This window comes from Micromys minutus, assembly GCF_963924665.1.
Source record: "Micromys minutus genome assembly, chromosome: 15".
Taxonomy (NCBI): Eukaryota; Metazoa; Chordata; class Mammalia; order Rodentia; family Muridae; genus Micromys; species Micromys minutus.
The window spans coordinates 17,974,160-18,242,326 of NC_137984.1; the positions used below are offsets into that span (position 1 = coordinate 17,974,160).

The 268,167-nt window shown below is 37.9% G+C and overlaps 1 protein-coding gene and 1 pseudogene across 2 annotated transcripts; one reads left to right on the top strand and one right to left on the bottom strand.

Moving 5' to 3' along the window:
* Nucleotides 1-12,339: 12,339 nt before the first annotated feature.
* Nucleotides 12,340-138,497, top strand: LOC308430331 (thymosin beta-10-like). The gene is made up of 3 exons (XM_080929466.1): nucleotides 12,340-12,476; nucleotides 116,176-116,255; nucleotides 138,169-138,497. The coding sequence occupies exon 3, from the start codon at nucleotides 138,262-138,264 to the stop codon at nucleotides 138,394-138,396; it is 135 nt and encodes a 44-aa protein (XP_080785592.1). The 5' UTR covers nucleotides 12,340-12,476; nucleotides 116,176-116,255; nucleotides 138,169-138,261; the 3' UTR covers nucleotides 138,397-138,497.
* Nucleotides 138,498-256,248: 117,751 nt separating this feature from the next.
* LOC308430301 (peptidyl-prolyl cis-trans isomerase D-like) lies at nucleotides 256,249-257,557 on the bottom strand (annotated as a pseudogene). Its single transcript has 2 exons — nucleotides 257,297-257,557; nucleotides 256,249-257,118 (listed from the first exon to the last, which is right to left on the bottom strand). The product of its transcript is annotated as a peptidyl-prolyl cis-trans isomerase D-like (transcript).
* Between the last annotated feature and the right edge of the window lie 10,610 nt (nucleotides 257,558-268,167).

A 268,167-nucleotide genomic window follows, 5' to 3' on the forward strand; every position in this document is an offset into this window, starting at 1 on the left:
CAAAACTAGTCCAGAATACCATGAAGCTTGAGATATTTTCTGCTATGGTTTGGAATTGATATCATCAAAATTGTCCATTACTAAAGCTTTTAAAGAAGAATAGTTCTATGCTGAAAACACAATAGAATTTGCTACACTATTTTAACTTGGAGGGAAGTTTACTATTAATAGCACAGAAATACAACTGTCAAATTCTGGAGCATATATGGGATGGTGCTTTATCCAGTATTTGATTCAGTAAGAATGGAAACTTTTAGGATAGCTTTACTTCATTTCTTAACAATTTCACACAGAGAGTAATGCTGGTAAGTTGCTTATATATTTTTTATATCATATAATTTTATTTATTTTAACTGATTAGCATCCTGATTTATATCAATCATCTTCTTGTCAGGATCTAGAACTGCATAGAAAAAGAGCCACTGTGCCTGTTTTTGAGGACTTACCTAAGTTAGCTAAGCCTCTGGGAACGTTTGAGGGGGATTTTCATGATTTGCCAAATTTAGTTAGGATGACCTTCCCTAAATATGGGAAAGACCTTTTTATGGGTCCTACCTTACATGGAATAATAAAAGCAACCAACATAGCAGATGCATTAATTCATCATCCTGCTTTCTAGTGCAGCCACCTCAAGCTCCTGCCTTTGGGGATTCCCACTCTGATGATGGTACCCCTTGAGCAGTGAGCCAAAAATAAACTCTTCTTTAAATCGCTTTTTTTAGAGTCTTTTATCCCACCAACAAGGAAAGTAACTAAATCCACTAGGTGAAATAAAAAAATAGTCACAAAAATGTTTATATTTGACCTTTTAAGTCTTGCAATGACTGTAGTAGCTGTTAGATGAATTACAACAAATAGGTATAACATAGCCCTGCTTTAGAACTTTAGCAGCAATAGTGAGAAACAAAACAAACAAAAGCAAAAAGCAAAAAAACAATTACAGTGGCTTTTAAAAATCATCAAAAACCAAAAATCAGCAGACATTCACATATCTTCTAAATAGTAAAAATCAATTCTAGATTACTTACTATTTTCAGAGAGTGGGAGGGCTTTTGTATTCCTAATTTTTAGGTAGTGTCTGTCACCAATGGTAGTTGATTGGCACTTAGTGTCTTGTCCATCACCTGTTTCGTGGACAGTGGACAGAAAGCTACATATAGAAGCTGGAAAATTTACATGCTTATGGAATGCTTATATCCAGGGTAAGATACATCCCCCCTAAGTCATAGCAGAGATTCTTCTTTTCTATTTCTGTTTCTGCTACTCTGACTCTTAGATTTAGCATCAGCTCAGCCTGGTATAGGGCCTGAGATAGCTCATGGGGTTTGAGTGGCAGGGAACAAGACATCAGGTTATTTGACACAGATGGTAGCAGACACTGAATATTTGGGCCCTGACTGGAGAGACTGCAGTTTGGTGACTTCAGTGACCCCTGAATCTCAGCTTTATTCTGTTGTTGCTATGAAGGTTTGGTTCTAGCCTTGTCTGTTCCCAAGTGGGTATCAAAACTTGAAGCAGAGTTCATTCCACTTCCTGGTAACTTGAAAATACCATGTACAAGGCAATTTCCTTAAAGAACATTAAAAAAAAAAAAAAAAAAAAAAAAAAAAAAAACCAAAAAACTACATGTTTTATGTAACTGAAAATTGAGGATAAATTCATTCTTTGTGAGCATATGGTAATTATAAGATCTGTCATTCATCTTCTGTTTTGCTTAAGAGGACTAATGTTAATTGTCTTCTATGACAAAGTTCTGATAACACTGTTACTCTAGATGAGGATGTTTATATTGGAAGCCATTGGTTCTCTAGATGCACAGATTAGGTTCACTTACTACAAACTTGTTCTCATGCAGAAGGGCCCTCTGGGTCTTTTTCACTTGCACATTGCTTTGGAAAATCTTTTCCACATATTTAGCAGATCCTAGTCCAGATGCTTCCAGGTGACCCATAGTATAACACCTCTAAATTGGACACAATTCATAATTGGTCATCTAAAGTACTTGACACATTGTAGGCATGAGGAAGATAGTGTAAAGCTAATGATCTATAATGCTCATTTCTTTAATTATTTTCTTTGTTTTTTCATGTATAAAACAACCAGATTTCAAAACTTCGTATCTGTTCCACTCCTCACCTGTTTGTCTAGCTGATTCTAATAAGGCCTTCCTAATCTTTGTAATAAAAATTCTGTAGATATACAGATTATCTCAAACTTGTCATATTATCTAAAATACACGAGCAATGTGCATATTGCCTGAATAATCACAGTACAGCCTTTAAAATCCTTAACAAGAAACTGTCATTATTATTTGGAATTCTCATGCTAACACTCAACAGCAATAAAATTTAAAATAAATTAAACAAAAAATATATATATACACACACATACATACTTAAATGGAATTCTTTCTTGGCTTTCATGGCTGAATTTGTTAATCTGCTTAGATTGTCTGATGTTGCTATTGTCTGACCTCCTACACTGACAGTACTGCCTTGATGTTGCAGTAAAGTTACATCAGCAAAACAATGTCACTTCTTAGCAGGTAACATTAGGCATGACAAAGAATATCTTCATAGCTTTGGCAGAAAAGAAGGCTTTGGCAGTTAAATGTGGCATAGTTTGAGCTAATTCAAATCCCTGAATATACTTGGATTAAGAGCTCTTTAACTTGCCCAGAACCATGCTCATTTCAGAGACTGGCGGTGGTGGTCCACCTCCACCAAAACGTCTGGACTAGACACCTATAAAGGATGAGTCATGGTCTAGTGTTCATATAAACAATCCTCTAAACTTTGAAGTCACTACTGTAAAGCTGAAGGCTGGAGGTGGGGCAGAATCAATGTACTTGGAGAGGTCTGAAGTATTCCTGCCACATCAGAATGATTTTTTTTTCTTTTGTGTTCTTCTGTTGTATAAGGCATAACTCATAATTCTCAAGCTACATTTTATTTCCTTGTTATGTTATACAACTGTTCCAATAAAGGCCATAATCTAGACAAATGTTCTTCAGTAAAAGTTTATAAATTCTTCCGTATTCCAGGAAGAGATTCTGTTATTAATAGACATGAAATGAATACTGAGAAGGCAGACATAAGTGATACCCTTATTCTATCTCTTAGCTATATGGTGTGTGTGTGTGTGTGTGTGTGTGTGTGTGTGTGTGTGTGTGTGTGTGTGTGTTTATCTATGAGAGAAATTTCTAATAGAGTTTTCAAATACCTATACAATTTTAAAAAATGACTGCATTTGTGACATAAATAGTTCTTTCATTGGTATTGAAAAAATCAAAGCAACCAAGGGTCTTTCTAGAGACTGTACACAAATTCCAGGCTCTCTGAATGATGTACATTCTTCCTTGTCTATCCAATAAAAACTTTAAGATCTCTACCAATAAGTCTAATTAGCAAAAACTGTAACAAAATTCTCATTTAGGAAGAGAAGGTTAAGGAACATACAGAGCTTCATCTGTCTCAAATGTATTCACTTAGATGAGAACGCTGAATGTCTTCTCAGAAGAAAGAATCTGTTGATTACCCATTTTTCTTGCTGTTGCAGTCATTCCTCTTTCTACTATTGGATTTATTAGATTTTGAACCAAGCTTGAGTGTCCTTTGGGAAGGACTCTCTTGATAATGCCCACTTGAATAGATTTAGGGACCTGGAGATAACCTCAGGTTAGGGAACCTGAGGGCTTTGTTTATTACTCTTATGTTTTATCTGATTCTCCAACCTCAGGAGTCTGAGCTGTTGAGATGGGTTAGAAGACAAATCCCTGGCATAATACTGAGTTCTGAATGTTGGTTCCTATCTATTGTTTTTCTACTGACTTCTATTTCACCCTTAGTCTGTCATTCATCTGGCCATGCTAATATTGGGTGCACTGGAGGGCCATATTACATTATGTCTTGTAGCAAGACATCATTTCACGATAATGCCTTGTAATGGACATAATGTTTGATTTAGGGAGTGAAGATATAAACTTATAAACACTTATAAACATTTTGGTGTTTGGAAGAAATTAAAAATCCACAAAAGTCAAGTTTTGTGGCTTTTCAACTTATTTTCTGTGCTTTCTTTTTTCTGTCTTTATTCTCATTAACTTTAAACAATAGATCAGAAAATCTGTTCTTTCAGCCACCAAATGAGCATATTGTCTGACTCCCAAATGTCTAAAGTCAGGCATGTGATGACAAAAGGGCCCCTTAGCAATGCTGTTGATTGGCTCTGTTTTCGGATGTATCTGTTTTTACTTACTTAGTGTTTTAAGGACTTTACTAATGGCTGCAAGAAATGAGTGAATCCAATATTCGGACATTCTATTGTTATTTAAGGTTTTTCAGTTGAGTGGTAACATTCTGAGTCAGGAGTCATGAGTGGCTAAAGTCAGTAGGTCTGAGCATAGATTAATTTCTCTGAAATGGTGATAGAGAGACTTTTGTTACCCACCACTGAAACTTCAATGAGCCAATTTCATGTTTCTGTGTTTGAAACTTACTGTGCCCTATTCAATATTTTGTGAAGTTTTATGTGATAAGGCAACAGAATCTTGCTATGATGATTTAGACAGGTACAGATACACTTACTAAGTTTTGTTTTGTTTTGTTTTTTGTTTGTTTTGTTTTCATAGACAGAGTGGAATCCAGGGATACAGATGCCCTTGTAGGGTTTTGACTCTGTTTTATTCAGTAATTTTTTTTGAGTGGTGTTGTGTATAATAATTAAAAAACAATTCATGCTATTGCCAAATACACTCCAGTAACATGGTCTCCCTTCCCCATTTGCCTGCCTCCAAACCACCAGTATATTCTGTCTGAAAATCCATAACATCAGGAATTCAAGCAGGTCAGTTAAGCAGGTCTGATGAGATTTACCAAAGCTGTACCATCTGCAATATACAGATATCAAAGCAAAATTTAAGTATCAACAGGATATCTGTTTGGATTGTATTTGTCTGTGCAGGATGCACAGATTAGCTAGTATAAAATTCTGCTCTTATTTTTTTTTTAAGCATGTGAAAACAGTCTTTTTTTATGAGCCAACTTTAATAATAAGTCTTCATTCATGTCACTTGGGGGATGGCACAAAGAATCTACGCTTCTGCTTGATTCTCTTGAATTTTCCTCAGGGGGCCTCCCTCTATCAAATACGATCCATATAACTCTAGAAGGTGTGCAAAGTCTACTCATCTTTTCTAAAGCCACAAAGACAAAGCTTTCCTCCCAAAATCAGCACGTCCTTTTGCCAGTAACCAGGGAAACTTTTAGCTTTACTTCTCTCCCAGAGGACTAATAAAACAACCACAAACTCAAAATCACACCCATGCTGATAATTAAAACAATTCAAAACAAATGAAGCAAACTAAACTCATACTGTATGAGTCTGTTCTTAGGCTTTTTTCCTAATTTGTCGTGTCAGGATATTTAACCTAAAATTCCCATGGAGCACACGTTCAAAGAGTTATCCTGCCGACTTTATACCATTTTTAAACTTTTACTTCTATTAACACCTGCTTATAAGCAGGCAGCTTGTCAACGGGGATATTAACCCAAAATACCTGTGGAGGCAACACTAGAAAGAATATGAATATCCTGCCAGACTTACTAGAGTCTTATATCTTTATACCATCTTTAAAGTAACTAAATCACACCTCTATTAGTACCTGCTTATAGGAAGCAGGCAGTTTCAATCTATTTTCTTTCTGCCTAGAGCCAATGTATTTTTCCCTGTACTAGCTCCGAACCGTAGGCGAAATTTCCCATGTGTATTCTGTATTCTTATCTATCCTTAAAAGCAAATAAGCCAAACCTTAAAATTCTGTCCTGTGATTACCTGCTTGTAGGAAGCAGGCAGCTTTTACTCTCTGGCTTCCTCCTCAGAGCTGCCATCTTGCCTCCTTTCACAGCAGGGGACCTTAGACTGTGAGCTGAGTCTGCCCCTGTGTTTCTTTGTTTTAAGGTTCTCCTGCTTGAGCCACCATGAGACTCCTCCTCTCTGAGAAATCACTACTCCCCTCCTTCCAGACCTGCTTTACTGTGTGAAAAAGGGAGAACTGTTGTGAATTATCCCAGTGTTTTTTTTTTTTTTTTTTTTTTTTTTTTTTTGATGTTAATTCTGCTTCCCCAAGAGGGGTTGCTTCCGAAGAGGAATGAATCAGCACTCTGGTGACTTCTTGTGAACCTTATTCCCCATTTTAACTTGTAAAATATTGGGCAGTGGAAGGGAAGGTGGTGCTAAAAAGTTTTAGAGAAAGAGGGAAAGAGAGGAGGGGAGAGACAAAGGAAGGAGAAGGAGGAAGACAGAAGAAGAGGAGGTAGAAGGAAAACAGAACAGAAGCATGTGGCTGGGGAAAAAAAAAGTAAGGTACAAGGGAATTCATAGATGGGGAATATAGTAATGTAGTGGTAAATTTGCCCAAGCTAGCTGTGCAGCTTGTATTCTAATTGAGTTGTGTTTTCCTTGCACAGGCTTGTTTGGAATGGAGATTTACCACAACAGAGTGGTGGGTCATATAGCAACCACCTTCTCCAGACTGTTCTCCAACAATGGGAAGAAGTAGTATTTCTAATTTTTTAAAATAAATGCCATATAAAGGAAGGAACTGACTGGTCTAGGTTATGTCAGTTCTCATTACATCCAATTAGTATGATCAGAAATAACAGACAATTTAATAGGCCATTTAATAGGCCATGCCTAGCTAGATCCAGGCCTTATAGTGAAGTGGAAACTTCTAGTTTCTTTGGAAAGTTACGCCAAATGATATTTTGCTGGGACATATGGGTAAAAGAATGTCTTGCTAGAGCAAACACGTAAAAGGCTGTTTCCTAAAGCAGACACAGGTAAAAGGATGTTTTGGTATTGCAAACATGTGGAAGGCTGTTTCCTAAAGCAGACACAGGTAAAAGGATGTTTTGGTATTGCAAACATGTAAAAGGCTGTTTCCTAAAGCAGACACAGGTAAAAGGATGTTTTGGTATTGCAAACATGTGGAAGGCTGTTTCCTAAAGCAGACACAGGTAAAAGGATGTTTTGGTATTGCAAACATGTGGAAGGCTGTTTCCTAAAGCAGACACAGGTAAAAGGATGTTTTGGTATTGCAAACATGTGGAAGGCTGTTTCCTAAAGCAGACACAGGTAAAAGGATGTTTTGGTATTGCAAACATGTGGAAGGCTGTTTCCTAAAGCAGACACAGGTAAAAGGATGTTTTGGTATTGCAAACATGTGGAAGGCTGTTTCCTAAAGCAGACACAGGTAAAAGGATGTTTTGGTATTGCAAACATGTGGAAGGATGCTTGACGAAGGAGCATAGATACGACTCCGCAGACTGTGGGGGATGAACACTAAGGTTTGGTTTGTTCCGCTTGTTCTTTGCTAAAGACACATATCTTGGTTCACCTTACACTGTGTTGTTGAGTTCAATGTATGGTAACACTGTCATGGAGAGAAACTTGCCCAAGAGTGGCTTACTACCTCCATGGCCTTGCCTTAGGCCAGTTGGTAAGCCTGGCAGTTTCTTCAGAATTGAACTACAGCTGCCTGATGTCTGCTTGCTGAACTACAGCTGCTGGTTTGTGCCTGGGGTCTCCCTGCCTAGAGGACTGTTCTGCAGCACAGATGCCAAGTCATAGTTGGCATTTGCTCTGGGGCTGAACTGCTGCCAAAGAAGATCAAGATCAGACCCAAAGAACTATTGCTGAACATTCACCCCACCCCCATTCCAATCCTAATATTTTTTTTCTCTTCTACTACTGAAAGACTCTCAAAGTGAGGACCCCCATGCTCCATCCTGGGAGAAGCGACACCCCAAATCACTCACGAGAAGCGATCTTGATGCAAACTGCAAGAGGATTTTTATTCCAAGCATGCTGTGGGCCCACAGTCTTATGCCACACGAAGTGGTAGAGGACTGTGGACCCCGAGTGCAGGATTGGGACAGCTTTTATAGGGTTCACAACAAAGCACTTTAATCCCAAACCAATCATGGCAAAGCCAATGAATCACAAACCAATCATTTTAAATTATCTAAGCCCGCACTTTCTAGGCCAATCATTGTAAACCATCTAAGCCTGTGCTCCGGGGACCAATCGTGTTAAACTATCTAAGCCCGCGCTCCATGGACCAATCAGTTCCCTATAGTCTCGGAGGTCTGTATTTGTGAGGTTTCCTGGGTGGGGGTGACAATGGCAGTCAGGATAAGTCATTAGGGCGGGGCAGGGGGTTTCTATCATGCAAGCAGTTTGCAGAAGCCAGATAAGTGGTTTAGTCAGCTTATCTCCTGTTAACTTACTAGACCCGGCTTGAGTATCCAAGGGCCTGTCCTACGCCCTTTTACCCAGTTTCATACAGAAAGCAGGCTCTGGAACAGCAAGGAGTGTGACCTTATATCTATTATTGGCAGAGAACAGGGTCTGGAATTTGAGGTATTTAGGGCTCTTTAGGCGCTGGGATTAAGGCTCCTTTAGAGTGAGGTAGCTTGGGGTCCTTAGAGGGGTTAGGCTATATTTTTTATCCTTTCACTACCTCTGGTGGGTAATGGGCTATAGGTGAGGTCGAAACCTATTAGAAATAGGTTCCAAAATATATGCTTATCTTATAGTTTGGACAGAATTTATAAGCATAGATTCAACTAAATATGGAATACTGGACTGGTGGAGTGGCTCAGCAGTTGCAGAGGAGCTGTGATAAGTTCCCATTATCCACATGGTAGCTTACAATTGCCTGTATCTCTAGGTCTAAAAATCTGAACTTCTTGGCTTCTGCAGACACTGCATCCATGTGGCACACATACATACATGAAAGTATTCATACATACATGTAACATAAAAATAAAGTTTAAAAAGGTTTAAATATTATAGAATTAATTTTCTTCATAGGAGGAAGTCTGATCTGATCAGCAGTGGGAGTAATCTTTATTTGTAAAACAAAATTAAAAAAATATTCTTTATCTACAGATTGATAAAATATATTAAGTATTCTTTACATACATAAAAAGAGACTATGTGCAGAAAGGTAAAAGGACTTATGGTTTTGCTGTTATATACGTAACTTGTGTTCTATTATTTTTTTTATTTTGCACTAGGAAATCATCTTATTTGATAAAATATATTCTAGTTTTCCCAATGAATGTCTAATCAATGATGAATATACAAGCAGAATAATGACATCATCCAGAGCATCATTTGCTCAGACAGGATATATATTTACTAGGCAGAATCTAAAATATATTCCAGTTTTACAGTACTTGAAATGCAAAGACTCCCCCCCCCCAAAAAAAAAAGATTCACTAACTCCAGATGTTACTGAAATACAGATTTTGTTGAAGCAATTTGAAAAGGTCGTAGGTATTATATTCAATGGTTGGGCTCCAACATGGCTTTGTTACAAAGAGAAAGCTACTAGAATGGCATGGCATTCTTCAATACCAACATGTCCTCTATCCTTCAGTCCCTGCTTTTTTACCCCAGTGCTGATTCAAACTCACAAGGTAGTCCCTGCAGTCAATATGGAAATAAAGTGAAAAGAAAACCATACTCTCTGTTTACTTAGCTCTCTTTAAAGCCAGCATTCTAGAACCATCTCCCAGGATCAGTCACTGACAACAGCAAGACTGTAGTATGGAAGAGCTCTTCATCTTTACAGTTACTATTTTCTACATTAAAGATGTTATTTTTCTAGTGAAGAAGATACTGTTTCCACAGCTGGTGGGCTTTGCCATAGGATATTTGACTCTGATCTACCTTATATTCAAGAACATGACAACTCCATTATTTGTTAAATATTGGTAAATGCCAATGAAAGTCATAGGCATATTTGGACTGAAAACATAGTGTTATCAAGTCTAGAGTTTGTCTAAAATTATTTCCTTCTGTGCTCACTTCATCAGTCTATATAGGAAAACCTGGGATGCCTGTACAAGGGAACACACAAATTCACAAAGCATTCGGTACAAAAAAATAATGTTTTAAGAGATATGTATGCTTTGCTTACTTTAAACCACACATAGCATGTGTGTGTGTGTGTGTGTGTGTGTGTGTGTGTAGAATCATTACTAGACACACTATGGATGTGTAATTATCAAGCTTTATATTTCATTGAATAAAATTGAATCAACGAAAAACCATAGGCTTTCCAACCTCAGTATGGACCAAGAACCCAAACATGTTTATGTAAGGAAGCCATGACAAGTTTGCATGAAATCCTGAACATTACAATAGGCCAACAATGTAATAAAACAAGCATAACACTGTAGAAAATACAATATACATTACTTTAAACTTTGAAATATACAGTGAGAATTGTAATTCAAGAACATTTTACAAAATAATGCACAAGTATTTTAGGAATTAGGAAAAATGTCCATATTTCTGGAGAAAACAGTGTGGTCAAGAGTATTTGAATTGGCCACACCCCCTGGCCCCCGCCTCCCACTGGTGTGTGGGTTTCGGGAGCAGAATGATAGCTTTCAGGGCCTTGTTTGTTCTTAGGAACTGTACAATCAGCTTTGCTTAAGTGATCAGTTAAGGACGGCATGAGCTACATCCACAACTTCATGGCCCAAGTAAAGAATGCCAAATGTGAGTAAACCAGAATAAAGCAGTACTGGCAAACGCATAGAACCATGGTGACAAACCATAGAACTATCTCTAAGACATCTACAGCATGTTAAGAACTATATAAAAACCTGTTTTTGTTAATAGTGCTCTGAGAAAAAGCAGGCTGTTCCTCTGAACTTTATTGTTCCTGTTTTTTTTTTGGGGGGGGGACTCTAGGATTTAAAGGTTTATATGGAAGCAGTGGGACTTTACACTTTATAAATTTATCAGCTTATTACAGTTTCTCCCGATGTGCTGCACATGAATATACTCAAGCATTTTCTTTGCTTTTCAGACACTGTTAATGAAGTGAGAATAAGATGAACCAGGCTCCTGTTTGTTCCCCTCTGCAACAGTCAGGGTAGGTTTCAGGAATTCCTGATATGCATTATCAGAGGGAGGATACCAGGAAGAAGTTAATGAAGAATATACTTTCAGCATCAGAATATAACCAGTTATAATAAATATTTTCAATATATATATTGTTCTCAAAATCCCTACCATTGGTATCGACCCCAGTAGGTACAAATAACCTTTAGTAAGCAATGTGAAGACCGAACACCAGATAGAATTAAACTAAGACAGCTGTCTTTCTGAAGCCTATTAAACTGAAAATTAGAAACTTACTCATGTGATCAATTGTGATCTCTTATTATATTTGGCAATATCATCCTCTTTTGAAGTCCTACAATCATTCTGAACAAAGTCTGTCTTTAGTCCTCTCTGATTAGAATCCATGTTGTCATGTGGAAAGAAAGAGTGGACCAACAGAGGGTACACAGTATCAGGAAAAATGTCCTGTTGAATTAAATATTCACACAGCGCCAGCTCATATGCAAAAACAAAGCAGCATTTATTTACTCCAGTTTCCTGAGAAAAAGATTCACCTCTAGAAGACTGTAGTTTTTCGTTGTGAAGCAGAGGTTATTACGCCCATTAGAAATGGCTTGAAAGGCCTTGAAGATAGACTACAGAACAGGTTCTGATGCCGGGTTATTCTGTGACTTGGGGCTGGAAGAAACCACAGCTGGAATGGATAAATGTATCATAACATTTGTGGTTATGGTGGATAACATATGTAAGGAATTCATAAAGTAACACTTCAAGTGTTAAAAAAATACAGTACAAATCAAGCTCACCAAGAAAGAAAAAGGAAAATAAAAACCAAAATAGGACACTTTACTTCTCCTTACAAGATTAAAAAAAAAATGTTATTGAAAATGAGAAGATGTGTACGTTTTTATTCTAGAAGGTATAATACTGCAATATTCAGGCTATGTTTTTTTGTTTGTTTGTTTTTGTTTTTTTGTTTTGAATGAAACTGAACTTGATTTTTGCACAGGAAGGTTTTTTTTTGGCATTTATATTGTTAAATATTATGTTATATATATGCTAGTTAATTTTTATAGGTGGCTTATGTGTTTACATGGACCAGAAATTCATTCTATACACTTGTAAGAAGGCTTAATTGTGTCCTTTTAAAAATGAAAATATAACCTCAAAACATCCTCAGAGCAGCAGGGTGGGCCTGGCTGCCTCTGCAGCCGCTATTTTTAGCCTGTCCTGCTTTTGTTAGACTGGGTCAGTACAAATGCCAGGGGCAAGATGGCGTCCTTGGCACAGGAAGACAGGAAGGTAGCAATGTTTGAAAGAAGCTGTGTATTGAGAGCTCAGAAGCTGTGGAATAAATCCTAACCTTTTTTTTTTTTTTTTTTTTTTTTTTTTTTGAGGTATTGCTTTCTGAACATTTCAGCATTAGAACTTTTCGAATTGAGATAATACGTAAGTCCCTGGTGGCCTGAATCAGGAACACCTGTCCACTTTGGCTCACCTTTCACAGAATTTCCTCTCTGCTCACTGCTGACGGTGCACACTCCACAAAGGTCAGTGTGCTTTCTATCTTTATTTGGAAAGATTATCCAGGCATCACAATGTCTTCCAGTTCAATGTCTGTGGCAAGGTCAGGAGGAAATCCTTAATTCTAAATTGCAGGCCTTTCTCAGGACTACTGTGACTAATCCTGATTCAAAGTTCTCATAAGCAACACAGAGTTGCCCAGAAGGACTTGGTGTGCTCTTCTGGATTGTTCACTCTTGAAGTTTTGCTAAAGAGTTTAGAATAATTACTGTGCAGTTTGCTGAGTCCAGGTGAAGGGTGATTGATATAAAATTTGATACACTCAAATGGCAGGCTCTGCTTTTATCTCTGGCTGGAATCTGGTGACAGCTTCAGGGTCAACTCCAAGTGGTAGGTCACTGTGCCCTGACTCCAAAGAACAAGAAGCCAGTTCACTATATTCAATTCTATCTACCCCATCCCCTTTTCTCTTTTACTGTAAGTGCTATCCTAAATCATGTCCTAGCACATACATCTGGAAAAACATACCTCTGTGCAAGCTTACCAAGATATTACACATAAGTCTAATTTTTTTTCCAAGTTTCAAACTCTATGAACACTGGACTTTTGCTCACTTGGGTCTAACTTTAGAAAGGCCTATCTTTCCTGACAGATACATAGATGGCAGAAATTGGAATCTCTCTTCCCACCTAAACAATAAGGTAATTTTGAATTTTTTAACATTTTTATTTTTCAGGAATGCTTTCTTTTCCAGGGTGGTTGTAATTATACATTCCCTTCTGCTAATTCTCTGGGAATAAGCCAGTTTCAGATCAGCTTTTGTGCATCATTTTTCTTTTCCTGTGTCATCTCTGGTCCTGTCCTGAGTCTGTTCCATCTTTGAAACTTTCTGAAGTGGTGGTCTTTCCTAGCTGTGGTTGGTTTGAATAAGATGCCAAGCAAAAGTCTCAGGCATCTGTATACTTGGTACCCAGTTGGTGGTTGTTTGAGGAGAATTAGTGCCCTGGATGAAGATGGGGCCTATTTTTCTGTCTCTTGCTTTTGTTCAAAAGAATGGTGAGCTCTCACCTATTGTGGACATCATACCTTAACTCACTCATCATAGACTCTAACCCTCTGGAACCATAGCCCTGTTGCAGTATATATATATATACATATATATATGTATATATGTAAAATTATATATAATATTAATAAACTTATATTTTAATAACATATATTTACTTATACACACATATATAAGTAATATATATATATATTACTTATCTCTTTATCAGCCCCCCAGGTATCACTACTTGGGCGCTGCTTCTAGTATAGAGCTGGGCACACTCAGTCTGGGTCTGCAAACCGTACTCTCTGCAGGGTTCGCTTCTCTGCCGGTTCATTCCCCCTGCCCTATGGCCTCCATACTGGGTGGAATTACTGCCCCAGCATGCTTCTTTACTCCACGCCCAACACAAACATGACTCTAAGGCCTGATAGCTTTTCATACAGGTTTATATATCCAATTTTCAATCCACAAACCCTCGACAAAATAAGATTATACCCAATGGACAAAGATACAAAGTGCCCTTCCATATAAGATAGAAGACCTATAAAATACTTAAAATGTTCGTAGCTACCTATCACCAATTAAGGCCACCTGGATCCAACTCATCCTTCTCCTGCTCCATCTTGATCTTCCTCTGTCCCCTTCTACTCCCCCCCCAACCCTCTCTCTCCACCTTCCCTTCCCCCACCCAATCGCTGGCTCTCGCCTTTATTTTACTAATTAAAATGAGAAGAAGGTTCTAATGAAGTCACCTGAGTATGTGACTAGGTAGCCCTTTTAGGGGAAGTGGAATTAACATAAAAATACAAACGGCTGCAGGACAATCTACAACACAGACCCAATTAAACGCGGTCTTTTACAAGTTGCCTTGGCTGTGGTGTCTTGGATAAAGTAGATCAATAACAAGAGATAAAGTAACACTGTTAGCTTCTTTTCATTTATTTTTCTTTATAATAGCTTGACCAGGACATCCACAGCTTCCAGGGATGTTGGAATGCTTTTTTATTTTGGGGCAGGGATGCTAAAGCTGCTAAAGGCCAGTATCTTAAGAGCTTCGAACATATCTGAGGTGGCAGCATCAGAAGGAACCTTTAATAAATGGGGCCTACTGGAAAGTGTTCCACTTCCTGGAGGCTGTTACTTTTGCTAATACTAATGAGACCCTTCCTCCCATCTCCCTGCTTTCCCTCACCACAGGGCAAGCAGTTTGTTAGTCATAGACTCCCTGCTATGATGTCCTTTCTTCCTGCAGGCAGTAAAGCCACAAGGCCAGAGTGTTAAAGAGCAGAATGGTTTTGGCATGAATATTCATGAAATCATTATTTAGTCCAGTGTATCAATCATTAAACCTTGGTGAGATATATATATACATATATATATATATATATATATATATGTATATATATATATGTAGTGTGTGTATTTTATCAATATTATCATTTCTTATATTATTAGAAATATTATTATTGCTTTCTCATACTGAGCAAAAATGAACAGAACAGCTATTGCTAACTTTCAACAGCAGCATTTTGTGAATCACACCAGAAATGGCAGTGTTGTGTCAGTTATTACAGAAAACTAAGAAGGAGAACATTTCACACTCAGCTACCCCCATTAATATGTGAATAATGTCTGGAGAACTGATTCCTGCTCAGTTGTTCAGCTCAAAGTGGCAATGTAAGGAATCCAACACGGTGCTTCCTGAGCTCAAGGCCATTGTCACTTTCTTCCATAAACTCAGCATTTGTGATGACAAAGAAAACATTTTAAAACAGAAATACCTTTCTGTCACTCAGCTGTCCTGAGTCTCAGAACTTGACCAGCTTTGTACTGTCTGGATTGAGAGACAGACAAAATATGTGACTCTGTGATGCTCTCAGCCAAATTGCTCACTTCACCGGCATGGGTTTGTGATATCCATTTTGATGATTCAATTTGCTTGCAAGCTGCAGTAGCTTTATTCTGGCTCCTGGGAGCTAAATGTAATGTGTTCAGGAATTGTCTTGGCCAGTTATTAAATACACTCATTATTCAAAATTAGTTTACATAAACCCGAAATTCAGTGACTTCTGCTGAAAACAAAAGCAAAGAAATACTTTAGGCTCAAGAGTTCTCAACCATTTTACACATACCTTTGGGTCTCTGCTTATGTTTATGTTTGCTGTGGCTTCCTGGGGGCACACACATCTTGCTTTTGTGCATTTTTTCCATTGTTTGACAGTTTGAAGTTGACTATGGTGGAGTATGTATGCTACAGACAGAAAGGGGCCAGAATTGCCTATTAGAACTTTTGTTGCTTTCTTGACTGTTACTCCTTCCTATATGGCAGCCACTAGGTACCTGCATGGTCCAGAGAGAGATGTGTTAAAAGTATAAAAAGCACATCATATTTAAAAACACTTAGTATAAGCTAAGAAATATTTTACTAGTAGCTTATATAGTTAAAATAATATTATTTTGTATGTATTTAATTATATATTTGGTTATAGTGAGAGTGTCTTACTAATGTGAAAACCTGAGCTATTCTTCATTTTAGAATAATTATTTTCAATCGCAAATGTGAATTAAAATCTTGGCAAAATCAGTGAAAATGTATTCTGAGAATCAAATTGGTACTTGGAACTTTGAATAAATGTACAGGTATTTGTAGATTCTGCATTACATGTCTTTATATCTGTGATGCCTATTAAATGTTTGTCTATGTACAATTTTCTTGAAAGCAGCCTATTAAATATATATTAGCACTCAACTGGACCTGCTCCATCCACATAATGATGAGCTATATTTGTTTCCAAATTCTTATTCTTCAAAAAGGGGCTTCCTAAAATCCATATTTGTCCATAGAATTAGCAAATTAACTGCCTAAAAGTTTATATATATTAGGCAGTTAATTTGTGTATACAATTAAGAATTAGGCCAGATAGATGACTCAGAAGAAAAAACAAAACATTGGTGTGCAAGCCTAAATCTGAGTTGCATCCTTAGAACCTAGAACCCAGAAAAAGATGCAGAGAAAGAGCTGACTCCACGAAGTTGTCCTTTACTTCTACATGTGTGCTGTGGCATAGATATCCCCCTCTCTCCCTCTCTCCCTCTCTCACTCTCTGTCTTTCTCCCTCTCTGTCTCTCTGTCTCTGTTTCTGTCTGTCTCTGTCTGTCTGTCTGTCTGTCTGTCTGTCTCTCTCTCTCTCTCTCTCTCTCTCTCTCTCTCTCTCTCACACACACACACACACACGCACACACACACAAAATAAATGAAATTAAAAAGTGAAGCACACAAAAGTTAAGAAAGTGTAAACATTCATTGATCTAAGTGTGGAGAAGAGATTAGCAGCTGGGGTGGAGCATGAGTGAAAATGTGCTTAATACACCCCAGGCCCTGGCCAATCCTCAGCAAAAATGAAAAGAAAAAGGAAAACTATCTTAAACAGATCAAAACAATATTTTAAAGATAACTGTTTTCAATGTAGTCTGTTAAGAAATCAAAGTGAATTAAATAGCTTTATTTATTGTACTATGTAAATTCAGTGAAAGCTTTTAAAATAACATAACTTTAAGAGAATTTAGATAACTTGGATGTATTTGATGATATTTAGTACTTGTTCATATTTTTCATTTGTTTCTTAACGCAAAGTCTGCTATTGCTGTTTATTTTTAGTCCAGAAACAAACTCTTCCCAAATCTTACCTATAATATGTCCCACTATAAGCAAATATAGCCCATTAAATTTGAAATAGCCTGTAAGTGAAAACCTGTATCTGCTTTCAAGGTTCTTTGCTAACTAAATTATAAAACTAAGCATAAAAAGATACAACTCTGGTAAGTACTATAATCTGTGCCTTGCTCTCAGCAGCGAGAACGGTGCTTCTGAATGAGACAATTCATGTAAATCCAGACTACAGCTTCACTTTCCCCTCTTCCTCCCACTTCCTCCCCACCTACCCTCCCGTCTGGATCCTGTCCTCTTCTGTCTCTCCTTAGAAAACAAGCAGATTTCTAAGGGACAATAGTAAGATAAGATAAAACAAAAACTAACACATTGAAATTGGGCAAAACAAACGAACAGAAGGAAAAGAGCCCAAGAGAGAATAAGACTCACTAGTTCTCACAGTCAAGAATCCCATAAAAGCACAGACTGGAAGCCATATGTAAAGGACCTGGTTCAGACCAATTCGAGTCTTTTTCAAGCTTCAGTTTCTGAGAGTTCATATGAACTTTGCTCACTTGGAATTAGAAGGCCTTGTTTTCTTTGTGTCTTTCATCCCCTCTGACACTTGTTTTTTTGTTTCTTTCTTTTTTTAAAATTTCTTTTCTTTAACAGTAATATTTGGTTTTACAATAACAAGTCCCTGGGTTATTTAATCTCAGGTTCTTGGTCATCCAAGCTGTGTCAAGTATTGGATCCAACTCTCTGAGTAGTCCTTTCATCAGATGTTGGTTGGTCACTCCCACAGTCTTTGTGCCACCTTTGCTCTCGCATAATTTGCGGGCAGGATACCATAGCAGATTCGCAGGTTTGTGGCTAGATTTGTGTTTAACAATTTTCTTTTGGTAGCATGGGTGAACAAACCAGCTCAGACAATCAACAGGTTCTCTAGAGCAAGACCAAGGATTAAAAAGAAAAAGACAATTAGACAACACTGTAACATGACCCCAGCCAGTTCTGAGGCTGAGGATGAGTTTAACTTTTCCAGTCTACTTTTATATCATTCTGGGTACATAACAAAGAATAAGATCAATTAGTCAAGAAACAAACAAAGCATAAATAGAGCAGTAAAGGAACAAATCATAAATAAAGAAGCCAAGGAACAAGCATGGCAAAAATCAAGGCAATAAACAAAGTCCCATGGTCACCATGTTTAGGGGTTTATCAGAATGATCCAAGTACAAGGAATACAATAAAGCCCTCGGCTGTATTAACCTTGAGCCTACTTCATTGTCACTGTCTGATATCAAATTCTTGCTACAGTCCTTTCAGAAAGTGAACTCTTGTAAAAACAAATTCAAGGCGTTTCTGTACTTTCTCTTCTAGGAGTTTAGTGTATCCAGTTTTAGGTTTAGGTTTTTGACTACATCAAGTTGAATTTTTTACAGGGTAATACATATGGATCTATTTGGATTTTTCTACAAACAGCCATCTAGTCTGACTAGAACCCTTTGTTGAGAATACTGTCTGTTTTCTAGGGTGTAGTTCTAGCTTCTTTATAAAAAAAAAATCAGGTGTCCTCTGGAATGTGCCTGGGGCCTCAATTCAATTCCATTCATTGGCATGAGTATTTTTGTGTTAATACTTTACTGTTTATATTACTGTAGCTCAGTGGTATAATTTGAAATTGAGGATGATAACACCTCCTGAAGTTCTTTTATTATTCAAGATCATTTAAACTATTCTGGATTTATTTTTTAGGTTTCCATATGAAAGTGAAAATTGTTCTTTCAAGATCTTTGAAGAATTGTTTTGGAATTTTGTTGGTTCAACATTGAATTTATAGATCAATTTTGGTGGGATGCCCATTTTTTTATTAATCATTTTATTCATTTACATTTCAAATGATATCCCCTTTCCAGTTACCCCTTTCCAAACTTCCCCATCCCATCCCCCCACTCTCCCCTCCTCTTTTCTTCTATGAGTTCTATGAGGTGCTCCTTCAACCACTCACCCACTCCGATCTCACCTCTCTAGCATCCCCTATGCTAGGGCATAAATCCTGCAGAGTACCAAGAGCCTTGTCTTCCCATTGAGGCTAGATAAGGCCATCCTCTGCTACATATATATCTGGAGCCATGAATCCCTCCATGTATACTCTTTGATTGGTGGTTTAGTCCCTAGAAGCTCTGGGTAGTTCAGTTACTTGATACTGTTGTTCTTACTATGATGTTACAATCCCCTTCAGCTCCTTCAGTCCTACACTTAGCTCTTCTACTGAAATCCTTGGGCTCAGTCCATTGGTTGGTTGTGAGCATCTCCATCTGTATTGGTCTAGTGGTGGTAGAACCTCTAAGTTAACAGCCATATCAGGTTTCTGTCAGCAAGTGCTTTTTGGCATTAGCAATAGTGTGGGGGGTTGGTATCTGCAGATGGGATGGATCCTCAGTGAGGTAGTCTCTGGATGGCCTTTACTAATGTCTCTGTTCCTTTTTTTTTTTTTTTTTTTTTTTTTTTGCCTTTGTTTTTCATTTGGACAGGAACTTTTCTGGGTTAAAATTTTTGAGCTGCCTGGGTGGCCTCATTCCTCAACTGGGGGTTGTGCCCATCTACTGGAGGTGATCTCTATGGGTTTTATCTCCCCTTTGTTGGGTATTTTATTTAAAGTCACCCCTATTGGATCCAGGGACCCTGTCTTAATTAACGCTTTACTGCTGTGAACAGACACCATGAACAAGGCAGGTCTTATAAAGGACAACATTTAATTGGGGCTGGTTTACAGGTTCGGAAGGTTAATCCAGTATCATCAAGATGGTAATATTGCAACATCTAGGCAGGCATGGTGCAGGCAGAGTTGATAGTTCTACAACTTTATCTGAAGTCTGCTAGCAGAATACTGGCTTCCAGGCAGTTAGGATGAGGGTCTTAAAGCCCACATCTACAGTGACATACTTACTCCAACAAGGCCACACCTACTCCAACAGGGCCACAGTCTCCAATAGTGACACTCCTTGGGCTGAACATAGACAACCAATTAGAGAACCTCTCCCTTCCCCGGAGTTTGGGACTTTCTAGTGCCTACCCCCAGTTCCACATCACCAACTGCTACACGTTTTTATTCAATTTTCTGACCCTCTCTACTCTCATTTTCCACCCAATACCTGTTTCTATCCCCCTTTCCCTCCTCCTCTTCTCTTCCTCCCAGGTCTCTTCCTTCCTCTATCTCCTCTGATTATTTTGTTCCCAGTTGTATTTAGGGTTGAAGCATCTACACTTTGGTCTTCCTTCTTCTTAGGTTGTAGCATGGGTATTTAGAGCTTTCGGGCTAATATCCACTCATCAGTGAGTACATACCACATGTTCTTTTGTGAGTTACCTTACACAGGATAATATTTTTTAGTGCCATCCATTTGCCTGTGAATTTCATTAAGTCATTGTATTTAATAGCCAAATAGTGCTACATTGTGTAAATGTACTACCATTTCTGAATCTCTTCTTTAGTTGAGGCACATCTGGGTTCTTTCCAGCCTCTGGGTATTATAAATAAGGCTGCTATAAACATAGAAAAGCATGTGACCTTGTTATATGTTGGAGCATCTTTTAGGTATATTATCAGAAGTGGTATAGCTAGGTCTTCAGGTAGAATTTTTTCCAATTTTCTGAAAAACTGCAAGACTGATTTCCCAAGAGGATTTACCAACTTGCTGTCTCACCAGGAACAGAGGAGTATTCCTCTTTCTCCACATCCTCGACAACATCTCCTGTCACTGGAGTTTTTATTTTAACTATTCTGATTAGTGTGAGGTAGAATCTCAGAGTAATTTTGATTTACATTTCAGTGATGACTAAGGATGTTGAACATTTCTTTAAGTGCTTGTCAGCCATTTGAGAAGCCCCACTTGAGACTTTTTGTTAAGCTCTGTACCCAATTTTTAATAGGGTCATTTGGTTCTCCGGAGTCTAATTTCTTGAGTCCCTTTTATATTTTTTATATTAGCTATCTTTCAGATGTAGCAATGGTAAAGATCTTTTTCCAGTCTGTGGGTTGTCATTTTGTTCTATTGACAGTGTCCTTTGCCCTACAGAAGCTTTTAAATTTCATGAGATCTCATTTGAAATTGTTGGTCTTAGAGAATAAGCCATTGGATTTTTTTGTCTAGGAAAATTTCTCTTGTGCCAAGGCATTCTAGGCTCTTTCTCACTGTTTTTTTTTTCTATTAGATTCAGCATATCTAGTTTTGTGTGGAGGTCCTTGATCCATTTGGACTTGAGCTTTTCACAAGAAGATAAGAATGAATCAATTTGCAGGCGTCTACATGTCATTTTCTTAATTTTTTCAGCCTGTTTATTCTTTGAGTAGAAGAAGGCTATTAATTTGTTTGAGTTAGTTTTATATCCAGCCACTTTACTGAAGTTGTTCATAAGCTGTAGTTCTCTGGTGGAATTTTTGGGGTCGTTTATATATGCTATCATATCATCTGCAAATAGTGACTATTAGTTTGCTGTATTATTATGTTAGGTATGGTGCTTGAATTCTTGATCTCTCCAATACTTTTAACATGAAAGGGCATTGTATTTTGTCAAAGGTTTTTTGGCTTCTAATGAGATGATTTTTTTTCTTTGTGTTTGTCTATATGGTAGATCACATTGATGAATTTCTGCATATTGAATCATCACTACATTCATTGGATGAAGTCTACTTGATCATGGTGAATGATGGTTTTGATGTGTTCTTAGATTCGGTTTATAAGAATTTTATTAGGTATGTTTGCATTGATATTCATATCAATTGGAAATTGGCATGAAGTTCTCTTTCTTTGTTCGGTCTTTGTTTGGTTTAAGCATCTGAATAACTGTGGCTTCATGTCACATATTGGGTAGTGTTCCTTCTGGCTCTATTTTGTGAAATAGTTTGATAAATATTGGTATTAGGTCTTCTTTAAGTGGCTGATAAAATTCTGCACTATAACAATCAGGCCCTGGCCTTTTTTTGGTTTGGAGAATTTTAATCACTGCTTATATTTTCTTAACAATTATGGGATTATGGGACTGTTTAGTTGCTTTATCTGATCCTGATTTAACTTTGGCATTTGGTATCATTCTAAAAAAATTCAGAATTTCATCTAGATTTTTCAGTTTTGTTGATTGTAGGCTTTTGTAGTAGGTAGTATTTGATGATTTTTTTCAGTAACCTCAGTTTCTGTTGTCATGTCTCCCTTTTCATTTCTGATTTTGTTAATTTGGATACTGTCTCTGTGCCATCTAGTTAATTTGGCTAAGAGTTTTTCTATCTTGTTGATTTTCTCAAAGAACCAGTTCCTAGTTTTATTGGGTCTTTGTATAATTCTCTCAGTTTCTACTTGTTTGATTTCAGCCCTGAGTAGATTATTTCCTGCTGTCTACGCCTCTTGGGTGTGTTTGTGCCTTTTTGTTTTAGAGCTTTCAGGTGTGCTGTTAAGTTGCTAGTGTATGATATCTCTAGTTTCTTTATGGAGGCACTCAGAGCTATGTTTTCCACTTAGCACTAAATTCATTGTGTCCCATAAGTTTGGGTATGTTGTGCCTCATTTTTGTTAAATTCAAGAAAGTCTATAATTTTTTCTTTCTTTATTTCTTCCCTGATCAAGCCATCAATGAGGAGAGTGCTGTTCAGCTTCTATGTGTATGTGGGATTTCTGTTGTTTTTGTTGCTGTTGAAGACCAGGCTTTGTTTGTGGTGGTTTGATAGACTACATGGGATTAATTCTACATTCTTACGTCTGTTGAGGCTTGTTTTGTGTCTGATTATATAGCCAGTTTTGAGAAGGTACCATGAGGTGTTGAGAAGGAGGTATGTTCTTCGGTGTTAGGTTGATATATTTAGTAGGCACCTGTTACATACATGTATTTTATTTATAACTTCTGTTAGTTTCACTGTGTCTCTGTTCAGTTTCTGCTTCCATGATCTGTCCATTGATGAGATTAAAATGTTTAAGTCTGCCATTATTATTGTGTGATGTTCAATGGGTGCTTTGTGCTTTACTAACTTTTTTTTTTTTACAAATGTGAGTGCCCTTTGCATTGGAGGCATAGATATGGAGTATTGGGAATATATCTTGGTAGATTTTTCCTTTGATGAGTATGTAGTGTTCTTTCCCAGCTTTTAAAACAATTTTTGGTTGAAAGTTTATTTTGTTGGCTATTAGAATGGATACTTAATATTTTCTCCAGCCTTTTACTTTGAGGTAGTTTCTTTCTTTGTTACTTGAGGTGTGCTTCCTGCAAAACACTGGGTACCAATTAGGTATCCGGTTGATTCCATTGATGTTGAGAGATATTGAGAACCAATGATTGTTGCTTCTTGTTATTTTTGTTGTAAGAGTTGAAATTATGTTTGTGTGGTTCTCTTTTTTTTGGATTTGTTGTGAGAAGATTAATTTCTTGCTTTTTCTTGGGTATTATTTCCTTCCTCTTCCTAAAATTTTTCTTCTATTATTCTCTGTAAAGCTGGATTAATAGAAAAATGTTGTTTAAATTTGGTCTTGTCATGAAATATCTTGGTTTCTCCATCTATAGTAATTGCGAGTTTTGCCAGGTATAGTAACCTGGGCTGGCATTTTATTTCCTCTTAGGGTCTATATGACATCTACCCAAAATCTTCTGGCTGTCAGATTCTCTGTTGTTAAGTCTGATTTAATTCTGATAGGTCTGCCTTTATATGTTATTTTGCCTCTTTCTCTTACAGATTTTAATATTCTTTCTTTGTTCTGTATATTTAGTATTTTGATTTTATGTGATAGGAATTTTTTTTCTGGTCCAATCTGTTTGGTGTTCTGTAGGTTTGTTGTGTGTTTAGGTTCATCCCTTTCTTTAGGTTAGCAAAGTTTTCTTTTATAATTTTGTTGAAGATATTTGCTGGCCCTTTGAATTGGGAATCTTTGCTGTCTTCTTTACCTATTTTTCTTCAGTTTGTTCTTTTCATGTGTCCTGAATTTCTTGGATATTTTGAGGTTGGTGTTTTTTTCTGTTTGTATAGTCTTTGACTGTTGTGTCAATGTCTTCTATGGTATCTTCTTTGCCTGAGATTTACACTTCTATCTCTTGTATTCTGTTGGTGATGCCTGTATTCATGACTTCTGTTCTCTTTCCTAGATTTTTCATCTCCATTGTTGTCTCTTCTTGTGCTTTCATTATTGTTTCTATTTTCATTTTTAGATCCTAGACAGTTCTGTTTAATTTCTTCACCTGTTTGATTGTGTTTTCCCTGTAAGATTCTTTTTTAAAAGAACTCTATGTGTTTCCTTTTTAAGAGTTTGTACTTGTTTACCTGTGTTCTCCTGTATTTCATTAAGAAAGTTATTTATGTCCTTCTCAAAATCCTCTATCATTTTTATGAGACGGAATTTTAGATCTGAATCTTGCTTTTTAGGTGTGTTGGGGCATCCAGAACTTTCTCTGCTGGGAGAACTTGGTTCTGATGTTGCCAAGTAACATTGGTTTCTGTTGCTTATGTTTTTGCAATTGGCTCTTGCCATCTGGTTATCTCTGGTGCTAACTTATCTTTCTGTCTGACAGGAGCCTGTCCCTCCTGTGAGCCTGTGATCTTGTGATCCTTATTGTGTCAGAACTCCTGGGCGTCCAGCTGTCTTTGTGATTCTGTGATCCCATGATTCTGAGATCCTGGGTATGTTAGAGCTCATGGGGTCAAGTTGCCTCTGGGTGTGCACAAAGTAGGTGGAGAGCCAGAGCTCGGGGTCCACTCTTGAGCACAGGTGCAAACTGGAAGGAATGTGTACCTCTGGCTGGGCAGGATCCTGAGAGTCCTCGTTATGACAGTTATTGGGGCAGAACTTGAGGCCTCAACTGAGATCTTTGGGAAATCTATTTTTACTATAACAATCCTGTGACTGCATAAGCATTGGAGATCTTCTAATCCTCTGATATCAGCCCCACTTGTCATCTGTGTATAGGAGGGCTACTAATTTTTGTGAGTTAATTTTGTATCCAGCTATTTTGCTGATGGTGTTTATCTGCTGCTGGTGTTTCCTGGTGGAATTGTTTAGGGTTACTATGTAGACTATAATCTGAAAATACAGAATTTGGACTTCATTTCTAATTTGTTTCCTCTTGAACTTCAGTCTTCTTACTGTTCTAGCTAAGGCTTCAAGTACTATATTACATAGGAATAAAGACAGTTATCCACTTTGCCTTGTTCTTGATTTTAATGACATTCCTTGGAGTTTCTTTCCATGTAAGTTGATTTTGCCTATGTGATTACTGTTAATTGTCTGTATTATGTTGGTAGGTCTCTTTTATCTCTAACCTTTCCAGGACTTTATCACAATGAGAAGTACAATTTTGTCAAAGAGTTTTACAGAGTCATTTAAAGGATTGTCATTTAGGAAATAATGGTGCAGAAAATAAAAAGTAGACCTTGGTTCTAAGTGAAAATAGGAACAATTTATAATAAGGCATGAAAAGAGGTGATCCAGTCACTGTAACACAACATATTAATAGTAAACCAGCTTAGTAAGTATATTACCAGAATCTCTTCTGGTTTCTCATTTGCAGGCCCCTTATAGACAACCATGGAAGGGCAGCTAGTCATAAAGAAAAGTGGTAATGGTAGTGACTTTCATGCAACATAAGGGTATATCAGAAAGTGGAGTGAGCCAAGAGTTCCTGTTTCCATGAAGATGGATTCCACAGTCATTTAAAAAAGTAATTTAATATTCAAATATTAAATATTCTCTTGAACTCAGTTGAGTCACTGCATAAAGAAAAACACAAACTTAGTTTAAAATCATCAGGTAACTGAATTTCTGGGCGCAACAACTAACATCCCAATTAGTAAATCATATTAAAGTGAATCCTCCTGTGGCAGATCTTGGTGGATCTTCCATCTTACTGGGAGCCTCTAGTTTGTTACATCTTGTACCCCAAGGTCTCTCCTCATCCTAAAGGCCACCAGTTTCTTTTATTTCTTTCTTTCTTGCCCGCTCCAACCTGGAAGTCCTGCCTACACCTCACCCGGTGATTGGTCCTCTAAATTTTTTATTCATTAGGAGAAGGTCCTTGCCACAATTTTTAATTTAGTTTGAAAATTGATAATAGTGGGCAAATGATGGAAGGGACATTATAAACGATGAAACCCTACAAACCCTTTCATTCCTTGCAGGAGTTGCGCTACTGTTTCCATTAGAAGCCAGGGCTTGAGTACATCAATGGAGTGACGGTCAAAAAACACAAACCTTGAAAGACTACTTTGGCATTATTCATTCTGCAATATGGAGATGCCTAGAAAATGCTGAGCAATTATTTTAATTTCTTTTCAGCAAATAATTCAATATAATGATGTTGGCTTTCAGTCTATGCTTTATCCTTTCTTGGTTCAAATGTTAATTATAGTTTTTTTTTTTTTTTCTTTATGGATTGATGATGGGCTCAGGGTGAAAGGCAGGGCTCCTGGATTTCCAGACAACATGTAATCTTATGATTGCTGAAAACAGCCTTTATTACTCATACTCCTTTATGGGAAACCTACATTTGAAATAAGAAGGTTTTGCAAGGAAAATGGTGACAGCAAAGAAACTACGCATCAAACCAAGTGGTTGGAGTATAAATAACCTTTCTTTTACTGACTTTCTGAGGTTCCTATGCCACCAGAAAAATCCAACCAACTATGTATTTTGAATTCTGATATTTCTTTTCCAAGTTTTAATGATATTCTCACTTTTAAGTTAAAACAACATACTCACAAAAGGTGAAGAAATTAGAATTAATTATTATGTAGTGACCAATTCTACTGATATAATTGGGATTAACTATTGGATTGTACTGTTTAGACAATTTAACATTAAGCTTTAATGAATATCCCTTCAGTTAAATCATTACATCAGGGACAGCAAGGTTGAGACTGGAGCCAGATTGCCTGGTTTAGGGATTGGCAAACTCCATGACATTAGGCAAACTATTTAATCTCTTAAATCCCTATTTCATCCTTCATTAAATGGGATGAATGATAACGTAAACAGCCTAGAATCTCTTGGAGGAACAAAGAAGTTAATGCATTAATGTATGTAGAAAGAGGCTATCTTATAATAAGTATTCTGTAAATGTCAATTATTAAAGTCACATGCCATCTAATCTTGATTCAGTTAACAAGGGCCAGCATGTACAACATCAGACAATAATCTCATTCAAATACGCCTAATTAAATTAAACATAGACAACTTAATTTGTGTGACTGCCATCTATTGTATTTGATTAGAATTTCCAAACAATGTAGTTCTCAAGAAAATATTGTTAACAAGCAACACATGTATATTTGGAAAATACTGAGACTGTATAAAAGACTTTTTGAAATTCAGTGAAACTGTGATGCAGATGTTGATGCTCAGTTTCACAAAGGAGGAAATCTCGGACTCCATGAAGTTTGTCACTAGTGTCAAATAATAAAAATATGATTTTGTGTATTGCTGCATGACTGTCATATCCAAATAGGTAATGTCAACCCAGAATTTATTTGCTCGTTCATATATATGTACTAATCTCAGCATGTATCTTTACCTCTATAAAAATGTAAGGAAATAACAAAGTCATAATTACACAGAAACATTGAAGAGGGATCTAAGCCCACTGTAAGGAAGAGATGGATGGAAGACAGAGTTTAAGCTTCAGCTAACTTGTGTTATACTATAGATGAAGCAGGGTTCTCCGTATCCTGGCAATCAGCACCACAAAGCCCTGAGAGATGTCTAATGATGAGCTTACTCTGGGACTTACATGTTTATGTAACTAGGGACCATTCCAGACCCTGGCTGCTAAACAATGGTCATGCTGGGCATCTAATAAATATTTATTAAATGAACACACCAGTAGCATGTTCAGGGGTGAAAACATATTGAGACATACAGAAAGCCTCTTTTGTAGGGAGATACCTGGGCATGTTAAAGGAGGTCTGAGCAAGTGTATTAGAGGTTCCAAAGAACAGGGCAATCTACAAACCTTGTACCTACTGACAAACCGTCTGTCTTGTATAAATTATAAGTTCTGGTTTTTCTGATAAGATTTCAACCTATCCGTATGCCCCAAGATTTAATTTATTTCAATAAACTTAGAGAAGGCTCCTTCACTATTCTCTGGGATAAATCATTTATCAGTCTGCTGGATTTTAGTGCCTCACAGATGGTACAGTTTCTGGTCTATACAAGGACTGCAGCCATTCTTCTATCTCAAAATGGAGTCAAAGACTGCTTGAAAAATAGGATCTGCTGGGACAAAAATCACCCTTTTGTACAATATGGAGTTATAGAGAGTAGGACGTAGCCTGACAACAACTTAATGAAGCCTAGTTGATTTTCTATTATATAAAAAATATACATCTGAAAAAAATCTTTATTTTCCAACTTTTGCTCTTATCTTTATTATTATATATAGTCACTTCCCCCTTTGGTGAGATGACTTTGAATGGATCTTTTATAAGTAGTGTTTATAATACATTTTATAATATATTGTACATCTGAGAATATATTCATAGTCACTCCTATTAATTTATCTAGAAATAAAAATTTGTTTTAGGTTATTGAGGGTTTCCTAAGTGGTTTTAGACTAGACTGGGAACATTCAGGGTTGTGTGGCCATAGATCAAAGTGTCTTTAACTAATTATTATTCTTCACAAAATTTTGTTTACATATTATTTAAAAGAAAGATTTTGAACTTAACTCCTGTCCTTTCTCCCCCTCTACCTTCTCCCTGACTTTCAACTTGCTTTGTTTTTGTTTTGTTTTTTCCTGGCTAACCCAGTGCTTTAAATTTTCATTGTGAAATGACTTAATGCCTGTTTATCTTAGTCTAATTTATTAATTAACATCTTTTAAGTCCCAGAGAACTGTTTTGATTATGTTATTATCCCTTTTTATATGTGGTTTATCTTTCTGGCTTTTTTTTTACTTTAAAATTTAGTGGGTTGTTTTGTTTTATAGTTTTGGTTTTAGAATTTAATAAGTAAGCACACACACACAAACACATACACACACATACACAATTTAATTGGTATAACTCTTCACAGGTAGTAAGCAGTAATGCTCTCCTCAGCAACCAAAGAGAGCCAGGTATGGGACACTTCCCTGTAAATTGCTGGTTCAGAGGGTGTTCAAGTGGCACACTCCCAAACAACAACAGTCTTCTACAATTTTTTTTAAATCATTTCTAGTTTTCTACCATTGCCCCACCCATTTTGGGGGGAATTTCTAAGTTATTATTGTCTCACCCATTTATCTCATCAAGGATACACCTCAGAGAGAAATTGACTAAAAAGTTATGGTTTGAGTATCCATTTCAAACAGTGAAACCAGCAATTTTAAAGCCAAAGGTAACCAAGGCTGAGACAGAAAGCAACAAGAGACAACACCAAAGTCAAAAGTTGTTTCAAAAGCTGGGGGAAAGTCATAAAATTGACAAATGTGGGATATTTGACAAGAAAAAGATAAGAAGGAAATACAAACAGCAAGTATCAGGAAGCAAAGCAAAAAATAAAAAATAAAAATCATCACTACAAATCGTGCATTAAAGGGAACATGAAAATTGGGCAATCAAGCCTGAGCCAGGCCAAGTTTGCATTAAATCCTAACACCAATAGGAGGAAGTAAAATAAAATCTGAAGCAACATGCAGTTATTACAAAAGACCTTAGTCAGGCCTGGCAATGCATACCTGTACTTCCAGAGAGTTCACAGGAATAGGTAGAAAGACTATTTGAGTTCAGCAAATTAGAGCCAAACAATGAAAGAAAAACAGGCAAAAAGGAGAGGAAAAGGCAGAGCTGGAAACCTGGAATGTTAGGAGCCACAGCATGTAACAAGCATCCAAAGTCCCTGAGCTCTGTTGCTACCACCATCAATCAATAATTTAAAATCTTCCACAACATCAGGGTGAAATGATGTTTATTTTGGGCTGACACTTAGACGATTTTCAAAACCTTATTTAAGGAAAATAATTCAAGACTATAAAGAAATGGTTCAGTGGCTAAGAGACCTTCCTCATCTCTCAGAGGACTTCAGTTTGGTTCCCAGCCAGCACTTTGAGTAGATTCCAACCACCTGTAACTCCACCTCCAGGAGATCTAGCAACCTGTTCTGGTCACTGTGTGTACCTGCACACACAAGGCTTTCACTCACACAGGTATTCACATAAACCAAAAGTAATCTTAAAAAAAGAATTTGAGATTTCATGAGGATTATGTTTTATTAAAATAGATCACAATAAAATAAAATTATTGAAACTGAATAATTATAAAATATAACGAAGCACATAAAGACAACAGAGTTTACACCTCTACAAATACTGTCCTTCCCCTCATGCAGGAAAACAAGTTTACAATATTTTGTATGGTCAGAACATAAACATTTAGGATGTTCTTCTAGTTAATCAAACGATACTACTTAGCAGTGGGTTTGGTATTTTTTCTTTCAGATTATCAACTTGTCATAATGGTGCATTGCGTTTTTAAATTGCAGTTTTGAGCAAAACCACTTAAGTTTGCTTAATGCATGTACTAGACTGTTGTCAGGCATTATAGTGTGCGCTTCTGTGGCAGGAGGACACTTGTTCTGAACACTTACTCAACAGAAAAATGAGAAGATATAAGGCACACGACTAATGGTGGCGGAATGCTCAGTAACCAAGCTCAAGTAGAAAGGCTTTGCTGAACTTGGCCCTTTCTTGTTAACAGTTTGTGCACCATGGCTGTCATAAAGAGCACCCATCTATCGTGTCCTGCGATGATAATCAGCTCACCGCAGACCCAGAACCAACAGGGACATTCTGAAACCATAGGCCACCCACATTACTAACTCCTCTCTTAAGCTGCTAGGTCAGGCATTTGGACACAGCAACAGGAGTGTGTTTCGGTTCGTTAACTCCTGCACCTGTCTCATCTGGTGAGCAGCCCAGGAGTGTTAATTCAGCCAAAGTGACCTTGAAATTTAGACATTCAATATTTTGAGGCATCACTAATGTTATTTCAATTAAATAGTGATAATAAACTTACTATGTATCTGTTGTTGACCACAGTTGTTTTCTTTGTAAAATGATATCTGCAAGGTTATATATACTCACTGTGGTTGGCATGAGTGTGAAATCAGAAAGATGGTTTTTGTTTGAGGAAATTACTTTAGATGCTAGAGGAATCTACCACCCATGAAATTCCATCTATTCTGAGGAAAAATCCTCGTGCTTCCCAAATGCTTCCTCTGGCTCGCTGTACTCCTCTCGCCATGCCTCAACCCTCTCTTTTCCTGTTAAGTCTGAGTTCTAGCTGATGCATTCCCCTTCTGCAGGTACACCTACTGTGTGCATCATTCAGGGTACATAGTGTCTGGAGAGCCACAGACACTTGCTTTCTGATTTGTGCTGATTTAATTAGGCCATTTCTCAGAACCTGCCACTCTGTTGGAACAACCCACAAAGATCTGCAGAGTCCTCTGCTTTGATAATTCTCAGGCATTAAGCCAGAGCCTGTGTGGGCAATCCTTCACAAACTACAGTTTATCTCCACTTGAGAATTATTTAGTACAGAAAATACACATGCATGAAACCATGGTTATTAGGTTTACTACAGGCAGGGAATTTGCTGTCAAGTATTACTTACAATTTTTCAAAGACTTGGTATTATGTTCTGTAGCCTGTCCTTGAAAACTTGTTATGTAGCTGAAAACAACCTTGAAGAGAGAATCTGGTTCTCCCGTCTCTGCTTCCTGTGTTCTGGGTATATTTCTGGGTTTTCTTGTTTTGTTTTGTTTTCTCATTTTTATTTGTTTGTTATTGGGGGGAGGAGGCTTTCTTTCATTCACAACTCACAAGCAACCTGTTGGTCAGACTTTTCCACTCAATTTTGCAAGTCTTTACTTCAAATATACCACAAATATGTTCTTCTGCTAATGGGACCTTAGGGCATTACCGGTTCTTGTTTATGACAAATAATATTTCCATGGAGCCTTCTCAAACATGTTCTTCAGTGGGTTGTGCACATGTGAATCATTGCACATGAGGCTGTCAGGTTACAGGGTCTGCATGGAGTCCACTGAAGTGATGACTCAAGGGACTCCTGACTTTTGACCAGCATCCAGTGCCTCCCATCTTGGAGGCTGCTTAATTTCCAGCTTTTTGGAAATACTGGGGCTCACTCAGACTCTCTGCTGTGAGGTGAGAGAACGTGTAGGAATCTATTAATTGTAGATGAGCTTATCTTTCCTGCTTTAGCCAGATTTTCTTTATCTACCTTTCAAAAGTCCCTAGTTCAGTCAACCCCAGGATTATTAGTCTATGGTCTAATAATGGGTAAATCTATGGGAAAGATGTTCTTCTCTCCTGCTCATCTGAGATTTATTTTCCTCTCAATTCCTGTGTCTTTCCCATGCTTTCAGTGTTCCAGTTGATGTTCACGCCTCCATTTCTGTCTGTCTAGTTCATATTTTTATAACAAACTATACTCTATTTTTGTTTTAAACTATATTTTGTTGGGGATGCGACTTTGATGAGGGCAGTAGATTCCAGCTTTTTCCTCTTTCTTTAGGTTATATCAAGCTCTGTAGTGAACTGCTTTTTCTCTACGATGCTTTCTTGCCATAATGTACTTTCTTACCAGTTCAGAAAAAGCAAAATAAAGGACCATACATATTCAACCACCATTTCTGAAGAAGTAAGATTTCTTTTTTTAATTGGTTATTTTATTTATTTACATTTCAAATGCTGTTTCCCTTCCCCATCTCCCTTCCACAAGCCCCCATCCCATCCTCTCTCCCCTTTGCCTAAGAAGGTGCCTCCCCACCCACTCACTCACTCCTGCACCAGTCCTTTAGCATCCCCTTATTCTGGGGCATTAAACTTCCATAGGACCAAGGGGTTCCACTTCCATTCATGCCAGAAGGCTTCTTAAAAGTTTAATACTGTCCCCACAGTAATAGAGGCTATTTTATGTACATAAAATGGCTTATGGCTTCACAAAATAGTTCTAATCTAATTCATACAGTTTGGAATGAATTCTTTTGTTTTTGTTCTTTTGGAGGTATTTATACATTTTTTTTTTTATCTTGCTCACTGTGTCGTCTTAAGCAAACACACCATCTGCAGCGTGAAGTCTAATATCACTAACCGTATGTTGATAGAATCAGGATATTTATGGGCTGTGACTTCCACAGGAAAGTCTAGTTAGTAAGATGTTCTGGAATTATTTAGACATTTTACTTCTGCTTAATGTCAGTAGTTTAACAAATGTGTAGGTTAAATCTCAATCCACACTGTTTTGCTGGCTCCGATTCAGGGAATGGAAAGCAGTGATGTAGCCGACAATGTGGTTCAAAGGATCGGACTTGCATAATGTCTGGTGAGATAGAATTCTGAACTTTGTGTTTTCCTTTTATTATTACTTGAAAAAAATTCGTATAGCTATGGGAGAAACCCTGCTACTCCTACAGTAATTATGGTGATCTAATCGGATACAACACCAATAGACCACACTGTGCTCCTGGAGATGATCATGCTAACACCATTTCTGATGGGAACTGGACTTGAGGAGATGGTATAAAGAATAATACATTTTCCAAGGAACTTTTTCGATACCAAGATTCTTGTATTTATTTATTTATTTATTTATTTATTTATTTATTTATTTATTTATTTATTTATTTTCAGCATCTCATAAAATCCTCTCCACTTGTTGGGATAGTAAATGTCAGATGTTGTCTGGTGGCAAAAGGCATCACAGGTTTTGAAGGGCAGCAGACCATGGATGAAAGCATACTCTGTATTGTACTTCAGCTTGGAGACTTATAGAGAAATGATTCTGTCACAGTGGGCAGAGAAACCTAAACCTCTTGTTTATTCAAGTCTTGCAAGCATGATGATACTGTCTCAGGATCCATGGTTAAACATGTAAGTGCAAACTAAATGGGTCAAGTAGTTGTGATGAGAAGGTGGGATCAGCTGTGGCACGAAGGATAGAGTCATTATTTAGTGAATGTTGGAAGCTTTGAAACCTAGAGACATTCAAAAGGATCCTATAAGGTGATAGAAGACTCCATAAAATACATGAGAACCGAGGACAGAAGTACACCAGCCAAAGGTTCTTAAGTAGTTCCAAAGAGGAAACACAATATTGATGGCAGAAGAATACAACTCTAGACATTCTAGAAGTGAGCACATGCATGTGCTAAATGATTTACAGAAAGAGAAAGAAGCTTTTATATTTTTTATCTGGAAAAGCAGATTGAAAATATCAATTGTTGTTGATGTGTGTGTTTTGGATAATTAAACAGAAATTAGTGCTAAAAAAAAATGCGTGCTTATTCCAGCACTGTTATTAGGTGTAGAGAAAGTAAAGCATATGAAGCTAGTAGCTTGCCTTTAAATATGCCTTTCACTTAGCCTGTAACCAAGGTTATTATGTGCTATGAGATCATTTATAAGTATGTACTCATTCTGATTACACACTGTATACTCAGTCTTTTAAAAATTAACTGGCCTTAAAGAAAAACACTGCGCTTAAACACTGTATCTTTGACCTCCAATGCACTAACACATACAAACTCAGCAAAATGTACAGCTTTAATGTAGCATAGTCCCCGTTTTTCATTTGTGACCTATCTATGCCCCTTACTAAGAACAATGTATGTGCATGCCTAAGATACAGTGTTTAGTTCTTCATTCCCTTTCAATATGTATTTACCAAGCTGTTCATTAAACAGAGAGGACAATGTTTATTGGAGATATCAGACCAAAATAGAACAGCAATCTTCTGGAGAAATCAGAACCACTCTTTAGTAAATGACAGACACCAAACGTCAATTGCATCGTGTCAAGTCCCAAACAATCTACTCTTGACTTTCTGATCTCAAGCATCTTATAATCTTTCTGAACCTCAGTCTTCAGTCTTCAGGATGATGTATAGCATCCTGTAGTCTAAGAGGTCATGCAGAATTAGTCAGGAAGAACACATAGGGCAACAGTGTGAAATAGTAAAAACCATAACCACTTAAGGCTTCTGACTTTTAGTTTCATACTGAAGAACCAGCAAACACAAATTCTTTAAATATTTATAGTATGTGGGGGATGTAGAAGTCAACCCTGTAAAGGAAAAAGGAATGGAGAGCAGGGCATCACACCCTGCTCTGGTGCCCAAAGAGTCCTGATCTGATGTACTTGGCATGCGATCTAAGATGGCTCCAGGAACACGGATGAATTAGTATAAAGGAACTGAGGCCAGAGTATAACTGCTTTCCCTGTTTTCACTAAAGTTCTAATGGGCAATGATGCTCCCTTTCTTCTGAGTTGCCTCATCAGGTAGGGCTTTCATTGGGGCACTATGATAGTGGGTGAGACACAATTGGCTGAGTATTTAGGGGCTTGGGATTGGCTCAAACACTGTATGTAAGTTTATGCAATTAACTCAGATCTACACCCTGATGGTGGCCTCTAGAGTCCGATTTCCTGGGATTCATTACATGTCTCTTCCCGGGATTCATTACATGCCTCTCAGCCCCCATCCTTGGTCCTGTTCTCACAGTAGTAGCTAATCCTGAATTTGATCTCTGCAAGGAATAGTTTTTCCAATCAATCTTTCAAAAAAAGATAATGATTTGAGATGTATTTGTGTTCTATTACTTCTAGAGGACCATGTTTTTATTGCCGGTGTTTTGTTTTAATAGGGACATAAATCAATGGTCAAAGAAACTGGTAAATATTGCTAGAGTTGCTTCAACTTATGAATCTTTTGTGGTATGGGGAAGTGTCTCCCAAAGGTCTATGGTTAAAAGCTTACTCTCCATTGATAAAGTGTGGAAGCTTTAAAATTGGGATCTATTGGGAGGCCCCTAAGATATCAAAGACAAGGCCTTGAGTAGGGCAGTGGATTCCAGTTCTTTCCCGTTTCTTTAGGTTAGGTAGTGAATTGATCTTTCTTGACCATGTATCTGCCATGATGTGCTTCTTTACATTATTTTTACTTTCCCGAAAGCAATGTGACCAATATCATGGGCTGGACACTCAACAGTAAGTCTTCTACCAATAATCTCAGGTATTTATCAAAGAAACAGAAAGCTGACAAATTGAGCATTTTATATAGTTATTACCTCTAAATTAAAACCATCATGCCCAAATGGAGGAGAAAGGCTCATAAGTCTCAGGAAACTCAGAAAGTTCCAAGACTAATTATACTCAAGGTTACATGAACAGTAAAAATGTACTGGGAAATTGGAGTTTGCCTTTGGTGGAACTGCCCACATGCAGGGCAGAGAGCTTTGGAGTTGCAGCTATAGTGAGTTGTCGCCCATGTTTGTATGGACTTGTCAGTGACATACATACCTTTGATTCATCAATACTTCTGTAAGTACCTTGAATAAATGTATGGGCTGAGCTAGCTTAGAGACCTGACTTGTGCGTGTATTTGTCATTGGTGCATTTCTAAAGTGAATGTGCATTTGTTCATAGCTCTCCTGAAAAGGCCACACAGACAGATCAAAGCCATGGGTCTGATGCTGAGGGTTCCACTGAATATGACTGCTTTTTGCCCCCCTTAAATTCACTAGGATATGTCAAGTTCACGATTTCTACATCCTTATTTGGCAACAAGAATGTTTTCACAATCTGGATCAGGAGGAAATAGCTGGAGCCAACACAAGAAAGTACATGTTAAACAAAGAGATTTGGTATGATGATTCAGCAGTAATCAATGGTAGGGCAGTTGTGTTGTTCCCGAAGGCCATCAATATTGTTTATGAAGAACTGGATTAGCTCAATAACGACATCAGTAATACTTGAATGAAGCCAAGTTTCTAGGCAGGATTTCACAAGGTAGAGGGAATTGTGATCCTCCTCCTTCCCTCCTCGCCTTTAAAAAATCCCTTATAAAAGTAACCAAGTGCATTTTCCATGAACACTGGATAAAGAATATATACCCAGTAGTCAAATGACCAATCTTAGACTGCCTCCAGCTTTTATTGCCCAACTCCCTTTGAGAGTTTCTGCTGCTTAGACTGGGAAGCTGCTGGGAGACCAGGGGCATCCGTGCTTTTGAAGAAGATCCTGCCTATATTTTCCACTGTGTTGATTGGTTTTTGTTGTTACTTGCTGTCATCCTTTCTAACTACGCTTTCCTTGGCACCTTGGATTCTGCTGTTGCCATTCTGCCATTACCTATGAGCTTTTCATAACATCACATTCTGAGCCTTAGCATACTGACCTTACTCCACTCAGTGATTGTCATGTTGGGCCTCTCTCAGATTTCTAGAGGTTTTTTTTTTTTTTTTTTTTTTTTTTCTGTTCCTGCACAAGTGCCTAGTAATCACTCAGTGTGCACAGCTTTCTTCTTTTCCTATATACTGGCAGGGACAGAGATGCAGCCTTTGTGCAGTGGGAGCAGTGGTTTATGTCTCTGCCTAGCTTCTAAACAGAAGGTCTCATGCAAACCAAACCTTACTGTTATTGTAGGTAGAATGGATAATGATGAGAAGTAACCAAACCAAACCAAACAAACAAACACCAAAAGAAAAAAAAACAACAAAAAACCACACATCATACTATGTAGTAATTGGGTTATTTAGCTCTTACTTTTACTGTTAGATCAACTTGAGTCTCTGCTCAGCATTGTCTGTCATGTTGGGGTAGCCATAAATTATCCATCTCCTGATCCCTCACAGGAATCTACTTAACTATTAATAGATTTCCTCAGATGCCTCTCCCATGCCATGCTTTCCAAGACAGTTTATCATAATGCATAAAATTTCTTAATCTCACATTTTGATGTTTGGTCAAATATTATGCAAAATGACTCTTGTATCATTTGCTTTGCTTTTGGAAGGTGCTCCTGTGATTGTGGGATAGTCAGCTATTTCCTTGGTTCTGCACCCTACATGCTAATGAGATTTTCCCCTTCTCTACTTTTTGACAACCGAAGATGTCTTCTGGGGAAATTATCTCCCTACCCTGTCCCCAGGAATTGAGAATTACTGGTCTAGAGGAAGAGGAAATTAGTAAAGGAAGCTCAGTAAAGCAAAAGTAAAGAAGCTCAAGGCATACTCCAAAGGCTTGAGGCTTATCTAAATCCATTCTTTAATTCTCAATGGATGGAGTTCTGTTTTCCTGAGACCTGGTTAGGGCTGCTGGAAAGAACTGGGGACACAGAGAACATTGATCTGATGCTGAAGGGGTCACTGCTTAGGAAGTCGGATCCTAATCCCATGCAACAATCATTTTGAAGCTCATTCTATTAACACCAATGTCTTTTCCACTTTTAAGTTTCATTTCTTCACTGCCCAGATAGCTACTTCTAGAAAATTCTGAGATGTCCTTCAGTGTTTCCTTTTGAGTACACCAATGGATGTGAGTTCAAGCTACCTTTTTATCTCACCTCTCTATGGGGTTGTCAAAGATGATGTTTCCCCCTTTCTTCCTTATTAACAAACCATAAAACTCTCTCATGTTATCATTTCTTCTGTGTCGACAATAATGTTGCTATAGATATATTAATGCATTTTAGTTACTTAACTAATTTACTTTCTGACCTAAATTTCCTTTCTTTCTTCTCCTTTCAGTCCTTCTCTTTCAACCCATTCCCATTCACACCTCCTCCATTTCTTTTCAGAAAAAGGGATGTCTTTCATAGACATCAATCAACCTTGGCTTATCAAGTTGCAGGATGACTAGACACACCCTCTCCTATGAGGTTAGGTGAGGCAGCCTCATAGGAGGAAAGGGTCCCAAAGGCAGGCAACAGTGTCAGAAATAATTCTACTCCTGCTGTTAGGAGTCATACATGAAAATCAAGCTGCACGATTGTTACATATATACAGAGGGCCTAGGTCAATCCATATATACTCCTGGTTGGTAGTTAAATCTCTGCGAACCCCTATGAACCAAGATTAGCTGATTTTCCTTGACTCCTCTGGCTCCTATAATCCTTCCTCATCCTTTTCCACAGAATTCACCAAGCTCCATCCTAATGTTTAGCTGCAGATCTCTGCTTCTGTTTCCATCAGTTGCTGAGTGAAACCTCTCTGATGTTGATTATGCTAGAGTCCTGTCTGCAAGCAGAGTAGAATATTATTAATAGTGTTAGGGTGGACTTTTTCTCAAAGCTTGGGTCTCAAATTGAACTAATAATTGGTTTGCTATTCCCTTAATTTCTTCTCTATCTTTACCCATGCAATTCTTGTAGGCAGGACAAATTGTGGGTTGAAGGTTTTGCGGCTGGGTTGTATACCAGTGTAATTAATTTCACTCAATGTAGTACATTTTTTTCTCTTATAAAAAGCAGTAAGTTGAAAATGTCCATAAATATAAGAAAGTTGAATTGCAGTTAGTCCTGGTAGCCCAAGCCTGTAATCCCAACTACCTGAGAGGCATCTCACAGAACACCCTGAATTCACCCCCTACCCCTAAAACCACAACCCTCATCTCTACTTTCATATAAATGAGGACAATGCAAAGATGTGTGATGTACTACACAGCTAGAAGTTAATTCTGACTCAGTCTCATCTGGATATTCTAAGTACCTGAATTTCCATGGTCACCTTCTTTCGGATACAGTCACCTCCAACCTCTACTACTACCCTTGGCTCTTCTTTTTCTTTTCCTTTAATACATCTCTCACAAGACAAATACAAAATAGTATATCAAGAATAGTTCTTTCTTTCAAAGTCTTTTCTTGGGGAAGTTTATTTTCATGGTTATGAAACAAAGCAAGAGTCCATACATAAAGAATTCACCACCTCTACTTCCTTCTTAAAGACCTTACTATCTATCTGCCAAACTTGTAACATTCATCTTGGCTCACCGTGCTCAGGGGCTTTTATGTTCTGGCAGAAGCCTGACCACACAAGTTTCTCGATCTTCAGGACTGCTTTGTTGCACTGTTTTAGAATCAGAGCTGGATTCTACTTAAGATAGCATCCATTTGTGTTGACATAAAAACATTTGCATGTAGTTGAGATAATATGAGGAAGTAGGAATAGGTTAAAGTACCATTCCAGGAATTCTCTAGGGTAGCACTGCTTAACAGACTTGCACTTAAAAGTGTAGAAGTACTTGCAAAGATAATCCCTTCAATTTTATAGGATTTGAGATAAGAATTCTTAAGGCATGAAACCTGCTTTGGAAGCCAAAGATCATGTTGAATCATGATAGGAAGCCCAGGGCCATGCTTTATTCAAAATGAAAAATAAAAGAATTTGGTTGATACTCATTCTATTTAGAGTCTGTAACATGTCTGACTAAGGACAGCAGAAATTAGTGATGTTTTTTACTTCTCAAGATTTTAGAATAACCAATGAAACCAACAGAATACTTCGATGTTTTCCTCTCCTTTTCCTTTAAAAAAGATGTATTACCTTAGATATATGCTATCTTTCGAGAATATAAATGATAAGTAGTTAATATAATCATATTTGGCAATGGCTATTGCTATATTAGTTAGTTTTTGTCCATTTGAAACAAGCTGTCATTATTGAGGGAGAGGGAACCTCAATTAAAAACAATGCCTATTTCAGAATGCCCTGTAGGCATGTCTATGGAACGTTTTTTGTGATCAGTGGTTGGTGTGGGAGGGCCCTAGCTGACTGTGCGTGGTACACTCCCTAAGTAGGTGGTTCTGAATTATATAAGAAAACAGGATGATCAAGTGATGGGGATCAAGTTAGTAAGCAGCCTTCCTCCATGGCCTCCTACTCCCTGATTTCTGTCTTTGAGTTTCTGCCATGACTTCTCTCACTGATGAACTGTGATCAGGATTAAAGTCAAATAAACCTTTTTTTTTTTCACAAGTTGCTTTTGTCTGAAGTGTTTTATCACTAGTAATAGAAAGCAAATTAAAACAGGTATTTGGAAGTTAGAAACACACACCTGTGGATATAGGAGGGTAGAAGCCTTAAAACAAGAAAAGTTTGTCCATGGCTTTCAGTGTCATCTCTTGTTCTCAACTTCAAAATCAGGCGTAGAGCTGATGAAGAGAAAGAACAGACCTAGGTGTGTGTGTGTGTGTGTGTGTGTGTGTGTTTTATGTTATGTATATGTGGGAATATGAGCACTCTTGCATGTACACAGTGGCTGAAAAAGAATGCTGAGTGTTCTGCTGTTCTACCCTCCGCTTTATTCCTGTGACAAAGTGTCTGCCACTGAACTTGGAACTAGACTGTCTGGCAGCCAGCATCCTCCTATCTCCTCCCATCCCACCACTGGTCTTACAGGAGCACACAGTCACATCTAGCTTAAGACTGAAACTTTTTTATAGGAAAAAAAAAGCATTTGTTATAGAAAGTTTGAATGTGGAGGATACATTTAGTTGTCTTTAAAAACACAGAATGGAAGCCCAACGTGTGCTCTACTGCTGAGCTGTGACTGTGCCATCTTCTACTGCTTCGATGGCAGATTCACTACATCTGGTTCTTGTAGCTCATCAAGTGTTCTGTGAACATCTATGACATCGCCCTGCTGCCTGCATGGCAAGAGTTTCTAGGTTCTGTTTTAGCTCCTCATCCCCAACGGTAGAGAGGAAGCTAGAATATTCGACTTGTACAAAAGCCTCTATGCAGCTTCTTACCTTTGCTCAGTCTTTAGCATGTTGGTTGGTATCTTGCCTGTTAACATAAGAATGGGGGGGGTAACCTTGAATGCCTGGACCTGCTGTTTATTCAGAATGTGCAACCCCCCACAAGTTTCAAGGGTGAGAGGCTAAGGCTGTCCTTTCTGCTGTCTAAAATCTTACTTTGAATGCCCATTTCTTTATCTGAAAACATGAGAAGGCACAGTGTAAAGACTTTGAAGAAGAGGCCCTTGACTTTGAAATCTATCATATTCCAGCTATTCTTTTATGTAGAGTCACTTGATTGTCTCTTATCTGTTAATCCATACAAACTTTCTGAAATGCACACAGTTATTATTTCACATATATTATAGATAAAGAAACTGAGGCTTAAAAAGGTCTTCAGGTCTCACCTAAAGCTGTTGAGCATAGATTTTTCCACTAACAGCAAGAAAATGGGGGAAAATGGAGTGTGATTTGTTAGACACTGAATTCTAGGCACATTCTATTATACTGTGGGAGAGATCACTAACTCTTCTTCCCAGTTAGAAAACAGCACCAGTCAGAAGGAGTGGTCATTACCCCAAGAGGCAGAAAGGAATCAGGATGCTGAGTTTGCTATTCACTTATAGGATTGTCTAAAAGTGGCCCTTTGGTTGAGGGCTGCCCAAGACCTGCTTATCAGGGGTCAGTGGAGACAGGGCAGAGGGTGTAAGTTTCAGGAGACTTTGGAGACACCCCAACTCAGCTCTTCCCCATTACTACAGAGGAACAGCAGACAGAGCCCAGCTTGTTCTGGAGAGGCAATAGCTCCAGTCAGAGTTTCTAGGCTTCATCTATTTGTATTTGTCTGAGTTGCCTATGTGGGTTATTATCCTTGGCCCACACCTCAAACTCCATCACCTACATCATAAAGTGCCAGCTTCACCACAACCTTAGAAGTGAATGGCAAAGAATCATGAACATTTTTTAATGCAGGTTTTTCCTGGATGACTCAGCATCTCTTTACTCAGAAGTATGTTAAATATACGTATTTATTGCTCATAGTTTGCATAGCACATTCGCGTCTGCTCCAATAACACCACCCCCAGAGTGCTCATGCCATGAAATCAGCAGCTTCATTTCCCACACGTGGACGACTCACAGAGGTTGTCATTTCCAATTACCTCCTTGCTCTGGTTCCTCAGAGTCACAGAGATCATTTTTATTATTCCGTGATAAATAAGACACAACCAAGACCCAGCATAGAGAGTTAGTTACAGACTTTGATTTCAAATTTACCTCTTTGTAAAGTTGCCTGCTGACTTAACTGTCTTATTTCAGTTACCTGAATCTGATATTTCCTTCTGGCGCCCCTGACTATGCTGCCCTTGAAATCAAATTGCTTTACTTGTGGTGCCTTTAATTTCTCATCAGTAAATTTAAGTTGCTGCTACTCCAAACCATCTTGGAGTCACTTTTTGCGACAAAGTGAGAAATAATACAAGTCAAACAGCAGTTTCCTTGTGATTAAATATCTAAACGCTCTGTTCAGTCCAACAAACTAGCTCAGTTCAATTTCTTGTGCTTAAACATTATAATTTCATCATATAATTTAGGAAGGGAAAGGGATTTGTGACTCATTTTAAAAAAACATGAAAAAAAGGTAAGTATAACATGTTCAGTTCTGACCAGAACAAGATCATATTTAGCAAAAGGATAGCAGTGACCAGAGTTTCTACTTTATGCAGGAGTGCTAAAATCTATAATGGAGAAATGAAGTAATGAAATTAGTCTGTGTCAGAGTACTTAAAAATAGAAGGAGGCAGAAGTCTGTAAGTTTTTTATGTACACTGCTGTTCTTGGCATTCTTTATTCCAAAATTAAAAACTGCTGTAATCAAATGTCATTACAAGTACACAGAGAATGTTAGAGAATGGCTTTAGGTAATCAATAACTATTTAAAAATATCCATTTCTGCTGAGTCATTTGTCAGAGATTGCAGTAGTTGGTGTCCAAAGCATTTTGTCCAGAAAGTCCTTATAGATGTTGACAGATACTGTTTGCCTTTGAGCCATGTCTGACTTTACTTCCATGTATGTTCTTTGATAGGTGGGTAGGCCATGGCTTTGATTTGTTGGCTGTTTCTTTTACCAACAAGAAAATTTTGTGTAGGGACTAGTCAGGAAAAAATTTATGGAACAAGCAGGCAAACTAACAACACAAACAGAAGTCAATGTTACCTTAAGTCTGTGCTATACAGGGCATGCTACAAGCATAGAAACTCAGGAGGGTTCTACTTTATAATCTTGGCAAGCAAACCTTCTCCAATAAACTTCAGGGTTCAGCTACTTAGATGGCCCACACACATTTTTAAGGGTGATCTCCTACTTATGGCTAACAAGCTGTAAATGTTAATCATATTTAAAAAAAAAAATCTTTACAACACCATCTGGACTAATGTTTTACCAGACTATTGGGAACCAGAGCCCAACCAAGTAACCATGTTAAACTGATAGTCATAGAACATAGAAATGAAATTGTGTTTCCAATGCAACCAGACACAAATACTGAGTTTATCACGTCACTGTGGATACAAAAGGTTTTCACAATTCGTCACAAAGTTCCATGTGCACATGAACTACCAAGGAATTCTTTTTTTTTTTTTTTAAACAACTTTATTTTACAAAAAAAAGAAAAATGTACAGATTTTAAACATTTTTTGCTTAAAATTATACATTTTTGTCAGTACTTTTTTCCGATTTTAACATAATTTTTACATAAAACTATATGAATATATTTTTTAGTCAGTACTTGATTTTTTTCAAGGTTTGATAGTATGCCTTGAAAACTTAATAGTTACAATGAGCATAAAGTACATGTAAAACAAAACGTAACATGGAAATAGTTAAAGTTTTCTTGTTTTGTAACTATTTTTTGTTTTGTTTTGTTTTCTTTATTTCTTGGACTTCATACAGTCTGTGAGTTGGGGGGAGTGCAAGCCTCTGGGGTTAGCATCCCACTATCAGTGACTGCATATTATGTCTGTTCTTTTGTGACTGGGTTATCTCACTCAGGATGATATTCTCCAGATGCAGCCATTTTCTTTTTTTCTTTTTTTTTTTTTTTTTTTTGGTAGAATTATGTGTTTATTCTAGCACTGTTTTTTTTTAAAAACAACTTTATTTTACAAAACAAAGATAAATGTACAGATTTTAAACATTTTTTGCTTAAAATTATACATTTTTGTCAGTACTTTTTTTCCAATTTTAACATAGTTTTTACATAAAACTATATGAATATATTTTTTAGTCAGTACTTGATTTTTTTCAAGGTTTGATAGTATGCCTTGAAAACTTAATAGTTACAATGAGCATAAAGTACATGTAAAACAAAATGTAACATGGAAATAGTTAAAGTTTTCTTGTTTTGTAAATTTTTTTTTGGTTTGTTTTGTTTTCTTTATTTCTTGGACTTCATACAGTCTGTGAGTTGTTTCTGGGGGAGTGCAAGCCTCTGGGGTTAGCATCCCACTATCAGTGACTGCATATTATGTCTCTTCTTTTGTGACTGGGTTATCTCACTCAGAATGATATTCTCTAAATGCAGCCATTTTCTTAAGAATTTGGTTAAGTCATTGTTTCTTGTGGCTGAGTAGTATTCCATTGTGTATATGTACCACAATTTTTGTATCTATTCATCTTCTGAAGGACATCTGGGTTCCTTCCAGCTTCTGGCTATTATAAATAGAGCCACTATGAACATTGTTTTGCATATATCTTTGTTGTGTATTAAAGTGTCTCTGGGGTATATGCCCAGAAGTGGAATAGTTGGGTCTTCAGGTAGTACTATATCCAATTTTCTGAGGTATCGCCAGACTGATTTCCGGAGTGGTTGTATTATCTTGCAACCCCACCAACAGTGGAGAAGTGTTCCTATTTCTCCGCAGCCTCGCCAGCATCTGCTGTCATCTGAGTTTTGGATCTTGGCCAATCTGACTGGTGTGAGGTGGAATCTCAGGGTTGTTTTGATTTGCATTTCCCTGATGGCTAAGGATGTGGAGCACTTCCTCAGATGTTTTTCGGCCATTCGGTGTTCCTCAACTGAAAACGTTTTGTTTAGCTCTGTGCCCCATTTTTTAATAGGGTTATTTGATTCTCTGGTGTCTAGCTTTTTGAGTTCCTTGTATACCTTGGATATTAGGCCTCGATCTGATGTGGTGTTGGTAAAGATCTTTTCCCATTCTGTTGGTTGCCGTTTTGTTTTCTTGACAGTGTCCTTAGCCTTACAGAAACTTTGCAATCTCATTAAGTCCCATTTTTTAATCTTTGACCTTAGAGCTTGAGCCATTGGTGTTTTGTTCAGGAAATTTTCTCCTGCGTCTATGTGTTCTAAGGTTTTCCCTACTTTCTCATCTAATAGTTTCAGTGTATCTGGTTTAATGTGGAGATCTTTGATCCACTTACACTTGAGCTTTGTACAAGGAGATAAGAAAGGGTCTATTTTTATTCTTTTGCATGCTGACTGCCAGTTGGAACAGCACCATTTGTTGAATAGGCTGTTCTTTTTCCATTGAATGTTTACTGCTCCTTTGTCAAAAATCAGGTGACCATATACATGAGGGCTCATTTCTGGATCTTCTATTTTATTCCATTGATCCACATGCCTATTTCTGTACCAGTACCATGCAGTTTTCAGCACAATTGCCTTGTAATATAGCTTGAGGTCAGGGATAGTGATTCCCGCAGATGTTTTTTTGTTGTTGAGGATGGATTTTGCTATTCTAGGTCTTTTGTTATTCCATATGAAATTGCACATTGATCTTTCCAATTCCATGAAGAACTGGGTTGGAATTTTGATGGGAATTGCATTGAATCTGTAGATTGCTTTTGGTAGGATGGCCATTTTTAAGATGTTGACTTTTCCAATCCATGAGCATGGGAGATCTTTCCATTTTCTGAGATCCTCCTCAATTTCTTTCTTTAGAGGTTTGAAGTTCTTGTCATACAGGTCCTTCACTTGCTTAGTTAGAGTCACACCAAGGTATTTCATAGTTTTTGTGACGATTGTGAAGGGTACCTTTCCCCTAATTTCTTTCTCCACATGTTTGTCCTTTGTGTATAGGAAGGCTTCTGATTTGTTTGAGTTAATTTTGTATCCAGCCACTTTGCTGAACTTGTTTGTCAGCTGTAGGAGTTCTCTGGTGGAATTTTTGGGGTCACTCAAGTACACTATCATGTCATCTGCAAAGAGTGATGTTTTTATCTCTTTCTTTCAGATTTGTATCCCCTTGATCTTCTTTTGCTGTCTAATTGCTCCAGCCAGGACTTCCAGTACTATGTTGAATAGGTAGGGGGAGAGTGGGCAGCCTTGTCGAGTCCCTGTATTTAGTGGGATTGCTTCAAGTTTCCCGCCATTAAGTTTGATGTTGGCTGTTGGTTTGCTGTATATTGCTTTTATTATGTTTAAGTATGGAACTTGGATTCCTGTTCTTTCCAGGACTTTTAACATGAAGGGGTGTTGGATTTTGTCAAATGCTTTCTCAGTGTCTAGTGAGATGACCATGTGATTTTGTTCTTAGAGTTTGTTTATATGGTGGATTATGTTGATGGATTTCCTTATGTTAAACCATCCCTGCATCCCAGGGATGAAGCCTACTTGGTCATGATGAATGATCGTTTTGATGTGTTCTTGGATTCGGTTTGCAAGGATTTTGTTGCATTTTTTGCATCAATGTTCATAAGTAAGATTGGTCTGAAGTTCTCTTTCCTTGTAGGGTCTTTGTGTGGTTTAGGTACGAGGGTTATTGTAGCCTCAAAAAATGAGTTGGGTAATATTCCATCTGATTCTATGTTTTGGAATAGTTTGGCGAGTATTGGTGTTATATCCCCAATAAATGTCTGATAAAATTCTGCACTGAACCTGTCTGGACCTGGGCTTTTTTTTACCAAGGAATACTTATTAAATAGAATTAAATCTAACATGTTGAATATAGGACTTAAAATTCTGTTTTTCTTTTAGGGCCTATTCACACTGGCTGGGAGATGAATAGTGAGCCCTTTGGTGGCCCATATAAGAGAAACAAATGGTCCAAAACAGCCACATCTCTAAAATTAGATGGCCTTGGGGTACAAGATGCAGAATAGTTAGTGCATGGAATGATGTTTAACCAAGATGGTCCAGGAAAGGTGTAACAATAGCAGCAACTTCTACAAACCAACAGCAGGAAACTTTAGGACTGAACCAACTAGATCATTTCAAGAATCAGAAGAGTATGAGAAATCCTAGAACACTACAAAGTATGTTAGCCCTAGTATAAGATAGAATGCCAACATTTGACATGCCTCAGATATTAAACTTGGTTAAGTGAATCTACACTGGTTTTCTATGTAGCAGCTAGTTAGGTGAGGGGTACATCAGTGGTTCTTACATTTTCTCAATGAAATCTCCATAATGACAGAGAGAAGCCAAAGATGTATTCCCAAGAGAGTGACTTAACAAGGTTTGCAATCTTTTGTTGTTGCAAGATTTTACTTTAAAGTCATATAAATACTTTATGTTAACTTGTAAAATATCTATGTTTATCTTAAAGCTTTTCATAGATAGGATTTACCTCCAGGGAAAATGACTCAGTAACAAAAACTCATTTCTTTTTATCTTCCTAGCATGTACTAGGTACACCTACACAGACACAGACACAGACACACACACACACACACACACACACACACTCACACACAGACACACACAAACACACACATCTTAGTTCTGTGGCTGTCTATGAGGTTGGCAACTACTACCCAAGGGTAAGGTTAGCCAACTGTATTTCTGCAAACAACACTGTCTGAACAGAGCAATATCAACTATTCAGTGCTATCTGTGATGGATTTCACACTACAGAGAACGACTTGTGTAGTTGCTGCAGAAGTTATGGGGGCCCACAAGCCAAGTGCATTATCTATAGCTCCAAGTTATCTATAGCTTCACAGAATTAATTAGTCCCAGCTAAAACCCAAAGGATTTTATTGGTAAGAATAGAGGTATCACATGAATTGTGGTTTGGAATATAGAAGTTAAGATGGCTCTAAATCACTGTCCTAAAACATAGGAAAGGCAGAGCTTATATAAGCCAGAGAACACTGATCTATTACAAAGCAGTAAACGTTCTCTGTTGGAGAAATGTTTGTTGTAATGGAAAACAGTTTTTATGCCAGACATGATCTGTAAACAGTACAAAGTATGTAGATGAATGTGTAGATATGGATAAAATATTCATTAAACAAGGCCCAATAGATCACTCCAAGGTTGTAGGCAGAATATTATCTTGAAGTCAATCTTCAGTCCCAACATCAACTTGACATGTGCCTTTTTGTGCAGTTTCCTTACTGGCCTCTTGGATACTTTCCTCATGAAATTCCTTTTATATAGTATGAAATGCTTAATTACCTTGATTTAGATGACCCTGTTGCTTATTCCTAATTACTTTTCTGAGTACATATGTAATGATACCCTTAAAATATTATTAACTAGCAAATATGAGCCAGATGGCTCCAGGTAACTATCAGATGTTGGGATCTCAGGCATAAACCAGACCTTTTATATATACTTATATAACCAGGAGGAAGTCACAAGGGGATAGGCCTGTTCACCTGAACCTACTGTGCCAATGCTAGCTAGCTCAAGGACAAAGGCGTGTGATGTTGGGCAAACACAATTTCTTCAGCTATAAACTGCTCTGCAAAGGAACGCTGATAAGAATTGATTTTTAAAACCTAATTTAAAGATCAAACTAGAAGAGTGGCTCTTAAAAAAGAAGAAGTGATCCCCGCCCAAGGCAACTGGAAAGACTCGGTATCTTGAGACCTGAGAGAGCTCAAGTCAGAAAGAATAGTAGCTAGGACAAAATTCAAGCAACACTTTGAGAAAATGTGGAAGGTTAATAAATGGACAAAAGCATAGGTAAGGCTCTGGCTACAAACAGGGCATAGGCCAAGAGAAATGAATCATGGATTTGAAACTGGGCAACAAAAGGAGTAACAGCAAACCAGAAAATATCTTGGTTCATGAAGAAAGGGAAGCCAGTTTTCATAATTGGCTGTCATTTAGAATTAGCTGTTGTTGATTGGTCAGAAGAACCTAATGGTGTGAAGTGGGGTATCGAAAAGGAAGCTTCAAAATGCCTTTGTGGTTTACATACTGAGATTGAGAGAAAAAGTTAGGGAAATACAAAGAAAGGATGTGGGGGGAGGAAAGGATCTAGAGAAAATGGAGGGAGGGAGACAGAGGCAGACATAGAGTGCTCAGGATCTCAAGGTGATCAGAAGTACTTAATCTCAGAAACTCAGAACAGGGAATGTGGTCTCTAAGACAAAATACATATCTTGGAGCAAAGTCTTGGAACTTAAAACCTTAAAGCTAAGATTTACAAAAACAGAACAATTCATACATGGGAAATTTTCAAAGTTTCTACTTTTCATTACTTTTTTCTTTTTCCTCTTTTCTTAAAGTAGCTTAGCATAGTTCCTACAGCCATACTATATATGTTAAGATATTGTACATTAAATGCAATTAGATTTGTATGTATTCTACCTGAGAATCTTTCATTTGGGTAAAGTATTCCAAATGGATATTTTTCCTTCCTGCATTCTGCAAATGGAATGAGTGTTTCAGTTATTGCTGATGCTTATCCACTGTGCCCAAGAGGTACAGAGATTCAAAGGGTGGGGATGTACTTTCCAACAGGAATTATCTCCTCTTCCTATTTGCTTTTCCACTGGCACCCTATGCAGTTATGACTGGCATTTGCTTCAGGCATAAGGACGACCCAGAGGATGATGGAGTGGCTATATTCCACCATGGACCGCATGAGATCAGAGGTTGCATTTCTTCTTTGTTTAGGTGATTTTGAGTTGGAGCCCAAATCATAGTAGTATAGATTGCTATGTGTCATGTCTCCCTGTAAGCACTGAGGCATGGTGATGAATTACTGATAGACAAGGAAGAACTAGAGCAGAAACAAAGGTTAATGTCATAAAATCTATGACAGCTTTTCTTCCTCAATCTGATTCTATTGACAGAATAACTTTAATTTAGGGAAACTAGCATCCCTCAGGCAAACAATGGCAAGCCCGTAGGGAAAGTTATGATTTTAAAGAGAAAAATGAGGATTTATGTCAATAAGGAAAACACTAGGAATAAGAGAATGTTATGTCCAGAGACATAGCTAGGAGCTCCCACCAAAGACCTCCTTTAAAGATCCTACCAAAGGACCTCCTTTGAAGCAGACCAAGAAGTGTCTGAGAATGCAGAAGCCCGGGAAAGTATAGAATCAGGTTGGAAATGGAGGGGTACATCTGTGGTCTCAGAACTCAGGAGGCAGAGGTAGAAATGTAGGTGGCCACAATTCTGGGTTTGGTGGCTTGCCTACTCTATACAAGGGAGTGCTTGTCCATTTAAAAGAGGCAATGGTCAATACTGTGAAAAGTAGCCAAGGGATGGAGAAACACATGAGCTCTAATCTGTCCATCAGATTTGAGGCGGTTAGATTGGTGCTCAGTGTTAACTAGGGCAAATGCAGTTCAGTGTAGATGAAGAAAGCATTAGATGAGAGTAATGCACACGATGGAAATTCCGATTGTGAGTATGTTCTCAGGAAATTTATCAGTGAAAGACATGGGAAATATATGGAAGATTTGTGTATTGGGTAGAGGAAGAAGGAACAAAGGTCTCAGCCTGTCTTTTGCTTCCCAGTAAGGATCTCCAAACAAAGGTGTTCAACAGGCTCCTGGAGCCTCTATTATGGCTATATATCATGCAGCAGGTGATTGGAAAGGGTTCACCCTGTGATTCATATGGTTAATAATAGCAATTTTATAGGTAGGTTAGCATTTCCCAATAATACAGGGCTGAGGTAGACATGAAAAGATTTTTGGTTCTTGTGCAAGATTATACTTTCAATAATGTCTTCAGTGGGACTTGCTTGCTTGCTAATTTAGAGTAGGTTTATAATCCAGCTCAACTTGCCTGTTTTACACACACACACACGCACACACACACACACACACACACACATACACACACATACACACACACACACACACACACACACACACACACACACACACACACATACACACACATACACACACACACACCCCAATGTATCTCAGTGTACCTTTCAGGCTTTGGCCCCATAAAAAGTAGCTGTTTTTGAGGATTAGAGACCATCTTGTTAAGTTATCAATATATTCAAAAAGATAACTCACAGCCCAAGAGGGAATGATGGGCTAAGGCTAAGAATGCAGGAGGGAACTATGGTGAGGATACATGGTAGACTGTAGGATCAACCCTGCTTTTCATTTAAAGTGATGTTTTACTCACTAAAGCTTTGCCATGTGCTGATTTCTGTTGTTGCTGGCCAGGATCTTACAATGTAGCCCTGCCTGGCTTAGGATTTTATTAGACTAGGCTCAACTGGATGGCTGACCTTCTCAAGCTATTGTTGAGCTCATATCTTCATTTGTCAAGTGGAGATGATCAAAGTAGTGTAGAATGTATCAAATACAGATAAAGTACTTAAGAATATAGTCAATGAATTGAGTATCATATTAGGACAAAGCAAGGAACCCATATATTTGCTATACAACACTGAACATTAGACAATGAACACCAACCTACTGTGCTTTCAAAAACAGCTATTTTTAAATCATGGAAAAACAAATGATAAAATTAGTCATAAAAATTTCATTAAACAAAATATGTCTACATATTATTTTAGCATGTAATCCTTACTGATTATTATTGGTTTGCTTTAAGTTTTATTCAAAGTAATAAAAAATAAAATGCGTATTATAAAATTACATGCTTTGTAATTCACCTCTTAGTTTGCACAGAACCCCTCCCTAAGTGTTGAGTGATATGTGGTCCATGGCGCCTTTTGCTATGACATGTTCAGATCATTACAAAAGAGATTCACTGGACTGTTATATGGGAAAGAGGGAATCATTTTTAAAAAATCTTTTATTGACAAAAAAAAATCAAACAACTTTAGAAAAACCACAAATTCCAAGTCCATGACAGTTTCTATCATCCTCGTAAAACTCTTATATAATCTTTGGGAAATCATTGTTTGAAAACACAACTGGAGGGCTGGAGACATGGTTCAGTGGTTGAGAGCGCTGACTGCTCTTCCAGAGGTTCTGAGTTCAGTTCCCAGCAACGACATGGTGGCTCATAGCCATCTGTAATGGGATCTGATGCCCTCTCCTGGTGTGTCTGAAGCTACAGTGTACTTATATAAATAAAATAAATGAATCTTTTAAAAAAAAGGAAACACAACTGGAAAATAAACACTTGCAAAGAGTATATTTTTTTATGTCTATCAATTTAACACACCACTTCTATTTGTGAAATATTCCTCATACTCTCACTTGATTTCTACTAGATGCTAAAGACTTTCTAATGTGGTTTATGATATCAGAGATTTGAAATTTCTTCAACTCTTAGCTACTGTTAAACATTTGAGAATATGACTCAGAGTCATTAATTTATTTTTAAAGCCTCAAATAAACCAAACCTGAGAGGAGAAAACACACATATATACAAATACATATGCATATGCATATACATATACATATACACACATACACACACCAGAAACATAAACAAAAGCCTTTATGAACATATTAATATGTGTATTTGTTTAATGCAGATCATGGTAAGTCAAGATGAGAAACTGTTTTCTGAGGAACATGTAACATATATGCTCCTGAGACAGCATGTAGCTTCAGAAATATTCTTTTAGATGCTATCTTCAAGTATGTTGGTTTTCTGGCCTCCTTCAAAGTGTTCCAAGGAACCTATATGTTCTGTGCTACTTATATGCCACCAGATGTTTGCAGTGACTGCAGACAGGGTATTGAGTTTGATGGAAAAGAATGAGCCCGAATCAGCAGTCAGAAGACACTTTTGTACAACATGCAAAAAATCACTTCTGTGGGATCCTAGTTTATTTACTGTTTTTGTTTAAACATTTTTCTTTTTGACATAATTTGAAAGTACATAATATGACACAGGTATGGCATGGTGATACTTTTATTAAGGTCTTAACTATTTTATTTATTGGCTGAAAATTTTTTTACAATATTTTTTATTATATTCATTTCCCCTCCCAAGTCTTCAACATCTCTCCACCTACCCAACTTTGTCTTTTTTCTCTCAAAACAAACAAGCAAAACAAACAAAAAAACCCCCAAAAGCAACAAAAGACCCCACACTAATAAAAACAATCCTAAAATAAAATAAAACAAAACAAAATCAAGAAACATACATCCATAAAACCATTTTGTGCTAGCCACCTACTCCTAAGTGTGGAGCTTGATCTGGATTGTAGTTTACATATTCACTGTCATTCTGCTGGACAAAAATTACTTTCCCTCTCTCAGCACATTTCAATTGCAAATAACTCATTGGTGAAAGTGGTGACCTACAGCACTTCTCCTTCTCTGTGCTGGGATAATTTTTTCCAGTTTGAACTTTTGCACACTTTATATGTGGTATCATAGTTTCTGAGTTTAGATGTGCACCAGACCTTTTTTCCTTGGCATCATCCACCAACTCCAACTATTACAATCTCTGCACCTTCTCTTCAGCAAAGATCCCTCCAAGGCTTCTGGTGAGTGATTTGCTAAAGGCCTGACTTTTCTAAAATATTTGGGTCTCTTTGTTAATTTCCATCTACTGCAAGGAGAAGCAAAAAGTAGGCTGTGGTCTGCTAACATAGCATTATGTTACTAAGAGTCATTTTATTGCTATGTCCCTTAGCAGTGTCATAGTAGAAGGTTTCCCTCTACCTCTGATGACCTGTCTAGTCTCAGGTTCTTAGTCACCTTGTCAATGTCAGTATTGGTTCTCCCTCATAGAATGTGTTTTAATGTACTTTTTAAATGTTCTTTTAGGGCTGGTTATTTGGTTGCTCCCACAATATTTTCACTATTATTGAACCTACATATCTTGTAGGCAGTTTGCTACCGTAGGGCACAGTGTCCATGGGGGCGTGATATTGATGATTATTTCTCTCCTCTGTTAGTGTATATTGCACCTTCAAGCACAATGAATGGTAGTTAATAGGGGTAAACTTTCTAGTTGGCATCAGCTCAATTTTTCATGATAAATGAAATGCATATGTTTTATCCTCATCAATAAGACCTTGTCCTCAAGCAGTGAAGGAAAGCAAAGAGCATTAGATTTATTCTGTAATGCTCTGAGGGACACCCACCCCTGTGATCAATGACTCAGCAAGACATAATCTATTTTTGGTACTGGGGGTGTTACTTGGTAGGATAGCATGTCTGGTTTGTGATTTGTCTTCTCCTAGTCTCCTGGATTCTTGTGTGCACACATTAACAGTTTGGGCCTGCATTAAAAATGTCAAATATCAATCCCCAGATTAAAATCAGAACTTGAATTTTTATAAATTTTAAATATGATTCACATTCACATTGAAGAGGCAGAATGCTGATATATAGAGTACAAAGGTTGCCATACTTCAAAGAAAATAATCATTAGTGAAAGGTTCTATGGTAATTTATCTTATAACTATTAATCAAATAGTTTTCAGCTGAAATAGTCTCCACATTTAGCATTAACTGAGATATCCCTTATAACACTATGGTGCCATTTAGAAGTGTCTGTGTCCTGTGTCCTGAATAATCCATTAAGAAAGGTTTTTAGTGATCTGCAGAATTGTAATGTACACAGGTATTTACAGCATAAAAATACCTGCTGCACAATGAGAGGAAGACCCAAATGGAAGCTGGTTCCACCAGGAACTGAGAATCCTATCTCCATAATTTTTGCCTTTAGATCTCACGCTTCTGAATTCGTTCGGCCTCAGTGTGTCCAGTGACTTTTCATCCAACAGAGTCCTTCATATTACTATACGTGATTCCCCTGTGGGAATGTGCAGGTGAAGGCATCTTTCCTGTCTAACCCTGATGCCTTAGTTTAACCATCCCTGTACTCCTGTCCTGATTTCACTCATAAATCATTTCCTGTCACACTTCTTGTTGGTTCCCAACTTTTTAGAGTCTTTCTGAAGTCCTGGAGCCTGAAAATAGCTTCCCAGATGTGTCTACTGCCCGCCTCTGGGATATTCTTCAGAGACAAGCTTAAAATAGTGCTGGCCTTTTGAGCTTGGGACTTCAGCATTCTCAGGCAATTTTGCATTTTCAAAATTAAAATAAAAGATTGGATATCTCCACTAACCACATAATATTCAGTTCACCAATTTGTTTTGTACAAGGCCACAGGGCATATTTTAAAGCTAAAGATTATGTTCGTAGAGGGGTGGCAGGGCTCATGACAGAGTAAGATATTTTAGGCTTATTCTATCCTCCAAACCATGTCAGTGGCTAAAAAGCATCTCAGAGCATCTAGGCTTGATGTGCAACAAGATGACACCCAGACCTTAATATGTTATTATAAATATTTAAAAATTCTTCCTGAAAAAATATAAATCCAAACAAAATGAAATGAAGACAACTTAGTGAAATTTATAAAACAAGTAGGAATGAATTAACACAGCAAAACGGAGAGCTTTCATTTACCCAGATTTAGAGTGGATTGGATGTTATGTTAGAGAGAGAGAGAGCCCTTGTGCAGGGGTTACAGGTAGTTATGTGCTGTGATAGTCTAGTTATGTGTTTCGATATGCTCTTTCATGGACTGTCTCCAGCTATCCTGGCACTGTCCTAATTCTACTGACTTTCAGCACTTTAGTCCTGGAAATATAAGCTTCAGTGTGAGATTGGCATAGAGAGCATCGGTATCCAGGTTACACAGAGTACACAGAGTAAACACTAGAACTCATCTCCAACAGGTGAATATGTTTATCATATGAGCTTCAGTGTCCCCTTTGTCAAAATTGTTCTGTGTCTTCTAAGACTTGATGAGCTCATCTGTTCAAACCAAAGGTGCTTTCTTTTCTTTTACATTTATTTTTTGAGATTACAAGCACACACACATAAACACACACACACACACACACACACACACACACACACACACACACACACACACACGAGAGGGAAAGAGGGAAAGACAGAGACAAAGACAGAAATACAGAGAGAAAGAGATCATGAAGTTGGGTGGAGAAAGACTTGGAAGGATCTTGGAGGAGTTGAGGGAGGAGCAAGAATATGATTAAAATATATGGTATGAATTATATTGTTCTATGAACAAATTTATAATACAATTTAATTTATAAAAATAACTTAGGTGCAAAGCCACTTCTTTTAACCAGAGCTGCCAGTTACTATCTGCTCTTCTGTGTCTAGACAGTGGAATGATGATTCTGGTGTCTGTTCAGAAGTCATTTAGAAGTTTTACCATTTGCCTTACCTCCAACCTCAACAGACACCTAATTTTGGATTGGGCTGGTAGGGCTCTGGGACCTATAATCTCTCTGTTCTACCCAACCAGTCTGCTAGTTTTATCATTAATAATTCACTTAATCATTGGCATCAAGACAGGGAGGTATGTCAAGCATAGCAATGAAAAAAGAATATGCAGTTCAAAGATGGTAAAGAACAGCCAATAACTGCCTCCAGTTTAGACTTCATCAAGAAGAAGGTCCTAGTTGATGCAACCTCTTTCACCAACATCTTGGTCAGCCAAAGGGCTTGATATGAAGTAGAACAATAAAACCATCTTAGAAAACAACTTTTTTTCTGGAAAGTGCTTTCAAGATAAAAATTACTTCATTGAATTTTAATGGCAATATTTTCATCCAAGCTAATGCATCAGAAGTAAACTTTTACTAGACATTACAAATAAAGACAATGGTAGTTACTGGAGTGCAAAAGACACTTTTGATATTTTACAAATTTATAAATGGAACAATAATTTATTTTAAATTTTAGAGAAAAAATTGTGATGCTATTGATTATATATATATAATTCAAATATATATATTCAATTCTAAGCAGCATTAAATAGTTTGTATACAAATCATGCAAATCTTGAAGGAAATTCTAAAAGAGCAAATTTTTTTTAAAAAAGTATGTTTTCATAGGTTGTCAAGACTTATTAAAAATTTATTTTTATCCTTACCTATGTATATGAGTGTTTGGTCTGCATGCATATTTATGTACCTACCATGTATACACACCCAGTGCTAGTGAAAGCCAGAGAATGTGCTGGATTCCTGAATGTGGAGTTATAAGTTATTGTGTTCTATCATGTGTTTAAGACTGTGTCTCTCCCTTCATCCAACCCTGCACCCGTTTAAGCTCATACTCAAGTTGGGGTTTGCTAATTGGAACTGACTGGTGGGGCTGGGAGTGGGTAAGCTCTTGGGAACAGGGTTCCTTCTGCAGTCTGTGTCTGCTCACCCTGCTGCTTGCTCCATGAGCCCTGCTGTGGTGATCTGCTTGTATATCATGGATAGGAGAAAGCCAAACCTGAAAGCACCTTCATTTGCTTCCTTGGGAGTTGAAACAACTTTTACTTTTATAGGGAAGAGATCTGCCTCCAAGGACTGGTTCATACTATACCCTCAAAAATGGTCTAGGAGTGCCTCTTAAGGAGTACTTTCTGTTTTCTTTTAGCATTGCAGTTTTAAACCCTCCCTGTCTCCCCCCCCCCCCCCCCCCCCAGTGTCTGGTTGCTTTCAGAGCTTTTAAACACACAGGTCTGAAATTGTAATTCTATTGGTCTGTGGTTAAATTTGGCTAAGTGATTTTGAAAAAGACTCTCCAGAGATTCTAATGTAGATAGTCTTTTGGTTTCTTCCCTGTCTGCCCCTCCCACTTTTTCTATTCTGTTCCCAACCCCCTTGGGAGCTCCATTGTCTGCTTGCCACAGGCCTTACCCTGTAGACTTCCACCAGGAACAAATGTCTCTTGCTCACTGAACCCACTTAACAGATGTAGTTCCTGGCTGCAGAATAGAACATGAAGTCACTTAGGTGCTGCTTTTTTGAACCAGGTCTACTTCTTTAAAAGGAGTAATGATTTTTTTAGTAACTCCCAGATGAATGTGGGAATGTTGCAAATACTACAGGATTGCATCCACACCCCTGCCTTACAGTGTACACATGACATTACCCCAGGATTATAAGTGACACTGGCACTTAGAAGAACGCTTAGAATTCCCAACTCTTTCCTGTCAGTGCTACTGTGAAGAAATTTTACACGGGTATTGTTAAAGAATAAAAGACATGAAGGTAGTTAAGATCTAAACAGGGCTCTTTAAAAGTGGTGTCTCTAGTTAGCACCAGGAGAGACATAAGAATGTCACGCATATGATGAGACCCATACGCTGCTGCCGGCTTCTAGAGTGTGAGAGGACACGTAACATGGAATGTAGAAAAAGCAGTCGTCATGACTTACAGTGAGTGACAAAAGTGACTTCAGTTGTATGACAGCCACAAACAGGATTATGCCAGCCCAGTGAGTGGACCTGAAAATCAAAGCTTCCCCTGAGTCTCCAGATTAGAAGTCAGCCCGTCTGAAAGCTGGACCTTGTCTCTAAACCCCAGAGAAGAGACTAAGCCGAGGGCCTAACCTCATGGAAATTGGTTACAGAGCAATACTTCCTGAGTTGGCAACCAGCAGAGCTTCACACTGGCAACCAAGACTGAATTAGAGCAGAGAAAACAAGAAAGTCAGGACTAAAGTCTAAACAATGCAGGGCAATAACTCTTCTAGTACAGTAAGTCCCCGTGTCCATTGCTGGGACACTTTCAGGAAAGGCCTACACCACGCCTGTGCTATGAAACTACCCACTGTGCTTTTATTTCCATATACGTATATACTCAACTTTAGGACCTTCACTAAGTGTTCAACACACCCTGTGGCTATGAGGTTGGCAGCTTGAAAGGCAACAACAAAATTAGCACACATTCCCTTCTTCATGATTTTCTGGATAGAGACGTTTAGTTCCACAGCTTTAAGCATCATTTGTTGTATTGTCATTTCCCACAGAGGACTTTCTTCACCATCTCTGCTCTATGCTTGCTATGCTCCCAAAGCTGCACCTTTTATAGGCCAAGTAAAGATAATACTAAGACATTACACTATTCTTCTTGTGTACTGTCTGAGACTTGACAGTGAGAAGTCATCCTAGATCCCGGAGGTCAAAAATCCCCTGGGGAAGCTGTTTTGATATGGTCTCAATTATCCAGGTAGAGACTCTCTGTTTACTTGTTGGCCCTTTCCTGGAACACAACACTAAAGCAATCTTGACTATTGTAGAAATAGTTTTTGTTTGTGGTATTCAGTCTTGCTGGTGGTTACCATTATCTACCTAGTAGAAGCCTTTATATTTAGGAAAGTTAGTTGCAAGACACAAATGTGAGGTTCACAAAGGGCAGAAGAATGTTTTATTCTTTTTTTTAAAGATTTATTTATTTATTATTTATGAGTACATTGTAGCTCTCTTCAGACACACCAGAAAGGGCATCAGATCTCATTAAAGATGGTTGTGAGCCATCATGTGGTTGTGGGATTTGAACTCAGGACCTCTGGAAGAGCAGTTGGTATTCTTAACCACTGAGCCATCTCTCCAGCCCCAGGATGTTTCATTCTTGATCAATCCAGCAAGCACTATATATCTAGTTGTTCCACTGTGAGACTCAAAGTGAGTCTTAACTACGAAAAGACCCCCTTTCCCAACTGACACAGGAGAACAGAATTCAATGCAAAAACAAGAGGTTTATCTTCCACCTCATTTGGGTCGGCCCTCCTGGTGAGTTACTAGACAGCAACCCCTATAACAAGCAGTTTTTTTTATTTTTAGGGGTACAGTTTCATGAGCACGGTTACAGTTTAAACGTTTTGGCTAAGCATGTTGACCTTTGAATCTATTGGCTAGCTTGCATGGGCAGATTATGATATAAATTCAAACTTTATCTGGGACCAGAGGGTCAGGTGACTCTCATTCAGTACATTCTGCAGTTTTTCAAGAATGTTCCGGCTCCTCCCGAGAACTGTGGGTGGAAAATGGAACTTGGCCTAGCCCTGACCCAAGGCAGGTGGGTTTACAACTGGCAAAATCCTCTAGGATCCTTCACCACAAAGTAATAAAGGAAGGGATGATGTTGTATTCCCCAGTGAAGTTAAGAGTCAGTGGTAGTCCAGGACAGAATTAGAGAAATATTTCTTCTAGTTTCTTCCAGAGGTTGATCATTAGAACTAGTGCTGCTACAAAATCAAACTTAGGTATAAATTCTCTTAAGACCACAAAGTTCAACTACTTTGTTCTGTTTTTCTATATTGGGGGTTTTTGTTTTGTTTTGTGTTTTTGCTTTTATTAAAACCAACACAGAGCATTCGGGCAATAAGCCATGTTTTCTTTAATGGTTCATAAATGAGTCCATAGACTATTTGGGGAGACTAGCTCTGCAGTGTTGTGAGCCCTGTCTGCATCTGTAAAAGTTTCATGTAGGGCTGTCTAGGAGGATCAGGCTCATGCATGATGGGAAATTCTTAGAGTAGCTCAAAAATTCTCATCTTGAAGTCCAGGTTCTAGTCCTTCCTAGAAGTACACAGCACTAACTGCATTTTCTTTTCTTTTCTTTTCTTTTTTCACTTTACTGAATCTAGGAGAAGGAATAGGGGTTGTGGTCTTCACTTAAAAATCTTCCCTGTCTTCCTTCGTTTAGGCAACAAGGCTCAAGGCAGCTTAGACAAGCTGCTGGCAATCTAAACAGCTGCCTAGCTTCTCTACGTCCTTAAAGTAAAGGGGCAAGCATCTGAGGCAGAAGCCCTTGGATGTGAATTCCAGATAGCAGCTGCAGCTCTCTGGCTGGTGATGATTATCTGTTACTAAGCCAAGAAGTAAATGTTAGTTCCGTCATTCAAAGACCAGAAAGACCAGAACCATTGGGTTAGCCTTACAGTGCCCCTTGGCCAGGCTGAGACATTTCACCCTTAGGGGTAAACACCATATGCAGTGTGCTACCAGAGCACAGGAGATAGAAATCACAACCAGCTGCTATTACGTTTGCCTTTTGTGCCCATGGCTAAACTATTACCTACCACCAGGGCTCTGCATTCCATAGTTATCAAATAATGAGGCAGTCTACAAACTTCTCGGCATGAAGGAAGTAGCCTACAAAAAAAAATTATCAAAAGTAACCTTTACTCTTGGCCTGCTAGCGCTCATTTCATCTGCAGCTACTATGTAAAGAAATGGAATATGACCCACCCTTCATATTGTAAGGAGGTTTCTGAAGTCGGCCAAGTACCAGTCTTGGCATGGAGAAGGGTTCTGAGGAAAGGGTATCTGGAAGTAGCTAAAACAAGACTGGAAGTCAAATCGTGGGTCCAAGCTGGCTGGAGACACCTCTCCAGCCTGATTCTCACTATTCTGCTTTCTTTCTCTCTGGTCTGACTTCTCTTTCTCCATCCCAGACAGCTCTCCCTTTTAATCTGCTTGAGACCGCTTTGCAAGTAGTTCTTTCTTACTATTCCAAAAAATTCTCTGGACAACTTATCTCCTGCAGATCATAAGCCCATTCTTTTATTTTACATAATAATCCAGCCATTTGTTTGAAGTTTTCTTTTGAAAACTTTTGAGTATCCTATGAATAAGTGTTCGATTCCCAGCCCCTAAAGCACAGACATATATATTTAACATTACAAAAGAATTCAATTAAGCACAGAACAGAAGCAACTGCTAGGAACTCTGTCCCGAAATCACCATTTCTACCACACCTAGGCCTAACCTTCACAGTTCTAGGCTGGCCCTGAACTCAGGAATTTGTCTGCCTTTGTATGCATAAACAAAAATACTTAGCTGGGTGGGATTTCCTGCAATCACCACTTCCTAGATCTCCTCATCTCCTTCCTTAGTATCTTTCTGACAAGTTGTCTCATAGTGTAGTTACTTCTGTTCCTTTAGATTCATGAAGCTCCTCATACAACCCATATTGGATTCTATTTTTTTTCTTGCATAGTAGAAAATTTATATATTTTAAAACTCATGTTTTTAGAGTTCTTTTCCATAGCCTTAAGGGCTGTCCTGAAGGTCCTAGCATTTGCCATTTTGCTGCGACATAAACCACTCCTGCGATTTCTAGACTCTGCTGTCTCTGATTATCATGGAGTCATTAAACATTAACAAGAAAGACATTCCTTAAAGGAGGAATGTAAAATATGTACATTATCATACAAAGAAGTCTTTTCGAGAGCTGTCTCAGGGTCAGAAACTGTGTCATTCGGTCCCCACCAGGGCCATTCAGGATCCAGCAGGAGATAGTGGAGTCCGGTGAATCCCTCTGAAGTGAGAAAGAGATTAACATTTCAAAATACCAAACCTAACATCGAAGAAAATGGAAAACCAAAGGTGGATAAATACACCGTAGTGATTATCAACTGGCAAACACAACAGCCAAACAAATCGGTGAAACAAAGCAGTTGTGAGTGTGATAAATGCCGTTTTAGTGTGGCGTTTTGTCATGCTGGTCTCTAGAGTTAGTTCTAGCACCAGAGCGCCATCTGGAACCAATCATAATTTATCTCTGGTTAGTATCTCTTCCAGTGGCTCTCTAGTAGCCACAAATTCTCTGGTTTCAGCTACCTGGTAAAATCAGGACTCTAGAAGTCCAGCATAGGCTGGTCTATCATGGCTCCCTGCCATGGACTATGCCCACACTTCCTACAACTACCCCCTGGTAGTTAAGGTATAAGCTCCCAACTACCCAGTGACATCATGACTCAATAAGCTGTCATTTATCAATCAGATTTATAGGTTAAATTCTCAGTCCATAATACATCCACATAATAAACTCACAGTCAGTTGATAAAGATAAAAACCACCCACTTAGATAAGATAAATTGACCTATAGAAACCCATCTCTTAAAAAATATACATAACTACTTAGGGCCAGTTAAAACCACCCGGATCTGGGTCATCCTTCTCCATCTCCATCTTGATTCTCCTCTCCTCCCCTTTTCTCCAGCCTTACAAAAAGCTTGTCCCTGTCTTCCTTTTTAATGTCTATTCATGTATGGCCTTGACCTAACCTGTACAATCCCTCACCTGCTAAGACATCAACCTACAATACCAGCCTGAAAGGAAAATATAACATTGTTCACAATATAATGATGTTTATGATTTTGATAATTATCTTCACATGACTCTTATGCCAAAAAATGCCCATACTCCATTATCCAGGTGATGATGAATTTTAAACTTCTTTGCAGAGATGCAAAGCCTTTCCCTCAAATCTCATCCCCTACCATTTCCTTCCCATCTGTAATAAAATCCCCTGAATCACTCTGATTATCTGAGTACTATATTGCTTTCTTGCATACTCTAGCCTCTCTGGTCTTCACTCTATTTCTCATGGAGGCTCTTTTTTCTATTTATATCTTTGTCTTCAGTGCTCACATCTCTCTCTTTGGGTATCTTATTCACTGTATTCTCGTCTTTGTCTTTATAGCTCTCACACTGAAGCAGAAAAGACATGGCTATCTAACAGCCTCTATTGAACTCTAAGCTCTTTGTTGATAAACACAAGCCAGCCTTTTAAGTCATTCTGTTTGAAATGTTTATAACACTGCCTGGTATGTGGCAACACACAATAAATACAAACCGAAAAAGGTGGGGAGAAAAGAGGGGGAAGAGAAAGAGAGGCTACAGCATTGCTACTTGATATGGTATATGAAGCCAGGAGAAGATACTGACACTCCTAGGAGTTCTGCAAAAACTGGATAAAAATTCATAGATGAACATGGAAAGTAAGTTGCAAGATCAGCTTTCCCAATTCTGTTCAAATGCAGACAACTAGCCATGTAGAAACAGTTCTCAGATCCCACTTGTTCAAACTTAGCAATTTGATGAAATGGGCTTGAGAGTGGGCATCAGTAAAATGCTGTGTTGGTAAAATGTTTTAAAGCAGCAGGCCCACCACCCCTCTTGTCACCAGTGTCCCCCAGTCAGGAAAATTATCTCAAATACAGCATCAATTTGTCTTTTTATAAGTGATGTGCATCAAGTCTGACTAATTTCAGGAGCAAGACCAATCTCTTCATCTATAAAATTTAGAAGATATGTGCACGTGTCTGACTGTTAGAGTCCTGTGAACTTGAGGATCTACTTTAACTTGGTTGGGCACCCATCTGTTGGAGTGTCTTCTTAAAGATAATTTTAGAGGAGTTTCTTGGACCCCCCCCCCCCCCAGCATGCTAACAGTTTAGAGAAAGGGATGAAAACAAAGATGAGGCTTCTGGACAAGTTTAGGAGAACAATTGATGTGTGTGTGTGTGTGTGTTTGTGTGTGATTGAATACATGGTTTTACATATACTAGACAAGAATTATATATCTGAGCTGTATCTTTAGACTCCACCTTGCTGTTTTGACTAAGAATCACACAAATTATCCAGCCAAGTAGACTGAATAGAAAGGACACAGAAAGCACAGGCGTTATCTCCTTGCTTATTAGAACAACAGTGTAAAATGCATTAGGCAGTTTTGCTACCTTCTGACTCTGTTATTAATTAGACTCTTTAGCATCTTTGGACTGAAAACAAAGCACAGATGCTTTAAAAATAGTGTTGAAGAAAATTAGGAGAGAGTAAACATTTAATAAACTAATTTAAGCAAATATTCAACATATATAGTAAAGACTTTTAAGTGAATGTTTAATTCGTCTTCCATTATAACATAAAAAATGTATAAATAGCAGTTTTTAAATTTTGGTGTCATAGAGTCAGGTACAGAGAACTGTACCTGCAATCATGGTATTCTGGAGTCTGGCACATGAATTCAAGTTTATCTTTGATACACAGAGAGTCTTTGACTCCATCTTCCTACCCACACATGCATAGACAAGTCAGAGTTGTAGCTGCTGTTTGACATCGAGGCTGAAGATGAAGCCATAGTTTAACATTTTGTTTACTCACGAGTGACAGAAGTGAGGAGTTGCACAAACACGGTAGCATACACACAGAAATCTACACACATAGACACAGACGCACATATAAAAAGTACACCCTAAAATTATGCATATGTGTTCTGTATCTTTTTCCAATTATGCACTTTCATTCTCCACATTAAATCTCTTAGCTTTTATAAATATTGCCAACTCTCTACCTTTATATGACCTAAGTAAACCCTCTGAAAAGAAGAGAAAAACACAAAATCATTTCTATATTGATACCTACATATTCTCAAGTGAAAATTTATTTATTGAAATGAGTATAACTAATGAAATTTTTTTCAAAACCTGCAGCTCTGGGGACCAGATGCTATCTGTGGAGTTCTTTGGCCAGGTCTGGAGCATTCAAGGATGAGGGGCCCAAGCAAAGGGGCAGAAGTACAAATATCATTGCTGCTCTGGTGCTGCAGCTGCCCCAGGTGTTGCTCCATGACAGAGATCAGCTAGCAAGAAAGATGCAGTGGAGCTTCCAGCAGTGAAAGCTTTGGGAGAGCCATCTCTGCCCAGGAAGTGGTACATCTCTTATATAACAGATGCTCTCAGGTGATGGAGTAATTCTCTCTCTCTCTCTCTCTCTCTCTCTCTCTCTCTCTCTCTCTCTCTCTCTCTCTCTCTCTCTCTCTCTCTCACACACACACACACACACACACACACACCTTTATTACTTCTGGATAGGATCTTATATACAGTTTTGGGGTTGGTGGAGGGGTGGAATGCCTCATCTGCATGTTGTAGGGCTTGGGGGCACTGCCCCTACAGGACTGATAGTCATGATCCTCTTATGGGGGGCCATGGTTCCATGACAGGGGCCTGGTTGGGAGCAGATGAATCTCCTACCATCCTTATGGATTCTAGGGCTTCCAATCCAGCTCAGCCTTATCAGATTTCCTAGCAAGGTCTCTGCTCCACAAAAATGTACTTATGTGTCACAAAAGACCATTCTATACCTGGCATTTTCCCTTGTGTATTTCCCAAGGTGTTTGATGGAACAGAAAGAAAACAGTATGTGTTTATTGTATTTGCTGAAGGGAGCCAGGTTGGATGGTATGGTAATTTCTTAATCTGCTCTAAACTTCCTGTTTGCTGTCTCTGCGTTTCTCGATACCTTGCCAGTCTGCCGCTACACGAGTGCCTCCTGTCCCTTGCCAGAGTGCCCTGGGTTCATGAATGAAAGATACACTCACCGTCTTCTATTATAGTATGCTTTGAACAGTGCAATGGCTGGGCACTTCCAAACTTCCCATGGCTAATGTTGGGTATAAAGACTAAGGAGAAGGAAGGTGTCTAGGGAAGAGCTCAGACTTCCAGCCTAGGAAGCTGTAGGGGTGATGAGGACATCCCTGTGATGGCTTGTGAAAAAGGTCAAGCTTGAATGTGCTACTTGAGGACCTTAGAAGAATGGGTCTTCCAGATGCAATGGGATTTAAGATGCTGTTTTAGAACAGTGATCATAGCTAAAGGTGGATATTTCAACAGCACCTGTGTGTCAGTGGCTGGGCTCTAGGTATTAAGAAATTCAAGTATTAATCATGGGTTAGTAGCACACCCTGTATTATTTGCTCACGCCCATAAAGAGCTGAGTGCCTGCAAGATTTCAGCTGCGGGGCTCAGGGTGTCCTGCCTCAATGTGTTGTCACTGTATCCACAAAGACAGTCAGAGCTTAGTTAACATTTATAATTTATTATTTTGTTCCGTTCGCTTATTTGTTTATTTTATTGCTGGGAACTAAACTTAAGGTCTTGTCCTTGCTAGGCCAACACTTTCCCATCAAACTAAATCCCTAATCCCTTAATCTATGTTTATATGTATGTTCTTTATTTTCATACTTTTATAAATTCATTTGATCAATAAAAAAATGTGATTTGTCTGTAGAGACCAATGGATCTAACTACTGGCATTTGACTAAGAAAAAGATTTGACATCTATATTTTTGGCTTGTTCTTGTACATGATAGGAGAAATCCCCTTCTGTCTGTAATTTTCCATCTCTGCAATGATAAAATTATAAGATGGTATCTTGTCCAGTTGTGCTATTTTGTACAGACTATAACTTCAGTAGGGAAATGTCTCTTTGTCTGGAAGTTGACCTGGTAGTGTATCGCCTTTTAAAGATTTCAGTGTGGGAAACCTTTTCTTATTCAGCAATATATAAGGCAGTAAATGAAGATTTCTTCTCTTTACATAATAAATTTTTCATGGAGAGACTATAATTATTATGTTGGTTCTGAAATTGAGGGTAGGTGGTCTGTGGCTAAACAGTGATGTTGGATAGCATGCTCATTTCCTGTGAGCTGAGAGGGCAGAGAGTGGGTGGACTGTGGGGAGGAAGAGAGCACAGAGATACAAGACCACCAGGCTGGAGAGAAGATATCCCGACTCCATGAAGCTCATTCCGATGATTTATTCAGTCTGTGTTTTACGTAGAAGAAAATAATTTTAGTGAGGTTTTTAAATCAGAATACTTGCCAGAGTTGTTACTTAAATGTTTCATTAATGTCTTGTTCCTTTGCACTGAAAATAAACTTAAAATAGAATTATTGTAAATTATTCATCTCTACAGAGATATTAAATGTACAAGGGCTGCCGAGTAATTTGTTTTCTAATTAAAAAAAACCATTTGTTTGGTCCCTGCAGTTGTGGTGTGGGTCTGATCTACAAATGATGGAGCTTGGTGTCCTCCAGAAGGCTTTGCCGCAGCAGGAGAATGGCTTTGTATACACGTGTTCAGTACTTTTGAGAAACTCTGAACATGTCTGGTGACATTGATGTTAGTGGTTATTTTCAGTATTGATAAAAAAAATGAACAAACAAGCAAATGCTAAAACCTCCTGAAACAGAAATTTCTCTGAACGTAAAGCAATTTGTTTAACTTAAGGTAATATGTAACTAAAGTCATCTCTAAGGTTTAGTTTTATTTCACCTAATTTTCACAATGACTCTGGGTCACCCTAAGAGCAAAACCATCCCTCATATATTTGGTTTTTTATTAAAGTCATCAACTGCTTATCTATTCCTTGAATATCTAAAAACAAAACAAAACTAAAAACCTCAAGTAACAAAGTAGGAGATAGCAATACATCAGTTGTTCTGCGTGTCTCTCGTGTTTGAGGGAAAATGAACTGTAAAAAGGTGAGGACTGGTTTTTAAGTGCAGGACTTTTCGGAGTCTTTATATGGTAACATACATCTTAAATCTCCAATGAGTTTTTAGATATAAGTTGTGGTGTGAGTATTTTTTTCTCCAGACTATCTCTGGTGAATACCAACCCAGAGAAAATAGACTTTTGTTCTCTACCTTCTAAAATCTAGTCTGGATACAGATTAGAAGAGATTATCCATTAGAACCAAACAGCATTATCTAAATTATTTTAATCACTTTAGCAAGATAATTTGCCAAGGCACAGACCTTTAAAAAAATCTTGTGTGTGCTTTTTGGCTCTGTACTAAAGAGCTTTCTTATTATATTCTCTTTGGTTTGTTTGTTTGTTTGTGTTCTGAAACAGGGTCTCCTGCATTCTAGAATGACTACAAACTTGCTACACAATCAAAGATGACCTTGAACTTCTGATCCTTCTGTGTTTATCTCCTGAGTAACACATATGTGGTATTGGTGATCAAACCAAGGACTCCAAGTATGCTAGGATAACCTCCTTCCAAACTGAGCTATTTTCCCACTTGCTAAAGTGGGGCTGTGGTCCTTAAGAGAAAATTTTCTAAATTCTTTCTTAATTGAATTTTTTTTTTAAATTCTTGGTCCCAAGAAATGTGCTTTACCTTTTTGCAGCTTTGCTTCTGTCATTTAGAAACAGTGAATCAGATTTTCCCCTAAACATCTGCTGGTAAACTAGTTTGAACCAATTTTGTGACTTGCTTCTTACAATCTTACCAACTTTGAGCAAGAATGTATATAATTTGTTTTGAGTGTAGCTTCATTCCCAAGCTCTATTTTTCTTAGATTATTTGATTTCCCCAACCAAAATATAGAGAAGTAGTTCTGTTCTACTGCTGTCCTCTTGAAAGTTGTTTTATAATGTTTCTGACTGTTCAGCAGTGGACGAAAATCAGAGAAAAAAAATAGGAGTAAATAGAAGGAAAAAAGAAGAAGAAAGGAAAACATCTTTCCTCTTGTGTATACCTAAATCCTGCCCAATCCTCATTCTGGGCTAAAAAGGTTTTGTACCAAGTAGTTTGGAAGAAACTTGTCAGAAAATTGAATGTGTGCCATGAGCATCAAGTGTCTTAAAGAGGAGTAGCAAGCGCAACTCATAAGCTAAGCTCGTGAGGAAAGAGAAAAGACATTTGTAGATAGCAAAGAATGTAGAAGAAGAATCCACAATAAGTCAGAGGAGGAACACAGAGACTGAGGCTGAAGCCAGAAATGACTGAAGCATGATATAAAACAATTTGACAACAAAGCAAAACACAGAAATGCTGAGAGGACAGAACTGGCTTTTAGGATCAATGTCACCAAATCAGGAAACCAAGAACAAAGGAGCCAGGGTGTAGCACAAAACTGTAGCTCATAAAAGTCTAAATAAACAGTAAAACAAAGCAACATATATCAAATACCCCTTCCCAATAATGTAATTACCCAAGGAAGTCCACAAGGTTCATCTTAACAGGGTATTATTAATCTTCTTCAATCTCACTGTAATAGTGATCACCCTCCCTTTTAAATGGAATCTATGAGATTCTCCTAACAGCTTTAGGAAAAGGGCCCTCACCTTTTCTTCCTTATCTCTTCTTCTCATATCTTATCCTCTGAGACTTAGCCTTATGCCTATTCAACAGTGAAAGTGAGACAGCCTTTTCTTGGCCTTTATGGTAAAGAATGTGGGGCTAAGATTCATCTGAAACCTTTTGTCATTCCATGTAACTTTGGGTATGTGACTTAATCTCTCTATGCCTGCACATAATAAAACAGGAACAGTGATGTGTCTACATCCAAAAGGATATGCTACATTGAAAAGACTGTATGTGTAAAGTTCTTAGAAACCTGCAGGCACATACAATAGTACATATCATATTAGCAACTATTATTATTATTTCTACCAGTAAAATGTTGAAAATAATCCTGAAGTCCTAGAGCTAAAGTAAATGATTGATTTCTTTCTGTCCTTCAGATCCTAGCATAGGACCTGGCACAAAGTAAATGCTAGAAAGTGTTTTATATGAGAATGACAGCAATCATGGATGAAAGATTCAGTGTAAGCCATGGCTTGTTTTCCTATTGATCATTAGATTTGCATAGCTGCTCACAGTAGAAGATATTTGAGAAATGACAGTAAGATACATCAGTGAAGCAGGAGAGTCACATTCTGAGACAGGAAAATCTAACTTTATGCTAACGTGCTCATGAGTTCTAAAATGTTCTGCCTCGTGCACTTGAAGCCATGGTTGAAACCAGAATGTACTTATTTACTCTAACAGAACAAGGAAGAGAGTTTAAACTATTTATTCACCATACAAAACTGAGCCTGTTTACCTCTCTTCAACACTTGCTCAGAACTCCTACATATAAACTTTTATATTGTTAAAAATAGATATCTTGCTATATTAGTATTTATTATAATGTAAATATAAGAAACTAACTTTAATGTTTATTTAAGTATTGTTTTATTTCATCAAATTTAATCAATTAATATTGATTATTAAATGGTAACTAGGAAGAACATGTTTTAAATGTATTAAGTTCCAAAGTCTGTTGGGAATCAGGTGATGCTTTCGACACATGATCAAATAAATTCTTTCTGCTTTGAACTGAATGATCTGATTGGAGAGTTAGGGGAAGGAATGAATGGAAGAATTTTAAGCTGTAAATAGCCCTATCTGTCCTCATGACAGCACAGACAATGACTGTTATCTGTGTTATGAGCTTTTTTTCCCATCAAAATGAAAAAAAAAAAATGTCAGTATTCTGTTGGAGTTCTGATCCTGTCTCATGGGTGAACTTTTGTCCTCTGGCCTTTGTTTGGTTTGTACACAGGCAGCTTGGAGCTTTTGTAACCAGATATGGAAAGTCTAGTAACTAAGATTAACAATAGTGCCAAGACCAGAGTCCAGCAGCACTGACAGAACAAAAGACAAGATATCTTTTGTGTTTTCTATTTGGAGACACAATAAAAAAAATCGTAACTTGTTAACAATCTAGTCTTCCCTAATCTAGGGTTTTAAAGTCACATAAAAGCCCCAAACTGTTTGTAGATTATTGGCTTGGTTTGCCTTTCTGTCAGGCTTGGGAATGTTTTAAGTTTGGAACAGAGCCTGTGTTGATAACATAGCACAGGCTAATGTGACTGACTCGAGCTGGTCATCTCTGGTCTACAAGACCTGTAAATTCTGCTCTCTTCCACCTACTTCTTAAGATCTCAGTGGTAGTGAATGCTCATTTCAAAGGGTATCTCATTCTTTGGGTTCTATTTTGATTAAGGAAATAAGAAACAGAAGTTTTATATGCCCACCAGGTGACCTTAGGATATATTAGGGAGTCTAAAAAGATTTGCTGAAAATAACTGTTCCAAACTTCTCCATTTGTGAGTAGACAGTGACTTCATAAAAATTTAAAAATGACCCCTTGAGTTTTTCCTGCCCTTCCAGGGCCATCAGCCAAAGGTTTTTTCCACTGTTCCTTCAGCTCATTCCTTGTCTTCCATTATCTGCCTTTTGCTCTCCAGTTTCACAACTGCTATTAGATTATGGTCTTTCCATAAGGTTCCATTAACATCCCAGTGCACTTGTTTTGTGGCTTTACATGACACAGGAATTGGTATTAAATACATTCTTTCTCTTTAAAAAGGGGTTAACTTTAGAACCATCCTCAGAGTATGATGTCCAGATTATAAAACAGGGCAGTCCTTATAATAGTTTTAAGTTGGATCTTTAGAAATGGTCAGTAACCACAGAATTGCACTCTTTCTGTCACAAGTAGCTCACCTGCTTGATTTCACAAAAAGAATGCAAGGCTTACACTCCCTCCTTTCTAGATTCCCACAAAAGAAAAGGGTTCTTTTTTTTTTTTTTTTTTTTTTTTTTTTTTCTGGCTGCTGCTACTGCTGACACAAACAAGCATCTATTCCCCACCCCCAAAGCAAACAAAAGTTGAATCATGCCAGAGTAGTGCAGAATCACAAGAGAAGCACATGACCCAGTAATTGGGTGGTGAAGAAGCTTTTGAATAATGACTTCTGGTCATTTGAAAGCTGTAATTATTGTGTTTAAATGCCCACAGTGTAATTACCAAGAGACCCTTTGCAGAAAAGAATGTCTCAAAAACTTCTTTTTATAATAGTGTTCCTATTTAAACATTTAATCTCAATAAAATATTTAAAGGTTTTATGTCTGAATTCAGACTTAAAATTTAGTATTTTCAAATTTAAGAGAACAGATGAAAGAATCAGAATGAACTGTAGTTGGGGTGCAGCTAAGAATCCTAGTGCTAAAACCTTATTGAACAAAACAGAATCAACATTTCAATTCTCAGATTACAAGATCGTTTATTTATTGTGTATAGATGCCTTGATCATTCTGAAATTTTTAAAATCAAATTAACTCAATCTGTGCTTCTTTTTTATTGAAAAAGTTTATTTTAAAAAACAAAGATGAATGTACAAATTTTCAGCATTTTTGCATAGAAGTATACAAATACATTTTTAAGGTTGTAATTAAGTATTTGTGAGTACATATACATACACATTTGTATATATGTAACAATAATATAGGAAAAGAGGGTATTAATTTGAGGGGATAGGAGAGAAACTGGGAGGGGCTGAAGGGAGGAAAGGGGGATGTGATACAGTTCTATTTTAATTAAAATATATTCTTTTTTTTCTTGAACTTCATACAGTCTGTGAGTTGTTTCTGGGGTGTTCAGAGCTTTCTTGGGTTAGTATCCCATTATCAGTGACTGCATATTATGTCTGTTCTTTTGTGACTGGGTTATCTCACTCAGGATAATATTCTCTAGATGCAACCAATTTCTTAAGAATTTCTCAATCTGTGCTTCTAATTTGGAGTCTAGACTAGAATTTTCAGAATAGGTTTTGTGATCTTATTTATCCTGTTTCTCAAATTAAGCATGTAGGCGAGATTAATTATAACAAGTATTTCTTGATTTCTACTTATAAGCAAAACTGAATCTGTGGGATCAGCTTTTTAGGGGTGGGGGGGAAATGCTAGATTTTCTTGCCCTCCTGTGTCTCAGGGTGAGCACTTACCTACTCCTGAGTACCATATATTATTATGTTTGTCACGGTCCCAGGCGATGCCAGACTTTCACTGCCCAAAACACTGACTGTAGCAAGACCAGTGGACGAGGATCTACTGTTCTTTCACAGAAGGGATAGGTCCTGCCTTTGAACATCATTATGTCATCTGAAAGACAAGTTCACTTGCAAACACCCAAGACCTTAGATCCAGAAGAATGGTTGAGTCACTTTTTTTAAAGGCATATGATCCTTACAGGAGCAGCTACTAAGGAAGTACAGACAGAGCAGGAAATTAAATAGCTCTTGCCAACAACACTGCTTAGACAGATGAATGGAACTGAAATGTCATAAGAAGAACTTTACCATTGAGACAGGCCACATAGTGTGACTAGAAAACTATGAGGTTCAACATTGCCAAGAGCTCCCTTTGTTTCCATGGGAATTTCCTGTGCAACTGTCCCATTCATCTTTCACTTCCGGAAGTAATGCAAACTTGGCTTACCTAACCCTGTTCACTGAGTGCACATTAAATGCACACATTAGTCCAATGCTAGGTATAAAGTTTCTGATCATTTCAAACCTGGGAAGTTTCCTTAAAGGAATGAACAGAACTCTTTTGAAGAACATGTTTAACTATAATTAACCTCCTTTGTTAGTTGCTAAGAATGTGATTACCAGAGAATGAGTATAAGAGCTGATGGTTTTCTTTCTAGGATTAAAGAATCACTTAGGGGTTGCCTTCATAAATTAGCTACGTTATTGGATACACTATTTATAAAGCTATCAATAAATTGATTTCTACTGCATGATGTTGCTGTAAATATTTTTTAAAAAGCAACCAAAACAACAACAAAAACCTTCAATGACTGGTTCTACTTGTCACGCTCCACACTGGTCCCAGGTACTCTCTGACCTGGATGGTCTAACCCCTGTTTTTTCTGGCACCTTGGGAATGTATAGAACTAATATTAATTCATCTCAACTGCTGTCGCCCTCTTGTTAGTATCTCTCCCAGATGCCTCTCTGCTAGCCAGGAACTCTGTCCATATTCTCTGCTGCCATCCCTTGGTCCCAGCAGTGGCTACCCTCTCATAGTTCTCTTGGTGTTGAGTCACCCTGTAAAGGAAAAACACCATAATGGTAAACTAGGAGCCATGAATTTGTTATTTGTCCCCTAATTCCTATGTTTAATCAACTCAGAAGTTTGCAATGGCATCAATAGAAGGACTGGGTCCAAACCTTGTACTTTTAAAATTTTGTAACAAATAAGTTCTATATCAATGTAAAGATATGACTTTAGTTTAGTTACCAAATGAAATTAGGGCTGTACAAATCAATTTAGCTAATTCTTCCCTGTTAAGTTATCACCATTTCTAAATTCCTCATAAAAAAAAAACTTAGAATAACCACCTTCAGCTCCCCAGAGTCCAAGGAATAAGGACAACGACTCTTCAATGGTTTCTTCAAGCTGTAAATAGGCATTAAGATATTTTTAGGTGGGGAGGATAGGGAAAATGGGGGAGTTGAATGGCTTCAATGGAGGCCGTCCAATGATTGTTGTTACCTCTGATTTCAAGTCCCTGAGATTAGAAATTCAAGCAGGCCAGTTTAGCATTCTGATGCTTTACCAAAGCTGTACATTCTGCAATATATAAATTTCAAAACAAAATATTTTTAGTGTCTTCAAGATATCTTTTAGCTTGATTCTCTTGAATCTAGTTTTTCAGGTGGTCTCCCGCTATCAAATCTAATCCATATATTTCTGAAAGGCATCTAGAACCTCTTTTCTAATGATGCAAATAAAAAACCTTTTCTAATTAGCATAACCTTTAGTCGGCAACCAGAAAAGCTTGTATCATTTAATCTCTCTCAGAGAAATAACATATGACAAAACTGAAGATGACACCCATTTTGAAATTTAAAACAATATAAAATAAATGAATAAAATGAAACACTATCAGAGCCTATTCTTAGGCCTCTAACAATCTATCATGTCAGGAAATTAACCCAAAATTCCCATGGAGCCCACATTAAGAGACTATGAGCCTCCAGCTGTGGTAATTTTAAAATAACTACAAACCCTCACTGGCCGACATCAACAGGCCATATGGCAATTAGTGCAGTGATTCATACAATTTGAACACCTTCTATCAATACCAATACCAAAGAGAAGTATGCAACCTATCAAACCAGGACTTTAGCCCAAATTACATCTATCTGTCAAGCTCTCAGATTTTTATTTATTAATCACTTTTATAATATGCTTATATTCACTCTGCCTGATTACAGACTTCTATTTTTAATAACCTTATTAAATACCACCACTTTCTACTTGGAGTCAGTGATTAATCTTTCCTATCTTAATTCCGAACCATGGGTGAAAATCCCCATGTGATTTGGATAAACTGTGTACTCTCTCCTTCTAACTATAGAAACAAATTTAATCACAATTCCATTAATGCCTGTCATTAAGAAGAAGGTAGCTTGTCAAACTAGGATTTTAACCAAAATTCCAGTGGAGCCCACATACAAAGAATATGGTTATCCTGAAAGACTTAACAGGGCATAAATGTTTCTACTATCTTTAAAGCAATTAAACCAAACCTAAATTAAATTATTTTCCAAACAACTTTTGGTATAGAGGCAAGCATCTTCTAAGCTCGAACTCTCTGAGCTGCCAGTATTTATCATAGCATGGGACCTACAGCCTGCAAGTCTAGGCTGCTTTTGTGTTTCTTTTGTTTAAGGTTCCTATGCTTGAGATATCACCTGACTCAACATGGCGCTGGTCCCCACTTACTTAGAAAATGAAACCCTTCTCTCTAACTCTTAGGCTGATACTCTTAACTTTCTTGCCTAACATGTTGGTTCTCCACCTGTTGTGGTAGATAAAAAAAAAAAATCAGCTGCTATCAGTTCCCAAGCATTCTCACTCTACTTGCATCCACAAGGAGCTGTGGGCTACCAAGCCAGATCTGTTTACCCCAGCTATTTCTCTTCCATGTAGTCCATGAGCTGTTCTCCCCCAGCTGTCTCCCTGCCAGCCAGAACTTTGCTCACATTCCCCACAGCCTGGTAAAAACATGACTCAACAATCAATAATTTATCAATCACATTTATATGTTAAAATCTCAACCCACAATTCATCCACATAATAAGCTTACAACCAGTTGACAAAGATATAAACCGCCCACCTAAATGAGACAAATTGACCTATAGAAACCCTTGAAAATATTCACATCTACCTATAGCCAATTAAGACCACCTGAATCTAAATGTCTTTCTCCATGTAGATCATGATTCTCCAGTGCTCCTCCTCCTCTCTTCTTCTTAGACTTTTCCCTGCCTACCTTTTCTTCTCATCCAATGATAGGCTGGATCTGCCTTGCTGCATAATGACATCATCTTACATCATGATTGTACTTAACATGCCATTTCTAATGCCCTATAGAAAGTTCATAGAAAGAAAATATAAAAGGAGTAATTACCCAGGGGCTGAAAGAAGACAGGATGGGAAATTGAGTTATGCCAGGTAAAGGTTGGAGTTTCTAGAGATCTATATATACAATTGTGTTATCAGAAAAACTATGTTTAAGACTTAGAAGGTAAAGTTTATGTTAAGTAACTTTTGTTATACTTAAAAAAAGTACCAATAAAATGATTTTGATTGATGGGTTAATATTCAACAGTGCATCTTTTTCTGAAATGGTAATCAGTTTAAAAAGAACTGTCATTTATTATAAATGAGTAGTTTGCAGAGCATTGCACATCCATTGTATCTACATTCACTTATTCTAAATGTGTTACAGGCTGTTGTGAAGCATATTGCTTTTTCTCAAATATTTGCTGCAACTCTCTGGGTTTGAATGAAAGGATGAGATATATGTAACCCACCAGCACAAGAACTCAGTGGGGGCTATGTGACCAGCTTTTCCTGCCTTCCTAAAGAGAGGAAGGTTGTAAAACCAAGCACTCACCTGTCTAGAGTCCAGAAACATTATGGTAGAACACAGTTCTCACCATTGTTCAACATTATCTTTGCAGGGAGGCATAGCTTCTTTCCTTTTGTCTTAACAACAAATGGGAGCATTATGAACTATTAAAGCAAAACTTGGTGTGCCTTACTTGATGTGCACACACCTAATTGGGACAGTCGGATGGTTACAAATGATGAATCATTATACTTATCACTCCTCATTTCCAGTTACCACCAGTTTTTACACTTTCACCTGCTACTTCTTCTGCATACAACTAAACTCAGTGCAGTTATTTCACATTCTCTAGTTTATCAGTTTTGCACACTTATTTTGTACTGTGATAAGTAAAGGCTAATTCTCTCAAACTCCACCTCTATTCTGTTTCAGTCACTATTTTATTATGCAAACATTTTACTTCTTAGATATTAGCAAATACATTCTGAATGTGTCCTATCCACAAGTTTACAGTAAAAATCAATCTCTAAGATGATAGAAATATGATATGTGGCCTCTGGATTGGGAGGGGAAAACAATTCAAGGAACAAATTGTCTCCTATGCTATGTGAGCAAGCAGTAAAAGATGTCACTTATGGATAATGGATCCTTGCCAGATGTTGGTACCTTGGTGTTGAATATCTTAGCCTCTGCAATTGAGGAAAATAAAACATTTCTAAAATTGTTGTTCTTTTGTTTTCTTCTCTGATGGATTTTTGTGTAGCCTGATCTCTGAAGTAAAGGAATGATAAGTGTGCTAAACTATGCACTGCTCTCAAACTTTTACAATTTTATAACTCCAACAAATATGATATTTTTCTTGTAGTAGCCTGAACAGACTAATGCTAGCTCTTTCTGTTTTAAGTTAGACACTTCCTAAAATCTCTCCTGGAGAGAGCTTCTCTGACTTCTTATATCATGAGACATTATATGATTAATATTTTGGCTAGATACTACATTCATGATGAAAACCATTCCTTCAAAAAGGTATAGTGCCCCTCCCCCACCACATTATCTATGTCTATGGAAAAATCAGATAGTGTATTGATGTTAGAAGTGTTTTGCTGTCAGAATTTCCAGGTTTGGTAGTTAATGAATTTCAAATATTTCCCCTCAGCAGAATTTTAGACTTCTCTTTTCTTTTCTTATTTCTTCTTCTTCTTCTTCTTCTTCTTCTTCTTCTTCTTCTTCTTCTTCTTCTTCTTCTTCTTCTTCTTCTTCTTCTTCTTCTTCTTCTTCTTCTTCTTCTTCTTCTTCCCCTCCTCCTCCTTCTTCTTTTTTTGTTCCTTCTTTCTTCACTATATTTCACAACAGAAACTTTTTGAATTTTGAATTTGGTTTTGTCATTCATAGAAATGACAGTTACTAAGGGTTTTCTTTATTCTGATGTGAGTGTGTGTCTCTGTGTGTCTGTGTTTGTCTGTCTGCCTCTCTCTCTCTCTCTTTCTCTCTCTCTCTCTCTCTCTCTCTCTCTCTCTCTCTCTCTCTCTCTTTCTCTCTCTCTGTGTGTGTGTGTGTGTGTGTGTAAGAGAAGAGGTGGCAGACTTTTGTAGTTATTTGCATATAATTTCTCAGATAGCCTTTTTCTTTTTTTCTCTTAGATATTTTTTCCTATTATGTAAGTTAATTGTATTTTGCTTCATCATTTTAGAGTTCTTTGTATTTTCAACCTATCATTAGACATTATTCTTTCAGCAAGCACATTTTTAATGTCTGTGAGATGTTTGTGGTTGTAAAATTATACACAATTTTTCCTCCATGCATGTTCCTACTTGTGTACTATTGCCTTTTCACTGTGAGTCCAAAGCACTCTGCCCCTCAGTGCTCTAAATTGGCCCAAGTACTGTATTTTATGTTATTGCCTTATAAATCTAGTTTAGCAGTTTCCTTTTTGTCTACATTTAAATCCTCAATAGGTAAGTTGAAATCATTTTTTCTGTGAAAACTGCATGTTTAAAAGGCTTGGCCTTCTTGAGATTCTGTAAATGAAGGAAATTGAGAGAATATAGCCTTCTAAATTCCCAGTTTGAAAACAAATATGCTGGTAAGTGTTTAACAGAAGAATGCCAGTGACTGTGCTCTTTAAACTGGGGACATAAGAAGATGGAAACCTTGGTCAAAATCAGCCTGCTTCTGTAACTTACAAACTAAATGGCACTGAGTCAGAGACAGGTCTACTTTAAATGAAAAGTGTGGTTCATAAGGCAGAGCCCAATAGGTAATTTGGAGATAACCATTGAGTAAGAAGAAAGAAGAGTAGGTTTTGTTATGGTTACAAAAGCAACTTCGCAGATTTCAAAAGGTCAATAAGAAGCATGAAAGAATCAATATCTGCAAATGACAAGGTAAGGACTCTGACTGTGCTACATGCTAGATGACTGGCTACAGAAATGGTTAACAAGGATCTCCTAAAAACATAATGTAAGCACCAAATAAAATAATAACTATAAAACGTTGAACCTACAATAGTTTAAGACATGGTGAATACAATGTCAAACTGATCTTTAAGTTAAGGAAGAACCAAGACTTATTAAAAGCATTAAGAACAACAACAACAACACACTTTGCTATAAATACAGTCTCCGGAAAAAGAACAGTAGATGCGACAGCTGAAATAGTGTCCTGTGGAGAAATGATAAAGTGGGAAATGATAGAATGAATCATTCCCACTTTTTATTCTCAGTCAAGGAAATGGATGATTACATCATGTTGGGGGAAAAAAGTTAACAATTCACTAAATAACAGGAAATTCTAAGAAAGCAAGCTGTTTATTCTAAAAGAGATCATATTTTCTGGGTGAATCCTTTCTCACAAAACAGTGAAAATTTGCAATGTGGCCTTGCCTGTATGTCTAAGGAATTGTTGATGTCATAACAGATGAAGAGAAAAAAGAGAAAGGAAACTACTGCTTCAAATTTGGAGAAAAGAATGATTGAGTTATCACCTGCCAGGGCCTTAGCATCAGCTTTTTATCCAAAACTATGTGCAGAATATGTAGCCACCCAGGAATTGCTAATCCTAACTAATAAGAAAACATGCTCTTTCGGTTTTTTTTTTTTTTTTTTTTTTTTTTTTTTTTTTTTTGTACCAAGGGGCTCATTCAGGTGGCTGACAAAGAATCTGTTGTAGGGCTGGAGAGATGGCTCAGTGGTTAAGAGCACTGATTGCTCTTCCAGAGGCCCTGAGTTCAATTCCCAGCAACTACATGGTGGCTCACAACCATCTGTAATGAGATCTGATGCCCTCTTCTGGTGTGTCTGAAAACAGATACAGTGTGCTCATATATAATAAATTAAAAAATCTATAAAAACTCTGTTGTAAATGGTGCAAGCAAAATATTTATTAATAAACCTGGCATTTTATCCAAGATACTGCATAGATGTGTCTTACATGTATATGTATAAAAAAAATTTATCTCGTGACTTCCAAGTCATCAGTTAGGACTTCAAAGAAGGTATAAACTCTACATATAGCAAATTAGAAAATTACTATGGTAATGTAAAAGTAGAAGAAATGAAAATATACCAGAATGACTTTGTAATGATGATAAAAGATGTAACAAAACCAAATTAATAAAGAAAATATAAAGAAATAAACAAACATAAAAAACCCACAAAATAATTTTACCCTTTAAATATATTACATGTTGAATAAATAATAAATAAATTTCATTGATAAAATAACACAAATACATAAAATTTATAATAAAGCATAGTTAAAAACTTAAATCTATGGGGGCATCTGTAGGATAGGGAGGCTTCTGAAAGTTTTGGGGGTTTGACACTATCTGAAACGTCCAGCACTTCAAGTGTCCACCTCCTCTAGCCAAGTGGGACTTCAGTGAAAAGAGGGGGTCCAAAATTTGTCCTGCCTACAGGATGTCCAGAAATAATGATGGAGCAAAGATGGAGGGAATGGCCAACCAATGAGTGGCCCAACTTGAGACCCATCCCATGGGCATGTACCAATCCCTGACACTATTAATGATGCCCCATTATGTTTGCAGACAGGAGCGTGTTGTCCTCTGAGAGCCTCCACCCAGAAATTAACTTAGACATATGTAGACACCCACAACCAAACAGTAGCTAAAGTTTTGAGTCTCTTGCGGAAGAATAGGAGGAAGGATTATGACTCCAAAGGGGATAGGAACTCCACAATGGTCAACTAACCTGGAACTTTAGGGCTCTCAAAATCTGAACCACCAATGGAAAAAGAAACACAGAGGCTGGACCGAGGCCTCCCAGCACATATGTAGCAGATGTGCAGCTTTGTCATCATGAGGGTCCTGAACAACTTGAGGGGGGCTATCTAAAAAGCTGTTGCCTGTAAATGTTTTTGCTGGGCTGCCTTGTCTGGCCTCAGTGGCAGAGAAAGGCCCTAGCCTCACTGAGACTCAAAATGCCAGGGTGGGGGTATAATGGGTCCCCACCCACTCAGAGGAGAAGGGGAGGTGGGATGGGTGAAGGCTTGTGGGAGGGTGTAAGTGGGAAAGGGGCAGTAAGTGGCATGTAAAGCAAGTAAGTAAAAAATAAAATAAATTAAATTAAACTTAAATTTTTGAAAAAAATAAGTAAGTAAAAGCAACCTAAGGAGAGTCATAATTAAAAAAAAATAATTTTACCCTTCAAATATATTACACGTTGAACAAATAATAAATACATTTTATTGATAAAATAACACAAATACAAAAATTGTATAATAAAGCATAGGTAAAATTTAAATACAGAAATATAAAACCTTTAAGAATAATTCCAAGTCATAGCTAGTTTGTCTTGTTTGATATTGTAGCTATTACTACAGTATTATGATTGTGAATATAAATGATCTAACACAGCTGGACCCAGTCAGACAACTTCATTGAAACTATACCTTGTAGTACTAGTTCAAGAGAAAAAAGGTTTATTGTGGGTAATGGTGTCAGAGTGTTCTGTTCATCTTTCAGGAAGGCACAGTAGTTGACATCATGGTGACCAAGAAGCAGAGAAAGCAGGAAAAGACAGCGGTAGCTACATCCCATAGTATTCTGCTCATGGCTCCCTTCCTTCAGGCGGGCCACCTTTTCTGCCTTCTGAGATCTAATTGTATTATCATATAATGAATCCAGCAAGGGATTAATACACTCAGCAGGATAAAGCAATCACATTCTAATCATTAAAGTGCCATCACAGATACAGCAAAGGTGTGTTTCACCAACCCAGGTACCTCCTCATCTGATAGAGTCAAAGGTCAGAATTTTAACTATCATAACAGTTAATCTGTATACATAGAATTTTAGAGTCTAGAAAAATAAAATCAATATGTTTTCTCATATAAAGAGTTGGGTTAAGGCTGGTCACAAGAAAGATAAAATGACAAAGAGGTTGTAACTTTCCATCTACATAATAAGGTTATAGGGGTGGAATTGGGTAGAGACCAAGGTCCGTACAAACTTCTGAACAAGGAAATGCTATATACTTCCTGGTTGGCAAAAAAACATCAATGTGTTGGTTACCCGAGGTAACCTGCCTCTATCCCAGACCTGGAGGGTTATTTCTTTCATTGTGCTAGTCACCAACTGTGCCCTTTGTGGTAAACTAGGAAACATTAATGGGGGGAGGCTAGAGGATGGGAGAGGGGAAGTAATCACATGGTGGCTCAAAACCATCGGTAACAGGATACCATGCCCTTTTCTGGTGTATATGAAGACAATGACATTGTACTCACATAATAGAAAAAAATGAATATATATATATATATATATATATATATATATATATATATATATATATATATATATATATATATATATATATATTGCTTTGTAGATTTATTTATTGTGATTGTATTTTTTTTTTTTACACTCCAGATTTTATCCCCCTCCTGGTCCACTCTCTAACTGTTATACATCCCATACCTCCTATGCTCCCTTGCCCCCCCCACTTACATGCCCACAAGAATGTCCCAACCCCCCCAACCCCAACCCCAGCAGACCTCCCCACTCCCTGGGGCCTCCAGTCTCTTGCGAGTTAGGAATATCTTCTCTGACTGAACCCAGACCCAGCAGTCCTCTGCTGTATGTGTGTTGGGGGCCTCATATCAGCTGGTATGTGCTGCCTGGTTGGTGGTCCAGTGTCTGAGAGATGTCCCCGTGTCCAGGTTAATTGAGAATGTTGGTCCTCCTACAGGGTGGCCCTATTCCTTAGCTTCTCCAGCTTTTTCCTAATTCAACCACAGGGTTCAGCAGCTTCTGTCCATTGGTTGGGTGCAAATATCTGCATCTGACTCTTTCACCCGCTTGTGGAGTCTTTCAGAGGGCAGCCATGATAGGTCCCTTTTTGTGAGCACTCCATAGCCTCAGTAATAGTGGCAGGCCTTGGGGCCTCCCCTTGAGCTGGACTCAACTTCGGATCTGTTGCTGGACCTTTTTTCCCTCGGGTTCTTCTCCATTTTTGTTCCTGCAGTTCTTTCAGACAAGAACAATTAGGTATCAGAGTTTTGACTGTGGGATGGCAAACAAGGATCCCTTGCTTGATGCTGTCTTTCTGCTGGAGGTGGGCTCAAGTTCCCTCTCCCCACTGTAGGGCATTTCATCTAAGGTTTCTCCCTTACATCCTGGGAGTCTTCTACTTCCCAAGTCTCTGATATATTCTGGAGGTTTCCCCACTTGTAACCTCCTGAGGTTGCCTGTTTCCATTCTTTCTCCAGGCCCTCAGGGCCTGAGTCCTGTTCCCCCTACCCAATACCTTGTCATGTTTCCCTCTTTTCCTTCCTGTCCCCTTTCCCACCCAGGGCCTTCTCTCCTTCCCCACTCTCTGTAATTGTGTCTCCCTCCCAACTGAAATTGAAGCATGTTCACATAGGCCCTTCAGCGTTTTAATTTTTTTTGAGTTCTCTGAACTGTGTCCTGGTTATTCTGTACTTTTTGGCTAATATCCACTTATTAGTGAGTACTTGCCATGCATATCTCTTTGGGTCTGAATTACATCACTCAGAGTAGTAGTTTTTAGCTCCACCCATTTGCCTTCAAAGCTCAGAATCTTTTTAGAAAACATCCATAAAAAAATAAAGTACAGTTAGGCTGGAATTCAGAATTGTCTGAAGCAGAGGTTGCTTGTAGGACTGGGTCTTTTAACTTATGGATTAAAACAAAGATTGTGACACATCCTGCTAGCATATGGGAGCAGGATTCAATTAAAATAAACTACTGGAGATGTTGGCACATGGGAGACATGGTTGGCATTAGGAAACATTGCCACATAGGGGAAAGGGATGATTCAAAGTTAATAGTGGATTAAATAACCAATTTGAACAATTATGTTCTTGCTTTCTAATAAAGCACTCAAGAATTTTAATTTCACTTTGGATTTTCAGAGATGACCTTTGCTCAATGTAAAGATGGTTGAAAAACAGAAAGATGGAGAATTTAAGTTGTTTTTCGTAAAGGCTGTTCAGGCTGCTAGTGTGGCTCAATGTGAAGGCATCTTATGTGAAGTTTATATGACTGTTATTGTCCTATACCTCTGTGCTATATATTTGCTATTGCCTTAGCGGATAAGATCAACTAAGATTATAAATAAAGTTCTATCACTTCATGTAAGGGAAATGGCAAATGGCAGAATATATATCTCATATAGAAATTAATAAATTGTGAGGTGAAAGACAGTGGATGGAACTTAGGGACTCTTATGGAAGAAAAGGGGGGAAGGATTACACCCTGAAAAGAATAGGAACTCCATGGGAAGGTCCAGCAGAGTCAACAAACCTGGAACCTTGGGGCTCTCAGCAACTGAACCACAAATCGAAGAACATACACAATGTGGACTTAGACCTCACCACACATATGTAGCAGATGTGCAGCTTGGTCTTTATGTGGGTCCCAAATAGTTGGAATGGGGGCTGTTCCAAAAGCCTGTGTGTGGGGTATGTTATTCTAGCTGGGCTGCCTTGTCTGGCCTCAGTGGGAGAGGAAGCGCTAGCCTAGCAGAGACTTGATATGCCAGCGTGGGGAGTATACCCAGTGCGATCCTGGGGAGGGGATGGGGGAAGTATTGTGGTGGTGGGGTGACCAGGGAGGGTTGCGGTAAACGGGATGCAAAGTGATTAAGTAAATGAATAAATAAATACATTGAGGTGAGCTGGGGGTATCTTTGTACAAATACTGTGTGAGAGAGGACTGGCAGATGAACAAGGACATCTCAGAAGAGGGAAATGGAGGGCATGTGAGTGATTGTGTGTGTGTAATGTATGTGTGTGTGTATATATATATGTGTGTGTATGTATATGTGTGTGTGTGTGTGTGTGTGTGTGTATGCACATGTGCTTGTTTATATGAAACCGTAACATTTTATAAAGTTTTATATAGGGATGAGACTTACATTGTGCATGATTTCTTAACATATCCAAAATGTTTTTATTGACTCTTTGTGAATTGCACATCATGTACCTAAATCCCATCATCTCCCTTGTAATTTGACACCCCTATCAAAAAAAGAAAAAAAAGAGAGGAAGAAAGAAAGGGAGGAAGGGAAGCTTATAAAATAGGTTCCCATATGACTTGCTCAGATTATCCATTTTGACTCCTTCTCTGCCCTACCCTTCCATAATAATGTTCACATATTTACCACATTGTTATTCACTATAGTAGTACAGTAAGATCCCTGGATTTACTTTTTCTCTGAAATATTGTATTCTTTGTGGTGCTCTTCATTCCACTGACAACAGTCAACTATGGTTCCTAGCAGATATGTGCTAACTGGCATAGGAATCAAGGCATTGTTTTATTAACTGTACATTTAACATAGATTTTTAAAAATATTTATTTATCTTATTTATATGAGTACACTGTAGCTGTCTTCAGACACACAAGAAAGAGGTCATCAGATTCTATTCCAGATGGTTGTGAGCCACCATGTGTTTGAACTCAGGACCTCTGGAAGACCAGTAAGTGCTCTTAACCACTGAGCCATCTCTCCAGACTCCTTTAACATAGAAGTGTAAAGAAGAACATCTATATGGTATATTCTCTCAGTTCTAGTCTCTCTGTCCTTGACATTTCAGATGCTACTTAATTGATGAAATCACATATATCATTTGAGGTGCCTTCCCTGTCCTCAGTTTCCCTTCATGACTTCACGCCTGGGTTGCTCCCTAGACCTCAGGTGAACCATGCATCATCACCAGCTCTCAGATTTTATTTTCATCTGTCCTGGAGTACAATTTCTCGCATGTGCTCCGGAGAGACCTTAAGACCTCTGTGGACAGTCACCTCTTCTGTGAAGTCTTGTACTTACTTGTTTCGGCCTGCTTGTTCCTCCAAGTCTGACATGATCATAATGCAGTCCAGCTGAGAAGGTTAACTCTGTGACTTGATCATGTGCATAAATTACATAAGCCTGTGGTCTCAGTCACAGAGTGGTGGTCTGTGATAATTGGAACTATCTTATTGTATCGTTGATTTCCAACTCCTCACACGTGCTGATTGGTGCTCAGCCAAATAAATGGAATTCCATTAATATCCTAGAGTTGGCTCTCCTTCACAGCGACCTTCTCTAATGTCTAGACTATAAACAAAGCTGGTCTCAGATGTCTTACAGATTCAGAAAACTGACTATCTGTTAGATAAATAGTTTTAAGAAAAATCTTAATTTGTCCCCCTCTAGTGTATTTGGAGACGGGGGATACACATGTGTGCAGATAAAAGTCAAAGGTCAGTCTTGGGTAATGTACCTCAGGCCATGAGATCCAACTAGTATTTTTGGTATAAGATCTCTCATTGGCCTAGGGCTCACTGGTGTGGATAAGCAGGTAGACTTGTGATCTTCAGGTATTCTTGTGTCTCTTCCTGGACACTGCTCACATTACAAGTGTGTACTACCATGCCTGGGTTATTACCTGGGTGCTGATAGTGAAACTCCTTTCTTCATGTTCCAGCAGCAAAATCTGTGTAGACTGAGTGGTATCCCCAGCCCCAAATCCTAATCCTTGAACTGTTTTTCATCAGTGCTTTCCAATGTGTCATGCCAGGAATTCAACTCCAGTGAGACTGAGACTTTAAGTAGAATGAAATAAAGTAATTCTCTGTGTGTGCTTTAATATTTAACGGATTCAAGCTAATAATGATGTATTTTAAGAATAAGGTACTACCACTTGTCTATTATTTTTTTTCTAAGTCATTTTAATCTATGCTGAGTCATGCTCAGTGTAGCAGTCTATCAGCATGAGGGGAACCCAGATTTACCCAGACAGAGTGAGTCCCTGTCAGGAAGCACTCAGGCAAGAAAGCAACAACATGGCCTTGAATGTGTCAGAAGCAAAACTGTCCTGCCACACAGGAAATAGTGGCAGTGCCACAGGACAGCCAGTAAGCAGCAGCTTTGTGGTTAGAGTTAATGAGTACCTTCCTATACTCAAAAATAATCATGGTTGCTCTGAGACTAAGAGAGCACTGCTCAGTTAGCTGGGTTCTAACTCAGTGGTGAAGATAAGATGGACTCCATCTAGGGCAGAGTTCTTTTTAACCTTTCATCTGCCAGTGACTTTGAGATTCGGAGTGGAGAGCTAACATCTTTATGAATGGAATTCATTCATTTTTCTGGGGAAAACCCTGTTCCCCTGACACAACTTCGTCCTGATATACCACATTCCTGGCACACCACACTCCAAGCTGCTGAAGGACCCTTGATGAGATCCATGGGTAGGGATGTTTCAAAATCACTTGGAATATTAACCTACTTCCTAGAACTCTGACATTCACATAAATATTTTGTAGCGGAGATATCAAAGCCTTCAAGTTTAAACATTTTGAGAGGTTTGTTGAAGCTTAAAAAAAAACACAAGTGGAAAACTATGTATTATATTTTTATAAATTCACATATACAACTTTCTAATAAGATGAGGAATGAACAAATGAGCTTTTAATGTGGGCAAATATTAGGATTTTTTTTGTAAATATTAAACCTGGGCTCTCTTATGTCACTAGCTGTGAGTAGAAATCTATATGTCCAAATTTCTAACTATACCCTCATAATACAGTGCTCATGTGGTCACACAATAGGTTTGAATTATGCCTATTGTTTTCCTTATTAAATTCAAAGGAATAGAAATAATCTTTGAGTAACATTACATTTCAAAAATTTTATTTATTATTTTATTTTTCACTAAATGAGTAAGAAAAGAAGAAAGGGAAGGGGAAGGGAAGAAAAAGGGGTAAAGGAGAAGAGGGGAAATTGAAGGAAGAAGGAAGAAAAAATAGAAGGGAAGGGGAAAAGGAGGAAGGGTGGGGTTGGGCACTATAGATTTAGAAAAATAATTAGCAGTACTGAGCATTCAAGTGAAGAGAGTATTAGTAGCAAATGAATGTTTTCAAGATATTAGTATTTTACCTCATAACAGGCTGGTATATCTACAAAGTCTTAAACCAGTGAATTTTTCTGATTATTCCTCTTTTTAGAAGTAGAAATATTTATTTTTTTATTTCTTTTTTAAACATTAAAAATAGATTCTTTTTATATAACACATCCTAGCCAATTTCCCCTCCCTCTACCCGTCCTAACTCCTCACAACTTCCCCTCTCCCTGAGATCCACTTCCTCTCCATTTCCTCTTCAACAAAGAGCAGGCCTCCAAGAGAGAACAGCCAAACAGGACAAAACAAGGTACAATAAGAGAAGAGGGGCTACTAACAGTGGGAGTGAGAATATCTCTGGCTTCTTTGTCTGCTCTTGGAACTCTCTTCCTCCTATCTGGGTTATCTTCTCCAGCCTCAAGAAGAAGGCTTTTGCCTTTTTCCTTTTGTAACTTTTAAATAATGGCCTTTATATATATGTAAACAGGCAGGCCAGCATGGTGCCGACTCAAATGGTAGCCGAGCACTTACATCCTGATCCAGAAGCATGAGGTAGAAAGCATTAACTGAGAATGGATGGCATGATCCTTTGAAACTTCCAATCTCACCGCCAGTGACAGATCTTCTCCAACAAGGCTCACCTCTTTAACCTTCCTAAACAGTTTCTCCAACTGGGGACCATGTGTGCAAATATATGGGCCTAAGGGGCCATTGTCATTCAAACCACTACAACTTTGGGACAGGCAAGCTCACTTGCGTGCCTCTGACAAGCCTTCCAGACTAGAGTCCTCTCTGTCATTTACTGTTCAGTATTGCTGTCATAGATTTCATTTCAAGGTATCAATTACTTGATGGTAGAAGTATTGATGTCTATTGGCTTTACAGGATTATCTGATATGTCTGTCACTCAGCAGACTATGGTCAACCCAGGAAGCAGAGAGAACACGGCACATTCAGTTCTCGGGGTTCTGTGCAATGATGACTGGTATCTCGAGTGTATGCTAAATTCTGGATTCTTATAGCAATTTTAAAATTGATGTCTACATTTCTCCTATGATTGGTACTATCTGTGGCCTCTTTCTTCTTTAGGCCAGATAGAGAATTTTATAACCATTTGGCTTCAGGTGTCTATTCTGCCTAAACAGTAAAGATACACATATACATGACCTTCAAATGAGTTAGTATCTACTATTCATGCACAAGACTTAAGAGCACATACTTTGTTTGAGATTTCCATATTGATCGGCAATTTTGACAGAGAGCTCCTCTAATGCACAGATACTAGGGTTATAGCTTTAATAGCGGAGAACAAGTTTTTATCCCTCTTACCACACCTGGATATCGAAGGTCTAAAAACAACTTGGTTGTCCTTAAACACATTCATGCCTGAAAAAAATGAATAAAATAGAAAAATCATGTGGCTATACATTTTCACAAATAAACCATACATAATTTGAGCCAATAAATATGTTGGCTATTTTATTCTTATGAGAAAAAACACACTATTTAACATTTTGCTATCAATAACTTTCTACTGAATAGACTGGTTGAATTCTCAGTCTGTCTCTCTCCTAAGCTATTTTCTGACAATTAAAACAAGTCAACCCAGGAAGAAGAGTACAGAAAAAGAATGTACAAATTAAGTGCTATTCTAACAGGAAAAGACATTAGGTTAAGGAAATTGTCTTTGATGGCCCTCTCTACCCCTTTGAATTTTGAATCATAAACTAAACACCGGATAACCCAATGTAATTCAAGTGGAACAGACATGTAAACAGTGATATGTCTGTTGCTTGAAGATTTGCAGTGAACCGGAGATATAAATAAAGCAACGAGAGAAAAAAAGAGGGCAAGCAGGCATGAGAGTCACAGAGTACTGACTCCATATACTCACACACTTTATGGTAATCAGGTCAGACGAATACCAGCTGCAGGTATTCTCTCTCACATTACACACACACACACACACACACACACACACACACACAATGGGTAGTGCTTGATTTAAAATAGAAATAAAAAGAGAGAGAAAGAGAAAAGTGTATACTGTAAAGGGCTCCCAAAGCCATACTTTCTCAAACTCCCAGTAAAGCTACAGCAAGACCATAGTGGTTGGTGAAGCTCACAGGCCATTGGGAAACATAGTAGAACATTCTCTTAGCCTATAAAAATAGAGTACAAATGATGATTCCACTAATTTATTCATTTATTTAGATTACATGCTGATTGCAGACCCTCTTCCTTTCTTCTAAGTCCCACCCTCACACTCCCCTCCCCCATATTTCTCTGAGGAGAAGGGAAGGCCAGCATGGATACCCATTTACCCTGACACATCAAATTGCAGCAGGACTAAGAGCAATACTGAGGCCAAATAAGACAGCCCAGATGGGGGAAAGGAATCCAAAGACAGGCAATAGAGTCAGAGACAGTCTTCACTCCAGTTATTAGGGACCCACATGATCAACAAACTGCATATCTGCTACATATATGTAGGGGTCTAGGTCCAGTCAATGCATACTCTTTGGTTGGTGGTTCAGTCTCTGCAAGCCTCCCTGGGCCCACATTAGTTTACTCTGTAGGTTTCATGTGATATCTTTGACCCTTCTGGCTCCCTCAATTCTTCACCCTATTCTTTCAGAGAACTCCTTGAGCTACTGGACAGCTAGTCTCCTGTCTTCAAGTATATCAGAGTATCATTCAGAGTGTCAGGATTTGGCTCTTTCCCATGAGTTGGGTCTCAAGGTGAACCAGTCATCGATTGGCCATTCTTTCAATCTCTGCTCCATTTTTATCCCTTAATAACATACTTTCTTTCCTGGACATCTTGTAGGCAGGACAAATTTTGGGTCAAAGGATTTTGATTTGTGAATGGGTCTTCTCCACTGGAATTCCCACCCAGCTACTGGAAGTGGCCATATCAATCCCTACATACACAGCTGCTAGGAGTTTCAGCTAGAGTCATCCCCATAGACTTCCAGGAGCCTCCCTGTCACGGGGATGTCCCCCACTGATTTTAGTTCTCTCTCTAAACCCCCTCCCACACCACTCTCCACACACCTAATACCCAACCCCTTTTCAAATCAGTTCCCTCTATCCATCTTCTTTAGATATCCATATTAGGTAAAATACAGCTCACTCAATAGCATAGGCATTGTCAACATTATGTACTTTGTTTTTGCACTAGGAAAAGAAATACAGTACTATATTAAAACACTTGTCATTTAAGAAACAGTCCAAGCAAAATAAACATGGAAATAATAACATATCTTTAAGTAGGTTTTCATGGTTATGTTTAGAAAAGAACAACAGCATGCTCCTTGTAAAACTGGCTTTCAACTACTCTTTATCTTGGTGAATATTACTAATGAAAGCAGTATGTCCCTCTATTGTTTGAGGAGATGGGGTAGCCCAGATGTTGTTTTATTCCTTTTTGAGTCCTTATCATGTTTACCCTGTCATGAGAGAAAACTTAACAGAAAATAGACAGGTTTTTCAAGATTATCAACTATAATATCTAGCACCAGTTATTATCTGAAGAATATCTGGTCTTCGGTGAAATAAGTATATTGCCTATAGAGTCAGGTCTTCTTGGTACCAGCCTTCTTTTCTATGATGTGACCTCAATTTTATTACATAATCATATTTTCAGACTGTGACAAAATACCAGATACTTTAGAATTGTTTGAGAATTAATTAATAGAATATTTTAATTATATTTTTAGATAATAAAGTTTATTAAATGAAAGACTCATATTGGGACAAGTAATTTTGATCATGTTCATTCATTATCTCCTTCCAACTCCCAGTAGAACCATTTTCCACTGAATGTCATGTTCTTTTTTATTGATATTTATAAGTCTGAAAATGTTCCATGCTGCCTGTATTCCCATGGGCATGTAACCATCACTATCTACTGGACAATGATCAACCTACCAGTGTCCATGTCCCCAAGGATGAGTGATTCTTCCTCCTTCAGCAGCCATCTTTTCTTAATAGCTACTTGGAAGAAGAATTTACATAATACCTTGAAGGCACAGTCTCTTTTACATAAATTTCATGATTGGCTGTTTTAGCTTCACTGTTGTTTAATTTAATTTTTATTCATTATTTAAATTAGTGTGTGTTTGTGTATGTGTCTTTATGTGTATGCATGTGTCTGTGTTTGTGTGTCTGTGTGGGCATGTGTGTGTTTGTATGTGCATGTGTTGGCACTCACATGTCAAGGTGCACATATTGAGGTCAGAAGAAAAATTTCAGGGGTGGCTTCTGTGTTGTCAGAAGGCCATTGGTTCTGGGAATGAAACTCAGCTCATTAGGCTTGCACAGGAAGCCTTTTTATCTATCATCTTTCCAGCTTTTAGCTTTAGTTTTTATTGAAAAGCCAATAGCTACATATTTACAGAAAACCAAGTAATTTTTTTTATCATATCTTTACCACATGGCTATAATTATCATGCTTGGGATATCCACTACCAGAAGACTGACTGCTGAGCTGTGGTTTAGAACACACCTGCTCTGGGAATGTTTGATATAACTCTGGTCCCTGGATATACTTTGGATAGATTTGTAATGTGATATTAGTATGTGCATAAATTTTTAGCTGTCTTACTGTTTAATGATGGTGACACAGTCTGTAATACTTATCCTTATGCATTTCCATATGGTGGGAATAGCATTAAGCTTACACAAACCTTGATTGTATAGGTCAGGATCCTGACTCAATCAACAGAGGAAGTGAAATGAGGCTGTACCCTGGTCTGAATCAAAGTTACTCAGTACAAGGAGTCTTCTATAAAACTTAAAATAAAATGTATACGTAGTGAACATATTAATCAGTGATTTATCAGGAACTACTCTCATTGATGCATATAATTTTACATGTTATACTTATATGCCTGGGAGCTCAGTAAATTTGTGTATGCTAGAATTATCACAAATGTGCTATTTTATACATTTATTATAATGTTACTGGATCATTGTGATATATGTCATATATGGCACAGAACAACATACCTCAATGATACAACATGCTACAAGTATTTGGTATAGCATACATTTATAAAATGATTTGCTGCTATGATTCTTCTTGAGAAATAATGCCAATACAAAACTCACATTAAGACAGATAAAACACTTCTTGATGTGTCTAACAATACTCATGAGGAAGGAATGTTATACCTAGATAAAAGATGGGTTTTTTTTTTGTATTTTTCTTTAAACCATACAGTTTATCAGGGAATATATATACATACAGAAGAGAAGATATTGTTTTAAAGAAAAGGTAAATAAATTTCTGATAGATTTTCAACCAAACTGCAGCTTCCTAAACTTCTAATACCTGAAAAGGAAAGATGGAGGAAAGTAAGAAAAGAAAAGAAAAGAAGGGAAAGAGGAAGAAAGGATGGAAGGAAGGAAGAAAAGCTCCTACTGTTGAGGGGTGTTGAATCTGTCTTGTTTCTGTGGTAGGTGCTTTCATTCATGCTAAATCAGCTTCAAACCTTGCAGAGAATATGCTATAAAGAGTTTTCAAAAAGTTGAGGGACATTTAATGAATAGCTTTGTGGCGTTAATTTAAAAGAAATACCTATTTTTAAAAGCATCTGTGAAGCCTTTGAATACTGACATGTCACAGGAGATTAAAGCAAATGGTTTCTAGCCATGTGTGCTTTGGTAGGAAAATGACACACTTCAGCCCTCACTAAAAATGTCTGAGCTGGGTTCAACCTCCACCCACAGCATCTGTACGTATTACCTTGGCAAAGTTCATTTACCTTTGGACCTCAGTTTCTTGAAGAATAAAAAGAATTGGAAAGAGACCAACTCTTTGATCCTGTTTGTCATAGTGACCTATTCCTTTCCTAGTGTAAAGTAAGCCATACTTAAACTTCAGCAAATACAACTAATGTCAGCCTGATAGTAATGGTTCAAGGAAAAGAATGGGGCAGATGCAGACAGAACTCTGAATCTGAGCCTAGCCTTGTGTGCAGAATGAATTTTAGAATAGCCGGGGTTACATAGGAAAAACCCTGTCTTAAAAATAAACCAACCAACCAACCAACCAACCAACCAATCAACCAATCAACCAATCAATCAATCAAACAAACAAATATACAAAAATGAATAGTAAGAATTAAACAGAATCGTAGCCTCTTTATTCAGTGGATATTGTTGTGGCTCATTATATACAGGCACAAGAGTCAGAGACATGCCTACTCCTCCTATTAGAAGTCCCGCAAAAATTCCAAGTTAAATAATCATAGCACACATATAGAGGACCTAGATCAGACCCACACACAGTCTGCAACTGACCGTGATCCACAATTACAAATTATCTGGGAATAATTTTATTGAACTAAAATGTTCAAATTAGTACTTTGACATTTGACAGGTTATTTCCTATGGAAAGTTATATTAGGATACTATTTAAAACACACATGCACACACACACACACACACACACACACACACACACACACACAGAGAGAGAGAGAGAGAGAGAGAGAGAGAGAGAGAGAGAGAGATGGGGGGAACAAAACATGACAGTCTCTACAAACAAAAGTTAATGGAATAATTCCTAATGATATTCTGCTATACTGATAGATGCCTAGTGAGCATCAGAGAGGCTTCCTCCAGCAGCAATTGAAGCGAATACAGAAACCCACACCCAAACATCAGGTGTAGATCAGGAAACCCTGAGGAGGAAGGGGAGGGAGGGGAGGAAGGATTATAAGAGCCAGAGTGGTTAAAATGTCAACTAAGCAGGGCTAATAAGGACTCAGAGAGACTGAAGTGTCAATCACTGAGTCTCGTGGGTCTGCTCTAGGTCCTCTACATACATGCTATAGTTGTTTAATTTGGGATGTTTGTGGCCTTCTAACAACAGAAGTAGGGGTGTCTCTGACTCTTGCCTGCTATCGGGACACTTTTCTTCCTACTAGTTTGCCTCAATCACCTAATCTTATTGTATCTTATGCCATGTTTGGTTGATATCCTTGGGAGGCCTGCTCCTTTCCGAAGGCCAATAGAACAACAGTGGATCTGGATCTGGAAGTCAGAGGTGCTGGAGGGGTTGAGAGTAGAGGGAGTGGAATCTGAAGTCAGAATGTGTTGTATTAAAGATGAAGAAATAAAATGAAAAGAGGAAAATAATCAACACAGAAGAGCACAAGTAGTAAAGGAAAATTAAGTGCAAAAATGATGATGGCAAAAAGTGGTGATAGAAAATGATACAAATGATAGATGGAAAGATGGTAGATAAATGATAGATGATACACAGATAAATAGATGATGGATAGATGATAGGTAAATGATAAATAGATGATATATAGACAGACAGACAGACAGGTAGATAGATGATAGGCTTTTGATGGACAGACAGAGAGACAGACAGATAGATTTCAAAATGTGGAAAATGTCTCCTCTGGATGTGAGAGAATACCCACATAACCAAGAAGAAAAATAGTTGCAAACCCATAGCTGATGCAGAAGTTGTGGCCCTCTGATATTTTGATTGTTAGGTTAAAATTATGTGAGGCTTGTGCTCAGACTACAGGCTTTCCTTTTCACAAGACAGCTTTGAAAAGTACCCTTCCTGACAAGTTGAGAATCAACATCCATCCTCCTACTCATCTTGTTTTTAGTTTCTTTCCTGTCCTCTGCAGGCCACAGAGATGTGGCTGGCAGAGTGGGAGGTAAAAGACAAGTAGCCATGCCAAAGTGGTGTTTTGAGTCATCACCTTGCAGATGAGCTCTCCAAGCAAATGGGTGAGTCAGATCCTCTTTGCTGTTCAGCATCTTGATTCTGAAGAAAACAGACAGATCAGTTGGCCTTGCCATCCCAGGTAGAAGTTGTCAACCCTACTCTCTCCACATAAGGAAAGCAATTATGCTATTACATACCAACACTTCTTTTCAAATAGTTCAGCTTTTACTTAAAAGTAAACGTTTAAAACCGAACTTTTGTCTACTAGTTTAATCTATGAAAATTAGAAGTCAAATATAAAGACTTTATCAATGAATGCTATGTTATATCACTTAGTTCACACTAAGCCTTCTGTTGCTTGTTGTTCAGTTATGTTTTATTAACTTATTTTATTACCAAGACCCTAGTGTCTTATTAACCAGGACTTGACATAACCAGAAAGAATAAGAGGTATTGAGAAGGAGAATTGTCTTGCTTGATAATTCACAGCTATTTAATGCCTGGGCCATAAATTGTTAATGTTCTTTCCATATAAAGCAGGATAAAACCGGAATGGAAGCAGAGTGGCTTTAGCTGATTTTGCACAAAGTAAAAAATTTATTTGTTCTAAAAGACTCATAAATTTTAGATTGCTACATTGAAAGCTATCTAGCCTTTCTCTTTACACAAGTTACTCTTGTTTCTCTACTTAAAAACCTCAAGGTGTTAAAAGAAGATAGAAGAAAATAGATAGAAAGCAAACCAAAATCTTTGTTCTTAATGAAAATTTTATAGTTTGTTTTGAACCTGGAGCAACCACTTGACCAATAGAGAAAAATGTCACTGGCTGTTGAGGTAAGACTGCACACTAACTGAGCCTTTGCCATTCTTATAACTCTAGAAAACCATCTGCTATCCACTAGATATTAAGCAGTTTGCAAATACCTGACTGAGACAATTCACCAGAGACTGAATACTAGAGGCCAAAGGAATGAACCAGGAGGATTTAATCTATATGTTTTGCATTTTCCTTCAGATTCTTCATCTGCTACAGGGTTTTTATGTAGAAATATCAGTACATTTTTAAACCCCCCCAAATAGCAGACTTTCCTCTTTGTCCCGCTGGAAGAATTCACTGCAGCCCACGGATGCAGGAGCATCTATGTGGGTGCTTCTTTCATATTTTGCCTAGCAGAAAGTGCTATCTAACAGCCTTGGATAAAACTCCATTGATCTACCCCATCAGCAACAAAGCTACAAAATCAACATGGACAATTACTTTTTAACCATGACAGTGACCAGTTCACATTAACTATTCCTGTCAAAGAGTATTGTGTGCTTAGACATGAGAACAGGATATAAACAATTTATTTTCCAAACGTCAAACTTAAACTGATACGTGACTCAAAACCAAAGGCTACGACAGCAAACAGCCTGGAGCTCAGCAAAAGCACACGCAAATGTCCTCTGCATGACAAGTATGACGTCAAGGACAGAAACCTGTATTGCTGCAGGGCCATTCTCAACAAAATACATCTGTCTTTTGACTCTCTTGCCTTTTTCTTTCCTCACCTGGCTCTGGCTCTTACGTTTGCATTATCTAAAACATCATTCACAGAACAGCAGCTGTGAGCTGAGAAGTCAAAACTTATTAACAGTCATTCACGTCTTGTTTGTGAGTTAACTTTAAACCAGGAAAAAAAGAGGAACAATTTTGAAAAATTAAAACACAAACAATTACAACTGTTTTCACACCTAGCTAATGTGCCGGATTGTTAGGTGAAGTCACCAGGGCACCAGTATGTCTCAGCACTAGCCACGTATTCCTGGAACAAACATTTATGGTTACCCCACATCTGGAAGTGACATCACTGGGCCACACACAGCCAAATAAGAACTGCTTTCTCCGGTTTCCCCATTTTTATTTAACTTTTGTAGTTATCATTTAAAATCAGGGAGAGAAATTTGATCACTAGTTGACAACATCAATAATTCAATGCCTGAATTAGAAAAACTGCCTCTCACACAATCAGCTTTTCTGGTTGTCAACAGATAAAAATGGTTAAGATCTCTTAAAAACATGAGCACAAGTCCTGCCCCCAGAGCCCTGATTGCCCCCCCCCCCCCGCATACAAACTCCAGGATGGTTCAAATGTACTGGCAGCATTGAGAGCGGTTACTTTTGGGTGAGACATTCATCAGTTCAAAGTGAACACACTGTAATTCCTTGCAATAAGGTACAAAGTAGAAGTATAGAGCACTTGTCTTGGAACATTCATGTGGACACAGATTTAATTACATAACAGTACTCCATCAAATTCTCTGTAAAACACTGTAGAAGTTCTCACACTACTAACTGAAAATAAAACAAAAGAAACTAAACTTTAAGAAGTGATGAAGACAAAATTAATTTCAGTTGAAAAATAAATTGTAAAAGATTAGTTTATTTCCTCTATTTGCTTAGGCATTTTACTCTAAGAAGACCTGATGCTGGGTCATACACAGATGTAATGACATTCTGACTTATTTTCAGGATCACTTACTAAAAGAAAACTTACTTGTATATGTTGCATTTTTTTAATTGAGTAATTAGGATCTACACACTGTTGACCATAAATACAAAATAAACTTTAATAATGATGATTGAGGAAATCTCTTAGAGTTGATGGTAATTACTCATTTTTGGCTTCTTTGTCTTAAGATCTACAAAATAAATCTATGTGCAAGATATTTTAAAATATATATAAAATAAAAAATAAAAATACTTATGAGGATAAAACAGTGTTTTCTAATAAAGAGAAAGCTGAGAGATTATTATTACCAAATCTCTGTGTGTCTGACATCTTCTTAGGAGACTGTCGCAAACACTGTGCAGATCAGGCTCCAACAGTATATGACAAATGGTCCAAACTGTATGAGTGAATCAAGGTCTCATCAATCTATTCGATCATTTTCATTCCAATTTGTTTCATTTGTTCATTTGATTGTTTATACACAAAAGGGACTTAGCAATTGCTCTGGAGACCATATGACCCGAAAGGCTGAAATATCTCCATGTAGCCTCTTAGAGAACCAAGGCTGACAACTTCTCTGCAGTGTATATAGCATCCTTTCTTCAGACACAGGGAAACAATTCACCTCAAAAGCAGTAGTCTGGCTTCTAAAGCCATTGTGAATTAGGCAAGTAATTAAATAAATTTTACATCCAACTAAAAATTGTTTTCTGTAGTTTTCCAATAATAGGCATTTTCCCTTGTGTTCAGATGACACATGATCACTTTTTGAATGAAAGCAAATACAGAAAAATAGATGGTAATCATAAAGTTTATGCAATTGGGTTACACCCAACAGCTAGGAAGATAGAATTCATTAATTTCATTATGGAGATGCCTTAGAACTTGAAATGTGAATATACTCCTCAGCTGGAAAATTCTACAGCAGGGTTTCTTGAGCTTTCTTTATATTTTACGTGGGTGAGAAGGACAACGTTCTCCTTGCTTTTGGTCTTCCTGTCCATGTGGACAGAATTGAAGCAGCCAGGCCACCATCCGTACTGCCTTTGAGCATACTCTCTTGTTTTTACCAGGCTAGTGAGGAACAAAGGCAGGAGTCCAACCCTCTCCTTTCTATTCTTCTTCCTTTGTAATATTGCACACAGAAATTATTGTAAGATCTGCAGATAGTGAATCTTCAAGACTGGATGGATGCAGCTGTTTGGTTCTGGATCCAACACTGAGACACTCAAGTGTCTACTCCACTGAGTAATGACCAATGTCATTTCATCAGAATCAAAACTTATATTTTTACTCAATAATTTTACTTATAATTTAATTTATTCAAAATTAGAGTCAAGTATAGGAAGGGAGATGTTCATAAATTGTACTAAAGTACCTCAATACTACATTCATTGTTCAGCGGCTTTGAAATTTTTGAACAATACAGGGCCAGGTCCTTGAGGAACAACATATAATGTGGGGCTTTGGAATTGAATGTGACTTTAGGAGATATTGGTCTTGGTGGTTTATAAAGGTTATTAGTTATTGGAGGAAGCTGAGGAGGAGGGCAACCCCATCGAAAGACCAGTAGTCTCAACTAACCTGGGTCCCCAAGATCTCTTGGACACTGAGCTGTCAACTGAACCCCATCACATAAACAGTGGAGGATTGTCTGGTCTGGCCTCAGTGAGCGAAGGCACAACTAAACCTCAAAAGACTTGAGGCCCTAAGGAGAGGGGAGGTCTGGTTGGGTGGGAGTAGGAGGGGTGGGGGCATCCTCTTGAAAATGAGGACTGGGATGAGAAACAGTTGGAGGAGCAGACTGGGAGGGAGATGACGATTGAACTGTAAAAAAAAGACTTAATAATAATGATAATAACGATGATGATGATGATGATGATGATGATGATGATGGTGATGATGATGAGTTTCTAGCTTTGAGATTAGAGCCTGTTTCTTATACCTATCCATGTGATTTAAACTGCATCCATTCATGTGGCAGCATTAGGCCTTAGACACATACAGTTAAGGGAACTTTGCCCACAGGGAGTTACTGAAGCTTATAGAAACTGCATACTATTGGTTGAATTTTGAGATGATTAGTAATAAACCTCATAAAAATGGAATATAGACCCTGGGAAAAGCTCAGATCCTGAGACAGCAAGTACTGAGAGGCAAAATAAGACTAGCTTCTGGCATTAGAGGTAATAATTAAATGCATTGCCTCCAACTGAAAGACAGGCTTTTTTGAATATTAGAGAAGTAAGGCTAGTCTAGTGGAGAGAATTGTAAACATAGCTTCACAGACAGACTGGTGTAGCTTACAAACATTCAACACTTCTGTTAGTTTGTGCAGTTGTTAATGGCCACACATCAATGAAAGGCATGAAGGTTGTGTTCCAGTAACATTTTACAAAACCAGTGCTCTAACCATGGCTGGACAGTTATAAGTATGGGTTTCATTTGTCCTTCATTTCCCAATGGGTGCTTCTGGAACCAGTGAAATTTGCCCACCCTCCACAGTTACGGCCTCTTGTGATGGTTTCAAGTTGATTTAGATTGGTTATATATTGTCTTATTCATTTTCTGCTGCTCTCACATCCTGGACAGATGGATTTACTTAGAACTTAGTTCACAGGTAGTACTGTGAGATTTGGGATTACACTCAGAAAGGGTTTTATGTGTCTGAAGATGAAGAAAGAATGATTGACAGGTGGATATATATAGAAGAGGCAAACATAATGATGTGTTGGCCTTGCTTTATAATAATCCATTCTTATAGTAACAAATTTCTTTCATTGAGAAAGGCATTAATTGTAATTACAAACCTTCACCTCTTTTAAGGCCATGTTGAACCAAATTTCAGCATAAATTTTAAAGAAAACAAGCCACATTCAAACTATGATACATGTAAAATATATTCCTGGAAACATGGTTTTAAATGAGAAACATTTCTATGAACTGTAGTAGAAGCAGCCAGTGTGGTTCCAGCCTGGAAATGTCTGCTCCTTACAGAGTGAATCTCACACTCTCTCAGGGCAGGTTATCAGAATCACAGGCTCAAGAGGAAAATGAAAACCAAGAAATTTTCAGCAGAATTGATAGAAAAGAAATGCTTTATGAAGCCTCACCACCAGTGGTGACAATTTTGAAGCTTGGAAGGGGAGTCAGGGTTGATTTGTTATCCTCCAGGAGAGGAAATGTGTAGTTGGGTTAACAATCAAGATTCAATAAATGGAAGAGTCAAAGTTATACTTTTGCCGAGAATCATTTCCAAAAGTTCAAAGTCAGTACTAGTCTTTGTGTCACTGTCTCTGAGTGATATTCAGTGTAGCCATTCAATGTTTTATCATCTGTCACCCAAACATGTACTAAAATCGTTGACAACACTAGAGATGGGGGGGGGTCTTTTTTTATTTCTCAGACTATATCCTTGGCTGAAGTAACTGATCTGGAGGCCTAGAAACTGTCTTATCTTGTTTGTTTGCTGTTGTTTTAAAATATATATATTTATAGTATATTTCTCTCTCTCTCTCTCTCTCTCTCTCTCTCTCTCTCTCTCTCTCTCTCTCTGTGTGTGTGTGTGTGTGTGTGTGTGTGTGTGTGTTTGTGTTTGTGTTTCCAGAAGACATTGGAGGTCAAAAGATGGTAACAGATTTTCTCAAACTAAAGTTACAATAGATGGTGAGCTTCCATGTGGGTGCTGGGAACTGCACTCAGATCCTCTTCAAGGTCAGTGAATGCTCTTAACCACAGACTGAGCCTTCCAGTCCTGGTCCTGTTCCTTAAATGTAGTGGATAAGGGGTGCTTCCAAGAAAGTCAGGTTGAGGTGGACCTGGATGTAGCCTTCACAAGGGTCATAGCCTAGTCCAGCATTAGAAATATCTACTTAGTAGGCCCAAAGCAGGATCCAGCTCAAGGGGAGGTCCCAAGGCCTGACACTATTACTGAGGCTATGGAGTGCTCACAAAAAGGGGCCTATGATGACTGCATCTGAAAGACCCAACAAGAAGGTAAAAATGTCAGATGCAGATATTTGTAACCAATGGACAAAAGCTGCTGACCCCTGCCGTTGAATTAGGGCAAAAGGGAAAAAAGCTGAGGAGGAGAGCAACCCTGTAGGAGGACCAGCAGTATCAACAAACCTAGATCTCAGAGATCTCTCAGACACTGGACCACAAACCAGGCAGCCCAGACCAGCTGATATGAGGCCCCCAACACATATACAGCAGAGGACTGCTGGTCTAGGTTCAGTCAGAAAAGATGTACCTAACCCTCATGAACCTGGAGGCCCCAGGGAGTTTAGAGGTCTGGCAGGGTGGGTGGGGTGGAGACATCCTCATGGAGACAGGAAAGCAGGGAGAAGTTATGGGATATAGAGCAGTCCGACAGTGAACTGGGAGGGGGATAAAATATGGTGTGTAAAAAACTATTAAAAGGGGCAAAAAAGAATTTTTTGCATCAATATTCATGAGGAAAATTGGTCTGTTAAAAAAGAAATAAGAAAAAAGAAATATCTACTTAGAACCAAGCACAGCAGTAGATGAAGAAGTCAGAGAAGTTGTAAAGTCTTTTAGAATTTTGTATGCAGTGATAATGGACTTCAGTTATTAATGAATTTAAATTCATGTCCGGTCATTTTCCTGGCAGCCTGTCAATGGTACAGTATTTTATATTCATGTGTGCATACTTTATTTCTATCATTTTATTGTTGGACTATATGATAGGCTTTATTATTGTCTCAGCCATTGCCCTGATGGCTTAAATGTAGGATTGTTCCAGAGTCACTCTATTTCTGCTACCGTTTGCTTCATATGAATAATATGTCCTTTTTATAACTCTTCTGGTTTCTCCAAATTAAAATGACCTGTAGGTCTGAGAAGAAAACCAAATAATTCAAGTTTAAAATCCAACCCCCTTTCTTTGTCTCTTGGGTATACACTGCTTATGAATATTCTGCTCAGCATCTCCGAGTGTACATTAGGTGAACATTAGGACCAATATTCACCCCATGTAAGGTTGCTCCAGTTCTCCCCAAGCCTCAGGGACAACATCATAGAAAGTAACGAAGTTTTGTAAGATTCCTAAAGCATAATTATTAGGAACAATCTGTACACCCACCCCTTGCTGTTAGAACAATATGGATATGTGAACAGCTATGGTGCTAACTTCTCTGCAAAACTGAAAGGCAGCCATATGTGGAGACTTGTCATAAGAAAACTGGTGAGTTTAGCTCGGAATAACAGGAAACTGATGTATGGTGAAAATGTCAGTATTGCAAACAGAGAAGAAGAAAAAGGTTAGAGTGTGATTTAGAATCTTGAGCATCGTAATATGGAAGCCTCCAGGGTAGGATGAACGTAGTTTTGCAAAGAGAATCATTAAAAATACCTACAGACCTATGCACAGGACAGGAAGATGAAGCATCAGTGAAGCTGTCCTGGAATGTTCAACAAAACAAAGATAGTAATGTTCCAAAGAAAATTTCCTGGAGCATGCAAAGATGTTAAATGCTATGGGGTCATCAGAGGGGATGGATTGAAAACTATTTTTTAAATGGCATCTCACTGACATTCTCATTCAGACCTACAAGTGTCAGGGGTTACTTGATGGCAGAGGAAATAGAATCTAGAAGAGTTCTCTAGCATGCCCATGTCTGATATATATATATATATATATATATATATATATATATATATATATATATATATATATATATATATATATATATGACTATATATAGTCTTAGTTAGGGTTTTATTGCTGTGAACAGGCACCATGACCAAGGCAAGTCTTATAAATGACAACATTTAATTGGGGATGGCTTACAGGTTCAGAGGTTCAGTCCATTATCAGGATGAAAACATGGCAACAACCAGGCAGCCATGGTGCAGGAGGCATCTTTATCCAAAGGAAGCCAGGAACAGACTGAACATCCTCAGGCAGCTAGGTGGCGTGTTTCCAAGCCCAGCCCCAGAGTGACACACTTCCTCCAACAAGGCCACATCTTGTAATGGTGCCACTCCCTGGGCCAAGCATATGTAAACCATCACATACACACACACTTGTGCTTAGAACCCTTGTGCTTAGTGTTATCAAGAGGCACCAGTTTCGCTTATGCAACATTTCAGGATAGTATTTGTCTTAATCAGGCATTTGTTACTGTAACAAAATATTTGAGACATTCAACTTAAAGGTGGAATTTTTGTTGTTGTTCATGGTTACAAAAATGTCAGTTTGTGGTTGGTTACTTGGATCCATTGTCTCTGAGCTATAGCAAGGAAGAACATCAAAAGAAAAACAAGCTGTGAAACCAAGCTGCTCTTCTCATGGTGGCCAGGAAACAGAATAAATGGCTGCTGCTGAAATGTTTCCTAAAGCCTCTTACACAATAGGCTTCATTTTTTGTCCTTTCACCACTGAGTCTGTGGGATGATGAGTACATCAATGGATTAATCCTCAGGTTATGTGGGAACTGTAGTGATTCAGTCATGGCCCTGTGGTCATACCTCTTCGCATTGCTGCATTGGAGACCTAGTCTTCAACACATTTTAGGAGTATTTTAAGAGCCATCAGCCAGTGTGTCAGAAGGTTTTTGAGTAATATAATTTTAGCCTTAAATATATTGTTATTATCATCAAGGCAATTTTCTCCTAAGGCCCACAAGGAAAATATGTTCTTAAGCACCAAAGCTGCCCATTTTACTATGTGCTTAACTGTCCTCAGTTTTTTCACAAATATTTCCAGATCATGGCTTCTGCCATATTGTAACAATAGTTATCAATCTTTTTGCCTTCTCAGAAGTGTCTTCTTTGAATGATAAGCTACACAGGCATGCTACTGCTACCTCTCACTTTCTCTGTGTTTTAAGGAAAGACCTATTTATCAGAATGTTCTTAGAAAACATTGCACATAAGCCCAGGGACAATAAAATATGTGATAAATATTATTCTATCCATGTGTTCATTGGGCTTTGAAGCTGAGTGAAAGGCACTGTTTAAGATAAATGTATAGATTATAAAAATTAAGAAATGAAAATATATGGTAGTGAGAGGATCATGTAGAAACAAGGACACCAAATATAAAACTTGAGAGTAAGGGTAACTGCTACTGCCATTTAGAAAAGTTGCAATCCTTTGGAGCTGGAGAGACTGCCCAGTAATTCAGAGTGTTTGCTAATCTTGCAGAACACCTTGGTTTGGCTCCTAGCACCCAAGATCTATAGGCTTACAACTACCTGTAACTCCAGTTCTAGAAAACCTGACATCCTCTTCTAGAATATGTTTCACATTCAAACATGAAAACACATACACACACATGCACACACACAAATGACAATAAATATAACTTAAAAATCTAAAATCATTTACAACAGATATAAAACATCAACGTTGTTATGGCATCTACAAATTCAAAATAACTTGGCCAACTAGGTCTTAACTGGTACCATTCATCTCCACCTCTTTTACAAAACTCTTTCCTGAATCTCAATGTAAGCATCTTTTCTTCATTGACAACATCCAACTGATGCATTGTGTGTGAGGCCACAGCAATGTTTCCCAGCTTCTCTTTGCATGTTCAACCACATCTTTTCTGGCATCACTTGGCTCAGAATCAAGATTACTATTCTTACTGAGCACAAATCACCTAGACTGTATAATTCAACCACCAGTTAGTCATCTGAGTAAAGTAACACATTTTCAGAAGAAAGTCTTCTACCCATATTTCTATTCTTATAGATCTGATTGTCTGAGAAAAGATTCCAGGAATCTGTGCTTTAGAAATTCTTTAAGCTGCTCTCATGGGCAGTGTCTGTATTTTGCACTGAGCACTGGAATTCTGTTCAGTTAATATTTTCCACAGTGTCTGTGCAAGTCAGGTACGCTGTCCCACAAAACATTTTGCTGCTATGTATAGCATCTAGGTTTAGAGTCTAATCTCCTTATTCTGCATACTGCCTTTGACACAGCCCATACAGTCTGTCCCTTTCTCCCTCCTCCCTTCTGTCCTCCATTTTTTTCATTTCTTCTCCACACTCCCTTCCTTCCTTTCCTCCCTTTCCTTGGCTTCAGCTCTTGCTCTGGTTTTATTTTCTTACTAACTCACAGACTATTCCTTTAACTTCCTGCCAATTGTTTGTTTTTCTACTTTTTCAGATATCTCACTCTGAAGATCTAAGGCATGCATGTCCTTTGGCTGTCTTCCTTTTTTCCTTATACATTATTCTCTACCTCATTTTACTTGGCGTCCCAGATTTAAATACTGTGTATACTGGCAAGTTTAAATCTTTTTTTTTTTAAATAAACAGGTGATACAATGTTGGGAGGCCTAGGGACACTGCAGAAAGTATAGACACCATGGAGAAACACACTTGTGTTTCATAGTTTCAGAACTCTCTTTGTGTCATTAATTCTCCTGAAAAACAAGTTACTCTTCTAGGCAGCTACACAGAGACAGGACCGCATGCCAGTATTATCAAGGAAAGCCACCAGTTTGAAGCCAAAAGGATTTGTGATTGCCAACAAATAAGGAGGAAATTAGTTTGGCTGATGTGCATGCATCTACCCATTGAACATTTTAAGAGTCTATTACAAAAGGAAAATTCCAAGCTTCCCATAACATTCAAGTGCAGTTTTGATTTTGAGTCACTTTTATGTTTCCACAACATGGAGGCATTAGTATGTTCCATTTTCATGAGTGAGAAGTCATATTCAAAGAGGAGAGTGATAGTCTATTCATGGGCATAAATAGCCGAGATGTACAATATGCTATTCCCACCTCCACCACCAAATAGCCATAGACCTTTTAGTTATTGTTTTCACACCCATAGGAACATAGCTCACCTCACTACTTTCTGTCAGCCTTGCCATGAGTCTTTTACCAGACCTTTTTAGTTCTCTGGGTAAAGTTAGAGTCTCCACACTGTTCTCAGAAGATTCTTAAAGACATGAACACTTCGCTTATATTGGATTTAGTTTATAAAACCAAAATCAGGCTTAGAGTTAGTATCAACATCAACAAAACTACATGTGAGGACTTTATTCCAAAAAGAAGTTTCAGAACATCCTATAAAAGCAAACAAGAATTACTACAGAAGGTTTTGGTTTTACTCACTGCATTTATTTATATTGTGATAAAATTCCCATTGTTCGTTGATCACATTAGGGGCATGGTTCTGTCAGATTGCTGAGGACAGAAGTCCAGCTTCCCTTGTCTTTCCACAGTCCTGGATCAGACTTACTCTAACACTGAGTTTGCATTGGAATTATAGTAGACAGTTGGCATAGTGCCAACTCTACAAGTTGGTGGTATTGTTACAAAGGAAAGTGTGAAAACATTTACTTAAAGCTTTTATGAAATTTGGAAACTGCAAAGAGAAAGAAAGGTCTATAGTAAAGTGATCACTGAAGGACCCAAATTAAATTCTGTAATAAAGCATTACTCGTGGATATGGAAACCAGAATATGGCTAGCCATAATTCTCTTGGTTATTTCAAGATTTTTTTTTCTAAAGGAAGAAAGTATATGCATTTTAAGACAAAGCCTGTGGAATAATGCAAATTCATGGCAGATGTGGCATACATCACTTTGTGGCTTTTCAGGCATGTTGGCCCTTCTTCTGAACTTTTGCTGAAGGGCTGCAGAGAGTCATTTTACAGCTCCAAGAGGCTAGATTGCTAGCTGCACATAGCATGTGTTCTGAAACAGCTTGATGAAATATGCTTTGACTGCCAATAACCCAGAGTTGGCAGTCTCTCATAGTCCCTAAGCCAAAATTGTTCAAAGCCATTCTACCTAAAAGCCTTTGCCTAACACAGTTTTACTATATCCCTTTGCATGGATTCCTTCTGACTAAAAGCACAACAGAGCCAAATAACCCAGAGCTTAAGGTCTTGCTCTCTCTATCAACATGCATGTTTTACATTGTCTGTGGGTCTTAACAACTTTCTTAAAGGAAGTAATAAAATTATAAATGAAAAAGATCTAAAGAGCAACAAGTGAAAAACATAAAATGGAAATAGAAAACATTTAGTTTATATTTGATAGTCTATGAATGATAATTCATACTAGGAACCTTTATCAATGCTTTATTTTATCGAAATAAAAGCCTAGGCTGCAGTTAACTGTCGCCTGTAATTAATGGCTTAATGTTAGGCTTAAGCTTATCACAGAGAGCCTCACAGCCTTTAGGGCGCATCGAAATTTGTGTTTTGAGAGAATCACGTCACTCTGGTTAAATTAGTGAGTATGAGTATTATCAGCATTCACATCTTTATTTGAATGTTGGTAATCATATTATTTTAGTTTCAGTTGTAAAGTGGAAATCATATTACACCAGCTTGTTGGTAGTTTTGTTAAATATCTGACACATCGTGATCTACTTTTATTTCGTTGCTGTAATAAACTGCTCTGACCAAAAAAACCTCTTAGGGGAAGAAAGCATTTATTTCATCTTAAATGTTCAGATTACAACCCATCATTGATTGTAGTCATGGCAGAAACTCAAAACCAATAAGGTAGAAACCAACAAAGAACATTATTTTTAGCTACCTCTCTGACTAGCTCTTCCTCTGGATCAACCTTGTCTAGATTTTTAAAATATATCTAAGGACCACCTGCCTAGGGATAGTGTTTCCCATAGTAGGCTAAGCCCTTCTGCAATAATTAATAATATAACCCCCTAAAATGCATCCTTAGGCCAATGCGATCTAGGCAATCTTCAGTAAAGATTTTGACTCAAATGACTCCAGGCTGTGTCAAGGTTGACAAGGTTGACTAGGATACAGTATGTTTCACAATCACATAACCTTGTGTTTAGAATTAAGAATGAGTGTTATATCTGGATAACTCTTATTAGCAACTACAATCAAATATTCTTGGGATCTTAGAGGTTATTTTTTAATAGCCAGCAACCTGCATATTGTAGTAGTTTAAAATTGTAAAGAATTCTTTTCACCTGATGCCTGGGTCAGAGGAACTTTCCTCATTTCTCTGTCCACCATAGTCACTCATGAATCCACACTGAAGGCAAATCCTGCTTCACACATGCTTCCACTGTTATTACAGAAGGACTCTTTGGAGGATCTGGCATCAGCAAGTGGCTGCTGAGGTCTGGAAATTCGCCACTGCCTAAAGTCAGACAAAGGCACAGCCAAAGTGCTAAGGAAGTGATTTGAAGTAGAGGGGGATGGAATATTGATGAACACTTCCAAGTTAATATATTTTCAGTTCCTTGTGTTAGACTCTTCCTATTGGTGATTACATTAGCAAAGCAAGAAACATTTAGAGAAAGAAAAAAGAAGAATATTTCCTTTCTCAAACTGAAAATTGTTATGTAAGTAAGGGAGAGAGAAAACCACCAGTATGGAGCATTTTTCATTTCTTTGTAGTCCTACCACTTAAAGAAATGATTATACTGGAGCTCTGGGCTTTAGTTAATTACCAAAAATGCTGAAAGACTGTATTAATAATATTCTTTGATATGGATCTAATATAAAGAAAATAAAATGATTATTCAAAACTTTAACCAAGAAATAATTGTCTTCCTAGTCAACAGATAATATAAATTAGCTATTAATTTTAATTTTTATATAAAAACATGTTTTCATGAAGGTTAAGCTATCACACTTAGTCCCATCCTTCTTTATGAACTCAATTGTCTAAGGAAATATCCCTTTAATGAACCCTGTTGATCTTCTGGCTAGGTCATTAGTTCCTGAAATCTGATCTACAGCATATCACTAAAATGGCAGCAATATGGAAAATTAAAAACAAAACAAAACAACAAGACAAAAACTCAAGTATGCAATGATATATGCAAGTTAAATATACTTTGTTGACCTAATGCCCATTATTAACCCACAAAATACCAAAATACCTTCAACAAATCCTCCCCAGAATTGTTCTTACTCTGTGGGAACAAATGAGTAGAGAAGCTTGCAGACTTTTCTCTTTCCTGTTAAAAAATCCAAACATTCTCACTGTGCTTTTCCCTCTGACACAGTCTTAAGAATCATTTTGCAAAATTGACAGTTAAAAAAAAAAAAAAAAAAAAACTGAAACAACCTCAGCTCAAGACCAGTTCTTTTCCCTTTAATTAAGTGGTGAATATTACAGTTAAGAGCTCAGACTGGGTGTTTCATGCTGCCCACACTCCTCTTCAACACCGAGGTTATTAAGCATGGGCACAATCCCCTGCTGACAGACAGAATACACTTCCTCCTTTCTCTTGTTCAGCAATCACAACTTGGCAGGCTATACATGAAGGCACTTTAGAAACTGATTTTTGAAAAACGCCTTTCTTACATATTTTAAAAGCACATATGAACAGAGCCATGGTTTGCCAAGTAATTAGTACTCTTCATGAAATAGAGTCTTCATTCGATGTACATCTGGTAGAAACAACCGGGGTGGTGCTTGGAAGCCACTATATTAGCATTTTGGGTGCCTTCCAGTTCTTTGTACCTCAACCATAGAAATCTGTCAGGCCACTAGATATGGATTCTAAAGTACCTTGATTTCTTGACATTAGATACATTAAAAAATAATGGCATTAGTACCATTTGATATAGATTATTTGGTAATTTTCAGTGGTGAATGCAATGCATTTAGTTTGTATCTCCCATTTTCCTTTTTTGACACTTTCTGAACAGTACCCAAGCTTCATATCTTCCCCTTTTATATTTTTATAATCCACTGAGTATAATTAATGTATGCAGATGGATGCAAGACCATCCACTAGTGATGGGAAACCCACTGTTGGCCATTTTTAACTTTTATACACACCGTTGTTTCTTCTGAGATAGCTTTTTAGTTAACTTTACCTGCTCGTCAGAAGTGATCTGCACTATTTCACAGCAGTGCCATGGCCGTTGCTCTGCATGTGACAAACATGAGTACCTGCTTCTCCTTGGGAGGATCCATGTTCCTTGAGGATGCTTCTGGTTCTGTCTCTACCCCATTCAACTCATGCTACATACAGCGCCAAATGTACTATACTGAAAACACTTCCACCTTAGAATAAACGAATGCATCATAGATTCTGGTCCTATATATGACAGGAGGGGGCAGCTGCCTTTTTCGAAATGTACAGATTAAAGAAATGATAGAGCCTCACAGAATCTGCTTAAAGTTGTGTTCTTCTAATTCCTTCTATCTATGGGACATAAAACCTGCTCATGGACTTTTCAAACTTATCTCAGAGTCCATTACTAATGTGGCAGAGGTAGATTTTGCCTGGCCTTAAAGGAAGTACCAGCCATCAGCTAAGGGGTGACCTAACAAGTCAGTCTTCATCCTCATTCAGGGCTCATCTCACACAAGTCTCTCCAAACAGCCATTTTCTCAAGTTCTGACCCTATGTTATCAAGCAGCTCTTCTCCCCGGATCCTTGTACTGTTTATCCCACTGGAGCTACACCTTGACAACTCCACCCTTAATTCCTGTCTTCACGTCCATCATCTACCAGGAAGCACTGCAGATAAATGTCTTTCCCAGGGCCGTCTGCCTGGATGAGAGAACTCATCCTGCTCATGGACCTTCCTTACTCAGCCTTCTGCCAGGTGGCTACTAATACAGGATATGCTTGTCTCCCCCACCCCATACCGATGGCAGCAACAATACTTCTGTCCGTTGAAAACTTTCTGTTTTAAGACGTTCCTTGCTTAAATAAAAGCGCTCATGTTACTTACAGCTGATGTTCTTCCAAATGCCTAACTCCAGCCCTTGTCATTTTGTATTTTCTCCATTGGCTGTGTGCTTCTGCAGGGCCAAGCCTACAAAATCTAAGAGTCAAACCACAGTTTGAGCTTTGGGGCCAGAAAGAAAAGAAAGATTTGATTGCTGTCTGTTAACATGTTAAAAGAAACAAAAACCAGACAATTATTGCATGAGATGTTTTCTGAGAGTTGAGAGTCTGGGAACAGCTTACTGTTCTGGTCTGGTTTACTCTTTCTGGGAATCACAATGTAGTTGCCAGCTGTGAAACATCTTGAAGCATCCAATTCCCAGATGACTCCTTTATATAACTATTGTAGTGTGTTGTCTGTACCACCGAGAAGCCCACAGACCTTACAACACGTGATCTGGCTTCCATCTGAGTGATCAGTTTAAAAGAGGGAACAAGATAATTTAAAAAGTCCAGGTCCTGATGTCCTCTAAGTACAGATATCCCATCCAACCCTTCTGCTGTATTCCACCTGTCAGAAAAGCAACCATGATGTTAGACCCTGCAAAATACGGTCTCAATCTACCATTATCCAGATACCTCTTCTGAGCTTTGTGAAAAATAAGTAAGGGAGCTGAAGAGATGACTCACTGGTTAAGAGCATTGACTGCTCTTCCAGAGGTCCTGAGTTTAATTCCCAGCAACCGCATGGTGGCTCACAACCTTGAGTAATGGGATTTGATGCCCTCTTCTGTTGTTCTGAGGACAGGGACAGTGCGCTCACATATTTAAAAAATAAATAAACCTTGAAAAACATGGGCGAGTCACTGTACCATACTTCTTCTCTGACCTTGTTTGTGCAGCCCAAACCCCCACACTCTATAGGAGTGGGCAGTGGATGGGGGAGGTCAGGTTGTACTTGATGGGCCTACAAGTCCAACTTCCTCTTTTCCTGATGAGAACCTGCCCAGCAAGTACCAGGGATTCCTGGAATGCTTCTCCATCCAAAGGAGGGGTTCATAGAACTTTAAACTCAAGCCAATGATTTTCATTTACCCTAAAACCTACTTCCCACTCTCCAATGTCCATATATACCCCCAGTTTGCCTTAAATAAGTGTATGCATACAAGCATATTCCTCCAGAATAAATGGAGATGTGCAAGAATAAAGGGATAGACATAAGCTAAAACTGTCTCATAGAGCTGTTTCAATGAAGACTCTCAGATCAGGCCCTTTCCCCTCACCCTCTTGCCCCTTACAATCCTTCTCTGCCAGAGCAGGATCCCGTAGAACCCCTCCCATTCCATACTCGGCTCCAGCCTTCCAGCCTGATGTGTAGTGGAGTCCCAACACTCTGGAAGGGAGGAAGCTAAGGATGCAGAACCACAGCTGAAACTCCCCAAATGCATACAACACCATGACATAGCATGGGGCCACTGCACAATGGTTTAAATGTCATGCAGGAATTGTTAGGCACCACTATATGATTTACTGGACACAGATTCTGTACAAACAACACAAGCAATGAACAAGGCACAAACCACAAATTATTTCTTAGGTTGCATCTGAATATGTTACAGTTGCCTACTGTGGCAAAATTCCACAAAAATAAGACACAGAAGTGAACTAGGTCCAATATCATTTGGATAGTTGCCCATAGATCAGTGTCTACTGATCTTTTTCCTTTTCTGTTACTCTTCTTCTTTTGGTTCTTGGATCCACAATAATCTCAGTGAAGAAGGGTTACCAAGGGCATAGGAATCTCTAATTCCTCATTATCTTACCAAACATTAATCCAGGCATGCTGAGGGGAAAAAAGAAGTCATCAAGTGATAGGCAATGTTTGACTATTTGTTGAGGCCACAACAAAACCTAGTGTTGTTATTTTCTTCTGCTAAGACAGATGACACCTCTGGAACTTGTACATATTTCCCAGAGGCTACTCAATTTTCTGCAATTTTATCTGGAATTTTATTTATCCCAGAAATGACTCTCAGTAAAATGATTATACTAATAATTTAATTAGTAACAGTAGCAAAGACAGTCTTTTTAATATGATTTTGAGCTTCACTTGAAGTATATTTAATCTAATAAAAAACTATCATTGTTTAATATCTATCTCCCTCTTTTCCCTCTCTTGTTTGTTCTCCCCCGTCCATTTCTTTCTTTCCTCTACCTTATTAAAACTTAAAACTTAAAATCTTGCTTTTCTTGACAAATGACTAAGAAGTACAGGCACATAGGCAAGACATCAAGTAAACATGATCTGACAGTTTTATATTACTCTTCCCCACCTGTTATATATAACCCATGAACTTGGCCTTTTCTCTCCCAGCTCAAATCCCTGACACAACCTGAGGTAAAGCATAGAAGATGTGGTGCAATGTAGAAGAACATAGAGAAGCTATAGGAGAACAAATCTAAGACCTGAGTAAATGTGTGTTAATTTGCTTCTTCACAAACAGAAATCCAAACCCCAGGATTCCCATCATTCAATTGGGTCTGGGTGTGTATTGGATGTTGTTCTTCCTCTGTGTCCCTAGTGACCTCTCCTCCCACTTTGTATGCTGGTGTTTGTCAATGTTTTGTCCTAAACGCTGAGCTCTTCTTTTCCTACTTCTAAGTCTCTTCACTCTTTTCTTGTTGCTTCAAGTTTCTTCTGTATCCTACCCATACTCAGCATTTTTCCCGAGACTGAATTACCTCAAAATTTCTGTGTCTTCAGTAAAACTGTCAGCAGAGATGTGCTTGTCCCTAAATTATTCATCTCTATAAGTGACACCACAGCTGTACACATAAATATAGCAAATTATCCTCAGATCCTTTTTCTCGGTGGTACATAAAACATATTACAAAGTTCTGCTATTTATGACTTCAAAATGGAGGGTTCACTTTTTATTTTTTCCATCTTATTGTTTATTGTACTATCCAAGCACTGACATGTTCCTTCTTTGCTTTTAATGATTTCCTTTTGTGTCCATAGACCAATTCTTCATAAGCAATTAGTATTCTCTCTTTCAACTGGTGCTATCCTATGACTTTACATGGTATATGGAAGAAAGTTATTGGAAAGTCAATAAATTGTAGACTACCACAGGGACATTTAAAAAAAAAACAAACAGAAAAGAGATGTTGGTGGAGGCAAAATACAGTTGATATTGTGGAGTGAATGGCTGTAAAATGATGAAGTTGGGGTTTCTATTATTATTTTTCTAGGTCAGCCATACTAAGGAGCTAAGGAGGAAGCTTCTGGAAACTAAGCGTCCTTCATTCAGGAAGGGGTTAATTTCTCACAAGTAAGTATCTTTCTGGTTCTTGTCTGAGAACTTTCTGTAAAATGTAAGAAAAGCACGGACAAGTGTGTGTGTGTGTGTGTGTGTGTGTGTGTGTGTGTGTGTGTATGTGTGTGTGTATGTGTGTGTGTGTAGGAATGGTGGTGGTGTTAGCATCTTTCCTTTCCTCAGTTTGCTAAAACTGCAATAAATCTAGCCTCCCCTGTCATGGTTTTGTCTCTCAGTTTAGCCTTTAGGATCCAGGGAACAACAGGCATGAAAAATAATATTCCCAGAGCAGAGTTCATCTAATTCAAACTGTGCTTGGTTATTAAGACAATGATAACAGGCATAGAATAGGAGGGAGACTAGGAAACTGAGAACTTAGGGGGAAATGGCTATAAGCAATATCACAAGGAGAAGCCCCAGAGACAATGCTACAGTTAGATCTTAAACACAGACAACATCTGGATATATTCCATTTCTCTTAACACCTTCAGAAGTTCAATGAATCAGTACTATGGCAAGTAGTTATTTGTTGAGTTTCTTCTCTAGGAATTATGTTAACTTTTGCATGTAGTATCTTGAAGTAGTTAGCTGTTCACCCATTTGGTAACATAGTTAAATTTTGGAAACTAGCAGCTTCCCCTTGCTGAATAATTTTGCTAAGGAAAAACAACCTTCTTTTGCTTAGACATTTTGATTGACTTTCCCAATTTTGACCAGCTAGAGGAATAGTCATTTCCTTAAGCCATGTTGTTGCTTTGAGGGAGACTGAACAGAAGAGCTCAGAGAGCCTGCACTACAGAAAGTGTCAGGGTATCATCAGCAATCTCTCCAATAATGTAAAAGAGGGTTAAAGTGAAACCAGAAGCAAAGACAGAGCTCTGTGTTGTGCTCCCAGGGGTTTAGGTAGGAAAGAGGTGGCCATCTGTAGACCTGGGCAATTCTGCATGAATGCCGAACTTCTCTCTGAGCCTCTCCTCCCTCCCATGGCATGTGGTGCATTCCACACTCGGGAGAGCACATGCAGATTTTCTACAAGCACTGAGTCAAATACTGTATCTCAGGTAGAGCTCTGTGGATTCCCATTGTGATCCATGGCCTCAGAGATACACACTCAGCCTTTTCTAATACCTCAAAAATCCCGCCAGAGCAGATATTAGCCATCCATCACTCTCCTGAACATTAAAAAAATGACAGAGAACAAATATTTGGGGGTTATTTCTGGTTTGGACCTTTTTTCATTTTATCATATGGTAGACAGTTATTTGTTCCTAAAGGAAAAGTCACAAAGCCTTGCCCAGGACTCAGTGAGGTCAAAAGGCAGTGATTTCTATGGCCCGTGTCCTCACTTCACTTCAAGTGCAGGAGAGAATGTCTGAGGCAGGAACAAAACCTCCCCTTTTCACTTGAGGTTGAGAAATATCCAAGGAGAAAATCTGAATTGTTGAGTTTAGTCTGTACTTTTGGCATTTTCTATTTTCACTGTGGACAATTTATTCCACCTCCTAGTACCCTAAGGCCCTCACTCCAGTTCACTAAGATAATAATAGCCTCCTTAGGAGTAATCTTGAGCCTTAATGAGTCAATATGCTTTATACTGGATGACCTTCAAGGTCAGATGCATCAGAACATATATAGTGTATCATTTATATTGATTGTGCTTAGGGGATAAATATAGATTCATTGTTCTACTAAATACTAGGTCTAAAATTTGTCTCATTTTATAAACTTAACAAGGTTCTTATAAGCCTCAGGGAACCTACTCAAATCCTCCTCTCACAGGTCAAATGGACTCCGGATAAGTACTGACAATCAACAGCCTGTTTCTCTCCCCACCTGTCTATTCCTGAGGGTGGGATTCCTGACTGTACCCCACAACTACCATGGCCTAAATGTACCCCCAAGGAAAAAAAATTCTATAAACTACTTAACCTCATCTTCTGCCTCTAACACACACACACACACACACACACACACACACACACACACAGACACACATACACACACACACACACACACCACACACACACACACACACACACACACCACACAGACACACACACACAGACACACACACACACCACACAGACACACACACACACACACACACACACACACACACACACACACACACACAAAAAAAAAACACTGCCAAGTCCAGATTTCTCCTAGAACTTCATCAAGGCTACTCACCATTGCTGCAACTAGGCTTTCACATCTCTAGCCCCAGATGGCCCCACAAACTGGACAGCAAGCAAAAGAGCCTGCTGTTCCACGACTTAGCCCACATTTCAGCCTTTTGCACCCCTTCCTCCTAACAACAATGTGCCAGTGTCAGCAGGAAGTAGTCATAGATGATTGTCCCATATTAATTTATTATCAACAAATGGCTGGGCTATTGGGATTCAGACCTGGGCAAAGGGCTGTGGTGCATATTTTACATACCAAAGCTGACCTCAGATTCTTCTGGCATCCCCCAGTCTTGACCTATTACTGGCATGGCTGGCAGACCCTGCCCTCTACCCTGAACTTTTCAACCCAGGGGCTGGATTTCCCTCCCCCAGAAGTTCTTCCATTTATAATCCAGACATTTTGGTCTCTTGACCCTTCTTTCTTGTGCCTTCCTCTCTGCATTTTCTGTCTCCCTATGTGATTATCCTCTTTCTATCTCTTCACCTTCTGTCTCTGCCCACAGCAACTTCCCCAACCCCAGCAAGAGTGGCTTCCCAATAAACCAACCTTTGTATATGCTAATTTGACTTCATTTGTCTCATTTCATCCTAAAAGAATACATATTACCTCAAATTGGTCACATGAAATTTTTATTTTTAAGTGACTTTGCACGAGTCAATATTTTTTCTTCTTCTTTAATATAAGCAGCAAGGAAATAATCTTTTGGTAGCCAAGAGGTGATTTAAGGCTAGCATATATTAGCTCTCAGAAGTTGTGTAAGAGAAAAAGAAAAGCAGTGCAGGTTCTTATCTGTGGCTCAACCAACCAGAGCTGAAGGTACTGGAAGGGGTCCATCTTCACCTCTTCACTGAATATACCCCACACAAGGTTATTGGGCCTTCCCAGAGTCTGGTGAGAAAGAGGAAGGAGGGCATAGGGCAAGTTCCCAGCCACCTTGCTGTCCAGCACTGCACAGATGTAGGTGCTGGTTCCATGGAGAACATCCTTTGACTGATAATCATTTGTTTCAGGAGTGAACTAAAGGAGTTGGTGATGCATATGAAAATCAGGAAAGTTTAAGATATAGGTTTTTTTTTTTTTTAAATTTCCAGATTTTTGGAGCCAAGGCTTTAAAAAATGTTTTTTTCTAAGTCTTTTGTTTGTTTGAACAATTTTTCAGAACAAAGAAAGGGTAGCCCAAAGAAGTCCTTGTGGAGGTACTGCTGCTTTTAATAAAATTGCCTGGCTTTGTCACTAAAGCTGGGAAGCACGACTTTCATTCTATTAGACTATTTTTTAAAAGTCCCAGTGCAGTAATGGTCTTGGTTTTATAAATTTATGTATGTAAAAAATTAAACGTGTTTCTGTGTTGAAATGACTAAGCACACTGGGAGTTCTTACTAAAGCTACTAAAATCAAAATTACCTGGTTTTCCTTTCCTTTCAGGAATGCTGAAGTGCCCTTGGGTCTGTTTTTTGCTTTCTTTGCTTTGTTTTTTCCTGTGGGAGAATTTGTTCAAGGGAACGCATCACCTGGAAGAGGATTATCCACTAAGGAAAGCTTAGAAGCCATTTGTGGAGCCCATGTGTTCTGATAGCACACAGATTTCTCCTTTGCATAAAGGGGAAATGCAGGGATAAAATACATCTGGGGCTTTGGGGGACTCATTCCTTTACATTGAGTTAATTTGAATGTAGAAGCTCAACCACAACAGTAGTGCAAACATTGCTTCTGGGGAGCAGCTGACTGCATGCATTGTTGGAGCACATATACACAAATATCACATATTAGTAAAGCTCAATCTTGTATATGGTATACATGGGTATTCCTTTATAAATACGATGGTCTCAGAGGCAGAATCTGGTCTTCTAAGCCACAGTTTCTTGACCAAATTAAAATTTACTATGACCTCTTGTAGATAACAGGAAGAAACCTTGTCTCTCAGTTTTTTCTTTTACTTTTTTCACTGTTACTACTTTTTTGATGAATGGAATAACTGATATTTGTAGAATCCCTCAAAATTCTTAATTTTTTAGTGTTCTTTTATCATAACACTTTCATTTTAGAACAAGTTTGACATATTAATATTTTCATACTATATTTATTTTTTAATTACAGTTTTTGAGATTGCAACACAATTACATCATTTCTCTCTTCTCTTTCCTCCCTCCAAGCCCTCCCATATATCCTTTTGCTCTCTTTCTAATTTGTGTCTTTCCTCCTTTATATTAGTTGTTACGTACATTCCTATACACAAATACAACTTCAGCCTGTATAGCTGATACATTATTTTTCCACTGGTGAAATGAGGGATTCCAAGCCAGATTAAAGCATATAAGGGCAGCCACTCTAATTGGTCCCAAGGAATAAGGCTAGAGAAGTAGTCATGGGGAAGAAGACAGGGGGAAGGAGGAGGAAAAAGAAAGATTATGTACACACAGGGAGAAAGAAAATTTAAGAGGGGAAGAGAAGAAAGAAGGAAGGGGCAACAAAATGTCTGTCTTATATAGGAAATATCCTTTGGGAGTCTGAGGCAGGGTAAACTGAGTCCCTGGACAGGAAAATCCAAGACAGAGTGCTGGGTAGGTACGTAAGTAAGAACTGACAGATGCTTGGAGAACCTGGAGATTAGGTCTGACTTGGTATGTAAGTTTGTACCTCAGCTGTTGGTCCTCTGTCTGAATCCCAACAATGTTACTTCTGTGAATGTTTTCAGGGCTGGATGTTTTGTATTTGATACCCAATTGGTATAATTTTCCTCGAGGAAGTCTATTAATCCTGTTCTTGTTATTTTCTAGTTGCCTGCAGTTCTTTTTGTAGTATTGAGGTTTCCTAGACATTTTCCCTATGCATGTTAGTATGTTTATAGTTATTGTTCATTATATAATACACATGGTTCTGAAGGATCCTAAACAGAGGACATGGAGCTGAAAGATGATCCAGGTGGGAGAATTTTAGGAGAAACAGATGTCCTACTTGGCCTTCTCCAAGCAGGGCTGTGGTATTCTTCTATCTTTGATTTATCCGAACCACATGTGGATATCAGTTGTGTTCAATATCAGAGAGGAAGAATGATGGATGAATCGAGTGGGAAGTCACAACAGGAAACAAGGTGTGAGTAGGTCACAAGTTCAATGCTAGAATAATTTGGTCCTTTCAAGGAGGAAACAAAAGAAAAATTATTTTGGTAATAATGGCTTTCAGTTTATTGAAGAACACTTATAAGTGTAAAGAGATAGGTTATGTGGGTGGTAGCCCAGGTAACCAAGTAGGCAGTGGCTTAGAGATCTTGATGCATTCATGGTGAGAGACTGCTAAAAAAAAATTGAAACTTGTCTGTGCCCTTTGGCTTTCCCCACCTGTAACAGTAATGTGACTGTGAGCTGACCAGGGAGGCAGTTAAGGAAAAAAAAAAAAAACACACACACACACACACAGGCTGGTGGGGGATGAACCCAGCCTGATTTATATGTCAGGAAAGAGAAAAACAAATGAAGAGAAAAAATATAAAGAAAAGTAAAATGGGACAAATGTGTTTATATTTAAACATGTACCACTGTAGTGCATATAGAACCTGTAAGACAGTGAGCAGGTGCTTTGGAGCTGCTGAAGACCACCTCCTCAGCTCCTTCTAGCCACTGCCAGACCTAATATGGGACGTCCACATGTTTTTAAGCCACCAGTTGATGACTACTATGACTATTATAACTGTCTGATGGATATAAAAAATGTCATCTACTGAATGTACCCCATGGAAAATAATGCCCAGCTATTAGAAATCTTCAGTCAAGTATGGTAGATAAACATAGGACATAAAGTTCACTAGCATATTTGTAAGAGCTTGAATGAGTTACCAAGTTATAGGCTATTATATTAGCAGTCCCAGGGGGAAAGACTTAAGGATTAATATGATTAAACATATTACTCATACATTTTCATCAACAAATATATAGAAACTGCTGCATTAGCAATAAGCCAGTCAGCCTTTCAGTCCTTGCCAGTCTCATGGAGAGTCTAATTTAGCTGCATTAGCACTAATCACTTAGCAATTACCAAATTATTTTAATTTTTAATGTGTCCATGCTTTAAGACTCTTTGACATAGAAGGAGCCTCCCCAAATCAATTTTGTTAATCTCAACAGAGGATGGTATTGGGAAATAACCTAGTCTTTCATCTGCCAGCCATTCTTGGGTTCTATGGTCTCATGTTCAAGATTCACTGTTGTTTTGGGAGAGCTCACAATGACAGCACTTGCCAATATAAAGTACTGGAAAGACTATTGACTTCCTCATAGAGAATTTAAAAACAAATAAGGCGAGAAGGCCCAGGAAGACCTTAAAAAGCAAAGCATCTGGAACAGCTGGCAGCACTTCTTACCACTTCTCATTAAGAAAATAGTGACCTAAATATTTCTTCCCATGAGATTTCCACCAGGGATTTCTATAAACGTCACTGTATTTGTCATAATAAGAACGTGAATGCTATATTTCTTATAAAACTTATTTCTTACATGAAATACAAATAAGCCTGGTGAACCACTGGTTGAGAAGCATCAGTAAAGAATTTGCTCCCAAGGGCCTAATAAAAGTGCAAGAGTGAGTTTGCGATCTCTGTAGTCTGTTCACCAATCTAGTGATGGCCAAATTATTTCACTATATACTCTAAACTCTCCAAGACTCAGCAATGAAATAAATGATACCAAGTCTCCAAATTAAACAAGAAATAAAATTTTCAAATTATCATAAAAGTCTGTGTTTTGGGGATGCCGAGATAGATGGCTTTGCAGTTAAGAGTACTTGCTGCTCTTGCAAAGGACTTGGGTTCAGTTTCCAGAAACCACATGCCAGCTTCCAACCATCAGTAACTCGCCTTCCAGAAAATCCAGCTCCTGTATGGCCTCTATTGGCTCTAGTCACACACATAGTGTACAAGTATACATACTCCAGCAAAACACTGAAACACATAAAAGTAAAATCAAATATTCAAAACAGAATCTCCCATCTTTTCAAGAGTCACAAGCAGGATATTGTAGAGATAACTAGACAAGTTAATATCATTTTAGAATTGATCAAATTTGTCATCGGGAGATAAGCTTTTATATATCATGGTTCTAGTTTTGAAGCATGAAAGCACCACAAAATTAAAATAAACAGCAGCTTCTGAGTATTTCAGAGAGTGGAGCTCAAGCCTGACTTGACTCTAAGGGGCTCAACAGCCTGAGGTACTGTAGTGTGCACATACTGCTGTGCAGCAGGCCTCTGGACAGTGTCCATTCCAAATTCCGTTCATTCTTTCAGTGAGTCAGTCACCAACTCCTAACTTCTCATTTGATGTGTGACTCACTACCATGTACACCATCACCTGTAGACGTCCGCATCCCCTGTGTTTGGAGATTCATGAGAATTGAGTAAGAAGGATGTTAAAGAGTTAGACAGTAATACTGTGTAGAGTTTTAGTTCTGCAGAGGTGTATCTTGGGAAATAGGTCAAATGCTTTACAAACAGTAAAAAAATTTTTTTGTGGACGTGGTACTCTTCTTCATATTCATAAACATGTTCCAAACATGTCCACTCCTCAAACTCCAGATTATGAATCTTAAAGGAATAAAGGCTTGAAGATTTCTGTTTCAAGTAAGCAACAAGCTACACATGGGACAAATTTCCAGTTGGAACAAAATAATAAAAACAATTAAAATATTTTTGATGAGTACATAATTTGATAAACCAGAGATCACCAAATCATACCCTAAAAGATAATGGAAATAGAGAAGCAAGTAAAGCAGCTTTAAGGACATTTGCTTAGCACAGCAAGCATGGATTTAGAGGATTAGGAGACAATTGCATCTTATGCTAAAAATATACCAGCATTAGTCCTTTACCAGCTCCCTCAGGATATCAGCACCACATACACACATGGAGATGTAGACAGACCCAGACACATAGACACACACATAAACACCTGTGCATAAACATACACACAAACCCAGACATACATAGATACACAGACATATGCACACACAAACAGATATAGAAACAGACACGGACAGACAGACATATACAAACATATACACACAGATATAGACATATACACACAGACACATAGACACAGACAAACATAGACACACAGACACACAGATAGATATGGACACAGATACACAGAGAGACCCAGTCACACAGACAAGAATACATAGACACAGACACATAAACAAACACAGACCCACAAACATAGATAGACAGATAGACAGACACACACACACAAAACACACATAGACACAGTCAAACACACACAGAAACAATGACACACAACATAGATATATACAGACACACACCTAGATACACACACACACACAGACAAGCAAGCACACAAAGAAGCACGCATACAGACATACAGACATACTCACATGCACACACACAGATATATATATAGACACATAGACAAACATACAGATACATACATAGACACACAGACACATACAGACAAATAAGAAGACAAACAAGAACACACATACACACAGACATACAAATAGACATATACAGACACACACACACACACACACACACACACACACACACACACACACACACTTCATAGAATTGTAGGAGAGGATATTATGGCACTGAGTAAATGACCAGAATGAGGCTGAAAAACAATCTTCAAGAAGCTGTGGTCACCACAGCTCAATCCTAGTACAGGGTATCTTAATTTGCAAGAACAGAGAGTAATACATAACAATAAAAAAGCTGATTGTCACAGCTTTACTAAGCCAGCACAATTTTTACTACATTTTTAAGTATTTGTCCTTATACTCACAGATGAGTACAGCCCTCACCCCTCTTCCCTCCAATAAAAGTTTCTTTTTGCAACAGATGTTCATAAAAGATCAAAAATGCAGAGATGCAGAATAAAATTCCAGATGATCCACATAGAACACAACTCCTGTGCCAAAGGCTCAGGGATCACCATGGAAGATGAAAGATTTTGAGAGCCAGATGAACATAAAGTTTGTTATGGAAATATTGGAGAGGCTGTACCCATAACCTTCCTCATAATTGCCTAAAGAAGAAGAACACTAAGGACATCCTAAGAAGGAAAGGAGAAAGCTTATGAGGCCTTAACCTTAGACAAAGAACTACAGGTAACTAAGAAATTCTGAGGACAGGAGAAATAGTCTTCCCTAGGGAAGATCACACCAATTAGTTTTCCAACGGCAAATGGCCTGTCCTAAAAACATAGGCCATGAAGCTAAAAAGAGAGTGGGAGGAGAAGGGGTAGTACATGAAAGAATTTGGAGGGAAGAAACTGGAGGAGTAAGTGATATAGTTACATTATAATCTCAAAAGATATTTTAAAAATCCGGTTGTCCCTGTTGCATTGCATGCTTTCTGTTTACTTTAACTCACTTGCCTTATTGCTGCTATGAATTCTGTTTGCAAAGTTGGACAATTGCTTCCTGATTGCTCTCTGTCACTACTTTCAGGCTCAGGGAACATTTCAGAAGGTGGGCCATGTGACATTTTAAAAGCCAGTTGTTGTGAGGGGAGGAATGTGCAGATTCAGGTCAACTTGACCTGAGCGATCACGATCCAAATTGCCATTGAGTGTCTTAGAATAATACTAATCTTCTGAAAATTACAGAGAGACAAATTCATTAGAGGTACATGGAGTTTTATAATGACACTTGGGTTAAAAAATGTGCTTTCCTCGCACATTCATCCCAGTGAAATAAACTCTATTTTGTCTTACTCTATATGTGCTTTTTGAAACCCAAACTGTAGATAACCAATTACCTCCTAAGCACACACACTCAATAAACCACAACCTGTACAACCTTAGAAAAAAAAATTTAAAGGGAAGAATACAAAAGCAAGGCACCGTGAAAAATGGCCAACTGAGAAACAAAGTTATAAAAATAAATAAAAAATATTTTAATATTGAAAATATTTGAAATAGAAAAAAAACACTTGTTTTCTTTTAAAGATACAGCTTACTTTTTAAAGTATATTAGATACTTAATTTGTGATGACAGAAAGCCGTAAAACCATACTTAAGATATTTAAGAAGTATAAAAAAACAAACAGAAAACAAAGGTGAGTATTAAATGTAATTACATTAAAAAGTTAATAACACTCAAAGACATTTTTATAAAGTTAGGATACACAATTAACCAGAATGGTTTCATGGACGAAAGGTGAAAAAAATAATGAAAAGGAAAGAGACAAAAGTGAAGAGACCATAGCTATTAATTTCTAGAGAAAATTAATTCAGGAAATGAAATGCTACATGGGTGGCAATACATAGGAACTGAAAAATAATTCAGTTTTCTCAAAACAGCCATAGAACAAAGGTATCCTGAGGGTTAAAAGGCTGACAAAAGAAAGGGAAGTTGAGGTTTAAGTACGACACGTAGAATTTTGTAAAGAGAAACTAAAAAAAGAAACAGCACAATTATTTCTGCATGCAGAAATATATTAATTGCTAACTAAATATTACATTGCATACAATAATTGTTTTAAAAAAACAAGAATGGAGTGTTTCAATTAAAAGACAGAGTTTGACTGATGTTTTTGAAAAAAAAAATGTGACAGAGGTGGTAGATGAGAACAAGCAAGCAGTGTTTTCTGGACACTACAGGGTAGCTGTGCACACAAGTGTGTGGTTATTCTAACACCCTGTCAAGACCTGACTCCTCTTAAGGGAGATGAAAATGTCAGCATTGAACATAAAAATATGATTAAAATCCCACTCCTCACTGATGATATTTTACAGCTCATGGGAAAATAAGAGTATTTTCATTAAGGGTATCTTGATCATATTCTAGGGCAGGCTCTACACACAAGAGTATTTGGGCAACGCAGATTGGTCTCAGTTTAAAAGAAGGAATGAAGAAAGGGAGGAAGATAGTGAGGGAGAGACAGAGACAGAGAGACTAACAGAGACAGACAGTAACAGAGAGACAGAGAGACAATGACAGAGGGCAAGATAGTGACAGAGACAGAGGCACACCACACACACACATGAGAAAATGAAGGCAGATAAAGGTTGGAGGGTGGTGTGTAGGAAGATGGCACTGGATCTGAGAAGAGGAGTGAATATAATCAAAGTACAGTGCATAAAAATTTAAAAGAATTATTCAAAAATATTTTAAGAGATTTGAAGCTAAAAATAAAGTCTTTGTCCATCCATTCAGTAGGCTAAAACATCCTATGTACCCACATGGACCAAATTCACAAATATGTTGATTAAGAAAGCAAACAAAATACAAATCTGTGTAAATTAGAATTTTCCAATACATGCTTTACAAGTAAACAAAATCGGTTGCCATTGCTAAGAGTTGCTTGTGTGACTCAGATATAAAAATCCATAAAATAATTTAAATGTTAGGTTAGTGATTTCCTTCTGAGTGATAGGTGAGACTGAGGAAAATGCCCTGCAAACTTCTGGCATGTGAATAACCCTGTGCGCTTTGTTATTACTTATTGAAGCATGCCAGCAAGTTATTTTCATGTTGGCATGCTATGTTTCATCAGGAAAGAATAAAAACATCAGGACAAAGTACATGAAGATATATACATGAAGATATATACATGTGTAGTAACAGGAAGCAGCTGTAGTACAGAGAAGACAGTCATAGATTTGAAAAACATTAATATTATTTTACTTCTCTGAGTCTATTCCTTTATGAAATGATAACAAAGTACACCGTGGTACTTTGAACGTTGTATCATACTATTGCCACAGGGGAGGCTATGATGACCATTACAAGACAGGATGCCTTTTCCCAACAGGAAACTAAGGTGGACAATCAGGTACTCTACTGTGGTATAAAAGGACAGCTGGCCTCCAGTTTCAGTGTTTGTACCACAGGATCTACTGCAGTGACCAGCCATGGTAGGAGAGCTGAGCAGACATTATCCCAGCCCCATGTAGGGCCAGAATGAGACTCTTTTAGAGCTATTCTGAGTTTCCCTAGTCCTCCTTCATTCTCTTCTCTTTCCACATGTCAGCTGTGCTTTGCTCTGCCTGAATACTTTTCTTCTGCCTCTTGTAGGGAAACACCCTTGCAAATAATCTCTTACATTTCTCTGGGTCTTGGCATATCTGCTTTGCATCTCAGAGGACCAGACTGACTAGGGGTTGCAGAATGGTGCTCTCCATTAGGAGTAACTATGCAAACTGAAAAAAAATTAAAACACAAGCAATTCTATGAGAGGCTGTTTGTAAGCACTGAAAGTTGGAGTCTCTAAGTGAGCAATCTTATCCTAGAGGATGTGAGATAAATTTTTGTTTCTATTATGGTCCATGCAAACATGGCTAGATGCATAAAAGATTAACAAAATAAGTCTATGAGTAGAACCGGTGTTCCAAATAGTCATTTTGCATAGTAGGTGACTCTAAGGGTCACTTCCTTTTCTTGCTTTGCTCTTTGTTACTGACACCCATTTCAGGTTTGATTGCAGTGAATGTGGGAAGAGTCTGTGAAATTTTATTTTACAAAGCATATTAGGTAGTCACCTATGTAAATGCACATGTCAATGTATTAAGCTCTAGGAAACAGATGTAGGGAACACTTAAAGATTACAGTAAACAGGGGATGGCAAGAAGTATCTGTGCTCATAATTTTCATTTATGATTAAAATGTTTAAAAAGTCAATCCAGGAACACAGGCCTGGTGAGACTGCACTGCAAGTAGCCAGGGCACAGAGACGTCTGGGCCAAGTGTGCTGAAAGCACCCCCCCTCCCATTTTTTAAGGGAAGCAGGAACTCTGCCAAAGTGACTCGGTTTCTACCTGGAAGGCCCGTTCTTGCAGACCAAACGCTCAGGCCATCTGCCACTGGGAACAGCAGAGAACCAGGAACACAGGCCTGGTGAGACTACACTGGGAGCAGCCTGAGCGCAGAGGGGTCTGGGCTGAACACATGGAAAGCACGCACCCCGCACCCCCAATTAGTTCAGGGGAATGGGAACTCTTCCACAAGGACTCAGTTTCCACCCGGCGGGCCCGTGCATGTGGACCAAACTCTCAGGACAGTGGAGATCCAGGAATACAGGTAAGGTACATGGAAGAGACAGGAACCAATCACTGATAACAAGACCACATATAATCACAGACAACAAGATGGCAAGAGAAAAGCAAAAGAACTTATGCAATGGAAACCAAGATAATCTGGCAACACCAGAACCTAGCTCTCCCATCACAGCAAACAGCTCATGCCAAACACTCCAGAGAAAGAAGACTCAGACCTGAAATCATACCTCAAGATGAAGATAGAGATACTTAAACAAGAACGGGAGGAAAAGCATAAAGAAATAGAAGCTTTTAAAGAGAAAACAAGAAAAACACTCAAAGAAATCAAAGAACTAGAACAAAACAGAACCAAAGAGATGAAGGAATTGAACAAGGAATTTAATATGGAAAAGGAAACAATAAAGAAAACACTTAAGGAGAAAACCCTGGAGGTAGAAAAACTAAAAAAAGAAATCAGTAGTCACAAATACAAGGATCTTCAACAGACAACAAGAGATGAAAGAGAGAATATCAGGGCCTGAAGACAAAATGGAAAACATAGACAAAATAGTCAGAGAAGATGCAAAAGCCAAAAAACTCCTAACCCAAAATGTCCAGGAGATCCAGGACACAATGAGAAGACCAAACCTAAGGATAATAGGAATAGAAGAGGGAGACGAATATCAACTAAGAGGCACAGTAAATATCTTCAACAAAATTGTAGACGAAAACTTCCCTACGCTTAAGAATGAGAAGACCATGAGCATAAAAGAAGCCTACACAACTCCAAATAGAGTGGATCAGAAAAGAAATTCATCCCGACACATAATAGTCAAAATGCCAAGTGCCAAAAGCAAAGAAAGAATACTAAAAGCAATAAGGGGAAAAGGTCATGTAACATATAAAGGCAGACCAAACAGAATCACACCCAACTTCTCAACAGAGATTATGAAAGCTAGAAGATCCTGGACAGACATCATGCAGAACCTAAGAGAACAAAAGTGTCAGCCCAAGCTGCTATACCCAGCAAAACTCTCAATCACCATAGATGTAGAGACCAAGATATTCCAAGACAAAACAAAATTTACACAATATCTGACCACAAATCCAGCACTACAACAAATTAAAGGTGGAAAACCCAATGCAAAGAGGGGAACTACATCCTAGTAAAAAAAAAAAAAAAAAGAAAATACCTAAGCAAGAAAACCAAAAGAAGAAAGACACACAGGCACAATTCCAACTCTAAAAGCAACAATAGCAGGAAACAGCAACAACTATTCCTTAATATCTGTTAACATAAATGGACTCAATTCCCCAGTAAAAAAGACATAGGCTATCAGAATGGACACATAAACAGAATCCAGCATTTTGTTGCATACAGGAAACTCAACTCAGAGACAACAATACACAATTTCTCTGAGCAAATGGTTGGGAAAAATCCTTCCAAGCAAACATCCCCAAGAAGCAAGCTGGAGTGGACATTATGATATAGAATAAAGTAGATTTTCAACCAAAAGTTATCAAAAAAGATAAGGAAGGACACTTTTTACTCATTATAGAAAAAATTTGTCAGGAGGAATTCTTAATCTTTAACATATATGCTCCAAAGACTAGAGCACCCATATTCATAAAAGAAACCCTACTAAACCTCAAAAAATACATTGCACCCCAAACAATAATAGTGGGAGACCTTAACACCCCACTCTCATCAGTGGGCAGATCATGGAAAAAGAAGCTGAACAAGGATGCAGTAAATCTAGCAAAGGCTATGAACCAACTGGAATTAATAGACATCTACAGAACATATAATCCTAAAACAAAGGAATACAACTTCCTTTCAGCACCTCACAGCACCTTCTCCAAAACTGAACATATAACCGGTCACAGAACAAGCCTCAGTGGATATAAGAAGATTGAAATACTCCCATGCATCCTTTCTAAGGCTGTTCTTTAATAACAACACAGACAACAAAAAGCCCATATACACATGGAAACTAAACAATGCTCTATTAAATGATACCAAAGATAAAGAAGAAATAAAGAAAGAAATTAGGGATTTTCTAGAATTCAGGGAAAACAAAAACACAACATACCCAAACCTATTGGATGCAATGAAAGCAGCACTCAGACAAAAACTCATAGCTCTGAGGGGTTCCAAAAATAAACTGGAGAGAGCATACGCAAGGAACTTGACAGCACAGTTGAAAGCTCTAGAAAAAAAGGAAGCATATATACCCAAGAGGAGTAGACAGGAAGAAATAATCAAACTCAGAGCAGAAATTGACTAAATAGAAACAAAAAGAACCATTCAAAGAATCAATAAAACCAAGAGCTGGTTGTTTCAGAAATTAACAAGACTGATAAACCCTTAGGCAGACTAACTAGAAGGCAAAGAGAGAGTATCCAAATTAAGAAAATCAGAAATGAAAGTGGAAGCATTAAAAACTAAAACTGAGAAAATCCAAGAAATCATCAGATCCTTCTACAAAAGCCTGTATTCAACAAAGCTGGAAAATCTGGAGGAAATGGATGAATTCCTACACAGATACCAGATTCTAAAGTTAAACTAGGACCAGGTAAACCATCTAAGTAATCCCATAACACCTAAAGAAATAGAAGCAGTCATCAAAAGCCTCTCAAACCAAAAAAAAAAAAAAAAAAAAAAAAAAAAAAAAAAAAAATTCTAGGTCCAGAGGGGTTCAGTGCAGAATTTTATCAGACATTTATTGACAACATAATACCAATACTCTCCAAACTATTCTACAAAATAGAGTCACATGGACCACTACCCAACTAATTTTTCGAGGCCACAATAACCCTCTTTCCTAAAGCACTCAAAGTCCCTACAAGGAAAAAGAAGTTCAGGCCAATCTCACTTATGAACATTGATGCAAAAATACTCAACAAAATCCTTGCAAACCGAATCCAAGAACACATCAAAACGATCATTCACCATGATCAAGTAGGCTTCATCCCTGGGATGGTTTAATATACAGAAATCCATCAATGTAATCCAGCATATAAACAACTCAAAGAAAAAAACAACATGCTCAACTCACTAGATGCTGAAAAAACATTTGACAAAATTCAACACCCATTCATGTTAAGTCTTTGAAAGAACAGGAATCCAAGGCCCATACTTAAACAATAGCAATATACAGCAAACCAATAGCAAACATCAAAATTAACAGTGAGAAACTTGAAGCAATCCCACTAAAATCAGGGACCCGACAAGGCTGCCCACTTTCCCACTACCTATTCAACATAGTACTGGAAGTCCTGGCTGAAGCAATTAGATATCAAAAGTAATACAAAAAGATACAAATTGGAAAGGAAGAAGTAAAAACATCACTGTTTGCAGATGACATGGTAGTGCATGTAAGTGTCCCCAAAAATTTCACCAGAGAACATCTACAGCTGATAAACAAATTCAGCAAAGTGGCTGGATATAAAATCAACACAAACAAATCAGTAGCCTTCCTCTACTCAAAGGACAATCATGTGAAGAAATAAATTAGGCATGAGATACCCTTCACAATAGTCACAAATAATGTGAAATACCTTGATGTGACTCGAATTAAACAAGTGAAGAACCTGTATGACAAGACCTCAAATCTCTAAAGAAGGAAATAGAGGAAGATGGCAGAAAATGGAAAGATCTCCCATGCTCATGGGTTGGAAAAACCAACATTGTGAAAATGGCCATCTTACCAAAAGCAATCTACAGATTCAATGCTATCCCCATCAAAATTCCAACCCAGTTCTTCATTGAGTTGGAAAGAGCAATGTGCAATTTCATCTGGAATAACAAAAGACCTAAAATAATGAAATACTTCCCCAATAACAAGAAAACATCTTCAGGAATCACCATCCTTGACCTCAAGCTATATTACAAGGCAATTGTGTTTAAAACTGCATGGTACTGGTACAGAGACAGGTACATGGATCATTGGAATAGAATAGAAGATCCAGAAATGAGTCCTCAAATATATGGTCACTTGATTTTTGACAAAAAAGCTGAAAACATTCATTGGAAAAAGGACAGCCTCTTCAACAAATGGTGTTGGTCCAACTGGCATTCAGCATGCAGAAGAATGAAAATAGACCCTTTTTATCTTCTTGAACAAAGTTCAAGTGCAAGTGGATCAAAGATCTCCACATTAAACCAGGTACACTGAAACAATTAGATAAGAAAGTAGGGAAAACCTTAGAACACATAGGCACAGGAGTAAATTTCCTTAACAGAACAACAATGGCTCGTGCTCTAAGGTCAAAATATCACCAAATGGGACTTAATGAGATTGCAAAGTTTCTGTAAGGCTAAGGACACTGTCAAGAAAACAAAAAGGCAGCCAACAGATTGAGAAATGATCTGTACCAACCCCACATTTGGTAGAGGCCTAATATTCAAGGTATACAAAGAATTCAAGAAGTTAGACACCAGAGAATCAAACAACACTATTAAAAATGCGGTACAGAACTAAACAAGAAGTTTTCCATTGAGGAATATAGAATGTCTGAGAAGCATCTAAGGAAGTGCTTGACATCATTAGCCATCGGGGAAATGCAAATCAAAACAACCTTGAGATTTCTCCTCACACCAACCAGGATGGCTAAGATCAAAAATTCAGATGACAAGGGATGCTGGCAAGGATGTGGATAAAGAGGAACACTTCTCTACTGTCGGTGGGGTTGTAAACTGGTACAACCACTCTGGAAATCAGTCTGGCGATTCCTCAGAAAATTGGACATAGTACTACCTAAAAACCCAGTTATTTCACTTCTGGGCATATACCCTACAGATGTTCCAAAATAAAACAAAGGCACATGCACCAGAATGTTCATAGCAGCCCTATTTATAATAGTCATAAGCTAGGAAGAACCCAGATGTCCTTCAGAAGATGAATGGATCCAAAAATTGTGGTACATTTACACAATGGAGTACTACTTAGTTATCAGAAACAATGACTTTATGAAATTCTTAAGAAAATAGATTCATCTAGAGAATATCATCCTGAGTGAGGTAACCCAGTCACAAAAGAACAGACATAATATGCAGTCACTGATAATGGGATACTAACCCCAGAAAGCTCTGAACACCCCAGAAACAACGAAGTTCAAAAAAAACAAAGGCCAAAAAAAAAAAAAAAAAAAAAGAAAGAAAGAAAGAAAGAAAGAAAGAAAAAAGAAAATAAAAGTAAAATCATTATGGTTAATCTTTACACACCAAGAAACTTTCACTATTTCCAGGTTACATCTTGTTTTACATGTACTTTATGCTCATTGTAACTTGTAAGATTTTAATGTGTACTATCAAACCTTCAAAATACCAAGTACTAACAAAAATGTATTCATATACTGTTATGCAATAATGCTTTTAAAATCTGTACATTTATATTTGTTTTTGAAAATAAAGTTGTTCAATTAAAAAAAAGAAAAAATATTTACTAAGTCAACAGCCAAGTGAAAACCATTTTGTCATAAACTTCAAATTTTAAATCTGAGGAAACAAGAAACAGGCATTTAAATTTATTTCATTAAAAAATGGTTGGGTTTTGAAGAATTTCTCTGATAACTCTTAAGGGAAGAAATGGCAATATAATTTTTGAAAGGGTTACTTTAAATCACCAGTATGTTTTCAAAAAATTAATTGTATTTTACTCAGCTTCATCATAATTACATTGGAAATTCAACCCAAATTTAAACCTGTGTTTTTCCATTATGTGGGGACCACATGTTCCCATTAAAAGTTCAATCTATGAAATCTGTTAATTTGACTGTGTGTAAGGAAAGCCTGGCCGATCATGTGCATTATGTATTTTGTGTCGTATTTAAGCCATAGGCAGAACAGATCAGACATGCTGGTATGAACCAAACCTGGAAAAATGATAAGAAATCTGTCACTGACCCAGAGATGCAGGAAACAATGTCACAGCTAGTATTTGTGCAGGCCTCCATCACAACTCTATCAGTGTTCTCTCCTATATGTCATGTGAGTCTTAGTTCCTTGGTAAACTAGGTCTTTCTTCCAGCTTTCTTTCTGCTTGCCTGTGTGCTTTCTTTCTGGTTCATAGATGAAGTATGTGTATGAGGACACACACACACACACACACACACACACATACACACACGCAAGCATCATATACACATATGTATATATATACATATATGTATATATAGCTATATAGCTATACGTACACATATATATGTATATATATATATGCATGTGTGTAGGTTTATGTTAAGTTGATATATGATTGGACAGTGGAGAGGTAGGCAGAGAAAAAGTAGGAACATGAAAAAGGAACAGGGATTGAGAAGGAAAATCAAGATGAAGCTGGGGAAAGCAGACTTAAATCCTGATGGCTGTAATCAGACATTGGTAGATATAAATACTCTAAAGGTGTCTGTAGGTCATTTTTATCTCATATAGCAGGGTAGTTTGTGTGATGTAATCTTATTGTGTAGAGTGTTTGTGAATTGAGAATCTGTTATATAAACCTGTTTGGAAAGTTACCAGGCTTTGAAATGATGTTTATGAAGGGCAGTAATTCCACCCAGGACGGAGGCAGTAGGGTGAGCAGCATGAATCACCTGGGAAGGGAATTATGTGGAGAGGGCAGCTCATAGACCAAGTGACAAAGTCTGTGTGCACGGCTCCATACTAAAAGCAGTGCCCGCAGATTGAGACCAGGAGCACCGATAAAGAGATAAATCATCCATTTTTAATATTTACTGCAACATATATACATATATAGCTATATACAAATTCATAGCTGAGCCTAATATTCATTTCTTTGTGTCTGTGCCACAGTTTGTCAAAACTGTTTTCTGTTTTAATTGCATTCCCTTAAATGACACTCTGGGAGATGAGTCCTTCATCTTTCTAAATTTTTTTCTGTTCATGTTCCAGTGTTCACTGTTTCATTTTACATGTCATACTTAACACGCTGACTACAAGTCAAAACTATTGCAAACCAATACAAAAGACCAGTTTGGTATTGATATAATTGACAGTATTTGAAAGATATCAAATAGTAATAGAAATAGTCCCTTTAACTTTTTTCAAAGATAGTAAAATGCCTAAACGCCTCTTCTTTAGGCCAAATCATATTTTAGACAGGTTTCAAGAGAGCAAGCACCACACCAATGAGCTCCTGCAAGGCACATGGCTCATCTGAAAACAAGCCAAACCCTGAAATGCTTGCTTCCCTCTGCTCCTGCTACAGTAGAAAAAAATGGGTAGTAGTTTCTTAGGAAGGACCAGTCAAGACTTATGAAATATTGTTACCTCTCATTTCTAAAACTCTCTAATAATTATTACTGTGTTCTATCCTAAAATATTTCAGAGATCTCCAAAACTGTACTATACATCTTTTTACTTAATCACTCATTCACTCGTGCCCATACCATAAAGCAAAAGCCATGTCAGTTCCTGCTGGCTCTGCTCTCAAAAGGTGTCTTACAACACACAAGTTGGGAGTGGGGAGGCTTCTTAAACCTCTCAGGCATCATAGCATTCTCGTTGGCACAAATTCCCAGTCACATGTTGTAATCACATTGGTTCAACGAGCATACATAATCTGTACGGACTACGAATAGATAAAGACCTAAGAAAGTTTTAGGCACATAGCTTTGATCTTGCACAAGGAGGGGAGCTCTAGAGGACTTTAAACCATATTGTCTCATAGATATGGAGTTGGGGCATTATTGAGATGCCTAGCCCAGTCTTCTGCACACAAAATTTTTATTTCTGTTTCATACTTGGAGTTCAAAGCTAAGTGGTGTCCAGCCTGAGACTATCTTTTCAAAGAAAGAAATGGATCTAGGTGACTACAAAATTTGAGATACAAAATCATTCATATTACCTGAAACATGCAAATCCCTCCTAAAGTGAAGCAAACATGCACCATCATCAGCAGCTATAAAAACAGGCCAAACATTTAGCACTGTATGGAAATGTCAGGCCCTCAAAACCAATCAGGCCCAACATATCAGCTACTCTCAAAAGGGCCAATTTGTCTTGTGACCAGAGTTATATTCTCACTGACCAGAGATTCAGGTTCATGTTGCCTATGAATCCAGTGGTCCAGCACAGAAATAGACTTGAAACACTCTATCATACAAGCCATCAAGTGTTGCCCTGCTAATTAAGGTTGGAGTCAACCACTGTCAGATAGCCTTCTGGGCATCAATACAATATGGAGGACTCCCTTCATTGGCAGGGCTTCCCATTCTCTGATCTTGTTTAGTGAGTTCACCCCCACCCCCAAACACACACTCATATCTCTAGCTGCAGAATATCAAGTAGCTTTAGTTAGATTACAGGTTCAACTTCTTTTCTCCAATAAAAACCTATTCAGCTAGCACATGAGATTCCTTAGAATGCCTTTTCACGCTAAAGAGGCAGTTTTGATACTTTACACATTCTGCCACTGACCTTTGCCCATCTGGGATGTCCTCACCCCCAGTCCTCAAAACTATATAAGGCTTGAGTCACCCCAAGTTCATCTGTCTCCAAGCAGTTGACCCTGGTGTCATTTACAGCATGTACTCACAGGGCTTCCAATCCCCAGTCTGTTCTCTCTGCTCCCTTTGCCCTCTTGGACTGATATCCCAGCGGACAGGGTGGGTTGCAAACAACCTGCCTTCCAGAAGGCCGCCATCCTACCCTTCTTGATGATTCTTATGCTTTCAGCACCTTTGATTCTCCTCCACTCACTGTCGGTCCATCTTGTTGGTTTCTATTAGTTTAAATATTCTAGGTGGGTCTCTTGCTGCAGCCACGCGAGTGGGAGCACCTGGAGCGCGAGCTCGGAACAAGAATCCACGAGTTGTAAGAAAATGGCAGACAAACCGGACATGGGGGAAATCGCCAGCTTCGATAAGGCCAAGCTGAAGAAAACCGAGACGCAGGAGAAGAACACCCTGTCGACCAAAGAGACCATTGAACAGGAAAAGAGGAGTGAAATCTCCTAAAAGCCTAGGAAGATTTCCCCACCCCACCCCGCCCCGTCATCTCCAAGACCCCCTCGTGATGTGGAGGAAGAGCCACCTGCAAGATGGACGCGAGCCACAATCTGCACTGTGAATCCGGGCACTGATGCCTCCAGCCCGTGGGTCTCTGAAGGACCCCCCCCCCCCACTAATCGGACTGCCAAATTTCACCGGTTTGCCCTGGGATATTATAGAAAATTATTTGTATAATTGATGAAAATAAACACACCTCGTGGCATGGTAAAAATAAATAAATAAATAAAAATAAATATTCTAGGTGTATCAAATCACTAAATTGCAGTTCCTCTCCAAGAAATGTCTCAGTCCCTTAATTAATAGATCATGTAGGTCAAATACCTTATGAAGCTGCTTAAGTGACTTTGTATGAGATTAGTTATAGCCCATTAGTTATGCAACTTGGCATTGGAATACCCTGGAAAGATAAAGACCACCTTTCTGTGCACCTCTATCTTAGGCGCCCACCTGACCTACCTCATCTGATCTCATATTATGGCTTAAATTGTCACCTTTAAAAAGGTATTTGTTTGCCTCACCCATTGAAAACATTGAATGGTACAGGCAGGACTCACTTCTTTCTGCTGCTTTCATAAGTTGCACTTCGTTCAATGGTGATGTTGACACTCTGTTTTGTGTCTTTATAGGCCAGTTTCTATGCATGCTAGACATATGGGTACATATTTTAAAATATATTTTTATGTATTTAAAAAAAACTAAAGAAAGAATTTAGTGGCATTTTTGTCATCTTAAAAATTATTTTTAATTAAAGTAGAACTCTACCAGATTCCTCCTTCTTTTCTTCTCTCCAATCTCTCCCATGCCCTCCACTCTCAAAGACATAGTCTCCTTTTATTGTCATTTTCACTACATGCATTTATGAATATGTACACAATAAATTAATATAACCTTCTGAATTCATTTTTGTTTTATGTGTATTTATAGTTTCAGGGTTACCACTTTGTATTGGAAAACCTTTTTTATCTAAGCTAATATTTTTTTTAAATATTTTTAACTGTCCAAATATGAATTGCTATTTTTTTACCTGGTACAGTTTGCTACTTCCTTACTCTTTTAGCTGGTGCAGCAATTGTACTGAGTTGTCCTAATGTATATTTATCAGGCACTTCCTTAGCAATTTTCATTTCTCCCAGTAAGGCCAAAATAAATACTACATTGATGACCTTTGGAAGTATTTTTCTAGTATATATAATTATTTGGATAAAAATTGCCAAGTCTTCCCAGAAATGTTCTTAACCAATGTGCATATTATTTCTCCTTTCTGGTCTGCAGTGGAGCACTTGATCTCCATTTGTGTTCATTTTGTTTTCCTAGTGAGAGATTTAAAAGGAAAAGCATATGTCATGCTTATTTTAATATGTATTTTCCTGTTGCTGATACAGATACACTCTTGGCATTTTCTCTACTTTCTCTACTGTTTGCTGTGCCTGTTTTACTGTCTTAATATTTTCATTCGTCTTTGTCAGAACTTTTTATATATTCTAAATATTATACCATCCCTCTTACAAACATCTTCAGTCTTAACATCGGCTAAGTAGTCACAAAAGTGACGCAGAAGAGTAGACATGATTCAGGTCCATGATTTTATTTTATAGATGAATGAATACCAATGAGCAATGAGAACAGGGCCTGAGTAAGACACTCTGATGACCACGTGGCTTTGGGATCAAACACAGCAGCTTGGAGGTCTAGTTATCTCTTTCTCACTCTGCTGTTGTAACTTTGAGAACTCACTTTCCATTTTATATTGTCATATTTAGCTCTATGAAAGCCACACATTGTCACTCAGACCTTTTGTTTGCGTTAAACAACAGAAAGTGGGTTAAATTTTAGGTTCTTCTTTGACCTGAGTGTTCTGATTTTGTTTATTTGCCGGGAAATCTGCAGACACCCCGGAAGTCTGTGCCCTGGCTGAAGCTTCTGAAGTTAGAAACATTCCTTAGTCATTGTCAATGCCCATTCATCCCCAGTGGGTTCCTCTGCATGCGATACTCCCTGCTGCTCTGCATGTGTCCAGCACCTGGTCCCCAGAGATAACATTTATTGCTATGCTGTTGTTAACTTGCCACGTGTTTTGTGCATAGCAGTTTTCAATAGCCATTAATTTTACAAAGTGGTTTCTCTCCTGGAAGAAGGGCAGAAGACATATTTGGGAAAGGCCAAACTCTGCAAGTGATTCCTGGTTTTGAATAACAGGAGTCACTTGATGACATTTTACCTTGAAGATCAACTTGAAGGAAGTTTCCACATGTCAGTCCAGCTTAGACTGGAGTGCTGTTTAAGTCACTCAGTAGGAATAGAAGAATAATCCCAAAGGTCAAGCCACATATCCAACTATCTTGTGGCAAAAGAAACAAACTGATTCTCAGTCTACCTGATGCTTTCAACTAGGACTGAAATCGAAATTACCTAGATTGACATGCAATTGAGTTGAAGTAATTTAAAATGAAGAAATTATTCCTGTTGATAGTCTCACTTTCTTTTTTGAGAAAATGACTGACAGCACTGGCTTCAGGAATAAAGATCCCACAAAACATTTATACTAATTTTTTTTAATGTGAGTGCTAAGGGAAGAAGATAACCAGGGCATTTGGGGAAAAAAAAAAAGCATAGATGTTTCTCTGTAAAGAGGAATATTAAAGTAGTTAATTTAATATTAATTAGAGTTTTACTAATTTTGTGGATTTGCTTTAAGGAACTTAATGCATGCTTTCTCACCAGTCCCATGAAATGGAGGGGTCACTTGAACTGAAGAGTGCCACTAGTCACAGAGTCCAAGATGTTGATCCCTCACTGATGATAAACTTACTCCATCCTCTGCAACATATCCATTTTCTGATCATAAGCAAAATGTTCTTTGAAAATGTAAAATAAAAGTGCTAATTTCTCAAAATCCAGAAAGGAAAAACTAAAAGATAATTAATTCTACCTAGTTTTTTACCACTTGACACATTTGAGATATTTATCTCCACTTAGAACACATGCATGCTCACATGTCTACATGTATAAATACACAGGTATTTGAGTCAGACTGCAAATATATTTTTTAAACTAGGAACAGGACATATATGCATGCATGAATACACAGGTGTTTGAGTCACATAGAAAATATATTTTTAAAAAATAGGAATAAATATGACACCAAAAACTGAATGGAAATTGAAAACTGGTACAGATTCAAGTGGAAGCACCTTTTAAATAAACATTTCCCCCCATTTCCACTATAGGCTGAGAAATGTTCATATTTACAAACATAATGGGGTTAACTACAAGTACTAATTCGTCACAAATCAGGGTCAAGAATATACTAATAAAGCTGAATTGTAGACAGTCATGTTTTCTTAGTCATCTTGAATACGATTACTGGGGAAGCTCCCAGATTTATCTATGTATAAAAAATCAATTATAGTTGAATCATAATTCCAGTTTATTAACAGAGTCTTAAACTCTACTAATATTGAGTAATAATTCAGAAAAATAAGATTTTTATTACATTCCATATTAGACCAACCAAAAAACAGACGTATTTTTAAAACTGCAAGGAGAGCCGTATGAGCCAGAGCCTGAATTTTCCAGCACTCAGAGCTACTTCCATGTGTGCAGCAGTTTTTAATCACACTTCTCTGCTGGCTGTGAGATAACTTTTCAAGGATTCTCACTTCTTTCTGGCAGTTGGTAAAATTTTTCAAGACCAACTTTATAGGCCTACTGTCAGGAGTTGAAGTGATAAAGTTATTGGAGAGATCTTATTTCTTTATTTTTTTTCATCAAAGAGATTACTTTATACTTAGTTGTAAAGAAAAAAATTATTTTCTCATTTTATTTGAAAGGAAAACAAACAAACAAATGAAAATTAAAAACAAAAAAAAAAAACAGACTCTGCGGTATCAATCCTAGTATGAAAGTACAACAGAAAAGCTATTTTGCCCTTATGTGTTTGGTTGACCAGATGTCTGCATACTCTTGCCTTTCTATCATCACTTGTGATTTTGGAAGTTTCATTGTCCTATTAGGAAGACTAGAGTATACCTGCATTTAACTTGTTAGTAAGGCTCCCTAACCTATTTAATATTGAATGTGATGAAGTTTAAAGCTTATTAACAGGGAAGAAGCAGAAACAGAAGCAGAAGTGATACCGAACTATTTCTTTCCTCATCACTGCACACTCACACAGGAGCCCTGAACACACCGTGTATCTGATCCCCAAGGTTAGCCATGCTGTAGAGAATAGCTATAGTGAATTCCAAGGCTATGAAAAACCCTAGTGTCCATTGTATTTCCAGGTCATTTCCTGTAGAAAACTTCAAAATCATAGCACCCCAAAACATTCCAGTGAGGTCTTTTCCTTAATAGTTGGATCACAGAAACTAAAACATAATAAAATTGTGCATTTTAAGATACTAAATTTGAATGTTATACAACATAATTCCTGGAAATAAACTCAATTGCAAGTCAATACCACGTTACTAAGTTCAGAAATTAATTGGCAGAAGAAATTCTAGAGCAAGTCTATTTGAAAAGAATCACTCTGTTTAGCAACCTGAGCATGGACCACTCAACATGTAATCTGCAGCCAATAGTTCACAAATGAGTGTGAGGGTGGATTCCGAAAGTTTACCTTATTTTTTTTATTTCTATAGCAAACGTTAATAGGGATATGCGACTAGCAGATTCAAATAAATTCTAGTCAAACAAAATTTACTTTCAGTCTCTGACAAGTAGACACCTAACACCATAACAGAGAAGTCTAAAATAGAATGCTCTGCTATGGTATCCCTTTGGTTTTACAATCCTTCTTAGGAAAAGAAGCCCTGACTAAAAGGTGATTAGTCTAGGATATGACTCTTCAATTGTCCTTTCCTACAGACAGTTTTGCATTAGCTTGTCTTCTCTTTAGTTGTTTTGTAAATAAAGCTGTCCTCCACAGTTGCCTCATACAAATGGTATGTGCTGCCCTGTAAGCACAAAAGGAGAATGAACTGTATCTTCCCTCAGTTCCTGTTTCATTCCCACAGCTTCTGAAGCAGTCCTGCCTCCAGGTTACCTTGAGAGTGTCTGAATGGTAACATTTAAATAATGTACAATCCATCAATATTGTGCAAATGTTATGATGTAATTACAGCACCCTTAGTCATAACACTATCTATGATTTATTGAGCATTTACCATATCTCAGGCAATGGAAATTATTTTTTAAATATTAATTTAATATATTTGTAGAAATTTCCTTTCTTCTCTTTCCTTCCTTCTCTTTGTGTGTGTGTGTGTGTGTGTGTGTGTGTGTGTGTGTGTGTGTGTGTGTGTGTCTGTGTTGTGCTCTGGGGCTCTGACATGAGTAAAAGCTTGAGAAAAGAACTACTTTCAATAGAACCACACAAGGCACACAGCGTGAGACTCAGATAGTCTAAGCCACATGACAGCCCTATGGATAAATATAGAAAGTAGAATAAAATGAAAGAGGATGTCACCACCTCAAAATGGTTTTTTTGCCCATCCCATGGAAATTAGCCTTCATCCTAGTAGCTCTGAGATTATAACAAGTGGACCTTTATAACTTGTGACACTTTTAATACACAGTGCATGCATGCTCAGTGGAAGTAGAGGTGACAGAGTCACACTGCTTTCTTAGTACAGTACTTGACATGAAGATATTCAATAAATATATGTTAACTATATGAATAAGTGAATTAAAGTAGAAAGGGTGCTGTATGAAGGAAACAGGAGTCTAAAGGGAAGGGAAGGAGAACTTTGATGGTAACAGGAGTGAAAATATGACAAAATAGTGTATGTTTTCTGTCATATGCAGAAAAATATAAATGTAAATATGTAAGCATGTGCCAATAGATGGGAGCTATTTGAGGATAACTGTATGAGGGGGACAGAGGCAGAAAGGGTAATGTGGAGAGTTGATAAGAACAAAGCACGGTGGCCTTCAGATACAAAAGTGTCATAATGAAAGATATTATTTTGTATATTGACTAAAATTTATATTAAAAGAAGAATCAAAATGGGTTAATTAAATGGGAGAAAAGGGGTAAAGAGAAGAGAGAAACATGATTCTGAGAATGGATAGGATCTTGGCAGAACAACCCTCTTTCCATAGCCATAGCTAACATTACTTAGTCAAGCACCAGGCACAAGATTCAGAAACACACTCCTCTGGTCATACCAAGAAGCCCTTTAGTGTCCATGGAGGAAGCATGGGCTGTTTTCTCCTTACTGCTAGCTGCAGCTGATATCTTTTCATTTTATGAGCGGCTTAATAGATTTGTTCTAACACAATGTCTAGTACTCCTCTCAGCTCTGTACCAGAATCTACAGGTCAGGCAAATGTAATGCTCCTGGGATTACTTGAGCCTGTCTCTAGGAAAGTTGTTGAGATTATTCCTTTTCACATCCACTTAATCAATGTTCACTCAACATTCGGCTGGCATTAGGCCATGTCTGGATGCAGAGGGTAGCCCAGTAAAGATTCTTCTTTCAGAAGTCTATGTGGATCCCAGTAAGCCACATCAGTTTTGGTGAACATCTGTATAATGTGTTTCTTCTGTCGATACAAGCGACGACTTATATTAAATCACTGAGTTTATTTTCCATTCATCTCACCAGCTGTATAGCCACTTTCACAATATTTTTTAATGCCATGGAGAATTTCCTGTGGATTGTGTTGTTTTGTCCCTTCCCTTTTTTCAAGAAGATTGTGGGGGTTGTTAGGCACTTAGGACATATGGTCCATGTGCCTGTGGGAAACAAGGCTGAATACTAGACACACCGTGTTCTTGTTTTTCCTTCTGACTTTACCACTTTGACCCTGAGCATGAGTCATTTCAACAGAACTCTAGAATTCAGAAATTGGTTTTAAGACGACAACTTCATAACTTCATCTATTAAATTCATTTCGGTGAAATTTTAAGAAAGATTTTTGTCAGTCCACTGCCTCTTGGGGAGGTGGAATGCAGGGAGTTTAACTGTGCTTACCCCACACTTATCCCACACTGGTACAAGGGCAGTGCAGGGCTGTAGGGAAGCATCAGGACCCTGCTCACAGGTGGGAAGGAGCAATCTGATGTATGGGAAAGCTGAAGCTGGTTCAGGGGAGCAAGGAGGCTGCGGCCATAGGGTTTTTGGACATCCAGGTGCTGTTCGGAATTGCAGAAGAGCTGAGAACAGTAGTTGGTGGACCAGAGTGTTGGGGACAGCATCTAGTTCCAGGGCTGTGGGTAGGGTGGGAGAGGGGAGCACCAGGTTGTCCCAGTGGGAATGATTGTTCTTAGCTTGGCAGAGGCACGCTTGTTACTAGGAGTGCTGCCTTCTACAGAATTAAGCTGTGGCTCTGTTGGCAAATGCTTTCTTCATGCCCCCCCCCCACAGTGGATCTTGGTAAAAAAAGACAGTTTATTGATTGTTTATAGAGGAAAATGGATGCATAATGTACCATACCCATTTCTCAGGGTAGGTCTGATATTAAATACCATTTGCTGGAAGGACTCTCTGGGAAGAGATGCTTATTGAACATGCTCTACAGGCCTCTAGGTACCTAATGAGCATGGAGAACTCTGTTTTGGACCTACATAACCATAGGACATGTTTATGTGAGATACACAACACATGTCCAAGTCAGGAGTCTGGCAGGGAGCTGGAAGTCACCCAAGCCTCAGTTGTGTGCTCTCCGAGTCTCAACCTGCTGTACTTTACCAAACTTCCTGACATGGTTTTATGACCCACCAGACTTATCTATTTATTTTATGTAAGTACACTGGTGATATCTTAAGACATACCAGAAGAAGGCACTGGATTCAGTAATGAGCCACCATGTGGTTGCTGCAAATTAAACTCAGGACCTCTAGTAGTCAGTGTGCTTAATAGCTGAGCCATCTCTCCAGCCCTTCCTCTAATTTGTAAACAAGCACTTCTTTTGTAGCTATTTTCCATTAAGTGGAATCCAACTGTTAAGGAGCCTGTGGTCTGAAGGGTATATAAGCATGTATAATATATCCAAAAATGTAACCTTTTCTCACCACCTTGATAACAAGCAACACCAAGTTCCAAGACATTTGTCTCCCATGTGGACCTTCTCAGAAACCTGCTCTCATAGCCCAGTAGTTTGCAATTCATGCAACACCTAAGAGTGAACCTTTAAAAAGGAATGTTGACCATTTTACTCTCTTTTAACAATTCTTAGTGGATTTTCATATCCCTCAGAGCAAAAATGCAAACTTTTGCTTCAGTTTTAAATCTCAGGGTGGTGGTAGGTGGCCCAGGCTTAACTCAAACTTATAATCTTTTCAAGTTCTAGGATTATAGACAGGTGCCAACATATACAGTTAAATCCAAATTCTTCACAATGGCACACAATAAGTTCTCAAAAATTGTACTGAATTCAGGAAGGAAAACTTCAAAAGTTTGAAATCTAGAGAGCACTAATTTTAAGGGGGAATATAGAGAAGACCCAGAAAAGCAAAGTCGGTGAGCATATTCTGGAAAACAAGGAGGGGATAGATGTCCAAGGTAAGGCTCACCCACTAATGCACAGCAAAGTACAAATAAAACAGCAGCTGTACAGAATCCAGTTGATCTTGGGCCCACAAAATAGTTGCTGGTTAGCAAGATGACTTAGGAGTTAGGTCAGGTCTTAAGTGTGTTGGAAAGGGCAGACAACTGATTCCGTTTGGCTGTGAGTGGATAGGGAGATTGTGGCCAACCAGACTGTAGAAACTTTCTTAGATAGTAGGTAACAAAGAAAAATATAGAAGAATAAGGTAAGCAGATGACAATTATGGGGATAGTAGACAGGTTTTTATTTTGTTTTTCTATTTTTGGAAATGAGAAGTCTAAGAAAGACATGAAGATATCTCTGTGTGTAGAAAACAGCCAAAGGGGAGAAAAAGAATGATGGAGCTTTTCCTCAGCAATGGTGGTGGTGAGAAGCACTTATTAAAGTTTAGGTCAAGTGGAATATGAATCTGCATCCCTTCTGAAAAGGACCAGGAGAGAAAGGAGGCTAAACTGCTAACATAAAGAGCAAGGAGAACTTGAGTCTCTCTTCTTGGGATGCTTAATGTTCCAGTTAAATAAAAAGTGAGGTCAAATACCAAGAAAAGGGCAACAGAAGGCTTGGAGAAATAAGGAATTTGAAAAAAAAGGGGGGGTAAGAGGCTATGGGAGAGAATGATTTATTGAACAGTGACTCATGCTAATAAAGATTATCATACATTTGTTTCAAATTCCATGTATAAATCAATGATTAAGTCTTCATAGTTTAAGTATTCCAAATCTACAGAATTTATTTGTTCTTGAATTCCTCATAGATATGTTTCCCTGTGCCATTCAGTCCTAGCAGAGTATAAACTCCCAGAGTTTGAAGGCTATGAGAAAAATTAGAATCTATTGCCTCCACAGATGTTTTGCTCCCAGGCTCAAGAAGGCATACTCAACAGGTCAGGCAGATTTAATAACCATGGGATGATTCAGATAGAGAAAACCAGAGAACCAGGAAACTAATTTCATGGCTAAGGGAAGACTATCTACGTAACTCTGATATGGTTCAGAAAATTCTACATAAAAACTTTTCAAGCATTAATTCATCTAATGAGAGCATAATATATCTGAAAGACTTTAAATAGATGTTAAGCTGTGTTCATAAAACTCAAGAAATATTTCCAGGAAGGAGAGATGACTCTATGAAAAGTGGAAAATCTTGGTACAAAATATAGCATAAGCAATATGCTGTGTGATACTGTTCCCTGGAGGTTGAGAACAAGCATCTACTCAACCCAGATAGGGGGCCATGGCAGACCAAAGTATAGATGGCACCTTAATTCATCTTGTAATATAATGAGTTTTATTTTTAATACCTACAGGAATATGGGTGAGAAGTTACTTACAAGGGCAGAAATGACTCAAAGACAGCTGCATCTCCAAGGCCCACCCAGCACGGGTGATAACTCACAACAGCTGGAAAACAGGACCATATTCCACAGCCTACAGGCAGCTCTCTAGGTTAAATTATCCTTCCCATGTGAATTGTTCTGAGCCACTTCCGGACAGTTCAGCTGGTCTTTATTGCTTCCAGACTGCTAGGTTTGCCCAAGAGCAGTTCTCAGCAGATGTTACTGTTTATATACTGTTGAAAAGAGAGGGACCTTATGAATCTAGTGAGTTTTAGGGACTTCCTGAGTTATTTCAGTATGACTCTCGTATTAAGAAGTTCCCTCTCAGGATTGAACATTTCTGTCTTGGAGGAGACTGCTACATATCACAAGGGAAAATGCTAATATTTTCATATTTGTAAAATTTCCAATTTTTAACTTAAAAAAAACTGTTGCATTGTATTTGCATTCTCAGGTGGTCAGGAAAACAAATGTCACCACATTCACTCTGTTTTCAATGCAGAAGTGGGTGAGTTCACACCGAGTACGGTCTTTGTTAGCACAAGTGCTAAAAGAGCAGCTCGGCAAGGAAACAGATGCAGAATAGTCACAGCAAATCCAATAAGCCAACAGCATAGGTATCATCTAAAACCATTTTGTGCTGCCACCACTCAATGGTTTTGAGGGACCTAAGAACTGTTCTCCCATGTATAGTAATTGATCACGCCTTACAATGTAGACAGCAGAAAGGGAAACACATTAAGATTTGAATGTCACCCAACCTCAAACATTCAAGGGCAGAAATGACTCAAAGAGAGCTGCATCACTGAACGTGTCTAATGACACATTATTATATTGTGATGCACCGATCGGCTTCTGCTGTATGTATATGTTCTATACAGGCTGAAAGAAACATGAAAACTGACTTTGTTTGCTTACAATAGTTAGTAGAATTCCAACCATGAAGTAATTATAAGTTATCAGTGATCATTATGCAACTACAAGTTTTAGGCAGTAATTGAATTGTGTCAGATGTGAAAAATAAGGACTTTTAGTTTTATACAAGGAAATATACAAGAATGGACATAGAATCATCACAGCGAACACCAGAAACACGAAGCTAGATTTATATCAGCTATAGGACTCATTTTCCTTAATATTGGTATATTAAAATAGTTTATCCTACAGGTAAAGTCATTGAAGTAAAGACACAGAAGATTACATAATTATACCAAATGTGTATTATGCTGAGAAATATCATCTAATCACAGAAAAATACACACATTGTGTTTTCATTCTACAAATTATAAAAGCATGTGAAGCAATCAGGTGGCTAGCTACAAAGGGCTATGGGCAAATGATGAACACTACATAGAATTATTTTGCTGAGAGCAGGAAGAACGTGGGTAAAGGAGAGATAACATGTGGTCAAAGATCCCAGCACGGCAATGCCCTGAAGTTAAAGTGCACGTAGGCGCAAGAGATCGGTTAAGTCATCATCCTGCAGTTTATAAGCTATATTTACTTTAAAAAATGTGCTTGTTTATTTGGCTACTGAAAACTCAAAAAAATCAATTTAAGAAAGAAAATAATGAATTGGGGCATTTATATTCTTATTAATTTGGCTCTTGAATTGCACTGAATAGAAACCAGAAATGAACCTGCTTTTATATGAGGGAAATACAAATAAAAACTACATTGAGATTCTCTCTCAGCCAGGTTAATGTGGATATTGTAAAAAAAAAAAAAATAATGACAGGAAGATGTGAATACAGGAGGAAATAACCTCATACATCTAGATGTAAATGTAAATTAATGCAGTGACTGAGAAACTGAAAAAGTAGAACTACTTACTATACACTGATACTGTTTGTGGATACATACATGAAGGAAATGAAGTCAGTATTCAAAAAAATCAAAACAAACAAATTCAAACCAAATAAGCTAACAAACAAATAAAAAGTCAAGGTATAAAATTAGTCTAGGTGTCTGCTAATGGATACTGTAATAAGGGGAATGTATAAGTATATATATATATATACATATATATATTAAAATATATATCACACCAGAGCATTGCTTAGCTATAAATAAATTGGAATTCTATTATTTGGCAGATAATTTGATTGCAAGGCATCATGTTAAGTGAAAAAAGTCACATACACAAGGACAGCTATCGTGTTTCCTCTGATATGTGGCATCTAAGACAGATTATTGGAAGACAGAGGAGCTGTTGGGCACTGATCAAGGGCACAGGAGAAAAAGAGATAATTAGGCTATTATAAGGAGAGAGTCTTCACTATGTAACTGCTGACTCGGATCAGTGGGCACTGGAAAGACAGGCTGCAGAGTTAGGAGGAATACAAGTTTTCTGATAATAAAATTTAAGGCAATCTAAGTAGATTGAATTTCAACCCTCTTTAACTAAAAATAGATGACCAATAAGAAACTTACCAAAAAAATAAGCTGAGACATACAGTTACTACTCCCATTAAAACTGGCATGGTTTCCAGTACCCACTGTATCAAGTGTTATGAACATGATTTATGCACAAAAATTTGTCCACAAAGTACATGGTACAACGATTCTCTTTTGATCTGTCTCTCTTTTCCATCAAATGACTTCAACTTCCTGTACTGTTCTAGCTGATGCCCTTGTGTCTTGTAAGAAATACATCCATGTTTTTGACTAAATAAGAGTACAGTGCAGTTCCCTCAAATTTTTCCTTTGACTATGTTTATCCAATGCACCCAATTATGTTAATGAAAAGTAAAAGGTGGAAGATAACCTTTACACAGGTAGAAAATTGCAGAGCTAATTATCCTGCCTAATTTATATTGCTCCTATTAATGATGGCTTTCATTCTTACTTAACAGGATTTCGAGAAAATATTAACAGATTACAAACCCTGTTCCTACTTTAGTGCTCTAGTTAATAGCCTACTGAATATTAATAGCCTGCTAATGCTTTTACATAGGACAACGCTTGAGACTGCTGGGAACAGCATGGTTTTCCTGTGTGCCTTCGATGCATCATATGATGGGTTCTTCTAGAGACCAGTATCAAAGTAAACTGGATGCATTCCTTGGGGGCATTCTGCCTGCTTCCACTTTGCAGTTGGGTTATGTGCTGCAGGCTGTTGGGCAGACACAGGCTCATGTGGATGTGATGTGTTTGTACTGAGACAAATCTAAGCTGAAAGACAAATTCTTTTACATACATCTACTGATAACAGATGTCTGTGACAGCTACTTTGATCATACACACACACACACACACATACACACACACATACACATACAGACAAATATACATGTACATATACATACACATAAGTGGGTGTGTCATATGTGTCCATACAAGAGAGAGAAGCTGACATGTGAAGTATGGAAGCCAGGTCCTCCAGCATTCCAGGCAGGCTCTGAGTGAGTCCCAAGCACAGCCATTGGAATGCCATGTGCACATCAGAGTTTAGTTCATGAGAGATGCTCAGAACATTGTTGCTAAACAAAATTCCTGTTTCCTCTCTTTCTTTTAGAATATTTACTTTTTTGCATCAATATTGGGGAAATGAAGCTATTTTGTTTCATCTCAATTTTGGTTGAAATATATGCACCTGACTTCTCAAGGAGTTCCATAGATGTAATAAAAACAAATATGGCCACCAGTTAAAGTAATTCTTTTTAAGAAATTAGAAACATGACTTTAAGAAATTAGAAACATGAATTATTTTGATGCTTGAATTTTAACATGATCATGTGGTGTCTCCTTTTAGCAATTATTTATAATTTATGAATCATGCAGTTTGTTATGGTGAAAGAAACTTAATTTCTGTGGTAAATTTCAGATCATTCTAAAAAAGCAGAATAGAATAATTTGTATATTTAATTATTAAGTGGTAATGTGCACATAGTTGTTTGCCTTTTAAAATAAGCTCTCTGATGCTGATTATCACTTGAGGTTGAAAGAAGAAAGAGAGGGAGGCTTGGCAGGAAGAGGAACATCTGGAAAACAGCAGCAGAGTAGGGTGCTATATCCAAACGGTCCTTACAGCTCATTGGCTAAAAATCAAAACTCCATTCAATCTTCAGTAACAGGTCAGTCTTTAAATATATAGTTTTAAGTGTTCAATGTAAGCATAATTTTAAACCTTCTAAATAACTAAATGACATCGACAATAACTATATTATATGTGGATGTACATTTGCTAAATAGATATCAATGTGGCAAAGAAAAATAACTACTTCCAGTTTAATATTCAGGAAAAAAAATTATCAAAAGTAAAGCACAAACCATAAGTAAAGCACAAATTTTTCATAGAAATATTTGGAAAACTCTAGGTATAACTTTCCACTAAAAATCTCTGGATCGGAGAGCATCATTTTGAAGTTTAGAGGGACAAGTACAGTGAGAACATATAGGATATACAAACCAACAGTGAGGACAGTGGACAATTAACAAAGCTACTTACCAGACAGAAGATAGAGAAACAAAGCTGTAAATAGTTGTAATCCTACAGCTGACATTTGCTCTGAGCACAAATCATGGATACATTGCATCTGGAAAGGATGGAGGTGGCCGTGTTCTGTCTGCTATGTTGTCTTTATTACATAGTAAACACATTCTTAATTGTCAAGAAAGCTAACAGGGATTCTAAATTTGAAACTTATTACTTAAATAGATAAACACTGCCTTGTTACGATTTTATGTCTATGAATTTAAAATGTTTCCATTTTCTTTTTCATGAAAATGAAGTTTTTATAACTGCTACATGAGTCCCTAAAATGTATTTCAGGGAACTACCCTATGATATTTCAATATGTACACCAATATGTAAATTTAAATCAGGGGAAAAAATCTGTCTCCTAACATTTTCCATTTGTAATTAAAATACTTAATAATCGAAGTTTTCTCCTTTGAAATACAGGACACAGCACTGCCCACAATTGTGCAGTCACACTGGGGAGCGAACTCTTGCTGTTTCCTAACCACTTTAAGCACCATCAATACCCTGTCCTCACCCCTCTTTACTCTCCTCAGCTTTACCTCCTTCATCCCCCAGCCTCCAGTAACCACCCTCTTCTCAGCTTTCCTTGGCAACACTCTGGCTGTTTGCTTTCTTATTAATGCAACATTTCCTCATCATAAGTTTCAACTGTCATTGCTATTTTGTGTTAAAACTTAGTCATCACACTGCAGTAAGGTGGTTGTGGTTGGACTAAAACTACCACGGGCTTCTTATCAGCCCACCAGGAATTCGTCTTTATAAAAGGCATTTTCAACACAGCCTGGGAGTTCTGGGTCGTGGATTAAGTATATTCCTTGAGGAGTTAAGATTAAAAAAAAAATGACTTGAGAGATCATCCAAAGACTCTTCTTCCTTTTAGCAGTCATGCCATGGTATCTGACACTAAACTACTCTTAACTCTGAAACTTTAGAAACAAACAAAAAACTGAAAAACTCTGTCAAAGAAATAGCCAGTCATATCTATTCCTCATTGTCTTGGAATTGAAGTCTTGTAATTTGATATCAAGAAAGCAACTAAACTTCAAGTCATCTTTATATTTCTAATTAGGAATATGTTTAAGAATAATACTTTTCATGGTAATGAATTATGAGTACAGCACTCATTAATGTGTCTTAAGCATTTGCAAAAAATATGCCTTATGTCCTGTACCAAAGTTTCAATAACTCAGCATAATTTGGGGGTAGGCTGTTTCCTGTCCTATTTCTAGATGAAATGAGAGCAACAATTACCCAAACAGTGAGTGGCCCTATCAGATTGTTGAAGTTGCTGAACATAAAATGGTGGTGGCTATAAACATTGGACAACTCCGTAGAAAAGGATGGCCTGTTTGTTTCTACTCATGAGCCTTTACACCCCACTCTTAGTCTGCATCCCTTAGAAGGTCCATTCTTTTTAAAAGACCCCAAGACTCTCACTTTTACATACTGTTGCCAACACCTGATCAGTAAGGCAAACGCCTACAGCAGAAGATGGCCTGCAACAACCACAAGTAAAATCCAGTTCAGTCTTAAAGTTTCTCCTCCCAAATATCTGCAGACAGGCCCTAGGACAGCAACACCTTTCAGAGAGGAAGAAAGGATTTATCAAAGGGCTCCAGCTCAACAATGAAGAGGCTGTAGGCATGGTGTGTGTCCTCAGGAGCTTATGCAGAGAGGCAGTGGTACCCCTGGAGACAATCAAGAAAGACAGAGGGAAGAAGAAAGCAATCGAAATGCTCTGCTTCCATTATAATTACAAATTCCTCCAGTGAATGTAAGAAGTATCAAGCCAACATTTTCCACCTAAGCAGAAAATGAGCACCAGGATAACATTACTGATCTTGTGGAAATTTCATTTTTTCATGCTTGTTTGTATCTGCTTTTGATTCCTAAATCTTTCATTCTAATCTGGGCCTAATTAGTTGACAATGAGGTATGGTTTAAGATTTTGTGTCTAAGCATTATCAAATACGTAGAGAAAGAGAGAGGGAAATAAGGCAGGGAAGGAAGGAAGAGAGAGAGAGACAGAGGGAGGGGGAGATGGAGAGATAGAGGAAGAGAGGGAGGGAGGGAGAGTGGGAGGGAGGGAGGGAGGGAGGAAGGGAGGAAGAGAGGGAGGAAGGGAGGGAGGGATTGAAGGGAGGGAGGGAGGGAGGTAGAAGAAGATGCCTTTGGCCTTTCTTGCACATCATTTACTGTAGTCGTCACCAAGGTTCTATGCACGAGTATAGTTTATAGTTTGCCCTTCTTTTACCTTCGGCAAATGTGGTATTTCCAGACACCGTTACCAAGTGAAGACAAGCCTAAGCCTAAGTCTTTTAGCACCAAACAAGGCACTGTGTGGTGTTCGTATGGTCTTATTTTCTTTGGGTGTCAAAGACTGATATACCTGCAAAGAGTCTTTGAAGAATACAAATTTATTTTGGAGAAAAAATTCAGGTTCCCAATTTTTTGGGATTTTTCAAATTTAATTTCATGGGATTTCCAGGAATTGTTTAGTTTATGACCTGAACTTTTATTTTTGTTTCTTTACTTTTCTTTCTCTTTCTCCCTCCCCCATCCCTCTCTCTTGCTTTGTTTTGTTTAGTTTCTATAGATCCATATACCTTTGTTCTTTTATTCTGGACCCTTTTTAATAATTGTTGTACATATAACTATGGTACCTTTCATATCATTAATAAGCCAATATGAATTATATTAGTACTAGCAAATTATAGTTCATTTCATCCATTTTCATTTTTATATAATATTCTTTTCTGTTTCACTATTCTACTTGAGATGTCAAAATCCATTTAGACATTATATCTCTATGGATTTCTCTAGGACATGACAGGTTCATAGACTCTCCTTGGTTTTGTCAGTGCAATGGTTTTGAATTATATAGGTTTTCTTTGAACTTTTGAACACCTTGACATTAGCTAATCAGATGATAGCTAGAAGGTAGTAAGTGGCAATTTAAAAGCTATATGATTACTACAGATTAATTGAAAAAAGTTAGAAAGGATTAACTATTTCCAGATTATAGGAGATAGAGAAAATGTGTAACAATTAGAGGGAGCAGGTATTAGGTTTATTAATACTCACACTTTGGTGTTGTTTTCAAAACCCAATTTTTTAATGAAACAGTTTCTGATTTTAAAAAATTTTTCTGAGACTTTATTACTCAAATTGTCTCTGCTTCGGATAGGTAGCCAATCAGTGTTTACTCTAAAAGAAGGGAGGACAGAACTAACAAGGGAGTCTTCAACAGTGAGCACTTTAAACTGTGAACTCTTTCACCGAATCCCTGTCCTGTGTGCTGTCTTCTTTTCTTTTGTAAACACTTTTGATCACAGAGCATTTGCACAACTGACGCGCCATCTGGTGGCAACAAGTGGAAAAGAATCACTCTGGAGATGGGAGCTGAGCAAGCTTTTCCTTTGAAGTGGATACTTGATGAAATGCACCATTTTTCGAAAACTTTAAACCATCATCCATTGTATGCCTCTGGATGACTTATTGACCATCCATGTTTGCCAAATTGGCTCTCCATGGCAAGGGGAAGGCCAATTCTGGATCTCATGTTCTAGATGAAAGTTTTGGAGACAATTCCCACTGAGTCTGGAGTATGCTGATGACAGAGCTACCCAAGTGTTCATTGTTCAGACCATGCAATCAGTTAAGTTGGGATAAAAACTCTGCTCCTGCTTCATATAATCTGAATAATGGACTCTGGTAAAGGTTTCTAAGATTTCTAGTCTGTATTCCTGTGAAACTTTCTTTTTTAAGTGAAATCAGAAACCACAACTTACACATCCTTGACAAATCATCAGATAGTAAATATTAGGCATGTTGAAGATTATGAAACACATGTAAAATGTGTAACCCTCTTATCCCATCTGACCAATATAAAGCAGCAGAAATTGTTTCAATATTAGCTTAGGCCTACCACTCACCATGGCTGTCTGCTCCAGGTAGAATTTGCAGACTCCCTTGGTTAGTCACAGAGCTAACACAGGCCTGGATCTACCAGTGTACTGTATCATGTATAGCATGTCCTGGGAAGTCAGGGATAGAGAGCAGGTAATGGAAGATGTAATTTCTGCTGCCTTTACTTTTGATTTTTAAATGTCTGTTGGTTCATTCTTGGGTCAACCACAGAACTGTTGTTTCTAATCTTCTGCTTTTCAGACATGTGCCTGTTCACTGCTCATTAACGGGACACTGAAGAATAGAAAGTGATAGAAAAATACATTCGAATTCATTTTGTATTTCTGATCTCTTGAGAAGCACACATCCTTCATTGTTGGAAGCAATATACACTGAGCAAGTCTTTTCAGGAAAGAAGTGTAGGTTTGATGGATGGAAAGAGAGAGACTACATGAATTCCAGTGTCCTGGGAGATGCCACACAGGTTTCAGAGCAGCATGTAATTGTATAATTTCTGACTGTTGGATGTTGGTGCTCTTAAGCCTTCTAATCACTGTACTTTGCTTTACCCTGGAGTCAGAGTTTGCTAAATATTTCCTAAACCACAGACTCATTGTTTGCGACTATTCTCGGCTACCTGCTAAATGAGGTTTTTGCTCTTTAATTTATCCAAAAAAATGTTATTGAACATCTGTTTCATAGCCACAGACTGAGATCAGGAGGTCACTAGTAATGGTAATAACTCGATTAGTAACTTGTAGGTGTTTGCGTCATGAGTGTCACACATGGCCTGCCATTCAAATAGAAACGGAACAGATATTTTTAATGCTTCTCTGTACTAAATATATAAGTATGTTACCTGTGGAGATTCAGTGACATGGTCATAAAAGTTCCTGCTCCCTGGAAACTTACAGGCTGGTGAAGGGAAACAGACACACAAATGCATAAAACAAATGAGTGAAAAGAAGCAGCAAGCACTGAAGGCAACTTTGGGCCATTTGGTCAGAAGCTAAATATCTGAACAATGAGGATCCTGTTAGATGAATATGTCATGTGTGTGTGACTCCAGTGAAGGAACCAGCTAGGGGCAGATGGAGGAAAACAAGTTTGGAATACATTAGAGATAGCAATTTCTCAGATGAAGGTTTTTGTTGTTCTTGCTTCCATTTTCGCCAAGAAGAGACAGTTTTCAGCTAGCAATCTGACAACCCAGATAAACCCAGCTGTGTTCTGAACACCATCACATGGGTTTATGATAAAGCCTTGCTCAATATAATTCTGTACCCAAAGAGTAGCCTTAAAGAAGCCTGTGTGACCTTTGAGCATCTGTTGGGAATGTTTGCAAATTTTGCTCACTGTACCAAACACTGCTCACAAAGTCCATTTGGCTTTATTGTCACAGAAATAAGTAATATTGTTATTTTATAGACATGTGAGCTGGGGAATATGCCTCATAAACAGTTTAGATTTTACTCTCATATTTCTTTTGAACATCAAAGGAAAGGAAAACAGAAGAGCCATGGCCAATGGTACTGTGTTCAGAAGCAATCTTAGTCTAGGGAACCACTGAGAGTCTTAGCAGTCAACAGAAACTGTGGCCATGCGTCTGTATCTAGCATGTACCTGCCTTTCCAAATTCAACAACCCACAGCCATTGATATTCTTCTCATTTCTGAACGATGATATTTCTACAAAGATTACTACTAACACAGGTGCGGCCTTAAAGAGTACATTTATTTAGGTTAACAAATTAAGCCTTAGAAATTAAGAAAAATATATACATATAAAAGTTTTTAAACTATGCAAAACAAGAAATCACCAATTTAGACTTTTGTTGTTGTTGCTTAGTTTAAAAAAAAAAAGGCAGCAAAAATTATAAAATTATTGGTCAAGAAATTTGTCATTCATATGAAGCAAAATAACATACTTATTCTTGCTGAGTACTCAATTATGTGTAATATAAATTTCCATTTTGAGAGATGATACTAAGAAAGAAATGCAGATTATTCCAGAACTGGGTAGATGGCTCAGTGGTAAAGTGTTTACTGCCCAAGCAAGAGGGGCAACGTTCCGCTCTTCAGCAACCATCTAATGGTTAGGTGGGCTTGGTGGCTTTGCTGTGATTCCAAAACTCCTTTGGCTGAGACAAGTGTTACTAAAGCAAGCTGACTAACAAGAGTAATTGCAATAGGAAGTTCTGGGTTCACTGTGAGATGCTGGACCACGAACAATATAGGCAGTGAGCAAGAAGACTTCTGATAACATCCTTGTACCTTCACATGCATGTGCAGAGGTTTGAACATGCAACCGGACACATATAGATTCACACATATACGAATATGTATGTATACCACAGACACATGCAGAAACACAAACAACAAATAAACAGTTCAAGAGTATCAAATGAATCACTACACGGCAATCTTTATGCAGATTGTTACTAATATAGAAGGCATTTAACTAAACATTAAAATTATCAAAACAAACATATTTTGAGCACACTCCTATTTGGAATATAAAGTGCTTTGCAGACAAAAGACAGCTTCTTTGAGCAAATGCGGTATACAGATGGCTTAGAAGATTACAGATAATTTAAAAGAAAAAAAAAGAGAGAGACTGGAACAGGGTACATTCTGTTATCTGAACATTCACTGTGACAAGCATTTTAAAATGAGCCGTCCTTTGATGTCGGCCCCATGGCTGTGTTTCATCAGAAGTCTTCAGATGGAAGCTTGTCAGTAACAATATGTAGTGATTCACAGCAGGACTGAATCCTACCTTGCTACTCAAGCCGAGGATCCTGAATCTCGGATGTAGCTCATCAAGTACATCCACATCAAAGGAGAGACTGAGGCAGATGATGACACTGCCATGTTCTCTAAACCACGGTTCACTATCAACACAGGCCTTCCCTATACAGCAAGTTTTCTCCAACCCTGAATGGCCTGGTGATTTCTTCTGGTTGTTGTCTGTTTGCCGGTTAACATTCCCAGGAATTTGGCCCATGTGCTCTTCATCAGACATATTATTTGGATGTAGGAAGAGAAAACCTGTGATACACTCTCCAAATATATGGCCTCAGAGAGTTCCTAGATATTAAACCAAGAGAAAAGTGTTTTCAAGGAACTCAGAGAGTGAAATCGAATAACTATGCATTAAAATAAACTACAAAAGGACTCAAAGGCAAAAGTTGTATAGCCTGGTAGAAGGCCAAATCACCCTCCTCTTCCAGTGTTACAAGGAAGGAGGAAGTGGGAGCAGAAGCCAAGTGTTCCTTGTAAAAGCAAGCAAGAAGCTTCCGCAGCGCCATGAGAATGCTAACAGAACACTGTGCCTCGTTTATTAGAAACTGAACGTTTGTCTCGTAAGATACCAACAGTCCTCAGACATTCAGGCAGCGGCAGCCTGACTCACAGCACACAGGAACTAAAGGCAAAGAGACAGGCTTTAAAGTAAATACCTGTCAACTTGCATTTTATTTTATCTTATCTTCTGTTTTTATTGGATGTTCTCTGTATTCATATTTCAAATGTTATTCCCTTTCCCTCCACTCCCATCCCCCCTTCCAAATTGCATTTTAAAGTAAAGGAGCTGTTAGGACAAGAAAGTTTCTAGTAACTGACATAAAGGTAATTTTAAAGAATCTTAAAGGCCTTTTGCTCAAGTCTACTTAAAGTATCACATGTTGAGATAATATCCTATATATGTTTGAATTCATTAAAAATAAACTCAGCCATCAATAATCTGTGGGTATTGTTGCACTCTGTTCAGGAATAAGAATTCTCCCTCTTGGTGTCCTTTAAAACCCAAACCAACCCAGATCTGAATGTTCTAGTTCATTCTTCCCGTCTTTTATTGTCCCAGCCTGTCTGTCATGCAAGTCTGAAACTGTGCCTGCCTGAATGGTGTTCCTGTGTTTGTGGCCCTGTGATTCTGAGTGTGTGTGCCCCTAACAAAAGGCTTTGCTCTCTCATTTAATGAACAATACAAAAAGTCTTGCATGGGGAAAGGAGTGGGGGAAATGTTTAACAGACTTTTACAAGGGATTAAGTCACCAACTACAACAAAGCCAGATAAGAAACAAACACTAATCAAGCGATACCTGGACACTGTTTTCAGCATTTATGATGGACATTCACTTTATCAGGCCACTTTTAGCCTATTTTCTGTTTCTAGAAAATGATTACCACAATACACATGCAATGCACCCTGGGTCAGGTGAATGAAAGAATACATATTTTAAGAGTACAGCTCTGCCTTAGCTTAGGTTGTAAAAGCTCATTACACTGGAAATATAAGGCAAGTAATGTTGGCTGCTATACTGTTCTCTTAACAGGCTGAGTACACAGAAGGATATCAGTCTTACTTACGTGACCTCAAGGGATCATATTAACTGGCTGTGAGGTCCAGCAAAAGTTTCAGTCTCTTAGAATGTAAGATATATATTTATCATAATGCACGCCACGGTTACCTGCTTATTTTGCTTCTCATTAGTTGCATAAGATAAAGTAGTTAATATAAAATATTTGCTTCAATGGGTGCATTCAACCATGTTTGTTATTTGTTCATAGCAAGCAGATATGCCTCTAGAGGTTTCATTTGGAGAACTCACCAATTACTTACATCTATCACCATGAAGACAGGTGTGTAACTCCTACACTAGGAATGAGAAAACATTATGATAATAATATGAAGGCCTGTGATAATAGGATTTCAGTGACACTTGAAACTCAACTTATTAAACTGTGGCTTAATTATAAGCATTTCATAACCTCAGTGAACCACTATTTCTCTTTTAAATGGCTTAACTAGAAATCTAGTGTTCCCCAAGTGACCTTTCCTGAGAGTGTCTGAGACGGGAAACTACTTCCAAACTGCATTTCAGACATCACCCCTTGGAATTTTCCATGTCATCTTGCCACCAGGACTGCAATGTCGCTTCCATCTGCTCACTAATGTGCACCCTCTCAGAATTAGAGGTTCCTTAAAAATGCAGGGCCTGTGCAGAATGTACCGAGTGACTCACTGCTACTGTCGCCTATAAAATAAACATGGAACTGATTAAATATATAGTGAAAGCATATGCACTAGGGAATGGCCAGTCTTTAGTGAAAAGAAGTAGAAATCCAATAACCTAACAAAGTAGCTCAAGGAGGTGCTGTTATTACTCTTTCTACATTAGTCTTCCTGTGCCACTTTCTCCCAAGTCTGTCTTCGCCTGCTCTTCCTTTTCCCCCTCTTTCTTTCATTTGTTCATTGAGCAAACATAGTATTTAAGGAGACTGGCTTGAAGTAGCCCTTATTTAGTCTTACCTTCTGGAAAAATCCAGATCGGAGAGAGTGTCAATTAAATGCAGGGTGAGGGGAGATTAAAATATCTGTGCTATGTTCTTTTTCTCAAACACTTTAAGAATAAACTTCTAGAAGATTCACTGAAAATCTGATGAGGTAAGGAGTTCACGAATACTCAGATTTCTCAGCATGCATTCTCTGCGCTCAGTCATGCTAATTGTCTCTGGCTTTGCAAAGAATCCACATCAATGTTATTCTTGCATTCCCATCCTCTGCTTTGTCTGGCATTCAATAGGTTCTTCACAGACATTTGTTTTCACTATTGCAGGAAAATTAGTCATACTAGATAATTGGAAACGTAAGGGAACATTTCCAGTCATTTACCATTTTTTCTTTCTCATTACACAGCAAGTCAAACAAGGATGAATATGTGGGACCTGAGAAAATAAATCATTTCTAAGAATTTATTAGAGCAAGAAACTTTTGTCGGTCAGAGAACTCTAACAAGTCTTGATCATTAAAATAGTGGACCTTTGTTTTCTTCCTGGATGGATGAATTTTTTTAACAAGGAAAATTAAAGATGTAGATTTAGCAATATAGTCAATAATAAAGTACTTATCTAGTATGTATAAGGCACTGGAGTCAACATCCAATGCTAGACTGATTACTTAATATCTATAAAATTCTAGATTTAATTACAAGTATCATCAAAAATTTATCGATCAATCAATAAAAACTGTCAAAATTAAAAGTCCAGAATAAAACTCAGCCATACAGAGAATAGCAGTTATTTTATCATTATGTTTATGACAAGATTTTTCTTCCCACTGCACAGTGCTTGAGAGCTGGAACTTAGTTTACATACCTTTAAAATAAAAAATGATACCATGTTTAACCATCTGTACAGCAGAAGCAATTACCAATCAGTGGTGCAGGCCTTCAATGGGACGCAGAGGCAAGTAGATCTCTGAGTTTGAGGCCAGCCTGGTCTATAGATTGTGTTTTAAGACAGCCAAGGATCATTACACAGAGAAACCGTATTCTAAAAAACCAACCAAGTAAACAAACAAGTAAACAAAAACATGACCACAACTATATTCAGGTTAAAGCCTAGTCTGTCTCTAGCACAATTCATACTACACTAGGAAAAGAAGGGATAAATGACTGTGTAAGCAATGCAGGTAGATCTTCTCAGCATTGCCCAACTTCTATATTTTCAACATTCACACTGTGATCTGGAATAAAAGAACTTTGCCCACTTTCAGTTTTGAAACATCAAGAGCTAAATACCCTACTCCCCAAACCCAACCAAAAAAAGAAAAAAGAAAAACAAAAATCAGCTAAGAGAAATAAATGAAGGGCATCCAAACTGGAAAGGCGGGAATGGAATTGTCAGTGTTCTAAGAGGATATGTCATCATCGTATGGCCTGAGAAAATCCAGTCTCTGGCTCAATATCTCTGAATTTTTCAGAAACACAAAGAAATGAGTGGTAGATATTCTTACATTTTAGCTTCTGTAGGCTGTCCTGAAGGGAGATCTGACATGCTTTTTACTACTGGAAATTTCTGGACAAGGCTAAGTGGCCCAAGCACAAATCTTCAGCCTTTTCTTTATCTTCTCAAGTGTAGACATATATTTTTGATAGTTTAAATGAGTTAAATAATGTGAGTTTCTGCTGTTGTTTGAACTACAAAACTGTAAAATATGAGTTACTGGTGGTGAGCAATAGCACTCGTGTCCTCTGTGGCATTAGAGAAGATCATAATCATTCAGTCAAAATGCAGCAGCAAACAAGAGTCGGGTAAAATGAAGAAAAGAATCTGAGAGGATTTAGTAACCAAGTTGTTTGAGATTGAAATGTCCTTTCCCAATCTCATCGGTTGATGGATACCTTCAGGCTTAGTATACATGATATGCAGGCTTGCAGGGAGATACAGGAGGAGTGGACAAAATGGAGGTACAATGCTACCTGCAGAAAAGGTGCTGCCTTATAGAGGTGACTCGCTTCAAACTTAAAAGTTTAGAAAAACCTGCACCGGGACAATGCTCTGCTTTAGTCTTGCTGCTCAGAGAGCTTAGCCATAATACTTTAGGAGAGGATGGAGGCAAAGGACTAGTAGAAACAGCGTTGGAAAGAGAGGAAGCTGGTGTTCAACCCATTCCAAGCTGCCCTAAACAGCACTTTGATTGAAAACAGTCAGTTCACTTAGTTGCATCTTTTTAAAAGTAACTTTTATTGGCTATTCTATGTACTTACATTGCAAATGTTACCCCCTCCCTGCTCCCACCCCCCACCCTGCTTTCACCCCCCTCCCTGCTCCTACTCCCCCTCCCTTGCTTCAATGAAGATGTTTCCACTCCCAACAAACCACTTTTACCTCATCGCCTTGGCCATCCCCTACACTTGTAAAATGAGCCTTCAGTTCTTAGGCAAGTGGATGGAACTAGAAAATACCATCCTGAGTGAGGCAACCCAGTTACAAAAGAACACACATGATATGCAGCACTGACTAATAAGAAGGTACTAGCCCAAAAGCTCGGAACATCCAAGAAACAATGCACAGACCTTACGAAGCTCAAAAAGAAGGAAGATACTTGGTATACCTTAATGTATCTGACTGGAAAAAAAAAATCTCATCATCTGTTTGCAGTATTGAAACCTATGGAATTTGCTAGTATGATTGTCAGTAGACCAAAATAGAGTTAAGACAAAATGAATTCAATCTTTCTGTTCAAATTCAACATGGAATTCTGATGATAAAATGTACAATCAACTCTGTCCTTCAAATAAAAGAAGAAATGCTTTACTTTAAATCTTAACAAGTAATTTATTATGAAAAGAGTTACTGGTGTAGAAGTCAAATATGAACTAGAGAAATAAAATAAGGGACTTGATTCAGGATGTTCTGCGATACCAGCACTCATGGAAATGCAGAGAGAAACCTGAGATGTCCACACAGGCTTGGACAAAAGACCTAGCAGTGGAGGATGTGTGTGCAGAACACTCTCTCTGGAACAATTGAAAATGGGAAGGTCTCATACGATGATGCTTTTAAAAAGTGGTCTTGTGAAATTGGAGGACAAAGGTGGCGGAGTACATGGGGAAGAGACATGAAACTAGAAACAACTGCAGAGCTGGTTGTTGCTGAGTGGGATCCGTCCGTGGGGATTGAGGGGGAGAGCACAGGCCTCAGTACCCACTCCAGCTGGCAGCATGATGGTTTTGCCTGATGAGATGGTTTTCCAGCTGAGGGCAGGCAGGTGTGCAGCAGTCTGGGGCTTGGGCCTATCCTGTTCCTCAATGCACTGCCCAGCAGCATGGTCATTCTCACTGCAAGCAACAACTGGATATTGGAGATAGATCTCACTGACATTCCAGGATTTATGGTGCTCCAGAAACCAGACCAATGACTCACTGCTGTATTTACATGCGAAGCTGTCAGGAATATACAGCACTTTGCAATGACATTTTAATGAATGCATATGGAAAAGAAAACTAAATGGAGTGGTGTGAGCAAGGCAGGGGGAGAGAGAGAGAGAGAGAGAGAGAGAGAGAGAGAGAGAGAGAGAGAGAGAGAGAGAGAGAGAGAGAGAGAGAGAGAGAGAGAGGCAGAACTAGAATTAGAGCAGTTATTGCAATGGGTGTGAGAATGCAGCTACATTGCCTGGACGAGCATATTGTTTCCTTTGGATGGGGCTGACAGGATGGAGTGCAGAAACCTGAAACTCACACAGGTTCTGCCTCTAAATGGACCCAGCATCACTCTGCCTCTGAGCAACAACATAGCTATCCAATCATGGGTTATTTTCTGGAAACGAGTCTCTGCTGAAATGACTAAGCCTGCTGGAAAGGCTTCTATGGTTCATGCTGCCAATGGGCCTGTTGATTTCCATGGTCTGTGCTGTAGCCAGGGCTCATGCTGGTGTCCATGACTCAAACTCCTGAGGGAGGCCATGTTGATGTGGTCTATGCTGCTGCTGGAATCAGTAACAGTACCTATGGTCCTTGCTGCCACCAGAGGCCGTGTTGATGACTATGATCGGGAGATGAAATGATCCTGCCGCTGATGGAGACTATGTCTGTGTTTCCTGCTTCCATCAGAGGCTGTTTGTTGCATGTAGTCCATGCTGCCTCCTGTAGCTATGGGCAACAAAGTTTTTTTTTTTGCAGCACCATGCCATCTATGACTGCAGACTCATAACTGAGAATAAGAGACACTGAACAACCTCTCCTCCTGGACAAGAAGATACAATATAAAACTGAAGCAGTCAAGACAGGAAACTGTTGAAGTGAGTCCTTAAAAACCATGTTAAAGATGATGAAGTGTAGCTGTTTCCTCATAGCTGATGGCTTCTGGCAGGAAAGTGGAGAAGTCCTTAGTTATCCTTAAAAGGCTGACCACTGGGAACTTGACAATGCTTCAGTGAGTATAGAAGCAATATAAAATTGACTTGCTGGGTTTGTTTATTTGTTTTTGTTAGAGGGGAACAAAAGGGTAAACCTGAGAAGAATAGGAAGCAAATATGATATGGGTACATTTTATGAAACTCCCAAATAATTAATAAAAATATTACGGTTTAGAAAAAATTATACTAGAACAGAGCGCATGTGTTAATTTATTGGTTTTTTTTTTTTTTTTTTTTTTTTTTTTTGATGGCAAGTGTTAAATAACTATTCCAGGATGCAGATAAAGAATTCCTTAGTCAAATAATTTGTAAATTTGTAAGTATGCCCATGCTGGAAGATTCCAAGACATCAAAATGATGTCTCTGAAGGTGGTGTTGGAGAGAAAACCTTGCATTTCAACTCCAGTGACACTGCCCTGCCTTGTCACACTTAGAAATCAAGATTATAGGCTCAAAAGAGGCAGAGTATATCTGCAAAAGAAACTAAAGGCCAGTCAGCTTGCCTAGTGCCAACATTTGAAGAAGTGATATACACAGTTGTCCCAAATGTAAACTACTGGCAGACCTATGGTTCCACTGACAGTGAGGGCTAGCTGGAGCCTGGGTAGGCAACAGCCTAGTTCTAAGCAGATGAGTAGTCTCCGTCTGAGATTGTACCTGTGTACTCAAGCAATTCCAATACTCCTCCCCTATGGGCAACACACGACTTTTAACTGAGTTAGTAAATTTGTCATCTGAATTCTCAGAACTCATTTGTCAGGGTGTTAAGTAAAATGTTTGGTTTCCTAGGTCCTTTGGCATGAAAGATCCCTGGGAGAATAATTACTTTGCCTTGAGTATTAAAGAAAAAAGAATCCGTAAAAAAGAGAAATCAAATATGTTAGAGATGTTTTAATTCACCATAGATATTAGAAAAGAATTGGGAAAGCTGGTAAAACTTTGCTGTGGTTGGGTTTTATGCCATTCTTTACTCTTTACATACATAAAGATTTCAACTGTGAAACAAACTAAAAGAAAAGTACTGATCACTTTCATGAACTATAAAAAATGATACTGTTCTTCTTTTGCTTAATTATTTTTAAAAGTTAGTTAAGAAGAGCCACCTTTGTCCACCTTAATGTTTTACTTTTAAACTATTCATCTTTTGCTCTGTTTATTGGGGCAGTGAGGCTGAACTGTTAAGGGCTGGGATACTTCTTACTAATGTGTGACTTTGCTGGCGTCAGAAGTGCTTTTGATACGTGGTTGGGGATGAGAAGAGGGCACTTCCCTTTTGAAATAGTAGAGTGAGCTGTCTGCCTATCGTCATGGTGAAAGGCAATGCGCTCAGCTGACTGCTCAGCGCTGTTTGCTTTGGCAGACAATGTAAAAAGGATAATTGCCTTATCTGTGAAATACATATTTATTGTAATAATAAGTAGAACATTGTCTGTCAAAGTGGATGAAAAGTGATCTGTTTACTCTGAAGTTATCAAATCATCAATCTTATGGGTCTCAATAATAAGTAAACACACACACACACACACACACACACACACACACACACACACACATCTATCTGATTAACTCCATGGCAACCAGGATTATAGAATTAGTCAAGTAAATCCTCCCCACTCCATTTTGCCTCCTAGTTTAGCATGTGATCCTCTCCTACCTGCTTGCCTGCTTCTTCCCTTCCAGGGCTACTGTGAAGTTGCTGAAGTTGCCTTGACTGTGTGCCTTAAGACAACTATCACTCTTTCCTTCACTACCTGGACTTCATTTTAGGAGAATACGTTCTCATTCCCAAAGGAGCTCTCTGATTTGAGCATCAAAACTCAAAGTCAGGGCAACTCGGCATCTCCTGCCTGTAGTGGATCTATTCTCGCAGCTGAGTGGTTCTAAAGGCTCACTCTTCAAACCCTGAGACTATGTGGATTTTATGAGAGCGTACATCCACATCAGAATAAATTGCTTTGCTCTTTAAGGAACAGAGAGCTAAAATAAGCACTCACATTAATAAGAAATAAAAGAGGACAAGCCCTTAAATATATTAAAAATGGATTTAGCCTGTTGTATAATCTTGGTTTATTTTATCTGCACCACATTCTTACATGACCTCAGAAAGCTAAGGATTAAGCAGAATTAACACAGATAGGCAGAGAGAGATGAGGCAAAAAAAAATAAGCAAAACAAAACTACAAAGGGTCAGGTTTTCATGTATGGATTGATTAATTTAAGGAAGGGAGAAATGAATTACTTAGGGACTTAGCTTTATAAGGGTATCTCAGACAATTACAAAATTTTGCATACAAATACACCCACGCACTCTTCACTATATAGATGTGTAGGGATGAAGAAAAAAAAAAGACCCATTATCTTTTCTGTGAAGTAAAGTCAGTAGAATTTGTTCTAGTTATTTAAATTTTGTTTTCCTGAACTATTCTTTTACATGAAGTGAAATTTTTAGTTCGGTTGGAAGTTAACACATATCCCCCATGAGTCCATCTCAGAATACAATAATTCCTTTGTGATGAGGGAATGTTCATTCAGAAATTACTAATAGAAAATACCATAAGCAGTCCAATTTTATAATTTATTCATGGAGTGAAAGCATGTTTGACTTAATATTGAAATATTTATAATTGAAATGAGGATTACTCTATAGAGACAGCAGTCTCTAACACCAGTGGATGACTGGGCGAAGGCTGTGGGGAGGGTTTTCTCCTCTATGCCTTCCCTACACGCTACTCTAATCTTCCTATGCAGTTAGTGTGTAGAAAATGTGCTGGTCAGTACACCTCCAACCCTAAATCTCTCCTGCTCCATGGCCTTTATCATCAGTAACTGCTGTCATTTGTGCTGTGCCAATGGAACTGTGTCTGATAAATGTTTTTCTGACCAATTTTGTCATTAGAAAAGCATCATAGAATGTGCTTAGCAAATGTAGATGACGTGGATCTGTGAGGCTGTTGCTCTGACACATACACTGTTCTATAGTAAACTCTGTAAGTACATTGACCAGAGTTACCAGGAAGAATTCTTATTGACATTGGGACATAATTGTGAGATTCTGCAGGTTTTCACAGGCTCTCATAAACAATCACTGTACATTTTATATATGAAACTGAAACCTCGGCAGGCATGAGTGCTGTGTCTGGAAACCAAACACTCTAAGATCCTGAGGGATGCTGTGTAACTCATAAACAAGCAATGGCACATATCTCAAAAGTACATTATAATCCTTTGGTATATATATATCCCCATAGTCATAATACTAATCACATTCATCATGTTGGGATGTTTTCTGAGCCTCTCTGTATTCGCTCACCTACCTCTCCCATCTCAAAAATCAAACACTGCTTTTTCCTAATGTTCAGTATAATGTGTAGATACATTTCTATCTAACTCCCTTTACCCAGCATCAACATTTTGATCTGTCCATGTACTAATTCTTATACAAAGTATTCCTAGCCCACCCTTCCAAGCCCACCCTGATTAGTTCCTCCAGATTTATGCTGCTTGTTTGGGGGCTGTTGCAATATTCTTTTCAACCCAATTGCCAATTTGTTGCATTTTCTTCTTTAACCCAAGTAAACCAATTCAATGAAAATACAACTCAGTAATGAGAAAAACAAACTGCTGTCTATTTTGGGCAGATTTACCACTACACTCTCTATTCTCCTGCTAAGAAATCCCTCTCACTTGCCGTGAATGGTCCTCTTGTTCCCATTCCGTCCTCTCCCCCTTCTCCTCTCTGTCTAATCATGTATTGTCTTAACATAAATCTACAGGGGACTTCTGCTCCTTAATCTCAAGGTCACTTCATTTCCTAAAGGGTTTTGGGAGTGTGTGTGTGTGTGTGTGTGTGTGTGTGTGTGTGTGTGTGTGTGATGAACATGAGTAAGAGGTAGTCTAAAATCTTTCTCTACAGGTCTGTCTGACCAAAGCACTGCTTGTCTGATAAAGGTAGCCTTGGGCCCGAGTGCAAAGATAAAGCACTATTAACTAAGATCACATTATGATGATAATGTTTTCAACCAATTAAATGAAGTGTTTGCTAGCTCTAATAGCTATTCCTAGAGGAGTAGCCCCAGTTCAGCTTAGTCCATAGAAACAAAACACTTGAAGGTCTCCTGGCTACTATTCCTCATAGTCTCAATTCATTTGGTAGACCAACAAGGAAATAAATTCTTTGTAAGTTTTATTAAGACAGAAACAGTTTTATATTCTTTAAAATACAACTATACCTTACATTTCCTGCTGAAAACAATTTATATGCTCCATGAATATTTAGAAAACCTATACTTCCATGAGTACCTGATATCCTGAGATTGAAAGAAATTTAGCTAGAAAAAAAACAAGGTGATTTGAATCGGGGTTAGAAAAATATAATTTTTTTATCTTTTTTAAACAAATAATATAACATCTTCTCTGAACTCATTTGTGTTCTCTAGTAACTGTATCCTCTCTAGTAACTTCAGAGCTGAATGTATTCCTCCCTGGCTTCACACTACGTCAAGGTAGCCTTGACTACAGAGATTCAAGGCATTAGTTAATATTACAGAGAGGGAGTGGAGTCTAGTCCCAACAAAGAACACTCTGAGCCTGTGATATATCTCTCTGAGTAAGGCAACTCAGAGCTTGGTCCAAACAATGGCAAGCATACCAACAATGATGTACCCACTCCAGAGTTTTAATAGATTATGAAAATGTATCAACCTCTACAAACACCGTGAGTTCAGCATGGGAATCGTCAAGCTGGACATTCCATAACATGGGCAGATCAGAAGAGGCTTGAGCCAAGCTTGGCAGCTGAGTGTGAGCTTGTGGGTCACCTAACAACCTATGGCTATGGTTTAATATTGTTCTCAGTGAATTCTTACTGTAGGTGACAAAGAAAAATATCGAAACATATACTTATATCATTCAATAGTGAGAATATATAAAAAAGACATTCAAACTAGAAATGATTTCTTACCAGGACTATAGGTTACTTTGGTTTGACACTAAATTATTTTCCTTTATGGATGTCTATGTTCTTGACAAAAACTCATTAATGACAGATTTTTTTAATCCCAAGTAAATATTAGCAGTGTTTTAGCAACAGAAATTGCTAAATTATTTGTTCACATTAATGAACAAAGTGCATAGTAATGTCTGTTGCTATGGGACTCACACTCTAAAGGGCAAAGAGAACAATCAAATCATTGAACAAATGTCTTTCAATGAACGCTTCTATTGCTGCCTTTAACAAATCATAACACATGCTGATGTAAGAGGTGTAGAGGTCAAAGCACAAGGGCACTACAATTCAGTTTAACTTATGAGAGAACCAGACAGATGTTAATATGAGAATAATAACCTGGTCCACATTAAAAAAAAATCAGAAATACTGAAATGAATGTGCAAAGCTAGTTTCCTAAAAAAGAAATGTGGTAATTAGGAAATTCAAATGAATCTTTGTCATAAATGATAGAGTAAGAATCCTTTTTTTTTTTTTTATTACAATGCTTTTACTAGCAGATCTCAAAAGATATGTGTGCCCTTGTCATATTTCCTAGACCTGTGAATGTCAACTTCTTCGGAAAAGGATTTTTTCATGAGTTATTGAGTCAAATGGTTTTGAGATCATGATCATCACAGACTTTTAGGGCCTCAAAGAGATGGCAAGAGTCTTACCAGAAACACATGAGAGAGAATCCATGATCCCAGAGCAGAAGGAAAAACAATGATGCTGCAGAAGTAGGAGTGGGAATGTTGGAGCATGAGACAACTGAAGCCTGAGGTCACCAAAGCTGTGAAAGGCAAGATAGATAATGTTTCTGAGAGCCTTCAACAGAATCACAATCCTGCAGTGACTCTATTTGCGGTGGTATGAGGAAGCATGTTTCTTTGTATTTCTTTAGATTAGGGACCTCTGGAAACTACGGCTGGCTCCCAGACCTTACAGAGTAATAAAATGGCACCCATAAGGTCAGATAGCCAGGGAAGGTACTACTCTCGAGATAACGCAATTTCCCTTTTTACAAGTCAAATTGTACTGTTTTAACAAAATACAGGAAGAAATAGCTTAAATGAGGGAGAAAAAAATTATTTATGGTTTCAGAGATTATTTTCTTTTTTACAACTTTATTTTAAAAAAAACAGAGACACGAGAGCGGAGCCTGGCCTACCTGCCAGGCGGAACGGCGGATCATAGAGGCTGAGCAACAGTGATTGGGAACAAAAAATTAGAACTTCTGTTTCCACCCGGAGGCGACTTCCGGACGCAGAGCAGAGCCTGGCCTACCTGCCAGGCGGAAAGGCGGCTCATAGAGGCTGAGCAACTGGTGAGTGGGAGACCAAGACTGCAGGGGAGCAGAGAGATCTCTGCGGAGTGCACACGAAAAGTGCACACTGTAACTCGCCCTGCCCCGCTCTGCCCGATCCAGTAATTGGGAACAGAAAATTAGAACTTCTGTTTCCACCCGGAGGCGACTTCCGGACACAGAGCAGAGCCTGGCCTGCCTGCCAGACGGAGCGGCTGCTCATAGAGGCTGAGCAACTGCGATTGGGAACAGAAAATTAGAACTTCTGATTCCACCCAGAGGTGACTTCCGGACGCAGAGCGGAGCCTGGCCTACCTGCCAGGCAGAACAGCGGATCATAGAGGCTGAGCAACTGTGCCTGAACCAACAAACAGAAACAGAACCTGGGAACTTCTGCTCACACCCGACGACTCTGAGGCATAAAACAGGGCTTGACCCCTCTGACACCTCAACCAGTGGAGAACCAGGGATACAGACCAGATACAAGGGAAAGGTAAGAACATATCACTGACAACAAAATGGCAAGAGGAAAGAGAAAGAGTATATCCCAAGGGAACCAAGACAATCTAGCAACACCAGAGCCCAGCTCTCCCATAACAGAAAACATCAGAATTCCAAACACTCCAGAAAAAGAAGACACAGACCTGAAATCATGCCTCAAGACGCTGATAGAGTTAATTAAACAAGAAAGGGAGGAAAAGCAAAAAGATTCAGAAGCTTTTAAAGAAGAAACAAGAAAAAAACTCAAAGAACTCAAAGAACGAGAGGAAAACAGAACCAAAGAAATAAAGGAATGGAAGAGGGAAATTAAAACAGAGATTGACACAATAAAGAAAACACTAAAAGAGATAACCCCAGATTCAGAACACCAAAAAAAGAAATCAGGAGTCACAAAAGCAAGCATTTCCAATAGATTACAAGAGATCAAAGAGAGAATCTCGGGGGCAGAAGACAACATTGCAAGCATAGACAAAACAGCCAGAGAAGATGCAAAAAACAAAAAGCTCCTAACCCAAAATGTCCAGGAAATCCAAGACACAATGAGAAGACCGAACCTAAGGATAATAGGAATAGAAGAGGGAGAAGAGTATCAACTAAGAGGCACAGTAAATATCTTAAACAAAATCATAGAAGAAAACTTCCCTACCCTCAAGAATGAGATGACCACGAGCATAAAAGAAGCCTTCAGAATTCCAAATAGGTTGGACCAGAAAAGAAATACCTCCCGACACATAATAGTAAAAACATCAAGCGCCCAAAGTAAAGAAAGAATACTAAAAGCAGTAAGGGAAAAAGGTCAGGTAACATATAGAGGCAGACCAATCAGACTCACACCCGATTTCTCAACAGAGACTATGAAAGCTAGAAGAGCCTGGACAGACATCATGCACTCCTTAAGAGAGCACAAGTGCCAGCCCAAGCTGCTATACCCAGCAAAACTATCAATCACCATCGATGGAGAGACGAAGATATTTCAAGACAAATCAAAATTCACACAATATCTGACCACAAACCCAGCACTACAACAAATTATAGGTGGAAAACCCAATACAATGAGGGAAAATACAGCCTAGTAAGAACAAGAAAACTCCTAAACAAGAAAACTAAAAGAAGAAAAAAAACACAGACACAACTCAACCCAAAAAAGCAAAAATGGCAGGAAACAGAAACAACTATTCCTTGATATCTATTAACATAAATGGTCTCAACTCCCCAATAAAGAGACATAGACTATCAGACTGGATACATAAACAAAATCCAGCCTTTTGCTGCATACAGGAAACTCATCTCAGAGACAGAGACAGACACTATCTCAGAGTAAAAGTGTGGGAAAAAAACTTCCAAGCAAACAGCTCCAAGAAGCAAGCTGGAGTGGCTATTCTAATATCGAATAAAGTAAATTTCCAACCAAAAGTTATCAAAAAAGATAAAGAAGGACACTTTTTACTCATTACCGGGGAAATCTGTCAGGAGGAACTCTCAATCCTTAACATATATGCTCCAAATAAAAAATCACCCACATTCATAAAAGAAACCCTACTAAAGCTCAAAAAATACATTTCACCCATACAATAATAGTGGGAGACTTTAATACCCCACTCTCACCAATGGACAGATCAGGGAAACAGAAACTGAACAAGGACACTGCAAAACTAGCAGAGACTTTGAACCAACTAGAATTAATAGATATATACAGAACATACTATCCCAAAGTAAAAGAATACACCTTCTTCTCACCACCCCATGGCACCTTCTCGAAAATTGACCACATAATTGGACACAGAACGAGCCTCCATCGATATAAGAAGATTGAAATACTCCCATGCATCCTCTCAGATCACCATGGTCTACGGCTGGTCTTTAACAACAACAAAGACAACAAAAAGCCCACATACACATGGAAACTAAACAATGCTCTGTTAAAGGATAGCAGGGTCAAAGAAAAAATAAAGAGAGGTGCCAGGCATGGTGACAGTCACCAAGTGTCCGCCAAAACCTATGTTCTCGCCAGCCATAGTAGTGCAATTGTAGCTGAGAGGCAGCCATCCATCCTACTTACTCCTGGATGTATACATATTCCCTTAAATTCACATCTTTGCCAGCATCCATTGTTATTTATTTTCTTAAGGATCACTGTTCTGACTGGGGATGGAATTTCAGTGTAGTTTTGATTTGTGATTGGTTCCCTGGTACCTAGCTACATCCAACATTTATCCATATGGTTTACTGGTCTTTTGCTCTGGAGGCTCTTATCAGAAATGAGTGAACCACATCTGTAAGTGGCCTAGCCACAGGGTGGCTCAGTGAGTGTATCCTCCTGCCCTGTCCCTGCTTCCTGTGATCTGTACTCAGGAATCCAGTCTTAGATTCTGTCCTGTTCTCTACCTGCCTGTCCCACGATCAGCTGCAGCCCGTTATAGCAGACACAGGGCCTGTCACCCAGCACCAAACAGCTGCGTGTTTTTCTTACTGTCCACAACACAGCTGGGTTTGTTTGTTTTATCTCTTTGCTCTGTCACTGTTGCTCCCCAATGGCTCTGATTCTTGATCTCTTCTTGTCAGTGCTTTCTAGAAGAAGAAAAGAAAACTGTAACATTGGGCTCGTTTACTATGTGAATTCACCGGTAAAGGTAAAATTGTATGAGGTATGGAGAGATGGCTAAAATATTTGCTGTACAAACATAAGGATCTCAGTTCAGATCCCCAGCAACCTTGTAAGAGCCTGTTGTGAGGAGTAACCATTACCGAAGCACTGGGAGAAGAAAGAACATCCTGGGGGCTTGATGGCCAGCTAGCTCAGCCAAATATCACTTTCTCTTTACTGCAGATAGATAGATAGATAGATAGATAGATAGATAGATAGATAGATAGATAAGTAGGTAGGTAGGTAGGTAGATAGATAGATAGATAGATAGATAGATAGATTTATATTTAATATATTATAATATACATAAATATATATAAGAACACAATATACAAAGATACCCAGAGTTGGCCTCCGGTCTCCACAAGTTCAAATACAGATAAGTGTAATTACACTCACACTCTCTCTCTCTCTCTCTCTCTCTCTCTCTCTCTCTCATACACACACACACACACACACACACACACACACGTGCGCATTAAACTATGCAAAGTCAGTGGAGGTGGTGACTTCTGAGATCAGAAGGTGCCCACTAGAATGTACCTTCCAACTCCATCATCCTGATGAAACTGAGGTCCAGGGATAAGAAAGTAACCCAAAATCACAGCAGAAGTTAAGCAATCTAGCAGCAAAAGCCATCAAAATCAGGCATAGCCACTCATGTTTTTAAAGCTTCGATAAATACCATTGTATCTCAGGGAGCAAAGTACAGGCTGGGTGAAGAGACTCAGCTTCTCTGAGTTAACAGAATAAGCTTTGTGGGAAGTATACCCTCCGGTACTTCAAAGCGCGACTTCAGCCCCAGATAGAGACTGCACCTGGATGCCTGTTCCAGTTGTTCTCTTAGCACAGCCCTAAAGAATCACTGACACACACAACAAAGTGTCCTCAGCCCCTCGGAAGCCATGCTTCATGGCAAAACATCTCTGAAGTCATCCTAATATTGAAACTCAAGCAACTAGAGCTCCACACAGAACAACAGGGAAACCTCGGCAAAGAGGGACGGATGGGCCTGGAATGTGCAGCTCTCTGGGGAAGAGACCCTACAACCTGAGAGGATATTGCAAAGTCTGTTCCCTTTTCCCATAGGACTGATTCAATAAGCACTAATTGATCACTTCCTGCATACATGACCTCATCTAAGGCACAAAGGATATTACACTGATCAATCCGAATAAAACTCCCACTAAAATGGTAAAAAAAAAAAAAAAAAAAAAAAAAAAAACAATAAAATGTTGATCTTTCCAATCCATGACCATGGGAGATCTTTCCATTTTCTGAGATCTTCCTTGATTTCCTTTTTTAGAGGTTTGATGTTCTTGTCATGCAGGTCCTTCACTTGCTTAGTTAGAGTCACACCAAGGTATTTCATATTGTTTGTGACTATTGTGAAGGGTATCTTTTCCCTAATTTCTTTCTCCACGTTTGAACTTTGACTACAGGAAGGTTACTGATTTGTTTGAGTTAATTTTATATCTAGACACTTTGCTGAACTTGTTTATAAACTCTAAGAGTTCTCTGGTGGAATTTTTGTGGTCACTTATGTACACTATCATGTCATTTACAAATAGTGATGTGTTTACTTCTTCCTTTCTAATTTGTATCCCTTTGATTTCCTTTTGCTGTCTAATTGTTCTGGCTAGGACTTCTAGTACTATGTTGAATAGGTAGGGGGAGAGTGGGCAGCCTTGTGAGTCCCTGATTTTAGTGAGATTGTTTCAAGTTTCCAACTGTTAAGTTTGATGTTGGCTATTGGTTTGCTGTATACTACTTTTATTATATTTAGGTATGGACCTTGCATTCCTGTTTTTTCCAAGACTTTTAAGATGAAGGGTTGTTAAATTTTGTCAAATGCTTTCTCAGCATCTAGTGAGATGACCATGTGGTTTTTCTCATTGAGTTTGTTTATATGATGGATTACATTGATGTATTTCTGTATATTAAACTATTTTTGCATCCCAAAAAAAAAAAACAGAGACACATACAGATTACTAAAAGCATTTTAGCATAAATATATAGGAATATATTTTTCACAGTATTTGATTTTTTTAAAGGTTTGATATATGCATTGAAATTTAACTATTTTCAAAGATCATAAAGTATATGTAAAATGAAATGTAACATGGAAATAGTCAAAGTTTTTGATATGTGAAGATTAAACATGATGATTTTTAAATACCAAAATTTGCCACAAGGCTATATTTTTTGATGTTGGCTTTTGGTTTGCTGTATATTGCTTTTGTTATATTTAGGTTTGGGCCTTGGATTCCTGTTCTTTCAAAGACTTTTAAAATGAAGGGGTGTTGATTTTGGTCAAATGCTTTCTTGGCATCTAGTGAGATGATCATGTGGTTATTTTTCTTTGAGCTTGTTTATATGGTGAACTACATTGATAGATTTCTGTGTATCAAACCATCCCTGCATCTCAGGAATGACGCCTACTTGATCATGGTGAATTATCATTTTGATATGTTCTTGGATCATTTTAATGTTGGCTATTGGTTTGCAAAGATTTTATTGAGTATTTTTACATCAATGTTCATAAGGGAGATTGGTCTGAAGTTCTCTTTCTTTGTAGGGTCTTTGTGTGGTTTAAGAATAAGTGTTAAGTCCTGGCTGGAGCAATTAGACAGCAAAAGGATATCAAGGGGATACAAATCAGAAAGGAAGAGATAAAAACATCACTCTTTGCCAATGACATGATAGTGTACTTAAGTGACCCCAAAAAATCCACCAGAGAACTCCTACAGCTGATAAACAAGTTCAGCAAAGTGGTGGGATACAAAATTAACTCAAACAAATCAGTAGCCTTCCTATACTAAAAGGACAAACATGTGAAGAAAGAAATTAGGGAAAACGTACCCTTCACAATTGTCACAAAAACTATGAAATACCTTGGTGTGACTCTAACTAAGCAAGTGAAGGACCTGTATGACAAGAACTTCAAACGTCTAAAGAAAGAAATTGAGGAGGATCTCAGAAAATGGAAAGATCTCCCATGCTCATGGATTGGAAAGATCAACATTTTAAAAAATGGCCATCCTACCAAAAGGAATCTACAGATTCAACGCAATCCCCATCAAAATTCCAACACAGTTCTTCATGGAACTGGAAAGATCAATGTGCAATTTCATATGGAACAACAAAAAACCTAGAATAGCGAAATCCATCCTCAACAACAAGAAAATATCTGCGGGAATCACTATCCCTGACCTCAAGCTATATTACAAGGCAATTGTGCTGAAAACTGCATGGTACTGGTACAGAAATAGGCATGTGGATCAATGGAATAGAATAGAAGATCCAGAAATGAGCCTTCACATATATGGTCACCTGATTTTTTGACAAAGGAGCCGTAAACATTCAATGGAAAAAGGAAAGCCTATTCAACAAATGGTACTGGTCCAACTGGCACTCAACATGCAAAAGAATGAAAATAGAGCCTCCCTTATCTCCTTGTACAAAGCCCAAGTGTAAGTGGATCAAAGATCTCCACCTTAAACCAAATACACTGAAACTATTAGATGAGAAAGTAGGGAAAACTTTAGAACATATAGGGACAGGAGAAAATTTTCTGAACAAAACACTTATGGCTCAAGCTCTAAGGTCAAAGATTAACAAATGGGACTTAATGAGATTGCAAAGTTTCTGTAAGGCTAAAGACTTTGTGAAGAAAACAAAATGGCAGCCAACAAAATGGGAAAAGATCTTTACCAACTCCACATCAGATAGAGGTCTAATATTTAAGGAATACAAAGAACTCAAAATGCTAGACACCAGAGAATCAAATAACCCTATTAAAAAATGGGGTACAGAGCTAAACAAATCATTTTCAGTTGAGGAACACCGAATGGCCGCGAAACATCTGAGGAAGTGCTTGACATCCTAAGCCATCAGGGAAATGCAAATCAAAACAACCCTGAGATTCCACCTTACACCAGTCAGATTGGCCAAGATCCAAAACTCAGATGACGACAGATGCTGGCGAGGTTGTGGAGAAAGAGGAACACTTCTCCACTGTTGTTGGGGTTGCCTACTAATACAACCACTCTGGAAATTCGTCTGGCGATACCTCAGAAAATTGGACATAATACTACCTGAAGACCCAGCTATTCCACTTCTGGGCATTATACCCCAGAGACACCTTAGTACACAGCAAAGATACATGCACCACAATGTTCATAGCAGCTCTATTTATAATAGCCAGAAGCTGGAAAGAACCCAGATGTCCTTCAGTAGATGAATGGATACAAAAATTGTGGTACATATACACAATGGAATACTACTCAGCTACCAGAAACAATGACTTGACCAAATTCTTAAGAAAATGGCTGCATCTAGAGAATATCATTCTGAGTGAGATAACTCAGTCACAAAAAAACAGACATAATATGCAGTCACTGATAATGGGATGCTAACCCCAGAGGCTCGCACTGCCCCAGAAACAACTCACAGACTCTATGAAGTCCAAGAAATAAAGAAAAGAAAACAAAACAAAACAAAAACATCTTTATATAACAAGAAAACTTTGACTATTTTCATGTTACATTTTGTTTTACATGTACTTTATGCTCATTGTAACTATTAAGTTTTCAATAAATACTATCAAACCTTAAAAACAATCAAGTACTAACTAAAAAATATATTCATACAGTTATGTAAAAATTATTTTAAAATCTGAAAAAAGTACTGACAAAAATGTATTGTATAATTTTATGCAAAAAAAATGCTTAAAATCTGTACATTTATCTTTGTTTTGTAAAATAATGTTGTTAAAAAAAAAAAGAATAGACAGGCTGAGCAACTGGTGAGTGGGAGAACTAGGCTGCTGGGGAGCAGAGGGATCTCTGCGGAGTGCACACGGAAAGGGCACCCCCTGCCCTGACCTGCCCTGTCCTCCCCGATCCAGTGACCGGGAACAGATCTTAGGAACTTCTGTTCCCACCCGGAGACGACTTCAGGACGCAGAGCGGAGCCTGGCCCACCTGCCAGCCGAAAAGGCGGCTTGTTGAGGCTGAGCATCTGTGACCAGGAACAGATCTTAGGAACGTCTGTTTCCACCCAGAGGCGACTTCAGGACGCAGAGCGGAGCCTGGCCCAGCTGCCACCCAGAACCTGGGCTGCCGGGGAGTAGAGAGATTTCTGCGGAGTGCACACGGAAAGTGTACCAGGGACACAGACCAGATACAAGGGAAAGGCAAGAACATATCACTGACAACAAAATGGCAAGAGGAAAGAGAAAGGGTATATCCCAAGGAAACCAAGACAATCTAGCAACACCAGAACCCAGCTCTCCCATGGTAGCAAACATCAGAATTCCAAACACTCCAGAAAAAGAAGACACAGACCTGAAATCATGCCTCAAGGCGCTGATTGAGTTACTTAAACAAGAAAGGGAGGAAAAGCAAAAAGATTCAGAAGCTTTTAAAGAAGAAACAAAAAAAACACTCAAAGAACTCAAAGAACGAGAGAAAAACAGAACCAAAGAAATAAAGGAATGGAAGAGGGAAATTAAAACAGAAATTGACACAATAAAGAAAACGCAAAAAGAGATAACCCTAGAGTCAGAACACCAAAAAAAAAGAAATCAGGAGTCACAGAAGCAAGCATTTCCAACAGATTACAAGAGATCGAGGAGAGAATCTCGGGGGCAGAAGAAACATTGCAAACATAGACAAAACAGCCAGAGAAGATGCAAAAAACAAAAAGCTCCTAACCCAAAATGTCCAGGAAATACAAGACACAATGAGAAGACGAAACCTAAGGATAATAGGAATAGAAGAGGGAGAAGAGTGTCAACTAAGAGGCACAGTAAATATCTTAAACAAAATCATAGAAAAAAACTTCCCTACCCTCAATAATGAGATGACCACGAGCATAAAAGAAGCCTTCAGAACTCCAAATAGGTTGGACCAGAAAAGAAATACCTCCCGACACATAATAGTAAAAACATCAAGTGCCCAAAGTAAAGAAAGAATACTAAAAGCAGTAAGGGAAAAAGGTCAGGTAACATATAAAGGCAGACCAATCAGACTCACACCCGATTTCTCAACAGAGACTATGAAAGCTAGAAGAGCCTGGACAGACATCATGCAGTCCTTAAGAGAGCACAAGTGCCAGCCTAAGCTGCTATACCCAGCAAAACTATCAATCACCATCGATGGAGAGACAAAGATATTTCAAGACAAATCAAAATTCACACAATATCTGACCACAAACCAAGCACTACAACGAATTATAGGTGGAAAACCCAATACAAGGAGGGAAAATACAGCCAAATAAAAACAAGAAAACTCCTAAACAAGAAAACTAAAAGAAGAAAAAAACACAGACACAACTCAACCCAAAAAAGCAAAAATGGCAGGAAACAGAAACAATTATTCCTTGATATCTATTAACATAAATGGTCTCAACTCCCCAATAAAGAGACATAGACTATCAGACTGGATACATAAACAAAATCCAGCCTTTTGCTGCATACAGGAAACTCATCTCAGAGACAGAGACAGACACTATCTCAGAGTAAAAGTGTGGGAAAAAAAACTTCCAAGCAAACAGCTCCAAGAAGCAAGCTGGAGTGGTTATTCTAATATCGAATAAAGTAAACTTCCAACCAAAAGTTATCAAAAAAGATAAAGAAGGACACTTTTTACTCATTACCGGGGAAATCTGTCAGGAGGAACTCTCAATCCTTAACATATATGCTCCAAATAAAAAATCACCCACATTCATAAAAGAAACTCTACTAAAGCTCAAAAAATACATTTCACCCCACACAATAATAGTGGGAGACTTTAATACCCCACTCTCAACAATGGACAGATCAGAGAAACAGAAACTGAACAAGGACACTGCAAAACTAGCAGAGACTTTGAACCAACTAGAATTAATAGATATATACAGAACATACTATCCTAAAGTAAAAGAATACACCTTCTTCTCACCACCCCATGGCACCTTCTCGAAAATTGACCAAATAATTGGACACAGAATGAGCCTTCATCGATATAAGAAGATTGAAATACTCCCATGCATCCTCTCAGATCACCATGGTCTACGGCTGGTCTTTAACAACAACAAAGACAACAAAAAGCCCACATACACATGGAAACTAAACAACGCTCTGTTAAAGGATAGCAGGGTCAAAGAAGAAATAAAGAAAGAAATTAAGGACTTTCTAGAATTCAACGAAAACGATAACACAACATACCCAAACCTATGGGATGCAATGAAAGCAGTATTGAGAGGAAAACTCATAGCCCTAAGTGTTTCCAAAAAGAAACTGGAGAGAGCTTACATCAGCAACCTGACAGCACAGCTAAAAGCCATAGAAGAAAAGAAAGTAGATATACCCAAAAAGAGTAGACAGCAAGAAATAATCAAAATTAGTGCAGAAATAGACCAAATAGAAACAAAAAGAACCATTGAAAAAAATCAACAAAACAAAGAGTTGGTTCTTTGAGAAAATCAACAAGATTGATAAACTCCTAGCCAGACTAACTAAAGGGCAAAGAGAGAGTATCCAAATTAACAAAATCAGAAAGGAAAGTGGTGACATAACAACTGAAACTAAGGAAATTCAAGAAATCATCAGATCCAACTACAAACACTTATACTCCACAAAATTGGAAAATCTGGAGGAAATGGACAAATTCCTAGACAGATACAAGGTCCCAAAGTTTAACCAGGACCAAGTAAACCATCTAAATAACCCTATAACACCTAAAGAAATAGAAGAAGTCATCAAAATCCTCCCAACCAAAAAAAGCCCAGGTCCAGACAGGTTCAGTGCAGAATTTTATCAGACATTTATTGGGGATATAACACCAATATTCGCCAAACTATTCCAAAAGATAGAATCAGATGGAATATTACCCAACTCATTTTTTGAGGCTACAATAACCCTCGTACCTAAACCACACAAAGACTCTACAAGGAAAGAGAACTTCAGACCAATCTCACTTATGAACATTGATGCAAAAATACTCAACAAAATCCTTGCTAACCGAATCCAAGAACACATCAAAACCATCATTCATCATGACCAAGTAGGGTTCATCCCTGGGATGCAGAGATGGTTTAACATAAGGAAATCCATCAATGTAATCCACCATATAAACAAACTTAAACACCAAAATCACATGGTCATCTCACTAGAGGCTGAGAAAGCATTCGACAAAATCCAACACCCCTTCATGTTAAAAGTCCTGGAAAGAACAGGAATCCAAGCCCATATTTAAACATAATAAAAGCAATATACAGCAAACCAACAGCCAACATCAAACTTAATGGTGACAAACTTGAAGCAATCCCACTTAAATCAGGGACTCGACAAGGCTGCTCACTCTCCCCCTACCTATTCAACATAGTACTGGAAGTCCTGGCTGGAGCAATTAGACAGCAAAAGGAGATCAAGGGGATACAAATCGGAAAGGAAGAGATAAAGACATCACTCTTTGCCGATGACATGATAGTGTACTTGAGTGACCCCAAAAATTCCACCAGAGAACTCCTACAGCTGATAAACAAGTTCAGCAAAGTGGCCGGATACAAAATTAACTCAAACAAATCAGTAGCCTTCCTATACTCAAAGGACAAACATGTGGAGAAAGAAATTAGGGAAAAGGTACCCTTCACAATCGTTACAAAAACTATGAAATACCTTGGTGTGACTCTTACTAAGCAAGTGAAGGACCTGTATGACAAGAACTTCAAACCTCTAAAGAAAGAAATTGAGGAGGATCTCAGAAAAAGGTAAGATCTCCCATGCTCATGGATTGGAAAGATCAACATCTTAAAAATGGCCATCCTACCAAAAGCAATCTACAGATTCAATGCAATCCCCATCAAAATTCCAACCCAGTTCTTCATGGAATTGGAAAGATCAATGTGCAATTTCATATGGAATAACAAAAGACCTAGAATAGCGAAATCCATCCTCAACAACAAGAAAACATCTGCGGGAATCACTATTCCTGACCTCAAGCTATATTACAAGGCAATTGTGCTGAAAACTGCATGGTACTGGTACAGAAATAGGCAGGTGGATCAATGGAATAGAATAGAAGATCCAGAAATGAGCCCTCATGTATATGGTCACCTGATTTTTGACAAAGGAGCAGTAAACATTCAATGGAAAATGGACAGCCTATTCAACAAATGGTGCTTGTCCAACTGGCACTCAACATGCAAAAGAATGAAAATAGACCCGTTCTTATCTCCTTGCACAAAGCTCAAGTGTAAGTGGATTAAAGATCTCCACATTAAACCAGATACACTGAAACTATTAGATGAGAAAGTAGGGAAAACCTTAAAACACATAGGCACAGGAGAAAATTTCCTCAACAAAACACCAATGGCTCAAGCTCTAAGGTCAAAGATTAACAAATGGGACTTAATGAGATTGCAAAGTTTCTGTAAGGCTAAGGACATCGTCAAGAAAACAAAACAGCAACCAACAGAATGGGAAAAGATCTTTACCAACACCACATCAGATAGAGACCTAATATCCAAGGTGTACAAGGAACTCAAAAAGCTAGACACCAGAGAATCAAATAACCCTATTAAAAAATGGGGTACAGAGCTAAACAAATCATTTTCAGTTGAGGAACACCAAATGGCCGAGAAACATCTGAGGAAGTGCTGGACATCCTTAGCCATCAGGGAAATGCAAATCAAAACAACCCTAAGATTCCACCTCACACCAGTCAGATTGGCCAAGATCCAAAACTCAGATGACAGCACATGCTGGCGAGGCTGCGGAGAAATAGGAACACTTCTCCACTGTTGGTTTGGTTGCAAGCTAATACAACCACTCTGGAAATCTGTCTGGCGATACCTCAGAAAATTGGATATAGTACTACCTGAAGACCCAGCTATTCCACTTCTGGGCATATATCCCAGAGACACTTTAATACACAACAAATATATATGCACCACAATGTTTATAGCGGCTCTATTTATAATAGCCAGAAGCTGGAAGGATCCCAGATGTCCTTCAGAAGACGAATGGATACAAAAATTGTGGTACATATACACAATCGAATACTACTCAGCCACCAGAAACAATGACTTAACCAAATTCTTAAGAAAATGGCTGCATCTAGAGAAGATCATCCTGAGTGAGATAACCCAGTCACAAAAGAACAGACATAATATGCAGTCACTGATAGTGGGATGCTAACCCCAGAGGCTTGCACTCCCCCAGAAACAACTCATAGACTTTATGAAGTCCAAGAAATAAAGAAAACAAAAAATATACATATATTCACAAAACAAGAAGACTTTGACTATTTCCACGTTGCGTTTTGTTTTACATGTACTTTACGCTTATTGTAACTAGTAGGTTTTCAATGCATACTGTCAAGCCCTTGAAAAAAATCAAGTACTGACTAAAAAATATATTCACATGGTTTTATGTAAAATTTATTTTAATGTCCGAAAAAACAGTACTGATAAAAATGTATAATTTTAAGCAAAAAATGTTTAAAATCTGTACATTTATTTTTGTTTTGCAAAATAAAGTCGTTAAAAAAAATACTGTGTAAAAAAAAAATAGAATAAGTGTTACTGTGGCTTCAAAGAATGAGTTGCATAGTGTTCCATCTTACTCTATTTTGTGAAAATAAAATTTCTCTTGTTGAGACAAAATACTGCACACAAACAATTTAGGGAACAATAATTTCTCTTAGCTTTCAGATTAACAGCAGGTGAGGCATAAGAGCTGGGAGAAACTCTATAGTTGCAAACCCTACAGTTTGACCTGCTACATTTCTGCAGATCAGAAAGCAAAGGTAATACCTTCTTACACACATATACACAAATGAAGTTGCAGCTCTGCCTGCAATCATCTACTTTAGCTTTGCCCCTACATCTGACAATTAGACCCCATACCCAAATGATTTTTTAATCTTCTAAGACAGCCATGCCAACTGTGGGTCTAGATTCAAGCATGACAAGTTGGGGACATTTTTTATTCACACCAAACTGTGCTGCAATCATCTGATGTTTAAAAATATAATCAGTCTTTTAATACCCATATACCATTGTCACAATTAAGCTGAAACAGTTATATTAAGTCATTTCTCCCATAAGACCATCTTTGTTCAGTAAAACTAGCCAATGTCTTCCAATTTCTCTACATGGCAGATCTCAAACACTGCACATACTTTATAAGCAGTGAACTATTTACCCATGACAGGTATCACTGAGTCTCTACAATTCTGAGTTTTCTGGGAACTATTGAGGCATCTGTAAATTATTTTAAAGTAGAGCTGGTAATTCTTTCCTTTAATTGGTCACCCTAGTTGTATTAATGCTGTATATCCGGCAACCACTTTTTGGCACTGATCCTGGTCAGTTCTGAGCTCTTAGCCAAAGATAATTTGATAAAGTTCAACTGCATATATCCTCACCAAAAATCTAGCTAAAGGTCTAAGAAGACTTCAACGTTGGTTCCATATTAATAATAAAAAAAATAATGAAGGTCTTCTTCCTCTCCATGGCATCTAGAAGCAAGCCCCACGAGCTCTCAGAGAGACCAAAAATCACATCCAGACTTTTTCTTTGTATTTCTTCTTTCCAACATGTATTTCTGTAGCATAGGATGTATATAATTGTCTAAATGTGGTATGAGGAACCCAATCAATCCACAAGTCTTATTTATGCTATACCTAAGTTATTTTTATTCAGGATGCTCACCCTTAGGTGTCCTTGGAATACAAATATTGTCTGTCCATGAAAGACCTTTCATTTGACTAGATGATATGTATGTTTGAAGCTCAGTTTTAGATACACAGAGACATTTTTCCAGGGATTCTTTTCATCTTTTATACAGTTCTGGATACACAAAAGTGTCTCCTCAGCAGTCAGTAGAATTACAATGTAATTTATTTAAGTGCTGCTTTTTGTCCCTGTGTTTATGTACCCTGCATAGGAAAAGCCACATGGTTGGGTTTCTGACTTTGTTGTATTATTTCAACAGCCTCTCACTTCCTTCCATGCCCTCCTTCCTTCCCTCTCTTGCTCCCCTACTCTCTTCCTCACTACCTTCCTTCTTCCCTCCTCTCCTCTCTTTCTCCCTTCTCCTCTCTTTTTCTCTTTCCTATTTTTCCTCTCTCCTCCTTTCTCCCTGTCTCCCTTCTTCTCTCCTTTCCTCCCTTTTCTTCCTTCATTCTTATTAATTCTTTCTCAAGCCTCACTCAGATTTGTTCATTTCGTGGTTTCAGAATCTACAGAATAGTAATACATTTCTTTGCTCTAATCCATCAAAATGCCTTCAATCTTAAACAGTTTTTGTCTGTTCTTTGTGCCTTGTCTGTGCCTCTTTTGATTATGAAACCAATGAAGATGGACTGTGTCTAATGCTGTGTTTACAGTTGAATCAGGCATAGAACTGAAAATAACATCATTAATAACTCTAACCTTGATAACATTCATAATTTTAACTTACTGATAATTACATTAATATAGTTATATCAAAAGTTTCTTAGAATATATTTAGTTCATTTTATTCATTGCTAAAGTAAAACAGCCAATGAGTAAAAGCTGATGCAATGGTAGCAATCTCAGGGAACATTCTATGGAACAATCCTCAAGGTGTCCTTATGTTTCAGAACACATAATCTCTATTGTTGCTAGGCCACTCAATTCTGGAAGCAATCAGTATCAAGCATCCAAAATAACATTTCACACATAGTTCTATGTTTTAGAGACAGATAAACAACTATCCTGATTGCAAGCAAACATTAATAATAAAATTATATGCTTTATTCTCCATAAAAGGGAAAGTCTGTATCTAAAAGCCCAATGATGCCTTACTGTCTTCTCTTTATGAAATAAGACAATTTGTAAAGGTTCATTGTTCTTTGATATTTTTCATTATTCATGGCATGTACAATCTCAGAAATGTGACTGGTATGTCCTGGTCTGCAGCCAGCAGTAGCATAGAGTAGAAAAAGTGGGTGATGGCGTCTTGATTGCCACTGAACGTAAACCTGCTCATTTGGTACAACAGAAGACTTCCATCTGAAAGACACCTTTGTCATGGTACCCCAGTTTATATAAAGACTGATTTCAATGATATTGGAGACTCTGACATTCTTTTCTTACTTTTCTACATTGTAAATCTAGGTGTGCTAGATTAATCTTACACATTTACAATAATGAAGTTAAATGATAATTTAAGTTATTGTTATTAAATAATATCAAGTGATCATTTTCTTTTGAACAGATTTTTCTTCCCCTTTCAGTTTCAAATTTTATTTTCTAATTTCTGCTGTTGTTTATTCGTTTGCTTGTTTTTGGTTCAAGACAGGTCTTCATGTACTTCAGGACAGCATCAAACTTACTATGAAACCAACAGCAACCTTGAAAACTTGATCCTCCTGTGTCTGACATTTAAGTGCTAGGATTGAAAATACATATTACTACACCTAATGATGACCACACTTGATGATCCAAGTCTGGTGATCTTTCCCTTCTTGAAAGACAGCCAAGGTAAACACATTCTCTATGAAACTGGAGGGCTCATTGATGCTAAATATGGAGGAACATTAAGAGGAGCACAAGGAAATACTTTAACAAGAGGTCAACATTCCATGTTTGCCTGGAAGATGATCCTTTGGGCAGAGAACCTTTCCATGAAGCAGTCCAGGACTGGCTTTCTTCTCACCAGACAAGTGAGTGGTAGGGCAAAAGGAAAACTAGTCAGCCCTATTAAGTAGAATTGTTTGTTTCAGATTGCTTGACTTTCTTTATTTGGAATAAATTCTTCCCTTTCTGTTTTTTTATCTCTGCTGCTGGCCCATGTTTGTAACAACTAAGTGTAATCACAAAAGAAACCTGAAACAAATCCCACTCTCCACTTGGCAAGATATTAAGCAGCCTCTGATTGAGTTAAGAGATCTATTTATGAGTGAGGTGGAAACATCATCACTAAGACAATAGCTTGGAAACACTCCTAATTTAGAGAAAAGAATTGAGGCTGGTTTTTGTTTGTTTGTTTTGTTTTGTAAGCTTTTTTATATAAATGATTTTTAAATATTTGAAGAAAAGGAAAATGTAATATTTGTTGGATTAGAACCAAAGGTATGTACTTTAAGAGATGTAATTTACAGTGAGTTTTCAGATATAATTTAATTAATTAATATGAGCTGAGTGATCAGGTTCAAGCCTTGACCATGCCAAGTGACTTCTTTGAAGAACCAAGCTTGCCTTTTGACAAGCATGCAAGCAAGAGCTACCTATGTTGGCAAAGTATCGTTCTTTCTCAGTTTTCCTATGGACAATCTCTTTTCCATGTCTATTTCAGTATTGGTTTTCTTTTTAAGAGAAGCCATTATAGACAAGATCATTTCCAAAATATCACTCCAGGCTCAGATGAGATGGCTAGACTGGAAAGTTCACAACAACCCTGACTCAGTATGCTGAGCAAACATCTGCTGTACTCACTAGGATATTCTCTCAGTAGGCACTTGAAGGAGAGAGGGAGCAATGGAGATGCTTATTTCTAATTGTCATACACTCATAGCTTCTGGATCAACTGGGGTTACATGTTCTGTTAAGTGAATCAGACAGTATCATATCCCAGGATTGATTCTGCACCTTAATAACCATGTAGCACCAGAGTAAATGGGTATGTAGTCCACTTCCTTTCATTCTGAACAAGTGATCACAGGAAACTGTATGTGTAATTCTACCTGGACACTGAAATCTTGCACAGATGGTCCCCATGCAGGTTATGCCTGGGCCTTAGAGATGTGATAATACTACTGTAACGATAGGCATGAACCACTTGATGCTGTGCTATTCAAGTTGCACCAGAGCTGAGAGCATTTGGATGCTGTGTTACTACATCCAAAAAGAGTTATTTCAGAAAATATTGACATGACTAAATAACACTTCTTCGTAATTGAGCAGGAATAGAACCAATCAAGCACGAATTGTCCTAGTCTTGAACATCTCAGCTAGACTTGTCAGTAGGAAGCTTATATTGCTGTGACCAACTGTGAATGCTTCGTAAAAGAAGCAAACATGTTACTAGGAATAAATATATCAACCAAATATTTGATACCTTGAAGTTATTGTTTTCCTAAAAAAAATTGCTTTTCATGACTCATAACTTTGATGGTACATAAGAACGTTTAACATAGGCTGAATGATACATATATTCTTCTGATATAATGTTCCTATGAAGTCAAGGTACAGAAATGAATGGCATGCACTCTTAAGCAGTGATTTTCTTAAGAAAAATAGAAATATCCATAAAGGGATAGAAATGAGAACTGGTGATGTAGTGACTACTTAGTATGTGCCAGGCACTGAGTTCCCAGCATGATATAATGTACACTCACACACACCTCGTATGTTGGGGAGAAACAGAGCTAGAGATATCAGTTACAATTGCTAACAGTCTGAATATATTTAAAGATTCACTTTAATTGTATGATACAATTATCCTATCAGTCATCTCAGATATTTATAATTTCTTAGTGTTAGAAACATTCAAAATCTTGTCTGTTAGTGTTTTGAAATATGCAATTAATTTCTACCGACTATGTAATTCTACTCTTCTCCAGAAAGTTGTGAACTACTTCACAATGCAATCATATACCTTGGAATTCCTGTCAAGACACAACTTGAACAGAAAAACCAAAGCCTCTCACTATACTGCCAGTGCTTTGCTAGAGTAGCTCCCATTCTTCCTGGCCACAGCCATGGTGATGAAAGCACGCTGCCAATCTCACAGCTAACACATGGCATCAATTAGGGAACCTCTCCTGTCTCAGACTTTTGGGCTGATCTGTAGTCATTCCATGATGCCAATGGTCTGCAATTTATGTCACACTCTAGATTGTACTTTTTGTCACTTTATGAAACTCACCCCATTCTCTAAACTAGTCAGTACCATGGCAGGAACGTTGCCAGTTGTGGCTAAAATTTGGCACAAAGAAGTTTTCCAGCCTTGACATCAGGAGTGAGGGCTAGTGATGGCAGATGCTTGTAGATGAGGACAGGTAAGGGCTAATTGATGCTTATAGATAATCTAAGGCATCTCACTCCTAAAGAAAAGTTGGACACTTCTGTCTTTTTTTCCCGAAGACTATCTTATTTGCTCCTGTTACCCAGTCCACTGCTTAGTGACTCAGAGTTTAGATCTATTGGAGTCTCAAATGTCTTTCCGTAGTCTGTAGTATATGGGTGTTTCCTTGCTTTATATAAACACCACTTAAACTACATCTACCCTGTACATAAGCCTGGAGTTTCAAAATATCTTACCATTCCTAATTCTCTTGAATTTTGGAAGAAAAATATCATTAATTATAACTACGAAACTTGGAGTTTTACTATAACTGTGGACATTTTATATATCTAAAATGTTCTAAAATGTTTGGAATGATGTATAAAAATGCTTATCAAAATAAAAGGTAAGCAGCATATTCTAAATGTTACCTTCTCACCTGAAAAGCAAAGTAAATTCATACAATATCACTTATGAGAACTAGGCAACAGAATTCCTGGTTCATATGGAGCATGTGGAAAAGATTTTCTAGCTAAAGGGTTCTAAAGGATGTATGCAGAGGGAGCTGAGGGTAATACTGAACTTGCCTTGCCTGCTGCAATTTCTACTGTTGATCTACATCATGACAGAAACAAGACACACTAGCAAAAACCTTTAGCAAACGAGTATAGTAAGCCATGTTAAGCATATTATTAAAACTTTCATCGCTACCTGAACACAATTTAATCTTTTAAAATTATACATCAGATGGAGCTCTAAAAATGGCTTAGCAAAAAAAAAATATTCACTTTTCTTTATATTACTATTGTTCTGTTCAAATTTACTCTTAATATAGTTTAGGTCTAATTTCTTTTAAACAATTCTGAATAAGGATGTTTTCCTATCCAGAAAGAGTTCAAAAGCCTTTGAAGGAGTAAATAGGAAGCTATAGGCAGAAAATGAAAGTGAGGCAGAGGCAGCCAGATTTGCTGGCTGAGGGTTTTGTATTTAAACATGACTTGAACAATTGACGGACATGATGAGCTGAAATGCTATTTTTGTGATGGGCTAAGACATAACTCTACTTATCAAGCATTTTTCTAAGTTGGGCTTTCAGTGGGTTTATATGCTTTTTAAAATTCATTATCTAAACAGTTAAGTATAGAGTCATTCTTAGGTTAAATTTAACAGCGTATTTTTTTTATTATTGTGACCTTATGGTATGTTTTATGACAGGCTGTGTGTTGGGAATGAAGCATGGACATTGGCAAAAAGATTATCTGAGACAAGAAAGCTTCCTTTTCTCTAAGCTAAATAGATCTGTTTGACTGGCAATTACATGAATTATTACACAGGCTGGGGGTCCGAGCTGGGCTTCTGAGTTACAGTCTTAGAAGTCTTTTAGAAATATATTTTTTATTTTGTCTTTTAACATAAGTTTCTTTTAAGATTTGCTTATTTTATGTGTATGAATGTTGATACTGTACCCCATCCCTACAAAAGGAGGCATTATTGTGAATACATCTTGTTGACGTATTTTCCATATTATCAACTTGTGTTATTAAGCTCAGAATAAGTGCTGTTTTATTTCAACATTAGATTGACGCCGATTGTGCTTCTAGCTGATTTATGTAAATCTCATATCATGAAAAGTAAAACTCCCATGTGCCTGTCAGTTAACAAAGTAATCACAACCTTTGGCAAGTACCACAGTATTATGACATCAAATAGTTTTTTTTTTTTTTGCTCAAGTCATCTTTTAAGAAGGAATTTTAAAAAATTCTTTTGTTTCTGTCTGACCTAGTTTCTAGATATTACATGATGATATCTTCTAAAATGTATGATATTGTGTTTGTAGTTGTTCTTGCTTTCTCACAAAGAGAAAGGACTTTTCCCATGTCTGTGTTCCAAGTTCTTAGGAAACTGTCTGGCACATGACTGAAACTTAAAAAATGCATGCCAAATGAATGGATGAGTATTCTAGATGCTGGGCTGCAATGCTCTGTCTTATCTTTATTGGGAGCAAACTAGTTCTTCCTCATGGGTGCTTGGAGTCTGCTGTACTAAGGATTCGTTTAAGAAGAGATAAAGAGGGTGTGTGTGGTGCTTGTCCTGTTTACTGGACTTTCAGGGCTGTGACTCAATGCCTATAGGGAAACGGTCTAGATAAAATCACACAACTGAGCTGACCCCCAAACTCTGACTCGCCCAAACGTAAACACAAGGACTTAAGCCACTGAGGTTGGAGATGAGTTATGATATGTGACTAGCACAAACCTTAGTGAAAACGACCTTCAACATTTACAGTTGTAGAAGGTTAACTAAAGCTAGACACTGCTGAACATTTTCTAAAGATGTACTTAATATATCCTTATCCAAGTAAATTTGTCAAGTGCTGTGAATCTATGTGCAAAGTTCCTAGTTACAACTCCAGTTTAGCATGCTAAGTTTCCAGCTATGTACAGTGGTGCATGCCTTTTATTCTGGCACTCAGAAGGAAAAGGCAAGCGAATCTTTGTAAGTTCAAGCTAGCCTGATCCCCATAGTGAGTTTGAGGACATCCATAAATATGAGACCGTGGTTCAAAAAGGCAAAACCAAACCAAACCAAACAAAACAAAAAACCCAAACAAACAAAAGCACAAACTAAAGTTCCAAACTTGTTGAGAATGAAATAATTTTCTCAGTAATAAACACCCAACAGAAACTGAACTGGATTCACAATGGATAAAGTAATATGTGTATATAACACTCTAAGAGTGTTAGTCTCTGACAAAATAAAGTTTATGCATAACTACATAACAAAATTATCTGACTTACATCAATTTCAGTATTAAGTGTAAACATACAATACCATGATGATAAAAATGCACCTTAAGTATAGAGAATAATTGTAAAACCTGTAGGTATTTCAGGATTAATTTTATTTGACCATAGCTACTGCTGCCTAGCACATTTAGACTTCACTTTGTCATCAAGGATCTCTGAGATAGAACATATATATGTATATATACACATATGTATACACACACTACATATATAGTCTGTTATAAAGAAGTGTTGTATAGTCTTAGAACAGAGAATGTATAGTTCAGCAATGGCTGACTGCAAGGTGCAGAAGCAGTGATCTTGGTATGACTTACTCCAGGTTACCTTAGCAGTTGGGTGTGATGCTGGAGACTTAAATGCTTCCTTCAGAGCTTTTGCTGCTGATTCCACTTTGGGAGAATAAAAATTCTGAAGTCCAGTATCCATGCAAGGACAGTAGTAAAAGGAACATTCACATATGAAGACAGAAGTCATACACCTGTGTTAGCTTTTGTTTCCCATCATCTAGTCTGAAATTCTGGTCTGCAACTACTATTAAATGAATGTCAATTGCTATGTCATTACCATCATTATTTGTATCCATTATGATCAACATTATTTCTACCATCATCATCATCATCAACAACAACAACAACATTATTCCCACCATTATCATCATTATTATTTAACTTCAAAACAGAAAAATTACATATGAATAAAATGATATTAAAAGATTATCTCCCTGAATTTCTCGGTCACGCAAGTGTGTGAATGCTGGAGAACCAGTGGGCTTACCAGCTAAGATACCTCTCAGGCCCAGATCCAGGACTTTTAATTGGTACATAGCAACATCTACTCCATATGTAAACTGCAGGAATGAATTAAGGGACCAGTTCTACAGACCTAAAACTACAGATTTCTCATGACTCAGGGCAAGAACAGGAGAGTCAAGAGGAGTGGTAATGAGGTTCCAGTATTGGTAGAGTTGTAGAAGTCAGAGGCCTCAGACCAGGTCCATGAGTCATTTGGAAGCAACAAAGTGTGGACAAATGTGTATATTGTGGGACACACTCTGACACACCACAGCTTCCACGATGAAATTTTTTTTTTGTTTTTCTCTGTTGGGAGGGAAGTTTCAAGGGTATAAGAAAAGCACAAAGAAGGGGAAACTAGTGGGATTGGAGAGAGTGATAGGAAGGTCACGAAAAACTAATAGAAGATTGAAAAAAAATGAAGAAAATAAGCGCTAGAACATTAACTACTAACTTCAGAACTGCCTGGTTTTCAGACATTGTAATACATAATTTCACATTATATAATGTTTAAAGTTTTTCATGAAGGTGGACCATTTTCAAATATAAACTTATTTCCTCATAAGAATAAAACTATCATCCTTTCTTTTTGCCACAAAGAAACTTTGACCTATTGTGCTGGGATTGTCTCTGGTCTGCAAAGTAGAGCTAAAAAGACCCTCTGGTCCAGCAGAAAGAAGAAGCCATGGGCCACCAGCAGCTGGAGAAGGTGACATAGTCTCTTTCCACTGATTTAGCACTACATAAAGAGAAAGGTAATTTCTAGACATATGTTTACTTTTCTTTCAGGAGGGGTGTGTGTGTGTGTGTGTGTGTGTGTTGTGTTTTGTTGTTGTTTTTGTTTTTTGGTTTAGGTAAGGGCAGAGATAGGAAATAAAAACCTCTTAAGGACATCTTTTGGAGTTTACCTTCTTAAGCATCTGAACATGTTGGAAACATGAACCGAAGTCCTGTGCTTTCAATGATGATATTTTATTTAAAAATATAGTGGCTATGTCATTACACACAGTTACACTTTCCAGATGCAGAGATCAGTACAGACCCTCTGACTGACCTGGAGTCTCAAGCTTTGTTAATAATTTTAGGTGTCTTTTCAATAATTTCTTGCCTTTTAAGCAATCCATATATATTAACACACGCTTAAATCATAACGATGCTTTAGTGGGATCATATAGCATCTCAATAATTTAGCTTTGTTCTTTATAGTCTAATCATATTAGTACTAGATTGCTGAGGGAGCTCATGGTCTTGCCATAATATCACTCCATTATTCTTTTCTTCTTTTCTAGAGTTATTTCTAAGTTGTTACTTGATATCCTTTTATTGATAGTTTGCTCACTGAACTTATTCTTCTAGGATGTTTATCAATAGTAAGATGTGGGAATCATTTTTCACTTTATGTCATAGAGTAGATTAATATGTGGCACTAATTAGCAAAATATTTGTTGACCATTGGTTATCTAATGAATCAATAAATAACTAATTGCATGACTGAACAGAGGAAACCACAAACTATGATTACCAAATTCCTCTGACGTTCATCAACTGTTTTGGGGAGTGAAATTTGAGTAGCTGCTAGACATGATTCAGAACTCTGAAACCTGATATCAGCTTGCCTGGGCTATGTGCACTGCACACACTGCTAGTTTGAATATTGTATTACCGGAAACGGTGCATTTGCTATCTCAAACCTCAACATGAGCTAGATGATTTAAACCAGCTCAAGAATGATGAACTCGTTCTTCAGCCTTGTAAAGGTAAAAGGCTGCACGCTGGTGGCTGTGAGCTGAAAGACCACACCATCCCTCAAAGTTTAGACACATCCTGTTACACAAAGGGAAATGATACCATGAAGATACAAGTAAAAAGTAATCACACCGTAATTATGTCCATTCTATTCAACTCCAAGCTTTTCATGACAGTTGATGAGTAGTGTATTTTATTTTCTATAATAGTCATTTGTTTTCTTCTGTGAAAAAAAACCTAAGATGATGTAGGAGGAAGCATTTACTTTGATTCATGCTTTTAGAGGCTACCATGGTCAACTAGATCTATTGCTTCTGGGCTTGCAGTGGTTCAAAGCACCATGGTGGAGTAGAGGTGCTTGTGTGGTGGGGTAGAGGTGTTCATTTTATGGCAGATGAGAAACATAGAGAAAGATCCAGAAACAAAATGGCCCTCATTCTTTTGCCAAAATGACATACATCCTCTCACAAGACACATTTTACTTTCTAACCCTCTCAATATTGCTTTTAAATTATGGATCCATCTGGATTAATCTATAGATTAGGAATTCTTTTATTCATTTCTCTTTATTTTTGAGAATTCTATGTGTATATATATATATATGTGTGTGTGTGTATGTATGTATATATATATATATATATATATATATATATATATATATATATATATATATATATATATATTTCAACATATACTGAGGTATTATTATATCTAACTCCAGGTATCTCTTCCAACTCCTTCCATGTTCACCTCAACTTGACCCCCTTAGAACTTCAACTTTTTCTCAAACTCACAAGGTCTTGTTAGTGGCGTTCATATGTAGATGAATGGGGCGCCATCCTCCTGAACATGGGAAACCTACCAGAGGCTCACATCTTCAGAAAAATAATTATTCTCTTTCTGCTAGTGAACTTTGGCTGGATTGATCCTCTATAATATTTTTTTTTTGTGCAGGTAACCACAACTGCTATAGGTTCATGAATACAGTTGCCCTGTCATGCCTAAGAGACAGCACTTCTCCCTGTCCTTTAACTCTTACATTTTTCTCCACTTCTTCAATGAGTTCTTTTTCAACTTTTTGAGCTTTGATAATTGAGAGTTAATATAAATGTTTATTTTTAGGGGTGTCAGAGCCATCTTGAGTCAATATCCCTTCAATGATTAGATCTAAAAACTGTGGACCAAGAGGTCTGCATATGTAACTATCTTTTGGTGGAAACACATCATATCTAAACTGTAGCCCTTTCTGCTTTCAATATCTCTGCCTTCAAAAGAGAAATTAAGTGAATTTATCATACCAAAAAAGAATAGATAGTAAATGAATGTTAACTATAAAATCTTATAACATATTCCCTGATCTCTCTCTCCCTTACCCTCCCCTTCCCTCTCTTCCACACTCTCCCTCTCCCCACACTCATACCCCCCCACACACCAAAATTATGCTCCATGCTAGAAGTAGCTGATGCTTTTTTTTGTACTTACTGCAAACCTGTTTATTCAGTTTTCTGCAGTTCAGTTTTCTAATAAGTCTGCTATGCCAACAACATAGACAGATACATCTTTTTCATCTGACCGAACTGTATACTTTATAATAAATAAGTTAAAATAAATAATGTGTTCCTGAGCTCTGTGAGTTACTTTATAAAATGAGCATAATCAGAAGGGAATTTAAAAGAATTTCTGTTTTTCAATTGATAAATCAGGAGTTGTGAATAATATAGGGACATACTAATTGTTATTTAGGGATAAGGGAAGTATTGTGGCACCCAGCCATTAGCCTGAGAGATTTCTATAACCACTGTTAACATAAAATTAGAGAATGGTGTGACACAGGAAAAATATTCACCACTGGATTTTGTTGACTCAGCGTTGTAAAAGAATGATGAAATCCCTTTAAATATCAACCAGTATCTCAAGAAACTGGTAGAATTACTATTATCCATATTTTGCAAGTAGATGCACTGAGACTGAAGAGTTACTGAATTTCACTATGCAAACAGCATCTGGTGGGCTCTAAAGCTCACACCACAAAATTTCTTCACTATGCTGTCTGCCATCTCCCCTCAGAGTGGAATGTCTTGGAGGGACCTCTTGATTTCTATATAAAGAAGATTTGAATAATTACATGTCAAAGAAAAGAAGGTTGATTAAAATTAGCAATGAAATATACTCATCCAGGCAAATGCAGAAAGATAAAAATGGATTGGGAATCTAAATGGGATGCTTACAATTCAATAGAAATGCTGACTTCATCAGATGAGATCACAAGGGCCTTTGTGTTCTGCACTAACAATCACTCAGTGTAGTAATTATCTTCCAGAAAAGCTGCAGTCACCACCACAAACTCCCAAAACCATCCATTTTTTTTTCTGCACAAACGTTTGCTTTTCAAAAGTACTTTGTGTATATTTTCTTGAAACATTTTTATATAAGTAACTCTGGAAGATGCAGAGACTGATGAATGGGTGCTGTGGACATCGGAGCCCATCATCTGCAAATATCTTGTTTCCTCAGGAACATCCATGCAACACTCATAGGTGACTCTAGAGTAACTGGTACCCAAGACAGAAGAGTGGTGGCAAGTAATGCCTGTCAAAGTAGACAAATCACAAGGACCATGGCCAGCTTCCAGTAGAGGACAGAAACTGTAAGCTAAGATTATCTTCAAATAGTCTACACAGAATGGTTTTCCACTGAAATACCTTGGACACAGACCCCACCTCTCAGAATGTGTTTTTTAAGCCCAGAGCAGGGACTAAAGCTCCTGTTATTGGGAGCAGTGAGGTCATGCAGGAGATTTGATTAGTGTGGCTTGGAGGCTGCGTGCAATGGTGAATTAAGCAGTCGTTCTGAATTCATTTCTGGGACCTCAAAAATGGCTCTCTAGAGTACCTCTGCCACGTCTTCCACAGAGTACACAGCTGTTCATTTCTCCTGCAAGGCAAAGGTGTGCTAGACTTTCCTGTATACAAGCTTTGCTTTGTCCTGTTTTCAGCTTTTGATAGTTGACCTACTTCTAACTGGATTCCCACTCTTTCTGGAAATCTCCTTCCTCCATGACTGAATAAGCAAAAGACAAACTAAACCACAAAAAAAGAAAAGAAAAGAAAAGAAAAAGAAAAATCCAGGTCCTCAGTGAACATGTATCTGCTATTATCACAAGGATATGTCCCTGGTGCTAGTTACTGCTTCCAGTTGCCCTTTGTAACTGAATCACCCATGTACAGCAAAGCCTGAACAGCAAGGTAACTCTGGTTTTAGATGAAAAACCAATACAAAATTAGCAGATATATTTAAGTAAAGCAATAGTTATTAGAAACTAAAACTATCTCTTATTTAAGGACCGATTGTATTGGAAGATGTGCTGTGGAACAGAGGCTTAGTATCCTGCTGTCTTACACAGTTAAGCAACAATTCACTATCTGCTTGTAAACGATACTTGATGATCATGTGTAGTTATACAGTTAATGATTGTAAATGCAACACTATAGTGACATGCATGATGTTCCCAAAATAGGTATGTTGACATTCTAACTTCTACAGTCTTTGGGGGAGACTTCACTTGTAAGTAGAAACATTGGAAATATAATTATTCAAAATGGATGGGATGAGGCTACAACCTAATATGATTATTGTTTTTATGAAAAGAGAACTATATATACATTGAGTGCCTATGGCATGGAAGAAGAAATTGAAATCTGTTCTAACAAGCTAAGGAACACCAGGATTGGACAGCAAAACCACAGAAGCTGGGATGAGAAGAAAAGACTCTTGGGGGGGGGGCCAGTGTAGAGGCCTTGTGGCTGTGCTGACACCTTGATTTTAGACTAGAAATCATTATAATAGATCTAAAAGATCATAGCTTCTGACATATTAATTCACAGGGTTTGATGCCCTTTATTTTATTGTCAACAGTAGCTCTAGGAAAATAACTCACAGAATAAAGTTAAAGTTAGGAAATTTATCACTATGAGTGCAAGGTTGAGCAGAGTCATTATAAAGCTGGATCAGCAAACAGGGCTTCTGAGCTACACACCTTTTGAATCATCACTATGTTGGATGAACTATACTTTATCACTACAGGTAAAATATGCAATAGGCTGCTGTCTATTGCTTGTAATTTGCACAACCATGGCACAACTTAAGTTGCTCACTTTGGGCACACTATCAGCAAAAAATAGGTATAGTGAAAGTGTCAGGGTACTTAATGCCCTTTGCCTTTCAAAACACTAAAATATGAGAAAATTTGATGAATAGCCAAGGCATACACACATGTAGTTTACTCTCACTCTGGTTTTGTTTTGAATGTTCATTACAACAAAACCATACAATGTTAAATTAAACTTACTTAACAGGAGAAAGGAATAAAATATAATCCTTAGCAGACCATATGAAACTTAAACACAAGTCAACCAAGTTCATTAAATAATCACCATGGGTGAAAAAAATTGGTTTTTATAATTCCCCAAGTGACATCACAGTTGACTTTAAGTGATTATCTCAGTTAATATCATCCATCCTGACATATTCAATATTTACCTGTATTTTAACATGTCTGGGCATCTGTCCCCCTTGGGAGAGTGTGGCTTCTCTAATTGGCTTCTCTATGTCAATATGTACTTTTGAGGTTAGTGGAAGGTGCTATTTGAACACTATTCCTTTATAATAAAATGTAAATTGGTGCTCTACATAATTTTTTTTCTTTTTTTTTTTTTTAAGGTTTGATACTCTGCATTAAGGTTTTACTAGTTACAATGTGCAAAAAGTACATGTAAAACAGGATGTAACCCGGAATTAGTCAACGTTTTCTTGGTGTGTAAGGATTGAGCATAATGTCTTTTTTTGTTGTTGTTGTTTTCTTTTCTTTTCTTTTCTTCTTGAACTTCACAGTCTATGAGTTGTCTCTGGGGCAGTCCGAGACTCTGGGGTTAGCATCCCGCTATCAGTGACTGCATATTATGTCTGTTCTTTTGTGACTGGGTAAAAACAATGGTTTGCTATTTTGTTTGATTTTCTTTTCTTTGTTTAAAATATTGAGATACCTGGAGTTTTCTCCCAGGAGTTATCATTGTACTTACCTGTGATAAGACAATAAGTTAACCCATTTCCCCACCCACATATCCTTTCCATTCATTTCTATCCCTTCTCTCCTTCCCCTCCTTCAGAAGGAAGAATGGTTAAATCACAGAAAGAAGGGTAAAAATCTGTCTTATCCACTATATCCTTAAAGATCTACTTTGGAATTTTTGTTTTGTTTTGTTTTCTCTTCCCATCTTTCTTAATTCTTATATAATAGTAACACTTCTTTTAATTTTTAAAGCCATGTAGTTTGACATTAAATATGCCCACTCACTTTTCTCTCTCTTTCCCTCCCTCCCTACCTCCCTCCCTCCCTCCCTTCTTCCCTCCTTCCCTCCCTCCCTCTCTCTCTCTCCCTCTCTCTCATGGAGACAAGAGTAATAATTCCTCTGAAATATCTCCTATCCTTTTGCTTCACAAAAACAAAAAAAAGCATGAATTTAAAATTTCTACAGTATTACAAGAAAGGAGAAGGGAAAATATTGTATACTTAGAGTTCTAAAGTGATTCCAAGGTATTGGAGTAAAAGACAAACAGAATGCCTTTTTCTCCAGAGTTATTAGAATTTCTTTGTAGATTGTGGGAATGGTTATTTAATACAGATGCAAGAAAACAATACTAACTTCCAATGCCAGTGAATTTCCAGTGAGATCATTTTTAGATTAAACACTGACTGATTCAGAATTCTTGGATGAAAGACTATTGTGTTACAAATGTGTTTTGAACTTTGGACTTTTTGTTAGTTTATTTGTATTAACTCTTTCAAATAGCAGTTTATAGAAGTCATTTGACCTTATGCAACTCCATGAAATGAGTAATAGAATACTCTTATATTTCTCACAGAAGAGAGACCTGAGATTCTCAAGTTACATACTTTCAGAGCTAAAGTACAGACAGATAATTAAAACCCAGTTTAATTTGAAAGACTATATTGGACTAAGTGTTCCATGAAACATGTTCTGATGTGGGGCTTTGTGGAAGCAATTGGATCATGAATGTTCTTCATGGATGGATTAACTCCAATGCACTGACTGGGCAGTAATGGGGAAGGAGACCTGTTGAGGGAACTGGGATTTTGAGGACATGGCTTTTGAGGGAGGGATCTTTTGCCCTGTAGTATTCCCTTGGTCTCTTTCTTCCTGCTTCAAAATTATCATAAAAGAGATAGCTTCTGTTGTATGCTACTGCTGCCATGAAAACTTAAAACAATAAGTTCAGTCTGTCTTAGACAAAAACATCCCAAGTCATGAGACAATATTACTTTTATTTGCTTAAGTTATATGCCCCAGCAACAAAAAACATGAAAAATATATTGTCTTCCTTGGGCTCTGTTGTGGTATCAGACATGTTACAAAATCTGAAAACCTCCTAAGGTACAGGTAAGAAATGCAGTTACAGTTTTACTAGTGAAACTCTTGTCCTCCTTACTTCCCATGTAGAAACTTCAGACGGGAAGTCTGCCACAACTCCACTAGCCAGAAAATATGTCCCAGGAAGTGTATGAGTTACCATGGTGCTTCTGTATGCTGTTTTTTAGTGCTGTCTCTGGAGATCTTACACATTTCTCAGCATAAAGTACAGCCCATATCTGTACAGCGTCAAATTATTCTCCGTTTATCCCATTGCTCAGAGCCTTAAGTCACACTCGGTCCATATTTTCAGATATTTCCCAGTCCATTATGTACCCATAACATATCATGTATGTTTCTTCTTACTAAAATGTCATTCGTTCCTTCTGTATCATGGCAAATTCCAAATGTAATGTCATCTTCCCTTTGTAGCCTCTCCTCATTTTTCCCTGTCGTGCACCTTTAAATGGTAGTCAAAGGCAGTCCTGGAAGAAGTTGTTTCAATGCCACCATCTTTCAGTTGCTCTTTGTCACAAAAGCTTGTCTGCAAACCCCAGAAACACTGTAACCCACGCAAGAAAAAAAATGTGGTTAGAATGGTGTTTCCCCAAATTTCTCTTTCTCTAACACATGCTCACTTTTATGCTTGTAATTTCTCCCTATTTTAATCCAGCCAACCTATTATCTTTCCCAGTAAATGCATTTTTCACTTTCATGTTCATCAGTGATGATGATTACACAGTGCACTTATAACTTCACAATTAAAACTAAAATATTTCTTCCTTGGCCTGGAGCCACTGGGTTATGCAGGCATCCGAGCAGAGGTAGGCTGTGACCAGTCTGTGCGTTTGGAATTCTCTGTGATTAAGGTTGCAGTCCAACATGTCCACATAGCTCTCTGAGCTTAGTGCAAAATGAATGACTCCCTTTCATAGTGGGGCTTCCTCTTCTCTGCCTGATCTTATCTGGAGAGTGTGTCTAAGCACAGTTGCCTGAACTTATCTACAGGACGATCCCCACATAACGCTTCCTGCCAGCTCTGTATGATTCAGCACATATGTTCTGCTTAGCCACTCTAGCTATATGATAATTAGGTACTCTGCTATGACCAATGAACCCTTCCAGCCCATAACCCCCTAAACCTCCGAGGAAAGTCTCATAGCCCATGGCAGATTACAGGTTTAACTTCCTCCCTCTGAGAAGAACCTGCCCAACAGGTTCTTGGCATTCTTCATCATGTATGTGAAGCATTTCAAGTACCTCAGCCTTAGCCAATAAAATACACCTACCCTGGAAATTCCTACCATTCCCCAAAATCTATACAGCCCTGTTGACCACTACTAAACATGAACTGTCTTACTTATGACTGGCCCACAGTCTTTGTGGACTGGTGGCTAATGACTTCTGAGGAAAGGGAGACGTAGGATGTGCTTCAGAAAACAATTTCAAACAGAAATGGGTGTGAAGGAAATGATGCTGATTAACAAAAAAAAAAAAAAAAAGAAAGAAAAAAAAAACCTAAGTGAAAGATACAAAGAAATACAGGCAAATTTACAAAGTCTATATAGAGGAAAGGCAGTAAACATTGTATATGGATTTTTAGGGTGAGTTTTAGAGTGAGGTTTGCTAGGCCTGATGATGGTTTCGTGGGATGTAGTGGGGCAGGATGGAGAGATAGAAGGAAGAACACTTACATTACTTAAGCATAGCATTGTTTGTTTTACCATCTTCATTTATCTTTTTCAGTGAAGGTTTTTTTTTTCCCAAGAGCTGACAGTTGACTTCAATTTCACATTGCTGACTGGGCCACTAGGAGAGAAAAAAAGATACAAAGGGGAGGCCTGAGTACAAACTAAAAAGCACAGTTAAAAAAAAAAAAAAAAAAAAAAAAAAAAAAAAAAAAAAAAAAAACAGATATTGATGCCTAGATCCAGAAAAAACAAAAACAAAACAAAACAAACAAACAAACAAAAAAAACCTTTAAAGGCTGAGAAAATCTGAGTCTGACCTGTGCTGAGGCTTCAGAGATGGACAGGAAGGTGTGGTGGTCCATGCAGTGGGATGTGTGATACCCCACTGAGAAATGTTCTAAAACTAAACCTAAAGGTAAATTCATCCCCCTTAAGCTCCAGGACAGTGTAAAAAGTACATAGAAGGAGAATTATTCCCACATATTCAGAATACCAAATCCCACTTGTATGAATGTGAGACAGAGGGGGCATACTGCCCATGGGAGACCCCACCGAAGCAGAAATGATGTTTGTTGTTGGTCCAGACCTATAAAATGAACTGTGAGCACATTCCATCAGGCTATGTTCACAGCCAGGGTGCTTGCACAAAAGCCATGGGAAGCAGCCATGTTGCGGGGAAGTTCTAGGTTAAGTCACAGACCATGTAAGGAAGCAACCGTCATGGAGAAAAAAACAAATAGCAGATTAACTTGTCAAGAACTTTATATCTTGGAGCCGTCAGGACAGAGGATGACACAGTGAAGAAGATGGCCCTTACTGAGCTCTCACTATATATAGAGTAAGGAGCTGACCATTCCACATGACTTTGTGTGTTCCAGTGACCAGTGGTACTTTTTTGTAATAATTGAAAGTCAAGTGACCTAAGTGAGAATACACACACTGTGTCACTGTGATACAAATCAGGTTGTCTTGCTCCATAACTTCTATCCTTATTTAGTTTCTGCATTAAACTCCCTTTCCTGTGGGGCCTCTAAGAAAAAGGCTTCGTTTGAATACTGAACAACAAAGGAATAAGGCTCTGGATTTAATTCACCCATCAGGGGAATGGAGGGAATTAACAGACTGGGCAGCTAAATTGGAAGAAGTTACAAAATAAGGTTGGAGGAAATTATCCAGAGCACAGCAATGAGTGATAATGGAATGAAAAGCAAGACCTTTGGAAGAGAGAGGAAGCCATGCTCCCTGCAGCCCACCCTCCTACATTTATGTCATAGAACCAGCTGATGAATAAATAAAGAGACAAGAGAGAGATTTGAAGAGGAAATAAATTTTACATTAAGGTATGTACTTCATACAACATCTTCATACATATCTTCAACAACCTGATACTAATTCTGTCATTCTGCCATTAATTAACAATACAGTCTCTTAAAAATTTTAACTTTTTTGATATTAGCTTTTTCCCCCTCAGAGAGAGAATCCTAGTGCCCCGTTCCCCTAGAAAACTATCATTCTAAGCTCCAATACATAGAGCACTTTAAAACTCCTCCCTGTTCAACTGAAATTGAAATCACCAAATAGTTCCTTTCATACTATAAATATAATTCTGCTCTCTCCAGTGTGTTCAGTTCTTCAAATTCTTATGAAAAGTCACTCATTGGAAAGCATCTTCATTACCAGAAGAAACATTAGACTCAGATGTATAAATTCTTACTCTGAAAACAGCAACTATTCACACAAGAGCTGTGCTTGAAAATAAGAATACTGGAGATACATATTGTGTGCTAAGTAATTTAAATGAAAAACGTGTATTTTGAAATCACATGAAATGTATGCGACACTCTTAGGTTTAGAAAGGAATATGACTCTATGAACATGAAATTTGTTAACTTTATGGTGTCATTTCTGTAACGAATCTTTCAACCTGGCCCAAACACTAACATATAATGTCTTATGGCTCCATCTAGTGTCTGATGGCTGACAGTACAGTAGGACTTATTGGAAATCAGTATCATAGCACAGACATCCACTATTCTGGAATAGTTTGCAAAGGGTCATACGTGCCATCAGTGGTAGCATTTCTTTCGTTATCAGTATTACACAGCACATATTTCGAAGGTACTGCTGGTGATTCAGCATGTGTTTCTCCACTAAGGCCTACTGCCATTGTCCTGGAAAGATATGACCCTGGATTCAGTCTTCTCCAAGGCCAGAAACCCTGGGCAGTGCCTGAGACAAGGGAGGTGCTAAGTAAAAATGAATTCGAGGGGGCACAAATATCAAGAATCTGGAAGAATCACACTCCCATTCAAAAGGAAATTGGCGGTGCTCAAATGATTATATCACAAGACAAACATGTATCTTTACAGAATGTAACAAAAGTACCTCGTTGAAAAACCTTGCCACCATTTCTTCCGTAAGTTGCTCTACTGAAGACATTTGCCATTTGATCCTAATGAATAAGTCATGTGGCTTTCAAGGGTCTGCACTCATAGAAAATGACTCACTGTGGTAGGTGTAGGGCACTAGAGAGAAGAGATCAGTCTAAACTTGTGTGTCTCTAAATAGAAGGTTATGCAGTATCAGCTCTGTTCAGATAGCTTTAGGAAAGGTACATCTGGTTCCACTGAGGGAAAACCTCACTTTATTTGACTTTTCCTTGCTTTTTAAATTCAAAGATGTGAAATGACGATTTAATTGTAAATTGAACTTTTATTTCAAAGAATAAGAAGTCGGTTTTTCATTACTTGTAGGAAGTTGTCTATGACTGGACAAGTTTTTACATTTTTTTATCTTTGATTTTTAAAAAAGTATATAAATAAAGGCCCAGGATCACAGGTCTATTAAAATGTGGCCAAATTGTGGGAATATATCTGTACACTTTTTCTGAGAATAGAGATACTATGAAGACAAAATCAATGTAATCCCCCTACTTTTTAAAAAGCAACAATTATTTTCTTCATTTTCATGATGTTTTTTTTTTAATTCTTCTTTTAATTAAACAACTTTATTTTAAAAAACAGAGATAAATGTACAGATTTTAAAAGCATTTTGCGTAAAAGTATATGAACACATTTTGTCGGTACTTAATTTTTTTAAAGGATTGATAGTATGCACTAAAATCTTACTACTTACAATGAGCATAAAATACATGTAAAACAAGATGTAACCTGGAAATAGTCAAAGTTTTCTTGGTATGTAAAGATTAAGCATAATGATTTTATTTTTGGCCTTTTTTTCTTGAACTGCTAATAGTCTATGAGGTGTTTCTCTGGTGTTAAGAGCTTTTTGGGGTTAGTATTCAATTATAAGTAACTACATATTGTCTGTTCTTTTGTGACAGGGTTACCTCACTCAGGATGATATTCTCTAGGTGCATCCATTTTCTTAAGAATTTCGTAAAGTCATTGTTTCTGATAGCTGAGTAGTGCTCCATTGTGGAAATATACCACAATTTTTTTATTCATTCATCTACTGAAGGACATCTGGGTTCTTTCCAACTTCTGGCTATTACAAATAGGGCTTCTATGAATATAGTGGTGCATGTGTCTATGTTGTATGTTGGAGCTCCTATGGGGTATATGCCCAGAAGTAGAATAACTGGGTCTTCAGGTAGTACTATGTCCAATTTTCTGAGGAACCACCAGACTGATTTCCAGAGTGAGTGGCTGTAATAGTTTACAACCCCACCCACAGTGAAAAAGTGTTCCTCTTTCTCTGCATCCTCCCAGCATCTACTGTCATCTGAATTTTTAGACTTAGCAATTCTGGTTGGTGTGAGGTGTAATCTCAGGGTTGTTTTGATTTGCATTTCCCTGATGGCTAAGGATGTCCAGCACTTCCTTAGATGCTTCTCAGCCATTCGATATTCCTCAATTGAGAAATTTTTGTTTAGCTCTACACCCCATTTTTTAATAGGGTTGTTTGATTCTCTGGTGCTTAACTAACTTCTTGAGTTTTTGTATACCTTGAATATTAGGCCTCTATCAGATGTGGGGGTAGTAAAGATCTTTTGCCAACCTATTGGCTGCCATTTTGTTTTTTTGACAGCATTCTTAGCCTTACAAAAGCATTGCAATCTCATTAAGTCCCATTTGTCGATATTTGATCTTAGAAAACGAGCCATTGGTGTTCTGTTCAGGAAATTTTCTCCTGTGCCTATGTATTCTAAGGTTTTACCTACTTTCTCATCTAATAATTTCACTGTACCTGGTTTAATGTGGAGATCTTTGATCCACTTGCACTTGATCTTTGTACAAGGAGATAAAAAAAGAGGGGGTCTATTTTCATTCTTCTCCATGCAGAGTGCCAGTTGGACCAACACCAATTGTTGTAGATGCTGTCCTTTTTCCTTTGAATGTTTACAGCTCCTTTGTCAAAAACCAGGTGATCATATATGTGAAGGCTCATTTCTGGATCTTCTATTCTATTCCATTGATCCACGTGCCTATTTCTATACCAGTACCATGCACTTTTCAGCACAATTGCCTTGTAATATGGCTTGAGGTCAGGGATAGTGATTCCCACAGATGTTTTCTTATTGTTGAGGATGGATTTTGCTATTCTAGGTCTTTTGTTATTCCAGATGAAATTGCACATTGATCTTTCCAACTCAGTGAAGAACTGGGTTGGAATTTTGATGGGGATTGCATTGAATCTGTAGATTGCTTTTGGTAATATGGCCATTTTTAAAATGTTGATCCTTCCAATCCATAAGCATGGGAGACCTTTCCATTTTCTGAGTTCTTCCTCTAATTCCTTCTTTAGAGATTTAAAGTTCTTGTCATGCAGGTTCTTCACTTGCTTAGTTAGAGTCACACCAAGGTTTTTGTGTGACTATTGTGAAGGGTATCCTTTCCCTAATTTCTTTCTCCATGTTTGTCCTTTGAATATAGAAAGGCTACTGATTTATTTGAGTTAATTTTATATCAAGCCACTTTGCCTAAATTCTTTATCAGCTGTAGGAGTTCTCTGGTGGAATTTGTAGGGTCACTTAAGTACATAACAGTGTACTTAAGTGACCCTACAAATTCCACATCACGTCAAATAGTGATGTTTTTACTTCTTCCTTTCCAATTTGTACCCCCTTGATCTCCTTTTACAGTCTAATTGCTCCAAGCAGGACTTCCAGTACTATGTTGAATAGGTGGGGGGGGGGAGTGGGCAGCCTTGTTGAGTCCCTGATTTTCATGGGATTGCTTCAAGATTCCCACTGTTAAGTTTGATGTTGGCTGTTGGTTTGCTGTATATTGCTTTTATTATTATGTTTAAGTATGAGCATTGGATTCCTGTTCTTTTCAAGACTTTTAACATGAAATGGTGTTGAATTTTGTCAAATGCTTTCTCGGGATCTAGTGCGATGACCATGTGGCTTTTTTTTTTTTTTTTTTTTTTTTTTTTTTTTTTTGAGTTGTTTATATGGTGGATTACATTGATCGATTTCTGTATGTTAAACCATCCCTGCATACCAGGGATGAAGCTGACTTGATAATGGTGAATGATCATTTTGATGTGTTCTTGGAATTGGTTTGCAAGGATTTTGTTGAGTATTTTTGCATCAAAGTTCATAAGTGAGATTGGTCTGAGGTATTCTTTCCTTGTACGTTCTCTGTGTGGTTTAGGAACAAGGGTTATTGCAGCCTCAATAAAATGAGTTAGGTAGTGTTCTATCTGATTCTATTTTATGGAATAGTTTGGAGCGTATTGGTATTATTTTGTCAATAAATATCTGATAAAATTCTGCACTAAACCCACCTGGACCTGGGCTTTTTTTTTTGGTTGGGAGGCTTTTGATGACTGCCTCTATTTCTTTAGCTGTTATAGGATTATTTAGATGGTTTACCTGGTCCTGATTTAACTTTATTATCTTGTATTTGTCTAGGAATTCATCCATTTCCTCCAGATTTTCCAGCTTTGTTGAGTATAGGCTTTTGTAGTATGATCTGATGATTTCTTGAATTTCCTCAGTTTCAGTTGTTATTTATCCACTTTTCTTTCTGATTTTGTTAATTTGGATACTCTCTCTTTGCCCTCTAGTTAGTCTGGCTAGGGGTTTATAAATCTTGTTGATTTTCTCAAAGAAGCAGCTCTTGGTTTGGTGATTCTTTGAATGGTTCTTTTTGTTTGTATTTGGTCTATTTCTACCCTAAGTTTGATTATTTCTTTTTTTTTTTTTTTTTTTTTAAACGACTTTATTTTGCAAAACAAAGATAAATGTACAGATTTTAAACATTTTTTGCTTAAAATTACACATTTTTGTCAGTACTGTTTTTTCAGACATTAAAATAAATTTTACATAAAACCATGTGAATATGTTTTTTAGTCAGTACTTGATTTATTTCAAGGGCTTGACAGTATGCATTGAAAACGTACTAGTTGCAATAAGCGTGAAGTACATGCAAAACAAAACGCAACATGGAAATAGTCAAAGTCTTCTTGTTTTGTGAATATATGTATATTTTTTGTTTTCTTTATTTCTTGGACTTCATACAGTCTGTGAGTTGTTTCTGGGGGAGTGCAAGCCTCTGGGGTTAGCATCCCACTATCAGTGACTGCATATTATGTCTGTTCTTTTGTGACTGGGTTATCTCACTCAGGATGATCTTCTCTAGATGCAGCCATTTTCTTAAGAATTTGGTTAAGTCATTGTTTCTGGTGGCTGAGTAGTATTCCATTGTGTATATGTACCACAATTTTTGTATCCATTCGTCTTCTGAAGGACATCTGGGTTCCTTCCAGCTTCTGGCTATTATAAATAGAGCCGCTATGAACATTGTGGTGCATATATCTTTGTTGTGTATTAAAGTGTCTCTGAGGTATATGTCCAGAAGTGAAATGGCTGGGTCTTCAGGTAGTACTATATCCAATTTTCTGAGGTATCGCCAGACAGATTTGCAGAGTGGTTGTATTAGCCTGCAACCCCAACAACAGTGGAGAAGTGTTCCTCTTTCTCCGCAGCCTCGCCAGCATCTGCTGTCATCTGAGTTTTGGATCTTAGCCAATCTGACTGGTGTGAGGTGGAATCTTAGGGTTGTTTTGATTTGCATTTCCCTGATGGCTAAGGATGTGGAGCACTACCTCAGATGTTTCTCGGCCATTCAGTGTTCCTCAACGAAAAATGATTTGTTTAGCTCTGTACCCCATTTTTTAAAAGGGTTATTTGATTCTCTGGTGTCTAGCTTTTTTAGTTCCTTGTACACCTTGGATATTAGGCCTCTATCTGATGTGGTGTTGGTAAAGATCTTTTCCCATTTTGTTGGTTGCCGTTTTGTTTTCTTGACGATGTCCTTAGCCTTACAGAAACTTTGCAATCTCATTAAGTCCCATTTGTTAATCTTTGACCTTAGAGCTTGAGCCATTGGTGTTTTGTTCAGGAAATTTTCTCCTGTGCCTATGTGTTCTAAGGTTTTCCCTGCTTTCTCATCTAATAGTTTCAGTGTATCTGGTTTAATGTGGAGATCTTTAATCCACTTACACTTGAGCTTTGTACAAGGAGATAAGAACAGGTCTATTTTGATTCTTTTCCATGTTGAGTGCCAGTTGGACCAGCACCATTTGTTGAATAAACTGTCCTTTTTCCATTGAATGTTTACTGCTCCTTTGTCAAAAATCAGGTGACCATATACATGAGGGCTCATTTCTGGATCTTCTATTCTATTCCATTGATCCACCTGCCTATTTCTGTACTAGTACCATGCAGTTTTCAGCACAATTGCCTTGTAATATAGCTTGAGGTCAGAGATAGTGATTCCCGCAGATGTTTTCTTGTTGTTGAGGATGGATTTCGCTATTCTAGGTCTTTTGTTATTCCATATGAAATTGCACATTGATCTTTCCAATTCCATGAAGAACTGGGTTGGAATTTTGATGGGGATTGCATTGAATCTGTAGATTGCTTTTGGTAGGATGGCCATTTTTAAGATGTTGATCTTTCCAATCCATGAGCATGGGAGATCTTTCCATTTTCTGAGATCCTCCTCAATTTCGTTCTTTAGAGGTTTGAAGTTCTTGTCATACAGGTCCTTCACTTTCTTAGTTAGAGTCACACCAAGGTATTTCATAGTTTTTGTGACGATTGTGAAGGGTACCTTTTCCCTAATTTCTTTCTCCACATGTTTGTCCTTTGAGTATAGGAAGGCTACTGATTTGTTTGAGTTAATTTTGTATCCAGCCACTTTGCTGAACTTGTTTGTCAGCTGTAGCAGTTCTCTGGTGGAATTTTTGGGGAGACTCAAGTACACTATCATGTCATCGGCAAAGAGTGATGTTTTTATCTCTTCCTTTCCGATTTGTATCCCCTTGATCTTCTTTTGCTGTCTAATTGCTCCAGCCAGGACTTCCAGTACTATGTGGAATAGGTAGGGGGAGAGTGGGCAGCCTTGTCGAGTACCTGATTTTAGTGGGATTGCTTCAAGTTTCTCGCCATTAAGTTTGATGTTGGCTGTTGGTTTGCTGTATATTGCTTTTATTATGTTTAAATATGGGCCTTGGATTCCTGTTCTTTCCAGGACTTTTAACAAGAAGGGGTGTTGGATTTTGTCGAATGCTTTCTCAGCGTCTAGTGAGATGACCATGTGATTTTGATCTTTGAGTTTGTTTATATGGTGGATTACATTGATGGATTTCCTTATGTTAAACCATCCCTGCATCCCAGACATGAAGCCTACTTGGTCATGATGAATGATGGTTTTGATGTGTTCTTGGATTCGGTTTGCAAGAATTTTGTTGAGTATTTTTGCATCAATGTTCATAAGTGAGATTGGTCTGAAGTTCTCTTTCATTGTAGGGTCTTTGTGTGGCTTAGGTATGAGGGTTATTGTAGCCTCAAAAAATGAGTTGGGTAATATTCCATCTGATTCTATCGTTTGGAATAGTTTGGTGAATATTGGTGTTATATCCCCAATAAATGTCTGATAAAATTCTGCACTGAACCCGTCTGGACCTGGGCTTTTTTTGGTTGGGAGGCTTTTGATGACTTCTTCTATTTCTTTAGGTGTTATAGGGTTATTTAGATGATTTACTTGGTCCTGGTTAAACTTTGGGACCTTGTATCTGTCTAGGAATTCGTCCATTTCCTCCAGATTTTCCAATTTTGTGGAGTATAAGATTTTGTAGTAGGATCTGATGATTTCTTGAATTTCCTTAGTTTCAGTTGTTATGTCACCACTTTTTTTTCTGATTTTGTTAATTTGGATACTCCCTCTTTGCCCTTTAGTTAGTCTGGCTAGGAATTTATCAATCTTGTTGATTTTCTCAAAGAACCAACTCTTTGTTTTGTTGATTTTTTCAATGGTTCTTTTTGTTTCTATTTGGTCTATTTCTGCCCTAATTTTGATTATTTCTTGCTGTCTACTGTTCTTGGGTATATCTGCTTCATTCTGTTCTAGGGCTTTTAGCTGTGCTGTCAGGTTGCTGATGTGAATTCTCTCTAGTTTCTTTTTGGAAGCACTTAAGGCTATGAGTTTTCCTCTCAATACTGCTTTCATTGCATCCCATAGGTTTGGGTATGTTGTGTTATCATTTTCGTTGAATTCTAGAAAGTCCTTAATTTCTTTCTTTATTTCTTCTTTGACCCTGCTATCCTTTAACAGAGCGTTGTTTAGTTTCCATGTGTATGTGGGCATTTTGTTGTCTTTGTTGTTGTTAAAGACCAGCCGTAGACCATGGTGATCTGAGAGGATGCATGGGAATATTTCAATCTTCTTATATCGATGAAGGCTGGTTCTGTGTCCAATTATGTGGTCAATTTTCGAGAAGATGCCATGGGGTGGTGAGAAGAAGGTGTATTCTTTTACTTTAGGATAGTATGTTCTGTATATATCTATTAATTCTAGTTGGTTCAAAATCTGCTAGTTTTGCAGTGTCCTTGTTCAGTTTCTGTTTCCCAGATCTGTCCATTGGTGAGAGTGGGGTATTAAAGTCTCCCACTATTATTGTGTGGGGTGAAATGTATTTTTTGAGTTTTAGTAGAGTTTCTTTTATGAATGTGGGTGATTTTTTATTTGGAGCATATATGTTAAGGATTGAGAGTTCCTCCTGACAGATTTCCCCGGTAATGAGTAAAAAGTGTCCTTCTTTATCTTTTTTGATAACTTTTGGTTGGAAATTTACTTTATTCGATATTAGAATAGCCACTCCAGCTTGCTTCTTGGAGCTGTTTGCTTGGAAGTTTTTTTCCCACCCTTTTACTCTGAGATAGTGTCTGTCTCTGTCTCTGAGATGAGTTTCCTGTAGGCAGCAAAAGGCTGGATTTTGTTTATGTATCCAGTCTGATAGTCTATGTCTTTTTATTGGGGAGTTGAGACCATTTATATTAATAGATATCAAGGAATAATTGTTTCTGTTTCCTGCCATTTTTGCTTTTTTGGGTTGAGTTGTGTCTGTGTTTTTTTCTTCTTTTAGTTTTCTTGTTTAGGAGTTTTCTTGTTTTTACTAGGCTGTATTTTCCCTCCTTGTATTGGGTTTTCCACCTATAATTCGTTGTAGTGCTGGTTTTGTGGTCAGATATTGTCTGAATTTTGATTTGTCTTGAAATATCTTTGTCTCTCCATCGATGGTGATTGATAGTTTTGCTGGGTATAGCAGCTTGGGCTGGCACTTGTGCTCTCTTAAGGAGTGCATGATGTCTGTCCAGGCTCTTCTAGCTTTCATAGTCTCTGTTGAGAAATCGGGTGTGAGTCTGATTGGTCTGCCTTTATATGTTACCTGACCTTTTTCCCTTACTGCTTTTAGTATTCTTTCTTTACTTTGGGCACTTGATGTTTTTACTATTATGTGTCGGGAGGTATTTCTTTTCTGGTCCAACCTATTTGGAGTTCTGAAGGCTTCTTTTATGCTCGTGGTCATCTCATTCTTGAGGGTAGGGAAGTTTTCTTCTATGATTTTGTTGAAGGTATTTACTGTGCCTCTTAGTTGATACTCTTCTCCCTCTTCTATTCCTATTATCCTTAGGTTCGGTCTTCTCATTGTGTCTTGTATTTCCTGGACATTTTGGGTTAGGAGCTTTTTGTTTTTTGCATCTTCTCTGGCTGTTTTGTCTATGTTTGCAATGTTGTCTTCTGCCCCCGAGATTCTCTCCTCGATCTTTTGTAATCTGTTGGAAATGCTTGCTTCTGTGACTCCTGATTTCTTTTTTTGGTGTTCTGACTCTAGGGTTATCTCTTTTAGCGATTTCTTTATTGTGTCAATTTCTGTTTTAATTTCCCTCTTCCATTCCTTTATTTCTTTGGTTCTGTTTTCCTCTCATTCTTTGAGTTCTTTGAGTGTTTTTCTTGTTTCTTCTTTAAAAGCTTCTGAATCTTTTTGCTTTTCCCCCCTTTTTTGTTTAAGTAACTATATCAGCATCTTGAGGCATGATTTCAGGTCTGTGTCTTCTTTTTCTGGAGTGTTTGGAATTCCGATATTTGCTGCTATTGGAGAGCTGGGTTCTGGTGTTGCTAGATTGTCTTGGTTTCCTTGGGATATACTCTTTCTCTTTCCTCTTGCCATTGTGTTGTCAGTGATATGTTCTTGCCTTTCCCTTGTATCTGGTCTGTGTCCCTGGTACACTTTCCGTGTGCACTCCGCAGAGATCTCTCTACTCCCCGGCAGCCCAGGTTCTGGGTGGCAGCTGGGCCAGGCTCCGCTCTGCGTCCTGAAGTCGCCTCCGGGTGGAAACAGACGTTCCTAAGATCTGTTCCTGGTCACAGATGCTCAGCCTCTCCGAGCCACCTTTCCAGCTGGCAGGTGGGCCAGGCTCCGCTCTGCGTCCTGAAGTCGTCTCCGGGTGGGAACAGAAGTTCCTAAGATCTGTTCCCGGTCACTGGATCGGGGAGGACAGGGCATGTCAGGGCAGGGGGTGCCCTTTCCGTGTGCACTCCGCAGAGATCCCTCTGCTCCCCAGCAGCCTAGGTCTCCCACTCACCAGTTGCTCAGCCTGTACGAGCCGCCTTTCCGGCTGGCAGTTGGGCCAGGCTCTGCTCTGTGTCCTGAAGTCGTCTCCGGGTGGGAACAGAAGTTCCTAAGATCTGTTCCCGGTCACAGTTGCTCAGCCTGTATGAGCCGCCTTTCCGGCTGGCAGTTGGGCCAGGCTCCGCTCTGCGTCCAGTTTGATTATTTCTTGTCCTGTGCTACTCTTGGATGTATCTGCTTCCTTTTGTTCTATAGCTTTCAGCTGCGCTGTCAAGTTGCTGATGTATGCTCTCTCCAGTTTCTTTTTGGAAGCGCTCAGAGCTATGAGTTTTCGTCTGAGTGCTGCTTTCATTGCATCAAATAGGTTTTGGTATGTTGTGTTTTTTTCCATTGAATTCTAGAAAATCCTTAATTTCTTTCTTTATTTCTTCTTTTACCCTGCTATCGTTTAATAGAGCATTTTTTTGTTTCCATGTATATGTGGACTTTTTGTTTACTGCGTTGTTATTAAAAACCAGCCTTAGACCATAGTGATCTGACAGGATGCATGGAAGTATTTTAATCTTCTTATATCTATTGAGGCTTATTTTGTGACTGATTATGTGGTCAATTTTCGAGAGAGTGCCGTGAGGTGCTGAAAAGAAGATGTATTCTTTTGTGTTTTATTAGGATGTAGTTCCCCTCATTGTATTGGGTTCTCCCCTATAATTCGTTGTAGTGCTGGATTTGTTGTCAGATACTGTGTAAATTTAGTTTTGTTTTGAAATATCTTAGTCTCTCCATCTATGGTGATTGAGAGTTTTGCTGGGTATAGCAGCTTTGGCTGGCACCTGTGCTCTCTTAGGGTCTGCATGATGTCTGTCCAGGCTCTTCTAGCTTTCATAGTCTCTGTTGAGAAATCGGGTGTGATTCTGATTGGTCTTCCTTTATATGTTACATGGCCTTTTTCCCTTACTGCTTTTAGTATTCTTTCTTTGCTTTGGGCACTTGGTGTTTCAACTATTTTGTGTCAGGAGGAATTTCTTTTCTGGTCCAGTCTATTTGGAGTTCGCTAGGCTTGTTTTATGCTCATGTTCATCTTATTCTTAAGGGTAGGTAAGTTTTCTTCTATGATTTTGTTGAAGATATTTACTGTGCGTATTATTTGATGTTTTTTTGCCCTCTTCTATTCCTATTATCCTTAGGTTTGGTCTTCTCATTATGTCCTGGATCTCCTGGACATTTTGGGTTAAGAGCTATGGGGGTTTTGCATCTTCTCTGACTGTTTTGTCTATGTTTTCTATGTTGTCATCGGCCCCCGAGATTCTCTCTTCCATCTCTTGTAGCCTATTGGAAATGCTTGCATCTGTGACTCCTGATTTCTTTTTTAGGTTTTCTACCTTTCAGTAGTTTTTGTCTCTTTTAGTGTTTTCTTTATTTTGTCCATTTCCGTTTTAAATTCTTTCTTCCATTCCTTCATCTTTTTGGTTCTGTTTTCCTCTAGTTCTTTGAGTTCTTTGAGTGGTTTCCCTGTTTCCTCTTTAAAAGCTTCTAATTCTTTATGCTTTTCCTCCCATTCTTGTTTAAGAATCTCTATCATCATCTTGAGGTATGATTTTTGGTCTGCATCCTCTTTTTTGGAGTGTTTGTCATTCAGCTGTTTTCTGTGATGGGAGAGCTGGGTACTGGTATTGCCAGGTTGTCTTGGTTTCCCTGGGGTATGTTCTTTCCCTTTCCTCTTACCATCTTGTTGTCAGTCTTGTGTCCCTGTATCACCACTGGTTCACTGCTGATTCACCGCTGGCTCACTGCTGTTTTAGTCCTGTGTCCCTGGATCACCGCTGGATCACTGCTGGCTCATTGCTGTTCCGGTCTTGTGTTCCTGGCTCACTGCTTGCTCACCGCTGGCTCACAGCTTTTCTTATTGTTGGATGGTCTTAGTGCGTGTTCTGCACTCTGTGTTGTCTGGCTGGGAATAGCCCAATGCCGGGTTGCTGGTTCCCTGAACCACACTGTTGTTGGGAGGGGGAACCGGGGGACCGCAATTTTTTTTGTGGGCTCAGCAGAGATCTCTCTGCACCCTGGCTAGTTGGAATGCCTCCTTGCCAGTCCTGTGTCCCTGAATCACCTCTGGATCACTGCTGGCTCACCCCTGTTCCAGTCTTGTGTCCCTGGATCACCACTGGTTCACTCCCTGGGTTTTTTGTTACTCCAAATAAATTTGCAAATTTCTTTTTCTAACTCTATAAAGAATTGAATTGGAATTTTGATGGGGACTGTATGAATCTGTAGATGCTTTTGTCAAGATGGCCATTTTTACTATATTAATTATGCCAATCAATGAACATGGGAGATCTTTCCATCTTCTGAGATCTTCAAAATCTTTCTTCAGAGACTTGAAGTTCTTGTCATACAGAGCTTTCACTTGCTTGCTTAAAGTCACACCAAGGTATTTTATATTATTTGTGACTATTGTGAAGGGTATATTTCCCCTAATTTCTTTTTTAGCCTCTTTATCCTTTGCATAAAGAAAAGCTACTCTTTTGTTTGAGCTAATTTTATATCCAGCCACTTTGCTGAAGTAGTTTATCAGCTGTAGGAGTTTTCTGGTGAAATTTGTGGGGTTACTTAAGTATACTATCATATCATCTGCAAATAATGATATTTTGACTTCTTCCTTTTCTATTTGTGTAGCTTTGACTTCCTTTTGCTCTATGATTGTTCTGGCTAGGATTTCCAGTAGTATATTTAATATGTAGGGGGAGAGTGGCCAGCCTTGTCTAGTCCCTGATTTTAGTGCCTTTGCTTCAAGTTTCCATTTAGTTTGATATTGACTACTGGTTTGCTGTATATTGCTTTTACTATGTTTAGGTTAGGTATGGGACTTGAATTCCTAATTTTTCCAATTTTAGCATGAAGGGGTGTAGAATTTTTTAAAATGCTTTCTAAGCATCTAATAAGAAGAGTTTGTTTATATTCCTTGAGTTTGTTTATATAGTGGATTATTTTGTTAGATTTCTGTATATTGAACCATCCCTGCATCTCTGGGATGAAGCCTATTTGATCATGGGGAATGATTGTTTTGATGTATTCTCAGATTCTGTTTGCAAGAATTTTATTGAGTATTTTTGCATCAATGTTCATAATGGAAATTCCTTTAAAGTTCTTTTTCTTTGTAGGACCTTTGTATGGTTTAAGGTCTGGGTAGAAGAGCTGTGGCACAGGGTCAGCACAGGATTCAGACAGAAATTGGAAGGATCCTGTCCCACACTGCTTCTGCATTCCTATGTCCTAGGGGCTCTGGGAGGGAAACTCAGAAGTGGTGTTCTAGCCTTTGCTCTCAGTTGTGTCAGCACTCCTGTGAGAACTAGCTTTCTCCCAGTGGGGTCTGGGTATAGAGTGCTCTGGCACCAGGTGAGCCGAAGGCACCAATCTATGGAATTTGTTATTGCATTTGGGTAACTTTGTTTGCCTTGTGTTTTGAGCAATGCCACAGGCTCTCATTTCTGAAGAGAATGTTTTAGGCAGCCCCAATGGTGACACTCATCCTATCTAAATGTGCAGATTAAAACTGACACTTGGTCTATGCATGTGCACTTGCTGGCCTAATTCCACTTCTGACTAAATCATGTGTCCTCAAATGGGTTGTGCCCATCCTTCATTCAGGTCCTGAGTGCAGCCTAGAATCATCACTGAGCTACAAACTACAAAGGCAAAGCAAGAACCTACCTTAAAATTTGCATGAGAAGCATAAATGCTATCTGCTGTAACTAATTAGAATGAATTTGTGTTAATTCTTAGTGAACTTTAAAGCATACACAGCTTACTTGTTAAAATAGACTAATCAAAAACTGAGATTCTAAAAATAAAACTTGGCTTCAAGACATAATTATTTATAATTTGATATTTAATTTTGAAAATTTTTTATTTTGTATGCTAATTTTAATCTTCTAGCTGTTTTCTCTCACTTATAGTTTGCATTCCCATTTGACTCAAGGAAAATATATAAAATACTTCAAAACATTTACAGTGGAAAAACAAACAACTAAATAAGGATTGCTAGTTATTTCTGAAATAGTTTCATGAATTAATATAATGAGGAATATGGTGACTTTACATCACTGTTATCATGTTATATACTATTTTTTATACAAATCCAGTATTTAATACCAAAATTACCATTTCATAAAACATTGAAAGGAAAATCTAAAAAAAAAGTCATGGAGGGTGGGAGCAAATAATGCAATAATTTAGGAAGTTAGTTTTGAGGTAAGACTAATAATTTTATTCAATTAATATAGAGTAATTTGGATGTAAAATAATTTGTTAGGGTTTGAATCTAAAATGTTCCGTACACGTTCTTGTGTTGAATGTCTGCTCTTCAGCTCTAAGTGCTCATTTTGAAAACTTTGGAACATTTAGGGGGTATTGTCTATATAGATAATGTAGGTTGGGCTCCCTAAGTACAACCTGACTTTGTTTTCTGTTCTGCTATAATCTGGAATCCCTAACCAACAGCTAACCACTATGGCTGAGTAGATCCACAATGCCTTCCTTTATGGATAATAAGCAGAATTATCATATGTATTAGGATGAGAAGATGACTATATTTTACGTGGGCATGTTCTCTGACCTTGGTATTATGTCACACACACATATAAGTTTTCAAATATAAAAGTATTTGCACCCTGTACATGACATGGGAAAGAGGAATTGTAGACAGACTTTTTTTTTATGAAAGAGATCATGAAGCATTTATATTTTGCTCCTGGGTTACCACATTCACTGTAATATACTTAAAGATATTATGGTTCCATTTACATTCATACTTTATTTAATTTTCTTTATATTACATGTAATACCATCTTGTATACATATAAAATTTTCACTATTCATTTGATTCATATTTAGGATGCTTCCAGTTCCTAGTTAGTATGAATAGAATAGCAATGAGCTTGCATGAGAATATATTTTTGATATAAGATACAATCATTGGCTATAGGCCCAGCAATGAATAAGACTGTTGATAACATTTCTTCCATGGCAGTATCCTAGCACTTTCCAACAGTATGAAAGTTTATCAGTTAAGAAAAAAAAGCATATAGATTAGTACTAGCTTGATTTGTCTATATGTTGCAACAGAGCTTTGAGATATCTTTAGCAATTGGATTGCATAAACTAGTTCATAAAGGCAATAGAGCAGAACTGTAAGATTCTTCCTATGAGAGTCTGTGGAGCTTCTCTGAGCATAGGCTATTATGAGGTATTCCACATCGTAGACAGACTTTTTAAAGTATGACAAAGGTCATAATAAGATACATCACAGAAGCATGGAAACTTAGAAAAGAGTAAAAGAGTAAATAGGAAGATAAGAGCTCTCAGGGCACGCAGTGAATCAAGAAAAATCCCAAATGCATAAGGAAATAGCGACATTAGGATTTGAAAATTTTTATTTTATTTGAAAATATAAGTATGTTGCAGTAAATATTAAAGAATAGTTTTATCTCTTTATTAGCCCTGAGGTCTCACTTCTCAGGCCCAGTTTTAGTTCGGAGCCATGCGCATCTCTGTCGCCTGGTCCAAGCTGCCACCTGGATCTCAATCTGTTCGCACAACAACCTTCCATGGCGGTTTTCTACCGCCTGTTCTCCTCCTCCTTCCCGGGGTGTTTCTGTATCCCTAAATCCCATAACAACACAACTCTACAGCCCGATAGCTTTTCATACAGGTTAATATATTTGACTCTCAATCCACAAACCCTCTACACAGAATATTGCATCAAATAGACAAAGATACAAACCACTTTTCTATATGAGATATTAGACCTATAAAACCCGTAATGTTCATAGCTATTTAATGCCAATCAGTCCCAACTGGGTCTAGCTGGTTCTTGGGAACCTCCATGTTGTGAAGACCTCCACCTTCCATACCTTGACCTCCTCAGACCTTTCTTCTCTCCAACTCCCTCGTCTGGCCTTGTCACTGGCTTTCTTGTTTCTTACTAATAAAATGGAAAGGTTCAGATAAAGTCACATCAAGAGTATGTAACTAGGTAGCCCTTCTTGGGGAAGTGGAATTAACATTAAAATACAAGCAGCTTCAGGACAATCTACATAACTACAATTTGTAAAATTATGGAGTAAAAATATTTTGGATCTTAATATGCTTATTAGGAAATAATCTGGTAGTTCTTTTTTCGTCTAATTATATGAACCTGCTGAAGGTGAGACACTGTTTTGACATTGGATTGCAATACCACACAGTGCCAGAAGATGGCAGAATATGCTCAAAACATGAAAAAGTGCCAGAGAATGATATCCCTCTGTTGCATATGCACCTGGGCCCATGGGTCTCTCCATAATAACTGGTTAGTTGGTGTTTTAATCCCTGGGAGCTGTGGTGGGTTTGGTTAGTTGATAATTTTGTTCTTCTAATGGGGTTGCAGACTCTTTCAGCTCCTTCAATTCTTTTTCTAACTCCTTCATTGGTGTCTCTATGTTCAGTCTGATAGTTAGCTTCAAGCATCCTCCTCTTTATCACTATGAGTCTGGCAGAGCCTCGGAGGAGTCATCCATATCAGATTCCTGCCAGTTAGCACTACTTGACATCAGCAATAGTGCATGGGTTGAGTGGCTACATATTGGGTGGATCTCCTGGTGAGGCTGTCTCTGGATGATTTTTCCTCCAATCTCTGCTCCTCTATTTGTCCCATTATTTTCTCCCATGAGTGTTTTGTTCTTCCTTCTAAGAAGGACTAAGTCATCCACCTTCTGGCTTTCTGTCTCTTTGAACTTCATAAGTTCTGTAAATTGTTTCTTGAGTATTCTGAGCTTTTGTGGTGGTTGGTATCCACTTATCAGTGAGTACATATCATGAGTGTTCTTTTGAGCCTAGGCTACCTCACTTAGGATGATAGCTTCAAGTTCCATTCATTTCCCTAGGAATTTCACAAAGTCATTGTTTTTAATAGCTGAATAGTACACAATTGTGTAAATGTACAACAATTTCTGGATCCATTCCTCTGCTGGAGAAAATCTGTTTTTTTCCAGCTTCTGGCTATTATACATAAGGCTGTTATGAACATGGTAGAGCACGTGTCCTTGTTAGATGTTGGAGCTTCTTTTGGGTATATGCCCAGGAGTGTTATAGCTGGGTCCTCAGGTAGTACTATGCCCAGTTTTCTTAGGAACTACCAGACTAACTGTCAGATTGGTTGTATGAGCTTACAACCCCACCAACAATGAAAGATTGTTTACTGTCACCTGACAGCATCTGCTGTCAGGTGAGTTTTTGATCTTAGTCCTCAAGCTTCTTTTTAAATTTAAGTGAGGACATTCAGCCTACCCACATAGATCTGAGGACAAAAAGGAAATACAGGAGAGCTCTCCATCCTGAGCCCACAGGCCTCCATCTGCCCACAGAGGCTCAAGAGACACAAGCTCCATTCAGAGACATGATCAACCAACATCAAAGATAAGAAGATGGCAAGAGGCAAGCACAAGAATCTGAGCAACAGAAACAAATACAACCTGGCAACATCAGAACCCAGCTCTCTTGCCACAGCAAATAGTGGATATCCCAACACACCAGAAAAACAATATTTGGACTTAATATCATGCCCCATGCTGAAGATAGAAGGCCTGGAGAAGGGCATGAATCACTCCCTTAAAGAAATATAGGAGAGCACAGAAAAACAAGTACAAGTACTTAGAGAAACACAGAAAAGCACAAGCAAACAGATGAAGGAATTGAACAAAACCATTTGTGTCTAAAAATAGAAAGGGAAACAATAAAGAAAACATAACGAGAGACAACACTGGAGATAGAAAAACTAGGAAAGAGGTCAGTAGTCATAAGCATCAGCAATAGAATACAAAATATGGAAGAGGGAATCTCAGGGGCAGAAGATAACATAGAAAGCATTGACACAACAGTCAGAGAAAATTTAAAAATTAAAAAGCTCCTAACCCAAAATATCCAGTAAATCCACGAAACAATGAGAAGACCAAACCTAAAGAAAATAGGTGTAGAAGAAAGTGAAGACTCCCAACTAAAAGGCCCAGTAAATATCTTCAACAAAATTAGGAAAGAAACTTCCCCAACCTAAAGAAAGAGATAACCATACAAGAAGCATACAGACTTCGAATAGATTGTACCAAACAAGAAATTACTCCAGACACATAATGGTCAAAACACCAAATGTTCAAAACAAAGAAAGTATACTAAAAACAGTAAGGGAAAAAGGACAACATATGAAGGCAGACCAATCAGAATTACAACAGACTTCTCAGAAGAAACTATGAAAGCTAGAAGATCCTGGACAGAAAATATATAGATACCAAGAGAACAAAAATGCCAGTCCAGATAACTATATCCAGCTAAATTATTAGTTACTATAGATGGAGAAAACAAGATATTCAAGACCAAGATCAAATTTGCACATTATCTGTCCACAAATTCAGCCCTGATAAGGATAATAGATGGAAAACTCTAACACAAGGAGAAAAATTATACTCTAGAAAAAGAAAGAAAATAATCCTCTTGCAACAAAACCCAAAGAAGAAAAGCCTACATTTATTTAAAAATAAAACTCTACTAAAGCAAGGAGCATATATTGCGTCACACAAAATAATAGTGGGAGACTTCAACACCCCATTCTCATCAATGGACAGATCATGGAAACAGAAAATGAACAGAGACACAATGACACTAGCACAAGTTATGAACCAAATGGATTTAACAGACACATGTAAAATATTTCATTCTAAAACAAAAGAATACGTTCTTAGCACCTCATGGCACCTTCTCCAAAACTGCCCATATAGTCGGTAAGAAAACAGGCCTCAACAGATACAAGAACATCAAAATAATCCCATGCATCCAAGCAGATCACCATGGACTAAGACTGGTCCTCAATAACAACAAAAACAAGAAAAAGCCCACTTACACATGGAAGCTGAACAATGCTCTACTCAATGATAGCTTGGTCAAGAAAGAAATAAAGAAATAAATCAAAGGCATTATAGAATTTAATGGAAATGAAGACTCAACATACCAATATCACAACAACATATGTGATACAATGAAAAGCAGTGTAAAGGATGCAGAGCAGAGCCTGGCCCACCTGACACCCGGAATGGCGGCTGGTAGAGGCTGAGCAACTGGCGACTTCAGGACACAGAGTGGAGCCTGGCCCACCTGCCACCCGGAACAGCGGCTCAGGCTTCTGGAGGCTGAGCAACTGGTGAGTGGGAGACCTAGGCTGCTGGGGAGCAGAGGGATCTCTGCAGAGTGCACACAGAAAGTGCACACCCTGCCCGGACCTGCCCTGTCCTGCCCGACCCAGTGACCAAGAACAGATCTTAGGAACTTCTGTTCCCACCCGGCGACGCTGAGGCATAAAACAGGGCTCTACCCATCTGCCACCTTGACCAATAGAGATCCAGGGACACAGACCAGATACAAGGGAAAGGCAAGAACATATCACTGACAACAAAATGGCAAGAGGAAAGCGAAAGAGTATATCCCAAGGAAACCAAGACAACCTGGCAACACCAGAACCCAGCTATCCCATAACAGCAAACATCGGAATTGCAAACACTCCAGAAAAGGACGGCACAAACCTGAAATCATACCTTAAGATGCTGATAGAGATACTTAAACAAGAACAGGAGGAAAAGCAAAAAGATTCAGAAGCTTTTAAAGAGAAAACAAGAAAAACAGTCAAAGAACTCAAAGAACTAGAGGAAAACAGAATCAAAGAGATGAAGGAATGGAAGAGGGAATTTAAAACAGAAATTGACACACTAAAAAAAACACGAAAAGAGATAACCATAGAGGTAAAACACCAAAAAAGAAATCAGGAATCACAGAAGCAAGCATTTCCAATAGATTACAAGATGGAAGAGAGAATCTCGGGGGCAGAAGACAACATTGTAAACATAAACAAAACAGCCAGAGAAGATGCAAAAAACAAAAAAATCCTAACCCAAAATGTCCAGAAAATCCAGGACACAATGAGAAGACCGAACCGAAGGATAATAGGAATAGAAGAGGGAGAAGAGTATCAACTAAGAGGCACAGTAAATATCTTCAACAAAATCAGAGAAGAAAACTTCCCTACCCTCAAGAATGAGATGACCACGAGCATAAAAGAAGCCTTCAGAACTCCAAATAGGTTGGACCAGAAAAGAAATACCTCCCGACACATAATAGTAAAAACATCAAGTGCCCAAAGCAAAGAAAGAATACTAAAAGCAGCAAGGGAAAAAGGTCAGGTAATATATAAAGGCAGGCCAATCAGAATCACACCCGATTTCTCAACAGAGACTATGAGAGCTAGAAGAGCCTGAACAGACATCATGCACACCCTAAGAGAACACAAGTGCCAGCCCAAGCTGCTATACCCAGCAAAACTATCAATCACCATCGATGGAGAGACGAAGATATTTCAAAACAAATCAAAATTTACACAATATCTGACCACAAACCCAGCACTACAACGAATTATAGGTGGAAAACCCAATACAATGAGGGAAAATACAGCCTAGTAAAAACCAGAAAACTCCTAAACAAGAAAACTAAAAGAAGAAAAAGACACAGACACAACTCAACCTACAAAGCAATAATGTCAGGAAACAGAAACAACTGTTCCTTGATATCTATTAACATAAATGGACTCAACTCCCCAATAAAGAGACATAGGCTATCAGACTGGATACATAAACCAAATCCAGCCTTTTGCTGCATACAGGAAACTCATCTCAGAGACAAAGACAGACACTATCTCAGAGTTAAAGGGTGAGAAAAAAACTTCCAAGCAAACAGCTCCAAGAAGCAAGCTGGAGTGGCTATTCTAATATCGAATAAAGTAAATTTCCAACCAAAAGTTATCAAAAAAGATAAGGAAGGACCCTTTTACTCATTACCGGGGAAATCTGTCAGGAGAAACTCTCAATCCTTAACATATATGCTCCAAATAAAAAAGCACCCACATTCATAAAAGAAACCCTACTAAAGCTCAAAAAATACATTTCACCCTACACAATAATAGTGGGAGACTTTAATACCCCACTCTCACCAATGGACAGATCATGGAAACAGAAACTGAACAAGGACACTGCAAAACGAGCAGAGACTTTGACCAAATAGAATTAATAGATATATTCAGAACATATTATCCTAAAGTAAAAGAATACACCTTCTTCTCACCACCCCATGGAACCTTCTCGAAAATTCACCACAGAATTGGACACAGAGTGAGCCTCAATCCATATAAGAAGATTGAAATACTCCCATGCATCCTCTCAGATCGCCATGGTCTACGGCTGGTCTTTAACAACAACAAAGACAACAAAAAGCCCACATACACATGGAAACTAAACAACGCTCTGTTAAAAGATAGCAGGGTCAAAGAAGAAATAAAAAAAGGAATTAAGGATTTTCTAGAATTCAACGAAAATGAAAACAAAACATACCCAAACCCATGGAATGCAATGAAAGCAGTACTGAGAGGAAAACTCATAGCCCTAAGTGCTTCAAAAAAAAAATTGTAGAGAGCTTACATCAGCAACCTGACAGCACAGCTAAAAGCCCTAAAACAGAAGGAAGCAGATATACCCAAAAGAGTAGACGGCAAGAAATAATCAAAATTAGGGCAGAAATAGACCAAATAGAATCAAAAAGAACCATTGAAAAAATCAACAAAACCAAAAGTTGGTTTTTTGAGAAAATAAACAAGATTGATAAACCCCTAGCAAGACTAACTAGAGGGCAAACAGAGAGTATAAAAATTAACAAAATCAGAAATGAAAGTGGGGACATAACAACTGAAACTGAGGAAATACAAGAAATCATCAGACCCTACTAAAAAACTTATACTCCACAAAATTGGAAAATCTGGAGGAAATGGATGAATTCCTAGACAGATACAAGATTTCTAAGTTAAACCAGGACCAAGTAAACAATCTAAATAACCCCATAACACCTAAAGAAATAGAAGAAGTTATCAAAAGTCTCCCAACCAAAAAAAAGCCCAGGTCCAGATGAGTTCAGTGCAGAATTTTACCAGACATTTATTGGGGATATAACACCAATACTCTCCAAACAATTCCAAAAGATAGAATCAGATGGAATACTACCTAACTCATTTTTTGAGGCTACAATAACCCTCGTACCTAAACCACATAAAGACCCTACAAGGAAAGAGAATTTCAGACCAATCTCACTTATGAACATTGATGCAAAAATACTCCACAAAATCCTTGCAAACCGAATCCAAGAACACATCAAAATCATCATTCATCATGACCAAGTAGGCTTCATCCCTGGGATGCAGGGATGGTTTACTATAAGGAAATCCATCAATGTAATCCACCATATAAACAAACTCAAAGATCAAAATCACATGATCATCTTACTAGATTCTGAGAAAGCATTAGACAAAATCCAACACCCCTTCATGTTAAAAGTCCTGGAAAGAACAGGAATCCAAGGTGCATACCTAAACATAATAAAAGCAATATACAGCAAACCAACAGCCAACATTAAACTTAATGGCGAGAAACTTGAAGCAATCCCACTAAAATCAGGGACTCGACAAGGCTGCCCACTCTCCCCCTACCTATTCAACATAGTACTTGAAGTCATGGCTGGAGCAATTAGACAGCAAAAGGAGATCAAGGGGATACAAATCGGAAAGGAAGAGATAAAAACATCACTCTTTGCTGATGACATGATAGTGTACTTGAGTGACCCCAAAAATTCTACCAGAGAAATGCTACAGCTGATAAACAAGTTCAGCAAAGTGGCCGGATACAAAATTAACTCAAACATATCAGTAGCCTTCCTGTACTCAAAGGACAAACATGTGGAGAAAGAAATTAGGGAAAACATACCCTTCACAATCATCACAAAAACTATGAAATACCTTGGTGTGACTCTAACTAAGCAAGTGAAGGACCTGTATGACAAGAACTTCAAACCTCTAAAGAAAGAAATTGAGGAGGATCTCAGAAAATGGAAAGATCTCCCATGCTCATGGATTGGAAAAATCAACATCTTAAAAATGGCCATCCTACCAAAAGCAATCTACAGATTCAATGCAATCCCCATCAAAATTCCTACCCAGTCCTTCATGGAATTGGAAAGATCAATGTGCAATTTCATATGGAATAACAAAAGACCTAGAATAGCGAAATCCATCCTCAACAACAACAAAAAAAAAAACATCTGCGGGAATCACTATCCCTGACCTCAAGCTATATTACAAGGCAATTGTGCTGAAAACTGCATGGTACTGGTACAGAAATAGGCATGTGGATCAATGGAATAGAATTGAAGATCCAGAAATGAGCCCTCATGTATATGGTCACCTGATTTTTGACAAAGGAGCAGTAAACATTCAATGGAAAAAGGACAGCCTATTCAACAAATGGTGCTCGTCCAACTGGCACTCAGCATGCAAAAGAATGAAAATAGACCCGTTCTTATCTCTTGTACAAAACTCAAGTGTGAGTGGATCAAAGATCTCCACATTAAACCAGATACACTGAAACTATTAGATGAGAAAGTAGGAAAAACCTTAGAACACATAGGCACAGGAGAAAATTTCCTGAACAAAACACCAATGGCTCAAGCTCTAAGGTCAAAGATTAACAAATGGGACTTAATGAGATTGCAAAGTTTCTGTAAGGCTAAGGACATCGTCAAGAAAACAAAACGCAACCAACAGAATGGGAAAAGATCTTTACCATCTCCACATCAGATAGAGGCCTAATATCCAAGGTGTACAAGAAACTCAAAATGCTAGACACCAGAGAATCAAATAACCCTATTAAACATGAGGTACAGAGCTAAACAAAACGTTTTCAGTTGAGGAACACCGAATGGCCGAGAAACATCTGAGGAAGTGCTCGACATCCTTAGCCATCAGGGAAATGCAAATCAAAACAACCCTAAGATTCTTCCTCACACCAGTCAGATTGGCCAAGATCCAAAACTCAGATGACAGCAGATGCTGGCTAGGCTGCGGAGAAATAGGAACACTTCTCCACTGTTGGTGGGGTTGCAAGCTAATACAACCACTCTGCAAATCTGTCTGGCGATACCTCAGAAAATTGGATATAGTACTACCTGAAGACCCAGCTATTCCACTTCTGGGCATATACCCCAGAGACACTTTAATACACAACAAAGATATATGCACCACAATGTTCATAGCAGCTCTATTTATAATAGCCAGAAGCTGGAAGGAACCCAGATGTCCTTCAGAAGATGAATGGATACAAAAATTGTGTTACATTTACACAATGGAATACTACTCAGCCACCAGAAACAATGACTTAACCAAATTTTTAAGAAAATGGCTGCATCTAGAGAATATCATCCTGAGTGAGATAACCCAGTCACAAAAGAACAGACATAATATGCAGTCACTGATATTGTGATGCTAACCCCAGAGGCTTGCACTCTCCCAGAAACAACTCACAGACTGTATGAAGTCCAAGAAATAAAGAAAACAAAAAAAATATACATATATTTACAAAACAAGAAGACTTTGACTATTTCCATGTTGAGTTTTGTTTTGCATGTACTTTACGCTCATTGTAACTATTAGGTTTTCAATGCATACTGTCAAGCCCTTGAAAAAATTCAAGTACTGACTAAAAAAATATATTCACATGGTTTTATGTAAACATTATTTCAATGTCTGAAAAAACAGTACTGACAAAAATGTATAATTTTAAGCAAAAAAATGTTTAAAATCTGTAAAAAAAATTATGTTAAAATCTAAAAAAAGTACTGACAAAAATGTATAATTTTAAGCAAAAAATATTTAAAATCTGTACATTTATCTTTGTTTTGTAAAATAAATTTGTTTAAGAAAAATGACCTTAAAGTACATGTAAAACAGGATATAACCTGAAATGAATCAAAGTTTTCTTGGTGTGTAAGGATTAAGCATATTAATTTTTTTTCCTTATTTTTCTTCTTCTCTTGAATTTCATATAGTCTGTGAGTTGTTTCTGGGTATTCAGAGCTTTCTGGAATTAGTATCCAGTTATCAGTGACTGTATGTTATGTCTGTTCTTTTGTGACTGTGTTGTCTCACTCAGGATGATATTCTCTAGATGCATCCATTTTCTTAAGAATTTCATAAAGTCATTGTTTCTGATAGCTGAGTAGTACTCTAGTGTGCAAATATACCACAATTTTTGTATCCATGCATCTATTGAAGAACATCTGGCTTCTTTACAGCTTCAGGCTATTATAAATAGGGCTGCTATGAACATTGTGGTGCATGTGTCTTTGTTATATATTGGAGCTTCACTGAGGCATATATCCAGAAGTGGAATAACTGGGTCTTCAGGTAGTATTATGTCTAATATTCTGAGGAATCGCCAGACTGATTTCCAGAGTGGTTGTGCCAGTATACAACCCCACCAACAGTGGAGAAGTGTTCCTCTTTCTCCATATCCTCACCAGCATTTGCTGTCATCTGAGTTTAGGACCTTGTCAATCTGACTGGTGTGAGATAGAATCTCAGGGTTGTTTTGATTTGCATTTTTTTGATAGCTAAATATGTCCAGCATGTTCTTAGATGCTTCAGAGTCATTCTATATTTCTTGATTGAGAACTTTTTGTCTAGCTCTGTACCTCATTTTTAATAGGGTTGTTTGATTCTCTGGTGTCTAGCTTCTTGAGTTCTTTGTATACCTTGGATATTAGGCCTCTGCCTGATGTGGGGTTGGTAAAGATCTTTTCCCATTCTGTTGGCTGCCGTTTTTTTTTTTCTTGACAATGTCTTTAGCCTTAAAGAAACTTTTTAATCTCATTAAGTCCCATTTGTCAATCTTTGACCTTAGAGCACGAGCCATTGGTTTTCTGTTCAGGAAATTTTCTCCTGTGCCTATGTGTTCTAAGGTTTTCCCTAATTTCTCATCTTATAATTTCAGTGTACCTGGTTTAATGTGAAGATCTTTGATCCACTTCAGCTTTGTACAAGGAGATAAGAAAGGGTCTATTTTCATTCTTGTGCATGCTGTGTGCCAGTTGGACCAACACCATTTGTTAAGTAGGCTGTCCTTTTTCCATTGAATGTTTCCAACTCCATTGTCAAAAATCAGGTGACCGTATACGTTAGGACTCATTTATGGATCTTTTATTCTATTACATTGATGTACGTGCCTATGTCTCTTCCAGTACCATTCAATTTTTAGCACAATAGCCTTGCAATATGGCTTGAGGTCAGGGATAGTGATTCCCGAAGATGTTTTCTTATTGAGGATAAATTTCGCTATTCTAGGTCTTTTGATATTCTAGATGAAATTTTACATTGCTCTTTCCAATTCCATGAAGAACTGGGTTGGAATTTTGATGGGGATTGCACTGAATCTGTAGATTGCTTTTGGTAAGATGGCCAATTTTATAATGTTTATCCTTCCAATCCATGAACATAAGAGATATTTTCATTTTTTGATATCTTCTTCGATTTTCTTCTATCGAGATTTGAAGTTCTTGTCATACAGTTTCTTCACTTGCTTAGTTAGAGTTACACCAAGGTATTTCTTAATTTTTGTGACTATTGTGAAGGGTTCTTTTCCCTAATTTTTTTCTCCACATATTTGTCCTTTGAGTAGAGAAAGGCTATTGATTTGTTTGAGTTAATTTTATATCCAGCCACTTTCCCTAAAATCTTTATCAGCTATAGGAGTTCTCTGGTGGAATTTGTCGGGTCACTTATATACACAATCATGTCATCTGCAAATAGTGACATTTTTACTTATTCCTTTCCAATTTGTTTCTCTATGATTTCCATTTGCTGTCTAATATCTCCATTGAGTACTTCCAGTACTATGTTGAATTGGTAAGGGAGGGAGTGGGCAGCCTTTTCGAGTTTCTTATTTTAGTGGGATTGCTTCAAGTTTCCCACCATTAAGTTTGATGTTGGCTGTTGATTTGCAGTATATTGCTTTTATTATGTTTAGGTATGGGCCTTGGATTCCGGTTCTTTCCCAGACTTTTAACATGAGGGGATGTTGAGTTTTGTCAAATGCTTTCTCAGAATCTAGTGAGATGATCATGTGTTTTTTTTTCTTTGAGTTTGTTTATATGGTGGATTACATTGATGGATTTTCATATATTTAACCATCCCTGTATCCCAGGGGTGAATCCTACTTCGTCATGGTGAATGATCATTTTGATATGTTCTTGGATTCAGTTTGAAAGGATTTTGTTGAATATTTTTGCATTAGTGTTCATAAGTGAGATTGCTCTGAAGTTCTCTTTCCTTGTAGGTTCTTTGTGTGGTTTAGGAATGAGGGTTATTGTAGCCTCAAAAAAAGTTAGTTAGTGTTCCATCTGGTTCTATTTTGTGAAAGTTTGGAGAGTATTGGTATTAGGTCATCAATAAATGTCTGATAATATTCTGCACTGAACCCATCTAGTCCTGGGCTTTTTTTTTTTTTTTTTTTTTTTTTGGTTGGGAGGCTTTTGATGACTGCTTCTATTTCTTTAGGTGTTATGGGATTATTTAGATGGTTTTCCTGGTCCTGGTTTAATTTTAGTATGTTGTATCTGTCTAGGATTTCATCCACTTCTTCGAGATTTTCCAGCTTTGTTGAGTATAGGCTTTTATAGTAGGATCTGATGATATCTTGAATTTCCTCAGTTTCAGTTATGTCTCCACTTTTATTTCTGATTTTGTTAATTTGGATACTCTCTCTTTGCTCTCTAGTTAGTCTGGCTAAGGTTTTATCAATCTTGTTAATTTTCTCAAAGAACCAGCTCTTAATTTTTTTTTTGATTTTTTGAATGGTTCTTTTTGTTTCTATTTGGTCTATTTTTGCCCTAAGTTTCATTATTATGGAGAGCGGGTTTGTGGCAGTCCAAAGATGGCACTTGGGACTCTGGCCTAGTCTTGTGACTAGCACCTGACTTTTTTTTTTTTTTTTTTTTTTTTTTTTTTTTTTTTTTGCTCCAAGATTACCCACTCCCACCATACGAGCTGCGCAGGCACGCCCATGATGTGAGATAAGGCCAGATGACTCAGACCTATGAACTGCAGCCATGCAACATGGACTGATGAGGTAGAGTTGAGAGAGAATAAAAGAGATTGCACTAGGGGGCCAAGGGGGACAGAAAGAGAAAAAGAAAGAGAAACAGAAAGAGAGACAGAAAGGAGAGAAAAAGGTTTTCACTGGCATGCTGTAAGGTTCCTGAATAAACTGCTTTGAGAAGAATGCTGTGTCCTTGCTCCTTTTTTGCTGGTTGGAGACAGTAGGGACAAGTGGTGGCCCATACACGGAAACTCCCCTTCAGCATTCAAAACTCATCTTGTTCAGTCGGTAAGCTCTCAGGTAAGTGGGACAATAAATGTTCTCGTTTTGAGACTATAAAGCTCCCCAGTAAAAGAGACTAGGAAGGTTCTCAGTTTGAGACTATAAAGCTCCCCGGTAAAGGGGATGAGGAAGGCTCTCGGTTTGAGATGATAACGTTCCTGTTACAGGGACAAGTTGCTCCCAGCACTATGGGAAACACAACATTAGTTCAGACACTTCGCCAAGCTCTTAAGGATTTGCTGAAAGCTAAAGGAATCAGGCTAAGAAAAAAGACTGTAGAGAATTTTTTAAAGAAGTGGACCTGTTAGTTCCCTGGTTCCCGGTATCTGGACATTTCACTATGTCTAGTTGGGAAAAATTAGAAAAAGGATTTGCCGTTTGCCGAAGAGCAAAGGGGTACTAGCTAAAGAAGTGTTGCCGGTATGGAAATTTTTAAAAAACTGTATAGGAGATGAGGAACAGTGTAGTACCAAGCTGGAGAAGGGAAATGAGGCTCTGAATCGGGTTAGGGAAGAGTGCTCCCAGAATTTAGAGGCATGAAGAATTCAGGTGCTAGTCACAAGACTAAGATAGAGTCTCAAGCACCATCTTTGGACTACCGCCACACCCGCTCTCCACAGATTATTTCTTGCTTTCTACTCCTCTTGGGTGTATCTGCTTCCTTTTGTTCTAGAGCTTTCAACTATGCTGTCAAGTTGCTAGTGTAGGCTCTCTCCAGTTTCCTTTTGGAAGCACTCAGAGCTATGAGTTTTCCTCTCAGTACTGCTTTTATTGCATCCCATAGGTTTGGGTATGTTTTGATTTAATTTTCATTGAATTATAGAAAATCCTTAATTTCTTTCTTCATTTCTTCTTTGACCCTGCTACTGTTTAATAGAGCATTGTTTAGTTTCCATGTGCATATGGGCTTTTTGTTGTCTTTGTTGTTATTAAAGACCAGACTTAGACCATGGTGATCTGAAAGGATGCATGGTAGTATATCAAAGTTCTTATATCTGTTGAGGCTCATTTTGTGACCAATTATGTGATGAATTTTTGAGAAAGTGCCATGAGGTGCTAGAAGTAAGTGTATTCTTTTGTTTTAGGATGAAATGCTCTGTAAATATCTATTAATTTCAGTTGGTTCATAACCTCTGCTAGTTTTACTGTGTCTTTGTTCAGTTGCTGTTTCCATGATCTGTCCATTGCTGAGAGTGGGGTATTGAGGTCACCCACTATTATTGTGTGGGATGCAATGTATTTTTTGAGCTTTTGTAGGGTTTCATTTATGAATATGGGTGCTTTTGTATTTGGAGCATATATGTTAAGTAGTGAGAGGTCCTCCTGACAAATTTCCACTGTAATGAGTAAAAAGTGTTCTTCCTTATCTTTTTTGATAACTTTTGTTTGAAAATCTACTTTCTTCAATATTAGAATGGCCACTCCAGCTTGCTTTTGGGGACCATTTGCTTGGAAGTTTTTTTTCCTAAGCTTTTACTCTGAGAGAGTGTCTGTCTTTATCTCTGAGATGAGTTTCCTTTAGCAGCAAAATGCTGTGTTTTATTTATGTATCCAGTCTGATAGCCTATATCTTTTTATTGGAGAACTGAGTCCATTTATGATAACAGATATTAAGGAATAGTAGTTTCCTGCTATTTTTGCTTTTGGAGGTAGAATTGTGCCTGTGTGTATTTCTTCTTTTGGTTTTCGTCCTTACAATTTTCTTGTTTTTACTAGGGTGTAGTTTCCCTCGCTGTATTGGGTTTCCCCACTATAATTTGTTGTAATGCTGAGTTTGTGGTCAGATATTGTGTAAATTTAGTTTTGTCTTAAAATATCTTAGTCTCTCCCTCTATGGTGATTGAGAGTTTTACTGGGTATAGCAGCTTGGGCTGACACTTGTGCTCTCTTAGGATCTGCATGATGTCTGTCCAGGCTCTTCTAGCTTTCATAGTCTCTGTTGAGAAATCAGCTGTGATTCTGATTGGTCTGTCTTTATATGTTACATGACCTTTATTCCTTACTGCTTTTAGTATTCTTTCTTTGCTTTGGGCACTTGGTGTTTTGACTATTATGTGTCAGGAGAAATTTCTTTTCTGGTCCAACATATTTGGAGTTCTGAACACTTGTTTTATGCTCGTGGTCATCTCATTCTTAAGGGTAGGGAAGTTTTCTTCTATGATTTTGTAGAAGATACTTACTGTGCCTCGTTTTTATATTCTTTGCCCTCTTCTATTCCTATTATCCTTAGGTTTGGTCTTCTCATTGTGTCCTGGATCTCTTGGACATTTTTGGTTAGGATCTTTTTGGTTTTTTCATCTTCTCTGACTGTTTTGTCTATGTTTTCAATGTTGTCTTTGACCCACGAGATTCTCTCTTCCATCTCTTGTAGTCTGTTGGAGATTCTTGCATCTGTGACTCCTGATTTCTTTTTTAGGTTTTCTACCTTTAGGGTTGTCTCTTTTAATGTTTTCTTTATTGTGTCCATTTCTGTTTTAAATTCTTTCTTCCATTCCTTCATCTCTTTGGTTCTGTTTTCCTCTAGTTCTTTGAGTGTTTTTATTGTTTCTTCTTTAAAAGCTTCTAATTCTTTTTGCCTTTCCTCCCGTTCTTGTTTAAGGATCTCTATTATCCTCTTGAGGTATGATTTTGTGTCTGAGTCTTCTTTTTCTGGAGTGCTTAGCATTCTTCTGTTGGTTGTGTTGGGAGAGCTAGGTTCTGGTGTTGCCAGATTGTCTTTGTTTCCCTGGGGTATGATCTTTTGCTTTCCTCTTGCCATCTTGTTGTCTGTGTTTATATGTGGTCTTGTTGTCAGTGATTTGTTCTTGCCTCTCCCTCGTACCTGGCCTGTGTCCCCGAATCTCTGCATGTTCCTTGTGGCAGATGGCCTGAGCATCTATTCTGTATGCACCTGCTGCTGTCTAATAACAGACAGCCCAAAGTAGAGTTCCTGCTTCCCTGAACCAAGCGAGAGGGGGCACACTTTCTGCACAGTCGGCACAGACCTCTCTGTCCCCTGGCTACTTGACTACTCTAAGCACCGTCTCACCAGGCCTGTGTCCCTGGATCTCCACTGTTCTTGGTGGCAGATGATCTGAGTGCCTGTTCTCCATGCATGGACTGGAAACACACAACTCTGAATCTGGGTTCCTGCTCTGCTGAATCAGTCGGGGAGGGCACTCTTTCTGTGAGCTCGGTAGAGATCTCTTTGCTTCCTGGCTACTCGAAACTCCTTCTTACCAGGCCTGTGTCCCTGGATCTCTGCTGTTCCTGGTGTCGGATGGCCTGAGCACCTGTTCTGCAACCAAGGGCCACCACTGGAAGCATACAGCCTAATGCAGGGTTCCTTGTTTCCTGGACCAAGCAGGCAGGGGGAGCACATTCCATGCACTCATTAGAGATCTCTCTGCTCCCTGCCTACTAGGAATGCCTTCTCACAAAGTCTGTTCTCCTGGATCTCCTCAGCTTATTCATTCTTTAGTTTAATGACTATAAAAAGCCTGAAGCCAGTTTTTTATTTACTAGAGCTACATCATCAAGGTTTTCCTCATTGTTAATAATTACTAAAAGTTCTTGAAATTACATAAACTCTATGAGTCCTGGATCAATAATCTCAACCCCTGTTTCCTTAGAGCAGAATTAAACACAAAGCAAAAGCACTTTTCGTTATAGGTTTAGCCAGCCTGTTCTTCATGGGGAGTTGGGCATAGGTCTTGTGGTTTCCTAGTAGAGCAGACATCAGTCTTTACTATCTATTCTCATGTAAAAACAGAATGATAACACTACTAAAATTAAAATGATTTGTTACAAAATTTTTAATTTATGTAAGTAAAACAGGCATTGTTATCTCCAATTCTCCAATCAGCTAGAAAAACAAAGTCATAACTTTTTACATGCTTCTATATCATCTTCTAATTCTTCAATCTTCATTTCTTTATTCTAGTAATTTCATGGACTTCTATACTCTCCTTCTAATACTACTTAGTCATAAATCATATATAATTTTTTCTATTCATTCCTTTTCTTCCTGGGGCCACTTTAACTTCTCATCTTTAATGTGCCCAAGTTTACTCTGGCTAATTAATATGGCAGTCATTGGACTGCAGGCGATATGTGCTTCCCCCTGATTCCAAATTTAAGGCCATGTCTGGCAATGAACTATTTCTACAGAGATCCTTCTGTTTAAGCTGCCTCCATCATATCCCATGCATCTAAATCCAAGTTCTTCATCCTCCACAGCTCCATGACAATCCCCGTTGCTCATTCCTAAAAAGCACATCTGTTTAGATTAGAATGATGTGATTATCTCTGAGTAATGGGGGAATGGAGTATAATCCCCCAAAACAAAGATTGAAAATTGAGTAGTAAGGATACCAGATCAGCCTTGAGATAAGAGCACCCATCAGCCCATGTGAGGACCATGGGTAAATATGATGATGTTCTAGGGGCAGGAACTCTGGCACAGCTTCCCTTACACAGCCATGCTCGTCCTGGCACCAAAGAATCTGAGCTTTTCAAAATCATTGGCTTTGTGAACCTCCCTATTGTTTCATGAGAGGGCAAAAAACAATATTAATATTGATAGATTTTTATATGACTAAAACTCTTACATAGTAACAAGTTCAGGAGACTTACTTTATTGCAAATTTGTCTTCTACACTGATCATAGCTGTGCTCTCAAGAACACTATTTTTTATTTTATTTGACCAGATTATATGTTCTCAAGGCAAGAAATAAAAATGCCTATTGCTTCTCAACTCATAGATTCTTGACTATAAAACTACTGTTTCATAAGGTGGTTGAAAAAGAGAAGAGTTTGCAGATAAACTAAATGTTTCATGTAGTTGTCAGGTTACATATATATTAAGCATGAATGCTACCCTTTTCATTAAGAAAAGGCCAATTTTACACATATCCACTAATGTAGGGTGAAGACCTCACAAGAGATGATAGCATTTGCCTGCTCCCTTTGATTTGTATTGACCAAGACACTATGGGTTTTAATAACTGGTGGCTGTACATCATGCTCAACCTAGCATGTGAGTACCATGTCATCTCCATGGACATATTTACCAAGAGCCATATGGTTCAGTTGTAAGTTCCACCCTTGTTTACTATGAGTGTAGAGTCCAATTTTAACTGTGACATATTTTGATTCTCTAACAGTCAACTGATGACTCAAAAGAGAGAACTTCTGCACCTGGCACATAATATTTATCAGATTCCATATTGATGTTGGCTGTTGGTTGACATAAGGAGAATGGAATTGAAAAATCACTAATAGAAGCTAAAATAGATGGAAATAAGACGTTGGCAGATCTCAGAGAAGAGCTGAAGTTCTGAGAACCCACTGTGTTACAAATGCACTTTGGGGACAGAATTAATGTTTGGTGCAGAGCATATCACAGCTGAGTATAGCTCTTAACCCAGAGGAGCTCAGACAGTGGTGGAGTGAGGTTCCTATTGAGTGAAATTAATAAGCATAACTTTCAGGCATATAAATGCTTGAAAATGCTGGGTATAAGGTATGTGAATCATAATTAATACAGCTTCAACTACCTCTGTTAAAATAAATACAATTTCCTTTAGGTGCTGATCATAGACAACGATCCTTTCTGTGTGGTACCCATGAATACTTGCTTGGGAACTGTGGGACTGTTGGAACACATGTCCCTCAGATGGTGTAATACAAGTTGGCTCACCCACCGAATGCTTCCTTTCAAGGTGGTATGGATCACCTTACAGAAGATCTTAGTGCATATTTCCCCAGTTTCCAGCACCATTTGTGCTGAAGACATTGTAGGAGATGCTCTCTTCCTTGGGGTCCACATTAGTTTGAAAGTGAGAGATATCCTTTCCATTTTTTAAAATCATTTCAGTCTGATGTTCTGAAGTGAGAAAGTGTGTGATCTTCATGTGAAACTCACTGTCTGCTTAGGTGAAGCTCTGCTTGCAGAATTTGAGACCGCAGGAGGAAGTGGTTTAGCTACAAAGGAACATGTAGACAGAACATCATTGTGAGCGCCACCACTGATCACATACACTGTGAAGAACTTTAATAAACAGTAACTATAATATTATAATTATCATAGGTTGTTGTGTTGCTTGAGATTACCAGAAGTTCAGTCATACTCTTACCCCCTCTAATTCCATGTTGTCTATGCATTTTAGACACAGACATTAGGGTTTCCTGTTCCTCTGTGGTTTTTCTCAGGGTTTTTCTTGTTCCTTCTATGGTATCACTTGTTCTGCATTTACACAGTTTAGCACAGATGCCCAAGAGAAAAGAAGGAAATACAAGGTCAGGTAAAATTCTAGTCCTGGCTAAGAAAGTCAATTACCACAGCATTTTATAATTTATATCATCTATTCCTCATAAAATCTTTACAATCTAAAGTAAACTTTTCCATATTTACAACTATATAATCCAGAAAATTAAAAAAAGTAATGCCCACAAAACTGGAGCCCTTCATAATTTCCATAGTTTACTTTTCCTCCCATTCTTTCTTTAATTTTCTTTTTTCTATCTTTCTTCCTTTTTCTTTCTTCCATCCTTCCTTCCCTCCTTATTTTCTTTTTTCTTCCTTCCTTTCTTCCTTTCTTTCTTGCTTTCTTTCTTTCTTCCTTTTGTACATATAAGCCTTATGTCTAATCTTTTTCAACTCCTGAATTTAAATTGAGAGTCCAACTAACTGTATCTCCATATAGGAACATAATTTCTACTTGGTCTGAAATTAGAAACAGAGTTTACCCTTGGTCACTTAACCAGAGTTGGTTAATTTTCTAATTGTTATTATCAAGGGACAAAGACAGAAGTCTGTTGAACAGACATGAATACTCTTTGGTCTTAAAAGCACACATATGAATAAACTGTTTGATGGAAAGCAGTGTGTACTGTAGATGTTTTTGCTGGTGTTATTATATGAAACAAGCTGTATTTGATGAATATCATACAGTGTTTTAATCGTACATATGTGATTCCTCCTTAAATGATCATCCACCAGAAGGATAGACTAGTGTTATTTAAAGTCAAACTATCAAAACACTAGTACATATGATGTCCCTACAGTTTGACAGAATATAGCCAGTTACCATTAATTGGAAGTTTCTGGCAGTTTTGACACTGCCTAGAATCCAGTAAATAAACCTTTTGTAAGATAATGATTATAGTACATGTGGTTGGGAAGTTAGGCAGGTTAATGGGCAAAGTTCTTCTGACACCAAACAGGTGTTTCAAATACTTGAATTCTCATCCTAATCCAATGTGTATCAATATCTTCTTTGATGGCACTATAGCCAGTGTGTGGGTGCAGATGTCTGTGACAAGCCTTGCCCATCTGCCCTATTCCCTCTACATTGCTAAAAATATTAGATTGCATTCCTAAACCTAGCCACCATTTCCAGTTTCCTTATCTTGCCAATTCCTACTCCCAAGTCTGTCTACCAGTGTCCAGGTTTCAAATGTTTGAAGTTCAGCAATGAAAACTTCCCTTTGGATCACTTAATGAACCTGCCCAAATAGACACTTTATCCTAACATAGGACCTATAACCTGCCATTTTTCTTTATGTCACATTTGCCTCATCTCTACCTAGAGGCAGTCCTTTGTTTTCTGGACAAAAGACTTCTCCTCCCTCTCCTTTGTTACCTTTCCCTTCTCCCTCACCCTGTATTTCTTTTCTATACTTCTCATTCCCTGATATCTTTTTTCTCTGGTGAAAATAAATATACTCTGTGCTGAGAAATAGGGCATGATCAGGTCCTGAGTAGATATTTATCTTAATAACCATCCATAGAGGCCACCCGGAAAGGCGGCTCGTAGAGGCTGAGCAACTGGTGAGTGGGAGACCTAGGATGCAGGGGAGCAGAAAGATCTCTGCGGAGTGCACACAGAAAGTGCACACCCTGCCTTGCCCTGCCCTGCCTTGCCCGATCCAGCGACTGGGAACAGAAAATTAGAACTTCTGTTTCCACCCGGAGGCGACTTCAGGACACAGAGCAGAGCCCGGCCCATCTGCTACCTGAAATGGCAGCTCGTAAAGGCTGAACAACTGGTGAGTAGGAGACCTAGGCTGCAGGGGCGCAGAGAGATCTCTGCGGAGTGCACACGGAAAGTGCACTCCCTGCCTTGCCCTGCCCTGCCATGCCTTATCCAGCAACCAGAAACAGAACGTTGGAACTTCTGCTCAAACCCGATGACTCTGAGGCATAAAACAGGGCTCGGCCCATCTGACACCTGGACCAGTAGAGAACCAGGGACACAGACCAGAGACAAGGGAAAGGCAAGAACATATCACTGACAACAAAATGGCAAGAGGAAAGAGAAAGAGTATATCCCAAGGGAACCAAGATAATCTAGCAACACCGGAACCCAGCTCTCCCATAACAGCAAACATCGGAATTCCAAACACTCCAGAAAAAGGAGACGCAGACCTAAAATCATACCTCAAGATGCTGATAGAGATACTTAAACAAGAAAGGGAGGAAAAGCAAAAAGATTCAGAAGCTTTTAAGGAAGAAACAAGAAAAACACTCAAAGAACTCAAAGAACTAGAGGAAAACAGAACCAAAGAAATAAAGGAATAGAAGAGGGAAATTAAAACAGAAATTGACACAATAAAGAAAATGCTAAAAGAGATAACCCTAGAGTCAGAACACCAAAAAAAAAAAAAAAAAAAAAAAAAAAAAAAAAAAAAAAAATCAGGAATGACAGAAGCAAGCATTTCCAATAGATTACAAGAGATCGAAAAGAGAATCTCAGGGGCAGAAGACAACATTGCAAACATAGACAAAACAGCCAGAGAAGATGCAAAAAACAAAAGGCTCCTAACCCAAAGTGACCAGGAAATCCAAGACACAATAAAAAGACCAAACTTAAGGATAATAGGAATAGAAGAGAGAGAAGAGTATCAACTAAGAGGCACAGTAAATATCTTCAACAAAATCGTAGAAGAAAACTTCCCTACCCTCAAGAATGAGATGACCACGAGCATAAAAGAAGCCTTCAGAACTCCAAATAGGTTGGACCAGAAAAGAAATACCTCCCAACACATAATAGTAAAAACATCAAGTGCCCAAAGTAAAAAAAAAATACTAAAAGCAGTAAGGGAAAAAGGTCAGGTAATGTATAAAGGCAGACCAATCAGAATCACACCCGATTTCTCAACAGAGACTATGAAAGCTAGAAGAGCCTGGACAGACATCATGCACTCCTTAAGAGAGCACAAGTGCCAGCCCAAGCTGCTATACCCAGCAAAACTATCAATCACCATCGCTGGAGAGATGAAGATATTTCAAGACAAATCAAAATTCACACAATATCTGACCACAAACCCAGCACTACAACGAATTATAGGTGGAAAACCCAATACAATGAGGGAATATACAGCCTAGCAAAAACAAGAAAACTCCTAAACAAGAAAACTAAAAGACGAAAAAAACACAGACACAACTCAACCCAAAAAAGCAATAATGGTAAGAAACAGAAACAACTATTCCTTGATATCTATTAACATAAATGGTCTCAACTCTCCAATAAAGAGACATAGACTATCAGACTGGATACATAAACAAAATCCAGCCTTTTGCTGCATACAGGAAAGTCATCTCAGAGACAGAGACAGACACTATCTCAGAGTAAAAGGGTGAGAAAAAAACTTCCAAGCAAACAGCTCCAAGAAGCAAGCTGAAGTGGCTATTCCAATATCGAATAAAGTAAATTTCCAACCAAAAGTTATCAAATAAGATAAGGAAGGACACTTTGTACTCATTACCGAGGAAATCTGTCAGGAGGAACTCTCAATCCTTAACATATATTCTCCAAATAAAAAAATCACACTCATTCATAAAAGAAACCCTACTAAAGCTCAAAAAAATATATTTCACCCCACACAATAATAGTGGGAGACTTTAATACCCCACGCTCACCAATGGACAGATCAGGGAAACAGAAACTGAACAAGGACACTGCAAAACTAGCAGAGACTTTGAACCAACTAGAATTAATTGATATATACAGAACATACTATCCCAAAGTAAAAGAATACACCTTCTTCTCACCACCCCATGGCACCTTCTCGAAAATTGACCACATCACTGGACACAGAATGAGCCTCATTCGATATAAGAAGATTGAAATACTCTCATGCATCCTTTCAGATCACCATGGTCTAAGGCTGGTCTTTAACAACAACAAAGACAACAAAAAGCCCACACACACATGGAAACTAAACAACACTCTGTTAAAGGATAGCAGGGTCAAAAAAGAAATAAAGAAAGAAATTAAGAATTTTCTAGAATTCAACGAAAACGAAAACACAACATACCCAAACCTATGGGATGCAATGAAAGCAGTATTGAGAGAAAAATCTTTAGCCCTAAGTGCTTCCAAAAAGAAACTGGAGAGAGCTCACATTAGCAACCTGACAGCACAGCTAAAAGCCCTAGAACAAAAGGAAGCAGATATACCCAAAAAGTGTAGACGGCAAGAAATAATCAAAATTAGGGCAGAAATAGACCAAATAGAAACAAAAAGAACCATTGAAAAAATCAACAAAACTAAGAGTTGGTTCTTTGAGAAAATCAACAATATTGATAATCCCCTAGACAGACTAACTAGAGGGCAAAGAGAGAGTATCCAAATTAGCAAAATCAGAAAGGAAAGTGGTGACATAACAACTGAAACTGAGGAAATTCAAGAAATCATCAGATCCTACTACAAAAACTTATACTCCACAAAATTGGAAAATCTGGAGGAAATGGATGAATTCCTAGACAGATACAAGGTCCCTAAGTTAAACCAGTACCATGTAAACCATCTAAATAACCCTATAACACCTAAAGAAATAGAAGAAGTCATCAAAAGCCTCCCAACCAAAAAAAGCCCAGGTCCAGACTGGTTCAGTGCAGAATTTTATCAGACATTTATTGGGGATATAACACCAATATTCGCCAAACTATTCCAAAAGATAGAATCAGATGGAATATTACCCAACTCATTTTTTGAGGCTACAATAACCCTAGTACCTAAACTACACAAAGACCTTACAAGGAAAGACAACTTCAGACCAATCTCACTTATGAACATTGATGCAAAAATACTCTAAAAAATCCTTGCAAACCGAATCCAAGAACACATCAAAACGATCATTCATCATGACCAAGTAGGCTTCATCCCTGGGATGCAGGGATGGTTTAACATAAGGAAATCCATCAACGTAATTCACCATATAAACAAACTCAAAGACCAAAATCACATGGTCATCTCACTAGATGCTGAGAAAGCATTCGACAAAATCCAAGACCCCTTCATGTTAAAAGTCCTGGAAAGAACAGGAAACCAAGGTCCATACTTAAACATAATAAAAGCAATATACAGCAAACCAACAGCCAACATTAAACTTAATGGCGAGAAACTTGAAGCAATCCCACTAAAATCAGGGACTCGACAAGGCAGCCCACTCTCCCCCTACCTATTCAACACAGTACTGGAAGTCCTGGCTGGAGCAATTAGACAGCAAAAGGAGATCAAGGGGATACAAATCGGAAAGAAAGAGATAAAAACATCACTCTTTGCAGATGACATGATACTGTACTTGAGTGACCCCAAAAATTCCACCAGAGAACTCCTACAGCTGATAAACAAGTTCAGCAAAATGGCTGGATACAAAATTAACTCAAACAAATCAGTAGCCTTCCTATACTCAAAGGAGAAACATGTGGAGAAAGCAATTAGGGAAAACATACCCTTCACAATCGTCACAAAAACTATGAAGTACCTTGGTGTGATTCTAACTAAGCAAGTGAAGGACCTGTATGACAAGAACTTCAAACCGCTAAGGAAGGAAATTGAGAATGAACTCAGAAAATGGAAAGATCTCCCATGCTCATGGATTGAAAGGTTCAACATTTTAAAAATGGCCATCCTACCAAAAGCAGTCTACAGATTAAATGCAATCCCCATCAAAATTCCAACCCAGTTCTTCACTGAGTTGGAAAGATCAATGTGCAATTTCATATGGAATAACAAAAGACCTAGAATAGCAAAATCCATCCTCAACAACAAGAAAACATTTGCGGGAATAACTATCCCTGACCTCAAGCTATATTACAAGGCAATTGGGCTAAAAACTGCATGGTACTGGTACAGTAATAGGCATGTAGATCAATGGAATAGAATAGAAGATCCAGAAATGAGCCCTCATGTATATGGTCACCTAATTTTTGACAAAGGAGCCGTAAACATTCAATCGAAAAAGGACAGCCTATTGACAAATGGTGCTGGTCCAACTTGCACTCAGCATGCAAAAGAATGAAAATAGACCCTTTCTTATCTCCTTGTTCAAAGCTCAACTGTAAATGGATCAAAGATCTCCACATTAAACCAGATACACTGAAACTACTAGATTAGAAAGTAGAGAAAACCTTAGAACACATAGGCACAGGAGAAAATTTTCTGAACAAAACACCAATGGCTCAAGCTCTAAGGTCAAAGATTAACAAATGGGACTTAATGAGATTGCAAAGTTTCTGTAAGGCTAAGAACATTGCCAAGAAAAGAAAACGGCAGCCAACAGAATGGGAAAAGATCTTTACCAACTCCACATCAGATAAAGGCCTAATATCCAAGGTATACAAAGAACTGAAAAAACTAGACACCAGAGAATCAAACAACCCCATTAAAAAATAGGGTACAGAGCTAAACAAAACATTCTCAGTTGAGGAATATCGAATGGCTGAGAAACATCTGAGGAAGTGCTCGACATCCTTAGCCATCAGAGTAATGCAAATCAAAACAACCCTGAGATTCCACCTCACACCAGTCAGATTGGCCAAGATCCAAAACTCAGATAACAACAGATGCTGGTGAGGTTGTGGAGAAAGAGGAACACTTCTCCACTGTTGTTGGGGTTGCAAACTAATACAACCAGTCTTGTGATACCTCAGAAAATTGGACATAGTACTACCTGAAGACCCAGCTATCCCACTTCTGGGCATATATCTCAGAAACACTTTAATACACAACAAAGACATATGCACCACAATGTTCATAGCGGCTCTATTTATAATAGCCAGAACTTGAAAGAACCCAGATGTCCTTCAGAAGATGAATGGATACAAAAATTGTGGTACATTTACACAATGGAATACTACTCAGCCACCAGAAACAATGACTTAACCAGATTCTTAAGAAAATGGCTGCATCTAGAAAATATCTTCCTGAGTGAGATAACCCAGTCACCAAAGAACAGATATAATATGCAGTCACTGATAGTGGGAAGCTAACCCCAGAGGCTCGCACTGCACCAGAAACAACTTACAGTCTGTATGAAGTCCAAGAAAAAAGAAAACAAAACAACAAAAAAAATAATCATGCTCAATCCTTACCCACCAAGAATACACTGACAAATTCCGGGTTGTACCCTGTAATACTGTCTGCTCATCGTTAAAAAAAAATCTTTACACACCAAGAAAACTTGACTATTTCCAGGTTGCATCTTGTTTTGCATGTGCTTTTTGCTCATTGTAACTGGTGGGATCTTGATCACACTATCAAACCTTTAAAAAAAAACAAGTACTGACAAAAATGTGTTATATACTTTTATGCAAAAAATGCATAAAATCTGTACATTTATCTTTGTTCTTTAAAATAAAGTTGTTTGTGGGGCCCCGCCCACACATTCTCCATTACAAGATGGCGCTGATATCCGGCTGGAGTTAGCAGTAAACAAGCCATGTGTGCACGTGCTGGGTAACTTTCCACTCCTTGAGCTCTGCCTCTCCTGTGGCGTCATAGGGCCTGATGAGTTTTAACCAATCAGGGGGCTCCGCGTCTAAGGCAAGGACTGATCCCTTTATAAGGGGACGGGCTAATTAGTTCCCCTCTCTCGTTGGTTTCGTCCGTCTCGTGGATCTTGTTCGTCTTGTTCGTCCTGTTCGTCTTCTTGGATTTCTTGGTTTTCTCCGTCTTTTTCGTCACGTGGAGCAAGTACTGGTTCTCGAGGATAATAAAGTTTACCGCAGAAAGATTCTATTTCGTGTGTCACGTCGTTCTTGCAGGCGAGACGGTTGCGCGGGACAGTTGTTAAATAAATAAAGAAAGAAAGGTCAAATTCCAGCATGGGCAACATCAAAAAAAATTGTAATCCCTTTAAAATACACAATCTCTTTTTAAAAGCTAAGTCTTTTCACAACTCAAAGTCTCTTAACTGTGGGCTTCACTTGTGCACAGGTACAACTAAAAGCAAAATCAAATTCTAACCATCTAATGTCTGGGATCCACTCACAAAATTCTGGGCTCTTCCAAGCCTTTGTGTCACTTCTCCTGCTCTGTACTTTGCAGCACACACATTGTCTTCTAGGATTCAGTTGCCTGTTCTTCACTCCTGCTGATGTTCTTGGTGGTCATTCCATGGTACTGGAATCTCCAAAACACTACTGTCTTCTAGTGCAACTCTGCTTCACCAAAAGCCTCTCATATGCTCTTCTCATGGTGCAAAGACTCAGCTCCTTTGCATGATCCCTTTAGTCCTGGGACCTTAATTGCAACTGAGGCTGCACCTTCAGCAAATGGCCTTTCATGGCCTCTCACAGTGCCAAGCCTCAGCTGTTCTTCACGTCCCCTTCATTCCTTCCAAATAAGTACCACCTGGGTGACTCTTACTCATAACCAAGTTCAGACACAGCATGAGGTACAACATTGGCTATCTTTGAAACACAGGCTCTTTGTGATCTCAAAAAACACTTCCCAATGAAAACAGCAACAGCCCTGATAAGAGTCTTTAATCCTCCTCTGAAATTTCACAAGCCAGTCTTCCAACTTCTGCACAGTTCTCAACAATGATTTACCAGCTCACACAGAACAGCCCACAGAGCTCTTAATATCCTAATGGCTCTTCAAGCTCAGAGTTCCAAAGTACTTCTACAATCCTCCTAAAAACATCTTAGAGCAGTAGTGTCCCTGATACATCTCTCCTACTAGCACTTCTGTCCTGAGTGAATAAAATTCCCATGTCAACAAAGTGACATGTATCATTTTAGTCTAGCTTCTGAATCATACAACCTTCTGACTCTATCTGTCATGATCACAGACAGTAAAAGTAGAAATGGTTATTTTCACAGGCTACCTGATATATCTAAAATTTTGACATATAACCTAGAATGATCTTTCCCATGCATTCCATGGCTTTTATTGTAATAACTCAAATAGGGGCTCTGAGATCAGTATATCATAACTTACCCCTGGAACTATTGTCACCATGGCTTCTAGGATACTTTGAGCACCTCTACTGACTATGTACTGAAAAATTCTACAATACGAACAGACTTTTGAGGAAGTTAGTACGTCTCAAAGGGTATCATGAGACTCTAGTAGATGTCTTAACTTTGTGTGATAAATGGCATGGCACTCCTACTGATCCTGCTCCTCCTGTGTTACTCCATATACTAATATCCATCTGGTATTTTGAATATGAATTGTTCCATATATACTAGGCAAAATATGTGAATCTATGTTCCCAGTTAGTGTTACTTTTTCAAAGATTAAGTAGATACATCATTGCTAATGGAAGTACATAACAGATAGTATACTTTGAGATTAAATGCTTATTACACTTCCAGTTTGTTCAATCTGGTTCAAGCTTTGTCCTTAAGAATGTGAGCACTCAGCTGTCTGTATTGGCTGCCAATACTCCTCAGCATGATAGACTCATAAAATACAAAAATAGTAAGGGGCCAAATAAGATCGTTCATCTACAAACTATTTTATTCATGGGATTTTTCATAGTAATAGAAATTTAACGAATATATCTCTATCCCTTCTAATTTACAGTCAGGCATTTTGCTTCTTGTACATGTAAAGGACAGTGGCAGCAATTATCAGCAGTAGTTTGAATCCAAGGAGCACAGCTACAATGATTTTAGGAATACCTCTTATCTTCATATCTGAAAATCAAGACATAGAACAATCCATTAGGGAAAAAATCATATCAGTGGTGTACTCTTGGCCCATTGGTTGACTTCTAAACCCAACAAAGCTCTGCAGTGTTTGAGTGTGTTCTCTTTCCCCATTACATAAACTAGTTCAATTTAAAATATATGGTAAAGAGATTGTCTACATGTAGAAGAATGTAAATGAATGTATATTCATCACATTGCAAGAAACTCAATTCTAACTGGACCAAAGAACTCAACATAAAGCTGGATGAAAAATTTCATAGAAAATAAACTAGGAAATACCCTTGAACACATAGATACTAGAGATAATTTCCTAAACAGAACATCAAGAGCTCAGGCTTCAAGACCAACTGATAAATGGGATCTTATAAAAATCAAAGATTCTGTAAGAAAAAGGACACTATCAATAGGACAAAACAGTAGCCTCAATACAGGGAAAGGGTTTTTAGCAACCAAACATCTGACAGAAGAGTAATATTCAAAATTTATGAAGAACTAAAGGAGATAGTCACTAACAAAACATGTAACACAATTAAAAAATGTTCATAGAGCTAAACAGAATTCTCAACAGAGGACTCTGAAATGGTTGAAGAACATTTGAAGTAATGTTCAAAATCATTATTCATAAGGGAAATATACATCAAATCAACTCTGATGTTCCATCTTACACCCATTAGAAGAACTAAGAAAAATTCAAGAGATAGAACATGCTGGCAAGGAAGAGGAGCAAGGAGAACACTTTATTTTTGGTGAGAATGCAAATTTGTATATCCACTTTCAAAATCCATTTGGTGTTTTTTCAGGAAACTGAATGGTTCTTTCAAGACCCACCTATAACACTCCTGGGTAGGTACTCAAAAGATGCTACAACATTCCAAAAAGACATATTATTAACTATGTTTATAGAAGCTTTATTCATAATAGCCAGAAACTGGAAACAATGTAGAGGTCCCTCAATTTTTTAATACATATTATGTGTATATATATATATGTGTGTGTGTATATATATACAATATATATCATTATTGTAAGTCTACACAATAGAATATTTATTTGACTAAAAAACAGAGTCATTATGAATTTTGTAGGCAAATGAATGGAACTTCAAAATATCAACTTGAGTTAGGTATCCCAGTCCCGGAAGAACATGTGTGGTATGTACCCACTATTAAGTTGATATTAGTTATAGAACACAGGTATCATGCTATACTCCACAGACACAGAGAAGCTAAACAAAAAGGAGAGCACTATCAAGGAAGCTTGAATATTACTAAAAAGGGTGAAGAAAATAGTCATAAAAGGCAGATTTCAGGAGAAATTTGGGAAGGGGGAGATTGCAAGAAGTATTAGGGCTTCAGAGTAAGGTGTGGAAAAGACAGGAGAGATGGATAAATGGACATAAAAATTTTTGCAGATCTCCAACTGATAGGAATGTGCATGTAGGACTATCTCTATGATGAGACAATGACCTAGAATAAGGAAGGCATTGAAGAATCAATGTGGTTGATTTTATTTGTAACTCACTACATTGGGAATGTGGCACTTGTAGAAGTCACCATTGTAGCCCCAGTAGGACAATGTAACCACCACCCATATACAAAACCTCTAATCTAAACTATTTCCTGTATCCAAGAAATGCAGGAATGAGTGAATAGAACAGAGTCTGAAGAAATGGCCTTCCAATAAGCAGTCCAGCTTGAATCCCATCCCACGAGCATGCACCAGTTCCTAACCCTACTAATGATACTATTATGTTTGCACAGAGGAGCATGTTGCCCTCTGAGAGGCTCCGCCCAGCAGCTGACTGAAACAGATACAGACACCCACAGCTGAACCCTGGATGGAATTTGAGTATGCTTATGGAAGAATAGTGGGAAAGATTGCAGGCGCCAACTCCAGAGCAGAATGACAGTCAAAAAAACATCAGGGCTCTCAGGGTCTCCAACTTATAGCCCTCTATTTTATCAATAACATTTTAACCAAAGTAGATGAGCTTTCAAATTGAAACTTTTACAAGAGTGATTGGATCTTTAGAACTGGAATGATTTTTGGCAAGGTGCAAATCCAGAACAAATTATTTTGGATCATATTTATTTCTCTTAATACCCATATACTGTTTTTCTTTGCTCCAAAAAACTAACTTGTGACAATTTAGGTGAACCATCTGGTGTGTACAAGCAGAGTACTGGTTTACATTTGAAATGTACTAACTTGGCAGATTACTAGTTTCAACCAACCCAGATACTTAAGTCACCATCTGAAATCGCTACAGGCTTTTATGCCATATGTTAACCTACTTCTTCCATATTTTCACCAATTAATTTCAAGAGTCTTGATTTATGGCTTTCTCCTCTTACTACAAAAAGAGTTATAAATTGCTTGAACAGTTGGCTTTTAGGTGACCCAATCTGTGTTCTTGAGACTTGGTCACGGATAGGTAGATTCTGAATGAAATATTTCTTTACTTCTTTGATAAAATAGGTGTGGTTCTATGATAAATGCTTGATTTTCAGAATCCTATGGGAGGGGTTTGCTGGGGGGAAAGGCTGAAATTAGGGGATTTTAGAGATGAAATTGAAGCCAATCAATGTAAATGCCCAGGAATCAGGAGGGAATCCTAGTCAAGAAGCTACAATTAGTAATAAGGAGATATCACTGGCCATCACATATATGATATGCTTAAGATTTTGTAACTGAATAATGTCATCAAAAAAGGAAATAAGAACTTTGTTTAAGTTTATGAATTAAAGTATAATATATTTGTGCATTGTCTGATATATAATATGATGTGTCCTCTGGAAGAGCAGGAACTTAATCCATGAACCACCTCTCTGACCCCTGAATTATATTAACTTTAATGTAATAGCTTCCTATAAAGTTTGTGGCTTCACACAAGAGGCACTTATTTTTTTATCCTGTGTGGATCAGAAGTTTACATTCGGTGAGTCAAGGCAATGAACGTGAAATTCAGTAATTAAACATAGTGTATTCCCTTATATCTACCTTCCCATCACTGCACCCCATTCTCTCAGAAACTCTGACTCCTAACTCTGACTCTCATACTCCCTTCTTGCCTGGACTTTGATGATCAGGAAAGAGTGTATTATACTGCAGTCACAGTACTATACTATTTGACCAAAACTATACAATCTTCAAATGAAATATGAGAAGAGCAAAGGGAAATCTGAATGGCAAAGTAAGAATGCAAAACAAAGAGAACATGTAAATGGGAACGAAATGGTGTTGGAAGTCATGATGTAAGGTGAATTAGACATTAAATTTACAAAGTATACAGTAATTTTTAAATTTTATTTAAAAATTACAAGTATATAGATAGATACAATAACATTACTTAATGAGAAGTTCAAGGACATTGGTCAAAACAGTGAAGAAAATAAATAATTTTTATTGTGGACACATTGAAAAAAATATTGTCTCACATCTTTTTAGTTTGATAAAATAGAAGTAAAAATCTAACATTGTGAACTAATTTATTTGACATAAACTCAGAAAGAATTGAACCAGCACACATAATGATCCAACTCACAAAAGCCAACTATGAATCTGAGATAGGTTAAAAAATGTAAGTTTCGTGGGGCAGGAGGACAAATGTAGGAATTTACACTTATTACCCAGAAGGAGAAACATCTCACACATAGCATGTCTCTCTTCTTAGCCTCCTTTGTCCAGAATTAGGATAAAGTAAACATTTGTATGTTAGGGTCCCTTTGACACTTGTTTCATACTCGTTGTTCACAGAGTATTAGACACTGTTTCTACCTGGAAAAGAAATGAAGAATAAAATAAAATGTATTACTTACCAAATACTAACAACTCAGCGCCACCTCCAGACTGAAACTCAATGTCAGGTCCAACAGCTGTCATCCGGAACTTCACACAGTAGTAGGTACCCTCATCAGCAAGAGTGACATTACTGATGCTAATAGAAAAGTCCATGTTGTCTCCCTTTCTTGTATCTGAAAGAGGTGTTACTCTGGGAAAGTGTTCTGATGTGAAACTAAATATCAAGTGTCTATTCTGTCCTGTACCCCGAAACCAGCTGATGGGCCCCACAGGCAACAGGGATGTCACTGTGCAATTTAGAATGGCTGTCCCTCCAGCAACAGCAGGAACTAACTTTTCAGGCTGCACCACCTTCAGTTCTTTTATAGCTGCTCCTGCAGAAAACACCAGTTATTGATCATCAGATGGAAAAACACAAGCTCCACAAGTTTGTGGTTATATACAAACAAACAGACAAACAAAAACAAAAATCCTGTTGCTCACTAGAACTCACCAAGTACATGAACATAGTTCCTCTAACGTGGACATTTTAATACAAGAATATAGTACAGAAGAGGGAGTTTAATAACATAGATACCTGGAAGTTTGCAAGATTCTGACAAAACCTCTAATTTTGAATCAAATTATCATGCTTCGTCCAGTATCTGTTTCTGTTTCACTTTCTGTGAATGTGGCCTGGGGAAATTCTGTTGTAATAGTGTTGGATGTGATTATGCAAATCTATTACACCAATGGGACATCAAGATAAAAAGTCACTGCTATCAATTTTTTAACGAGATTCACTGTATTTTGTAACACTTTATTCTTTATTGAGAAGGAACCAGTATCAGCACTGTTATGTAAACAATGACAAATATCAAGGGAACTACATCAAGGATCATGTAGACAGTAATATACATTTTCCAATATATAATCAATGTACAAAAGTTAAGGAGAGTTTTATCCTTATTAAGCAAACATTCTTGCACAGAGAGCCTTCTCTTTATCTTTCTGTACCTTTATCATTAGTTTGTCTTTAAGCAAGTCTACCTGAATAGCTTTATCTCCTGGGGCTATCTCCTGTGCATTTTTAAGATTGCCATTGCTTGACCATATTGTTTTAATCCTTGCGCACCCTTGCATTTTTCTGGATAGTGCTTTAGTATTTAAGGGGTCCATTTCAAGAGGCGACCAAGCAACTGTCAATTGTCCCCTGCCAATCTGATATCTTCAGTTTACAAGCACCAATATTTGGCACACAACTTAAGGTTATAAGTTGCAGTCTGGAAGTGTCTGCTTTCTCAATAACAGCCTTTGAACTATCCACATACCTTAAAACATTGGAATATTTTTAAATATCCGTCTCCCAGTTGTGAGCCTTGAAAAAAGTATTTCCAATGATTTTAACTCTTCAGATATTAACACAATTTTATCTACATCTTTTATGTCTATATCTTCATCCTCAAGGAAATCTGAATGAATGTCACCAGAGCTATCTTTGGGTAACATTCCCAGTCATCCCCTTCTTTCAATTCTCCACATTCTGCAATAACAGAGTTTGGCAGGTTTTTCACGTTCATTTCTACATTCTCAAGCATCCTTACCACACAAAGTTCTTTTATTACTTGATCAAATACCACATTTCCCATCCAAATGAGGAGTTGGAACTGCTGAGATAAAGAACTGAGAACCATTTACATTGGGGCCTGAATTCTCGGTGCTCACCAAACCCTCCCAATCATGCTTATAATGAAAATTTTCATCTTCAAATTTCTCACCATAAATACTTTCTCCACCTCTCTCATTCTGATTTGAGAAGTCTCCACTATGAAGCACATAATTATTATTTTTTCTTTTTTTAATTGAACAACTTTATTTTAAAAAACAAAGATAAATGTACAGATTTTAAAAGCACTTTTACATAACAGTATATGAATACATTTGTTAGTACTTGATTTTTTTTAAAGGTTTGATAGTATGCCTTAAAATCTTACTAGTTACAATGAGCATAAAGTACATGTAAAACAAGATGAATCACAAAATTCTTAATGATTCTGTGAAAAGGACATCCATTAAATGGAGAGGTTTCCCAGTTGTGGATCCAGTGCCTTTTTCTCTTATACACAATGCACAATAATTTTGTGAAATTTTTGGGAACACTATCTGCAAACATTTCTAAAACAAACCCTCCAACTCGCTCCACACTGATATCTACATCAAAGAAGACTCATGGGTATTTGGTATTGGAGGGCTTGGCTGCTGAGCATGGGTAGGACATCTTCACCGCAGGCTCTGGAAGTGTGACATGAGTGCCTCATGAGCGAGAGGGTCACGAACTCTACTGAACCTTTACGTTATGGGTCATTGCTTTAATATGTTGTTGGATGGTTTGTCTTAAGAAGCTCTGCCTCATCCATTCAACTATCCATTTATCTATCCATCCATCCAAATCTCTATACCTGTTTGTCTATATGTACATGTGAAGGTATATTCTGCATGTAAATATTTGTGAATGTTTGTAGAGCTGATTGTGAAAGAGAAGTGGACCCAGTCAGAGCATAGGTGTATACATACACCTATATAAAGGTATATATAAAGAATTTTAATTTGCCTATATGAAGTATTTAATCCAGCTTTTCATTCCTATCTGAGTCAAAAATTGGTACTAAACCTCATCAGAGAAGAAAGTATTGATAAACCTCATCAGAGAAGCTTCTGGCTGCAGGACAAAATAGAAAGCAAAAGCAATTAAATTTTCACTCATTTCCCTGCTGCTAGGCAAAAGGGATTAATCACCCAAGCCAGTGTTTTTTAAACACAGAATAAACAAGAAAGGTTTTTAGGATATTTTAGATGTTATAAGCAACAATCCTATATAGTTGGAAGGAAGGAAGAATGGAGACCACACGCCTTCAATGATGTCCAATGATGTGTCCCAATTTAAATCATTCCAGGGAGAGCTGTCTCCGAGCACCAACATATACCTACACTTCTATACCACTCCATCACTCAAAACCCCTGCTATAAATATAATATATTTATATATATTCAGTCTCTGCTCCAACTTTGTCTCCATATTTTGTTCTAAGAATATATCTATAAATATAGATATCCATTGCTCAGCTGAAGGTCCTGATACCCATAAGAGATAAAAACCGTACCTGCTGTATATCGTATATATATTTTATTTACATTTCAAATGTTTCCTCTTCATACAACCTATTACATACCCCATCCTCATGCTTTTTGAGGGTATTCATTTACCCACCCCCTTCTCTCTCCCCAGTCTAATTTTCTCCTACACTAGGTCATTTAGCTGTGGCACATCCAAGGGCTCCTTGTCCCACTGGTGCCCAATAAAGCCATCCTCTGCTACATGTGCAGCTGGAGCCATAGGTCCAAACGTGTCCATTTGGGATAGTGGTTTAGTTCCTGGGAGTTCTGGCTAGTTGGTGTTCTCATTCTTATGGGGTTGCAAACCACTTCAAATCCTTCAATTCTTTCCCTATCCCTCCATTGAGGACCACATTCTAAGTTCAAATGTTAGCTGCAAGCATCCACCTCTGTATTTGACATGCTCTGACAGAGCCTCTCAGGAGACAACTACATCAGAATCCACTCAGCATGCACTTCTTGGGTTCAGTGAATATTTTCTGGGTTTGGTGGCTGTATATGGACTGGATCCTAGGTAAGACAGTCTCTGGATGGCCAATGCTTCAGTCTCTGCTCCAACTTTGTCTTCATAATTTGTTCAAGAATATTTATGTTCCCCCTTCTAAGATAGACTGAAACATCCTCACTTTAGTCATCCTTCTTTTTTTTTTTTTTTTTTTTTTTGAACTTTAAAAAGAAAATATATTAGATACTCTGTATTTACATTTGAGATGTTATCCCTTTCACCCGACCAGCTCCCAAATTATGGGATGCAATAAAAACAGTAAACAGTACTAAGAGGAAAACTCATAACTCTGAGTGTCTCCATAAAGAAACTGGAGAAAGCAAACACTAGCAGCCTGACAGCAAACCTCAAAGCTCTAGAAGAAAATGAAACAGATCCACCCAAGAGGATTAGACTGCAGGAAATAATCAACTTCAGAGCAGAAATCAACCAAATAGAAAAAAAAAAAGAACTATACAAAGAATCAACAAAGCCAAGAGCTGGTTCTTTGTAAAAATCAACAAGAGGAGAGCGGAGCCTGGCCTACATGCCATGCAGAACGGCGGCTCATAGAGGCTGAGCAACTGCGATTGGGAACAGAAAATTAGAACTTCTGTTTCCACCTGGAGGCTACTTCCGGACGCAGAGCGGAGCCTGGCCTACCTGCCACCCCGATCAGCGACTCATAGAGGCTGAGCAACTGGTGGGTGGGAGACCTGGGATGCAGGGGAGCAGAAAGATCTCTGTGGAATACACAAGGAAAGTGCACCCCCTGCCTTGCCCTGCCCTGCTGTGCCTGATCCAGCAAACAGAAACAGAACTTTGGAACTTCTGCCCACACCCGACGACTCTGAGGCATAAAACAGGGCTCGACCCATCTGACACCTCAACCAGTGGAGAACCAGGGACAAGAGCAGATACAAGGGAAAGGCAAGAACATATCACTGACAACAAAATGGCAAGAGGAAAGAGAAAGAGTATATCCCAAGAGAACCAAGACAATCTAGCAACACCAGAGCCCAGCTCTCCCATAACAGCAAACATCGGAACTCCAAACACTCCAGAAAAGGAAGACACAGACCTGAAATCATGCCTCAAGACGCTGATAGAGTTACTTAAACAAGAAAGGGAGGGAAAGCAAAAAGATTCAGAAGCTTTTAAAGAAGAAACAAGAAAAACACTCAAAGAACTCAAAGAACTAGAGGAAAACAGAACCAAAAAAATTAAGGAATGGAAGAGGGAAATTAAAACAGAGATTCACACAATAAAGAAAACACTAAAAGAGATGACCCTAGAGTCAGAACACCAAAAAAAGAAATCAGGAGTCACAGAAGCAAGCATTTCCAATAGATTACAAGAGATGGAAGAGAGAATCTCGGGGGCAGAAGACAACATTGCAAACATAGACAAAACAGCCAGAGAAGATGCAAAAAACAAAAAGCTCCTAACCCAAAATGTCCAGGAAATCCAATACACAATGAGAAGACCGAACCTAATGATAATAGGAATAGAAGAGGGAGAAGAGTATCAACTAAGGGGCACAGTAAATATCTTCAACAAAATCATAGAAGAAAACTTCCCTACCCTCAAGAATAAGATGACCACGAGCATAAAAATAGCCTTCGAAACTCCAAATAGGTTGGACCAGAAAAGAAATACCTCCCGACACATAATAGTAAAAACATCAAGTGCCCAAAGTAAAGAAAAAATATTAAAGCAGTAAGGGAAAAAGGTCAGGTAACATATAAAGGCAGACCAATCAGACTCACACCCGATTTCTCAACAGAGACTATGAAAGCTAGAAGAGTCTGGACAGACATCATGCACTCCTTAAGAGAGCACAAGTGCCAGCCCAAGCTGCTATACACAGCAAAACTATCAATCACCATCGCTGGAGAGATGAAGATATTTCAAGACAAATCAAAATTCACACAATATCTGACCACAAACCCAGGACTACAACGAATTATAGGTGGAAACCCAATACAAGGAGGGAAAATACAGCCTAGTAAGAACAAGAAAACTCCTAAACAAGAAAACTAAAAGAAGAAAAAAACACAGACACAACTCAACCCAAAAAAGCAATAATGGCAGAAAACAGAAACAACTATTCCTTGATATCTATTAACATAAATAGTCTCAACTCGCCAATAAAGAGACATAGACTATCAGACTGGATACATAAACAAAATTCAGCCTTTTGCTGCATACAGGAAACTCATCTCAGAAACAAAGACAGACACTATCTCAGAGTAAAAGGGTGGAAAAAAAACTTCCAAGCAAACAACTCCAAGATGCAAGCTGGAGTGGCTATTCTAATATCGAATAAAGTAAATTTCCAACCAAAAGTTATCAAAAAATATCAGGAAGAACACTTTTTGCTCATTACCGGGGAAATCTGTCAGGAGGAACTCTCAATCCTTAACATATATGCTCCAAATAAAAAATCACCCACATTCATAAAAGAAACCCTACTAAAGCTCAAAAAATACATTTCACCCCACACAATAATAGTGGGAGACTTTAATACCCCACTCTCACCAATGGACAGATCAGGGAACTGAACAAGGACACTGCAAAATGAGCAGAGACTTTGACCAAATAGAATTAATAGATATATTCAGAACATACTATCCCAAAGTAAAAGAAAACACCTTCTTCTCACCACCCCATGGCACCTTCTTGAAAATTGACCAAATAATTGGACACAGAACGAGCCTCCATCGATATAAGAAGATTGAAATACTCCCATGCATCCTCTCAGATCACCATGGTCTACGGGTGGTCTTTAACAACAACAAAGACAACAAAAATCCCACATACACATGGAAACTAAACAATGCTCTGTAAAAAAATAGCAGGGTCAAAGAAGAAATAAAGAAAGAAATTAAGAATTTTCTAGAATTCAACGAAAACGAAAACACAACATACCCAAACCTATGGGATGCAATGAAAGCAGTATTGAGAGGAAAACTCATAGCCCTAAGTGCTTCAAAAAGAAACTGGAGAGAGCTCACCTCAGCAACCTGACAGCACAGCTAAAAGCCCTAGAACAAAAGGAAGCAGATATACCCAAAAAAAGTAGACGGCAAGAAATAATCAAAATTAGGGCAGAAATAGACCAAATAGAAACAAAAAGAACCATTGAACAAATCAACAAAACCAAGAGTTGGTTCTTTGAGAAAATCAACAAGATTGATAAACCCCTAGCCAGACTAACTAGATGGCAAAGAGAGAGTATCCAAATTAACAAAATCAGAAAGGAAAGTGGGGACATAACAACTGAAACTGAGGAAATTCAAGAAATTATCAGATCCTACTACAAAAACTTATACACCACAAAATTGGAAAATCTGGAGGAAATAGATGAATTCCTAGACAGATACAAGATCGCAAAGTTAAATTATAACCAAGTAAACCATCTAAATAACCCTATAACACCTAAAGAAATAGAAGAAGTCATCAAATTCCTCCCAACCAAAAAAAGCCCAGGTCCAGATGGGTTCAGTGCAGAATTTTATCAGACTTTTATTGAGGATATAACACCAATACTCGCCAAACTATTCCAAAAGATAGAATCAGATGGAATATTACCCAACTCATTTTTTGAGGCTACAATAACCCTCGTTCCTAAACCACACAAAGACCCTACAAGGAAAGAGAACTTCAGACCAATCTCACTTATGAACATTGATGCAAAAATACTCAACAAAATCCTTGCAAACCGAATCCAAGAACACATCAAAACAATCATTCATCATGACCAAGTAGGCTTCATCCCTGGGATGCAAGGATGGTTTAACATAAGGAAATCCATCAACATAATCCACCATATAAATAAACTCAAAGACCAAAATCACATGGTCATCTCTCTAAATGCTGAGAAAGCATTCGACAAAATCCAACACCCCTTCATCTTAAAAGTCCTGGAAAGAACAGGAATCCAAGACCCATACTTAAACACAATAAAAGCAATATACAGCAAACCAACAGCCAATATCAAATTTAATGGTGAGAAACTTGAAGCAATCCCACTATAATCAGGTACTCGACAAGGCTGCCCACTCTCTCCCTACCTATTCAACATAGTACTGGAAGTCCTGGCTGGAGCAATTAGACAGCAAAAGGAGATCAAGGGGATACAAATCGGAAAGGAAGAGATAAAAACATCACTCTTTGCCGATGACATGATAGTGTACTAGAGTGACCCCAAAAATTCCACCAGAGAACTCCTACAGCTGATAAACAAGTTCAGCAAAGTAGCTGGATACAAAGTTAACTCAAACAAATCAGTAGCCTTCCTGTACTCAAAGAACAAACATGTGGAGAAAGAAATTAAGGAAAACGTACCCTTCACAATCGTTACAAAAACTATGAAATACCTTGGTGTGACTCTAACTAAGCAAGTGAAGGACCTGTATTACAAGAACTTCAAACCACTAAAGAAAGAAATTGAGGAGGATCTCAGAAAATGGAAAGATCTCCCATGCTCATGGATTGGAAAAATCAACACCTTAAAAATGGCCATCCTACCAAAAGCAATCTACAGATTCAATGCAATCCCCATCAAAATTCCAACCCAGTTCTTCATGGAATTGGAAAGATCAATGTGCAATTTTATATGGAATAACAAAAGACCTAGAATAGCAAAATCCATCCTCAACAACAAAAAAACATCTGCGAAAATCACTATCCCTGACCTCAAGCTATATTACAAGGCAATTGTGCTGAAAACTGCATGGTACTGGTACAGAAATAGGCAAGTGGATCAATGGAATAAAATAGAAGATCCTGAAATGAGCCCTCATGTATATGGTCACGTGATTTTTGACAAAGAAGCAGTAAACATTCAATGGAAAAAGGACAACCTATTCAACAAATGGTGCTGGTCCAACTGGCACTCAACATGCAAAAGAATGAAAATAGACCCGTTCTTATCTCCTTGTACAAAGCTCAAGTGTAAGTGGATCAAAGATCTCCACATTAAACCAGATACACTAAAACTATTAGATGAGAAAATAGGGAAAACCTTAGAACACATAGGTACAGGAGAAAATTTCCTGAAGAAAACACCAATGGCTCAAGCTCTAAGGTCAAAGATTAACAAATGGGACTTAATGAGATTGCAAAGTTTCTGTAAGGCTAAAAACATTGTCAAGAATACAAAATGGCAACCAACAGAATGGGAAAAGATCTTTACCAACACCACATCAGATAGAGGCCTAATATCCAAGGTGTACAAGGAGCTCAAAAAGCTAGACACCAGAGAATCAAATAACCCTATATAAAAAATGGGGTTCAGAGCTAAACAAAACGTTTTCAGTTGAGGAACACCGAATGGCCGAGAAACACCTGAGTAGTGCTCGACATCCTTAGCCATCAGGGAAATGCAAATCAAAACAAAGCTGAGATTCCACCTCACACCAGTCAGATTGGCCAAGATCCAAAACTCAGATGACAGCAGATCCTGGCGAGGCTGAGTTGAAAGAGGAGCACTTCTCCACTGTTGATGGGGTTGCAAGCTAATACAACCACTCTGCAAATCTGTCTGGCGATACCTCAGAAAATTGGATATAGTACTACCTGAAGACCTATCTATTCCACTTCTGGGCATATACCCCAGAGACACTTTAATACACAACAAAGATATATGCACCACAATGTTCATAGCGGCTCTATTTATAATAGGCAGAAGCTGGAAGGAACCCAGATGTCCTTCAGAAGATGAATGGATACAAAAATTGTGGTACATATACACAATGGAATACTACTCAGCCACCAGAAACAATGACTTAACCAAATTCTTAAGAAAATGGCTCCATCTAGAGAATATCATCCTGAGTGAGATAACCCAGTCACAAAAGAACAGTCATAATATGCAGTCACTGATAGTGGGATGCTAACCCCAGAGGCTTGCACTCCCCCAGAAACAACTCACAGACTGTATGAAGTCCAAGAAATAAAGAAAACAAAAATATACATATATTTACAAAACAAGAAGACTTTGACTTTTCAATGTTGCGTTTTGTTTTGCATGTACTTTACACTTATTGTAACTATTAGGTTGTCAATGCATACTGGCAAGCCCTTGAAAAAAAAATCAAGTACTTACTAAAAAAGTATATTCACATGGTTTTATGTAAAAATTATTTCAATGTCTGAAAAAACAGTACTGACAAAAATGTATAATTTTAAGCAAAAAATGTTTAAAATCTGTACATTTATCTTTGTTCTGTAAAATAAAGTCGTTTAAAAAAAATCAACAAGAGGAATAAACTCTTAGCCAGACTAACTCAAGAGAAAATTGAGAGTGTATCCAAATTAACAAAATCTGAAATGAAAAAGGAGACATTACAACAGAAACTGAGGAAATTCAGAAAATCATCAAATCCTACTACAAAAGTCTATACTCAACAAAATTGGAAAATCTAGAGGAAATGGACAAATTTCTAGAGAAATACCAGATACCAACATTAAATCAGGATCGGATAAACCATCTAAACAGTCCCATATCACCTAAAGAAATAGAACAAGTCATCAAATGACTCCCACCTCAGCCTGCCAATAAAAAAGGCCAGGACAAATTGGGTTTAGTGGAGAATTGTATCAGACTTTTATAGAAGACCTAATTAATACCAATGTGCTCCAAAATATTTCATAAAATAGAAACAGAGGGAACACTACACAACTTGTTCTTCGAAGCCACAATTGTGCTCATAGCTAAACCACATACACTACAAAGAAAGAAAACATCAGACCAATTTTCCTAATGAACATCGATGCAAAAATACTCAATAAAATTCTTGAAAACAAAATCCAGGTTTATTTATGTTTGAGTTACCTCACTCAAGATAATATTGTCTGGATCCATCTATTTGTTATGGATTTCATATTGTCATGGTTTGTAATAGTGGAGTAGTCCTCCATGGTGGTAATGTGCCACCTTTTTTATCCATTCTTCTGTTGAAGAATATGAGGTACTGAGAAGACAGCATATTATTTTGTTTTAGAATGAAATGTTCATAGATATCTGTTAAATCTATTTGGTTTATAACTTTGTTATTTTTACTCTTTCTCTGTTTAGTTTCTGTTTCCATGTTCTGTTTATTGATGAGAGTGCAGTGTTGACGTCTCCCACTATTATTGTGTGAGGTGCAATGCATGCTTTGAGTTTTAGTGAAGTTTCTTTTATGAATGTGGGTGTCCTGATTTTGGACCATATATATTCAGAATTTGGATTTCATCTTGGTGAATTTTTCCTTTGAAATTATTTTTCCTTATGTTTAATAACTTTTTGTTGGAAGTTGATTTTATTCAATATTATAATGGGTACTCTGGCTTGTTTCTTTGTACAATTTGCTTAGAAAATTTTTCCAGCCTTTTACTCTGATATAGTGTCTGTTTTGTCATTGACATGTATTTCCTGTGTGCTGCAAAATATGAGGTTCTCTTTTGCTTTCCAGTCTAGTAGTCTATGTCCTTTTATTGGAGAATTGAGTCTTTGATACTGAGAGATATTACGGACTGATGATTGTTGCTTCCTGTTATTTTATTATTAAAGGTAGAATTGGTGTGACTGTATGCTTTGAGTTAGTTGAAAAAAGATTATGTTCTTGTTTTTTCTAGTATGTAGTTTTGCTCCTTGTGTTAAAGTTTTCCATCTGTTATCTTTTGTAGGGCTTGATATGTGGGAAGATAGTGTGTATATTTGGATTTCTTTTGGTATATATTGGTTTCTCCATCTATGTTAATTGAGGGTTTTGATTGATATAGTAGCATGAGCTGGCATTTTTGTTCTCTTAGGATCTTTATGACATCTTCCCCGAATGTTCCAATTTTCAGTCTCTGTTGAGAGGTCTGATGTGAACCTGATAAGTTTGATTTTATAGGTTACTTCACCTTTTTCCTTTACTGCCTTTAATATTCTTTCTTTGCTTTGAGCATTTAGTGTTTTGACGATTATGTGATAAAAATAATTTCTTTTCTTTTTTATTGAAAAGTTTATTTTAAAAAACAAAAAATGTACATTTTTGCATTGAAGTAACAAAATACATTTTAAGGTTGTAATTAAGTATTTGTGGGTACAAATACATACACATATGTATATATGTAACAATAATATAGGAAAAGAGGCTAGTAGTTTGAAGGAATGGGAGAGAAACTAGGAGGGGTTGTAGGAAGAAAAGGTGGATGTGATACAGTTCTATTTTAATTAACATATATTCTTTTTTTCTTGAACACAGTCTGTGAGTTGTTTCTGGGGTGTTCAGAGCTTTCTGAAGTTAGTATCCCATTATCAGTGACTGCATATTATGTCTGTTCTTTTGTGAGTGGGTTATCGCACTCAGGATGATATTCTGTAAATGCAGCCATTTTCTTAAAACTTTTGTTAACTCATTGTTTCTGATAGCTGAGTAGTATTCCATTTTGTATATATACCAAAATTTTTGTATCCATTCATCTACTGAAGGACTTGTGGGTTCTTTCCAGCTTCTGGCTATTAAACATTGAGCTGCTATGAACATTGTGGTGCATGTATCTTTGTTGTAAGTTGAAGCATCTCAGGGGTAAATGCCCAGAAGTGGAATAACTGGGTCTTCAGGTAGTACTATGTCCATTTTTCTGAGGAACCGCCAGAATGATTTTCAGAGTGGTTGTATCAGTTTACAACCCCACCAATGGTGGAGAAGTGTTCCTCTTTCTCCACATCCTCACCAGCATCTGCTGTCATCTGAATTTTGGATCTAGGGTGATCTGACTGGTGTGAGGTGGAATCTCATGGTTGTTTTGATTTGCATTTCCCTGATGGCTACAGAAATTGACCTCTTTCATAGATGTTTCTAAGCCATTCAATATTTCTCAATTGAGAACTTTTTGTTTAAGTCTGTACTCCACTTTTTAATAGGGTTGTTTGATTCTCTGGAGTTTTGCTTTTTGAGTTCTTTGTATACTTTGATTATTAGGCCTCTATCTGATGAGGGGTTAGTAAATATCTTTTCACACTCTGTTGGCAGCCTTTTTGTTTTCTTGACAGTGTCTTTAGCCTTACAGAAACTTTGCAATCTCATTAAGTCCCATTTGTCAACTTTGACCTTAGAGCTCGAGCAATTGGTGTTCTGTTCAGAAAATATTTTCCTGTGTCTATGAGTTCTAATGTTTTCCCTAATTTCTCATCTAATAGTTTCAGTGTACCTGGTTTAATGTGGAGATCTTTGATCCACTTGCACTTG

What these genes read in the sequence shown, in the direction of transcription:
- LOC308430331 (XM_080929466.1), top strand. Translation starts at nt 138,262, where the DNA reads ATGGCAGACAAACCGGACATGGGGGAAATCGCCAGCTTCGATAAGGCC.